Source organism: Zosterops lateralis (genome assembly GCF_965231275.1).
Source record: "Zosterops lateralis genome assembly, chromosome: 28".
Classification (NCBI taxonomy): domain Eukaryota; kingdom Metazoa; phylum Chordata; class Aves; order Passeriformes; family Zosteropidae; genus Zosterops; species Zosterops lateralis.
Window position 1 is genome coordinate 2,932,753 of NC_139788.1, and position 232,322 is coordinate 3,165,074.

Sequence of the window (232,322 nt, forward strand, 5' to 3'; positions counted from 1 at the left end):
TTATCAGCAAACCTACAGTTTGTTTGTAAAGACAAATCTCTCTCATTCCATTTATCAATCAGTGGAATCCTTCCCATTGTTTCTTTTATCTCTCAGTGCCAGTTTTATCTACCAGCAGACCTGGAGTTTGTTTGTAAAGACAAATCCCTCATTCCTTTCATCACAAACCACCTCACAAGGAGGTGGCAGCCTCTGCCTGTCCCACACCCTCCATGCCCTGGCTTTGCTCTTTGACAGATTTCTCTGTATTTTCAGTTTTCATCTTCAAACTCCTCCTTGAAACCACACACCCCTGGTGCCGGTGCAGTGTCCCCTCAGCAGCAGCCAGAGCTGTGACAGCTCCTGGACACGGGCAGGACATAAACCCTGCCTCTAGGGATCTGCCTAAATGCCCCAAACTGGCTGGATGAAGCCCCAGTCTGGCTGGATCTCCCTCACAGAATCACAGAATCACAGAATCACAGAATGTGTAGGTTGGAAGAGACCTTCAAGATCCTCAAGTCCGACCCGATGATCAGCCCAAACACCTCAACTAGATCATGGCATTGAGTCTTTTTTTAAACACATCAGGGATGGCGACTCCACCACTTCCTCGGGCAGACTATTCCAGTATTTAATCACTTTTTCCGTGAAAAACTTCTTCCTAATATCCAACCTATATTTCCCTTGACGCAGCTTAAGGCTGTGTCCTCTCCTCTCTCCTCCTCTCCCCTCATTTCTTGAGCTGCCCTTGGGTTTTTCCTACTGATTTTTTGCCAGATTTTTTGCACAAGGTGTTTGGCTGTTGTGGTTTGAAAGCAAAACGAATGAGAGGCTCCAAGTCAGAAATATAATTTAATAAGAAGAAAGGTAAAAAGGTAAAAATAAAATAAAATAAGTGCAATAACACAAAAAAAACACTGACAGAGTCAGAACACACCCTGAGCAGGGTGGTGGGAGCAGTCCAGGTGAGGGGCTCTTCCTGAAGCAGTGATCCCACAGAAAGGTCTGGGAGCTCTGCTCCTCTGGGAATCCAGTGGCTCAGGGCTGCTTGTCCTGTCCCAAATCCCAGATTCTCTCCAGGTGGGAATGCTTGGCTCCTCCCCCTGGGCATTGGGAGCATCTCCCAATGGGATGAGGAGTCGTGCAGTGGCTCCTTGATGGCCCATTAAACAGAGAGAGCTCCTGGAGGGAGTTCCCTGTGAGTCCTGGGCCATTAGCAGAAGACACCCCAAAGGCCATTAGCAGAAGAGGCAGGGGCTTGGGAAAACACTAGCTCACCTGGTTTCAACAGTTCATGAAGATGGTGACAGAATAAATACTTTGTGTACATCCTACACTGCAACCCAGGACATTGGCCCTGAATTGCTACAGAAGTTTCCTTCCCTCATCTCTTCCTTCTGGCTGCACCCCGAGCAGGGGACAGGCAGGGCAGGACAGGCACAGTGGGATTCAGGCTTGTTTGGTGACATGACACCTTCCCAAGGGATTTTAGGCTCTTTTCTCTCTAACCCCAAACAATCTCAGCATTACCTGCAGCAAAGGGAGGTGAAAAACGCTGGGGGAAGGGAGATTTGCTCCTTGGCACCGTCCTTATAATGCACATGGGGAAATTAACTTAAAGCCTGGGTTATGAAGAGAGCTAATTAGTTAATCCATGTAAAGTGCTTTAAGACTCTGGAATGAGGGGAAAGAATAGCTAATGGGGGAGCTCAGACAGGGCTCTCCTGATGCAAAGTGAATTTCAGACAAGAAATCCTTACTGTACAGAATGGAATTAAATTCAAGGGCTTGTCTAAAAGAAAAACCTCAGAATTGATCACATCCCAGTGAATAAAGACAGTCCATCAGTTCAAGGGCATCTTACACGGATATCCATGCCCACTAATTATTCTGCTTGAAACCAGCCTTCCTGGCAGATTCCCAGAGTCGATGCATCGAGGACCTCTGTGTCAACATTAGCTTTATACCAGACGGATAATTGGTGGTAAGTACCCAGAGCTGGACTGTGCTGGACAACATAATGGCAAAAATTAAATTCTTCCAACAAAATAGCTCTTTGCAAGCATGTTCGAGCAAAGCAGGCTCGGGAGAGAGCTCCTCTGTGAGGCAGCACAATTACAGAGCAATTAGAGGGGTGAACTTCGGCAGCTCACCTGCACAACACCTATTTTCTCCTCTACAATCGTCTGTCAAGGCTTCAAACATTTCCTTTGTTCCAAACAACAGTCACTGGCTGAATTACCATCAGCAAGAACACCGTGCAGCCATACAGCCTGCAGGAATCTGGGAGTGCTGTCTCAAAGCACTCACCAAAGACAAATATTCATTTCTGGCCAAATCCTGCACTTTTAAAAAAATTTTTCTCCCCATGGGCTCTCCCAGGAGAAATTATTTGCATCTCTGAGTTGGCCATGTTGGTACCCAGGGGATGATACTCGTGTCTCCACTGGGCTCTGCAAACACCACGGTGGCAGTGGGGAGAGAATCCAAACTGGGCAGTGCTCGTTGAGGAGTGGGGCTGGATGTCACCTCCTGGAGCAGCCCCCTGTCCCCAGCTCGGTGGCAGTTCCAGTGTGTGACAACAGGAAATCTTTGTTCCCCTCCACGAGTGCTCATGGCCCTGAGATAAACCCTCTGCATGATTGTTTTAACTCCTTTCTTCCCCTCATTGGCTCTCACAGACTCTGTGCATTGGTAACCAACGTGGGATGGCTGAGCTGTCCCTCCCTGGGAAGTTCCATGTCAGGGGAAGTTTAGGCCAGATGTTAGGACAAGGTTCTCCACCCAGAGGGTGAACAGGCTCTCCAGGAAAATGGTCAAGGATCATCTGGACAACACTCTCATGGACATGGTGGGATTGTTGAGGTGTCCTGTTCAGAGCCAGGGTTGGGTGCCAGGATCCTCATGTCCCTTCCAGCCTGGGATTTTGCACCATTCTGTGATTCGAAGATGCCATTTCTGTGGCCAGGGAAGCCTGGCACCATTCTCATTCTCCCTCCTGCCCTGCACTGTGCCTGGACTGATCCTTGGGGGGCTGAGACATGGGGACCCATCCCTGGAGGGCTCCAAGGAACAACTGGATGTGTCATCAATGCTCTGAGCTGTGCGACAAGGTGGAGATCAGCCACAGGCTGGACTCAAAGATCTCAGAGATTTCCTCCAACCTAAATGATTCTGTGACTCTGCGACCCCAGGATGCTGGAATTTGGACACTCCCAGGATTCTGGGATGTGGGGAACAGCCAGGCCAGGGCTTCACTTCCTGTCAACAGGCACTTGGCCTTACAGAAAGGCCGAGCTGTACCGAGTTGTGCAGAGCTGCTCCGAGCTCCCTCTCACCCTGAGTGGCACGAGAGGCAAGCAGAGGTGACAGTGATGCAGAAGACTTGAATCAGTCCGGCTGCTCTGTCTAGTGAACGGCACAAATTGGATTATGTTGTGAAGTTTCCAACGAGGACAGCTCTGCTGTTTGAGTGGCATTTCCATATTCTGTCAAGCAACCCACATGCCCATAAAATCTGATAAGTTTTCTCGGTCATCACTTTGTGTATTTTTATGAGTCTATTAAAATGTGATTTACATTTTTCCAATTTCCCCCCACCCTCTTTTCCCTTCAATATGCCCAAGGGATGGGTGAATTAGATTGGAGGGAGCCCAGGACCATATGGCCAATTGGATTAGGCTCTCCTAAGTGCTCGGCAGAAAGTAATAGGGGTTTTAAACCTGGATCCCAAATTCTGGATGCCTGTCTTGTCCAAATTGCCAAACAGCTCTGTTTTATGAGGCTCTTGTGGAGTGCTGGGGGCAGTGGTGTGGTGACAATGATGCCCAAGGTCTGTCCTGGCAATGACCAATGACCTCAGGGCTAGTGCTGGGGCAGCACTTGAGGCACACAGGCACCTCCACTCCCCTTTCCTCACACCCTGAAATTAATCACCACTTAGCCGTTGTTCAAAGGGAGTATTTTTAGTCAGAACAACAGTTTCTGTTTGAGTCGACAGAAGCGCGAGTTGTGCTTCCTGTGTTTCTGCTTGCTCAGGGCAAACGCTCCGGCCTTCCCGGGACAAGACCACAAAGGAGATGCTTGTGCTGCGAGGGTGGAAATTTCCTTTCAAAAATTTGAGAGAATATTTGTAGGGATTCCTTTCTCTGCCATTTGCTCAGCTCTGCTAACAACAGGCTGCCAGGCGGGTTCAAGGACAGACGAGCAACGGGCTCTGAGCAGCCGCTGTAATTCTCTTTGCTCTGAAGAGACAGAGGGAGATTAATAGAAAAAGCAGCAGCAGGAGGATTTGTCAAGAAAAATAATCATTTTCAGGCCAAGGAGGCTTTGCTATCTTGATAGTGAGCAAATGGCAGGAGCAAAAGGACTCCTGAGCCTGCCCCGTGTTACCAAAAGAAGAAAATTAAGGCAATTGCAGTTGAACAGAAAACTAACATTTGGCTTTTTGCCCCCCACAGCTGCTCTCCTTGTCCCCGAGACCCTCCCAGCCCCCTGCCCGGGGCCAGGAGCCATTTTCCAGCCCATATTTTCATCCACAGGGCGATGCTTTTGCTCAGAGTGTCCCCAAGCAGCGCCGAGACACCGCGGGCGACAACTGCCACCTACAGCAGAGTCCGGTGGGACAGTGGGGACAAGGGAGGGACAGGGGGGACCAGGGAGGGACAGGGGGGACAAGGGAGGGACAGCAGGGACCAAGGAAGGTTTGGTGGGGACCAAGGTAGGGATGGTGGGGATCAGGCAGGGTCAGCAGTGACCAAGGAGGGACAGGAAACACAAAGGTGGGGCCAGAGGGAGATTGTAGGGACCAGGCAGGGACAGTGGGGACTGGGGGGACACAGAAAACACAAGGAGGGACAAGAGAGGGACAGCAGGGAGCACTTAGGGACAGAGGAGACTGTAGGCAACAGGAGGTCCAGGGGGACGGCAGGGAGGGACCAGGCAGGGACAGTGGGGACCAGGCAGGGACAGAGAGGACCAGGAAGGGACAGTGGGGACCAGGGAGGGGCAGTGTGGGCCAGGGAAGGACAGTGGGGACCAGGGGAGGACAGCGGGGACCAGGCAGGGACAGTGGAGACCAGGGAGGGACAGAGGGGACCAGGCAGGGACAGAGGGGACCAGGGAGGGACAGAGGGGACCAGGCAGGGACAGAGGGGACCAGGGAGGGACAGAGGGGACCAGGCAGGGACAGAGGGGACCAGGGAGGGACAGAGGGGACCAGGCAGGGACAGAGGGGACCAGGTAGGGCAGTGCTGGCAGTGCTGTCCGTGCAGGTGGGGATGGCAGGGAGCAGGCAGGGGCAGTGGGTGCTGAGGGCAGGGCTGGTGTTTCAGCCCCAGGCTGACACCTTCCAGCCCCAAATATTGGCTGGAGCATCCAGGAGCCCCTGGGCATCACCCCCACGGCTCAGCAGGTGCCCCTGCAAAAGGGCAGCAAAGGGAGAAAGGCACAGTGGAGGATTTGCTGCCCCATTCCCCTTCCCTCCATAGACAATTTACACTGATTAACAGCCCCAAAAATAATCCAGGTTCACTTTCCACCTCCACTGGCGGCACACACGTTTTGTTTGTTTTCATTCTCCAGCAGCCTCTGGATCCCCTGACACTCTCCTGCTTGTAAACAGTCGAGTATCACATTCCCCCTGTGGAAACCAGGGTCGACAAAAACCTGAAATCCACTTTTTTTTTTTTTTTCTTTTTTTTTCCCCCCTTCTTTTTTGCAGCTCTGCCACAATTTCAATTACCATATGCCTTGTTTTGCCCCCAGGGGAACGGTGGTGAGATGAGGAATAGGGGGAAGTGTGGCAGGTAATGAAAGACACGTTCTCATTTCTGCTCCGGCAGATAGCGCGAGTGCCCATTAAATCCCGAAATTAATTGTTTAAATTGTTCTGAGCAGCATTTACGGCGCTCTCCTCGTGGGTGCAGCTGGGCATTGGCTTTCAAAAAGCTCTCCCTGCACTATCTGCAGGCGAACATTCCGGCGGCGGCTGCCTCACCACAAACTAATTTGTTCAGCGCGCATTTATTGCACAACACTTGCAAAAAATACGTGGCAAAAATGCAGATTTTATTTCCTCCTCCCCAACTCCCCTTTCTTGTATTTGTGCTGTTCTAGACACAAAATGCTGCAGCACCCAAAGGTGGCACTTGGTGATGTGGTTTCGTGGGTATGGGGAGTGGTTGGTTGAGGGTTGAATCTGATGGTTTTGGAAAGGTTTTCCAACCTGAATGATTTCCAGGATTGGAGCAGAGCGAGGTGCCTGCCTCACACTGATCCCACTGGAAAACTGCTGGAATTCTGGAAAGTTGGAATTTGGGGTTTCAATATATAGTGATGCATGTGAGTCAAGATGGAGGATTTTAGGTGTCGTCTGAGTCCTTCTTCTTCACCTTCTTCTTCCTTCTTCTTCATAGGTTTGGGTGGTTTTCTCTAAATGGGTGGAAAAGATCGATATTTCAAGCCTTGGATGGCCATTATTGGGTCAGAAATATAAATAAGGTAGGTGTCCCTTCATTATTGGGTGATTAACTCTTAAATAACCTTGGAAAGAATTAGAAGCTCTCCATTTTACCTCATTTCTCTAAGTTGCTAGTTAGAGCTCACAGCTCGTGAGTCTGTAAATAGATAAGAAACAATAAACATCCAAGTCTGAACTTGAAACCTGCATTTCCCGTGTATTATTCATCCTGACCTTGGCAAGGAAAGAAAGAAAGAAGCCAGAACTGGCAGAGAAAACCACCAAAAACCCCACTGGAACCGTCTGAGGGCACAGGGAGCCCTGAGAGCTGGGAGGGGGAGTGAGGATGGAAATGCTCCCAGTGCTCCCAGTGCCCCCAGTGCCCCCAGCCTTCCCAGCCAAGCCTCTCTCCATCCCACTCAGGCTGCAAGTGGGATAAATCCCCTGCTCCAGCCCATTCTAGGGGCTGGGTAATGAGATAAACCTTTGGCTGGGTGCTGGAAGATGAAATAATCCCTGGCTGGGATTGCTGTCCCCAGGGGCTGCTCCCACCAGAGACTGTCCCTGGGTCTGGGGCCACCCTGACCGAGACTCCAGAGCCAGGGGCAGGCACTGGGATCTCCACAGGCAGGAAAACGTCCTGGCAGGGCAAGGGACAGCTCGAGGTCGAGCCCTGTGAATACTGAGAGAGGCAACAGCTGTCAAGTGATATAAAACTCCAGCATCCAATAATTCCTTCTGTTTTCCCAAAGCCTCGGTGCCTGGGTGCCAGCAGGGCTGACAGGGACAGTCACAGGGACCAGGGCAGGGTTTAAAACCGTGGATGTGACACTTGGGGACATGTGGTGGATGGGCAGTACTGAGGGAATGGTTGGACTCGATGATTTTAATGTTTTGGGGTGTTTTTTTTTCCCAATTCAAGTGATTGTGTGATTTATCCTGCTAGATTAAACCTCCCATCCAGGAGGGGCTGTGCAGCCTTTCCCTCATCCAGGGGAGTTTCAGGAGCTGGTTACCCACACTGCCAGCTTGGTTATCTCAGGGCTGAGATGAGGAATCATTTCTGTCCCTGTGAATATTGTATAGCTGCTTAGAAATTAAAATGAATTTTGAGTTGTGTAGCATTTATCTGCACTCCTAATTTATATTTGAACGGGAGAGGAACAATTTTCTGTCTTGAAATCCAAGCTTAATTTTTATCTTTATTATCTTAAGCGCTTAGTGAATAATTAATTCTTTTTCTTGCGAGTTTTTTTTTTGGGGTTTTTTTTGAGATTCGTAGCAAAATTAATTCAACCAAGGCCCCAGCTTTGTTGTCGTTGATTTTGCAGGAGGTTGTGGAGATCCCAGAGTGGCTGAGGGTCCTCCTGGGGCCAAAAAAATCTGGCAGTTTTGGGGATAAAGAGTCTCTTCCTCCAAGCAGAAGAGCCAGGGGAGCAGGGCTGGGATGGAGTGGGATGGGCAGAGACCAGGACAGAAGGGAAATGGGTGTCAGGGGGTGGTTTGTAGGTTTTGGCACCTCTTCAAGGATGGATTCTTGTTCCTGATGAGGTTTTTTTATTACTTTTCATCATTGCAAGATTTGATTTATCTTTAATTAGAGGTGAAAACACCAACCCTGGCGTGAACCAGGGGCTGAGCAGCCGCCATGCTGGGGATCCCCCACCTGGGGCACCACATCAAAAGGGGCAATAATTTCATTTCACAGACAAAAAGTTATCACAAGTGAGGGTCCTTCATCCCAAACTGGCATCCCCAGAGCCCCCCAGGCACTCCTGGCACAACCAATTCCCATTTACAACCCAATTTTTGCTCACAGCTTAAGGTGAGAATTCACAGAAATTAATTCCAAACTTCCTGCATATGGATTTTCTTATTAGTGGGAGGAAGCGCCTGTTATTCCAGCAGCATCCCTTTATGTAGAAAAATTAATAAACTCAGTATAAATGCTCCATTTCCATCAGCTCTGGGCTGTCAGTGCTGGCAGCAGGAAATCACTGCTGGTTTGGTCTGAGTGTGTCCAACACCTTCACATTTAACCTTTTGTGGTCCTGTGCTGCCTCAAGATCAATTTTCTTCTAATCAATTGCTCTTTCCAGGTTGTTTTCCAGCCCAATACATTCAGCTGCTGAGCCTGACTCTGACCCCAGCCCATGGAGCTCCTGAGCCCCCCCAGTTCCTCCCAAGGTCCCACCTGGCTGCAGGTGTTTTGAGGGGCATTTAGGGATGGGAACTGAGGGAGCACTTGGGGAGCTTCATCTTGCACAGATGTTGTTGTTGAAGGGTTTTATTTGCCCTGGCAGGAGCTGGTACCCTGCAATGATGGGCACCTTAATCAATGAAAACACTCAACTGATGGCTCACTCTCCTCCTGCAGAGCCCTATTTCACTCCAGACCTGGATGCATTTATGAAGCAATGCCTGAGTTTTTATGAGATTATTGTTTCTACCCAGCTGATGTTTTGGCTCCTGAGAAGCACAGGCCAAAGTGCCACCACCAGCACTGCACTTGGGTTTACTCCAAGATTTTTCTGGATTTTTGTATGTCTCGGAGTCTGGAGAGGGGAGCCCTGGATTCTCCTGCATTTAGGATGAGTTAGTACACAGGTCAGACAAATGCCAGGGAGGGCTCTCCATTATTCGGGCAAAACTGCTCAAACAGGGAAATTTTCAGCAGTATTACAGGGTGTAGTTAATTTTCAGCAGTATTACACTGTATAGTTAATTTTCAGGGCTATTGTGCTGTGTACTTGACCTCACTGACCTCAAATAATCACATCTTAAAACAGTCTTAAAGGAGCTAGTTAAGGCAGGGAGTACAGCTGGCCATATTTCAGCATTGATTTTCTGCCAGCTCGCCGGACTTTCCATAACTTGAACTCCACAGATCCCTCGCTGAGCTCCCCTCCCTGGGATGGGGCTGCAGGACAGAGGGACAGGATGGGATGGGCAGTTTGTGTTTCACCTGCCCCAAATCTCTCAAGGCTGAGCCCTCCCCAAGATGATGCTTAGGGAAAGGTTATGTATAAACAGGAACAATTTCCAAGTTTTTTTCTAAGAGCTTCGTAATGTTTTGAAACAACTTTATCTCTTAATTCAAAAGCCTGTTTGAATAACCCAAAATGAGATCAGTATGGAAGGGCTGGAAGATCATCTAACAAAGAGCAGCAATTCCTTCCCATTCAACTCAATTATCCCTGGCTCAGTCTTGGGGAAAGAGCCCGATTGCTTTCCTGCCAGCTCCTGGCTGCCGAGTTAATAACATCGCTCGCTGCGTGTGATGCACCAGAGGATTTTGCAATTACTCCCGGAGAATTTCCCTGGAAGGGGCCGGGAGGAGGTGCAGGGGGGTGAATGTCACCCTGTCCTTGCTCCGGCCGGGTGTCACCCTGTCCTGGCTGCTCCTTTCGGGGCGCTCCGGCACTGACAGGACCCGCTGGCCCCGGGCTGTGCCGGGCTGGGCGAGGCCGGGATGAGCCGTGCCGGGCAGATTCCCTGTGCTCCATCCCCAGCGCGGCCGGGCCGGGCCATGAGCGCAGCAACAGCAGCAGCAGAACGGGACAATTGTGCTCCCTGGCTGCCGCACAGAGCCCTGCAGCCTCCGGAGCTCGGGATGGCACAGAGGCAGCACAGAGAGGCTGGGGATGCTCATTTCAGCTTTGCAGAGTGTGGGGTAGTCAGGGGGCATCACTAGAGCTGGACCCTGCGGGCAATGAGGATGCTCCTGATGGGCACCCGCGGGCAGGGGGATGGAGGGATGGATGGATGGATGGATGGATGGATGGATGGACGGACGGATGGACAGATGGACGGATGGATGGATGGACAGATGGACGGACGGATGGATGGGGGCTGGTGCCCAGCTCCCTCGGGCAGGGGGATGGATGGATGGATGGATGGATGGATGGATGGATGGATGGATGGATGGATGGGTGGATGGATGGACGGATGGACAGATGGATGGATGGACGGATGGATGGATGAGAGGGATGGATGGATGGATGGACGGACGGACGGATGGATGGATAGGGGCTGGTGCTCAGCTCCCTCGGGCAGGGGGATGGAAGGATGGATGGATGGATGGATGGATGGATGGATGGATGGATGGAGGGATGGATGGATGGATGGATGGTGGATGGATGGTGGATGGATGGATGGATGGATGGTGGATGGATGGATGGATGGATGGATGGATGGATGGATGGATGGATGGAGGGATGGATGGATGAGGGCTGGTGCTCAGCTCCCTCGGGCAGGGCACAGGTTGTGATGGCCCAGACAGGAGCTGTGCAGGGGGGACACAGGCAGAGTGGTCGTGCACACCTGCTCTGAACTCTGGGCAGTCCCAGGCAGAGAGAGCCCCGGGCAGGGAGGGCTGAGGTGTGGCCGTCCCTTCTCCCAGAGCTGATGTTCAAGCCTTGGCTGTCACCGCCAGGCTGTCCCGGCTTCACTGAGATGCCGACCTCGAATCCTTTATTTCCAATTCCAGGCTGCTCCATTCCCTTCACTGCTGCCAGTCTCCAGTGCCAGGTCACATCAGCCAGACCAGACCCATGGTTCGAACCTCTTTCAAAATCAGGCAGGAACTGGGATTTCAGTGTAGAAGGTTGAATAAATAAAAAGATAAACTCAAAGTAAATAAAGGTAAAGGAAATTAAATTTAAAAATAAACAGAGAATGCAAACAAAATCTTAAATTAAGGCAAACTGTAAATTTCCAGTTAAAGAGTTTCCAGCCCCGCTGGCCCAAGCCCAGTGGCCCTCGCAGGCTCCCAGTCCCTAAGGGAAGGGACAGTGAATTAGAGACATGTCAAGGATTCTGTCATTCAGCTGCCAGCCTGAAAAACCTGGTGGTTGCAGGTGGTTTGAAACCCATTTTTCAAGCAATATGAATTTCTGATGAACCTGTGCCTGTTTCCCTGCTCTCAGGAGTGCCACGAGCAGGAGCCACCTCGGGAGTGGTGGAAGTGTCTGTGCTCCCTGTATTTCCCCTATTTCTGCCCTCTGCCCCCCGGGATCCCTGGGCCCAGCCTAACGAGAGTGGATGGGTCAGGCTTTAACTTCTCAGTGAATAAACACTTCGTGCTTTTACCATCCCTGGTCCGTTCCGATCCCACCCTCACACCCGAAACCTTCCCTGGCTCTGCTGACAGCGGTGTTTTACAAGATGGATCAGCGCTGTCTCCTGCTGTAAAACCCAGCAGGGCAGTGAGAACGATCCAGGGCAGCCCACGGGGCCTGGGGATCCCCCCTGAGCCAGGGAACCCCCTCCCTGTGAGAACGGGGCTCCCTGGCCACTGCCACACTGATGGGGCCCAGCGCTGTAATCCCTCCCTAAGCACCTCGGCAATGAGAGGATTAAGCAGGGATGTGCCATGGCTGTGTGCCACGGCTGAGCCTGAGAAATCCCCACGGAATTCCCGTGCCCGCCCTCATCTCCATCTCATTATGCTCGTCCCGCACACGAGGATGTTCCCCCAGGCCCTGCAGTGCTCCAGCCCCAGGCTGTGCAAAGCCCAAGCCCCTGTTAATGAGCACCCCGCATTTTCCAGCCCTTGCCGAGAGCCGTGGGGAGGAGATGTGTTGTGGTTTGAAAGCAAAACGAGTGAGAGGCTCTAAGTTAGAGATACAATTTAATAAGAAGAAAGGTAAAAAGGTAAAAATAAAATCAATGCAATAACACAAAAGAGCACTGACAGAGTCAGAACACACCCTGAGCAGGGTGGTGGGAGCAGTCCAGGTGAGGGGCTCTTCCTGAAGCAGTGATCCCACAGAAAGGTCTGGGAGCTCTGCTCCTCTGGGAATCCAGTGGCTCAGGGCTGCTTGTCCTGTCCCAAATCCCAGATTCTCTCCAGGTGGGAATGCTTGGCTCCTCCCCCTGGGCATTGGGAGCATCTCCCAATGGGATGAGGAGTCGTGCAGTGGCTCCTTGATGGCCCATTAAACAGAGAGAGCTCCTGGAGGGAGTTCCCTGTGAGTCCTGGGCAAGGCATTGATGGGCCATGAGCAGAAGAGCCCAAAGGAGGGGCCTGGGAAAACACTGCCCCACCTGGTTCCAACAGCTCATGGAGATGGGGATGGAATAAATACTTTGTGCACATCCTACACTGCAACCCAGGACAGGATGGATGGGGCAGCACCCAAAGGTGGGCAGGACACCTTTGCTCGGCACTTCTGCAGGATGCGTGGAGGCTCCAAGATCTAAAGCCTTGGGCTATCCCCAGATGAACCTTTCCTGCTGCAAACTTATCACCCCTCAGGTCCCTGGACATCCCCGGGGGCTCCTTCAGAGATCCAGGCATGGTCTCGCTGCTTCCAGCATCCTTGTTCTCCCTCTCTGTGTCTCATCCTCGGCCCTGCAGGGGCACAGCGTCCTCTCACAGCCTCAGCTCCCCACACCCAGCACAGACATTACTTTTAATGATGTGCAAATTAGCTCAGGGCACGGAGATCAATCACGGCCTCGACACGTCAGTGAGGGTACCTGGTGGCTCTTTGTTCAGGGGCAGCAGCTGAGGAGGAGGGAGGGGAGGCTGCTCTGCCCGCGCTCCAGACACGCAGGAATTGATTCGGGATTGTTTCTGAGCAGCAGGCGATCCAACAATCAGATATATTTCTCTTGCAGGTCTGAGTGCAGAGCTCTATTATTCATACTCTGGCTTTAAGTTATAGCCGGTGTCGTGTCAAATGTACCAATTCCAGCAGCTTTAATGGAGTTGGCCTCTGCACCCCTCGCCAAGTGGCAGCTGATATTTTCTGCCCACATTGGTTGTATCTACAAGGGGAAAATATCAAATGCTCCCTGTGGCTCTTGTTCCAGTGCCTGGGGAGGGGAGGTTTCCTGGTCATGGTGACACCACGAGTGCCACGTGTGGCTCCTGGCACAGCCAGACCTGGCACTGCCACACGGCTGCACCCCAGGGCCACCACGGCCACTTGCATGTGGTGACCAACTGGGCTTTGCTCCATCCAGGGGTATCAGGTGGCCAGAGAAGAGAAGAGCCCAGCTCCACGTGCTCACAGCTCTCCTGGCCCTTTGGCCACCACTTTGCAGCCAATGGCCAGTGCAACCTGCTGTGTACGTGTTGGTGTGATAAGGAGCAGGAGCTCACTGGGAGCCTGGGCAGGAACCACCCACAGCAGGATGCAGGATGCTCACTTCAAGCCGTTATCATTCATCAACCTCTCTCGCCTGAGCAATACCTGAAGGGGTGGGAGGAAACAAAACTTTAAATGCTGACACTAAGAGGTTCAAGGCTCCCCCTGAGCTGCTCTTGCTGCCTTCTCTTCCTCCTGCCCCAGCCGTGGGGAGGCTGCAGAGCCAGTGAGTGTGGTGTGCTGGGCATGGGGATGTGGGGAGGAAACGCTCCCTGCAGGTGGGGACATCCTCCAGAGAGGCTGTGGAGCAGGGCTGCCCCTTGGGATGAGGGCAGGAAGGTGGGTGGCACCTGGGGTGCTGCAGGAGATCTTCACTGTGGTACCACATCTTCCCTCCTGCACATCCCTTCCTGACCTCAGGGCCTGGGAATGCTCCAGCCACGCCCTGAGCAGCAGCTGTGAGGAGCTGTGAGGGCTCAGAGCATGTTTCCATATTCCCTGGTGGGTGCACATCCTATCCATGCTCCAACACTCCCACTGCAGCTGGGGCAGAGACACTGCAGACATTGGGGTTTGCTCAGCCTTAGGTCCATAATTGAACCAAATATTTTAAAGCAAGCTTTGCTCCCTTGGAAAAGGCAATTCTCCTGGCTGTCCCGTCACCATGGCACCTGTAAACAACTGGCAACAATCCCACCTCCCAATTTTAGTAACTAATTACCTCTCGTTATCTTGCATCAGGCCAGTAGCCAGCATGTCACTGAGTGATTAATACAGTTCACACAGCAACATGAAGCTGCATCCTTCATTCACCACCAGAGTTATCCTGTTTGCCCTCTTGTTGTTTACCTTCCTAAAGCAGTGAGAAAGGCAGGAGATACAAGGAATCAGTATTTGCTGCTGGATGAGCAGCTGGGAAGGCAAAGGAGCAATGGGGCTGGGCCAGGGTCTTCTGGAGGCAGGAGAGGTGGCTTTGAGGAGTTTGTAATTAAGATTTAATACAGGAGCCTCTAATGGGCTTGTAAATCCTCTGCCCCTCTGCATGACCAGTGCTCTGCTGACATCTCACAGAAGGGATTTTAAACCTAAGGATCTCGAACCACGACAAGACAGAAGGAGGAATTTCTCTTAAATTGCTTTCTACTGTTTTTTTTTTTCCCTACAGGTTCTCCCATGAGGCCGGGAAGGACCCACCTCCACCCAAGCCCATCTCTCAGCTGTCAGCTCCTGCACATGGCTGGTCACGGGGTTGTGCACTGAGCCAATAAATTAAATTGTGGTGGCTTCATCAATATCAATTTTGATGATACTAAAAAGAGCTTGACCACAGGCACCAACCCTGCTGTCAAAATTAAAACAGATCATTTTTTTACCCCCTGAAACTGTCCCATCCCATCAGCCCATGACAGGAGCATCACTCAGTCACTTTAGGGCAATGGGTGTGTTGGGGAGCTGGGTGGGCTTGGGAGGAGGAAACAGTGGGTGAGTGGTCTGGGGCAGGAAAGAAAATTTGGGGTATTTAGGGCTCAAACCTGCCGAGGGCTCAGTCCCATCCTCACCCCAGCTCCTCCCAGCAGCAAGGGCAGGCGAGCACTTACAATAATGAGGTATTCAGCACTGACACCTTTTAATTCCCCAAATGATTAACTTGCAGCAGATTAGAGCTGGGATGGCCATTTAATTAACAGACACGTCAAGCTTGCTTATGAGTCATTAAAAAAACCCACCCTAATGATTGACTTGTTAATACGGAAGAAATCAATTAGATTTTTTTTTTTTTTAATTCCTCCTCTGAAGTTTTTTGGATCCAGCTGAAAGGATGGAGGAAGAAAGGATGCTGGGATTCAGCAGAGCTTTATTCTTTACAGAGGAGGCTGCAGGAACAGCTTGAGGCAGGGATTTGGAGGGGGTTTGGGAGGAAGGGACTGAGCCCTGTCCCAGGATGCAGAAGAGGATGAGAACAATCTCTTGGTACCAGGTTGGGTGTGTGGCAGAAAAGCTGCCCTGTCCTCCCTCAATCCTCTCATTTTCTCCTCCAGGGCCAAATTCCAGGTGTTCCACAAAGCTCTTTACCCTGAGCTGCCTGGCTCCCACTGGCTTTCCCAGAGAGCCTGGGAGTGTGGATGGGAAGGGGGACACAGGGTGGCTGCCTTGGGGCTGGAACAACTCCTCAGCTCAAAGCTGGGGGTGTCTGGTGCTGCTGGGGGAGGTGGGTTGTTGCAGGGGGGGCTGATGGCAGCAGGGTTACCGACAGATCCTGCAGGTGCTGAGTTAATGATGCATCCAGGGAAAAAACAGCGTGGCTTGGGCAGGAAAGGCAGGAAAGGCTGGAGTTGTCTGCTCAGGAAACAGCCGATGAAGTTCAAGGGCAAAGAGAATTTGGGAGCTGCAGCCAGTGTGGCCCAGAGAGCCCCGAGCTCAGCAGGGTCAGGGCCTGGGAGGTCTGAAAGTCTTCCATGCCCCACATCAGTGTCAGGACACAGGAGAACCTGCTCGACCCTCCTGCTCCCTGGGGAAAGCCCACGAGGGGTTAAATGCCTTTCTTACACACAATTATGTATTGCTGTCTTCGGAGTCTGACTTAATGCACAGAAACTCTGATTGCTCAAGTCGTAGATTGCCTCTTGACATTAATTACTATGTAAATCCGGCAGATTAACATTGTCAGATGATGAGTGGCAAGTCTCACTCGCAGTCAGTCTCCCAGGAGCTCCGCGGTTGCAGAAGTTGCCATAGCGATTTTTTTCCTGTTGGAAAAAAAAATATATAACGATAATAAAATAAACTCAAAACAAGCCGACACATCCCTGTGCTCCCACCAGGCGCTGCTGCTCTCCCTGCTGATCCCAGGGCCTCAGACGGACCCTGCTGGGGCAGGAGCTGAAGTTGCATTTTCACTCATCAGCGGGTTTAATGCTCTTCAAGTGCCTGTCTGGCTCCTCTTAGTGCTTCATGCCTAAATGGCCGTGATGGGGGGCTCATCCCCCTCCCCAGGAGCTGCCCGGCTCCTGTCCCCCCAGCTTTGGTCATTCTGTGCCCCCTTTAGGGGCTCATCCCACTCCCCAGGAGCTGCCTGGCCCTTGCTCCCCCAGCTTTGCTCATTCTGTGCCCCCTTTAGGGGCTCATCTCCACTCCCCAGGAGCTGCCTGGCTCCTGTTCCTCCAGCTTTGGTCATTCTGTGCCCCCTTTAGGGGCTCATCCCCCTCCCCAGGAGCTGCCTGGCTCCTGCCCCCCCAGCTTTGCTCATTCTGTGCCTCCCTCGTGCTGCTGGGCATGGTCCATAGTGTTTTTTGAGGGAACAGAAAGCCCCTCTGGGTCTGCTCGAGGAGGAGATTTGATGTTGTTATCCCAGTCTCTGAAGGCAAACAGCAAAAAAGGGGGGAAAAAACCCCTCGTTTTTCACTCAAGATTAAAGATGCATGAGCAGAACGAGCAGGGCTGCTCACCGAGGAGTCAGGGGCTTTGAAGGTGAGCTGAAAGCTCAGTATATAAATTGATAAACTGCCTCAGATCTCTGGTCAGGAGGCAACAGAGAGGGGCTGCAAACCTCGCTGTGTCTGGGGGTGCTTTGGGTGACCCCCAGCCCTGTGCCCTGGCTCGTGTCAGCCCAGGTGGGTCCCCTGGGGATGGAGATGCTCCGGTCCAAGATGTCCTTGCCAGTGCCCTCCTGCAGCTCACCCAGCTCCCAGGGACTGCAACAGAGACCCCCAGGACCCCCCAAATCCCACTGCTCCCCATAGCTGAGGGCTGGGATCACCCTCTGCTCCCCAGGGACTGCAACAGGGATCCCCAGGACCCCCCAAATCCCACTGCTCCCCATAGCTGAGGGCTGGGATCACCCTCTGCTCCCCAGGGACTGAAACAGGGATCCCCAAGACCCCCCAAATCCCACTCTCCCCCATCGCTGAGGGCTGGGATCACCCTCTGCTCCCCAGGGACACACACCATCTCTGAGTGCCCCGAGGGAAGTCGCACGCCAGAGGTTGTTTATTGCCTTTGAAAGGCAAAAATATGTTCCTCATCCATGTCACACTTCTAAAAATACCAGACGTGTTGCCCCGACTCTCCTCTCGTGCGCTAATGACAGCTGCGGGAGCGACGTCTGGATCATAATGGATGAGAAACAAGTGCCTCTGTACCCGGGAGAGGGCTGATTATTTTACTGGCAAGATACATTAAAAAAAATGCCTTGTGACACAAAGTAACATTAATGTCAGCGAGCGGCAGCGCGGCGCCTCCGGGGAGCCCCGCTCCTGTCACCCTGATTAAATTAGCGCCTTCCCCGCATCCAGCCGGCCATCAATATTCATGTCGGGGTGTACCTCAGCCTGGGCTCTCGGAGGAGACCAAACAGCCTCAGCCGCGGGGTACAGGAGCGGATCTGGGGGTTTTTCCCCTCCAGGCAGTGCCTGAGCATCCTTCTCTCTAACCCCAGGCTTAAAGAGGGGCGGGATGTTGCAGGATCTGCAGCCTGGAGTGATGCTTTACAGGGAGTCCCTGCTTGGTCCAAGGGATATTCCCTCAGCAAAAGGGAATTTCCAGGGTGGAATGAAAACATGCCAAGCCGCCCTGGGTTTGGCTCAGTGTTTCTCTCTCTCAGAAGTCCATGGGAATTCACATTCCTGGCTGGGATGCCCATGCCTGGAGCTGCTGCCTGGATCCCCCAGAAGGTGATTATGCTTTACTGGGCTCTGCAAAATTCATGGCTGTAAATGTCTCCACACGGGGAAGGTGCTTGTAACTCATGAAAAGCCAAATGCCAAAATGCCACTGAGGAAAGGCCGGGAAGAGCTTTAATTGCCCCAATGAATCAGTGTCATCCCAGGCTTCCCAGACATCACCACTGCACCCGCTGCACATCAGCCTGGTTGGCAGCCTGGGCTGGGGATGTGATTCCAAAAGTGTTGCCAAACAGGCAGTTGTGGATCCTCCTCCCACCCCTGTGAGTGCAGGGCCAGCCCTGGCTCCCCAGTTTGCCCCCCTAACTTCTCTTGGGCCCAAGAGCAGGGTCTCCATATCTCCAGGAAGGAAAGCACAGGATGAGCAGGGCCTGGGGAGATGCAGGGACACGCTGGCATTGCCATGGGGCACACTGCTAATGTGGAATAACTGTTCCATAACGCTGCTGCTGCTGCAGAGGGGTGGTAATGAGTGAGAACAGGCTCAGGGGGGTTTAAGGAGCTGTGCAGGGGCTGCCCTGGGCTGAGCTCTCTGAAAGGTGCCAATCTGCTGGGTGAGAGAGCTTGAACTTGCTTTGTTCATGTGGGAGCTGACACCCACCTGAAGCATTGCCTGGTTTGGGTTGGAAGAGGCCTTAAAGCCAATCCCATTCCACCCCCTGCCATGGGCAGGGACACCTCCCACCATCCCAGGGTGCTCCAAGACCCGTCCAACCTGCCCTCGAGTGATGGGGCAGCCACAGCTTCTCTGGGCAACCTGCACCAGGGCCTCACCACCCTTCCAGGAAAGAATTTTTTCTGAATATCCAGTCTAAACCTATTGTCCTTCAATTTAAAACCATATTTCTGGTGACCCCAGCTCCATCCCCAGTTCAGGGCTGATTTGGCAAGGGATCCAAGCACAGCAGCTGGCCCTGGCACTGCTCCTGCTGCCATTGCCCACAGTGTGTGTCCTGTGGGCTCCCTTGGTCACTGTAGTTAACAACCTTTTCAAAACTGAACTCCCTGGGAACTTGTTATTCCAGGATTCCAGCCATTAAGGGCTTGTTAATATTTATGAAATAATTAATAGATGCGCCTCTGTTCTTTAATAACTCATGTAAAGTTGTGCTGGGGAAGGCGGGACTGGGCACTCTGCTCAGAGCAGCTCAGAGCAGGAGGAGCCCTTAATTATGGATTAAACACACACAGATTTATTACACAAAGTTATGAAAAATAAAGGCATTTAATTTAAGAAATAACGAGGCAGGTTCTGCTACCTGGAGAGCTGTGTTAACGAGGCAATTGACTGTGGAGCTCTGCTCCAAGGAAAAACATTTACAGGGGGCCTGGCCCTGTTGTGGTGAGCTCTGTCTTCATGGGGGAGATTCAGTGCTCACCTTGGGGGGTGTTGGCAAGGCCAGGCAGGGCCACCCCAGTGCACATATGGTGTGCAAACACACACACACACACAATGTTTTCTGAGAGTTTTCCCACTCCCAGCTCCTGTCCATGAGCACAAGATGTTCCTTTGCTCCAGGGACCCCCGTGCAGGTCCCCCCCAGGCAGGCCCTGGTGGCAGCACACGCACAGACTGCTGCCCAAACAATGACCTATACTTTCAATTTTCCAAAAGATTATGTTTTCATCTTCAAAGATGTTGCCTCCTGCTTTTTTTTGACCTGGATAAAGTGGAAGACAATAAGATCCAGATGAAATATATATCTACATTAATCTTACACAGCCTCGCGCCGCTTCCAGGTGCTGCGGCAGGAGCGGATCCAGTTGCAATCAGATTTCCACCTGGGTCTGAGTGACTCCCACTCTGATTTAACAGGATTAAGTGCTGCTATGAACTGCAGCTGGTGCCAGTGCAGGGTGGTGGAAAAGCTCAGGGGTACGTTTTCCCTGAGAAATGTCCATGGCAGGGGAGAGGTGTGACCCTGTCACCTCCAGACATCAGGAGGTGACAGTAGAAGCTCTGCTCCAGGCTGGGTCACACAGCTGCTGCCAGCTGGGCAGAATGGTGCTGTGCCCTGTGGGATGATGCTGTGCCCAGCAGGACTCTGTTCTGCCCAGGGGGATGATGCTGTCCTGAGCAGGATGATGCTGTGCCCAGCGGGATGCTCCTGTGCTGAGCAGGGTTATGCCACCTCAGCATTGGGACAGGCACTTCCACCCGGATTTTGGCAGCAGGGGCGGCTGCAGGGAGCTCACAGGGTGGGTTGGCCAGCAGAGAGCATTCACTTTGCTTTGTATCTCCTCAGGTTCCTCCTGCATATTTGCATTTCAAAGCCTCTCCTGTCCTGCCTGTGTCCCCAGACAGGCTTTGTGCAGCCACAGGAGCTGGCGGCCAAGGTGAGGGGCACTCACAGCCCTCACAGGTAAAATCCCTGCCAGGGACAGGCTGGATCCCCCAGGCCAGACCCCAGAGCCAGGCATGGTTGGGGGCTCCAGCTGTAGCAGGGAGGAGGAGAGGGAGAAATTGGATTTAGAGACAGCAAATGCAGCTCCCCAGAATGGATGTACATTTTCATTATACACTGAGTAATTGGTGGTAATACAAGAGATATGGGCAGTATCATTATAGACCAGGCTGTGCTGGAGATGGATTATCATCATCTGTCATTATCTGGGCTTCCTTGTGGCTGCTAAAATTGTAGAACATGATTTTAATAACCCTGGAAGGCAAGAATCATTTTTCTTTTGTCACTTAACAACTTGGCCTCATTCACTGATACCTTTAAATAAGAAGGGGGGATTAATTTCTAGTGGGAAATGCAGACCTGGTTGTTTCCTCCTCTCTTCATTTGCAAAGGGGCCCCCCTTCGATGCCTGACAGCTTTCAAGGAAATTGCAGATAATGGGGACAGGATGTCAGTGTGGAGCAGGGGGCACAGGATCATCCAGACACAGGTGGTGGTGCTGACACAGTGCCAGCCCTGGGGGCCTCACCCTGTGCCCCTCAGGAAGGGGAAACCTGAGCCTTGGGGGATCTTGGCCAGGAGATTTGGGCAGTATCAGAGCCATCCTCTGGCACCCCAACCTCCAGTCCCATGGAGCAGGACACAGACACAGCTGTTTCCCAGGAGCCAGGGGGGAGCTGTGTCACTCCTGAGCCCCCCGGACCCTGTCAGGCTCATTTGTGGGTGTTTCATTTGTCACTCCTCCTGGCCATGGAAAAAGCCAGCAGCAGGAGAGGGACAAATCAAATTACAAGGCAGCTAATGAAAATAATGGGGAATAAGGCACTTTTGGAGGCTGCTTGGTTGGATTCCTATTTCCCTGTGTCACTGGGTTCAAGCGAGGATGTTTATAACCTCACGAAGACATTTCATTGCCTTTGTGATTAGCTCAATTGACCGTGGATTTTTTGCTCTTACAGATCTGAGCCTTTGGAAGAGGAGAAGTGCCAACTCCAAGCCACGTTCCCATCCCCCTGTACCTTCCAGGGGCCTGGCACTGGCAGCCTGTCCCAGAGTGACACAGATGGGGAGTGAAGGGGGGTTCATACATCAGGAGCAAGGGGGGAGCAGCTGGGAGAGCTTTGCCCCTTTTCCATGCAATGCTCCAACCACTCCAGCCACGAGCAGCTGTCAGTGCCTGCCTGGGCTGGCAGCCCCTACCTGCAACTATTGACTCTGAGTAAATAATCCCCAGGTATCCTTTCCTTCTGATAAAAGCTGGGGTGGTTTTTTTTTTCTATTATTGTCAGAGGTGTTTATTAGAGCAGAAAAATAATAGTGCTTTGCTTGCAGCCTGATTGCCGGGAAGTGTCGGGAGTGGCCCCACAGCCCCAGCAGCTGGGATCAGACTGAGATGTGCTGCCTGGCACCACGGGCACAGCAGGGTCAGGGCTGTGGTGGGAGGGGGAAAAGCCCCTGCCCAGGTGGTTTGATGGGAGGCAGCATCAAAGGAAATTTTTCTTTTCAGCAATGGCAGAAGGAGAAGATCCTTCACAGGTCTGAGCTCTGGAGTGACTCAGCAGAAGAGAGCAGGAATTTCCAGGAATATGAGGGGTGAGAGGTTGGTACAGCCAAAGGACATGGGGAGGTTCCTCTGCCACAGACACTTGTGCAACAGAGGCAGGAGTTTAGGGACAGGCAAGTTCTAGGTGGTCCCATGGAGGATCTCTCCCTCTTGCCCATCCACCCTGTCAAACCGCTCTGCCGAGCTGGAGCTGCAGCCCCCTGGCACCACTTTGGCAGAGCAGAGATGAATAATGGCAGCACATCCTGCCCCTCCTCCCCATGCCCATCAAAGCCTCCCTGGATCTGCCACACAGAAATTAATCCTCCTGCCTCATTAATTGCAGGAATGTGTCGGGAGCTGTTCAAGGTCAGCCTCTAGGACCCCTGCCATCAATCCTCTCCAATTTGCAGCTGCCTCACCAGGGTGGAGCTGGAAGTGGCACAGCAGGGACAAGCACTGGGGACATCTCTGGTGTTTGGGTGACCAGAGACTTTAGACACAGGAGGGTCCTGGATGGGATTCTGTCCCAGGAGTGGCTCCATCCTGGCAGGTTGTTCATGTCCCCTGTTCCCTGGTGATGCCATCCAGAGCCAAGAGTCCTCTCCTGACCACCTCTGCCCACCCACAGAGTGACTTGATGAGAAGCTCTCTGCTCCCTCCTCAATGCTGAAGGGAGTAGTCTGAATTAATTTCATTGGGCACAAATTAACCAGCTCTCCTCACCCATTAGAGACTGCAGAAGCTTTTGCACTTAGTTCTCGTGTCTTACATGACTGGCAATATTCTACTTTTTTAGGGAATGAAAAGAAGAAAGGGAAAATCCCTTTAGGGGAGCTGGGTTTTGCTGCCTGCGGAGCTGATACGCACCAGGAATGTACTTTATTCTGTTTAAAGGCAATGATGCACCCAGCAGGGATGGAATCAGAGGCACGGGAAACAGAGGCATAGCTGAGAGCTCCCGGGCACTGAATGTGTCGCTGCTGCCTGTGGACTGCAGCCAGAGCTGCCCACAGGGTCTGGCCATGCCCAATGCCATAAGTCCCCATCCCACACACTGCAACCAGGAAAAGCCCCACAGCTGCTTCCCCTTTCCACCTTCCCCCTTGCCTGATGGCCTCAGGCTTGGGAGGCTCTTATGGCACGAACAGGGAGCCACTGCCCCACCACTCACCCCAAAACCTGCTTTGTGAACATCCACCCTCCCTCCAAACTGTGCTCCCCTTGCTGTCCTGCACCATGGCCTGTGTCACCACCTGCCTCTGCACCGTGGGGCCCTTTGTCACCCAGCTGGCTCTCACCCCCTGCAGCCCCCTCCTTGTGCATCCTCCTGCTCCTGCCCCAGCCCCTCTGCCAGGCTGGCCAGGACCCACAGCTCAGGATCTCTGCAGGGGCGGCACTTTGCACCCTGCCCCGTATTCCTGTCCCTTCCCAGGGCCGGGATGTGTGAGCTTGTGAGCGTGACTCAGAGGCGGAGGGGAACCGAGAGCGCTGTCAGGAGGGCCAGCCTGGCCCATCCCCGCTGGCAGGCGGCTGTCCCGGCTGATCGGCAGCTCAGAACCTCCCGGGACGAGCCCTTTCCCTGCGAGGTGATCCCCGGGACTGGTGTGAGCTGGTGCGGGGTGTAAAATCCCCCCCCGACCCCGCTCCCAGCCCGTGGCGGGGCCCCAGGCGGCTGTCGGTGTCCAGCCGGGTGTTTGCAGCGGTTCCCACGGAGATGCCCACGTCGCCATGGCTACCCACGGATATTCCTGCTCGGCTGGTAAACAGCCCGCACGGCACCAGCTTCCGTCCCGACCTGCTGGGGGTTGCTACACCCCAAGAAGATGTTGCGAGGGCAGCTCTCCCAGCCTGGGCAAGCTCTGGGAATCGGCTCTGTGCCCCAGCCCAGGGTGCTGAGCCCCCATCCCACCCCGGCCAGCAGCTTGACCCGGTACAAGCAGGGCAGATTTGTGGAAAAGTGCCTTTTCTTGGACTGTCGGGCTTGTGAGGTCGCTGGTGAGAGCCCCAGGCCAGCCCCTCCAGCCAGCACCCGGCTCTGCAGGGGGCAAAGCCAGACCTCCTCAGGCTGGTCTCCCACCACACCGAGACTCCCTGCTCCCAGATTTTGGCAGTGTGGGGCTATGTGAGCACTGTAGCGTACTGTGGAGATGAAACACCGCCCCAAGCCCGGAGTAAACAGCTCTTTGCACAACAGCCGCCGTGGTTGCGAAGGCTGTGAGTGTGTGCAGGGTTGAGCAACCCTGTGTTTACCCCCCATGCCAGCCCCATCCCACCAGACACGGGATTCCCCACCGGGGCTGTGCTCCAGCCTGGCACGGGTGGGCACAGCAGCCCAGCACAGCCCCAGGCAAGGAGCTGTTGAAATAACGGGGGTTAATGGTCAGTACTGGGACATACTGGTGGGTAAATCACGGGCTGCCCTCAGGCATCTTGCAGGCCACTAACCTTGTAGCAAGCTGGACTATGTGGACGTGGACAGGGGCACAGGCTTGGGGATGTGAGCTGCTCCCAGGTGGCATCACACTGTGCTGGCAGCCACAGCTGGATCTGCCTCCTGCCCCTTGAGCTGCCCATTCCCTGGCCCATGGCCTCCTGCCACCTTCCCCGTGTCCCCCAGCCCCAGGGGGTGACCCCAGGGCAGTTGCAGTGAGGAACTGTCTGTGGCACATCCCGGCTGTGCCAAGGATCAGGCACAGTGGGCAGGATGGAGGCCGGGCACTGCTCAGGGTGTCCGTGTCCCCTGAGCTTTTCCTGCCTGCGGCGAGCGAGGGGGTCGCAGACTTCAGGGAAGTGTTTTGCAATCACCTTCTTCAGAGCGTCACAGCAACTAACGGCCCTGGTTTTGAGGAACTAACGGGGGGGAAAGCAGCATGTTAGCAAACACACTGAGCACGGCCAGCCGCCGGCAGCCGGAGCCCCGGGCTCGGAGAGGGCAGAGAGAACACCCCGGACACAGAGGAGAGGCGGGGATGGAGGAGAGGTAGGGATGGAGGTGAGGTAGGGGTCAGTGTGGGGTGCTCAGGTCCCACTGAGCAGTATCTGGGCTGTGTCTGCTCTATCCTGTCCTCTCCCTGGGACAGCCGCATGTCCCCAGTGCTCAGGGGTGGCCGCTGTCCCACTTGCCACACTCCAGTGCTTTGTCTCTCTCTTGGGCCGTGAGGAGCTGGGCACAGTGTGGGCAGCCCCTCCTGAGTCACCAACGTGTCTAGGACGCATCCGGGGCCGAGGATGGGGCAGGGACAGGGGCAGCCACCGCTCCCAGGCCATTCCCAGCAGCAGAGGGGGAAAGCCGGGAGGGGCGTGGGCAGGACCCCGCAGCTCCGGCCAGTCCCGCTCTGCTGCTGTCGGTCATTCGCTTCCCTCTCCCAGCTTATCGCCCTCCGCCGCCCTCAAACCGCAAATCTCTGCCCGGCAGCGGCTGGAGATAGCGGAGATAAAATCGGGCCGTGCCTGCGGCCGGGCACAGGGCGCTGTGGCCGGGATGGGGAGCGGGGTGCGGTGCGGGGGGACCCGCGCTCCGGGCTCTCTGCACTGCCCTTCCCACGCCGGCGGCTCTGGCGGTGCGGGCGCCGAGCCGGGGGCGGAGGTGTCAGAAGGGCTGCGGGAAGGGCTGACGCTGACAGCGAAAGGACATTCTGCTCCAGGAAGAGCCGGTGACAATGGAGCCCGGCTGCTTCAGCCCACCTCGTCCCCAGCCCTTGCCGACCCCCAGGAGAAGCCGCTTTCTCCGCTCCAGGTGATGCCAAAGCCGCGGAGGAGACCATGGCCAGGCGCGGTGCTGGGACACCCCTCCTGCTGCAGCTCCCCCTGCTCCTGCTCCTCCAGCTGGGCGGTGAGTGCAGTCCGTCCCGTCCTGTCCCATCCCCAGCACCCTGAGCCCTCCGGGCTGGCCGGGGCGGGCAGGAACAGCAGGGCACGGGCAGGATGGGGCCTGGCACGTGCCGGTGACTTGCCCAACGCTCGGCTCTTCCTCACCACAGATGGGGGGCCCCTCTAAGGGAAGCAGCTCGTCCCTGTGTCCTGCTTGGGTGCTTGAGATGTGGCTTTGTCACAGCAGTGCCCTGGATGTGACATGTCTTTCCTGCCTGCAGGGACACTGGGCTGTGCCTCAGTGACTCCGAGATCCCCCATTGTGCCCCTGGGCTCAGCTGTCAGGGCGTCCTGCACCGTCCAGAGAGAGCTCTGCCATGGCCTGGAGCAGGGGAAGATCCGGATCAGCTGGATGCTGGACAACAAGCCTGTGGCTGGGAGCCAGCGCCAGGGGCCAGGGGGCACAGAGGTGTCCAACCTCACCCTGCCCCGCTTCAACCACACGCAGGCCAAGCTGTGGTGCTGTGTGGAGTGGAATGGGACCAGGCAGCGCGTTGGCATGACCGAGATCAGGGCGGGCTGTAAGTCTGCTGCCTCTATGGGTCACCCTCCTCCCCAGCAGGGATGAGCACTTGCTCAGGCTTTTTCCTGGCTGTTCTCCCCCAGACCCTCCTGCAAAGCCCCTCAACCTCAGCTGCACCCTGAACCTCAGAGACTATGGGCTGACGTGCCAATGGGAGCAGGGAACCAACAGCCACCTCCCCACCAGCTTCGTGCTGAAGTGTGCTGGGTAAGCCTTGAAACCACAGTCCCCTTCCAAACGCCACAGAAACCTCACCCTCTGCAAGGGGGACCCTGAACCCACTGCTCTGTGTGCTGCAGGAGCAGAGGCCAGGCAGTGACAGGCTGCACCCCCCGAGGAGGGCACAGCCACTGCACGGTGCCCCGCCGGCTGCTCCAGCTGTACCGGCAAATGGAGATCTGGGTGTCTGCCACCAACGCCCTGGGCACGGCTGAGTCGGAGCATCTCAGCATCGACCCCATGGATGTGGGTGAGTGACGGCGCAGAGGCCAGGGGCCAGGGAAGCTGGTGACAGGGGTATTAAAGTGACATTAAAGCACGTCGGGCCTCGAGGTCACGTTTTACAGGCAGGCTCTGTGATGGATGTGCTGCCGGGATGGATCGGGGCCAGCGCCGCGTTACGGAGCGAGCGGCGCGTGCGGCGGGTTATGAGCTGCCGGTTGACCTGCTGCACTCCACAGCTCCTGCAGCAATTGATTACCCATTTATTCAGCAGCTCTATTAATAATGGATCCTGTGCCTATAAACTATTTATAAAAGGAGCCTTCCCAGATGGAGAGGCTTATCCTCCCTGATCTGGGGCTGGGGAAGGGCTTGTCCAGGAACCAGCTGAGCCCCTCCATGGCTGTGCCACACTCTCGCCCCTGAGCAGACCCAAATGTGGGGTGCTCCAGACACCAGGCCCTGTGGAATCTGCTTTCTCTGCATAGGCATTAATGCAGAAATGTGCCAGTGTTGCACTCAAAAGCAGGGCCACACACCAGCTCCTGTCCCTTGCCACCAGCCATTCTCCTAAATATTTTGGGGTGGTTTCCCCCATTTCTTGCTGCAGCACCATGGCTGCAGCTCCTGGCATTAACAACAGGCACATGTGAGATCGTGGCTCCAGGCACTGCCCACCACAAACTCTCCAACTCTCCCCCGCTCTTCCTACAGCCAAGCTGGACCCCCCAACCCTGCAGAGCATCCAGTCCATCCCTTTCCAGACCGACTGCGTTGCCCTGGCCTGGGATATGGCGCGGGGCACAGAGCACATGGAGCTGCAGTGTGAGCTGCGCTACCGGGCGCCCGAGGACCCTGCCTGGGCCCTGGTGAGTGCTGCTGGGGCAGTGGGACTGGGCAGGAGCCAGGAGCTCCCTCTGTTCCAAGCCGTGGAAGTGGAAGGGTCCCCATGTGAGTGGGACATCAAGGTGTCAACAGCAGGGCCAGCCCCTGCCCGAGGCAGGAGCCAGCACAGCCCTGGTTCTGGCTGCCCCCAGGTGACCGGTATCATCGGCCGGGCCGGCACCGCCCAGCGCTGTGGCTTTCTCTTCGGCACGAGGTACTGCTTCCAGATGCGGTGCCGGCGGAATTCGGCATCGCCGCTGGCCTCCTGGAGCGAGTGGAGCCCGGGCAGGAACTACACCACCCATGAGAAAGGTGAGTGTGAGTCACACAGGGGGTCCCCTCTGCCCGAGCAGGCGGCACAGCGGTGGGGACACACGGATCACTGCTGGGGACACACGGATCACTGCTGGGGACACAGGGCACAGTGCTGGGAACACACGAGACAGCACTGGGGACAAGGCACAGTGGTGGGGACACATGGATCACTGCTGGGGACACACAGGATAGTGCAGGGGACACAGGGCACAGCGCAGAGGACACAGGGCACTGTATTGGGGACACACAGCACAGCACTGGGGACACAAGGCACATTGCTGAGGACACACGAGACAGCACTGGGGACACACAGCATAGTGTTGGGGACACAGGGCACAGAGCTGGGGACACAGGGCACAGCACTGGGGACACACAGCATAGCGCTGGGGTCACAGCCACATGGGCACCTCTCAGCTTCTCACATCCCCCTCTCGCTGCAGCCCCCACAGGGAAGCTGGATGCGTGGTGGGGGTCTCAGCCCGGGACAGGGGGGCTGCTGGAGGTGCAGCTGCGCTGGAAGGTGAGCAGGGGTGGGAGAGGGATGCAGGAGCTGCTGGGGCATTGCCCTGGGGGCTGAGATCCCTGCAGGGACTGACACCCACACCCCGTGCCTGCACCCAGGCCCCACGGCAGCGGGAGGCCAACGGGCGAGTGCTGGGCTACAGAGTCACCCTGAGCCCCCGGAGGAGGGGCAGGGACCCCCCCACCATCTGCAACACCACCCACACCCAGTGCAGCTTCTTGGTGCCCCCGGGGACCAGGAGGGTCTATCTCTCAGCCTACAACGCCGCCGGAGAGTCGGCACCGACCGAGGTGGTGCTGCTGGAGAGGAAAGGTGAGGGCAGTGCCCCAAACCTCCCCGTGTCCCCCGGGTTCTGCTCCCCCCAGCAGGCTGCCATGGGGTGCACAGGGCAAGGAGGAGGCAGACTCCAAAGCCCCATCCTGGCTCCTTGTCCCGTGCAGGTCAGCCCCTGGCCGGGCTCCGGGCCGTGCCTGGGGGTGAGCGCAGCCTCTGGGTGCACTGGGAGGCACCGCTGGCCCCAGTGATGGCCTACGTCCTGGAGTGGCAGCTGGTGACAGCAGAGCCTGAGCACTGCAGCTCCTGCTGGCAGATAGAGCGCGATGGGGCAGCCACCACAGCCCTTATCCAGGGTAAGCTGGGGCTGCCAGGGGGTCCTGACCCTCTGGTCAGCTGTCCCAGGGGGCTGGTATTCATCCCGAGCAAACCCCAGCCCACTCCCCACCCTCCCTCCTTCCTCTGGATCCACCCCAGGGTAGGTGGGCAGGTGCAGCTGGGGGGTCTCAGCAGCCCAAACTCCCGGCCCCCTCTGCTCTCCATTGCAGATGGCATCGAGCCTTTCCAGCGCTACAACATCTCACTGTACCCGCTCTACGAGGGCACTGTTGGGGTGCCCGTCCACACCACGGCCTACTCCCAGCAGAAGGGTATGTGGGAAGGGTGCCCCACCACCAAGACTCTGCCCTTCCAAAAGGAGGAACCACCTTTTCCCCATGTACCCCTAATCCAGGGGCTGTACCAGAGAGCTCAGCCTGCAGGGCTGGATTTGTCTCATGTCATGAATGTCATTGTCATGAATGTGCTCTCAACTCCCCTAAAGCACGGGCAGGTCCTGACACCCACACCTTGGGAGTGGGACCCCCCCTCCCCATCAGTTCCCACCCAAGGCAGTGGCTCTGCTCAGCACTTGGTCCCTCCTTGTCCTGCTCTTTCCAGCACCATCCCATGCCCCAAAGCTTCACCTGAAGAGGATTGGCAAGTCGGAGGCCGAGCTGTGCTGGGAGCCACTGCCAGTGGAGATGCAAAATGGCTTCATCACCAGCTACACCATCTTCTGGGCCAACAGCATCCCCCATGTGGCCAGTGAGTCCTGCCTGCAGCACACTGACCTTGCCCTGTGTCCCATCTCAGTGTGGGTGGAGATACCAGGAGCCCCTGTGTTCTTCTCAGAGAGGGTCAGGGAGCTGTATGGGTCCCTCCCTGCCAGCAGAGACCTGAGGGGCTGTGCAGGTGGGGGGATTCTGTCACACCAACAGCCCCCTGTGCCCCCAGGTGCCACCGTGAATCCTTCCCTCAGCTCCTTTGTCATCCGGGGGCTGAAACCATCCACCCTGTACAAGGTGCACATCATGGCATCCACGGCTGCTGGTGGCACCAACGGCACCAGCCTGACCCTGGTGACAACAGTGCTGGGTGAGGGCTGCAGCCACCCGGGGCGGGGGGACATGAGGGGACCTGCAGCCCCTGGTCCTCACGGCACAGCACAGCTGGCAGTGCCCACTGCGGTTCCCTGTGACCCTGTCCTGCTTCCCAGATGACACCGAGATCCAATTCCTCTTCCTGACCCTGGGGCTGGTTTTTGTCGTGCTCATCGTGTTGCTCATCTGCTTCCAGAAGAACGAGCGGTGAGTACCGGAGCCCCTCCCCAGGCCGGTGGGACAGGGTGGCCGGGAGCTCTGTGGGAGCCGCTCCAGCACTGAGGCCGCCCATTCCAGCCCTGTCCGCTGAGCCCCCTCATCCCTGTGCTCCCCAGGATGAAGGAGCAGCTGTGGCCCAGTGTCCCCGACCCCGCCAACAGCAGCCTGGGCAAGTGGGTGCCGGCAGCGGTGCCGCAGGTGAGACGGGGCGGCTGCTCCCCGGTCCCCACCCGGCCCCGTGGGGGACAGCAGGGGCGGGTGGCACCGGCTGTGACCCCCCGCTGCTCCCCAGGAGCCGTTCCAGGTGCTCGCAGCGAGAGAACCCGGCCCGGCCGCGATCTCCACGGTCACCGTGCTGGAAGGGGAAGCGGGCAAACAGCCGGGGAAGGAACATCCCGCCCTGCCCGCCGCCCTCCCGGCGCTGGGCCGGCCCTACGTGCGGCAGGAGAGCCCCGGGGAGCCGGTGCAGTACGCGCGGGTGGGGCCCGCGGGGTACCGGGGGCAGCGCCTGCTCCCCGAGCCCGGCCCCCGCTTCTACGAGAACCTGCGGGGCGGCGGAACGGGGGACTGGGCGTTCCTGGAGGAGCCCCCCGCCACCTTCCCGCTGCTGCAGGGGCTCCGCATCGGCGGCGCCGAGGAGCTGCACGAGTGCCGGGCGGACTAGGGCGGGATGGGGCCGGGAGAGGCGGTACCGGCTGGGCCAGCGGGAGCCCCGGGATGCGAGGCCTGGGCCCACTCGCGGGGTTCCAGCCGCCCCCCGGGGCGCTGCCCGGCTCCGTCCCGCTCTGTGTGTGTGTGTGTGGGTCCCCTCCCGACCGCCTCCATCCGAAATAAACAGGGACGTGCTGAGAACAACCCGCGCGCCTCTGCGGGATGGGGACGCGGACGGGGATGGGAACAGAACCGGGACCGGGACCGGACCAGGGCGGGGACGGGACTGAGATGGGGATGGGGATGGGGATGGGGATCGGGACCAGGACCGGACCAAGACGAGGATGGAACCGAGACGGGCATGGGGATGGGACCCAGACAGGGACAGGACGGGGATAGGGACCGAAACGAGGACAGGCAGGGGACGAAACAGAGACGGGGACGGGGACCAGGACGAGGATGGGGACAGTTAGGGGACCGGGAGGGCTCCAGGGCCAAGACAGGGACAAGGACCGGGAGGGGACCAGGATCCTGGACGGCCATCGACGCTCTCGGCGTTCGCTCCATCCGCCCTGTCTCGGCGCTCGGCAGTCGCGCCTGGGCAAGATGGCGGCGCCCATGCGGGCGTGTCGGTGAGCGCGGGCCATGCTGGCGCTGCTGGGCCGCGGCCTGGCCGGGCTGGCCCGCGCCGGGGCCGCCGTGCTGGGCAGGGCAGAGCCCGGTGAGGGGCACGGGGGGCTCGGGAGGCCGCTGGGAGGGGGGTGGGAAAGGAAGCGGACCCCGCTCTAGGAGTTGGAGAGCGGCCGGGGCCGCGGTGGGAGCTGAGAGTGCGGGAAAAGGGGTCGGGGATGGCCGGGGGCCACTCAGGGGGCCACACACCGCCCTCATGGTCTGTGTGCCCTGAAACGAGACCGAGTGATCCTGGGGGGGGCGCGGGCAGGATGCCGGGGGTCCCTTGGGGCGGTGGGGAGCCGAGCCGGGCACGGGCGAGTGGCCTGAAGCAGGTCCAGCCTCCAGCAGCGGGGCCCTGAAAGAGCAGCTGCAAGAGTTCGTTCTTGAAAGGTCAAAGAATGACAAAGTCCTGGCTGATGATGAATATTCACGTCTGTACCGAGCTGAGTCAGGCAGAGGCTGTCCCTGGATTGTCCCCGGGCTGTCCCCGGGTTGTCCCCAGGTGTCAGTGACACTGGGGTTGGTCCAGAGCAGCCCTTCCAGTTCACTGATGAGACTGAGTGAATTCATCAGTTAATTCAGCAGTTTAAACCCTCGGAATGAACACATTTGCCCGCGGGGGAGCCCTCACACTCTGCTCAGTGTGTGCAGCCTGTTCTCCTGCTCCGCCCTCGGCAGTTGCTCCCTCCAGAGCAGCACAGTTTGGTTTGCTTTAGCACCGTGTGGGAGCCTTGAACTATCCCACACTCCTGTGGAAATAAAGACCTGCCTTTTCACTGATCACCCCAGTGCTCTGACCCCACACAGACCAAGCAGTGTTTGATGTGTACAGAGCTGGAGAAGTGCACACAAGTCTGACATGTTTCTGTTTCTCCCCACCCAGGCTGCAGTGCTGTGCTCCAGGCAGCCAGAGGATATGCCAGACCTGCAGGAAAGAAGGGGAAAGGTATGTCAGCATCCACAGCACCAAATGTTTTGCTGTTGATGTGCTCAGAGCTGTACCCTCATGGTACTGAAATCATTCCAGAAATAGTTTCTTGCAAGCTCAGGAGTTACACAAAAGATTTTCCTCTTCCTGAATGTGGGGAAATGAACAATTGTCAGTACCAGGAGATCTGTGAGGGTGGGGAGACCCTGGCACATGGTGTCCAGAGAAGCTGTGGCTGCCCCTGGATCCCTGGAAGTGTCCAAGGCCAGGTTGGACAGGGCTTGGAATACCCTGGGACAGTGGAAGGTGTCCCATGACAGGGAGTGAAATCAGATGGGCTTTAGGGTCCCTTGTAGCACAAAGTGTTTTGATATTCTGTGATCTCTGAGCTCGGTGGATTGTTGTAAATACCTGCACACCATATCGTAAATCCACAGTGCTGAAGGGAAGAGACTGAAGCGATTTTCTTCCCTCAGTTCCTGCCCTCTTGGATCTGCTCAGTTCATGTTTGGACACACAGCCAGTTTCCTTTAGAACATGATTCCTCTGGTCTGGTTTGCAAGGTCAGAGCTCTGGCTTTGCCCTGCTCTTCCTCAAATGTTTATCTCTTTGTAGACATCCCCAGCCATCTGGATGACCTTCCTCCCACCATGCTGAAGAAGGATTATGCCAATCTCCCAATAATGAACAGGTATGAACAGGGAGAGGGAATGGCTGCTCTCTCCAGGGGTTTGTATCTTACATATAACCACAGGATGTGGAAGCTGTCACCTGCTATTAATTAATTAATTAATTAATAAATAATTATTAATGCTCTGTGGGCTCAGAAATTGCAAAGTCATTTTGAAAGTCAGATTTACAGACACAGGGAGTGGTCAGGGCTTGATTGTTCACTCCATGTGAGATCAAGTGCTGGTTGCCCACATCCTCTGTGGGCTTTGTAGTGTGTAAGAAAAATAAAAGGAAATAACCTTGAAATACTAGAAACAGTCATCTTGCAAATAATCTGTGCCTGTCTTGGACTCAGGTGATGGAGAGTGTCGTTAAACAACTCAACATGAATTCAGCTGCTGCCGAATTTGTGCTCTGGGGCTCAGCACTGCTGTGCTCTGATGCAGAGCTGCTGGTGTGTGGTGCAGGGAGGGCCCCCAGTGGCCTAACTGTGACTTTTCACTGCTCTCTAAAGGAACCAGCATTTAAATTAAATATTTCTGCAGCAAAACAACTCGATGCTCCTGTAATCTGAGCCGTGATTTTGCTTAGGAAAGTGAGCACCAGTTTATGGCTGCCAGGTTTGGGAGGGGAGGAGAGTCACTGTAAAATTGTAGGGTAAATTAAAGCTGAGAAAAGTGAGTGTGTTCTGAGAACCTGAGTTCATTTCTGTTGTTAAATATATTTGTTTCTAGTTTATAAGCTCATTTGCCATCTCCTTACAGGGTGGATGATGTAGTGAAACGGGTGCTGTCCCTGGAAATGGCAAGTCAGGTCAGTGCCATTCTTCTTGCTTGAAAAAAAAATAGATTTAATGAAAACAGCTTCATGTGAGACTTGTTTATGTTGTTAAATATCTTTCACTTAGTGTATTTCTAAGTGACTATAATTACAGTGTGATGAAATACAGTGATAAATCTGGTTTGCTCTTAAATTTTATCACACTAAAGTGGTAGCAATTGCATGTTAAAATGAGAGAAAAAAGTATTCAGGGGTGACAGGGCAATGAGCTGTTCTGTTGCTGCTCATGGCTGACCCCCTGTGCTCTAGAAACCATTGCACTGGACAGCAGATGTCCTTCAAGTTATTTTTACTTTCCATATGCCCAGAAAACAAACAGGTAGGAAAGTGGTACGAAGATCTCTATGCCATTCCTCTGTGCTTGCCACTTCAGCTTAAAAAGCACTGAGTAAAGGTCTGAATTGCAAAGCCTTTATCTGGGTGTTGGGGAACAGAGCTGAGTGTCTGACCTCTAGTGTTCTGAGACAGTGACAACCTCTTTTCTGTGACCCACAGAAGGAGAGGCTGAAGGTAAAGAAACAGCAGCTGGTGGAGAAGGTCAGGAGGTCTCCCAATGACAATGGCTCCTTTGAGGTGCAAGGCAAGTTAAAAAAGGGAAGGGTATTGTTGGCAGATAAAACATCCCGGCTTCTATTCAGCTGTTCCCACCCCAGCACTTCCAGTTTGCTGTATGATTCAGGAGGATCCCCTCCAGGAGAGCTGCTGGGAGGCAGGTAGCCTGCAGGATGCCCTGCAGGGCTGCTCCAGGTCTGGAAGTGTTACAGAGGCTGCTTCTAAATTCCTGCTCCACATCCACCCTCCAAAGGCAGTGTGTGTGCATTATTCTGCTTGGAGTGCTTCTGTGACATGAGGCACTGAGCTGCAGCTGTTACCAAAATTAATCAAATTCAGCCACAGAACCCAAATTTTTCTCTGCATCAGAGAGCTGTGGCTGAAGAGACAAAGGCCATGTTGCACTGACCAACACTGACAACTCCTTTGTCATCAGTAAAGCTCTTCAGTTCCTCAGGATGCCACCAGCCCCTCCCTCCAGAGCCTGAAATCCCAAACACCTGGCTGCTGCCCTTGGGGAAAAAAAAAACCCCTTTATTGCTGTCTACTCCCCCAGAGCTTAAATCCCGTGAGGTGAAATAAATGTCAAATCACTGGGAATTGAATGAGTGCAAGAAGAAGAAATTCACAGCTAAATTTATATGATGTGTTGCTCAAATCTTACCCTCTAATTCAGCAGCCTCGTAACACTCGCAGGTTGTGACTGTTGTGTTTTGGTGTGTTCTGTGCAGTGGGCTGTGGGCAAGGGCAGTGTTTGCTGTGAGCAGTGCTTGTTGTGGGCAGTTTTTTGTTATGGGCAGTATTTGTTGTGCTGCTGTGGGCAGTGTTTTTTTGTGGACAGTGTTTTGTTGTGGGCACTGTTGGTTGTGGGCACTGTTTTGCCATGGGCAGTCCCTGCTGTGCTGCTGGGGGTACCTGGAAGGGCAGCAGTGCTCAGCTGGCAGCTTGAGGCAAGACAGATGATCCTGGATCACCTGGGAAAGCTGCTGCTCTCACACAGCCTCTCTCTCTGCCCTTTACAGTTGCTATTTTGACTGCCAAGATACGCACACTCGAGGAGCACCTCCAGAGGCACCCCAAGGTAACTCGAGCAGCTGAGCCCACACACAGCAGCTGCTCAGGTGGTTTTCTCAGTTTATAATGAGAGGGTTTTAATCCTGGGGATTATGGCTTTTCTAAGGAGGTTTATAAAATAGTTACAGCTGTTCCCCGGTGCCAGTGTGGGGAGCTGCTGGCTCAGGCACAGCTGGATCCTCGCCCACTCTGGTCTGTGTTCTGGTTTGTTACTGTAGAGGAGGAAATGGCTGAGCTGATTCCTTTGGGCAGAGTGGAGCTCCATTTCTCCTCACTGCAGATGTGGCTTCACCACTTAGTTTTCACTAATTAATGAATGCAGCTGCAGTAATAAACAAAGAGTAAAGTCTGTGCTTATTTTGCTCATGGAAACATTTGCTGGACAGCACTGTGTGAATATCCCACTCCTCTGCCTGCAGCTACCTGGGTTCAGGCCCAAATTTGAGACATCTAGACTGAATTTATCTTCATAAAACAGGTATCAAAGATTCTTTATTCAGGCCAAAAGGTGGGAAATGGATTGATGACTGCATTTGAAAAAGGTGCATAATTGCTGCTCATGAAAACTTGAAGGGTACAAGAGAACAGAATGGAGCTTCTTATTACAAGCCAGAAGCTGCACCAAATGTTGCAGTGAAGTTGGACCTTTTGGAACTCCTTGGCTGAAGCCTGTTCTTTACACAAATCACTCATATAGGACAGGGAGATGTCTCCCATGAGGGATTGCCCTGACTGGTGTGGCTCAGGGTACACAAAGAACAGCCAGACAGTCAGAACCAACTCACAGATTATCTTAATATTTCATTTCTGGCAAAACAAAGGTAAAAGCTTGTGTTATTCTGAAGCAGCACACTTCAAGAGAAGCAGGTTTTACTCAGAACACCTTCCCTGCAGCTTTGGCACAGCCTGAAACTGTACACAAGCTGAAAACAGTCTTCAGGGAAGGTGAAGGTGCAGCCACAGAAGGGTGAAAGCAATTCCAGTGCAAAGTAAATCTCCTTGGATCAGCTTGTGCTGACCTGATGTACTCGCAGCCTCTGCCAACAGAAGTTGTTCTAAGACTCTGTCCTTTACCTGACCGTTCCCTTTCAGCCCAAATCTGGTCTATTCTCAGTCATTTCTTGGAAAGGCAGGAGCTCTGCCTGCAGTGGGGTGAAGGTTGGGTGCTTTGCAGGACAAAAGCAACCGGCGGCTGATGCTGATGGATCTGGACCGGCGCAGGAAGATGCTGGGCTACCTGCGCAGGGTCAACTACAGCACCTTTGAGAAAACCTGCCAGGAGCTGGGCATCCAGTACAGCCCCCCTCAGCCCTACTCACGCCACGTCACCAAGCGCTGGCTGGTCAAGAAGGCTTTGTGCATCAAGGTATGGAGCAGGCTAAACAGGGAAAAAAACCCTCTGTAAAAGTTAGGAGTGACTGATAGCAGAGTCCTCTTAAGCCAGGCTTTGATTTTGATTCTGTCTGTAGAGAACTGCCTGAGCTCAGCTAAGAGCTCCCTGTGGGACATTGACAAATGCTGTAATCAGACACTTCAGGTTGGGTCACTGGTTTGCTCAAAAATGTGTTATTCAAACCAGTTTTTTTTTCTCAAATCCTGGTATGGGAACTGGTATGTGAGATAATTTGATGGCAGTTTGGAACAGAAACGTGGGTGCACCCCTTGTCTGCCCTGATTTGCTCAGAATATATGAGTGTAACTGCTGTGTGCAGTAGATCTTGGTTTAACTGAGCAGAACCAAAAGCTGGACGTGCCTTAGGTTTGTAAATGCTGAATTTCAGTCCAATTCAATTCTAATCAAAGGACTGGACCCAAGGTGTCCAAGGAATGACTAGACATGGCACTCAGTGCTCTGGTCTGGTTGACAAGGTGGGGATTGGTCACAGGTTGGACTCTGTGGTTTCAGAAGTCTTTTCCAGCCTGAATGATTCAGTGATTGCCTGGGTGGCTGTAACAGAATAATCTCAGATGGTTCCCTGGAGCAAGGAAGGCACAGGGGGAGGATTTGATCTGGCTCTTGCTGGAACCACTCTGCCTGCAGCAGACATCCTGGGGAGCAGCTCTGCAGGCAGCTTTATCTCTCTCCCTTCTGCTTCCACAGGTGTTCCAGGAGAAGCAGAAGCTGAAAGCAGCTGTGAGACTGAAGCAGAGGAGAGAGAGGCAGGCGAGAGCAAGGGCTGCACGGGAACAGCAGAAGCAAGAGCAGCAGAAGCAAGAGCAGGAGAAGCAGGCACAGGAGGGGACACCTGTGTAGTGGCACAGACAGGATGACAATAAACACCTGCCCAAAACCTCAAGCCTCTTCACTTGTGTGGTGTGGTCTGTGGCATTCTGAGCACATGGGAAGGGCAGCAGGTGGTTTAAGTGGTTTAGAAGTTTAATTTCAGGCCGAGTGCTGGGCACGTCAGCCTGTGAGAGGAGCTGAGGGCTCCAGCATTACCCTGCAGGTCTGTCAGTGGGAGCAGCTCCAGGGCTGCCTGTGTCCTGTCAGCACAGCCAGTCCAGAGGTGTGGCTGTCACATTTTCTTAGATACACTGAAGCTTAAAGACATTTAGATTGGACATTGTGAATAAATTCTTCCCTCTGAGGGTGGGGAGGCCCTGGCACAGATTGCCCAGAGAAGCTGTGACTGCCCCTAGACGTGTCCAAGGCCAGGTTGGCTTGGAGCACTCTGGGATAGTGGAAAGTGTCCCTGCCCATGGCAGGGGGTGGAACTGGATGAGCTTTAAGGTCCCTTCCAACCCAAACCATTCCTCATCTGTGCTGGGGCTGTGCTTGTGCATCAGGATGATCCACACAGGGAGTGGGACAATGAACACGGATCGGGATGCTCCACACACAGACAGGGACAACACACACACGGACAGGGACAATGCACACACGGACAATGGGCACACACACCAGGGATGATGTGTACCCGGGCTGTGATGATGCACGCACACTGGGATGATGGCACACTCACACTGAGGCGCTGCGCACACGGACTGGGATGATACACACGCACATCAGGATGATGCACACACTGGGGCAATGGCACACACCGGGGCGATGACACACTCAGACCAGGATGGCCTACTCACACCAGGGCGATGACACACTCACCAGGACGATGGCACGCTCACACTGGGACAGTGACACACTCACACCGGGCTGATGACACGCTCACCGAGCTGATGGCACACTCACTGAGATGATAACAGACTCACACGGGGACTCCGCGCAGGCGCGCCCGGCCGGCCAAGACGGCGCGCCCCGATTGGCCCCGCGGTTGCCCGGCAACGGCGGCGGCGGCGGCGGGAGCGGGGAGCAGGGCCGGGCCTGCCGGGGCCGTGCCGGGGCCATGTCGGCGCGGACGCTGCCGCTGCTGTTCCTCAACCTGGGCGGGGAGATGCTCTACATCCTGGACCAGCGGCTGCGCACCCAGAGCATCCCCGGGGAGAAGGCGCGCAAAGGTGAGCGGCGGGCGGGGGCCTGGCATGGCTCCCTCCGCTCCCGGCGGGTCCCGGGGCCAGCGGAGCCCCGGGAGCTGCTGTCAGTGTCCCCTGGAGGGGCGGTGTCCCCGGGCAGGGCGGTGTCCCAGGGAGGTGTCCCCAGGCAGGGCGGTGTCCCAGGGCAGTGTCCCCAGGCAAGGCGGTGTCCCCGGGCAGGGCGATGTCCCCGGGCAGGGTTCTGTCCCCTGGAGGGGCGGTGTTCCCAGGCAGGGCGGTGTCCCTGGGCAGGGCAGTGTCCCCTGAGGGCCGGTGTACCCGGCCAGGGCGATGTCCCAGCTCAGGGCGGTGTCCCCAGGCAAGGCCGTGTCCCCGTCCCGCCTCTCCGATAGCGGCTCGGGCTGTTCCCCCCCCGGCAGTGCCGTTCCCAAGATGTCACAGAATCACAGACTGAACTGGGTTGGAAAAGACCTTTAAGATCATCAAGCCCAACCTATGGCCCAACACCTCCTCCTCAACTAAACCACAGCACTGAGTGTCACATCTGGTCTCTTTTTAAACACATCCAGGGATGGTGACTCCACCACCTCCCTGGGCAGACCATCCCAGTGCCCAATCACTCTTATAGTGAAGAATATTTTCCTAAAATCAAATCTAAACTTCCCTTGGCACAGGTCGAGCCTGTGTCCTCTCCTCCTGTCACTTGTTACACAGGGACACACTGTGCTGTCACCAGAGGATGCGGTGACCTGACAGGCAGAGTTTTCTTGCCCCAATTTCAGGGCTCCATCCCAGTTAATTACCACAGAAATCACCACAGAAATCAGCCCTCAGTGTTCTGTGGGCTCCACTGGGAAGCACAGCCCGTTGGGGTTGATCAGCTCAGTGAAGTTCCCTGTGGTAGGAACAGCCCCAAGGTGTTGCTGGGGTTGGTTTTGGGGAGGTCTCACACAGGAGGAGAAAGTGGAGTCCTTGTTGGTGTCCCTGGGCTCAGTTCGGGGGTTAAAGCTGCAGAAATGCACTTTTCTATTCAAAATAACTCAGGATTTGGTGATGTCAGCCCAGGTCCTGGGGCAGACCAGGTTGCTTTGCAATGAGAAGGAGTTTCCAGGAATAAATTTGTAAATCTCGTGCAGACACGCACATACATCTGTGTGAAATTCAAATATCAATACCCGAAACCCTTGTCTGGCTTTTATACAACCTCATTTGGCCAAAATCCTTTTACAAACATTGTGCCTTCATGTGGGCCATGAAACTCCAGCTCACAGCCAAGCACCTCTGTATTTACCACTTCAAATTAAAGCTTTGCTTTACAAAGCCCTTGCACCTCTCTGTCAGGGGATGGGGAATGTGCCTCGGGAAGCTCTGTGATGTTTTAATAAAAAATCAACTTGATATGAGCTTGGTATTGTTATCCCTTCTGCCTGTCCTTCCTGAAGTGCCAAACAACAAAGAGATCACTGTAATTATTATATTGTTTGTCAGAGGGGCAATTTGGAATTATTCATGTGTGTCCTGATGAGGGAATGACCTGACAGAGGTTTACTGCTGTTCGTGCAGGGACAAGTTTAGGATTTTTAGCTAAATTAAATCTTGGTGGAGTATCCCAGCAGGAGAATTGGGCTGCTTTAGTTTGTCTACACATGGATTTTATTTTTTTCTTCCAAAAAATTGTGTTTTAATTTCACTGAGATGTGGTTCATCCACATTGAGGTATTTGTTGATGTTTAAAGCTGTTCACTCAAATGTTGGTTACTTATAAGTGCAAAATACAGCTGAAAACTTTCCCAAGCTCATGCAAAAGGTAAAATTTTCTGTGCACTGAAGCAGCAGGATTTTATCCAAGGGGAGGGTGAGATTTTCATTCAGTGCTGAAATGCTGATGAGAAAAGACAAAATCCATTAGTTAGCTGCTTTTATTTTTTTTCCTTTTTTAAGTTTATTTCTTTCTATTTCTTTCCTTCTCCTTGCAACTCTCGTTCTTACATCTTGAACTGCTGTTTTGTTTTATATGCTTCGTGTAGATGAATGGACAGATGTGGACAGGAAACGAGGTACAGTAACTGCTGGCTGCATGCACCAGTCCAACCAACATGCACACCTGGGGCTCATCGTGCCTGAACCCCTGAGGCTGTTCCTGCAGCCTTCAGGCAGTGTCACAAATGAACAGGAATGCTCACCTGGTCCTTAAATGCCCTTTTGACTGGAAATCGGTGAAAAAAAAAAAAAAAAAAAAAAGGCCATATTTTATTAAAATCTTGTGGCCTCAAAAATCAGCTGGTAATTTAACCAAGAGTGTAAATGGATCAAAACTTTTTTTATCCTGGTGGTCTTGCCTGCAAAAACGGTATTTGTGTTTCTTTGCCACTGTCTTCATGCAAGCATGTAATTGTCTGAGCATTGTGCAGGTCGTTTTTTCTGCTTAAATGCAGGAATATTTTGGTTTATTCCATTTTTCTAAGGTTTGATCTCATTGCTCAGGGTTTGGACAGGTGAACTCCAGGGATGATCGAAGGCATTCCCATCTCCCAGCTGCTTTACCCACCTGTGCTGGTGGTCACACCTGGCAGAGTGATCCCAAAGGAGCAAAGGATGCCCAAGCTCATCCTGCCTGGAGGGTGGGATTGAGCCCTCGGGTGCTGCAGGGGAGCAGATGAGGTGTGAACATGTTTCCCTCTGGAATCTGCCCTGGAACAGGAGCCTCCAGTGAGGGCTGTGCTAAGGAAGGAGGAAATGAACCTCTTGAATCTCAAGTTTTTGGGGCAGAACTTACAAGGTCCTTCGGAGCAGCCCTTTTTTAAGAGGGGTCAAGGTTATGATTCGTGTTTTGCAAAATAAGCATCATTGGTAGGTTTTAATATTTACTGAAGGTAAATGCTGATGTCCCGGAGTTTGTCCCAGCTTTTTTCTTTACCATTCCATCCTGTTTCCAAGCACTCCCTTTTCCCAGCCTTTAACTCAGAAGTCCAGGACCAGAATCCATCCCATCCAAAACAACGAGGAGCTGTGGCTGGCTCAGGGGCAGGTCCCAGGCTGACCCATCACTTCTCCTGTGAGAGAGAACACTTTGCCTGTGCTCAGTGCTCCAGGGGATCCTGCAGTCACCACCTGGGGCTGTCACTGATGGAGCTGTGACGAGGTTCCCTGAGGAACCACGAGCCCGTGGCACTCAGGATGACTGTCCAGAGCTTATAATTTTCCTTGTGCTGCCCCAAACATCCTCCTGGAAGCTCCAGCATCACCCAGGTGTAGCTCCAGTCTCGTGTCATGCATCCCAGCCACGCCAGTGACAGGTGCTGTCTGTCACCAGAGCCTTGGCATGGGGAGGACAAAGCCACCACCACCCCCAGCTTCAGTCCTGTCCATCACACGGGCTGTGCTGGTTTCCCTCCCCTCTCTGCTCAGTTGCTTTCTCTGTGTTGTTTGTGCCATGTCCCTGAGCCAATGCTCCTGTGTCACTGCCATGGCCACTCCAGGGCCCCCCTGAGACCTTTGATGTGTCATCATCAAACATGTGAGAGGTTTATTATCAATTTGCCCTTCACTGCAGTAATTTTTTTTAATGTCTTTCTCAGTTATTTTTATAGCCCACACAAGAGGTTTTAATTTCAGGAGATAATTTATGTCTGTGGTTCATACAGACCTTCGATTCTGTTGGAAAATCAGTCTTTCTCCTGGTGGTTTGGGTTGTTTGTGACTCTCCAAAGACAGGAGAAATCTTTGTGTGGGCAGCAGACACAAGCAGCTTAAAAATATTTTCCTTAATAGCAGTATAAAGCAGAAGTCCTTTTTTTGTCATAACTGATTCCCTGCAAAATTAACTAGATACTAATATCTGCTAGTACTAATATATTTTATTTTCTCCAGGAAAAAATAGGGGAGTTCTGACAAAGATTGCAAGAAGGGATTGTTTTATGGCCAGTTTATTTGAAAGGAAGGGAGGAAGAAGGCACTTTGTTCCCATTTGTAATTAGGTGTATTTGTAGTCCAGACTGCTCAGGAGCTGAGATCTGTCTGTGGTTTTGGGGTGTTTAAACCAGGTCTGGGGAGCCCTGTCAGGCTCAGCTCAGGGCTGTGTGTGACCAGTGCATGAGGAACCTGTAACCAGCAGGTTTAGAGAGGAGAGAGTCAACTCTCCCTGCCCAGGCTCCCAGCAGTCCCCAGGGAGTTTATCCTCTAGGGAGAGATGAAGTGACAGGGAAATTACCTTTGTTTTGTCTCTTGGTATAGGACAGGTGTGAAAAGCCAGGTCTCTGACCCCCAAGGAATCATCAAGGCAATAATTCAAACAATTGGTTACTACCACTCTCTATATGTTCACTTTTTTTCCTTTCCCTTTTTTTTTTTTTTTTTTTTAATTATTTATTCAGAGATTTTTCTAATCCACAAGAATTGTCTGGCATTATGAGCTTTGTAACAGTCATCTGCTTAGGAAAATCCACACTTGTACACTAATCTGTGACCTGCTGTTTTCATTTACCTTTTTTTTTTTTTTTTTTTTTTTTTTGATAGAAGAATAAATGTTTATTGATGATAACTCTTTAGAGTGTATCAGGGAGATAATAAAAGTGGCAGATCCAGCATAAAAGCTCAGATGCTGCATCTGCTTGGACCACTGCACAATGTTTTCCATCCTGTTTGCATTAAAAGCTCAATAACCAGAGCACAGCCCTCACACTCAGCACTCCTGAGCTCTAAGAACTCCCCAGTAATAAAACATTTCCATGGCTAAATTCACACATTAAAAAATGAACCACAAGTAAGGAAGTTTGGAGTTCTGCATTTCAAACTCTAGGGCCTGCAGATCTTTCAGCTGTGAGAGCCCTGAATGCATTAATATAGATCCCAGGGATATAAATGCTTTATTAAATACCTGCCAGGGTTAATCCATTTGGAATAAAGATTACAGAGAGCCCTGCAGGAGCTTCCGTTGAGAAGTTAAAAAATAGACTGATGGTGTCAGAGGGTGTCAAGGAACAGGCACAGCCAGGCAGCTGCAATCTGCAAAGATCTACCACAGTGCAAAACGCTCTCCTTAGGAAGCAGATTTTTTAGATAATAACACATCAGAGCAGCCTACAAGCAACATCATTTAAAAGTGAAAAGTGCCAACCATAGCTGTAAAACCAGAGCAACAAAGCCAGCCTTATTCCCACGGGGAAACAGGGACTGCTGCCTTCAGCTCAGGTGGCATTTGTGCCCTGGGGGACATCAGCTGGCTCAGCCCGGGTGGGACTGAGGCAGTGCTGGATCCAGAGGAGCTGTTCCCCCTCTCCTGCTGTGCCCTGTCCTGTGAGCCTTTCAGCTGGGATGGACCAGGAACACGCCGCTCTGGGGCAAACCACAGAGCCTCTTTATCTTTGCAGTTATGAACGACATCATCACCACCATGTTCAACAAAAAATTCATGGAGGAGCTGTTCAAACCCCAGGATCTGTATTCCAAGAAAGCTCTGCGCACCGTGTACGACCGGCTGGCCCACGCCTCCATCATGAGACTCAACCAGGCCAGCATGGACAAGGTAACACAGTCCTGCTGCCCAGCCTGCCTCTGCTGCACTCCCTCACTGCCCTTCACCAGTTGCTGTTGCAATAATTAATGGCTTTGAAGCATTTTGGAACAGCTTTGCTTGTGAAAATGGTTCTCGGCCGAGAAAATCCGTGGTATTTTTAAGAACTGAGTACTATTCAGAACTGAGTATTATTCAGAACTGAGTATTTCTGCTTGGCCAGCTAAATGTTTGATTTGAACAAGTTCACTAAGCATTCTTTAAGTTTATCAGGTGTTTTCATATATATTAGAAAGATACACATATATGGTATATGGGTGTGGAGAAATGTCTGTGTTTCTGTACTGACTGTCTTGCAGGTGTTAAAGAGTTACTGCCTGCAAACAGTGTATCCACAGCCAATTTAGGGAAAAATGGTAGGAATGGGATTGCCAGAGAACCCTCCACCCAGGTGTCAGGGCTGCTGAAATTCATGGAATCACTGAGGTTGGAAAAGCTCTCCAAGAGCATTGAGTCCAACCTGTGCCCAATCCCCACCTTGTCACCCAGCCCAGAGCAATGAGTGCCACATCCAGTTGTTCCTTGGACACCTCCAGGGATGGGGACTTCACCACCTCCCTGGGCAGCCTCTTCCAATGTTTAATTGACATTTCCATGGAGAAATTCCTCCTGATGTCCAGCTTGAACTTCCCCTGGCACAGCCTAAGGCCATTTCCTTTCCTCCTGTCCCTGTTCCCTGGGAGCACAGCCCGACCCACCCTGGCTGCCCCCTCCTGTCAGGGAACTGTGCAGAGCCAGAAGGTCCCCCCTGAGCCTGTTTTCTCCTGTCTGAGCCCCCTCAGCTGCTTCAGGTGCTCCAGCCCTTTCCCCAGCTCCACTCCCTTCTCTGGACACACTCCAACCCCTCAATGTCTCTCTTGCCCTGAGGGGCTGAGAACTGGACCTGACACTCGAGGTGTGACCTCAATGAGCTCTGGTGACACTGGAGACCCAGCAGAGAGACTGGGGATGGGACTGCAGAGGTCTTGTTTTTTAGGAAACAAAGTTAAAATGATTCTTTGTGCCACAGGTCTGACTGAATCCCTCTCTCCATGCCCGGGAGGTTTCCTCTGTGACAGGACCAACATTCCTGTGTTCCTTTGCAGCTCTACGACCTCATGACTATGGCCTTCAAATACCAAGTGCTGCTGTGCCCTCGGCCCAGGGACATTCTGCTGGTCACCTTCAACCACCTGGATGCCATCAAGGATTTCATCTCCGATGCCCCTGGCATCCTGAACCAGGTGGATGAGACCTTCCGGAGGCTGATGGAAGTAAGAGTCCTCAGGACAAGGGTGGGACACACTGTGGTTTGATTTTATGGGGGTTTTTTTGCCTCTTAGAGATGAATTAGTACAGTGGAGAGGGCTGTGAGTCAAGTGGTATTTTTTTGCTGACCCAGTTTAAATTAATGTATTGCTTATTCAGCCTGATTTAAGTCTCCACTGATTTCAGCAGAAATTAAATCAGACTTTTAGTCACAGATAATAATTACTGATAATGACCAGCAGCCCCCTTAGAGCATCTCTGCTCTCCCTACAAGTGGATCAGAATATTCAGCTGTATTTGTTCCCTCTTCCCCTGGGTGGGACATGGCACACCTGTGAACTCTTGATGATTTTCCTTTTCCAGACCTACAACTGTCTCTCTGATGGTGAATTCCAGCTCATCAGGCAAACACTTCTCATTTTCTTCCAGGACATGCACATCAGGGTAAGAGCCCAGTCCAGCTAGGCAGGGAGGATGACAGGGAGTTTGGGGCTGGAATACAAAGGGATCTGCTTATAAACACTGCAGGTTTGGGTTTGTTGCTTGTGCTTTTCAGTCATCTTGATGTGCTTGTAATTGCACTCAAATTTCACAAATTGAGCACATATACTGCAATAATGCTGATTAATTCTACAATATTAAGGAAAAAATAATCTCTACTAGTGTGATTTGTTGACTGATAAGTCCATCTTTCCTTTTAGAAGAAACTTGATAGTAAACCTGAGCTTGAAGTCTTGATGTTCTCTAAACAAATTGGTCACACTCGTGTGCATGAACAGGACATAGTTTTTAATACAATTTTTTTAATGTTAGATCAGTGTGTGCCCATCCTCTGGACCATAATTCCACATCAGTGGCTTTGTAAATGCATCCCTATATACCCATCAAGAGCTCTAGGAGACCTTCCCCAGCAGAGAGGTTTAAGGTAGGCAGAGAGGTTTAAGCTCAGCTTTCAGGGAATTTGGATGGGAAGGTCCATAGAGGATTTCCCCAGGGGTGTGATGTTGGTGATGTCCTTTTGCAGGTCTCCATCTTCCTGAAGGATAAAGTGCAAAACTCGAATGGTCGTTTTGTGCTGCCAATCTCAGGGCCTGTCCCGTGGGGCACAGAAGTGCCAGGACTCATCAGGTGAGCTGGTGTCGTGTGTGGGGCTGCTCAGGGAGGAGAATTTCATTCCAGAGGGCTCAGGAATCCAGCTCACACTGCCATTCCTATTGCATGGATAGCTGAACCTCCAGTAAATACTATTTAAAGGGCAGGATTTGGGACTAAGTCACCCAGCAATGAAATGCTAAACTGCTTTTGGAGTTTTCTATCCCAATAAATTAGATATTAATAATTTATCCTATAACAGAGGTATATAGCAATGTGCTGTTACAAAGTTTTATTCCCCTCATGCAGAAAGCAGAGGAATTAGGTACTAAAATCAGGATTGAAACTGCTAAATGTTTCAATAATGCTTCATTTTTAAGGATATTCAATCACAAAGGAGTGGAAGTTAAGAGGGCTGAGTTCACCACTGCTGGGAATTACGTTACTCCACAAAGAGAAGGATCTTTTGAGCTTTATGGAGACAGAGTCCTCAAACTTGGAACTAATATGTAAGTAATTTTGTTCTGTGTAGAAACCTGAACCAAATGCTGATGGATTGTTCAGAAGCACATCTTCAGCCTGGTGTGGTTTTGGCCTCTTTTGCTATTAATTATCAGGTTGACTTTGTTACAGGGCACTGTCCTGCACCAGGACATGTGTGGACAGTGTATAAAGAGCTGCAGAAAACAGCAAAACTTTGATTTATGCCCACATTGGAGCTGAGGAAAGAGTGTTCTGCACTTACGTGAAATGTGATTTAATGTAACCACAGTCAAGAAATCCTCTCTGATCTCCATGTTTGCCTTAATGTACATTTTCCATCCAAAGACATCTGTGTTCCTTCTCACAGCTTTATCCCTCACATGCATTATTGCCTCAGCATTGCACCACACTGAGCTGTAACTTCTCACTGCAATTGTTCAGTCTTCAGAAAAATATCCTGAGATTCTGCATCCTGTGCTGCTCTCTCTGGTTGCTGTGCCTCATCTCACAACAATCTGTTCTTATCCATGTGTTTTCCCTTCTAGGTACAGTGTGACCCGGCCAGTGGAGACACACATGTCAGGGTCATCCAAAAACCTGGCATCCCAGGCAAAGGTCAGTGTTGTCCTGTTGTCCCTGCTTAAGCTGGCCAAATTCTTAGTTTTTAGATATGGGATAAGTTCAGGGAAGCTTTTATGTTGTTTTCAGAGCCTCATCCAATCCTCCCCAGTCCTTTGAAGTCAGGGGAAGGGCACATTTTCCTAAAGAATCCACACGCTTGTGCAAGGATGTGCTTGCTTCCATTTTAATCTCCTCAGAAAACAGAAAGGTGTTTTTACAGATGAGCTGGAAAAGTATCTTGTGCTGAGTCTGTAAATTCAAACAAACATTTCCAGTACTGAGCTGGTGATTACTGGTTATCCACACAATCTGTCCCAGGAGTAACAGGGAAATGTGTTTATATCCCTCTAAAGGACATGTATGGAATATCAGAAATATATGAAGGACATACATGGAATATCAAAGCTCCTTGCAGCCAGGTAATTACCCAATGAGCCCATTGCTGTTTCCTGCAGGAGAACATAGCTCCCAACCCTCTTGCTAAAGAAGAGCTGAACTTTCTGGCCCGGCTGCTGGGAGGTTTGGACATCCAGAAACCCGCTGGTGGGGAGACGGGATTTCGGCTGAACCTGTTCACAACCGACGAGGAGGAAGAGTAAGCTGGGATCCTTCTTGGTTTGGGTTTGCGGTACCCTGTGGGGAGCCTGGAGACCAAAGCTGACCCTGGACAGCTTTAGGGTCAGACCAGCACGTTGTGTCCTGCTCCAGGATGTTCCCTGTGATGCAGCTTTGCTCCCAATGCTGCTGGACAGAAACATCCCTTCAGTCATTTCAGCAGAGTGTTTCTATCTGCTTTTAATCTCAGTGACAGAAATGTTCCTGCTCTTCTACACTTAACAAAAGTATCTAGGAATGGGAGAAGCCTCCAAACTGGGGTGAATACATTAATTTGCCAAGTAGGAACAGAGGGATTGTCCAGACTTTATAGAATTCAAATCCAGAATGGTTTGGGTTGGAAGGGACCTTCAGGGTCCTCTAATTCAACTCTGTCATGGGAAGACCAAGTTGCTTCAAGCCCCATCCAAGTCTGGCCCTGTGAGGATCCTCTGAGTATCATTTGTGCCTACAGGAGCCTCATGAACTCTGATTTTTATAACTTCCTTATACATCTTCATGGGATTAACCATTCTTTTCATGTTTTTAATCAAGACATGCTGCACAGACCAGGCCAGAGGAGTTGTCCTACAAGGTTATCAACATTGAAGCCACACAGGTATGTAACATTTCACATCACTGGTTCTCACCATCCCTGTCTTTCTAAGGACCACGTTTCACCCAGAGTAGGGACTTAAAAATACTTTTTTTTCCCATTTCACTTAAACTCATAACTAATGACTAATTTTCTGTCAAGACAGTGGAATTGGTGAATATTTACTAAGAAAATTGAATCCTAACAAATACTAGAACAGGTTTTTAGCCCACTTGAGTGCAGAAGGGGCACGTCCCAGTCCTGGCCGCGGTAACAGCGCGGGGGCGGCGGCGGCGGCTGAGCGCGGTGTCTGCCCCGCAGGAGCCGGGGCGGCGGGCGGAGCTGTCCCGCATCCTGGGCGAGATGGAGGTGGCGGAGCCGCGCCCGGACAGCGCCGAGAAGGGCGAGGACCTGCTGGCATTGATGGACGGGCTCTGAGCGGGACAGCGAGACAGGGGGACAGCGGGATATGTGGACATCGGGACACTGGGACACGGGGACATTGGAACGCGCGGGAAATGCGCGCGCGAACGCCCCGCCCCTTCCAGCCCCGCCCCTTCCAGCCCCTCGAGGGGCGGGGCCGCGCATGCGCGAGGGGCGGGGCGGCGCGGGCGAGCGCGCGGGAAGGCGCCGGCGCGTGAGTGCGCGCGGTGGGGGGGAAGGAACGGGGACATTGGGGGGACCCGGGAGGGGGACAGCGAGCATGGAGGGGGGCTGCGGGCAGGGAGAGTGCCAGGGGGACACGGAACACCCCAGCCTGCGATTGGGGGGGGCACGTGTGCCAGGGGGTGGGCGAGGAGAATGGGAGTGATTGGAGAGCGTGCGAGGGGTGGTGGGAGTGTGTAGGGGAGTGTAAGGAATGGTATGAGCGCAGCTAAGTGCGAAAGGGGTTGTGTGTGTGTGCAGATGGGCGTGTGACCGGTGATAGGCGTGCAGGTGAGAGTGGAAGGGGCGATGCGTGTGTGTGCAAGTGGGCATTTGAGGGTTGGTACAGTGTGCAGGGTTTGGTCTGTGCGCAGGGGCTGCTCCGCGTGCAGATGAGCGTGCAGGAGGGGCTGGTCCGTGTGCAAGTGTGTGTGCAGGGGCTGGTCCGTATGCAGGTGAGCATTCAGGGGTTGGTCCATGTGCAGGGGTTGGCCCATGGGCAGGGGCTGGTCCGTGTGTAGGTGTGTGTGCAGGGGCTGGTCTCTGTACAGGTGAGCGTTCAGGGGTTGGCCCATGGAAAGGGGTTGGCCCGTGGGCAGGGGCTGGTCCCCGTGGGGCACAGCAGATGGGTGTCCCCAGCCCCAGGCCGTGCCCTGTCCCACCGCAGCCGCCATGGAGGTGAGCCACTCTGTGAAGGAGCGCACCATCGCCGAGAACAGCCTGGTGATCCTGCTGCAGGGGCTGCGCGGCTGCGTCACCACCGTGGAGCTGCGCGACGAGAGCGCGGCCGCGGGGCGCGTCACCAGCGTAGACGCCTTCATGAACGTGCGCCTGGCCGAGGTCACCTACACGGACAGGAGGGGCGCCGTGTCCCAGCTGGACGAGCTCTTTGTCACCGGCAGGAACATACGCTACGTGCACATCCCCGACGAGCTGGACATCCGGGCCACCATCGAGGAGCAGCTGCAGGCCATCCACAGGGTGCGGTATTTCGGGGGCCGTGACAAGGGCCGCAGTGAGTTCCTTCACGCCAAGCACAAGTGAGGACCTGGTGCTGCCCCACAACAGCCGGGATGGGCTGGGGATGGACTGCCAGCCCCTCCATGCCAGCTGTCACACCCCACAACATCCCCCCAGGAACATTTTCCCCTAAGGACTTGGAGCTCTGCTGTTCCCCGCCCCAGTGCCTGCAGAGGAGCAGGACTGGTTTTTTTGTAGTGAATAACACCACTTAAAGGCTCTGGTCTCTCTGCTCATTTCCTGTTCCATTGGCAGCTGCTCATGTCTCTCCTCCAATGGCCAAAGGACTCTTGGCCAGAGCTGCCATCCCACTGCCCCTGGCTCAGCCTTTGCCTGCCTACAGAGCGAAGGATTTGCTGTCACCAGTGTGACTACCCTGGGAGCTGGAGCTGCTGGTGCTGAGCTGGGCAGGGGGTGTTTCTGGTCTGTGCTCAGCTTCCAGCTGAGCCACCATTCTGGAAGTGTTCAGCAAGAAGAGAGTGAGATGAAGGGGAGTGAACATGCAGAGGAAGGGGCAGCACTGTCTGCCTCAAAAAGCAGGAATGTGCTTCACCCAGGACATGGAATGCTGGCACTGCCGGTTCCTCTGCTTCCTGCCCCTCCATCACCACAAACTCTGCAGTGCTACTGAAGTCTGCAGCCCGCCATAGATTGTTCCCACAGGGACCCCGCGGGCCGTGTGGCCTCTGTGAACAGAGCTAGGGGCTGTGCCCTGGGGGTGGGTGCTTGTTTGCTCGAGTAGCACAGGGCGGAGCTGGGGGGCCCAGCCCAGAGGGCTCCAACCCCGCCGGTCCCAGCCCGGGGCTCAGAGCATGAGGGTTCTGTGGTTCCAGCCCAGGGGTGTCCAGTGTGGGGGTCCGAACCCAGGAATTCCCAGCCCGGGGGTCTCGGTCGGGGGGACCCAACCCGGGGTGTCCCAGCCCGGGGGTCCTGGTGTCGCAGGGCGGGGTCTGTGGGCGGGGCCATCTGGGCAGGCACCGCCCCCTGGCCAATCACGGCGCGTTCGAATCTCCCGCGTGTTCACCAACCCTCTGGGCTCCTGGTCCCGGCCTGAGCCAATCAGCGACGGGTTCATGGCACCACAGCCAATCAGCCTCCGCTGCTTGCCTACGTCTCTGCTGCGGGCCGCAACCAATCAGAGCCCGCTGCAAAAGCCGGTCCGGCCCCCCGCTCTCTCCTCCAATCACCACCCGCGCTGTCACTGTCGCCCAATCAGCGCCGCCGTTTCCCCGTCCCGGCGGCGGCCGGCAGGGGGCGGGGGGCGGTGGCGGCGCGTCACTTCCGGTGCCAGGCGGCCGCCGGAGCGGAGCGAGGCCGGGCCGGGCCGGGCCCGGGGCCATGGGTGAGTGAGGGGTGAGGGAGCGGGGGGAATCGGGGGCAACCGGGGCCGGGCCACGGGTGAGTGAGGGGCGAGAGACTTGGGGGAACTGGGGCCGGGCCGTGGGTGAGTGAGGGGTGAGGGAGAACGGAGGGAACCGGGGAGAACCGGGGCCGGGCCATGGCTGAGTGAGGGGCGAGAGACCGGGGGAAACTGGGGCCGGGGCCATGGAAGAGTGAGAGGCGAGCGAGACCGGGGGGAACCGAGGCCGGGCCGTGGGTGAGTGAGGGGCGAGAGAGAGCGGGGGGAACTGGGGCCGCCGGTGAATGAGGAGGGAAGCGGGATCAGGGTTGAGCCGGGGGACACGGTCCCGGCGCCCGTCACCATCCCGGTCCCACCATGCGAGGGGCCGGTCGGGCTCCGTGTCCGGGGGGCGCCGCCGCAGCCCCGCGTTGGCCCAGCCCGTGCCGGGCGCTGCGGGAGAGGCGCCGCCGGTACCGACCGTCCGCCGGGCCTCGACGGGACCGCACCGGACCGGGGGAGCCCCCCAGGTGCCGGCGGCTCGGGGGCGGCTTGGGCTCCCGGTTCGGCTCGGTGCTGCCGGTGGTTTGAAAAGGCCCCGTGCTAAATCGCTCGTTCGTCCCTTTCTGCCCGGCAGCAGCGCAGGGACAGGTCCGGGGGGCCGGAGGAGGCACAGCCCGTGATTGGGGCTGGTTTTATAGCCAGTTTTGAATTTAGATTTTTGGGATCTCTGTGCCGAGGAGGAGCCTCAGCAGTGAGTAGGTGAGGGCTGTGCCTCTGGGTGAGGGTGAGTAACACCAGCAGGTGTCGGAGCCAGGGACAGACCCTGCCCTGCACTGCCATGGCAGCTCAGCCCAGGGGCTGAGGGGGCTGGGGGAGCTCCCACCCCCAGAGCCGGGTGCTGTCCCTCTCTGGTCATGGCCTTTGGGGGCCCTGCTGCCTGTGCAGAACTGGGGGTATGAGAGGTCTCACTGCTGGGGGACCCCAAAGTTCGGCACCTCCACCCCCTGAGGGGTTTAGGGTTCCTCATGTGCCCATCCAGCTGCTCCCTCCTGCCCAGACTGTGCTGGAATGTGCTGCACCAGTGCTGGGGATTCAGTTCTTCTCTAGTTTAGAGCCTTAATGTATGGGCTTGACATCTGCTGGTATGAGCAGGTGTGCTGAGGGTCTCGGGCTGCGATCCCACGTCCAGGGGGAGCTGGAGAAGTCGGAGCAGAGGCTGTTGCCTGGTGTGGTGGGGCTGAGCCACCACCTCTCTGCCATGTGCTGTGGGACAGGCAGCTCCTCTGAGGCAGCAGGGACACGATGGGACACAGGTGAGGTGCCTGGCACCCAGGTGAGGGACACCCACCTGCTGGCATGGAGCCCTGGGCCAGCAGCAGTCAGGATTCAGGATATATATTCAGGATATATTTTGATTGTTTCTCTGTGGTATCCATGCTGACGGTTTGATCATATAACTGAGTTCCTTAAAAGCAAAGTTCAGCTGGGCTGTGACCCTCGGGATGTTACAGAGCTTGGAACAGGCAAGGGAAGCCTCACAGGCACTGAGCTGTGCTGTGATTCAGCACTGAAAGGACATCGACCTGTTGGAGCGCGTCCAGAGGAGGCACCAAGTTGATCAGAGGGCTGGAGCACTTCTGCTGTGAGAGAATTGGGGTTGTTCAAGCTGGAGAAAAGAGCTTTCAGGGTGACATAACTGCCCCTTCCAGTACCTGAATGGGCTACAAGAAAGTTGGACAGAGACTAATTGCAAGAGCCTCAAGTGACAGGACAAGGAGGAGTAGCTTTACACTGACAGAGGGCAGGGTTAGATGGGATACTGGGGAGAAATTCTTCCCTGTGAGGATGGGAGGCCCTGGCACAGAGAAGCTGTGGCTGCTTCATCCCTGGAAATGTTCCAGGCCAAGTTGAACGGGGCTTGGGGCAACCTGGGATAGTGAAAAGGCTCTTTGCCCATGGCAGGAGGGTGGAAGGGTTTTTAAGGTGTCCCTCTCAACCCAAACTATTCTGTGACTATGAGCAGGGACAACCCTGGGGATTGTGCCTGAGCTGCCCACTGAGCTCAGGGGGGTGTTACCTGTGCAGAGGCTCCAGGTGCTCTGGGCAGGTTCATTGTGTGTCTCCTTCCTGCCTGGGAGTTCCAGCTGGGAGCTCTTGCTGGACAGAGTAGGCTCTGTGTGTCCGTGGTCGTTTTCTGTGTGAAACAGGCTATTTTGGTTAATATTTTTTCATGAGTGTGCAGTTCCTATCAGCGTGTTGTCATACTGCAAAGCCCAGCAGCGCAGGCCTGGCAGTGTGTGCAGGTAACTTCAACACGTTTGTCTCCAGGTAGGGCCAGGTGAGTCACCGCTGTGAGAAACTGCAGCCACACCTCACAGGGAAGTGTCAGCACGTGTGTGTGCACACAGAGGTCCTGCTGCAGGGGCTTGGGGCATATTGATAATGCCAGAAGCAATAAATGAGAAATAAAACTTTGTAATACAACCCACCCCTCACCCCTGGTGGGGTTTGGAAGGTGAGCAGGGCCTGACCACAGGCACAGACCGGGTCAGGGACTCATGTGCCGTGGCAGCAGTGCAGCCTCAAGTGCTGCAGCTGCATTTCCAGGCTCTTGCTGTGAGGATGTTGGGCTGGAATGCGGATTTTTCCTGGTGGATGTGGCCTGTGCTAGAGCACGAAAGGGTTAAGCTGAGGTTGGTGTTTATGTAACCGAAGAGGGAACTCCCAGAGATGAGTCCTTGGCTATCTCATGTGTTGATGCATCAGAAGGGCTTGAAGAAAGCCTGGCTTGTTGCTTGCACCGTAATTACGCACTGGAACCCTGTGCTTCAGAGTTTCCCCGGCTGCCAGGGGGGGTGGCCGGGATGGAATTTGCTTTCCCTGAAGTGTGACTTGGCCTGTGGAAGCTTTTTTTGTCCCTGAGGAGCTGGAGGCTGACCACAGCTGGATGTGAGTGGAGGTAAGGTGTGCTGGGCTCCTGTAGGGGCTCCCAGGTGCTGGCTGTGCTTTGTTCATGTGCCTGGGATTCAACTGATCCTCAGGCTGGGCTGAGGAAGGAGGATTTCTGGTGGGGTGGTTCAGGAGAGGCTGTCAGAGGTGTTCCTGTCTCCCAGTTTGTAGAGCTGAGCGAGTCCAGACTTCCCTGGGTGCCTTCCGACAGCACAGGGCTGTCCCAGCCCCTCATGCTGCACCAGTGCCCCAGGATTCTTCCTGCTCCTGTGGGCAGAGAAACTCTGTGCCTGGTTTTGAGAGAACTTCTCGCTTAGGGAAGAAGTTGAATGAGTCTCAGCTCAGTTCCAAGAAGCCTGTGAGTCAGGGCTCCGTTTTGGGAGCAGGCTTCCCTTCCCGGAAGGGCAGCGCAGCGGAACACAGGCTGGACTGACTCATCCAATGGGCTTTATATATATATATATATATATATATATATTATTACTTCTCTTAGAGAATGGTTCAACTCCCAGAGCCTTCAGTAATGATAACATTCCTGCATAGGGAATCTCCCTGTGCTGTGCAGAGGGAAAGGAGTGGAGCCCACCCTGATCCCCCCATTCCTCCTCCCCACATGCCCATGTGAGATGATGAGTAAAGGAGCCAGGGAAGGGCTGAGGCTTCCCCTGTGCATTCCACATTATCTTTAGGGATGAAATTGTGCCTGGCTGATGTCAGGAAGGCTGAGTTGGCTGCAGGAGGAGGGACAGCACAGACAGGATGGGCCTGGTCTGGCACTGAAGAACAAAACAAAAGTCCTGTGACTGAAGTTTTGAAGGACACTATGTCCAGAAAGTAACTTTTGCCCGAGTAAGAGTCATTTAAATATTTAAATGCACATCAGCTTAATGAAGTACATGCTACCACACATGACTTTCTTGCTCAATTTCCCCCCTAGATCATTCTGTGTGTGACATGAGAGGAAGACAGTAAGGGTGGGCTGTGGATGAGGGGGTAGAAATTTCACCTTTTGAGGAGGAAGAGAAGCTAAAAAGCCCTTTGAGACACTTAATGGGTGATTTTCCTCTCCCTGCTCCCAGGGTGAGATGGTGTGTTATTGGTCTTTGATGTCTCTGGATGCATTTCTGGTTTCTGAGGATCATCTGGGACACAAGGGGTGTGTTTTTGACCAAATTTCATACACTTAATGCAACAGCCTGCTTTCCTTGGGATCTGCCCTGCAAACATTCCCTTTAATCCCCCAGCCAGTGACTCCTCTGCACTCCTGCTTGATCCAAACTCCGCCTGTTCTCAGGGAAGCTTTTCCAATGAGAAGTGAGGCTCTGTCCCTGGGAGTGCTGATGACTCGGGTCTGAGCTGTTCCTGGCCGGCTTTGCCCGGGAAGGAGTGAGGCAACTCTGGGATTGTTGCTCCTTGCAGTGACACCAACCTGCTGGTGTTCCATGTGGGAAGCTGGGCTGTGCTCCAGCTTTTATCCATTTAATGTTTTGTTCATGGAGGATTTTAGGTCATACAGCTTCCCATGAGCCAGGTTTAAATGTGACCTTGGGTTAACTGTCACTGGTAAATACTGCCCACTGTGGTATTTGGGTGGGAAAAGGTGCAGCTTGATGCTGCTCGTGTGATTCCATTTTTTTAGCTTCATTTTTGCAAACATGAAGGCTGCACAGAGAGGGACAAAAAAACCTGTGGAGCAGCTCTCCAGCTTCATCCCAACTGCTACAGCTTTTGGATTGAGGAGGGAGCACTGGGCAGGAATGCTGCTGCAGTGAGTGGTGGGATGTCTCCCTTCTGTTGGCTCCAGAGGCTTCTGAGGCTCCCTGGAATGGTGTGAGTTCCTTGAAGGAGTTTCTTCTCAGCAGTCCTGAACTTACAGCAGGTGCTCTTTGGGCTCTGTCACCTGCTGCTAGTTCCCAGCTCATCCACTGCCTTATTCACCACAACCAGCTCATCACAGCAGCGGGGTCGAGCATTTTTCATTTTTGGGGTTCCCAGTCTCACACAAGAAGTGTAACCCCCACTGAGCTCGTGTTGTGCCCTTAGTGCAAGACAAACCCCCTGAAAGTGCAGTGAGGGCTGGATCAACCTCTCTGGAGCCATGGGTGTTTCTGTGCTGCTGAGTAATCCTGCTCATGCCCCAAAGGTACCTTTTCCAGCTCCCAGCTGTGGCTGCTGGACTGCAGGACTTGCTTGTTTCTTATTCTGGGATGAAAAGGGCAGTTTCCTCCTCTCATGTTTTCCATTGTTGTTCCACCGGGCACTGGGACATGCAGTAATTCAGGAATTAAACAATTTCCTTAAGCTACATAATTAAAAGACATTACATTTAGATTTCTAAATTAATTGATTCATAATTTTATTAAAGCCATAGCTAGCACAGTGAGAGGCTTTAGACTGGCTTCTCCAGTGAGATGTTTGATAAATCCCGTATGTCACATCAAAACTAACTATTCATTTTTGTGCTGGATTTGTAACTTTGTCTGTGTGAGGGACTATTTTTGTTCCAGTGGCAGGACAAGGGAGGAGGGTGGTTTGATTCAATCTGGATTTGGGGGGCAGAGATGCATCTGCCCACAAACAGGTGGGACTTCACAGTTCTTAAGGCAGAAAAGAAAAAAAAAATCATTTTAACATCAGCAGGATCAGTCTCGAGAGAGGTTCCTACATCTCTGCAAGGAACCAGGACAAACCCATGCTTAAAACACTCCATCCCAGGGACACTGATATCAGATAATGGTCTGACCTGAACTCTGTTAACTCCTGGTGTGATAAAAAGCTGCTGGTGGTGGCAAAGAGTCTCTTGGTGCTCAGTCAGGTGTTGAGATGCTGTTAAGCCCAAGCAGGTGCAGCATGGCAGGGATTGAAGTGGAGCCTGTGTTTGTCCCTGCTCCAAAGGTCTGTCCTCCATCACTTTGGAGATGGGTGACACGGGAGTTTGTCCTACAGTGCAGAGACTGAACTTCAAGAGCCTTTTTATTCTCTCACCAGGAGCTTCAATCCTTTTCTGAGCCCAAACAGAGATGTTTGAGGCCATAAAGGTTCAGTGCATCCTGTGTTATCATAATCAGAATAATCCACAACTGCAGCATCAAGCGTATCTCATTTCACATTACAGAGTCCTCGACCTTTTACCCATCCAGCCTTCTCCAAGGTGATGACTCCTGCCTCCTGAGACGTTGGAAAACCTAGTTTGGAAGAAGGGTAACGATACAGTTGATGCTGAACTACGTGAGTCCTGGGATTGTTTTGATTACAGTAACACCATTTGATTACAGTAACACCAGCAAGCCCTTCCAGCCCGGATTGCACAATGGGTTTATCTCAGAGTTCCTGTGCAGGGGGTTTTCTCCAGCGGAAATGTTACTCACATGTTTCCAGCAGAGGTGGTGATGCACAAGGAGAGGAGGAGGAGGAGTTCATAAGGAAGTTGGGTCAGGAATGCAGAATGAACAGAGCAAGGAGCATGTGGGGGTCAGAACCATGTCCTGTTCAGCCCACTGGGATGGTGACACTGCTCTGTGGAGGTGTGAAGGTGCTGGCAGCCAGGAGTGCAGGGTTGCAAAGTCTGCTGCAAGACTCCTCCCTTTATCTCCTGGCTGTCACTGCTCCTGGACAGGTGCTGCTGGATGAATCAATGCAGTGACATCAGCCTGTGTCCACAGAAAGGGTGGGACTGCCAGAGGGTGAACTTCACTCACAGGGAGGTGATTTATCAATCTCTTACGTGGTGAAACACTTGGGATCTTCCAAAGCAAATATGTACAACTTATAAAAAAATTTCTCCTGTCTGTTGTAGTAACCTCTTAGGGAAGAACTCCTGGGATTGGGTCTGAGTAAGGAAATGGAGTTGAGCCTGGTTCTTCTTCTAACCCACCCCCCAAAGTATCTTTAAAAAGTGAGAACACAGACATTGAATGTGTAGAAGTTTGCAAAAGTCTTTGAAACCATTTTCCAAAACCTAGAGATGAAGAGGAGCTGTACTGGGCTCAAAGCTTCCATTGGCTGGAGCTGATGGATGTGGAGAGCTCACACCACACCCAGCAGCTCACCTGAGAGATGCTTTTCCATCTAAACTGAAACAAGATTTTCTTGAGAGAAGGAAATGTTTTACTCATAAACCTCGAATTTATTTGGCCCTTCAAGTCTTGGCTGTGCAAATTATTTTCAGGTTTCTGAGCAGCAGAAAATGGACGTTGGAAATCAAAATTTCTGCACTACCTGAATAAGGAGGAGTGCAGAAATTTAGCTGAGTTTTAGTTGTTGAGTGCTGAATAATGGTGATGTGTGGACCTTGGATAAATTCCTGGATGCAAACCATGACATTCACATTTAATAGATCAAATGGTTTTTTGCCCATAGTGGTTGTGCAGGAGAACAACACGTGTTGTCACCAGTGTTGCCTTTTACTGGAATGTCCATTGGAGCATTTAATAGTGTGTTAGTTCTAAACACAGCATTGATTCCTGCACAGGGAGGCTCAGGTGACAGGGTTTTATGTGCTGGACTCCAAATTCCAGCTGCACTGGATGTAGGTAGATTGAGATGTAATAAGGTCAGAGCCTAAAGAAGCACAAAGAGAGAGGGAACTTTTTTCGAGTCTAAAAATACATTTTTGAAAAAAACACTCTGAACTGAACTGAATCTCACAATAACTATTGTGCTTGTTTTCTATGCCCTTGTTGGGCAAGGTGAAAGATACTAATTTTTGTGGTCAGTTTTGTACATTCTTGGCTGTCTGAGGGAACAGACTGGAGCCTCTGAGGGACTCAGTGGGTGGCTGCAATTCCTTGTGCGGATCCTCTGTGGAGGAACCCCCAAAAGGCTGCAGCAGCAGCAGACACCCATACACAGGGCTAACTTGGGCATCTTCTTTAGGAGCTTTTTGGAATATGTTAATTTGCAAACTTGTTTTTGCTGTAAAACAAGCTTTAATTATCTTGACTTGTTCCCACTATGTCTCTCAAACAACTGTTGTAGGAAATGTTGCCCTGAATAAGGAGGCTGATTTATGCCTTGAGAGCTGCTCCCAGCCTGCAGCCCACCCCTGGTCTGTCAGCACAGAACCAGGGCTGTGTGTAGACACACAAGTGGGCAGAGCCACCAGTGCATCCGTAGGTGAGAGCCTTCCAGTAGAAATCAGGGATAACAGTTGAAAATAACTCGGTGGCTGATCAGATGTGATGTCTCTCCTCTCTCAAGAGCCAAGGATGAAGCGGCGAGCATCGGACAGAGGAGCCGGGGAAACATCCGCTAAAGCAAAGGCTCTGTGCGCGGGGATTTCTGGGAATAACGCCAAGAGAGCAGGTCCTTTCATCCTGGGTAAGCAGGGAGGGGGCTCTGCACTTGGCAGGGTGGCTGCTGGTGGCAAAACAGAAAACAAAAGGCACTTTGGAATGAGTGGGAGCAGGTGTGTAACTTACCTGAGAGTGGAGGTCACTGGAGCTCCTGCAGCTGGCCAAGCTGAGGAGACATGGGATGCCAATGCTGCAAGGCAAGCAGGGCTTGGGAGAGAAATATGACATCTTGATTTTACCCCCTGAAGTTTTTTTTTTGTTGAGTTTTGTTTTATTTTTTTAACTCTCTTCTTAAACTTTGTTAAATACCAAATTCGTTGGGGTTTGTTTTGATTAGAGCTGTGGGGAGATGTTCAGCCCTGCTGACCTAGAGTGTATTGTCACATCAGTGTGGGGGCAATTTAAATATTAATTAGTGGTCACTCAAAGTGGTATGTACCAAGGCAAGGCCACTCTGCCAGCTCTGGAGAGTTGCTCGAATTGGTTCAGAACTGCTTATATAAATCACAGACTTAACATTGGAAACCAATGGAAAATCAATTGAGCTTACTGATTTCAAGTGAGGAGTGGAGACTGTATGTTAAGTTGAAATCTGGGCTGATTTGGACACCCCTGAGCCATCCCTGCAGAGGTGGCAGCTGTGTTCCCAGGTGTGGCAGTAACAGTTGCCATGGGTGTTGCTGTGAATGTAATAGCTGTGTGGTTCAGGCATGCAGAAATTAGGATTTCTGCAAACAGCTGGGCCACGTGTGGGCTTTGATAAATGTTTCTCCAGGGAACAAATGAAACATTATCCCAAAAAGTTTCAGAGTTCAAGACCTTTTTTTTTTTTTTGGCTTTAGATTTGTGAAAATGCACTCAAGCTCATGCAAAAAAAGGGAACTTGGTGCAAGCAAACATAACTGGTGACAGCTGATGTAACCTGTGTTAGTCACTGCTGCTGGAGGGAAAACAAGTCTGTTTCTGCTTTGTGCTGTAGGTCCACGTTTAGGTAACTCCCCTGTGCCAAGTATTGTTCAGTGTTTGGCAAGAAAGGACGGGACAGATGACTTTTATCAGCTGAAGGTAAGCAAAGTGCAGGCTCCCAAACCTTCAGGACTCCCCAGCTCTTGTGCAGAAGCACTTGGGCAGTCAGTGAGTGCTGTGGGCTGAACCAGTGCAGTGGGACACAGCTACTGCAGCTCCCCCTTGGCAGGGCAGCACTGCCAGGCACAGATCTGTGCCCAGATCAGCCCTGAGATGAGGCCTGTGCTGCTCTCCCAGAGCCCTTGGATCTGTACCTGAATGGGGCAGCTCCAGGAGGAGTTATTGCAAACATATTGGGATATTTGCAAACAGCCACCTTTCCATGGTAATAACGAAGCTGCTGCTGTGCATTCTGCACTGATGGTGCTGAGTTCAGACAGGCCTGTGGCAAGGACACAACCATCAGAGCAGTTAAACACATGGGAATGCCAAAAATGGGAGAGGGCTTGGGGGCATCTGTGTGCCTGTGGGAGCTGTAAAGGCATTTTCCCTTTTCCTGAAGATTCTCACCTTAGAAGAAAGAGGTGATAAAGGAATAGAAACCCAGGAGGAGCGACAGGGCAAGATGCTGCTGCACACGGAGTATTCTCTTCTTTCCCTGCTCCACAATCAGGAAGGAGTGGTCCATCATCACGGGCTCTTCCAGGTACTCTTGGTCACCATCCAGGCTGGGGCAGTGCCAGGGATTGCTCACAGATTGAGCTGCTTTTGTTTAATGTACATTTTGTGCTGACCCTGCTCTTGTGTGTCCAAGTTGCAGCACTCTGAGGTTAACCACTGCTGCAAACAGGAGCTCTGGAGAGTACAGTAGGATTTTGGGAAATGTGAGAACATTCACAGACAGGACAGGCACTCAGGACTCCCCTTTCAAACAAAACAACAGCTATTTCATTGGCAAATTAATCTAGCACCTTTTAGAGTTATATTTGTGCTTTCTGATCTCTGTACTGTTTATAACTTGTAAGAGGGCACAAATAGCCAAGAAACTGTTTCAGCAAGTTAAACCAGTCACTTTGCTGGTCAGTTTTTGTGTGAGTGGATTGTGTTGCTGTTGGTGACTTTAGGGCTGTTCACTGATGTGAGGGGCTGATAGCAATTACTGCTTTGAGTGTTGGTATTGCCTGACTTGCTGGTTACATTTTGCCAACACACTTTTCACTTGAAACCATCTGTACTAAGTCTTAAATAAGCCAAATGTCCAATTCAGCTGGGTCTTGTTTACTGTCACGGAAGAACTGCTAATTGTGCCTTGAGATTTCCATTCTTCTTATGAATGGTGTGTTGGATCCCTCTGTTCCCAGAGGCTGCTCCACTTCAGAGCTGTCCTGGGTTCAGCTCAAGGTCTCTGTGTGTGTAAAGAGCATTAGTGCTGACATGCACACAGAGCCACACAGCAGAGACTTCCTCTGCCTTCTGCACTTCCTCCTCCTCTTCCTAGGAAAAGTTCTTCCCAGTGAGGGTGGAACACCCTGGCACAGGCTGCCCAGAGAAGCTGTGGCTGCCCCATCCCTGGAAGTGCTCCAGGCCAGGTTGGACAGGGCTTGGAGAAATCTGGAATACTGAAAGATGTCCCTGCCCATGGCAGGGGATGGAATGAGATGAAATTTAAGGTTCCCTCCAACCCACACCAGTCTGGGATTCTGTGATTCATTAGGTAGAGCTCTTGTATCTTTTTGAAATCCTACCTTGGGACAAATACCAAGCACTGATTTCATTTGCTTATTTTGAGCTCACCCCCCAGTTATCCAGTTATTTATTCTGCCAGGCTCTGTGCATGTGCCCTGGACCTTCCCTGAGGGGTTCCTGCTGTGTTTGCCTCCCCACAGGACCGAGCTTGTGAAATCATAGAAGATCTTGAAGCCAACAGGATGGTCAGGAAGATGAAGAAGCGTATTTGCCTGGTGTTGGACTGTCTCTGTGCTCACGATTTCAGTGACAAAACAGCAGATTTGATCAATCTGCAGCATTATGTCATTAAAGAGAAGAGACTCAGCGAGCGGGAGACCGTGGTGATATTTTATGACGTGGTACGAGTGGTAGAAGCATTACACAAGGTGAGAGCTTGGAAAGAGAGCTCCCTTCCAGTGCTGGGAGGCAGAGTTTTCCCACATTGGAATAGTAGATGGCTTCAAAACTTCCTGGGGCAGGCAGTGGGGGGCAGGTTACGGGGCGTGGATGTTAACTGTGTTCTCCAGAAGATCTCATGCCCCAAGCCCTAAAGTGCTTTCCCTTCCCTGCCTGCTCCTCACCTATCTGGATGATAATGTGGTGTTTGTGGGCTGTGGAGAGGGGCCAGCTGGGCTGAAGGCAGGTCAGGTGAACCACAGTGTGTAAACCTCAGACAGGGGCAGTCAAAGAGGAGAGCAGAACCTGATCAAAGACAGGAAACAGAAACTGTTTCCTTGCAAAGCAAAATAAATCACAGTGTAAGAATTGACTGGAGATCAGAACCTCGAGCTACAAGTTCTGAGATCAATTAACTAGAAACTATTATAATAAAAATGGATTCTGCTGCTGTTTGACTGGTTCCCCTGTGACACAGGACGTGTGTCCTGCCTTGGCAGGGCACTGCAGCATGGGTCTGGTGAAGGAATGTTCATCAGATTGCTCTAACCAAGGCTGGGCACTTGAGTTTCAGGTCTTTTAGGTACACTTAAGTCTGTCTTTGTGTTCAGAGTAGCAAATTTGCTTGTTCTGTCCTGATCACAATCAAAAGTGAAGGGCACAAAGCACTCAGGATGGAACCTGACCTGAAACCTTGACCTGGATTATTTCAGAGAGTGCAAATGCCATGATTTCTTTTTAGTGCTCTTGTGCAAGTATGAAATGTATACTTCTAAAACAAATAGGCTTTTGCTCATACTCCTATATTTTTTTACAGAAAAATATTGTGCACAGAGACTTGAAACTAGGAAACATGGTGCTAAACAAAAGGTAAGTGTGCTGGAGAGCTGCTGGCCTGGCAGTAGTCTTGTTTCTTCCTTAAAGCAGATTTCTAATACACAGCCAAAGGCAGCACTTGTTGAGTGCTCTTGTGCAGGAGGGTGAGGGAAAGGAAAGCAGGCTGTGCAAAAACACAAAATAGCTCCAAGTTATATAAATTAATCTCAAAAAACTAATTTAGCCCCAGCTAGGTGGTTCACTTTTCCCACCCAGCTTAGTGCCCCCTTGTCAGGACTTCCTTTTGGATTCTAACTGCTGAAAACTGAATTTTATAGTAATTTAGTAACCTGCAAGAGAAGTACTGATTTTATATATATTAAAAAGAACCAAAAACACATAGTGCTTGGTTCTGTTCCCATCATTCACCCTCCATCATGCTAAAGGCATTCCCAGCCCTGCTGGCTGTCCTACAATCACAGCAGTGTTAGATCTGACTGCCGCACTGCTGTGTTTTTGCTAGCAGTGAAATATTGACTTATCTAAACAAAAGCACTTCTGTCCAGCGTGTGTTTGTGTATGAAATGGCTCCCTTGTTCCATTGCTGGTTTGACACGAGCCTCTGGAGCCTGGCAGGTGCTGGAAGCTGCTGCAGACCTGGAGGGACCAGCCCAGAGAGGGGCAGGAGCTCAGCAGGAACTCAGGGCAGGGTGTAGTGGTCTGGTGGCTCTTGGAGCTGCTCAGTGCCTTGGGGTCTGTGTTCTTTAGCTGGCAGCCTAGTTCAGATCAGATCCTCTGCTCTCTCCTCCAGGATTACATTACTGACTAAATATTTTGCTCTAACTTGAAGAATGAGTGGAATTCATCCTTTTCACACTGTCTGGGTTTCTGTGGAATGAATAAAAAGCGGGAAGGCTGGAGTGTTCTGCAGGCTTTGAGTCTACAAAGCTTGCAGGTTTGCTGGGCTCACAGCTTGCTGCTTTCTCCTCCCTAACACTGAAAGAAAACGGGTTTTATCTACAGAGCTTGAACTTCTTGGTTCCCCCCCACACACACACACACACACGCAGCAGCTGCTGCTTCTCAGGGCCACCTCTAAGTTGTTTCAAGTTGTTTCTGTCGAGCTGCTGTGAGATAAATCTCTTCTGCTTGCTGCTTTGATTCTCCTCCTTGCTGGAAGAGGCAGACAAAGGTTGGTGCTTTAAAGGATCCATGCAGAACTTCCCTTCTTTTTCTGGGCACTGAGTGCAGGGGGGCACCCCACGATGGGGCTACACCCAGGGCCCCACTGGCAGGGGGAGGTGTTTGAAGCTTTGAACACACTTGCCAAGAGGCACTCTTTGTGTTACATCTCTGCTTTTGCTTTTTACTCAGCGTTGGTGAGGGGAAGCTGCAGCCTGTGCAGCAGTGAGTCACTGGGAAGGGTGGGAGAGGTGTAAGAGCCATCTCCATGGAGAGGAGCAGCCGGTGGGGCTGAGCAGAACCGTTTGTTCCACTCACAAAGAGCCAGGTCCCTTCTCACGGCAGGGAATGGAGGTAACAATGTGGCCCTGCAAGGGCCTGGCAGGCACGTCCCACCTGGGGCTCCCTCACACCTCCTTCCCCACAGACATTAAAGCCTCTCAGGTTTCCCCATTAGCCAGTGCAGGAGGAGTTGGGTGATTACAGATAGAATCAAATTTCAGGGACTAAATAGAACCAAGCAACCCAGAACATTTTAGTGTCCTATAGAACACTTAGTCTTTTAAATCCTTAACAAATCCTGCAGCTTGTTATTCAGCCAGGGAAGTCTCCTGACAGTTGAAGCTAACACTTCTTAAACACAAGTCTGTCTGTTTTAATAACCAGCTCTCCATGGCCAACCCACACTTGGTTCTTTTTCATTTGTCTGTGAGACTGGCTGGAAATGTTTCCTGATTATTGTGACTGACTTAATCCATTCTCTCAGGCTCTAGTTGTGAAATACTTTTCAAGAAATCTTCCAGACAGTGTTTTTGTATTCACACCTTTACATTATAAGTTAAAATCCAAATTATCTGAATGACAGGGAAGATTAATGGAACAATAGTTTTGTAATTAGCTCACTTTCACTGAAGAATCTTTAATGGGAGTTGGCAGTAGCATAGGGAAGTAGGGGTGAAGTAATAAAGAAATTTTGTGTACCTGCAGCTCTCCCTTTTCTGTGTGAGGTTTTTGGGTGTTGATCAGGCTTTGTGTTGTGCACACTTGTGTGTGGGGAGCAGCCCTGTGGATCAGGTGGAACTTCCACCAGGCTCCTGTGTGGGACTCTGGAGTGACACAGATGTAGTTGTGCTGGGTCTGATGGCAACTCCTGCAGCTCCTCTGGTGTCTGTAAACACTCAGTGCTCGGGGGCCAGGCACGGGGCAGCTTCCACAGGGTGTTTTCCCTCAGCTGCCAGAAAATACTGTGTGGAGAAGATGGCAGCTGGAAAGTGCAGGGCAGAATCAGCAGCTAAAATAAACCTCAGCTTTGTTGGTGAGGCAGCACCTGGGGGAGATCCTGCAGCTCTGGTGCTGCAGGCTGGGATGCTCCTGGGAGATTGTGTGGCTGCAAGATGAGCCAGGTACACCCTGTGCTTACAGCAACACTGACACAGCCACCCAGACATTGTCACAGCTGTCACTGACCCTTTTACTGGCCCTGTGAGTGCCTTGCAAGCCTTGCTGGCAGGCTCTCCTTTGGCGTGAAGTTCATTTTACAGCTCTGTGTGTCTTCTCCCAGCACCTCAAGCTCCCCAGAAAGCCCCACAGGCAGGCACAGTCCCTGTTCTGGAGTAGTCAGTTTGCTGTCTGTGTTCCCTGACACCCTGTGCTTCTCCCACAGGACTCACAGGATCACCATCACCAACTTCTGCCTGGGGAAGCACCTGGTGAGTGAGGATGACCTGCTGAAGGACCAGCGTGGGAGCCCTGCCTACATCAGCCCAGACGTGCTCAGCGGTAGGAATTCCCCTCCACACTCATTTCACTCATTTGTGCCTCCTGACAATAAATAAAACCATTTGTTGTATTCCCATATGTACCTTCATCAGAGCCTCTTAATTAAGGTCCAGTTAGGAGACTTGGTCTGGTTTTCCAGCTGGGAAAGTTGGAGGGAAGGAGCAAGCCTGGCTTTTTTCTTAAGGCTTGTCTGAACTTCAAAGCCAATTCAAATCTGGCTGTTCCCAAATGAGTCTGACTGCAGACAGCATGTTCACATGTTCTGTTTCCAGTGTCAGAATTCAGTTCCTGAGGCTCCCCTTAAGCTGCAGGTAAAGCCCTGGGCCCGAGGGGCAGCCAGTCCAGATCCCACCAGGATGTCAGTGTATTCCAGCTGTGCACTAAGAGCATCAGTTCCTCCAGCTGCTGCTCACCTGCAGGAGGGAATTAGTGACCCTCTGGGCAGCTTCTGGACCAACAGAGAGGAGTGACTTAAAATTAAAGGAATGATGACAGCAGGCCAGAGCAGTCTGGGCTGGATTTCCCCTCCAGCAGCCTGGCCTGTGCCTTGTCTCCAGCAGAGGCTTTGAGCAGAGTCTGGCTCTAGCACTGAGCAGCTTTCCTTGGTGTCCTCCTGCCTTTAACTGTTCCCAGTGCATGGGACTATCAGGAACAGCTGTGCTTTCTGTCCAGTTACTTCAGGAGGTTTTTCTCCATGAGCTCTCATCTCTGCTCTATTCATAAATCTCTGGACCCAGATGGGATCCATCCCAGGGTGATGAGAGAGCTGGCAGATGATCTTGTGAAGCTGCTCTCCATCATTTACCATCAGTCCTGGCTCACTGCTGAGGTTCCAGATGACTGGAAGCTGCCAATGTGACACCCATTCACAAAAGGGATGGGAAGGAGGATCCCAGTAATTATTGACCAGTCAGCCTGACCTCAGTACCTGGTAAGGTCATGGGGCAGTTTATACTGAGTGTCATCACTCAGGACTTAGAGGATGGCCAGGGTCTCAGGCCCAGCCAGCATGGGTTTAGGAGGGGTGGGTCATGTTTGACCAACCTGATCTCCTTTTATGACCAGGTGGCCTGCCTGGTGGATGCAGGAAGGGCTGTGGATGTCTGTTTGGACTTCAGCAAGGCCTTTGGCACTGTCTCCCACACTCCTGGATAAGCTGGCAGCCCAGGCTTGGACAGGAGCACTCTTTGCTGGGTTAGGAACTGGCTGCATGGCCAGGCCCAGAGAGTGGTGGGGAATGGTGCTGCATCCAGCTGGGGACAGTCACCAGGGGTGTTCCTCAGGGGTCTGTGCTGGGACCAGCTCTGTGCAGTATTTTTATTGATGACATGGATGAGGGTATTGGGTCTTTCATTAGTAAATTTGCAGATGACACTAAGCTGGGAGTGTGTGTCAATCTGTTGGAAGGTAGGAGGGCTCTGCAGAGAGACCTGGAACAGTTGGATGGATGGACAGAGTCCAATAAGATGAAGTTTATTAAGTCCAGGTGCTGAGTCCTGCATTTTGGCCACAATAACCCCCTGCAATGCTCTAGGCTGGGGATGATGTGGCTGGACAGTGCCCAGGCAGAAAGGGACCTGGGACACTGATGGACAGCAGCTGGACATGAGCCAGCAGAGTGCCCTGGTGGCCAAGAGGGCCAATGGCCTGGCCTGGATCAGGAGTAGTGTGTCCAGCAGGAGCAGGGAGGTCATTATTCCCCTATATTGGGCACTACTGAGGCTGCACCTCAAGTGCTGTGTCCAGCTCTGGCCCCTCAGTTTAGGGAGGACGTTGAGACACTTGAGCACATCCAGAGGAGGCAACGAGGCTGGTGAGGGGCTGGGAACACAAACCCTGTGAGGAACAGCTGAGGGACCTGGAGAAAAGGAGGCTCAGGGGTGACCTCATCACTCTCTACAACTCCCTGAAAGGTGGCTGTGCTCAGCTGGGGTTGGTCTCTTTCTCCAGCAGCACTGACAGAACCAGAGGACACAGCCTTGAGCTGCACCAAGGGAAATAGAGGTTGGATATTAGGAAACAGTTTTTTACAGAAAAGTGATAAAGTACTGGAATGGTCTGCCGGGGGGGTGGTGCAGTCACCATCCCTGGTGTTTAAAGACTGGATGTGGCACTTGGTGCCAGGGTTTAGTTGAGGTGTTGGGGCTGGGTTGGACTTGGTGATCTTGAAGGTCTCTTCCAACCCAGTGATTGATTCTGTGCTCCTGTACCAGCCTTTGAGCAGGCAGAGGTGGTCCTGGTTGTCAGTGTAGTGACCCAGGCATCATTTTGGGGTTTTTTTCTTCTCATACAAATGAGCCAGATTAGTGTTGAAGGGTGCAGGTGCAGGTGGGACTGTGCATACAAAGCCTCTCCCTCTTGTAGATGCAGATATCAGGCATTAACATATGAGTTACTTGTTCCTGGTATCCCAAGCAACTGTATTGCAGAAATGCCCTCAGGGAGAGCCAGTCCTGGAAGATCCAGCCCCAGTGGACTCCCCTCAGGAGGTTTTTTGTCAGGTTTGCAGGCAGCAGCAGTAAATGCAGCTGAGCTCTTCCATCGTGATCTGCCAGGCAGGTTTGAGGCACTTCTCTCCCAGCCAGGAAGGGAGCAAAGGCAGGCGAGGAGGTGGATCCTGGGGTTTTTGCAAGCCTTTCCTGTTCTGCAGGATATCCTGAGGGCCTTGTGGCCAGATGGATGATAGAAGCCAACTGCTCTGCAGGAGCTTGGAGCAGTTGTGGCTCCAGTGGCTGAAGGAGGCTACAAGGGGCTGCTCCTTTCTAGTCTAGGGTGCTGATCTATCCAGGCCTTCAGCTACTTTCTCATGTTTCTTCTAAGGGCTCTCTTGTGGTGTAACTGGCCACAGGGCACTGAACAGGCTGATCTCTGACAGCTGCAGCTGCTGCTTGAGACCCTGCAAGGCACAGCCTTAGCTCGGGCCCCATCCTGCTCTGCCCAGCCTGGCTCTCGCTGCCATTGTGCTGCACCCCAGCTCTGGTGTCTGCCAACAGCCCTTCCCGTGGAGCCCGTCCTGTGCTCTCCAAAACGTTCTTTCAGATTTGCTCAGTCTGCAGTTCCCCTCCAAGTATCAGGGGGGAAGTTACTTGAGGACATTCCAGACGTCACCACCACCTTCAGGCTTGGCACATCCCTCTGTATTGCCGGTGCTCCTGTGCAGGGGGAAGCTGGAACGCCTGAGGAATTCATCATTGTTGTGGGTCTCCAGGAGAAGCTGTCTCTGCTGAGGGATGGCTGCTGAAATGTCACAGCAGGAAAAGTTGGAGGAGGAGGGAGAGGTGCCTTTTTCTGAGCATATAAAGCAAAGAATAATTAGTACAAATACCAAATGCTGCGGCAGTGACTCACTGTGTGAGTCAGAGGAAGTCTCTCCCTGAGTCCTGTGCTGTGCTGTAGCACCAGGGTTTGATTTTGTGACCCTGTCCATGCTGCTGAGTGCTGATTATTGTGACCAAAGGGGCTTAGAAAGAGCATTTCCATCAGGTGAATCCTGGGGCTGCAGCAGCCTTGGGTTAGGGTTTGTCTGATACCTTTGTCTAAATGTCTTTGTGCAGGAAAGCACCTTCCTGCACACTCTGTGGCTTTACATCTGGCTTCAGTGGCTGTGTGCTAGATCCCTCCCACAGTCAGAGATCCTTCTGCATGGGCTCAGCCTTATCCTTTCTGGGCTTCTTTTCTGCCTCTTCCTGCCCTGTGCTCCCTGGTCCTTGAATTCCCTCTCCCCTGACCCAGACTTGCAAGCTGGGTGGCTCTGTGCGAGGGACACTGACCTGGGAACTCCAGCACAGCAGTTCCTGATGCCCTTGGTTCACAACAGGGATATTCCTGCTCCATAGGGAACAGGAGGACACTTGTGTGGAGATGAACAATTTGCTCATTCACAGAGGATGTGGCTTGGAAAGAGTTTTGGTATCATGTTATGGGAAGCCTTAATTGTTTTGGTTAATGCTTAGAAAAAGGGTCCCATGTGGGGGTTACTCAGCACCTCTGCTGTGGAAGGCGAGGGGGGTTGCCAAGGCTGTGCTTTCCAGGATTTTGAGGCTGTGTTGCTCTCCCTGCAGGCCGGCCATACCGTGGGAAGCCCAGCGACATGTGGGCCCTGGGGGTGGTGCTCTTCACCATGCTCTACGGCCAGTTCCCCTTCTACGACAGCATACCTCAGGAGCTCTTCCGCAAAATCAAGGCTGCCGAGTACACCATCCCTGAGTGAGTACAGCCTGCCCTTCCTGCCTGGCCACAGGGGGCTTACTGGGCCAGCTAGAGCTGGAGGGGCTCCCCTCAGCACCCCAAGGGTCACAGCAGTGCTGACAACAGGCTGTTGTGCAGTAGACACCAAGAAGCAGGAGCAGGGCTGGGACAGCTTGTGGGAAGGTGGCGCAGGCTCAGAGCAGTGGTGGCTCCTGTAGCTCCTCCAGCATTTCCATCCTGCCACCACTGTGCCCACCCCGGGCTCACCACGTGTTTGTGTCTCCCAGGGATGGCCGGGTCTCAGAAAACACTGTGTGCTTGATCCGGAAACTGCTGGTCCTGGACCCACAGCAGCGGCTGACAGCTTCTGAAGTGCTGGACTCCCTCAGCTCCATCATAGCGTCCTGGTATGTGCAAGGGGAGAGACAGGACACGCTGTCTCTGGCCACAGGCTGTGTTGTTCCAGCTGTGGCTGGTTCACCTCGCCAGAGGAGGCTCTGGGAACTGCAGGAAGCCTTTAAATCCCGTGTGTCCACACTGCTGTGTGCTGATGGATACAGCTGGAGAGGCCTGTGCAAATGCTTGTGGCAGCCATGGCCATCCCGGTGGGATCACCCTGGGGCTGGGTGAGGGTGGGTGAGCCAGTGCCATGCTCTGGATCCCAGTGCTGTGCTCTCCTCCAGGCAGTCCATGTCCTCGCTGAGCGGCCCTTTGCAAGTGGTGCCGGATATAGATGACCAAGTGGCTAATCCCGAAAACCCCCAGGAGGTAGGTTTTCCTGCTTTCCACAGAACTGCTTTTTCTGTGCTGCCGTGCCAATCTGTCTGTGATGACACCCATTGTGTCCCCAAGCTGGGAAGGGGAGGGCGGGGAGGACACAGCCTCATGTTGTGCAGTGGAAGGAAAGGCTGATGCTGCTGGGACCAAGAGGCACATCCAGCTGGCTGAGCTGCCAGGAAGTGAGCTCGGCCCCAGAGCTGATGAGAGCAGCTCACTCCGCTCCCAGCAATGCTCACTCCCTCACACACAGCTGGGAATGCTGGGAGGAGGCAGCAGTGTTGGCTCTGGCTCCCAGTGAGCTCTGCCATGGGAGCAAACATCCTGTTTTCCTGCCGGTGTGTTTCATGCTTAAAGTGCCGGCCCATGGCCTGGCTGCCCGGGGACAGCCATGCAGGATCTGTGGTGGTGCCACAGGGACAGGGGTCAGGCAGCTGCACCCTCACAGTGCTGGGAGGAGCCATGTCAGGACAGAGCTGCTGTGGTGGCCAGAGCTGTGTCCTAGTGGCACTGCTAGCTCACAAGGAGTCCTGCCTGCGTGCCAGCAGCAGGTCCCTTTCCTGCATTAAGACCCCAGTTATCCCGTGGTAGCTCAGGCCCATCAGAGGAGCCATGGGGCTGCCAGGTGTGGCTCTGACAGTTCCATCTCTGCAGGTGAAGGTGACAGAGGAATGCTCCCAGTACGAGTTCGAGAACTACATGAGGCAGCAGCTGCTCTTGGCTGAGGAGAAGAACACCTTGCATGAGGCCAAGAGCTTCCTGCAGAAGCGGCAGTTCGGGAACATCCCCCCGGTGCGGCGCCTGGGCCACGACGCGCAGCCCATGAACCCTTTGGACGCGGCCATCCTGGCCCAGAGGTACCTCCGGAAGTAGCTTCCCATGCCCCAAGAGCACGAGCACCACCCTGCAGTCTGCCCTCACCTCGCCTGCTCCAGCCTACAGCAATACCGGTGTCCCACGACGGGGAATAATGTAGCAATCCCAAGCTCTGTCCAGGGACACGCACTCACACCTGCTCCGGAGGGAGAAGACTTTTGGAAAAAGCTAGTTTTTGGAAGCAGCAACCTCTTGGCATCTTCTGGAATCTGTTGGTTTTTTTTTTTTTTTTTTTTAAATCGAAGCCTAGATGACTAATCTGCTTTTAATCATGACTGTAATCTACCTCTCTTGTCTTTTTAACCATGCTGTTCTCTGGATCGAGCAAAGCCCGTGGGAAAGGAGGAGACTTCCAAGGGTGAAGCTGCTGGCACAGAGCTGTGGCCGTGCGGCGCGGAGCCGGCCCGTGGCGCCCGCTCCCTGTGGTTTGAATAAGCTTGGATTTATCAGGGTTTCTCGAAAGGCAGAATTTCTTGAAACCTCCCACTTCCCTTCATCTGCATCAAATCTGTTTCTGTCCTTGCGTGCCACCTGGTCTGGCCACGCTGGCCAGTCCTGTGTGGTCACCGCTGTGACCAGAGAGCCCCGGCCACCGCCTCCGGCAGGATTGAGGAGTCGTCGGGGCAGCGCCACCTGCAGGGGTCGGATCCTGTCCCCAGTTCAGAGGTTTCACAGGACTTGGCCCGCCAGGACCCCTGCCCCTTCTCCCACCTCTCACTGGTTCCTTTAGTTTGTAAGGATCGATGATTTTAATCTTATTTTTCAGTAGCATATCCCAGGTGCAGTTACAGTTGCATTAATTCTGATTTAGCGTTTCCCCCCCTCAGTTGTGGTACAGATGTAATATATGAGTTATAATGTGAAAAGCTTCCCAAAATAATCCGCCTAGAGATAGGAGGGGCTGGCTGAAGTCTCTACTGTATTTGTTCCCAGCTTTTCTTGCCATCCCAGCCCAAACCTGGGGCCGCCTCTGCCCTCGTGCCAAGGCAGAGGAAGGACATCCTGGTTTGTCACCCGGTGCCACTGGAAGAGCTTTGGCCTGTGCTGAGAACAGGAACGATTGTTTCTGAGCCTCATTTATGAACTGGATGCCTGTCTTGCCAGATGAACTGTTCTCACACAGAGCTCCCAGGGCTCCCAGTGCCCGGGCCAGGGCTCCTGCTCAAGGCAGCACCTTCTTCAGCTGCCTCCTTCCCTGCTCCTGGCTGCTCCCAGCCCTGGCATTGCCTTCCCTTGCCCTGGGAGCTAGGGAGGGTTGGAGCTGGGGGAGCTGCTCTGCTTTTTGGGGCTGCACTGCTCTCTGGGCCCAGCTCTCACAGCACAGTGGGCATGGGCAGGGAGCAGGTTGCAGATGTTTGTAGCGTGTTGTTGCCTTTTCTTGCCCCGGGCTGGGGAAGGGGACAGGGTCTAAGCTGGGCCACCCCAGCAGTGGCTTTGTGGGGACAGGGGGCTGGACCTGAACCTCCCTGGCCACGTCGGGCATTACGTCCTGCCTGTGCCTCGCCAAGGCCCCGTGGCCAGGCAGGGCCTCGTGAACACTAACCCAGACCAGCTCCCTGCACCACCCCAGCTGAGCCAGTAGCCCCAGCTCTTTCGCCTTATTTATTTTGAAGATGGTGGGTCTGTCCCGTGGGCCCATCACCCCCTGTGCCACCAGCAGCAGGGCAGGGATCCCCTGAGCACCCCACCAGGGCCCTGCTTTCTCCTTCTGGTTCTTCTCCTGCCTCATTCCCTGTTTATTTTTACTGTTTTTTTTTTCCCAATGTTAAAGCAAAAAGCAATATTCTGGGACTCCCTGAGGCTGTATCACACCAGGATCCTGCAGTGGCAGCACCGGTCAATCCACTTGTGCTAAGGCAAACTGGAAAGGGGGTGGTGCAGGGGGCATGGGGGGGCCACAGGGCCATGGCGGGACAGAGCCTGTTGTAAGGAAAAAAAAAAAAGAAAATGAAAAAAAAAAAAAAAAAGAGGAAAAAAATTTGTATAAAGACGTTATTTTTGTACTACATCAGAACTACTCCTGCATGTCGGCAATAAAACTTCATACGACAGCCCGGCGACCCCAGAGGGAAGGGGTGGGAGGGGTGGGTGGGATGGGGGGTTTTGGGGTCTTCATGTGCTCTGGAGATGCAGAGGAGTGGGGGGGGAGCCCAGGCTCTGATCAGCGGCCCCATGGGACCCCCCAGCCCTGTCCTGCCCCCAGGCCCCGGGCCCTGAGCCACCCCCTGAGCCCGTCCCTCCCAGCCCAGCCTGGAGTGGCCACTGGGGCCAGTGCTGGGATGTGGAGCCTCGAGTCCCCGAGGTCCGGCCCCACCAGCCCTGGCGTGTCCCTCACCTCACCGTGGGGCTGAGCCAGGCCCACCCTGCGGGCTCCCCACCTCCCTGGGGCTGCTCCTTCAAACCCAGGGCGACCGCTGGGCCTGAGCGAGGCTGAGCCCCTCAGCCCGCAGGGCTCGCCCCGGGTCCGGCACTGCCGGCACAGCCAAGCCCGGCCTGGCTGGGACGGGGCCTGGAGCCGTCTGTGCCCCGCTCCGGGGCGGTTCCAGCGCAGGGCCCAGCGAGGCGTCCCGGGGGAGCGGGACGAGCCCCGGCCCCGCGCCCCGCTCAGCCCCGGCCGGGGCTGCCATTGGCTCCGGCGGGAGCGCTGACCGCCAGCCGCCTCCGAACTATTTCCTGTTGCTGCAGCGTTAATGCTAAACAGACCTTGCTCTCTCTTCCCTCGCTCCAGCCAAAGTGCAGCGGCTCTGCCTTCCCGCCCCGGTGAGTACCGGCCCCGGGCACGGCGGGTGTCGGGGCTCGGTCCCGTCCCGGCTCGGGTGCTCTGGCCTGGGGGGACGCGGGGCAGTGCAGGGACACGGGCTGGGGACACAGGGCTCGGTGACAGGGCTCGGTGACAGGGCTCGGTGACAGGGCTCGGTGACACAGGGCTCGGTGACAGGGCTCGGGCTCTGTAGGGACGCAGCGGTTGAAGATGCGGAGCGGGCGGATTGCGGGCACAGTGTGATAATGCTCGGGGACACAGCGCTGACAGCTCGGGGTTCGGCTCTTGGGGACGCTTGGGGACCCGCAGGGCCCTACAGCCAGCCCGGCCCTCAGCAGCACCCCGGGGATCCCTGGGGCTCCACGGTGGGGCTGTGCCCCTCCAGCCCCACTGCAGCCCCTTGTCAGGGCAGGACTGGCCGTGCAGCTGCTCCACGGGGAGGGCACCCGCCCCTCCTGGGGACCCCCCCTGGCCCCGTTTTGGGGTGTCCCACTAGAGGGGCTGCCCAGCCCCGGGATGTGCCGCGGCCCCTCAGCTCTGGACCATCCGGGATGGTTTTGCTGATGTGTCACATTTTCTGCATTTCTTTCCTCATTCCTCCCTCCCTGGGAGCTCATTTCTGGGAATGAGCTCGTCCCCTCCCAGGGCCAAATTTCCTCCCGCCCTGCCCTGCCCATTGCCCTGCTGCCCATCCTTCCCGCTGCCCATCCTTCCCACTGTCCTGCCTCTCCTCCTGACCGCCATTGTGGCCTTTGCCCTGTGCCTGGCCTTGTCCCTGCCCTGCAGGGGGCCGGCAAAGGGCACGGCTGGAGCTGCTGTGGGGGACAGGGACAGGGCCAGGGGCAGGGACAGGGACAGGGACAGGGCCAGAGACAGGGCCAGGGCCAGGGACAGGGCCAGGGACAGGGGCAGGGACAGGGACAGGGACAGGGACAGGGACAGGGCCCCAGGAGTGTGTGGATCTCACGTGTGCCCACGAGCACGGGCGGCTCCCTGCAGGCCCCGCCTGGCGCTGGGACCCTGCCCTGCCCCGTGCCCCGTCCCATGGCACAGAAAGGCTGGCCCGGTGCCACGGGCCCGCCTGATGCCGTGTCCAGGAGGAGCCGGATCCGTCCCGGGCCCTCAGGAAGGACGGAGGGCGGTGGGAGTGGGGCGGCTCCAGCTCGGCATCCCTGGGGTTCCAGCCCTGGATGGGGCAGCCCAGCCCAGGCACCAAGCCCTGCTCAGCTGGAGCTCAGCGAGGAGCCCCCGGGTGCACCAGGCACGGCCTTGGAAGGGACAGGGGACCTGGGGGGGGGTCCCAGCCCCCTGCAGAGCGTCGCTCAGCCCGTGTCCCGCAGATGCCGAACATGTGCCGTCCCTGGAGCCGCTGAGAACTGCCGGGCACAGGATGGAGAGCCGCCGGAGGGACATGGAGCTGCTCAGCAACAGCATGGCCGCGTACGCCCACATCCGAGGTGAGCCGGGGGCTGAGGCTGGGGGGGCCCTGACCCTAACCCTAACCCTAACCCTAACCCTGACCCCCTCCGTTCCCCCCGCAGCCAACCCCGAGAGTTTCGGGCTCTATTTCGTGCTGGGCGTTTGTTTCGGGCTGGTTCTCACGCTGTGCCTGCTGGTGCTGCGCTTGTCCTGCCGGCCCCCCCCACGACCCCCGGCCCGCCCCGCCGACCTCAGCGAGGACGACGAGGACGAGGATGAGGATGAAGAGGACACCGTGGACCGCGCGGCGTCTGAATCGCTGCTGCCGGTGACCGAGATCCCTCTGGAGAGCCACGGCCCCGGGGATGGGGCGCTGGCCGTCAATGTGTTCGCGTCCGCCGAGGAGCTGGAGCGGGCGCAGCGCCTGGAGGAGCGGGAGCGCATCATCCGCGAGATCTGGCGCAACGGGCAGCCCGATATCCTGGGCTCCGGCACCATCGGCACCCTGGGCCGCGTCCACTATTACTGAGGCCGGGGTAAGGGGCTGCCCTGGGCTGTCCCTGCACCGCGGAGAGCCGGAGCCCGGCGTGACGGGGCTGGACTCGCCCCCGCCGCTGCGGGACACGACGCACTTTGAGCCATTATTGGTACGACGGCTGGAACCAGCCACAGCCCCGGGACAGGGACAAGGACAGGGTTTGACCCCGTGGGGCAGGGCCGGGCTGGACATCTCTGTGAGCCCCCAAACCCCACAAACATGGTGCTGTTGTACACGAACTGGACACAGGGACGGTCTCGGCCCCTCCCCGAGCCAATTCCCTTCCCGGCCCCACTAAAATTAGCCGGGTGTTTTCCGGCACCGCCCGCCGTGACCCCGCGCCCCGAGCCGGGCGGATGTTCCCGCTGGACTCGGGGCCGGCCGCTGCTCCCCGGGGATGCGGCAGCTCCCGCCGCATCCTGCCCCAGTCCCACTGGGGCCCCACTGCCCCCTCCCCGGCAGCTTTATAAAAATAGCTCCTTCCCAGGCTGGTTCTCCCCCCGCCGCCAGCGCCAGCAGCATCCAGATGTTTTCCAGATGTTCTCCAGTGGCTGGAGGCCAGGATGGGCTGGGGCTGGGGCTGGAGCTGGCCTGGGAAACTGTGCGGGGGTGGAGGAGGAGGAGAGGGAAGAGGAGGAGGGGGAGGAGGAGGAGACGCTGCCCCAGCCCAGCCACGGGCCCTGGTGGGACTCCTCGTGCCCTGGTGGGACCTTTTGTTCCCTTTGACCAGCCCAGCCTTTGAGGGGCATGGCAGCCAACAGCAGAGCCCCGAGCAGCCCCACACAGCACTTTGTACCCAAAATACTTTATTTTAAACAATTTTTGTAGGTCCTGGGGCTGTTATGCTTCAAGGAGCAGTGCCTGGGGATGGTGGGGTGGGCATTTGTACCTGGTGGGTGCAGAATGGGCTGGGGGCAGCGAGGTCAGGGGGGCACACAGAACCATGTGCCACCCACCTGCCCCACCCATGGGTGGGCACGGCAGCCCCCAGGCTAACAGGGCAGCACCTTCCTCACTCGCTCGACCTCTGCCTGTGGGGAGAGGCTGTGATTGTTGGGGGGCACAGGGGAGCCCGGGACAAGGCAGCCCCTGCCAGGGACTCACCTGCAGCGCCTGGCGCTGAGTCCTCTCCTGGCACAGCTCCTGCCTCAGCTCCTGCAGGTCCTGCCTGCAACACACCGGGATGGCTCAGCTGGGGCCAGAACAGGCAGCAAATGGGAGCCACTGGGGACTCCCTGACAGCCCCATCCCCACTCACAGGTGCTGGACTCGCATCAGGTCCACAAGGATGTGCAGGGTCCGGACCTCAGCCTTTAGGTCCTCCAGGGCCAGTGACCTCCCCTCCAGCACCTCCAGCCCTTCTGTGCTCCATGCTGGGACAGGTGCCTGCCCCGTGCTGGGGATGGGGGCACAGAGGGCAGCACGGGGCAGCCCCTGGGGCTGCTCCCCCCCACGGGGACCCCCCACACTCCCCAGGACGATGCTGGGTGGTCTCTGGCCGGGTACTCGTGGCCGCGTGGCTGTGGGGTGGCTCAGCCTGGCTGTGGTAACTGAAACAGTGTCAAAGCCATTGGCCTCTGCCAAAGAAAGAACAGGAGTCAGCACCTGGTGCTCAGCAGGGCCCAGCCACCCCTGCAAGGCCCCTGCATCCTACCTGGATCACCGGCTCTGGCCCATTCCATGTCAGCTGAGGTGCTGGGCTGGGGGTCACTGGGCCTGGGGACAGCAGAGGTGTGAAGTGGCACAGCCAGGGAGCTGCCAGCCCCACGCCAGGGCCAGCCATGAGCGCTGTGACATTGCAGTGGCCCCCCAGCACAGCCATGTGTTCCTTACTTGGTGGCCAGCACAGGGGCTGGTTTGGTCTTGGCAGGAACAGGGGGAGCAGGAGCCATCCTCTTGGTGAGGGGGAGCTTGGTGGGTTCCATCCTCGCTGGTGCTGGGAGCTCTGGGGAGAGGCAGGAGCAGGGCTGGGGCTGGGACCAGCACTGTCAGACAAGAGTGGGGCAGGAAGCGCTTCCTGCCCGTGACATGCCCTGGCCCAGGGACTCTCCCAGGCACATCCCTGTCCTTCCCTCTGCTCCAGCCCAGGACTCACCCAGGGTGCCCCGTCCTCACCCTCCTTGTCTTTCACTGTGGTTGCAGCTTCTGGGGAGCAAAGGGGCTCCTCAGACTGGGGAAGGATCCTTGTTGCAGCCTCTCCCAGTCCCACATCAGCCCCACACCAGCCCCACTGTGGTTGGCGCTTCCTCTGTGTGTGGTGGAGCAGGCGGCTGCAAAGCTCCCGAGCACCAGCACTGCAGCAGGGGCAGGATGTCATCCCGCCACCTTCCCCGGCACAGCAGCATCCCTGCACTGCTGAGCCCTGGGCTCACACCAGGACAAGCCCGCTGGCATGTGGGATGCAGGACATCAGGCCATGGGCACAAGCCCATGGGCCCCCCTGTCCCCATGGCAGGCCCCACTGTCCCCATGGCAGGCCCCACTGTCACCATGGCAGGCCCCACTGTCACCATAGTTGGCCCCACTGTCATCATAGTTGGCCCCACTGTCATCATAGTTGGCCCCACTGTCCCTGTGGTGGGTCACCATGTCCCTGTGATGGGCCAGCAGCCCTGATGCTGCCTGGTCCCTGCTGCTGCCACCAGCACAGTCCTTGTCACAGAGGCCTGGCAGACACCAAAAATGGTGCTGGTATTACCCACCCAAAGATACTCCTGAAGCCCCAAGGGCTGTGGGGATGAAGACACCCCTGTCCAAGGCCCCAGTGAGAGCCCAGGGCACAGGGGTGGTGGTGCCCAGCAGTGCCCAGCATCCTGCCAGCCCCTCACCAGCAGCTCTCTCAGACCCCAGGGCACGGCACAGCCCTGGAGCCGTGTGATCTCACACAGGTGCTGCCGTCGGGATGATCCCCATGCACAGGACCCTCGGAGCCGCGGCTGCTCCCTCCTACCTGCTGCTGCGGGGCTGTCCCCGAGGCCGAGCCGTGCCAGGCCAGGCTCCCCCCGAGGCCGAGCCGTGCCGTGCCAGGCCAGGCTCCCCCCGAGGCCGAGCCGAGCCGTGCCGTGCCAGGCCAGGCTCCCCCCGAGGCCGAGCCGAGCCGTGCCGTGCCAGGCCAGGCTCCCCCGGCCCCACACCGCGCACGTGATGCCGGAGGAAATGGGCTCGCCGCTGGGAAGGAAGTTGAAGCAGAGCGCACCTCGGTGCGGGTCCACACCGCATCCCTGTGCCCCACCCTGCGGGGCGAACGCGCTCCCCGGACCCACCTCGGGCCCGTCCCCGGGGCTGCTCGGCCACCCCGCCGGGACAACAAGGCTCTCAGCACCGCGTGGACACCAGGGCCAGACTCACAGGACTCTCTGTGCTGGGGCGGCAGCGTGGCTTCGGCTGCGGGAGAGGGTAAGACCGCAGGGAGGAACCGCTGGTACAGCAGAGACCCCAGAGCCGTGTCCCCCCTGGCCACCCCCAGCTCGGAGCCCCCAGGCACCTCCCCCGGCCCCGGGCAGGGCTGGGCCATCTGTGCCCCCGCAGGGCACGGGGTGGGCACTGGGGCTCCCTGCGGGACAGAGCTGTGCCTGCGGGGGGAGCTGGGGCCAGCACAGACCCGCCGGCCGGGACCGCAGCCGGCCCGCGGTGACAGCTCACACCCGCCCGGCTCTCACAGCGGTTCCTTCACCCTCGGAAGTGAAACCCAAACCACAGAGGGGCCAAAACCAGACTGTGAGCGCAGGGGGTGGTGTGGCCACGCTGTCCCTCTGCAGGGCCTGAAGGGTCAGGGTGACACCAGGGAGATCTTGGCTGGTCCTGGCCCAGGAGACCAGAGTGGATATTCCTTTTGGCCAAAAGCATCTGACCCAGCAACACCAAACTGGGAGCAGGAGAGGGGCTGGGAATGAGCCGTGGGGCAGAGAAGGATGGCAGAACAGAGGTTCCACTGCAGAGCCCAGGCCAAGGAGCTGGGAACACTGGGCACCCATCGAGGTCGAGTGTGAAGGGAAGCAGCAGCCGTTAACTCAGCACTGGCCCAACACCCTCACCCAGAGCAGGCAGGAAAGCTGAACTCCTGCAAAGGCTGCACACCCAGCAGCCCCCAAGCACCCTCCCTTGGGATGGCAGCGATGGAAAAGCAGCTGCTGCTGGGCACTGGGAGGGCAGATCTCCCGTGGGATCTCCTGGGAGGAGCTCAGGTGTGGGAAGGATGGAGCTGGTCCTGGGCATGGGTGACACAATCACTGCTGGCAGTGCGCTGGGGAAGGGCCCGTGGCTGTGCCACCACTGTCCCCAGGCAATTACTGCCACAACAGGGGCTGAATGATCTATTAATGCATAAAACCCAACAGGGAGTTGCTCCTCTGTTGCTCCAGGCACTCGGTCCTTTTCAGGCTCCCCCCGGCAACTCAGGACACAAACCAAGCAGAGTTACACCTACGACTTATTTTATTGTATTTTATTTGCATAAACAAACTTCGGGGCTTTGCTAAACAGGAACTGTTCAAGTCAAAACAAACCAAACTCTAGCTGGTGTGTGGGGAACAGCACAGCAATCCTGGGGAGAGGGACAGGGGGAGCAGGGGCACGGCTGTGCCTCCCCGCCCAGGCTCAGAACCTGGCCGGGAACCCTCCACAAACTGCTCCAGAGTATCTTTAAAGTAGAAGATAAAAAGAAATGCATCCTAAGGGCCGTCCTCAACCAGCTCAGGAGGAATCTGCCTTTTGGTTTTTATAAAAAGATTAATAAAAAATATTGAAAAATTCTCATCTCCATTTATATTTTTTTTCCCCAAGAAGAATTCGGAAGTTCCTTAGAAAACTGTGTCACCTTGGAAAGGGCACTCGGGTCACAACCAGCTGCAGGGAGGAGACACAAATGCTACAAGCAGTTTGGGGTCCAGCACACACCAGGCCTAATAACTGAACACAAACAGTGGCCAGAAGTAGGGTGTATTTTTTTTTTCTCTTTTAAACCATGCTAATTTTGTTAACTTCCAACATAAAAGGAAAACAATCATTTTTAAAAGGCCCTAAACTCAACTGTTACATAAAAAAAAGTTAAAAAAAAAAAAAAAAAAAAAAAGTCATAGCAGTTTGGTCCCAACAAGTGAACATTTAGATGTTTACTCACATGCTTCATTGTTTTTTTATTTATAAGAACCAAAAATAGTTTCCAAAATTATCTCTGAATTGATGCTACTACGTATGTAAAGGCCTAAAATAAGCAGAATTTAGAAAATTGAATACACAATAGGGGAGGAAAATTTGAGCGGGCGAGTGAACCCCGACTGTCACTGGGTCAAATTATAAAAGAGAAACAAAATGTCAGAACAGGTGGGGTCGGGTGGGCACAAACTAAAACCACATCGTCCTCAAAGCCTGTTACCAAAAAATAACCGACCATCCGTAAGGTCACAGAGAAGGGAAAAATCTGGGGTCTCACCCAGCGCTTGACCGTATCCAGTCCAGAAGGGAAGTCTTTGGGAAGAGAAACTCCAGGAGCGGATCCGAGCGTAAATGATGGATCAGTCCCAGTCCGTGCTTGGGGAGGCTGAACTCTGGAAATGCAGTTAAATAACGTCGGGATGGTTTCCGAGCTGCTGTCCAGGGCTCTGCTCAGCACGTGGGGGATCACCCTGACACCCCAGCACCAGCCTGACCCCTCCCCTCCTGCCAGGGCTCCCAGAACCGCGCGGACCCCGCGGCTACTCGGCCGTCGTCTGCAGGGCGTCCTTTTCCTCCCGGTTTTCCGTTCCGCTCTCGTCGTCTTCGATTTCTCCCTCTTCCCCACTGAACTTGTCATGAGCCCACTTGGGGCTGGTGCTGGACTTGCGGAACATGAAGCGGCCTCTTCCCCGGGGGAAGGCGCCACGGCCGCGGCCCCTGTTCACCCACTTGTCCGTGCCCTCGCCCTCGCGGTCGTCGTGCTGCACGGGAAGCCAAGGACAGCAGGTGAGACAGGCTGGCACCGCCCTGCACCGCGCCTCTGCGACCGCCCTTGGGGGATCCACTTAATGGGAACCACTCTACAGGGAGCAGGAACAAGCTCTCTTTAGGCACGAGCCGGCAGCTTTCCCGTGAAGTGTCACCCGAAGCCTTACCTGGTGTGTCAGTGACAGCGGGTGCTTTCACCTCTAAAGCACCTGAGACCCGACACACCTGGAGCACACGGGTGTCTCAGCACCCAGGTACGTACCAAGTAGTATTTCTTGCTCTTAGGCGTGTACTCGGGGTCCCACTCCTCCTCTCTGCTGCGCTTCTGGAAGTCGTTGTTGCCGCCGCTGTTGCTGTTGTTGTTGCCTGAAAAGTTGCCTCTGCCCCATCCTCGCCCTCGAGCTCTGAATTGCTACAACAGCAACACAAAGGAGAAAAATGGAACGGCTGCAGAGGCAGTATCCTCCCACCCCAGCCAGCTTCCAGGGCTCCCAAGATATCCAACACCCCTGCTCTGACCATCCAAAACACCTTTAAAACCTAACACTAAAGCAAGAGGACAGCTTTAGTGTGGCTGCACCACACCCCCCTGCGCTTGTGGTTTTGGGTTTTTAGTTCATCTGATGACACAGCACATCACACTTCCTGTAAAGCTGATGAAGATCACGTAGAGGCACTTCCAGGGCAACCCCAGGCAGGCAAGACCCCTCTGTACATGGACTGCAAACATGGCTGTGGCCAAATCCCAATGGAAGCACAGTGTGTGTCCATTGGAATGCTCAGCATCACTAATGCACAGAAGCTTCCAGGCTTTGTTCTGCTCCTCCCATCTGGGGTTTGCTGCCCACAGCACACCCCCAGCAGCCTGGTTTATGCCCCAGACCTGGAGTGATTCCACTAGAGCTCATCATCCTGGGGCTTCTCCTCCAGGGCAGCTTTAAATGAGCAACACAAAAGGGCCACTTCCTCCCCACTTTGAGAATCAACCCCCAGGGCACAGGTGGAGAACATCTGGAGCCAGGGAGGAGAACACTTACAAAGGTTCCTCTCGCTCTTCCTCTCTCATTTGGACCAGTGAATTCCTTAGTCCCAAGCCGGGACTTGTCAAAGCCAGTGGAGCTCTCCTCCCTCTCCTCAGTCTCCTCGGGATACTCCTCTGCCTTGACTGAATGAGAGGACCACGAAGATGAAGAGCTGGACCTGGATCTCTCACGCACCCGTCGGTGTTTCCTGTTCCAGTGATGGGAACGGAGGGGAGTGGGACACAACAGCATTAGGAACTCAGCTGTGACCCATCTGATACAAAACCACTTCATTATCACTCTCTTATCAATGCCACGCTCTCCTTTTCCTACTACAAGAGGAAAACTTATAGTAAGAGCTCAGGCTTTAACACAGGGCCCAAGATCTCTCCAGAAGGAACTTGTTGCCTTCTCCTAAGGCATTTACACCATCTGCTCTCAGTGTAGCATGCATCCATGGAGTTTCAGTCAAAATTAAGCTAATAGAAAGGGATTAAATGAATATCAAAGCCAAGTCATTTTAACATGGCCGTTTCTCTCTGACACAACAGGAACAAGAAGGAAAAGTGACTCACCCATCCCGACATATGGAGCTTTTCCCATCTACCTTTTACAATTATTTAGTGTTTCTGAGAGATACAATGATAGCGAGACCACACGCAGAGGGTTTTGCTCAGGCCACTGGAGGAGTTATGTCACAGGTGCACAACTGTGTGCACAACTGTTGTACACGGTGTCGTCTCCAACCTGAGCAGCAGAGACACGAGAGGCACAAGGAAATGGCTACTGGGTTTCCTACATACTTTTTCTTTGAGCCTTTGTGACTTTTCTCCGTTTTCTCAGTTGATCTTTCCCTTGAGTGACTTGAATCTCTCGAGTCCACCGACTCCCTGGATTTATCGCGTTTAAGATCTCTTTCCTTATGTTTTTTACGGCGTTCAATATCAAGGCGCAGATCAACAGGGTCGTCCTTATATTTCCCTTCAGCCTATAAATGCAGGGGAGAGGGAGGGCAGAGTTGAACACAAGGTCTGCAGTGCTCCAGCTCAGCACCATTTACTTTGCTACTGACTGCACAGACTTCTGGAGAACTGGAGTTTAACTGAGCACTAACGAATATTCCACTTTAAGATGTCAAATAATGCACTATTAAAGTAAGTCTGCCTTCGTCAGAATTCAATTTTCCTACACTTAAAATCACTGCTTCTTAAACTTTTAATCTCCTCTTTAAACAGCATTAAAATAAACAGTCTGGTAGAGGGGAGGGAGACATGGAAGCTGACACTAATTGTACACCACAGCCAGCAAGGATGTGAACAACTGGGGAATCCCATCCAGCTGATTATGGATCACAAGCACAGTGTGGCAGAGCTCTCTGATGGCCCATGGGTGCACCTGAGGTGCTGCTGACAGTCTCACCTGGGCAGGGGCCAGAGGGATTTTAATCCCCAGGTCTAGAAGTGACACTCTGGGAGAAGCAAAAGCTCTTTGCTGCTTGGAGCTACCCAAGATTAGTGATCCAAAGGGCAGGAGGGGGCCAGTGAAAGGCAGCATCCAAAGGGTCTGGGAGAAGACCAACATCCCATGGACAGGGAGGCATTACTAGGTCTGTCAGGACGATTTACTTGGTGCAGATGCCACCTACAGCTCCTTCCCCTGGGCTGGAGGGCACCGTGTGACAGGTGCCACAAAGGCCCACAGACACAGTGTGTGTGTCTCCCACAGTCCTGCCAAGTCTGCTAAAGCAAGCTGGTGTCTCACAGAGCAAAAACCCACCAGCTGCATGGAAAATTAAAACTAAATTTACATTGCTAATTAAAAACAAACATAAAAGACACCTGGTAACGCTTGCTCTGAGCTGTATTTAAATTGGTACATCAAGAAGGGATTAGGAGTTTCTCTGGGAAAGGAGCAGTTGTTTTCCCTGCACCTCCTTTGAGCCCTGTGGCACCTGGGTGAGATTCTGCTGCCTGCCCAAAGTGACAGTGGCTGTGGTTTGACAAACAGGCAATGGGGCAGCAGTAGGGCTGCAGGAAGCCTTACACCTTGTTGGTAACAACACCCAGCCTCAGCCATTGCTACTGCATTTACACAACACTCATCCTGGGAACTGTACAACTTGATATGCAACATACATCAAATTAATCGTCTTCAATTAAATACAAAAGGATTAGTAATTCTCTAGCTGTTAAATTTTTTACTTACATGAGTTTCTAACCACTTTTTTGTTTAAATAAATATGTCAAATAACGCAGGAGTGAGAGCAGGCATTTTGTTTTGGTATTTTGCTCTTCTACTTTCCCCAGGCAAAGAGCTTTAATTTCTACTCTGAGAATAAAACTGCTCCCAACACGATGGATGACAGATAAGTGACAAAATCGGCAGCAGCTCCCTTATGTGGCACAGCAAACACCTATTTGGGTTTGGGAGGGCACGTCTGTTTCACGGAAGGCTGGCGAGCTGTTTGGAAACCACGTTTATAACACACTCTGCCAAGCTGATGCTCAGAGTTCAGGCCCATCAAATCCATCTCACCATCGTCCATGTCAAGCCACAAGTGTGTTTGGAAAAAATCGAAAACAAATATGAAACAAGTAAGGTTTCAGCAGGACTGGTTAAAATCTCTTCAATGTAAATATGTATGAAGGTGAATAAACAAAGGTTAAAATCTCAAACATTTTACGTTAAGCCTTTTTTATGATTGTTTACAGTGAGTGCAATGGCTTAACATTCATCTACTCAGCAAAGCTAAAACACTCAATTCCAAATGCTCTGGATCTAAGACAAGTGCTGAATGTTAAAGTAACAGCAATCAACAGAAATGGCACAGTCAGTTGTTAGAACAAAATTTATCATCTGCTTAATAGTGTATCTGCTTTAGCTCAGCATTTAGTTTTACTTTCCTCTTTTTGACATGCATGTCTTTGAAAACATGGTTGGCAAAATTGCACGTAACAATGGAGTTAATCATACTTACAAGCAGAAAAATATCACAAAAAGTCTCTTCTCTCATCATGGGCACTTGTTCCAAAAATCCTCTCTTTTTTCTCAAGCTCACCTCAATTGACTTTGGGGTCATTTACCATAGTCTAACCACTTCACAAAGGTTGTTGATACATTTTTAATAAAAATTAACCCTTTGTAGTTCATTTTTAGAATTATGCCCATCCTTAAAAGAAAAACACAAACTTAAGTAGAGAGTAATTTAAACAAAAACATCACTGTTAAGTTCATGCCCAATGCACTCATTTTGTTGAATTAAACTAATCAGAGTAACAGTTCACCTTGAAGCCAGGATCTCTGGAGCTTTTCGATTCCTCTTGAGAGAATCCATGTTTTCTAAAAGTACTTGGAGATATATCTATCCTCCTAAAGCAAAAAAACCCAAAAATACACAGATATAATCTTGCTCATAAGAAGAACCTGAAGATTTTAGATCAAATGTTCTTTAAAGCACACCAGTATTTCCAAAGGTATTTAAAACTCCCCATATTTTTTCCCTTTTTTTGGCTGAAGGTAGTTATATACTTGAATTATTCCAGAGTTTAAGAAATGAAATCTGGAATACTTCTGCAATGTTAAGACAATGTCTAATGGCACCAACCTGTGGATTTCAGGGCTCTTTTTGTTTTTAGCTGCATCTTGTTCCATTCCTTTCTTTAGATATTTGGTAAAGCGTTCATTCAGTGTCATTGCTGAAGACCCAAAGTGATGCTCTGTCAGGGGGACAAACAAACAATATCAAAGTATTAGTGCCAGTTTTGTAAAAAGACAAAGCCCACCCATCCCACAGCTTGTTAAAACCCAGGTGCAGGTCAGTGAAGCACTGTGGGAATGAGCTCTAACGCTGCTGACAAACTGCAGTTTCAATTTTTGGTGTTTCAGTTTCATTTCTTCGAGCAAGTCACAAGTTCATCAGAACTCAAAATTCTAAGTCCCAGACCCTGAATATTTCTCAGGTAAAAACAAGAACACCTTCTGCCTGTGCAAAAGAGTATTTATGTAAATAAAGATGACTGTGATCACACTGCTGCTCTCATCTCTGGAATATCTGCTGGAAAACAACTCCAGGCATTTTGACTGCAGAAACCCCACTTATTTGGCCAAGGGAGGAGTGAACCTTCCCTGAGGACACACAGACTCCTGACCCACCTCTTACATGATGGACTATAGTCACTATGTGCTGGGCAAACAGTTCAGAAGGGCTTCGCTGGGACTGAGCCGACTGGATGTGATGGAAAATGGAGCGGAATTCCTGCTCCTTCTTGTTGCTGTGCACGAGATCCCGGCAGAGCTTGCGCTCCTGAGCCAATATGCCACTGGGACTGGAAAAAAAAGAGCTCATGAGACAGAAGAATGAGGTAAAAGGGAGCAATTTAAGGTTTAATTCTGCAGGAGCTGGGAGATCAGGGATGGTTTATGTTGTTAGTAGGGAGGTACCCACGAATACTCAAAAGTATGAGCAAGGAGCTCTTTTAAACATCCCTAAACACGCTGCTCCAGCTTACTGAGATAATTCAGGTCACTATTCTAATGCTGTATGGAGAATAGGAGTAGTAAAACACATGGCAGAGAATCAAATGGATTCAAGCAGCACAGTAGTTCCCCTGCACAACTCAGCTTTCCTCAGCCAGGAGCCACTGAGTACCTGACTCCATCTGGGGCTCTTCCCAGAGCCTGGTGTGTCCTAAACTAATCTTGCATCAAGTCATAGCAAAGGTCAGGAAAAAGTTAATCTGTAGCTCCCAAAACCACAAATTGTGATGCAATGTTGCTTAGCCTTCCTCACACTTGGCAAGCACATGGGGATCTCAGGAAGAGAAACAGGAAAAAACATCACTACTGAGACTGCTCAAAAGCTGGCAGGTCCTTACCGTGCAAGATCCTCATCGAAGGAATCCATTCGAATATTGACCTGGGCCTCACGAGTAATGGAAAAGGAGGATTTGCCAGGAGTTAGCCCCTCTACTTTGGTGCCTGATTTCTCTTTCACCTCAGAAGCTTTCCTTGGTGGAGGGGAAGAGCTTTTTTCCTGGCTTGACTTGTAAGTGGTCACTCTAAAATTCTTTTCAGGTACAAAACCTCTGTGACCAGGTTCAGATCTCTTGGATCCTTGTCTCTCTTCTTTTTTGGATCTTTCAGAATAGCTTTCCTCCTCCATTTCATCAGATTTCCTTTGCTTCTCTTTCCCAGGTGGCAGGAACACCACACCTTCCCATTTTCCTGACCTATCCTCTTCTTGACTTTTACTTGAAGTCGCTACGACTTTAGACATAAATTTGGGCTCATCATCAAACTCCGAATCTTTCCGGCTTTTTGCCTTGTCTTTCTTGTCCTGCTCATCTGTTTCATCTTTCCCATAATGACCTTCCTTGTGGAACTCCGGGACCTTGAGCTTGTCAAAGTCATCCCTGAACTTGTAGCGCTTGGGTGACTGGCTGCCACGGTATCCCTTCTCCGAGTCAGCTTTCGATCCGTACGAGTCAGATTTTGCCTTTCCATCTGTTGATCCCAACTCAGAGAAATTCCCTTTTTCTTTACTTTTTTCTTTCTCAGCATTTGTTACTTTCTGGTCTTTGTCTTTCCCATTCTCAGTCTTCTGCTCTTCCAGGTACCTGATCACAAACAGACATTACAGGAGGTTTGTTATTAGAGCTCAAGGAGGTCAATTCTTCAGTTCAAAGAGTCAAACTTCAGAGAACACCAAGCTATGCATGTACTGAAAACTGCCTCTAGGCCCTAAAATAATTAAAATGTCAAGCAGATTACTCAGCCTGAACTCAGACTTTTGTTCTCACTAAATTCAGCAAATGTACAAGGAGATGGATATGCAGAACTGACGGAATGAGGCTCAAGGACAAATCAAACCCAGCTGACCCACAGATGCATTGGAAGGAAAAGAGGAACATCTTACCCACTCCGTTTATTTACTTACAAACCTGGTTCAGGAGAACAACACATCAAACCTTTCAAATTGGGCTGTTCTGCTTTAAACAACACACTGGAAATAAAAGCCTCAAAAGCTACTTCAAATTTGGGATGCAAGTTTCATAGGTAAGCTAAATATTTCATGACAGACTGTAAACACAAATAAAAGCAAACAGGTTAACAGAGGAGAATATGCTGCTGGGAGAGATAAAACACTTCTGGTGAAAACAATTCAGCTGGTTTATAGCATCTGAACAGTTTTAAAGCATTCACAAATCAAAACCCTGGCTCTGTGGGACAGCAGGAAAGCCCACGGACACCAGCTCAGTGCTTTGGAAAGCCCAAATAAATAGTCACAGGAGTTTATTCCCTTTTTAAATTTCAGACATCCTTAATATAGAATCAGATCAAACCATTTTTAAAAACAATAAAGACTTGAAAGCTCTTGTGAACGGTGCTGTATCTTTTAAAAGAAAATGTCACCTTTGGGCATAATCTGCAGTGGACTAATCAAGAGAATGATGGAAGCAGATGCCTTCTGCATGGAAGGCTGTCTTCATTTTAGAGATGTATTTGCTGCTTTAGTTTCTCATCCTACCCACACACAGAGGCACAAGCACTGCAGCTGCATCTGCCTCAGGCTGCTTGCAGCAGGATATGCTGTAGGATTTAATTAATTTCTTCTAATTTACAGTACCTAACAATTCCAGAAGGCAACACTAAAATTGTCTATAACCAACACATACATCACCAGGAAATGTGAGCATCCAGCTGCCAAGAAACCTCCTTGGGCAATCTTCACTTCAAGTGTTCATGGGCTATGAACACTTTTGCAGGCAATATATACAATCTTTAGAACTATCCAAGCTGAAAAACCAATTCCAACTTCCTACAACTCTGGGCTGTGTTTTTTTCCATAATTCAGAAAGGACCAAGCTTAGAGCTGGCAGTTTGCTGGCACAGCTTCCCAGCTGAAGCCTGCCCCAGCCCCTTGCCCTGCTCACAGGGAGCTCCAACAAAGCAACCCCAAAAAAACAACCCAGCACCACAAAACACATCACTTGCCTCTTGGAGAAGGCTCCTCCCCCGGGAGCTGTGCCCTCCTCCTTCGGAGCGGCACCATACAGCGAACTGACGGGTGTGGGGCTTTTGCACACCGGGCTCTTTCTGGTGGGGCTCATTCCTGCCGAGCCGTGCTCGAAGGGGCTCTGGTGGGAGCCCCCCTGGAAGGAGGTGGAGCCGCTCTGGGCGGCAGAGCCCATCGGGGACGGGCTGGAGCGCGGCGGGCTCGACTTCTGCACGGGGCTGGGCCGGGGCGAGCGCCGCCGCACCACCACCGACTGCAGAGGGCTCTTGAGGGCAGGGCTGCGCTCCCGGGGGCTCAGCTCCGACACAGACCCTCTGGACGTGGAGCCCGTGCCATAGCTGCCCACATCTTGCCATGCTTTTGATCCCTCGGATGCCTTGGCGTCTTGAGCCCCGGCTCCTGAAAACTGCTGCTCCTTAGACTCCTCTCCTTGGTTATCTCCCGCAGCCTGGGACGCCCGGGCATCCTTGGAGGATGATTTCTTCTCCTTTCCAGATTTACGCTTGGAAGACTCGACTCGACTATGATTCGAGGACGAGCGGGAAGAGGAAGACCTCCTTGAGCGGTCGGAGGATGATTTATCAGAATTCCTGGAATGACTTCTGGACCGTGGGGAAGGAGACCTTCTCTTGGGCGAGCGGGAGCGCGACCTCCCCCTGCGAGGGCTGTAGGCCTGGCGGTAGTTTTGCCAGTTGGATCTGTAATTCCCATATCCTCCTCGGTTGTACTGGCCCCAGGGATAAAACCCTCGGTTTCGCCCACGGAAATAATACGGTCTCCGGTATCCTCTGTTGTGGCCTCTGAAATCTCGGTTCTGATAGACCCTTGGGTGGTTCCTTTCTCTGTTGTGAGATGGAGAATAGGATCTTGAACGAGACCTAGAACTGATTAAAAAAAAAATTATACAAATATTTTATGTTATAGTTTCTTTTTATAATTTATTTTTAGAGTTTATTCTTCTGCCACAACTTTTTATTTAAAAAATACTTTGAAAAACTCATTTCTAAGCTTTTAAAAGAAACTTCTTTGGTTTACCCTTACCTGATTGATGTATTACACTTTGCCATGAATAGGTTGCAGTGGAAATAACTTTTACCTGTGATATTGTCAAATATTTGATTTTGGGATTACTGCAGAGACCAGGATAGGCACACATTGCTCTCTGTTTCGCTGGGATGAAAATGGCTGCTATCCAGCTTCAGAAAAAGTGACAGATCTCAGGCATGCAGCCCTTAACAGCTCAAGGTCACGGTTATACCTCACCCACGAAGAAGTATTTTTAATGCAAATCACACTACTGTTATTGGAACACACCCCAAATCTCCCTCTCTTATCCCACCTTCAGGTGCACTTTAAAATTCTGATAATCCAGATGAAACTCCACTTCTTTGTCAGGCAAGTTCAATAAATGGCTACACCCCAAGAGCAGCAGGGCAGCAGTGGGGCGAAGGGCACGCTGCCCTATGGGTTCAAGCTCCCAAAGGTGCATCCCACAGCTCCATCCCACGGCTCCATCCCATGGCTCCATCCCACGGCTCCATCCCAAGGAGTTCCCGGGCAGGGACAGCCCTGGGACACCTCCACCGGGCACCACCAGGTGCCGCTGTGGACGCCGCCACCCGCATCCACAAAATCCAAATCCTGGAACGCACAAACCCTGGAAAAACGCACAAACCTCTGGAAAAACCGCAGATTCCAGAGGCTAATTGTCCCGACAGCCTCCCCCATTAAACTGCTGCGGTTGTGTAACTGTTTAAAGGTCCCACTGTGGCTCAGATGCCAGAGCTGCAGGAAGGACTGGCCAAACTCAGAAGTTGAAATAGAAAAGAGATTTTTTCCGAATGGAACTTTAGCAAATAACATTCATTGGAAGAGTTTCTACAGCCCTTCCTTGCATTCCAGGCTCTGGCTGTGACACACACATTGGTCGTACTCCAGTGGACATGAACTTCCTCACACAGATCTCAGTGCTGCTCCTCACCTCTCACATTCCAAACCCCCAGAACCAAGAGAGAACAACCTGCTGCTGGAATTCCTACACAGTTAGCACACATGTGCAGCCTGTTTTAATTTCTTCCTCCTACCAAACAGGTCACAGTTTAGCAGGAAACTCTTATTCATACTCCAATCATTGCTAACAAACAGCTTAATGACCATTTTAACAGATTTTTCAATCCTTCAAACAACCAAAAAACTTATCTGAGACACCTCTTCATTCAAACAACAGCAATCAGAAGGAAAAGCAGAGAGGCAGGAGGCAGGGACCAGTTTTAACAAGCTCTAGTCCAAGGCATGAGGAACACAGACACTCAATTTTCAGACAACTGCTGCATCTGTGATCAATTATCAGCAAGGACCTGTCGTATGACACTTCCAAAATCTGTTCTAGTGCTTTAGAGAAGCTGCAGCAGGAAGATTTCACTCCAAAAGTTGCAGAGACTATTTACCAAAAATCTCTTTAGAAAAATACAGTACAAGTTATGCAGGAAAAGAAACACCAAAAGTGATAATTCCCCCAGCTCTGCCAGCCCTCGAAACTGCTGGCACTGCACTGCTCCAGGGCTAAATCCTCAGCATTTACAAGAAGTGAGAAACAAAGTCATAAAGAAAGCAGAAGATATTAGGCAGACTCCAACACAGCACTGCAACTTAGAAGAAACAGCAAACCTACCAAAAGAAGAATAAAACAATTTGTGGTGCATCCTGAAGGACACAGCAACAGCCTTTTATGCTGAGATCCCACCAGACCTACCTTAGAGCACATCCCAAGGCCAGGCGGGGTGGCTGGGCTGGGCTGATCCCCTCCATTCAGACTCTTTTTTTTTTTTTAAATAGGAGTTATTTATAAAGCAAAAGTAGCTTCAGCAGCAGCATAGAGGAAACAATCATGTCAGCACAGGGTGCCTTTTTCTCAACTGCCAAAGTTCCTTCACAGCTAGGAGACATTCCCAAATGAGCATGGATCTTCCAGCATTCCAGTTTCCTCCTGCAAAGGGCTCGGTTGGACTCAAGTCTCCGCCTCTGATTTAGTTTTGTCATGTCCTTCTTTCTCTAACTGTACATTCATTAGAGCTTCTGTATTTTTAAAATCTCTAACTGGTAACACTTGCATGTGTTCCCAGCCCAGTGGTATTCAGAATACGTGTCATTCATATGAGTGAAAAGGCAGGAGAACACCATTACACCCCATCCAACTGCAATGGCTTTGCCAGATGCAGAATGCTTAGCCAAGAGAGAAAAGGAAAAAACTGACATGCAGGGAAAACACAAGCCTGTAACTGGCCTGCTCAGAAGCAATTCAGGGAGACAGGAACAACTATTACATACACTGAGCATTTCTTAAAATTAACTGCAGGAAAATTATCTTTTATTCACTTTATTTATCCCTCCAAGAGGATTTTTCCTGTTACCTGGCTCCTGCATGCCAAGGGGAGGGGCAAGAGAATATCAAAAACTGTCCCCACCTTTCACAGCAGTGTCTAAAACTGATATTAAGACTTGCTTGAATTCACTTCTCAAGAGGAGAAAAGCACATGACATCTGCAAAGACCCCTCAAGTCTGGGATCCAATATATCAAAGCCTTCTTAAAAAAGCTGAAGTCTCAAAACAAATATCTTGACTGTGCTGAAAAATATCATACTCTCGTAATTTATTTATTTATTTATTCACAATTTATTCTCCGAAGTGATTGAAAACACCCAAACAGCACAGATTGGCAGGAAACAGCCCGAGACAGGGGACGTTATCTGTCCTGGGATCTAATCAAAGCCTTTCCCTGGAAAGGAGCTAAGTGACAAACCACCTGCAGGGGAAGAAAAGCCCAGTTCCACCCTTTGGCTGCACACACTCACCTCAGTCTGCGCTTCCTTGACCGTGAGATGGAGCGGGACCGGGAGCGGGACTTGGAGAAGGAACGGGAGCGGGACCTCGATCCAGACCTCGAGCGGGAGGAACGGGACCCAGACTTGGATTTGTTTGTTTTAGACATCCTTGCAAAGCACCTGTCAGTGCACCTGAGGGAAACAGGGAAATAGAAATATTTGAGAAATGAAGCATGTGGGCTGGTTGGAGAGGGCAGGCAGCACCTGGCAGGCTGACAGACTCCAGGGACGTGGAGCTTGATAAGGCTGGAAATAGGAATGTTTGAAGTGCCTGCTAGGAACAGATGAACGGTGCTGGGCTCAGAATAGAAGGTTTATTTCAGTCTAAAGAGGAAAACTACAAAAAGAATAAAAGGCTCTAAACCCAGAGTAATCACAAATGAGAGTGTGACAGCTGAAAGCACCAAGTTAATGCAAACCTGGGAAGTGGCAGAGCCATGCTGCTGGCTGAGGAAAGGACACCTCTAGAGGCAAACTGGCCCGTGGAAGTGAAAATTCCATGTACTTGCAGCCACATCCCTGTCTGTGCAGCCAGCTGCCACTGCTTTAAAGGACAGGGAAGAAATAAAAAGGCTTCCCATCAAAAAACCCACCCCGTAAACTTTTATCTAAACTTTCAGAGGCAATCAAAAAGAGCTGATGATACTCCAAGACAGAAGAATGTGACCCTATTTGCACAGCTTTGCTCAGGTTCAATCCTGTTCTCTCTGCTTGGGCAGTTCCTGCAGTTGCTGTGATCAGTCACCAGCCAGGAGTTCTGTTGCAGCCAAAATAAATCAGATGTCCTTCCAAATATTCAGAGACAGAAGAGATTACACTGTAGCACTAAATGACTCAAAATAGCCATAATTATGAATTACCTGGGCTATTTTCAGGCATGTATCCAGGTAAAGGTTAGAAAGCCCCTTAGAAGATGATTCAGGGAATAGTCTGACCACACAAATCTTTCAGTTACACCCTCCCTAATCTGTTCTCCTTTACCAATGAGCAAAATTTGCATTAATTACATATTTGAAAAGTTATCAACAAACTTCCCACCTGAAATGACTAATGAAAAAGAGCCAGAAATAAAAAGGAACTATATTAGTACAAAGTTAATATTTTTTTTACCCACTGATTAAAAATAGAGACATTCAGGTACACAAACACAACTGATCAAGTGTGGCTGCTGCTGCTGTTATATCCATTTTAAGGAAATTCCAGAGGACTGACTTGCAATGCCTTCACTTCCAGTGGCTCTCCAAAATTACATATATGGTTACCAAAGGCTTCAACTTCTAGCAGGGCACTTCCAGGAAAAACACAATGCCCAGCAAAGGAGCAGCTGCTGGGAGAGGGGGTGGTGGTTCATTGCCAGAGCTGAGACTTTCTAGAAATGGGAAGTTGGCTTTTATTTTTAAAAAATCACATTACATGCTCCTGTTCTTCCCTTTAACTATACTAAAAATGTTAGATCAATTCAACTGAAGTATTTGAATATATTCCATAACAGAAAGCTTGCAGAAGAAATAACAGAATTGATGTTCCTCCTCTATTAGGAAACAACAGATGTTTTATTCCCTGCTGCCCCAGGGATGAAAATCAAAAGAGATACTGCCACTGAGAACCAGAGTTTGTTCTTGTGCTTGGTCGTTTTTCAGGGAAAGAATGTGTGAAAGGATAAATTTTAAGTATTTCCTTTTAATTCACTGAATATGTCTGTTGAACCACTCCCTGCAACACTTCCTACTCTGTTGCCCACAACAATCCAACGCTGAGCACTGGAAACCAAAACATGGAAGAGGAGAAGAAAGAAATGGTAACAGGAACTTCTGCAAGATACAGAAGATGTGGCACCAACTCTCAGGAAATCCCAAGAAGACCCCAAAATAGATTTTAAAAATACCTCTTTGATCTGTTTAATAGTTTTTGCCTTTCACTTTGATCTCCAGCACTTCCTAGCCAAATCACTCTGGTGTGTGCAACGTGTGCCAAACACTCACATCTTGGATTCTTTATCTCTGCCAACACTTTAAAGTTGATTCATTCCTAACCCATGAAGTAACTGCTACTAGGATAGAAACAGAGTTGCTGTGCTCTATCAGCACTCAAAAGGTTAAACAAACTGCACACTGGAGTCACGTCAGCTCCCTTGAGTTAACTGCAGTTGTAAACTTACTGTGATACACATTTAGTTTTAAGAATGACTGACTCAGATAAAATATGTTCAGCAATATACCCTGCTCTGAAAGCATTTGTTCTTATAAAAAGGACTTTATATTTTTTAAATAAAGAGGTGACTCTAAGTGAAGCAAACTCTGAGAACAGCAGTGGCTGCTGACCTCTCATTCCCATTTTTCCCCTGCCATTCCTATTTTTCCCCTGCCCACAGAGCACACGGCTCCTGGAGATGCTGTGTCTGGCCCTTGAGCAGGGACTGCAAGCAGAAGCATTTGCTCAGTGCTATGGGGACTCATCCTTAATCTGCCCTCCCAGAGACCCACATCCTTCCTGCAGCTCCTCCTGCACCTGGGAAGGGACAAGGCTGATGCTGCTGCCTGATCCATGTCTCCTCTCCCAGCAGCAAGCGTGACTGCACACATCTGGAGGGCATGTCCGGCTGGAAGCACTGCCAGGGATTTTCAACTTTTGTTTTTTGGTTTGTTTCTTCTGCAGACCCTGTCCTAAGCTGTCCAGCAGATCCTGCCAAGGACTATAGTCTCCCATACAAAAACATCTGCTGTTTTTGGATGTGATCTGTGTGCTGAGTTTAGAAGTTCTGGTAAAGCATCACCCCCTCCCCGGGAAACAGACACCTGGCAGCTTCTTTACCTGCCATAAAACCACACTATAGAGCAAACTTTCCTTTCTCCATTCCCAAATCCTCAGGGCAATCCAGCAGACCATTGATGGGAACAATAGAGGAGCAAATGCTTCCACTAAAGCACCACGATGGACTTTGCCCAGAAGGCAAACTAATGTCATGAAACAGTGGCAGGAAAGTTAATGTTTTACCTCCTGACAGAACCCAAAAGAAAAGCGCAACTCTGCTTCATTCTGCAGCAATGAAAAAAGGTCACCATTGAGAATCTCTCACAGCTATGCACTTCCAAGAGCTTCCACAGCTTTGGAATTTAAGTGTTCACAATAGTTAAGGAAAACTTTTAAGGCCACTGACTGAAACGACTGCAATGCTCAAGCAAAGAACAAAAGCTGGAGGAGGGCACACGGCACAATATGGGATTTAACACTTAGATCAGTGTGACATTTAATAATGTGGCCAGTGATGGTATGTGGGGGAAGCACTCCTCTTCTTCCAAATATCACCAGGGCGTAAACCCAAAGATTAGTCAATATAGCATTAAAAAAAAAAAAAAAAAAAAAAAAAACCAAAAAGAGGTACCACTTCTTCCAGGACATCCAGGATTTTTTCACTAAATTGTTCTACTTTACCCTTATATTTCGCAGTTACTTGGGAAGAAAAGCCCAAACATTCCAAGACACCAGGCTGATTTTTTTCTTCTAAACCTGCTCCGTATCTTTTGCACAGCAACATTATCAATGAAAGCAGAATTTTACCATCAGTCTAACCTGCAGCATGCCCAGAAGAGAAGGAATATAAGAAGGTCTATTACAAATCCCAAGACAGGCAGTTTTACCTCTTGTGAATATTTTATTTGCCGTGCCTACCTGCTTGAGCAGGCTCACACCTTGCACCCTTCTGTCAGATTTCACCGTCTCAGCTTTGTCAATTATGAAATCAGGAAGAAAACCTGAAATGAGAAGAAAATACACCTTTGTACATGCACTGCTGTGCTGCCACAGAAGTGAACTGGCTGCCCTAAGATCCTGCTGCACCCAAAAGGTTCATCAGATCCCCAGTGTTTCAGAGAGCACACACACCACAGCTGACCAGGAATTTTTTTAATGGACTTTCATGGAAAATGTAGGTTTAAAAATGATCGCTCATGCTTCCAAAATTTTAAGTCTTCTTCCTTCCTTGCTCCACCTCCCCTGCCCCATCCCACCTGCTGTGACACACATCTGTCAGTGCACCTGTACAGCCGTGCTGGAGTCATTTCTCTCAGCCCATTTGAATGGTCTTACTGGGCTCAGGACTAAGGATTTTCCCATATTGTTAAAGGAATCCACAAGCCAACAGAAACAATTCTTTTCCTGACAATTCATCCATCAGCATATCGCCGTCATCCAAGTCCACTGGGAGCTTTTCTGACAGGTCTACAGTTACATTTCAGAATCCTTCCATGCACTGCTGGAGGGGTGGAGGTTTTAGAAGAGAAAACAACAGTAAACACAACCTCAGAAATTACTCCATGTTATTAAACCTCTGATCTAATAGCAAGAATGTCACTTACTCTGTGTTCAGCCATAAAATAGACTTGTTTAAAGCTATTAATTTCTTCTCCTTATTTCATTGAAAAAGCAGAGTTTTCAAGTAGCCCTGAAACCTTTCTCTGAATTGGTGATGAAGTTCTGTTCTCAGCCAAGAGGGAAGGTGGTGATGCAAAGTTTAGTGATTTTTAAATCCTGCTTACCAATTTTGGGAAAAAGCCACAAAGAACAACGTGCTACAGACCTCATTTTCTTATTTTTACTGTTGTCTTGTTCATTAGTCTAAATGTCCATAAAAAGAAATCTCAACTTATATCTTACAAACACCTTTGACTCTCAGCCTTTCATAGTGGCAGGAAGAGCTCACCATACCCATTATTTCTTGCTTTCTGACAGAACACTTGGGTTTTGGAGTTTATTTGCCTATTTCCCAAACACCATTGTTACCACCAAGTTTTGGTACAATCCCACACACAGAGGTGTCATCCAGAGCGGAATCTGGATTCTCTTCTGGAGAAAAATACTATTCTTGTGTTTAAAGCACTACTACAGAAAAAAGACAATGCACAACAGGCAAGAGCAGCAAACCTTTCTTCCAGATAGCAAAATAAAACTGGGAAACGTGCTCAACACTCTGCTGAAGTGGAAATCATAGTCCAGGAGTCTCTTATTCCAGAACACTGTAAAGAACATTTCCATGTGCCAAGTCATGGGTCAAATGAAAAACATTGCTGGTTGTCAAAAAGCTTTTTTTCCAGGAATTTATTCCCTGTTTCCAACTGGCCAACTGTATCAGTGACTTTTTCCAGTCCTTTGTTTGAGGTCTTTCAGGCAGCACACGTTGGGATTTCAGCCCTTCCCCAGCTGCTGCAGAACAGCCCTGCCCAGAGCAGCCAGCTGGCACAAGCTGCAGCTGAGCCCACTCCATCCCCAGGTGTCAGTGAGGATCCTGCACATGCAGCACCGCACTGGGGCAGCTTGGAGAGGGAAATGCAGCACACACCTCCCTGCCAAGGCAGCTGTTTGTGTTCATATCATAAACCCCAAAACACCTGGAGACAAGTGACACGGCTTGTGTACATGCCTCAGACACAAGCACAGCGTGGTGAAATTCCTCACGGTGGTTTCCGTTTATCGCGCGGCGTTTGCAAACACTCAGCTCATAAATATGAAATGTTCTGTAAAAGCATTTGTGCAAAGCTCTCTACAAGTGCCGTAGGAAAAGAAAAATTCGATTTTTACTGGCCAGCATTTGAGTGAAGCTGTGGTGGTTTGTTTTGCAGTGAGGCCCAAAGCAAATGAGGTGGCACCTCATTAGAGAGCACATTTCTGCCCGAGCCTCTTGGCATCCATTTGGTGTCACCAGCACAGACATTCAGCTCGGGAGGAACAGCTGAACTGCTCCTTCATTTGCTCACCACCCTTCATTATCAGGGAAGAAAAAAAAAAAATTAATTCTCCTTCTGCCAGCTCTACAATTCCTAATCCCAAACCCCAAAACCCAAACAAGATTAGTTCACTCTGAAAAAAAGGAATAATCCCACAAAACACCTTACAAAGTATGCTGTGTATAATGAAGCAACAATCACTGCAAAAATAAGCTTATAAAGAGTTGCAGCTCTCTCCACATCCCTGAAGTGCAGCAGCAAGTGCAGAGAGCAGACTCATCTTTGTTAGCTCAGAACCCAACTCTTCTCACTTTCTACTGGATTCTTCCTTTTCAAGCTGATTTTTGGTGCAAGAACAAACCTTCAGTATGTTCTTGATATCAATGGAATACATGAGGGGAAGGGAAGAGCCACCTGCACAGTTCCTACAGCCAGCCAGGAAGGAGCAAATTAAAATGTTAATTCTAATCAAATTTCATTGGGGGAACAAAAAGCAGAATGATTTCTCTTCCCAGATCTAATGCCAGTGTGTTTTCAGAAGATTTATGACACACATTAACTAAAGCAACAACTACACCTACCGACCTTAGCAAAAAATGTCCCAGACAACAGTGCTAAAAAAAATGACCAAAAACCAAACCACAAAACAATGTTCTACTCTAACATGTGCTAAACACACTTGGGGGGAAAACATCCAAAATTATTTTGCCACAGCAAGAGAAACACGAATTTGTCAGCAGCAGTTTCAATTTCTCTCCAGTCTACGTGCTTTCAAAATAAAGATTTTCCTTCAAGGACATTTGGGGTTTCACACCATTAAAGTAATCCCTAAAGAAGTTTAACCCTGAGCTCCAGCCCTGGGTTCAGGTAATTAGAAGCAGGTTCTATGGAATGGCTGGAAGAGTATTTACAGGTTCTTCTGGAAAGGACTGATTCTGCAGATTGTAGTGCTGAACAATCTTTTTCCAAATAATTTCACCAGCTACAAACCCCAGTCAGTGACTTTTCTGAAACTGGCTACTTGAGAGACACTATTTTTACAAATGTCTGAGCTTAAAAAGTCATATGTTGTTATTCAGATGTTGTTATTCAGACAGTTTAGTGACAGGGAGCTCAAGGAAACAATCCAAGAAAAAGCTGATTAGAAATCTGGGTGTTTTTGTTACAGAAGTTGGGTGGCTGGAAGTTCTTCGGTTAAACACAAAAGAAAACACTCATAATTAAAAAAAAAGAAAAAAAAAAAAAAAAAAAAAAAGGAAAAAAAAGGAAAAACCTATTTTATCAGCTTTTTCCTTCCAAATTTACACAGCTTGGGAAAAGCAGAAAGATCAGGTCTTTCCCCAAATTGGTGGCTTTCTCACAGCACAGCCCTACTGTTGGGACCAGCTTTGGATACAAACTGATGCTCTGACAACACTGGGGGACTGGGAATCCCTGGGGGGCTGGGAATCCACGCCTGGAGTTTTGGAACCCCCAAAAGTAGCAAGAAATGGTCCAATTTATTTTCCTTAAGAAAACTATTCACAAATCAGTTAAAGAATTCAAACTTGTGTGTAAGTTAAGTTCTCAGCAAAGGGAGGATGAACTGCAGCCTCGAGGACATTTCCATCCTCTCAGGTGCCCAGCAGGCTCCAGCACACTTGAAAAATGTGGAAGTTCTGCTTCCAAATAAACAGCAAGTAACAGAAAAACTGTTTGATTGGGGGCTCTTTGGAATTTCTTCTGCAACATACAGTACAGTGACAGCCAAAACAGAATCTCCTGAGGGATTACAACTCTCCACACACTTAACCTATAAAAATGCAAACACTCCAGCAAATTCCATTTATAAGCTGAAAAAAAGCAAAACTACTCACATATTCTCAAGACAGCACTTCATTTATCTCTACCTTAACTGGAATCCTACTATCTCAGGGGAAAACAAGAAAAAGGTTTTCTATGACCTGGTATAACATTTAAAGTTATTTATTTTTTTTTTTTTTAATTGTGGCATTATTATAAGGATGAGGCACCAGATCAGGCCATCTCTACTCTCTGCCAGACTTCAAAACAGAGGGAAATGCCTGTCCACAGGAATCCTGTACATATGGAATAAGCTTATTTGAACAATTTTCCATGCTGTGTTCACGTACCTTACACAAGTGTCCCATCAAATCTGGTTCTAAACACTGCTTCTTTAGAAGTGATTGACCTAAGTAAAAAAGGGGAAAAATCAAAATTAAACCAAACCAGACACTGGCAAATCCTCAGAAAAGGATTCTGATTTCAGCCATTTATCCCAGCACCGTTTCCCAGTAAAAAAAAAGGCCACCAAATTAACCTCATCTAATCAGACAGTGCATACAGAGGTCTTAACTTGGGAAACCATCTCACCCACAGCCCCACAGGAACAACTACTGTAATTATTTCAGGTGTAAATTACGATGTACATGATGCCACCTGGTATCAAATGTCCAGCCCCTGTTAAGGCACAGTTAACATCATTAATGCTGAGCCTCAGTTCCTGGAGGGCTGAATTCAGCCTGACACCCCACAGTCCCCCATCACCTTTAGTGCTCCCAGAGACTCCTGGAGGGCTCCTTGCCCTGCTTTCCTCTGCTGCCTTCACTCAGCCAAAGGCAGGAGTGACCCCAGGGAGCAGCAGGAGCAGTTCCTGGCCGAGCCAGCCCTGCACACCCTGCGGTGCCAGTGGGGGCTCTTTGGGGTTTGCACACCCACCCTGCCCTGTAAATCATGGCAGGCTAAAAATGGCCGGGTGACGAATGTGGAGGTGAAATTGTGAGCAGGGCACTCGCTCTGGGATCAGTGGAGCCGTGGGCAGGGCTGTGCACAGGCCTCACTCTCAGACACCAGAGAGGCACAGGCTGTGTTCGCTCGTGAACAAGGAACAAGGGCACAGACAGAAAACCCCTCCTTGGGTGGGAAATAACCCCCACTGAAGCTCGGTGCCACCTCTGTGTGCCATTAGCTTCACTTTTTTTTTTTTATGGCCCGGCAGCTTCCGGTTACCATGGAGTGAGGCAGCGCAAACACCATTCCCAGCTGGCATGAAATGTGATCCCGTGATTTCACTATTCATAGCTCTGACATGATAAAGCTAAATTAAGCAGAACTCTTCACTTCTCCAAGCTCCCAGCAGTGACTCCCCCAAGGCTCAGGCTCTCCTAACACATTTTCTGTGAGGAGGGGAAGGATGTTTCCTTTACTCCAGACCCACACACCCAGCCTGTCATCCGGAAACAAAATGGCACCGGCTCCTTCCCAGGCACCCATCTGCCCTGGCACCAGCAGGAACAAAGACCTGATGAGCTGCTGGGGCCAAATTTAACAACTTCCTCATCTTAGGGCCCACTACAGAATCGCACAGAGCAGTTTAAGCCTTGCTCCCAGGCCTGTCCAGCACGGGTATCACAGTGTGCAGGAACAGGGGCAGCTCAAGGGGCACAGGCACAGCCCCACTGCCACCAGTAGCTGTCACATCCTGGCACCATCACCTGGCACAAGCTCCCCAGGGAGCCAGAACAGCTTCTGCAACCACCACCACCATTCCTCTCTCTTCCCATGCCCGTGGCCTGAATGAAGTGGCTAATATCCTGAAATTCTTGCCTCACCAAAGAACTCTCTGTACCGTTGTAATCCTGAGGAAAGCACACGACCCAAACCCCACGTCCCTGCCCTGGCACATGCAGCCATTAGAAACAACTCAGGATACTGTAAACTTTTCCAGAAATGGAGAAAAAGTTCAAGGGTTCTGTGGCTGCTCAAACAATTAACGAGTTCCAACAAGACAAACTGTCGTTTTACAAAGACAAAGCCAAGTGAGTTGAAAAATACTCAAACTTCTGGCAAAACCACTCTATTTCTTCAGGGATACAACTAGGAAACATCACGGCCTTATAACAAAAAGCATCCTCAGGCTTATCCAGTCCAGCTCAGCACTCCCTAGGCCTCCCAAAGCAACATTCCTTTGATAGCAGAGAAAGTGGGAGCAGGTAAACCAAATTTAGATCTGCTGATGTGCATGGATTGTCACTTACTTTATATGCTGGTGTTTTATAACTGTAACATTTTTGTTTTCTAATAGCAACACCCATGTCAGAAAGTGTTCAGTCTTCCTGCAGCCTCAAACACCTCACTGTGAGCCCACATGCCTGGCCTGACCCAAATGACCATTTTCTTTAATACTTTACACATTCCTGACTCAAATGAGCTGGAGAAAGCAGCAGACATATATTGTCTGCTTATATTATTATATTATCATAAGCCCATCAGCAGAATACCCATTTTATTTACAATACACATGACAAAGCCTTACTTCCATGAAAAAGAACTAGAAGTGAAGCATATGGCTGGTCCAAAACCCTGGTGTCCAGGGAAGCCTCTTCCCAGACAGCAGAACTGTTTTCCAGAGACACACAACTCACAGACAGGCAGGGAATTAAGATGGATGTAAAGCAGCAGGAAGTCACCAGTGTATAACTCAGCAGGACTCCTGCAGACAAAGAACAGGGGCAGGGATCCATCACTGCTCACACCTGCTGCTGCCAGCACAGCCCGGGCAGACACGGGGCTGCACTCAGAGCACAGAGCACTTTCCTTACAGCCCCTTGGAAAGGCACCTCCTTCCCAGGGCCAGGTCATCTCTTTACAGATTTATTTACACTGCAAAAGACCTCCACCATCATCAAGTTTAGGCTGTGAGAGATCTCCACCTTGTCACCCAGCCCAGAGCACTGAGTGTCACATCCAGGTGTTCCTTGAACATTTCCAGGGATGGGGACTCCAAACCTCCCTGGGCAGCCCCTCCCTTCCAAAGCCTGACCACCCTTTGCAATAACCTGACAGGTAAAAGGTTTCCTTTTTGTATCTCTGGACAAAAAGAATGTGAAAATGAGATAAGGGGCAGCAAGGCCTCGGCTGCCCTGCACCTCCCTCATCCCACAGACAGGACCCCCAGCTCAGGGGGAAGGGTTCAGACCCCAGAACTCTGCAACCCCCTGTGACCAGACTGTAGCATTTCCAAATCACACTCATGTGGAACAGACACCAAGGCCCATCCACTGGAGCACTGCCTCAGGAGCAGCATTCCCAGCCTTCAGTTGTCTAAGGACATTGGAGGAACCTGCTCAAATCAAGTTCTTACTTGCCCTCCCTGTCCCTGCTGAAGTAATGACAATAATTCCTAGAAGAAAGGATGCAATTCAAAAATGTGTAGCGGCACCCAAAGAAATGTTAGACAAAAATCACAAGGCCCTAGACCCTCCAGAGGATCCTATGATACAAAAATGTACATTTGCAAAGCTCTCTCCAGTAACTATCTTGTTTTGTCCTTTCATCTGCTGTGAGATTGTGCAACTCATAACAGGTCACAAAGCCAGCCATTTCCTCACTCCACACTGGGCACCTGTGAAATTCCAGAGCAGGACAACCATGAAAGACTGCAGGAGAAGGCACTCCTGTGTCTCAGCACTTGCTTTCCTGTGCCTACAGCTGGCTCCCTTTGAGGGAAACCTGAGAGACAAAGCTTTGAAACACCTTTTGAGTGAGTGGAGCCAAGGCTGTGACACCCAATCCCTGGGAGCAGCTCTCCCAGCCTGGCACCCACTAAGGGCACAGTAAAGCCCACCCAAAATGTCACACACCATCAGCATCTGCCCTCGATCCCTGTGAGAGGGAATTCTCAGGAGTAACTGGATGATTTAATTGTGCTCTCAGGAAAAGCAGCCTGAGAACATCCATTGGCTGATGTGACCCTGCAGCAATAAAGGCTCTTCTCTTCCACCACACGAAAACCCAGACCATCTTCCAAATGGTTTTAAATTGTTCATTTCAAGCAACAAACCTGTTGTTGTGGCACAGCACGTGGCACATCACTGTACACATCAAAATCGGGGAGTCCCCCAGCCCTGACAGGTCCTGAGGAGTTGCTGTTGCACACACACCACACACACGAGTTCATCTGCTCCTCCCAAGGCAGGGCACAGGGAATGGCTTCACACTGAAAGTGGGTTTAGATGGAAGATCAGGGAGAAATTCCTCCCTGTGAGGGTGGTGAGGCCCTGGCACAGGTTACCCAGAGCAGCTGTGGCTGCCCCATCCCTGGAAGTGTCCAAGCTGGGACAGTGGAAGGTGTCCCTGCACATGGCAGGAGTGGAATGGGTTCTGCCTTACTGTCCATTCCCACCCAAATTGTCTCATGATTCTGTGATTCCATGGAGCACTGAATTCTGTTATTCCAGAGTCACCAAGTCACTTTTCACACAAACACACAGAAACCCATCCAGGAGGAAACACAGTGACAATCACCTCGGGCAGACTTCGAAACACATTTGTAGAAACCTCAAACACGTTCATTTCCCCAAAACAACACGAACTAGCAGAAAAAAAACCTTTTTCAGTACACGGGAAAATGGAGACTCAGGCTCCACACGTGTATCTGAGCCACCGCAACGCCTCTTCTGCCACATGGCCTGAAGTTCAGCCAAACTTCGCGTCGAAGCAAAGCAGGCAATGAGAAAGCACCGATCCTTCCCGCCGCACCGGGGAACGGGCGGGGCTGAGCACCGGTGCGGGACGCTGCGGGAGCCGCACACCCGCCGGGTTTGGGACGCGGGGTAGTGGCTGCGGCCCCCTGGAGCTGCCGGGCCCCGCCAGCGCCTCCCGAGCCGCAGCAGCACGCGGAGCCCCGGACACCGGGATGGGACCGCCGGGACAGACCGGCACGGCGGGGGAAAGCCAAGGGGCGCGGCGCAGAGGCGCGGGAGGACGGGGATCTCGGGAATGGGACAGAGGAATAGTCAGCGAGGATCACGGCGGAACACGAGCGGCTCCGGGAAAGGGCCGGGCAGGCCCAACCGGCCCCGGGGCCCGCGAGGAGGCGCCAAGGCCTGGCCGGGCCCGGGCCCACCACGAGGCGCCGCTGGGGCCGGGCCACAGCGGCCCCGAGAGCCGCGAACGAGCCTCGCCCGGGGCCACGCGGGGCCAGGACACCGGGAAAGGGCGGGAGCAGCGGCGCGGTGAGGCCCAGGAGGGGCGAGAGGGGGGGAGTGGGCAGAGCCGGGGCGAAGCGGCTGCAGAGGGCCCGGGAAGGAGGGAGGGGTAAGGGAAGCTGCCGGTGGCGGCGGGCGGGGCGCAGCAGGGACCCCGCGGACCCCCCACCGCCCCCGGCACTCACCGGCGCCGCTTCGCCGCGGCCCCTCCGCACCAGGCGCCCCCCTCCGCCTCCGCCTCACGCACTTCCGGTCCGCGCGCGCGCTCTGCCCGCCCGCGGGGGCCGCCGGGAGCCGTAGTCCGGTCCGCGCTGCTCGCACCCAACCCGGCCGCTCCACCGCACTACAGCTCCCAGCGGGCGCCGCGCATGCCATCCGTCACTTCCGCCTCCGCCCGTGGCGCGGCAGTGCACGCAGTCCTTCCGGCGGGGAGCGGGGCCGCGGGCGGGAAATGGCGGCGGGGGCGGTGACGGGGCGCGTCCCCCCAGCCGGGCGCGGCCCGCCCTTCCCCGCCGTGCGGGCGGCCGGGGCAAGGCGCGCCACTCGCCGAAATGGCCTTACGGGGCCTGTCCCGTCAAGCCCTAATGGTGCAGGCCCCGGGCTCCCGGTGTGTCCCACGTGCGGCTCCTGAGGGCCTGGGAGGGAAGGGACAGGGCCCTGCTGCGGGTGGGGCCGCTGGAAGGAGGTTTCTCCCTGTCGCCGTACGGAGCTGAGGGAGTGGGCAGCGCTGGGGGCTCCGGGGGCCAGCCCGGTCATGGGGGCGGACCTGCCCCGCTGCTGTGGGGGCCGGGAGAGCGCCCAGCTCTGCCTTGCCCTGCTCAGCCCTGCCCTGCCCAGCCCTGCCCTGCCCTGCCCTGCCCTGCCCTGCCCTGCTTAACCCAGCCCTGCCCAGCCCAGTCCAACCCAGCCCTGCCCTGCCTTGCCCAGCCCAGCCCTGCCCAGCCCAGCCCAGCCCAGCCTAGCCCTGCGGAGCACCAGTCCCCCTTCCCCGGACACACTGAGGCACACCGAGGGCATTGTCCACTTTTAATTGTTGTCAAAGGTTGTCTGGATGCATAACACTGTCACAAGGGCACAGAGCAGCGTGATGCCGGCCGGGCCCGGGGACACTGGACACACGGACATGCGGGGGAACGTGGGGACAGGGAGCTGTGACACAGCCCCCCCGAGCCCCCCAGAGCATCCCCACGCCCGGCCGGCTCTATTTACAGTATTCACAGACGTTGTACCCAGCGAGTTAAATAACTACATCATTACAACACACGTCTGGGGCGGCTCCGGCGGGCTGCGAGGGTGGGCTGTCAGTCTGATAAGGTGCATATTTAAAATAAAATAAAAAAAAAAATCCAACAAAACGAAATAAAAACGAAGAACAAAGAGAGGAGCCAGGCGTCCTCTGCCGGGGTCCCGCAGCCCCCCGAGCGCCCGGGAGGAGCAGCGAGGGTCGTGTTCTGACGACAGCTACAGGTCTGCGTGGGCTGCCGGGGTCAGGGCACAGGCAGTGGGCCCTGGGAACATCGGCCAGGCCCTCACAGCACCTCTGTGGGTGTGGAGAGAGCAATGTGAGCCTGGGGTGTGCACAGCCCACCCCCCACAGTGCACCCCCACGCCCCTCTCACTGCTCACCTGTCACCTGCGGGGGCTTCACCACTGCCTGCTTGAGGAAGGGCTCCTTGTCGCCGAAGGGGATGATGCTGCCAGGGCTGCCACCGTGGTGGGAGAGATCCCGCAGCTCCTTGGAGCCCTCGGTGCCCGAGAAGCCGTTCTCGTGCTTGCCAGGCTGCACGCCGTTCACCAGGGCTGCTGCCTCCTTGGAGCTGTGGGATCGGAGGGCTTGGCTCAGCCCTGGCCCTGCCGCCCCCAGGTCCACCCCGGTGTCCTCACACTCACCTTGGCTGCAGCCCCTCACCCACCAAGCCCTTCGTTCCCCCCGGCGTCCCTGCGCTTGGGGTCTCTGTCTCTGGGAGCTCCTCTGCCTTGGGGATTGGCCCCAGGTGCTTCTCACGGCCTGAGGACATGGCAGAACCTGGTTCAGCCATGGCCTGGGCCAGAGCGTGGCTGGGGGAAGCGGGCCTGGGGTGCCCACACACCTGAGACATCTTCCTGCTCGGCTGCTTTCCCGTTCACCACCTTCTTGTCGTCCTTTTTCTGCAGGGACAGGAGAGCTGTGAGAGTCTGCAGGCAGGGGCAGGAGGGCTCTGTCGAGTGCCCCAAGTCCCCAGTGCCCCGGGACAAAGGACAGGGTCCCACCTTGGTGTCTGCTGCGTCCGACTTGCGCGTCCTCTTCATGATCTCCTCCAGACGCTGCGGTCACAGAGAGACTCACACACGGCCCTGGCCACCCACAGCTGCCCCTGGTGCCAGGCAGGATCCCCTCCAGGGAAAAACCTGCCATGCCCCATGCCTGGAGATGTCCCCCACCCTCACCTTCTTCCTCTCCAGCCGCTCCTGCTCCTCACGCTGGAAGTGCTTCTCCCGCTCCAGGCGCTGCCGCTCGGCCTCTTCGCGCGCCCTCGCCTCGGCCTCTTCCTTCTGTGTCACAGCAGGGCAGGAGTGGATGAGATGTGACAGGGAGGAAAGGGATGGGGTAGGGACCAGGGCAGGGACTGCAGGTGTACTGCCTGGACAGCTCAGCCCTGCCCTATGTTCCTTCCTGCCACCCTGGACCTTGAAGGGCTGGGGTGTTTCTCACCCCTTCAACCCCCTGGAGAGTGAATCACAGGACAACATCCCTGCCTTTGTCCCCCACCTCCTGCAGCCCCTCTCCCCCACACTCTGTCACCCCAACCTGTCTCTGCAGCCGCTCCAGCTCCTCTCGCTCAGCCCGGGCTCTCTCCTGGGCCTCCCGTTCCTCCTGCAGCCGCCGCTCCTCCTCCCGCTGCCGTGCCAGGGCCTCCCGCCGGCTCTGCTCCTCGGCCGCCCGCTGCGCCCGCTCCTCCTGCACCCGCCTGCGGGGAGGGGGTCCTTAGCATGGCAGGGGGCCAGGGCTGGGGGCCAGGGAGACAACACCCACCTCTCCTGCTCCTCCTGCTCCCGGCGCTCCCGCTCCTCCCGCTCCCGCTGCTCCCGGGCCTGGCGTCGTTTCTCCGCCAACAGCCGGGCAGCCTCCTCCCGGTCCGTGGTGCCCGCGGGGGGTCTGGCTGGGGGGCTGGCTGGCACAGGGCCGGGGGCTGCAGGGACTGGGGGGCCTGGGGGAGACAGACAGCGTCAGGGCTGCTCTGGCTTCTCCCAGGCCTGCCACATTGTTTCCCCAGCCACACTGTACCCACCTGCTGTGGGCTCTGCAGGCACCTTGGGGGGCTCGGGAAGGGCTGGGGGTGCCGGACCCCGCTCCTCCTCCTTCTTCTCCCGTGCCTTTGCCTGGCCCTCCTGCTCCCCCCGCTCCTCCCGGGCCCTGGCCCGCACCTTGGGGGAGGAATGGACACTTCGAGGCAGGGGCGGCTTGTGGGGAGAGCTGAGGGCTGGGCTGGGGGATGCCGGGCGGGCCTTGGGGGTGGCAGGGGACGAGGGACGGTTCTTGGGAGTGGCAGGGGATGAGGGACGGTTCTTGGGGGTGGCAGGGGATGAAGGACGGTTCTTGGGGGCAGCAGGGGACGAGGGACGGTTCTTGGGGCCAGGGCTGCAAACAGAGCAAGAGACCGTGTTAGTGGGGCTGGGGCAGCCCCCAGGTGGGGTCAGGGGCTGGGAAGCCTCAGGGTGGGGGGTCCCAACCTGCTGTCAGCTGCGGGCAGGAGCCGGGGCTGTGCTGCCGGCAGTGACTGCCGCTTCTTGAGGCTGCGCTCCCGGGACAGGGCGCTGCGCTCCTTGGCATTCTCCCGATCCTTCTCCTTCTTCTCCTTCTTCTTCTGCTCCAGCCAAGGACAGACAGAGACAGCATCAGCGCTTGGTGCTGGGCTTGGCAGGAAGCCACACCGTGCCCCACAGCTGCCCTGGCACCCGGGGTCCCCGAGGGAGGTGGCACTCACGGGCGAGGGCTCGGTCTTGCGGCGCGGTGTCACATCAGGGCTGGCAGCAGCCGCCTTCCGGCGCTCCCAGCAGCGGTGAGGCAGGCGGTGGTTGTGGCAGGGGCTGAGGGGGCTGGCAGAGGCTGAGCGGGGGCACACGGGCACTGGGGGAGGAGTGACCAGGGTCAAGGATGGAGCCAGCATCAACACCAGCTTCCCAGTGACTCCAGGCTCCCTCATCCTGGTTCCCTGCCTGTGCCAGGACCCCCTGTCCCTGACCCCCTGGGGGCTCACCCTGCTCCTTGCCATTCCCAGCCAGCGTCACGGCGCTCCGGCTGCGCGCGAGGAAGGACAGGGTGGGTGTCATCAGCCGGTCCACAATGCTGCTCTCCCATGGACTCAGCTGCAAGCTCCGGTCTGGGGAGGGAGAGGGGCTATTAGTGCACCACAAACCTCCAGATTCCAGTCCTGCTCCCAACAACCGCTGCTGGGAGGGAGCAGCCGTGTGTCTGCAGCAATAGCACGGCGCATGCACAATTCCAGGAGTGCCCAGAGCTTGGCCGTGCTGGGGAGGGGTCCCCATGGCCCCACAGAGCTGAGCAGGATGAAGGGCCATGCGGGCCCAGGCGTGGGTGGGCGGCTGGGCGCCTGTAGACAGTGCTGTGGCATGATGACTGTGGTGTCCTTGTGTCCTGTGGGCACTGCAGTCACTGTGTACCAGTGGTGCTGTGTGCCACCCTGGTGACAGCAGCCTCCCCACAGTGCCCTTTCCTTGTGCCCAGCAATGGCACCCTTCTGTGCCCCTGCCCTGTGTGACCTATGGCCCTGGCACATTCCAGCTGCCTGAGGGACACCAGTGTGCCCTCATCCCACAGGAGCTGTGCTGAATCACCAAGCGTGTCCCAGGAGCCAGGCCAGGCTCACAGCACCGACAGAACAGCAATGTCTGGCCACTCAGCTGTCTCAGTTGGGCACCAAGCTGCCACTGGCTGCCCTGCAGCACATCACCAAACACCCCACGGCGCATGGGAAACACCCATGGAGACGGGGGCCCTCTGCCCCTCTCCAGTTGCTGTCAGGGCAGGGGCAGCACCAGCTGCCAGGAGGGGAGAGCACAGAGCCATGGGTGCTGCAGGGGGACAGGGTGGTAGGTCTGGCAGAGGCCCAGGGAGATGCTGCTCCCAGCTGGGCAGTGCTGACAGCCCCCAGGTGCCTGTCCCTGGGCTGAGCCCCAGCACAGGGCGGTGGGACCTGCCTTCGTCACCACAGCCACGGCGTCAGCTGCTCTGGCTATTTATACCCATCCGGGAAGGCACCCATCACCAGGCAACCCTGAAACACAACAGCAGCCCCGGCACTGGACACATCCCTCTGTTAGACACAGCCCTCCAGCATGGCTGCCGCCCTGGGCAGCGCTCCCAGGGCCAGGACGACCTTGCAGCACCACGGCCAAAGAGCTCCGTGGCACCCAGCCCCAGGAGGCTGTGGGGACACTGGCACCATGCCTAGCCCCAGGAGGGCTGGTGACAGGCAGCCCCTCTGTGGCTGCACAGGCACCCACTGGAGCTGCCCTGGGGCAGGGAGCCAGGCTCCCATCCCTGTCCTGGCGCCCCATGGGGCTGCCACCACCCAGCCATTCCTCCTCCTCTTCTTTCTCCTCCCAGCCCACACAGCCTCAAGGAGCCACCGGCCGGTTCCAGCCTCCTCCCACAAACAGCAAACGGCTTCTCCTCTCTCCGCGGGCACCTGGGCATGGGGGACCCTGGCATTGGGGGTCCCCAGCACTGGGCAGGGGCTGGGCTGTGCCCCCTGCGCTGGGGCAAACGCAAAGGGCTCTTACTTCTACTGGGAGAGTTCCAGAGGGTGGCGGAGGATTTGGAGAGCCGCTTGTTGATTATAGAGTCGACGTGTTTGGGGAGGTTTACAGCGGACACCGAGCACCGGCTCGCACCTGGAGGAGGGAAAAGACACAAGGGCATTAAGGTCCCGGGGCCGGGGCCAGGCCCCCCACATGCAGCATGCACGGCCGTGCCAGGGCACTGGGGCACAAGTGGAAGGACCAGGGGAGATGCTGGAGTCCAGGGACACAGCACAGAATGGGATAGGAGATGCTGGAGTCCAGGGACATGGCACAGAGTGGAGTAGGAGATGCTGGAATCCAGGGACACGGCACGGAGTGGGGCAGGAGATGCCGGAATCCAGGGACGCAACACAGAATGTGACAGGAGATGCTGGAGTCTGGGGACACGGCACAGAATGGGACAGGAGATGCTGGAATCCAGTGACACGGCACAGAGTGGGGCCACAGGAGATACTGGTGTCTGGGGACACAACATACACCACTGGCATTCAGTATGGCAGTGTCTGAACCCTACAGGGTCATGCTGGGATCATGCAGGTATATCATCCTCAGAGAGCCAGGGCAGCTCCCAGGCCCCAGTACAACAGTCTTCCCAAAGACAGTCCTGGGAATCAGGAGCGGGTGGCTGGGGACCTCAGCAGCACCAGGCCAGCATCCACCCTGGGGGAGCAGGGTGAGGGCAGCAGGTCCAGACAGACACAAGACAACATCACACCGGTGCTGGGTCACTGTGGCACTGCCAGGACAGTGCTGGTGCCTGGCAGCACCTCCACAGGTAACTGGGATCTCCCCACCCTGGCTGGGCTCCTCTGGACAAAATAGCCAGGGAAGCTCAGGGCCGGTGAAGGTGGGAGGTTGGTGAGTGACAGCTGGCAGCAGCTCCAGCAGCACATCCCAAAGGGAAGTGACAGGGGAAGGTGTCCCCTTGCCAGACCTTGCCAGGTGCTGCACCACGGACACCCTGAGTGTGCCATGAGCCACAGTGGCACACACGGCACTAAGACAGGTGTACCCAGAACATGGAACCTGTACACACAGCCCAGCCAGGTACAGCCAGGCACGCAACACCTGAACACACACTGGGCACTGGGCACACAGTGCCAGTACACACAACCTGGCACACAACACCTGTACACAGCCTGGTCAGGTACAGCCAGGAACATAACACCTGTACATACTCTGGCCAGGTACAGCCAGGGCCACTATAGCTGCCCCATGGCACGTGAAGGCCAGATAGTTCCCAGAGACACAGCCCTCTCCTCTGTGTCACCATCCATGCCAGACAGTGCTAGCCCCTGCCAGCACAGCACAGCAGGCAGGGGACAGTGGAGACCTCCACATGTCCAAGTGCTGAATTGTGCAGGGTGTTCCCAAGAAGCCCCCAAGGAGCAGGACCAGCTTCTGCAGCCTCACATACAGCCATGGTCACCTTCATGCTGGACCTGGGGGGGCCAAGCACTGCCCCCACCCAGCTGGGGGACAAGAGGACACGCCGCAGCACAGACCCCAACCAGAGCTCGCAGAGACCTCGTGCAGCTCCACAGCCCCTGGGGGCAGGGGCTCTTCACAGCTGCTGCAGACCTGGCAGTGTGGCCATGGCATGCTGAGGCAGCCAGGGCTGCCCCCCAGGCAGGTCTCTGAGTGGAACAGGGACTGTGACGCACAGCTTACACCCAGCCCCACAGAAGCAGGGAACAGCCACGGGACCCCATCAGTCCCCAGCACAGCCCAGTGATGGCAGCATGACCCCACTAAGCAGGGCTGAGCTGAATTTGAGGATTGGCAGAGAGATGCCCAGCTTCCCCCACTGCTGTCAAAGCCACAGGGTCCCAAGGTGCCTGTGCCCAGCCCTCCACTCACCATCCTTGTGTGCAGGGGAGCCGTGGTGCAGGGCACCAGCCCAGGACCACCGCTGCTGCCGGATCTCTGCCCACGTCTTCTTGACCGACCGCTGGATTGCCGCCTCATAGCGCTCCTGCCCAAGGGAGAGGGACAGCCTGAGCCCAGCGGCTGCAGGAGTGGGGCTGGGGCAACCCACAGCCTCCCAGCATGAGGCCATTGCAGCAATGGGGGTGCTCAGAGGGAGACAGGACAGTGATGCCTGCCCTGGTCAGGGCACATGTGCCAAGCAGCTGGGCACAGCACAGGTTCTGCACCATGAAGGAAAGGCAGCAGAGGACAGGCACAGCAGGCAGCTCCCGAAGGGCTCATGAAGCACCTCCTGAAGGGCTGCTGGAGCCATGAAAACTCCTCAGGGATTGCATCCCACGCGCCACCCCTGCCCCCTGTCCACAGCACCCACGACACCCATCCCCATCCCCACCTTATTCTTCTCCAGCTTCTGCCTCTGCCGCTCCTCCAGGACCGCCCGGCGCTTCTCCGCCCGCAGCCGCTGCTCCTCCAGCCGCTTGCGCCGCTCCTCCAGCTGCTTCTCCCGCAGCAGCCGGGCCTTCTCCTCCTTCTCCAGCCACAGCACCCGCTTGGCAGCTGCGGGGGGCAGCAGGGTCGCACCGGAGGCACAGCCCTGGGCAGCGCCGTGGTGGGACCGCGTGTCCATGCCGGCGGTGCAGGGCCACAGGCTGCCTGTGGCCGGGGCACGAGGGGCAGGCAGCATCACGGCCGGCCGGCCGGCGAGGGAGGGGTTTGGGCCAGGACAAAAGGAAGGCCGGGAGCCCGCCGGGAGCCCGCCGAGCCGCGCGGTGAACAATGGGGGAATGAGGGTGGAAAGAGCGCGGGGACAAGGAGGCCCCATGCGCAGCGCAGGGGCCCAGCTCGCCCGCTGCCCCGCGCCGCTGTGGGGCTGCCTGGGGCTGCTGCACATGGCAGAGCCCGGCACCAGGGCTGCTAGCACCTGCACAGACCCGGGGAGTATCCAAAGGCAGGAAGCAACAGTGTGCTGGGGGGTCAGCAGTGTGCCTGGGGGTCAGCGGTGTGCCTGGGGGTCAGTGGTGTGCCTGGGGGTCAGCAGTGGGCCTGGGGGTCAGCAGTGTGCCTAGCAGGCAGAGCTGCCAGCACCACAGTTCCCACCCTGGCTCAGCTAACCACAGCTAATGGGATTGCCCATGACCCGGCAAAGCTCCTTAGCCCCTGCCTCCCCTCATCCACTTTCCCTCCCAGCCCCATACCCAGGTACTTGGCCCGTTCCTCGCGTCGCTCCTTCGCCTGCTTGTGCCTTGCCTGGGCTTTCTGGGCATCTGCAGAGGGGAAACACCATCAGGGTAGTGCCCAGCCCCACCAGGCATCGATTGGTACCCACAGGGTGCAGCATCACTGGAGCATCACAACCTCCCGGCACCCACCTTGCTTGGGCCGGGGGCTGGCAGCAGGAGATGCTGAGGGGCGGCTGCTCCGGGGGGTCACATCCTTTGAGGGTCCAGCTGTGGCACCCGGGGAGCTCTTGGCATCAGGAGATGCCCCTTCAGCAGCAGCTGGGGCTGGGGGCTGGCTCCCCTGGGGCAGGGTCTCCACGGAGCAAGGGGCGGCAGCGTGGACAGGGACGGGCTGGCCAGTGGTGTGGGGCAATGCCTCTTCTTTGGGGTGCTCCATCCCAGGTGGCTTGGGGGGTCCAGGCGGGGACTGGTCGCTCTGGGGGGGAACACTTTGTGCTGAGGGGACCACAGTCGCAGGGCTGGGTGACACAGGCTGTCCTGGCAGTGCCACAGCTGGAGGGCCGGGTCGGTCATGCTGTGGGGGGCTGCTCTCAGAGGGCATCACGGCCGGGGGGCAGACGGGCTGCTGGGAGGGGGGCACGGCTGCAGGGACGGGTGAGACGATCTTTTCAGAGGGAGGGATGGCTGCAGGGATGGGTGGGACGGTCTTTTCCGAGGGGATGACATCTGGAGGGCCAGGTCGGTCACGCTGTGGGGGGCTGCGCTCTCCCTGCAGGGCAACCCCAGGCAAAGGGGGTGGTGCGGAGGGCGGGGGGATGCTGTCTCCCATCGGGGATGGTGGGTTCCCTGCAAGAGGGGCAGAGCAGAACACAAGGTCACTCAGTTGGGAAAGCCTGTGGAAAACCCATCCTCCTCAAACACAGCCCTCAGGGGGCACAGCCCTGTCCCCCCAAAGCAGGGGGCATTGGGACCCCACCTCAGCCCTGTTGCTGCTGCCCCAATCCTGGGGAACACCCGCAGCGGGTGCCAGGCGCTGGGCGCACAATGCACAGAGGAACAGCCGGGCTCCACCAGGCACTGCCACCACAAAGCTGCCCTTCATCCCCTGGCAGCTGCCGCCTGGCCCTGCCATGGGGGTCCACAGGGCCAGAGACCCCCCACGGGCACAGGGACCCACACACTCCCCTGCCACTCTCCCCAGGGGGACGAGGACGTCGAGCGCTTCCGCGGCACAGTCGGAGGCAGGATGGGCGCGGGCCGTGGCCTGACGTCACTGTGACAGCCCGTGGCCCCCATCGCGCCACGGACCCGCAGCCATGAACTCATGGCCCAGGAATGCACACGAGGCTGCCAGACAGAGCCCCCTCCCCTCGTGGGGCCGGCCATGGGGCAACCCCGGGGGATCTCCCCCGTTTTGGATGGCACTCTGAGGGAGCCCTGAGCACATCCCAGCACGGTGCCAGTGCCTGGCAATGTCACGGCATGTGCCCTCTGTAGAAATGGTGTCGGAAGTGTCCTCAGTGACAACAGTGGTGGGTGACTCCCCCCACCCCCATTATCAGCCCTTTGCAAACAAACCCTTCAGTACTTGCCAGGATCCCAAATCCAACCCCCATGCAGCAGCAGCACCATCACTCCTGGCCAGAATGACCCACCCCAGGACACACAGCTCCAGCCCCATGGGCACCACTGCAGAGTGGCTTTGGAGGGGATGGCAGAACCCCAGTGACCAGCACCAGCTGATGTCACACGCCGGCTCAGCCGTGTTTGCAGAGCTCTCCACAACCCTCAGTGAGAGGCAAAGTGTGGGCTCTGCAAACACAGCCGGCGCCGCTCCTCACCCACCCCACGGCTCTTCATCCACCCCACAGCTCCTCATCCACCCTGTGCTGGAGTGCTCCGAGTCAGGGTCAGCCCAGGCTACCCAAAGAGGCATTGCATGCCCCCTGAACTGACAGCATGGGCACACCCCAGGTCCCCTGGTGCCAAGAGAGGGACTGGGGGTGCTGCTGCAGCCCCCCAGGCCAGGGCTGTGCCAACAGGGTTCCCCCACCCTGGACTCTGTGGGGACACAGCCAGCCCCGGCCCCCCCGCAGACCTTCCGGGTATTTTCTGCTGCAGGAAGCCGGCCCATCCCCTGGCCCCGATCCTGCACATCCCATGTCCCAGTGCTGCGCCCTGCGAGGCAGCCATCGCCCTGATGAGGGGCTGGGACTGGGGGATCCCCTGCTCTGCCCCCCAGGGCTGCCTCAGATGGGCAACCACAAGCAGCAGGGCTTGGCAGCCCCCAGGTGCCAGATCCCAGGATGGCACCTGCAGTGTCACCATGTGTGTCCCATGGGGAGTGGTGACCCTGGGACCACTGTGGTGGCACAGCCAAGTGCTGCCCACAGGGCCGAGTGAAAGTATCAAGGCCAGGCTGATCCCCTGAACAGATGCAAATACCTCAGAGAGCCCTGGATATGTTGGGAGCACTGTCAGGGGACAGTGGGTGCCTCCTGCCACCCCTCACAGCCAGGCACAGAGCCCTGGGCAGGATCTGCCCTGCCCTACTGTCCAGAGAGACAACAGCACCTGTGGCCAGGGCAGGGCTGTGGGCACGGCCAAGACCTCCAGGCCCAGCCAAGACCCCCAAGGTGGGGCAGGGCCGGCCCTGCCACCATCTGTCCCTGTCGCTGCTCCAGCACGGCAGCTGCCCTGAAACCCAACTCTGCCTGCGCCCAGGCGGCGCGGGCGTCCCCTCTCCCCCGGCCAGGGCATTCCACATGGATTAGCTCCCGTCCCCCCAGACACACAGGCATGGCTGCCCTGCAGCACCCAGCCCGGGTGAGCCTGCATGGCACCGGCCCCACTGCTGCCACCGAGACGGCGCCGTGCCCGGCACAGGGCAAGGTACCGCCCTCGACGCCGCATCGCCCAGCCCGTGCTACTCATCCCGTGGGTGCTGCCCCATGGTGCTGCATCGCCCAGCCCTGCTGCTCCTGCCATGTGTCCCTTTGGCCCTGGTGCTTGTGCCACCAAGCACCAGTGGCACCTCCAGCCCAGCAGTGCCCAGTGCAGCGAGGCTCCTTGGGCAGCACATGGCTGGGGATGCTCAGCCAGGCGCAGGCACATCCCCAGTGCCGTGAAGCGAGAGCACATCGAGGCCCGCGGGCGCTGCTCGGACCAGCGGCCCTCGTTAACTGTCCCTGCAGGGCACTGCCCATGAGAACAGGGGGGGCACCGGCCTGATGTCACCTCAGCTCCCCCCAGCTCCGTAACCTTGTGTTCCCTCTCCAGAGCACAGCCAGAGCAGCCACAGGCTGCTCCACGTGCAGCGCCCAGTGGGGCAGGGGGCATCACCCGGGACCTGCCCCTGCCCTGGAGGGCCAGGAGAGCAGGGCTGGTGGTGCTGTGGAGGTCATTGGTGAGCAGTGAAAAGCCACCCAAAGGTGCTGGTGTCACAGTGCCCAGCCACCATGGCCATTGCACCAGTCTCTGCCAAGGACAAGACCCTGAGGCCAGCCCAAAGAGCCACTGCTGGCCCTGCAGGGCTGCTCCCTACAGCTCGTGGGGACATCCATGTGTGCAATGCACCCTCAGGCTGTCCCTGGTGCAGCTGTTCCCAGCTGCCTCCCCTGCCTTCATAGCAGCCCCATGGGGATGAGTCCCTTGGTCTCTTGTTGCTAGCAGGTCCTGATGCAGAGCAGAAAGGCAACTTTGGCTGCAGTGCAGGAACTGCTCTTTGGATGCTGGTGTCCGCTCTACCTGAGGCCACCAGAGCTCTGTGGGATGCACCGGGATGCTCCAAGCCCTGGGGGTGCTCCAAGCCCCAGTGTTGCCCCTGATCTCACCTCCACCTAAACACTCAGCTGTGCCCTGGGGCTAAGCCCTGCCCTGTCCCACCCAGCTCCTGGGATTTCCCTGTGCTGCAGCAACCCTTACACCTGGATGACAGGGACAGTGAGCAAGTCCTCCTGACACATCCCTGGAATGTCCACAGCACATTCTCAACACGTCCCCACTACGTCCTGCCTGCAGGCACAGCACTGACACGCACCCTCAGTGCTGGCTCACATGCCTGGGCAGGGAGACATGGGCAATGCCAGCAGCCCCTGCCTCGGGAGTGGCCAGTTCCACCCTGGCAGCCGCCATCAGCAATGACACCCTGTCCCCAACAGGGACAGCCACCTGCAGCCTGTCCCCAGGCACATGGGCACTGTCACCCATGGCTGGCTCCTCTCCCCGCCAGCTTGGAGCCAGTGAAAAGCAGCTGGCAGCTGGCTGGGCTTTGGCCCACAGTGCCCCACCACTGCCCACAGCCCCGCTTCAGGGGACAGGCTGGAGCAGGGCAGGAGGGGCAGACAGCACGGCCCCTGGGAGGGCACAGCCAGGTGCCAGGCAGGAGAAAGAGGCATATCCAGCCCCCTTTTCCAAGGCTCATGTCCTGCCAGGGCTCCAGGATAGGGGTATGGGGGGCAGCCATGGGGGAACTGCACCAGCCCCTGGGCCAGGCAGGGGTCACTGAGCTCCCACAGCACTGCCGAGCCAGCAGTGACACACTGAGCTGCAGAGCAACAAGGGGAACTTGGGATCTTGTGGTGAGAACGAGGCCAGAGCCAGGGGGTTTCCAGGGTTTAAAACACACGTGAAGGAAAGAGCCGGAGCTGCTGCTGGCCCCAGCACCCCACAGCAAACTGTGGTCACAGTGCAGCTCCAAACAGCCCGAGGGCAGGGGCAGGAACACCTGCCCACCATCCATCTGGCACGCTGGCAGTGGCGACAGGAGCTGCCCTCGTCCTTGGGGCGACCCATGCGGCGCCACCAGTGCCCAGGGCAGCCAGCCCAGCCACGCTCCCAAAAACCTGTCTGCTAGCATCATGCTGGGAAACAGAAACCTGGCTGGAAGGCAGGGCATGGGGCTCTGTGCCTGCCAGCATCCAGCTCCTTGGGGAGCAGGTCAATAACCCCAAAAAACAGGTCCTGTGCCTCACAACACGGATGCGGCACCTACCAGGGCTGGGGCCGTGCAGGATCCAGCTCTGTTCCCAGCAGGCTGCCTGTGGGGCTGCCCAGCCCTGCTCAGAGCCCTCCAAGGAGCAAGAGCTGTGCTAACTATTTTGGACATGGCACCACGGGACTGTCACATCACCACTCTGCACGTCGCATCACGTTGCTCTGACGGTTTCGCAGCAGCGGCTCCAGCACTGGGAGAACTCCCGAGCTGCTGCTCCCAAACACAGGAACTGGCGGGCAACCAGATCACTCTCCCTGTCCACCATGCCAAGGGAGAAGGGCTGGAGAAGCTGAGAGAAACCTGGATAAGGACAGACCTCTGCCTGCTCCCTGCCTTGATCCTCATCCCTCTGTCCACTGCATCCCTCTGCTCACCTCAGCAGCTCATCACACCCTGCCCTGGCTGCCCTTCACGAGTTTCTGGCCTCCAATGCCACTGGCTGCCCCACACATGGTGGGTCCTGGCTCCCTGAGAGTAATCAAATCCCTGCTGGTGGCTCTGACCTGCTCTGTGCAGCAGGACAGGAAACAGGCCGGGCTGCCCAGTCATGCAGGTCACCCACACGGGACAGGTCACGGATGGTCCCTGAAGGAGGACGCGATGCAAAACCGCCCGTGCTCCTTCAGCACCATTCTGTGCTCACAGCAGAGCAGCCAGTGACCCACCCGGGTGTGTGAGGAGCCCGGGGCGTCTGGGAACAGCCAGCCCTGGTCCCCGGGCAGCGACAGCATCAAGCAGGCAGGCCAGGCCGGCGGGAAAGCGGAGAGCGGGACTCAGACAACATGTCTGGCGTGGGCGGGCAGCGATGGCAGGACCCGCGGCCGGCTGGTGCAGGAGCCGCCGGGTTTGAGCATCGCCGGGAGCCGCAGCCATCCCTCCCTCCCTCCCTCCCTGTCCGCGGGCCCGGGCGATGGAGCGCTGGGGCCGAGGGGGAGGGGAGCCGCCTCTCCTCTTCCTCCCGCCGCGGAGCTCTGCTTAGTCACAGCGAGCGCTGCGCCGGAGCCCCGAGAGGCAGCGCCAGCCCCGGCCCGAGCGCGGCCCCGCCGCCGCCGCCCTCCCGGTTCATCCCGGGGCAGCGGGACCGGCCCTGGCGGGACCAGCGCGAGTCCACGCGGCGGGGCGGGGGCGGCCGGGGGGCGGCGGTGCCTCCCACGGGGGGCATCGCCCAGCGGGCGGCGGGGACGAGCCGGGGCGGCGCCGGCGGGGCCGCCACCCCCGGGGCTCCCCAAGGGCAGCCCCCCTGCGCCCCCCACGGCGGCGGGGCCGGGGCCGCTCCGGCCCTCCCCAAGATGGAAGGGCCGTGCCCGGGCTTTGTCCCTCCCGGGAAGCCGCCCCGGCCCCGGCAGCGCCTTTACCCCCCCTCGCCCTCCCTCCCCGGCTCCTCCGCCGCTCCCCCGGGCCGCCGCCCCGCTCCGCTCCGCCGCATCCCGCGGGCCCGGCCGCCGCATCCCGCACCCCCGGCGGACCCCGCACCCCGGGCCGCATCCCGCAGCTCCCGGCCGCATCCCGCACTCCGATTCCCCGCGGCCCCGCGGTGCGGGAGGGGCCCGGGCGCCCCCCGGAGCCGGTCCCGGCGGCGGTGCCGCGGCGGATCCCCTTACCGAGGGGCTGGGGCTGGGGCCGGGGCTGCGGCTCCCGCCCGGCGCGGCTCCGCTCCATGGCGCGGCAGGCGCAGGGGCTGGCCCAGCCCCGCTCCCCCCGGCCCGCGGGGGAGGACGCTCAGCGCTCCCCGCCCCGGCCCCGCGGCCCCGGCCGGGGGGAGCGGCGGGGGATGCTCCGCCTCGCCCCGGCTCAGACGCGGCCCCGCAGCCTCGCCGGGACCCCGCGGCCGTCACCCCCGCCTCGGGCCTGCCCCGCTGCCCGCTCCCGCACTGCTCAGCATCCCCGAGCTTTGCTCGGCCGCTCCATCCCCCGCTCTCCCGGATTTTGGGGCTCGCACGCGCATTTTGCGATGCTCCGGTCACAAACGCGCCGCGCCCCGAGCAGCGCCGCGATGCACGGCCAGCGCCACCCCGAGCAGCTGCTGCTGCCCCAGCCTCGGGCACCCCAAAAATGACACCGATTTCCCGTTTCCGGGCCCCACCTCAGCTGCTGGAGAGGCCTCGGAGCTGCTGCTCCCCCGTTCCCGTCACACGCTGAGCTTTAGTCACCGCCAGAGCCGCCCCCGCCCCGCATCCCACCCTGCCCCGGTAACCGGCAGACAACGGAGGCCTCTCTCACTCCCCGGACAGGAGCACTGACCCCCGGCTGGCCCTGCTCACCGCCAAAACCCCCTTCAGCCCTGCCTGGACGGGAATGTGGCGGCACGGGCAGAGCTGGGGACAGTGGGCAGCACCGGCAGAGGGAGGAACGCGGCTCCAGGCTCTGCAGGGGCACCGGGAGGCAGGACATGTCCTTGTCCACCACGTGGCCAGCCTGCTCCAGGCATCCCGCAGAGCTCCCGGCTCCGGGTGTGTGGATGAATAAAGTTAGTTTTTTGCGGGCAGCACCCATCAGAGATGCCTGTTTTGGGGATGATGTCACCGCAGGCCAGGAGATCCCCTGCCACTCATTCTCTCTCACCTACCAGGCAAACAGGTTTACCGAAATCCCAGCCCTTTTCCTTGGAAGTGCATTCCCCTGACTCAGGGCTGGGGAGCTCCTCGGCAGACGGGGCGGACCCACTCTGTGATGCTGCAGGGGTAGCCCTACACCCCAAATCACCCTAAAGTCATCACCCTCCTACAGCCTCCAGCCCTGCACCCTCTCACCTGGCCCAGACAGACCAGAGGCTTCCTGAAACTCCCAGAGCCTCACCTGCCAACTGACTCCCCAGCAGGGAATGCTGCATGGCCAAGCCTCAGCTCTGGGAGCTGGGCACCCCGGGAGGATGGCAGAGAATGCAATGTCCCAGTGAAATCACAAAGCCAAGATATGTCCTGGGACAGGAAAGGGGAACAGCCCCACTCACACTGTTGCATGGCTGAGCCTCCAAGGGGCTGCAGCAGCCCCACAGCCCCATATTTCCATGGCATACGAGGGACCTGGCAGAGCAGGACTGGAGCCACTCCATGACATGCTCCAAAGGTGGCTTTCCAAAGCCTCTTTGCCTGTGGGTCCCACAGCATCACCCAGAGCAAAGGAGCATCTCAAGGCTCTGGGACAGCCTGGCACTGGATCCAGCCATGTCCATGGTCCTCCTCCCTGCAGTGGAGTCAGTCTGGAGCAGGGGGCAAGGTGAGGAAGGGGCAGCCATGGGTGTAGAGGGCCTGTGGCCATGCTCCAACAGTGCAACATGAGAGGGCTCTGAATGCCATGCCAGCCCAAGTCGATGGGCTTATACAAGCAAGGATTGATTGATCACTGCTGCAGGCAGAGCCCCGCTGTGTTGGGGTTCTGGGTCCTGCCCCGCCATTCCCGTGGTGCTGGGAACAGCTGCCCTCCCTGAGCTGATGGAAAATCCGATGAGCTCATGATGAGCACGGCACCCAGCCCTGGCTGCTGCATGCCCCAGCACTCCCTGTGCTCCTCAGCCCTGCAGCATGGGGTGCAACACTGCCATGGCTCTGTCGGGCCAGTCTGGGCAGGGGGGCTGCGCCCCAAGGCCCAACACCTGGCCCCGACAATGACTGTAGGGACCCAAAGGGATCAACATCCCAACGTCAAAGGATAACTACAGCCACAGCTCAGCCCGGCCAGTGGGAGCTGACGCTGTGTGAGTCTGGGAGCAAACAGGGATAAGGATGGCAAACAAACCCCGCCAGCACCTCTGAGCAAAGTACCGTGTGGAACAGCCCATCCCACCCATTTCCACCTGCTCCCTATCCCTCTGCTCCCACCTCTCTCCTCAGCCCCTGGACTTTGCCCTGGCCCCAGGCTGCTCCCACCCTGCTGCTGTGTGACATGGTGCCCACAAGGGCTGATCTGAATCCCTGTCCTCAAAACACTTCAGCTGATTCTCACTAGCCGTGGGGCAGTGACCCAACAGGATCCTGGGGACGAGTGTCTGTCCCTGTATCCTGTCCTGGGGTGGATGGATGCAATAGGAACCCATCACCGGCAGCATGTCAGGACAACAACCAGACCTCCAGCATCTTGCCATGGGGCTACGCCACGGCCCATGGCAAATCCCGGCTGCTGCAGGACAATCCCCTCTGGGTGTCAGTGACAAATGGGCCAGCAATGGGCTGAGCCACAGCGGGCTGCGCCCTGCCCTGCCACAGCTCGCGCCTGCTCTGTAATTATCCCAAGCCGCATCTGTAATTAGTGTCCTGATGTCATGGGGTCAGGCCTGGGCAGCCCCACGCGCTCCCCGCCACCCCCACCTTGGCCTCCGGCCCCGGGGCTGGAGGAGATCACAGTCTTTTCAACACCATCCGGAGGAGCTCCTGCCCAGCCCCGGCTCCCCGCCAGCATTGCTGCCGGAATCACATCCCAGCGCTGTTCCACAGCCCCCGAGCTGCTGCAGGGTTGGATCTACCCCTCGGGCCAGCGCAGGGCTTGACAGCTCCAACCACTGCATCTCTGCCCCCTTCCCTGCAGCATCCTGCCCGCTCCCTGGATCCTGCCAGGGAAGGAAGAATGGCCAGCCCCTGCTGTCCCGAGCCTCCCAGGGCTGCCAGTCACCCGCTCCCTCAGCACAGGGAATGCGCTGGAGCGGCCCTGTGGCTATAAATAGAGCCGGGAACGTGTGGCCGCAGCACTCGCGGGTCCGGGAGGCCGCTGCCCCGAGGTCGGAGTGGGGCATGGGCAGGGTGTGGGGCTGCGGCAGCGCCTCGGGGTGGGACAGTGACGGGAAGATGGTGAAAGCACTGAGCAGGGCAAGAGCAGTGCGGTCCTGCTCCAGGGAGATGCCAGCACTGTGCCGGGAGGATGGAGGGGAGGCCCCACACAGCTGCCACGGAGCACCAGCACTTTATTGCAGGGCAGAGAACCACCACACTGCCCGTGGCACACGAGGTACCTCGCATCCCTTCCCTCTGCCAGCACCCCGTGGCCACCACCACCGTTAACACCCGCGTAAGGGCCGTGCCGTGCCGGTGACACTGAACTGTGCACTCAGCACCTCCGAGGGTGCCCGTGTCTTCTGGCCTGGCTGCTGCCCACCAGCAAAGAGGGTGAAGGTGCCGGGCTCCAGGCGCCAGTCCTGTGCCCAGACAGCACGCTGCTCGGCCAGCAACTGGAAGACCAGCTTGGCCTCCTGGCCAGCCAGCACAGCCACGCGGCGGAAAGCCACCAGCTGCCAGCGGGGCACCGGCACGGAGGACTGCTCCCAGCGCAGGTACAGCTGCACCACCTGCACAGAGGGATGGGAGTCAGCACAACAGGACTCCACAGCAGCCCCCTTGCAGGGGGGAGCTCAGGCACATCTGTACCCCGTACAGCCAGCTCAGGGCAGGGCAGCTGTGCCCACCTCCTCACTGTCCCGCAGCCCCGTGTTCTCCAGCACCACAGACACGGAGAGGTTGGCACAGACAGGCAGCACTGGGGGGCTCAGCACCAGGTCCCGATAGTGGAAGGTGGTGTAGGACAGTCCATACCCAAAAGGGTAGAGCGGGGCCTCCTGCCCATAGTACCGGTATGTCCGTCCCTCCATGGTGTAGTTCTCCATTGGTGGCACCTGTGGGACAAGGGGCCAGCAGAACAGGGCAGGGCTGGGCAGACACAGGCAAGAACCAGCCCAGCATCCCACAGCTGCTCCGGCCACCAAGGCAGGGAAAGGCTAAGGATGCAACAAGCAGCCCTGGCCTTACCTGGTGCATGCCTGCAGGCCAAGTGGCCGGCAGCCGGCCAGCCGGGCTGGCCCCTGCCTCACCCAGCAGGACCCTGGCAATGGCCAAGCCGGTGGCCTGGGCAGGAAAGAAGCAGGCCAGGATGGCCCCCACGCCGTCATGTGCCTGTGCCCAGCTCACGTCCAGGGGCCCCGCGTTGAACAGCAGCAGAATGACAGGGCGCCCAGCGGCTGCAGGGAGGTGGCTGTCACTGAGAGCCCTGTAGTGGCACTGCTGGGATGGCCCCGGGGTGTCCCATGGATGGGGAACACCTGGGTGGGTTGAGGTCCCACAGAGCCCCTACCTGCCTGCACAGCATCCTGCAGCAGGTCCAGCTGGTGCCCCGGCAGGGACAGGTCCCTCCGGTCTCTTGCTTCTGTCTCCACATCTACTCCTGGGTGGAGACAGCCAAGGGAGAGCCCCTTACACCCCTGCAGACAGGCCAGAGGGGCACTGACAGCCTCAGAGGTGGCTCATGGGCACTTCCCCTCTCCCAGAGCATTCCCCCTGGCAGTGCCCACCCAGTGTCCTCGCACTCTGACCTACCTGTCCCCAGGCAGACCACCACGATGTCAGCTGCCCCCACCACCTTCACCAGCTCTGCCCGTGAGTATTGCCAGCACCGTGGCTCGCTGCAGCCCGCTGTGAAGCTGACATTGGCCCCCAGCATCTCCAGCCCCATCCTGCACCAGAGAAGAGCAGAGGACACGGGGGCAGCTGTGCCCCAGAGTCGAGCCACAATGAGGACAGGTCCCTTACCCTGGCCACCAGCCAAGGGCCAAGCAGCTCCAGCAGCAGCCCTGGACAGTGCCCAGAAGAAGGGAACAGGAAAGAGGGGACGTGAGGTGGGACCACGCTGTCTCACCGGGGTGTGTAGATGTACTGAGGATCTGGCACTGGTGCATAGTCCCCAAACAGCACCCGGGGATTGTCAGCAAAGGGACCCACAACCTGCAGAGGGCAGAGGGGTGAGGGCAGGCACCAGCAGTCCTGTCACACCTGTGTGCCATGGGTGTGGAGCCAGCATGTCCCTCTGCCCACCACCTTACAGGGGCTCACCGCAAGGTGCTGGCCAGACAGGTCCTGGGCCCGCAGGGGCAGCGTCCCCCGGACATTTTTCAGCAGCACAAAGCTCTTGACAGCAGCTTCCAGTGAGAGGTTGCGGTGCTCAGGGCTCTGCACCACACTCAGGTCCAGGGAGCTGTAGGGGTTCATGGCTGGGGGGTCAAACTCCCCCAGCCTCATCCGTGTGTAGAAGAGGGGCCGGACTCGGTCACGCAGCATCTGTGGAGACCCCAACCCCAACACCTCAGTTGTGCTTGGCAGGGACAGCCCAGGCTCTCTGCCCACACTCTGGGTCCTACTCCACTCAGCTCACCTGCAGTGTGATGTTGCCCATGGCCAGAGCCTGAGGGATGTGCATGAAGACGTTTCTCCTCAGGCCATAGGAGAGCTCCAGGTTGAGGCCAGCGTTCACCGAGGCTGCCATGCCAGGGAGAAGGGAGAACTCCCATCATGGCTGCACAACACCTGGGAACCACCCCATGCCCAGCCCATGAGCTCACCAATTGCTGTCTCCAGGAAGCTGTGTGTGTAGCGGTGCCCCAGCATGATGAGCTCCACAGCCCCCTCGTCGCTCACCACGTACCCATCAAACCCCCACTCGCCACGCAGGATGTCTGTCAGCAGCTTCTTGTTGGCACAAGCAGGAACGCCGTTGATCCTGTTGGAGAGGGGATGGGGCAGCCCGGAGAGCAGGGCACTGGCCGTGCCAAGGGCAGCCCAGCCCAAGTGGCCCCTGCCACGCTCCACACCTGTTGTAGCTGCACATGAAGCTGTAGGAGCCAGCACGCACACAGGCCTGGAACTGGGGCAGGAAGGTCATGCGCCAGTCCCGCTCCAGCACCTGTAAGGACCACGGCAGAGTGGGGTCAGCACCTGGAGTGTCCCCTGCCCTCTTAACACCCCCCACCCCGCTGTGCTCACCTTGGCATTGAAGCTTAGCCTGGAGACAGGGATGTTCTCAGGGCCTCCGTGCACACTGAAGTGTTTGCAGCCAGCGCTGGCCTTGATGTAACGGGGGTGCTGGCCCTGCAGCCCCTGCACAAAGCTGCGGGCCAGCTCCCCAGTCAGGAACGGGTCCTCCCCATAGGTCTCCTGTCCAGGGCACAGACAGGTCACCTCTGGGAGCCCCATCCCCACATTCCCACAGCCTGGCAAGCCATGGCCACGTCCAGCTGGTCAACCACGGTCCTTAGTGGCCTGATCCCAGCCAGGGTTCACTCGCCCACGCTGGCACCTGGTTCCTCCCCCACAGTGGGTGTCTCATGATGTTCAGGACAGGGCTGAAGCAGCTGAGCCCGGTGTGGTCACTGTAGCGGCCAGCAGCAGCAAAGCTGTTGTGCTTGGCTCTCACCTCGGTGGCCGTGGCATTGGCCACACGGTAGATGAGCTCAGGGCTGTGGGGACAGCACAGGGGTGTCAGGGCGGTGTAGGCAAGGGGGGACCTGTCTCACAAGGTCCCATCCCACACCCCCGGTCCTCGGTGCTGGTACCTGAAGGCGGCGGCAAGCCCCAAGGCCTGCGGGAAAGCCGTGGCCCATCCCGGCGCCTCTCCGTCGCCCCGCAGACACTCGGTGTTCCAGTTGTAGGGCGCGATGCCCAAGCGCGGGATGGGGGGCGCGGGGCCGTTCCACACCGCTCCCCCCCTGGCCACCTGCAGGGCAGCGCCGCTGAGCGGGGAGTCCCGCGGGGGCCCCCGCCGGCTCCCGCCGCCCCCTCACCTGCAGCACCAGCTCGGCGGGGCTCAGCCGGCCCAGCAGGTCGTCGAGGCGGCGATGCCAAGGCAGAGAGGGGTCCCAGAAAGGGAAGCGGGGTGTCTGAGCCCGGACCGCCCCCGCGCCCAGCGCCGCGCTCAGCGCCAGGACCCGCAGCCCCAGCGCCGCGGCCGGGAGAGCCCCGCGGGGCACGGCACGGCTCGGCCCCCACGATCCGCACGGCATGGCCCGGCCCGGCTCCCAGGAGCTGCACAACACTGCCCGGACCGGCCCGGCCCCCGAGCTCCGAGCCCCCGCGATGGGCGCGGCGGGGCGGAGCGGAGGCGCTGCAGCCGCTCCTGCGCCCACCGGACGGGGCGGAGCGCGGTGGGACGGGGCGAGCCAGGGGGGCCCGGGGCTTTGCCAGGTCCCGGCCGCCCCCCGGGCCGGTTTGCGAGATTCACCCCGTGCATCGGGGGCTGTATTCGAGGGGCGGCGAGCCCCGCGCAGCCCGGCCCCGCCGAGGGGTTCGCAGCTTTTCGGTTCCACCCGTCTCCCGGAGCATCTCCCGTGTGCGGGCGGGATCCGGCAGAGCCGCCCGACGCCGTCAGACCGGATCTCGGTGCCTTCGGCTGCAGCGGGGCCGGCTCAGCCCCTGCCCAGGGCCGGGGAGCAGTAACGGCTCCGCCTGGGAGGGATCCCCGTGGGCTCACTGGGCGGCATGGCAGGACACGGACTGAGATGCCACCGCAGGTGCCCTGTGAGCTCCTCATGTCCTCCAGCTCAGCAAGGGCTGTGTGCCCCTCCTGCCCCCACCGCAGGTGCCCTGTGAGCTCCTCATGTCCTCCAGCTCAGCAAGGGCTGTGTGACCCTCCTGCCCCCACCGCAGGTGCCCTGTGAGCTCCTCATGCCTGCCAGCTCAGCAAGGGCTGTGTGACCCTCCTGCCCCCCAGATCAGCACGGAGGGACGCTGCCAGGGACCTCTGCGGTGACCAGGGACACGGTGTCTTCTTGCATTGGATATCAGGGAAAGGTTCTTTTCCCAGAGGGTGCTGGCACTGCCCAGGCTCCCCAGGGAATGGGCACGGCCCCAAGGCTGCCAGAGCTCCAGGAGCGTTTGGACAACGCTCTGAGACACATGGTGGGATTGTTGGGGTGTCCTGTGCAGGGCCAGGAGCTGGACTCCATGGTCCTTGTGGGGGTCCCTTCCAACCCCGGGTGTTCCAGGATTCAATGATCTCCACCAGCACAGTGGGGCCAGTGGCAGAGAGCACAAGGTGGCATTTGGGACTGGGACCAGGAGGGGACCTGGCACTGCAGAGCTGGAGACAGGGAGCACAGACATCCCTGAGCACAGATATCCCATGAGCTCAGTGGCACAGTGGAGGTGCTGCTGGCAGCCCCCCTGCCCAGCACAACCCCACCACGCTCCAGTGCCAGCCCCAGTGCCTTGCAGCTGGTGGTGTCCCGGGGATGAAGCCTTGTAAGGCAATGCCAGCAGGTCACCAGAGCCCAGCCTGTCCCCAGGCTCCTGCTCGGTGGTGACAGCCAGCCAGCTCCCAGCTGCTGGATTCCTGAGCAGCCAGCAGGAGTGGGGGGATCCTCCTGTGCCCAGAGCATGTCCTGCCCCCAGCACTCCACCCCAGCTGGGGCAGGGCTCAGCACTCCCTCAGTGACACGTCTGGGACAAGGACATAATGGGATAGATAAATAAATAAACAAACAACAGTAGATTAAATAAGTAAGTAAACATCACCAGGCACAGTCTGTCTGGGAGCAGAACCTGGTGCACTGGGGGCCATGCTGGCCTGGGAGGGTTAGGGGAAGCTGGGTTGTTCCAGGGAATATTCCCTGCAGTTCCTGCAGCCCCAAGCCTGGCTGGTTTCTGTGACACCCTGTCTTTTGCCCTGTTCTTGTAGGGTGATTTGCAGGCCTCACAGGATGGAAACCTGCTTGTATTCCACATTGAGTCACAGCCTAAGGTTCCAAGCCTGCCCAGTCCTGCCAGCACAGGGCTTGCTTCATCCACCCACAGACACCAGCTGCCCTTTCCCCAGGAACCAGCCTCTGCCGAGCCCCTGGAGCTGGGCAAGGAATGCACAGAGTCAGGCTCACCGAGGGCTGGCCCTGGCAGAGCTCAAGGAGCGTTTGGGGAATGTTCTCAGGTGTATGGTGGGATTGTTGGGGTGCCCTGTGCAGGGCCAGGAGCTGGACTCGATCCTTGCACGTCCCTTCCAGCTCGGGATATTCCACGATTCTATTCCGATTCCAAGGTGGCAGTGTGGCACCAAGGTGGGAGCAGGAGCACCGAGAGAGGCTCCTTTCCCACGGTGAGCCCCTTGCTCTACCGACGGCTCATGAGGCATTATCGACCCCACAACATCAGCCGGGGCTGGGGGGAGTGGCGGGGAGGCCTGCAGGGAGCCGGGACCACCAAGACCGACCGTAGGGAGCAGCACCGGGGCCACCATTCCGTCACCGGCCGGGCAGGGGGGCCTCACGCTGCCGGCGGACACCCCGGGCCGTGAGTGAGGCCGGGGGGGCAACGGGAGCGGCGGTCCCCGGACGGGCCGGGCCCAGCGCGGCCTCGACGGCGGCTCCGCCACGGTTACGGCGGGCGGTAGCGCCCCCTAGCGGCGACCGCGGAAATCACCTGACCCCCCTAACACGCCGGGATTGGTCGGTGCTTGGCGGTTACGTGTTGCGGGATAGCGCACCGTCTGTACGCGCTATGCACTCTGGGATTTGTAGTCCAGCCGGGCGGGCGGGGTGCGGACGGCGGCGCGGCGGGGACTGCGTGTCCCGTGGTGCCCCGCGGCGTCCCGGAGGTTCCCTTGGTGTCCCGCGGCGGACGGAGCGGCCGGGCCGGGCCGGGCCGGGCGGACACGATGTCGCGGCAAGGCGGGCGCGGCACCGAGAGCAAGAAAATGGTAACGGCGGGGCCGGCGCGGCGAGAGCGTGGCGTGGGGCAGCCCGGGAAACCGGCCCGGGGCGGGGGTGATCGGGCCCGGCCTGCAGCGCCCGGTGCGGCGGGGCCCGGCAGCGATCGGCGGCACCGGCCGCTCTCGTTCAGGGGAAGTTCGCACCCAAAACGCTCCCCTGGCGTGTCTCGCTTCCCCTCTCCAGCTCATTCCGCGTTATCAGCCCGGCTGAGGCAGGAACTGAGAGATGGAGCCTAAAGCTCCAGAGCTGAACTCGAACGCTGGGTCAAACCAGGTCGAATTAATTAATTTTTAATGCAAAATGAGTAATAAAAAAATAAAATCTGGGGGGTTCTCCCTCTGTGGCCGTGAGGAGGTGCTGGGCCGGGCTTGGCTGCCCCCTCCTGCCTCTCCACACCTGAGGGGATTCTTTTCTAGGGGTTCAGCTCCTTAAATACAACGATTATGTAAAGAATTGTGTTAATTCACTGAAGTTCTGACACTTCTGTAAACATAGAGCAGATGCATAATGTGGAGATTGTCAAATAATAAAAATACTGGGAAAGGCCTGGGCACTTCAGTTACATCAAATGAGCTGAAAACAATTTTTTTTTAAAATCCAAATCTGAATTTAGGAGTTTGCCTTATTGTATCAGCTTAAGTTACCTTTAATATCAATGTCTCAGCAATGTGAGATCAGCTCTGGGTGTGCTGGGGCTGATGGTGGCCGTGGCTCACCTGGATTCCCTCCATCCATCCCCATCCCCTCTCCACCTCTGTCTTTACTAAAACGACTGAAACCCTTAAAACCAACACTGCCTGTTCTGCATGTCTGTTAAACTCTCTGCCAAGTCTCTGACTCCAGCTGAGCCAAAGGAACTTCCACCTTGTCCTTCTGTTAATGTGAATTGCCCAATCTTTAGTTTTCTGAGGGCAAAGCTAGTTTTTAAGTAAAACTCCCAAAAGAATGTGTGAGTTCTTTAGATCCAAAGTGGAGCAACAGCTCCCAGCAGCCCAACTGGTTATTTTCATACCTGAAGCCTTAAAGTTCATCCCATTCCACTCCCTGCCATGGGCAGGAACACCTTCCACTGTTCTGGATTGATCCAAGCTCAGTCCAGCCTGGCCTTGGACACTTCCAGGGATCCAGGGGCAGCCACAGCTGCTCTGGGCACCCTGTGCCAGGGCCTTGCCACCTTCACAGGGAAGAATTATTTCCTAATCCATGAACAACACAAGGTGGAATTCCCTGTGTCCTCTACAAACCAAATTTCTATTTGTTTGGGGGTGTTTCCTCTGTGTGTTTGTTGTGGCTTTGTGTGAACTTACAGTGATCTGTGTTGTCACTTAACTCTGATCTTGTCTCTTTTCCCTCCCTGCCTGCTGCTGCTTTCATTCTCTAGTATTGGTATTTGCCATTCATTTCACCTTCTGCCTCTCTGCAGCTCATGGTAGGTGACAGATCCCAGGTCAGCCCCTGTGATCCCTCTGCATGCCAAAACTGACAGCAGAAACCAGTGCTGGGGGTTTGTTTGTTCCCCAAAATACTTCCTCTTGCAGAGTTTTGTTCTGCAGCCTGCAGACCTTGTTAATCACTGGTCTGGCTTCATGGCTCCCAAAAAAATGCTCTTTGACATCATTTAAGGGTAAAGATTGAAAGTAGTGGCTGGGAGAGGAGAACTTTTCCCTTTTTTCACAAATTTTCTGCAAATCTGACAATTGTGCAAAGAAAACATGAGTGACCTTGGTCCTGGCCAGTCCCAGAGTGGATGTGCACAGCACCTGAGTGCTGAGCTGGCCTGGGTTTGGCCTCCCTGAGCCTATTCTGGGTCTGAGGAGATGATTTCAATCTGTGAAGGAAATTCTGTGCCTGGACAACTTTCTAGGACCAGAGGAGTCCTTTTTCTTGGTACAGAATTTCATAAATCCCTGACTGGAGGAGCATTTTGGGCCTGTTGGGAGGACCAGAGCTGGAGCCTGACGGGCACTGCCTGCTTGTGACATGTTCATGAAACAGAGGGAAGAGTTTGAGTCAGATCTCAGCTCTAGGCCTGTGCTTGAGGTAAATTCAGGGCCCTGCCATGGCACCTCCAGCTATCCAGGAGGTGCTGGTCTCTTTCTCAAAATCCCAGAATAGTTTGGGTTGAAAGGGATCTTAAAACTCATCCAGTTCCACCTCCTGCCAAGGGCAGGGGCACCTTCCATAGACCAGATTCCTCCAAGCTCCTGTTCCGAGGAGAATGCATTTGTTGCCAGAATTGGAGCTGGGATCTCTCCTTATTAAGCACCAGATTGCTTTGAGACAGCAGGTCCCTGTTGCCCTCCCCGTGCCGAGGGCTGGACACGGAGGCAGCGGAGCCCGGGCGGGTTCTGGTGGGTGAATCCCTTTTCCTGTGCGCAGAACTCGGAGCTCTTCACGCTGACCTACGGCGCCCTGGTGACCCAGCTCTGCAAGGACTACGAGAACGATGATGATGTCAACAAGCAGCTGGACAAAATGTGAGTGGATGCACAAATTGTGTGGATCTGCCATGCCGGAGCTGTGTGGAAACTGGGATCACAGCAGAGATCACAGACACACCTCTGTGCTGCTCCAGGAGCAAAATCCTGGCAGGCTGAAGTTATTTGACACTGACGTTTCTCAGATTAGACTTTGCTTCTTCGCCGTCCTCTTTTATAAATACTTGTTGTCTGTTGCTGTCAGGCACACAAAAGTCAAGCAGGCAGCAGCAGGTCAAGCAGCAAAAGTTCTGATTTAATTTCTGACTCCATCTACTTATATACACTTTGTACAGAAGGCCAAAGATTGGCCAAAAAGGTCACCCCCTTATGAACATCACCGTCAGTCACATTCCTCCTCCTAGAGAAGAAATATGTAAACACAATAGATAATTTCTAAAAACACATATAGTTTACATGAAGCAGTGTGAGAATCATGCTGCAAAGGTTCAAAGGCTCAAAAGCAAGAAAATTCAGGGTGACAGTTGTCTTTCTAAAGCTGTGTGCTCTGGTCCCTTCACAGGGGTTACAACATCGGTGTCCGGCTCATCGAGGACTTCCTGGCCCGTTCCAATGTTGGGAGGTGCCATGATTTCCGTGAAACTGCCGATGTTATTGCAAAGGTAAGTGTCCAAGCACAGCTTTGTCAGGTTTTTTGGGGGGTTTTTGCACTCACAGGACTGTTCTGAGAGTTTGATGAACATTTTAGGGAGGGAAAAAAAGCTTTATTCCCAAGTACTGCTGGCTGGTGGGAACTGGAAGAAAGGAGAGATGTTTGCAAAGTTTGCAAACCCCTCAAGTAATTTTACAAAGATCAAAGCTGTGCTTTTGCCTCACCTGTTCTTGTTCCTCCTGTTTGCCACAACAGATTGCATTTAAGATGTACCTGGGCATCACTCCAAGCATCACCAACTGGAGTCCTGGGGGTGATGAGTTCTCCCTAATCTTGGAAAACAACCCCTTGGTGGACTTTGTGGAGCTCCCTGACAACCACTCAACCCTCATCTACTCCAACCTGCTCTGTGGGGTGCTGCGAGGTGCCCTGGAGATGGTGAGCCACATCTCTCTTTCCCTTGGGATGGGTGTTTGGATAGCCAGGTGTCAGCAGATACTTGAATTCTGGTCCATGTTCATGACTTCTGGGTTTGCTTTGAGCTTGAAACACATTCCCAGGAGAAGGGCAGAGCTGCAGGAGCACTTGGCTGCTGTCATGTGTGGCAGCTGAGGCCCACAGGTAGTGCCTGAGCCCCTTCAGCTCATGATCCAAATTCAAGCACTTTGTATCTCCCTGAGTTTGTATGAAGCTCCAAAATCCTCACTCTGCATCTGCTGTGAGCCCTAGCTGGGAATTGATCAGGATTTGAGAGCTGTGTCTCAAATTAAGGACTATATAGAGCCCTGTATGTCATGTCATGCCCTTAGAGCCCTTAAGCTGGTGCTCCAGGACCGTTCAGTCCCTGGAGAAGCTGCTGTGAAGAGGGAGTTACCAGCTCCTCTCTCCTCTTCCCTCACTTAGGTGCAGATGGCTGTCGATGTGAAGTTTGTCCAGGACACCCTGAAGGGCGACAGCGTCACAGAAATACGGATGAAGTTCATCAGGAGGATTGAAGACAACCTTCCAGCTGGGGAGGAGTGAACCACGGCCCCGTCTCGCTGGGGACTGGAGGGACCAGCTGGGTTTGGCCATTAGCTTTCCTCACAGATCCATAGGGATCTCCTGCCCCTGCACACTCAGACTGACTCACTGACTATCTCAGATGTTATTTTCTTCTACTCTCACTTCCATCCTCTGTAGAAGACGATTGTCTGGTTGGTGTTTATTTCCCAGGTTCATTCTGAAGCTTTTTCATCAGGTGGTGTCCTTTTCCCTCCCCCTGGGGGCTTCCTATGCTCAGTTTCCAGTTGTGACCTGGGCTGTGTGAGAACAACTGCTCAGACTCCAGGAGAGCTCCAGTCTCTTCACATCTGCATCGGTGAAGAGTTGGAAACCAAGAAGTGGAGACCAAGCTACAAGAGCCCACTGATTCCCTGCTAAACCCTGTCCTTCCTTAAATGAGGTGTTTAAAATCCATTTGGAGATGTGTGTAGTGTTTCTGTAGATCAAACTGGCTTCCTGCACTTGATTCTGAAGTCACTGGCAAATGCAGGCTTGATCCAAAGGGGTGGCTGAGGAGAGCTGTTGGAGTGCTGGCACCAGGGCAGGGCAAAAAAAAAAATCTCCCAGAAATCTGGGAGCTCCATGGCCTTTACAGTGTCCCTGCCCCAGAAGCCTCACCACTCCCCTCTCAGGAGGGGAGGAGGTCGAACTCCAGTGGAGCAGTAGGAACTATTTTACATGGAGAAAGATTGGCTAAAATGGCATTGATGCTCCACAGTGGGCACAGCCCAGGGCTGCTTGAGGGGTCACAAAGTGAGAACCAAACTCGGGCTGAGGCCTGGGAGGTGTTAAAGACATTTCAGGCTCTGTTGTGCTGTTGGGGGATGTAAAGGCTGCATGGTGTGGAGGTGATGTCAAGGTTTGTTCTCACTGGTGTCCAGGCAACAGCAGAATTTCCCAGTTACTTGGCACTTGCTGCTCTGAAAAATAAACACATAAAGAATTGTTAGATAACAAAAAGCAAGAGATTGGAACATCAGCTTCCTCTGCCACCCAGAGCCAGAGAACACAGTCAGGCATTGGGTTCCCAAATCACTTTACGTAGCATGAAGGCACAGCCCCTCGAGGTCTTTGTGACCTCCAGAATTTGTATCGGTTGGTGCCCGAATGTGAGGTGAGATGGAGCTGCCCACTGCTTGTGCTGCTCTTTTTTGGCTTTTCTGGAGGAATGTGGGGTCATCTGGCACTGGATGGCTTACCCTGTCCCTTTTTTGGCCCCAGAGTCCCTTTGGATGCCCTGTGAAGGGCCAGTGGGTGGCTGTCAGAGCAGTAAGAGGCATGGGGGTGGCCCAGTGGTGGCAGGTGGGTGTTGGTGGCAGAGATGCCACATGGTCACATTGCAGAGCTCAAAACCATCCCTTATTTCTCATTGTTGACCATTCCAAGTCACTTTAAAGCTGCATTTTAGAAGTAATTGCATTAAAAGAATCGCGGTGTCAATTCTTTGGTCTCCTCTTTCCTGTGTCCTGGTGGTGGGTGCTGGTGGGGAGAGGCAGCAGGGGCTCAACCCCTGCCCAAGGCTGGCAGGGTGACAGTGGTGACAAGGTGTCCAGCGCTGGCAGGGTGACAGTGGTGACAGGGTGTCCAGGGCTGGCAGGGTGACGGCAGAACTGCACCAAGAATTCCTGGCTGCCAGCGAGCCTGGAAGCTGCTGCCTGGAGGAACCTGCCCAGTATTCCACACACGGAGGGACTGGGGGCAGACACTCAGTGTGGCTGGCTTGAGGTCTGAATCCACTGTGTGCTCCAGTGGCTGGGACTCTACTGCCAGCCCTGAGGCAGCTGCTGCAGAGCCAGGACTCTCTGTGGGCGTTTACAGTGGCAAAAAATCACCTGGAGGGGCATCTGAGCCTCCTCTGCTGCCAGCTCAGTGCTGCTCCATGGCTGGCATCGGCCATGTAGTGCTGCTGCCAGGAGACAAGGAACAGCAAGAGCTGCTCTCCAGGAGCAGTTGATGCTTCCCTTTCTTGTGTAAGTGCTCCCCAGGAGCCCTGCTCTGGTGGGATCTCTGCTCTGTGTTTGCAGGCATTCTCTGCTCCGGGGTCACCCTGCAGTCACACTCCATCCCCAGCACTGAGTGCCCAGGACTGTGCCCTGAGGATGGGGAAGTGACTTTCTTTTGCAAGAAAGTGTTTTGTTTTTTTTCTCTGGAGCTGGCAAGCACCACGTGCTGCCGGCCTGGCCAGGAGTGGGAGCCAGCCAGGGCAACCCCAAACAGCCCCAACGTGCTCCTGAGGCTGTGTCCCAGAGGGCCTGGGGGGAGTGAGATCCCTTGTCCTCACCCCTGCAGAGAGTGGATCCTGGACTCCTGCTTCCAGCCCCTTGGGAATTACAGTAATTTGCTGGGGCGACAGGGTCAAAACCAGCCCAGACCTTCTGGAAGAACAAAAAGCAGAAATTGCATTAAGTAAATTAAAACTGTCTACTACTGAGCAGCTCGCTGCAGACAAGGGAGAATATGCAAAAAGCTCTGTTTGAAACCTACTAAATATTACCATGTGCTGTTTATAGGAAACAAATGGGGAAAGGCATCTGCATCAATAAACCCCAACGTGGCTGGGCTTGGACTGAAGCCTTTCCACGGCTCTCGGTTATTGAATACCCGTCGCTTTCATGTGGTGCCAGCCCTGACCCCTGACACATACCGCGGAGGGGAAAGTTGACTTGTGGGAATAATAGACATTCCTAGTGAGCAATTTAACCTGGCAGGAAAAGAGGCGACTTCCAGCCTCTCACATCCCTGCGTGATATTGGAGATGACAATAGCAACAAGTCAAGGAAAGGGGGGGGGATGTGGGACATGGGGTGGGGGCGGTGCTGGAGACTGACACTGTGGGACCCCAATGCTTTGGGGTGAGCCCCCCATCCACCAGCCTGAGCACCCCTTGATGGCATCAGCCACAGCTCTGTGTCCCAGGCACATCCCAGGCTCCCACAGCAGCAGGGTGCAAGAGGTTGGTGGAGTGCCCTCAGAGGTAGAAGGAGCCAGCCCTTGTCCTTCTCTCTCCTGCAGGAAAGTGGGACATTGGCTGATGGAGCACACTGGCAGGAGCTGAAGGTCAGTGTGTGACTCACAGGGTCCAGGATGAGGGTTTAAAGCAGTTCATGTACTCATTGTAGGGACAACCTGGCCAATATTGGAAAACCTGGACAACCTGGGTACTTCTGGCTGGTGGTGAGCCCCAGCCATGAACCAGGTGGTCCCTTCTCTACTCTCCAGTGAGAAGCAGAGCTCCCAGCCCCACTCCTGTCACCTAAAACAGAGTGGGTGACATCCCTGGGCACTGTGCAGACCCCACAATCCAGCACTTGCTGAAGGGGCAGTGATGGTGCCAGGAGAGGATCCTGGACGGGACAAGAGAATCTCTCTGGGAAAGAAGTGTTTCCGGGCTGGTGTCCTCATTGCTGGGGCAGCTCCCACAGCTTTCAGCCAGATGTGCTTGGCCAGGGTGCCAGGCACTCTCTGAGGCCGTGCGAAGGATCTTTCACCCTCAAGGGCTCGTGCACTGGGGATGGAGGTTGTTGGCAGGGCTGGCGTGGTGGCCACAGGGGACAGGTGGGTACCAGCCAGTGGAGCCAGCAGGGACAGGCAGGTACCAGCCCCTTAGGGGGCTCTGGCCTCGTGTCCTTAAACACCTGCCACATCCAGCTGTGGGATGCTCAGCTGTGGGATGCTCAGCTGTGGGATGCTCAGGTGTGGGATGCTCAGCTGTGGGTACCACTCAGGTGCAGATCCAACTCCCCCCAGATGCCCAGCTGTGCCCAGCCTGGCTGAGCATCTCCCCACGCTTGGCACCACACAGGCACCAAATCCATGAGAACACGTTCTCTGGCTGATAATGACCTGGCGACTTTGGCTACCTGGATGTTTTTATAACCCTTCCTGGGCCCCTGGGCCGGCTGACAAAATCCTCTCGCAAGGCAAAGCCACGCTGCACCCCCCTGCCCTGGCCCAAACACAGTTTCCAAAGCTGGGAATGCCTCTGGCAGCAGCGCCGGGTCAGGGCAGCCCTTTGGCGATGCTCCTTGGCGCCCGCCCTCCCGCAGCATCCCTTGCCAAGGCGAGGAAGAGGAGGAGGTGTCTGCAGTTCCTCCCTCGGGTCAAGGGCCACAGGAGCAGCCCCGGCAGCGCTGCTCGGAGCTGAGCCACGTTCTGGTGGCGTTTGGTATTTGGGGTGACGGGAAGGAAGCTCCATTGTTCCTCTTTTATTGTTTTGTGTTTCCTAAGCGGGATCGGCACCCTCCTCCCACGCTCTGCCCGGCCGCGGAGAGGATCCAGCCCTCTGAAAGCCAAGGCTGCGCCAGAGGCGGCTGCTGAATCCTGGGCGAAGGGAAAGGCAGAGAGAACCGTCCTTGCCCCAGCACAGACGGGCCACCAGAAGCCCAGGCAGGGCTGTGGGAAGGGACAGAACCCATCTCGGTGTCCCCCTGCCCGCGGTCAGGTCTGTGCTCCCGGGTCTCCTCGGTGTTTTGTTCCTCTATGTGGAACAATTCCACCAGCTGCAATGGGAAGGGCTGGTCCAGCCGCAGGGAAGGAGGGTGACATCGGCCACGCCACCATTCCCAGCCCAGTGAGGACGCCAGTGCTCTCCCTGCATGGGACAGTCCAGTCCCCTGTACCTCCTTCCACCCCAAACCCCAATAATTGAAACCACAGCACCGCTGTCCCAGCAGCAGCCCCTCCATTCCCCTCTGGAAGCTGCTCTCAGCTGCCGGTGGGGCAGGATGTGACATGGGGACAGTGTCCTGTGAGGCTGGGATCCACCCAAAACTGTCCTGGAGTGCCCATGGGATGGAACAGCATTGGCTTTGCACCATAAACACCAAAGCCATGAGCTCACTGGACCCTCAGCAGGGCAGTGCTGCTCCAGCCTTCCTGAATTTCCACAGGAAAATTTCCATTTTCCCAGCTGCAGCCAGGACTCCGAGAGAGCCCAGCGTGCTGGGTTTGCCCAGAGGCTGCTCGGGAAGCTGCTGGTGCTGAGCAGCCTTGGCCCAAAACGAGAGCCAGAAACAGGCAGGAATTTCGATGAGAAATGTTTGTTTTCTTTTCAAATAGTTTTAATTGTGGCTTAGGAGTAAGGGAGTCTCTGGAATGGTTGCTCTTTCCCTGAGCCGGTGGTGAATGAGGGGTTTGGGGCTGAATTGCTGGCAAAAGCAGGTTTGATATAATTTTGTCACTCTACTTCTTATGGTGTAGATAAATCACACCAAGAAAAATAGGATTTGAAACAGCCTGCAATGATTTAGGTGGAAATGGGGAGGGAAAAAGGAAGAGAGGAAAAAGTCAGGAATGCAAGGGAGTAAGAGACACTCCCAAGCTGTCACCAGGCACAGAGAGGATCCCCTTACTAAATTTAGCCTCAGATTGGATCAGTGGATTAAGTCTAAAAGATTTACCAACACTTAATCATAACAATACCTCATTAACAGCAATAGCAGCACCTGATCAATTGAATGATTTAACTCATACAAAATTACTCAAATGGGATTTTCTATAATCATCACTCTAATTGAATTATAAATCTAAAGTAGCAACATCCATAATGTGCACACACACATGGAATTAAAGAGGCTGCACAAAGGAACAGTCCTGTGAGAAATTCCCCTTGAGTTCAGCAAAATACTCACATAGATGCATCTTCTCAATGGTGAAGGGTAGAGCCTCGTGGTGTGGGAGGTATCAGCCCAGGCTCCATCATCATCATCACTGGTCTTCTGGGTATCACAGGCAGGATGAGCTCCAAGAGGAATTCTGCTCTGAGGAAGATCCTGGCTCAGCTGCTGCAGCCCAGGAGAGCTCAAAGGGTGTCACTCAGGACCACTGGTTACAGGGCTGTGAGATGACTGACTTCAGGCATCAGTGAATTCCCATCCTAGCCGCAATCCCAATTGGTAGCTATGGGAATTTTCCTAGAAGTGTCCAATAACTAAAATATGATTCCACTCAGGCTGTTTTTCAACAGAAAAATAAAGTCTTGAGGCTGTTTGTGAGAGAAAACAGGAGCTCCTGAGAGACCAGGAATTCTGGGAGCAGAGCTGGTTTCTGATAAGTTCAAGGGAGGCCACCTGCCCAGAAAACATTAATTAAAGTGGAGACCTAATGAGCCAGGCTGTCCCTGATCCCATCCCGTCCCCCAGCCCTGATCCCATCCCCATCCTGTCCCTGCCATGGCAAGTGGCTCACCACAGGCAGGAGTGAACCAGATGCCTGGATGACCAGGGATGGCTGCAGTCAAGACTTCCAAACAGTTCATTTAACAGAGAAATGAGAAAACAATTTGAAAATTTAAAACCAATCCCCTCCCTGAATGAAATGAAGCCCCAGACGTTCCTTGCAGCCCCAGGATCCCGTTGGCTTCTCCCTGCCTGTCACAGAGACACAGGAGCTGACTCGGGGGAAAGTGCTCGCCAGAACAATGTCTCTCTTTTTTTACAGCAAAAAAATATTGATTTTATTTTAATTACTGCTAGCGCTGACATCCAAGAGCTCAGGGAGAAGTTGCCAGGCGCTGGGCTGGCTCTGCCCTGGGCTGTGGCTCCTTGTCCCTGTCCCATGGCAGGCACAGAGCCCCCCACAGCTGCCCGCGTGCCCCGGCTGGAGCCAGGGACTGCCCGGGGCTGGGACCAGCCTTGTGGCCTCTTGCCCAAGCTCTCGGCCAGGGCTGTCACTGCTCCCCAGGCCCCGCAGCGCCGGGCCATTGCTGGGAAAGGCTCTTGAGCAAGATGCCACCGAGGAGCTGGAGGGTGTTCCCTGCCAAGGGGGAGAAATCCAGCGGCTTCCTCGAGCATGGAACGCTGAAATGACCCAGTGGGATCTCTGCTTGCCTCGTGCTGAGGAGCCTGGAGGGGACAGAAAGGCAATGGGGCTGCCCTGGCCTCCTGCATCCCCCCAGCCTCCCTTCAGTCCCACATCCCCTGAGCTCATCCCTTTACTCCAGGGTTCAGCATCCCTCTGTCCCACACTCCTGCATCCCCCAGGCTCCCCCATCCTGGCTGGGCAGGGCACAGAGCCCCGTGCTGTGGGTGCTGGCTGGCCTGGAGCTGGGGAACTGAGTGTTAACCGGGACATTCCGGGGAGCAGAGCCCCAGGAATGAGGAAGCCAGAGCGGGTACCGTAGTGGAAAGGGCTTGGCACGGGCTGTGGAAAATGGAGGCCTAGAGAAATGTGACAGCAGGCTGGCCTGGCCGGCAGTACCACACAGGCATAGTTAAGCCTTCAAGCCTGCCATTGTTCTCCCCTAATTATTCCCACTCCCTGAGTATTACACCCCATAATTCAGGAAAGCTGAGTAATGGAAGAAACAACAGCAATTTTAATCTCTCAGTACCGGTGGTCTCCACCAAAAAAATGCTTTCAAGAGCTCTGCGGTTGCGACTTCCTCGGTTTGGTGGGCAGTGCAGGGGAGGGGGAGCACGGCCACCGGCCTGTGGGTGCTCAGCTGAGACTGGGGACCAGGAGGGCAGCAGGGATGGGACCAGGACTTGCTCCAGGTGATGGGAGAGAACATGCTGGATGCTGGGAGCATCCCCAGCAGGTACCACATGAGCCCCATGGCAGCTGGGCTGGCACTGGGGTGATTCCAACTGGGGGCAGCCCCTTGTCCCCTGCACAGGGGGACCTGGTGTCCTCAGTGGGGAGAGAGAGCTGGGCAAGGCATTCTCACTGTCAACACTGGATCTTCTGTTCTGGGCTAAACCACACAGAACTGGGCATCAGTTTTTTGGTCAAAACATGTTTTCCTTCCTGGGATCTGGCTTTCAGGAAAGGAAATTCTGAACTCCCTAGAAATGCTCTTGCTTTTTGACAAAAGCCACTGCGGGTTTGTTCCCTAAGGAGCAAGCTCTGGGTAAACACATTCCACACTCATGCAAGGAATGAGATCAGGAGTCAGCATTGGAAGCACCAGGGTGCTTTGGAGACCCCCACATGGGCAGGAGGGACCCCCAGCCCTGCCTGTGCCCCTCTGCCCACTCCAGCACCCCTGGCTGAGCCCAAGCACTGTCTCGCCAGCCCTGTTCCCACTGTGGCTCTGAGCATGAGTAAATGTGATTGGTGGGTCAAAATGAGCCTTTGGCTGATTTAACATCACCTGCTCATCAGATCTTGGGGAGCAGGAAGAGGAGGATGGGCAGCAGGGCCCTCAATGGGGCCAGAACCGAGCTGGCACCAGGCATCTCTGGTGAACAACTCGAGGCCAGGATGTCTGCCAGCCTTTATCTATCCTTCCATCCCTCCATCCCTCCATCCCTCCCTCCTCAGCTCTGAGATGCAGTAAAAGCACCAAAATAAGCACAGGACTGCCCTGCCCCAGCTTCCTGCAGGTACAACACTCACCTGCTGTAAACAACCATGACCATCTTCCCTCCTCTCGGCAGTTTTGGCAATAGCAATGCTCACTGAAATAGTCACAGAGCCAGGCAGGGACCTGACACACTGAGGAGCCCATCAGGGCTGTGCAGGGATTGTGCTGGAGCTGAGGGGACAAAGCCAGTGGTTTTGAGACACAGTTCAGCATCACCTCTCAGCAGCTGCTCTGAAGTTTGGCTGCAGGGTGCCCAGGTCTCAGTTACATTTAGCAAAACAACGGGAGGTCACAGCTCTCACCCCAGGTACAAGCTGGGGCCACAGGACAAGCCACCAGCCCTAAGGGACAGATGACCCCACTGCCACCCCTTAGGGCTGACCCTAATGATATTAGGCTGACCCTAATGACCCTAACGCAGAGCAGGCAGGGTGGGATGGGGTGGCTGAAGGTGACGGTGGGCGCTGTGTCTGTGTGGTCTGAGCCATCTGGATGCACTTACAGCAATACTGCAGCAATTGCGGAAAGATCAAAACTCGTCAGGCCAACCTTGATTCCCGGTGCATTTTTTGCATTTTTGAGGACTCGAGTCTATAACCTGACAGCGGGAGGGGTGTTGCCTGCACAGCCCTGGAGCTCTCCTCACAGAGTCTGGGAGTGATGCCTGGGCTGCCCCACTGCCACTGCAAGACCCCTGGGAATGACCCTGAGGAAATGGTGTTGGGTTCTTTGTCTGTATCCAGCACTCAGAGCAGGCACTGCATCTGCTGGGGGGTCAAATCCCTGAGCAGGGCCCTGCTGAGACCCTGCTGCAGCCCAGGGCTCCTGCCCACAGTGACAGGAGGGGGCATTCCAGGTGTCCCCAACCCTGGGTACAGGAGAGATGCCAAGAAGAAAATGACCCCCACACCTAGCATAGGGAACAACATGGTCCCATCCATCCCCACCTCCCTGCTGGGGCTTCCCACCCTCTTTGAAGCTCAGATGGGGAAACTTGTCCCAGCACCCAACATGGGACATAAAGGGTTTGAGATTGTGACAGCTGTGGTTGGCTTATGCTGTGCTGCTGTCACCTCACTGCTGTGCCTGGGAATGTCCTGGTGACAGCCATGGCTGGGGAATGGCTGGGGCACTGGTGCTGTACTGGACACACTGGAGCTCCACTGTCACCTCTGAAACAGAGGATCCCCTGCAGCCCGTGATGAAAACTATGATGAGGGATGCTGTGTCCCTGCAGCCCATGGCACTGCAGCACTGTGGCAGCATGGCCCTCAACAGCAGCTCCTCTGAGAGGTGGCAGCCCTGGAAATCAATCATCAACCCAGCCCTTATGCCCCTCCAGAGCAATGGACAGGGCACAGGGGTGTCAGAGGGGGCACAGGGGTGTCAGAGAGGGCACAGGGGTGTTGGGGGGGCACAGGGGTGTCAGAGAGGGCACAGGGGTGTTGGGGGGGCACAGGGGTGTCAGAGAGGGCACAGGGGCGTCAGAGGGGGCACAGGGGAGGTGAGTGCTGCTCCCATGCCAGTCCTGCCCACGTTGACTGACTGGTTCAGTCATTAGCAGAACTGGGGCTGTTTGGTTTTCCCTTCTCCTCCTGGAAAGGGGCCACTTACTGTTTTACAACTAAAATAACAAATTATTTCATAGAGGCTGGAGCTGCCGGGAGCTCTTGGGTCTGCACTGGGGCAGGCACAGGCCTCCTCCCCAGTGCTGGTACAAACCATGTCCCAGGGTCCCCAAAATGGGCCCATGTGGAGCACACAGCTCCCACCAGCACAGGCAAAGAGGGCACAAGGGTTAGAGAGTGAGAAAAGGGAGCAGCAGGGCATGTGGAATGTCCCCATGACTATCTGTCCCTAGTGATGGTCATTCCTCCATGGGGACACCATCCCTGCTGGTGCCCAGGGACCCTCAGCCCTGCCTTCAGCTCTCCAGGGGGAACAGGCTCCGTGCAGAGCTGGGGCTGCAGCAGCCCCAGCCCCCCAGGATGGCATCTGCATCCTGTGGCAGTGCCACATCCCGAGCACTTGGCTTCCTCTGGGAAAGGGATGCTGAGCTGTGCCCCAGCTTCCTCTCCTGGGGAAGGCGATGGGAACCAGCCCTGGTGCCCGCTCCCTGCCCTCCCCTCTGGAGCTGCTCACGCACTGTCTGGCCCTGCAGGCGGATCTCAGAGCTCTGCAGGATGCAGCACCCACCAAACAGGGCCCCCCACGGCCCCTGCCCAGGGCGACCTGCTGACAGCCCCAACAATTGTGCAGCTGATAAAAAAACCTTAAAAATTCACACTTGCCCTTCCCTGTCCATGCCCACGGTGGCCCCAGTGCCAGCCTGGGATGGGGGATGGATGGGGGCTGGAGGAGCTGAGCTGGGGGTGCCAGGAGCTTGGAGCCTGCCAAGACCTGGGCTGATATCTCTGCTCTGCCAGCCTGACCTCCTGAGAGAATGACCCCCATAAAATGAAGCAGCAGCTGTTTGGTGGATAATAAAATGTTTTGGGTTTTTTTTCTGTTTTACAACTAGTTTACTCCCTAAACATTTCAGCAGCTCAGCAGAGCACCAGGACAGCAAACTTCCTCTGTGTGCTCTGGGCAGCTCCCAGACAGGCTGCAGGGATGGGATGGGTCCCCATTGCTCATGGGAGAACCCACCCCACCACCAGGGCAGGAATGGCACAGGGAGGAAGGATACAAATGGGAGGGTGACAGCACCTGGGCGAGCCTGCTCCTGACAGCCCCTCTCTTGAAGCAGCTCCTTTCAGAGACAGCTGGGTGCTGTGGGGTCACCCTAGCTCCGGCTTGGAGCAGCCGCCAGGACGCAGGGACTCCATTCATGCACAGCTCTGGAGGCAGATTTACTAGCTCATAGCCAGGGGTGTTTATGGTGGGCTGGAATGTGCGTCCCCAGCACGTGATGAATTTACAACGTGCCAACGAGTGGATTTATTCCAACACCACTGTCAGTGAATTAATCACAGCAGCCACGGGAAGGCTGGACGTGCAGGTGGGGAGAGATGCCCGGAGAGGGAGGGGCTGGGGGCACTTGGGGGCATCCCAGGGACGGTCCTGCCTCTGGCTGTGCTGAGCTGTGATGGGCTCCGGGGCTGCCACATCCCCTCCAGCGCTTCTGGGAAGAGCCAGCAGCCTCCAGGCCTGCCCTGGGGAGAGATTTAGACTTCAGCTTCCAATTCCACGTGCCATTTCCAAACAGAGGTCCGGGGGCCGCCAGCTACCACCTGGGCTGGTGCTCTGCAGACAAGGGAGCCCTGGAAACCGTAGGTGAGTGCAGTTTTTCCATGCATATGTATATAGGAGCAGAGTCGGCTGCCAAAGTAAATACAACCCTTCCCTTTCCAAAAATGTCCTCCAGGAATTGTAAAGGATCCTGGAGCAAGAATTCTGTCTCTGATCCTTTTTGCTTTCTATTGGGGGAAGTGTATAAATTCGCTCCGATTCAGCCCGAGCAAAGGCAACGTGAGAATGGGTATTTTTTTTTATGGCATGCACCAAAGGTGCTGGGAGCCGGAGCCACCATGTGTACCCCGGGCAGGGCTCACGCAGGAAAACAATCCCAGTAAAGAGCTTTACAGCCACCGAGGAATGTGGAACCTCCACCAGCTCGGCCGAGCCTTGCAAAGCTAATTGCTTTGGGATTTGCTCTTTGGGGGGGTTGAGTCTCCATGGTTGCTGCCTCAAAGGGTCCCAGCTGCCCTTGCGGTTCATTAGGATGCTGAGCGGGGAACTGGAGATGCTTTTAGGAGGCTGCAGCGGTTGTGGGGTAAGGGAAGGAGGCCTGCGGTTCCCAGCTGCGGCTCTGCCTTCTCCCGTTACAGCCGGGGACCCTTCCTGCCCCGCCGGGGTCCGCGATGGGAGCCGGAGGTGGCAATGCTGAGCCTCGACCCCAGTGGGACCATTCCCTTCAGTGTGACCCAGTGGGACCATTCCCTTCAATGTCACCCAGTGGGACTATTCCCTTCAGTGTGACCCAGTGGGACCATTCCCTTCAGTGTGACCCAGTGGGACCATTCCCTTCAATGTCACCCAGTGGGACCATTCCCTTCAGTGTGACCCAGTGGGACCATTCCCTTCAATCTGACCCCATCCTGGGCTGATCCCTCAGGAAGGACCACAGGGATGTTTTCTGAGGCCGGCGCATCCTCGTGTCTCTCAGGGTAAAAGTTGCAGTGGCTGCTCGTGGCGTGGTGCTGCACCCGCAGTCCGTCCCCCCAGGCCCCGGCTGCTCGCGTGTTTTCTTAACTGATCTTTTCTTGCTCATTTAAATGACTTTGGAAAATGGGATTTTGGCTCTTAAATCGTTCAGGGGCTTTTGAAAATTTGACTCTAAATACTTTCCGAAGTGCATTTGTATGAAGTAATTCTCTCCAACCTCCCACAGTGGTAGTCAGATTGCATTTAATCCATCACTGAATGTTCCCGAAGGCTGGGATCTGGCACCATGCTGCACACGGAGCCGTGGCTCGCCCCGCACTGCACCGACACCGCCGTTCCCTGCCCGGTGTCCCCCTGCAGGGCCACCTCTCACCTGCATGTCACCGCTGGCACAGCCGGGGCGATGTCCCCAGCCCTTGTCACCCCACACCGGTACCCTGAGCGGGCACACCCCGGCTCTGCTCAGCACTACCAGCCCAGCTCCTGGCCTCCTCCCACCCCCATGGCACATTTTCCCACTTGAGCACCAAGGGCTGGTTTTCCAAGCACAATTATCCGTCTTTGTGGAAACATGGAAACGATATTCCAATGCACGGGGCTGATTCGATTATGGCCGTGACCCACCGAAATTAAGTTAAGGCATTTTTCAGCCCTAGATTGAATTATGTCTCCTCCCTCTCTCTTGTTCCTCCTGTGCAGAGCAGCTGGATGGCTGGGATGGGGATTTTGGGAGGCAGAGATTCTGGGACCCTGAGGTGCCACAGTGCCCGGGGCTGTTGTGGCCCCAGAGCTCACGTGTGGCCCTGGCAGGGCCAGCACAGTGCTGGGGACACCGTGGAGCCCTGGCACAGCAGTGGGTGCAGAGCTGCCAGGAGATACAGGCAGCAGAGCCACTAAATCCCACTCTAAGCCCGGCTTCCCTCTCCCACTGGGAAGGGAGAACCATCAGCAGTGGCTCAGCACAGTGCTGAGAGGTATCAGTTGTTTAGCTCAAATAAATAGATTTTAAGCAGGGTGAATTACTTGGAGTTATGGCACTGGGTGAGTTGGGATGTTCTCTTTCCTTGCTCAGCACGAGGAGCTGGGATTGCTGCAGCCTTGGGCTGTGAGATGTCAGCTCACATCTGGATACCTTTTGGGCTGGAATAGAGTTAATTTCATAGCAATTTTCCCAACAGCTGGTACAGAGCTGGGTTTTGCCTTTAGTATAAGAATATTGATAACACACTGATGGGTCAGGTGTTGCTTGGTAGTGTTTATTCAAGTCCTACATATTTTTCACTTCCTTGTTCCCTGACAGTGAGCAGGTGCACCAGCACCCAAACCAGAGCATCAGGGGGCTGCAGTCAGAAGCAGCTATAACTCCACAAGATAGAAAAGAAAAGAAAGAACCCAGTGAGGGGTTAGAAGACCCCAGAGCAAAAATGACCATTGCTGGGCAGCAGGAAGAAGCTTGTGCAGGGCCTGGAGCAGCCAGAGTGGCACAGCACAGCCAAGGTGGCATGGCCGGGGTGCAGGGTCCATCCTGGTGAAGGGACAGGCCTGGGGAGGAAGGAGCCAGCACAGGAGCAATGACAGGAGGTAGAGGCTGGCCGAGGAGTGAGGCTGCAGCCCATGGTTTGCTCTGTGGGACAGAGGAATGTCTGTGCTGGCAAATGAGTCTCTGAGCAGAGGAAATGCTTTGCCAGTGAGAGCTCTGGTTAAACAAGGCTGGTTCACTTCTGCAGGAGCTGCTGGGCCAGTGGAGGCCCCTCCATGTGCCCGGGTGCTGCAGGTGGGACAAGGGCGTGGCAGGAGAGCTGATCCTGCCAGGACACTGCGGTTGTGGTGCTGAGGTGGTGGCAGAGCAGTCACTGCCAGCAGCCATCCCCCCGGTCCCCCAGCACTTACCTGTGCCAAGGTTCATCCAGCCGGGCTCAGCCCTGCCCTGGAGCAGCTCTGGGGCTGCTCTGCCCTGCTCAGGGCACGGAGAGAACCCCAGCCCCATCTGCCCGCGCAGGGCACAGCACATCAGCATTCCTGGGAGCAGGGTCCGGCCCCACGGCGGCTGCTCTGCGGGGGAAGGCATTGAGGGGGGATTAGCTGTCTGATGCCCCCCTTGCTTCAGGCGCTTAATACAGAAAACAAACACCCTTGTGCACCCAGCGGCCTCCATCCCGACGGGCTTTCTCCGTGCCCGTTGCCTGAGCAACCCTAATCTGCCTCCCGGGGCACACCGGGGCCCTGCAGCCCCTCGCCCAGGCTCCCCGGCAGTGCCGGCCGTGTCCCGGCTGTGCCAGGCACGCGTGGCTGCCAGCGGGATGCCACAGCTCCGCCTGGGCCACGGGCAGCACACGGTGCCTGGGAAAGGCTTTGGGCACCTCGGTCTCCTGGGATTTGGGGCAACTCCGTCCCGGTGTGTGATTTAAAACTGTGCCAAGAAGTGAGGCAGCAGGATGCGAGGCTGCACTGGTGTCACATTTTCAAGCTGTTCTGTCCAGGGTAACAGGAGTTTCAGGGTGGCAGAGTTCCCCTCACCACAGAAATGGGGATCATCTGTGTCCACAAAGGAAGTGGGCGATGGTTTGGGGTGACCATGGGGGCAACGCTGCTCCAGCCTTGGGCCAAGGAGGGGAAAGAAAGTTTGACCCCATGGTGCCCCATCCCAGGGCCAGGCAGCACCCACTCCTGGGGGCTCTGCAGATGGAGGGGGCTCTTCTCCCACCCTGCGGCTGCTGCTGCTGGCATCACCATCATCCCCGGGGCACGGGGCATCCCTGCCCCGGGACAGGCAGGGGCAGGCCGTGCCCACGGGCCCCTGTCCCCCGTGGGGTGGCGAGGAGGGGCCGGGGGGGCGGGTCTGGGGCCGCGCTCTCGGGGGTGCGGAGCGCGCAGTCTCCTCCTGCGCCGGAGGAACGAGCAGCGCGCCCGGGCTGGGACCGCCGAGGGGCGAGAGGAAAAAAGAGGGGAAAAGAGAGAAACCGCAGCAGCCGCCCCGGCGCGGCCCCGCTCCGCACCCCCCGCACCTTCGGTCCCGCTCCGCATCCCCCGCACTCTGATCCCGCTCCGCATCCCTGTCTCCGCATCCCCCCGTCCCGCTCCGCATCCCCCGCACCTCCCGCAGCCCCGGGCCCGCTCCGCCCTCCCGCCCGCCCCGCTCCGCCCCGCGGGGTGCCCGGCCCGGCCCGGCCCGGCCCGTCGCTCCCGCCGGCGGCCGCCCGTGCCCGCTCCGCTCCGCTCCGCTCCGCTCCGCCGCGCCCGGGGAGTGAGGTAAGGTCCGCGCCGCTCCGCTCCGCTCCGCCGGGATGGGCTCAGGGCTCCGGTGCCGCTCCTGGTCCCGCATCCCGCGGGTTGTGCCGGGCTCGGGGGGAGCTGATCCCCTGGATTTCTCAGTCACGAGTCCCGCTGTGCTGGTGCCTTTTCCCCCAGGAGCACCAGCCATCCCTCCTCGGGCAGGTCTGAGCCCGCTTCCCTCTCCTTTACCTTTTCTCATCCTTTCTCCCTCCTCTGACCCATCTCGGTCACGTCCCGTTCCCAGGGAATCCTCCCCAAAGCCTCTGCCGGCTCCCAGCGCCCAGCCCTTTCTTTCTGCTGTTAGGAAATATGTTTGTGAGAACAAAAGTGTTTTGGGGAAAGTGCCGTGACCTTTGGGACGGCCACAGGGCTGGCACTCACTGCCCCAGCCCTGCCTGGAACTCCCAACATCTGCACCCGGGTACCAGCACCATTCCTGGGTCCTGGCACTGGGGAGCCTTCCACAAAAACCTTGGGAAACACAAGGTGCTTATTTTTTTAAGAGCGTTGCTGTTAATTGGCTCCTGAGCTACCGGGTTCTCCGGCTTTGAACATTCCCAATAAGCCAGGAAAGATCCCCCCTGTACAGTAGCCCCAGGCCAGGCAATAACCTACCGGAGATATTTCTCATCTATGGGCAGCTTTGCTATAAGGAACATGTTTAATAAATCATAAGGCCGGTGAATTCCTGGGATTTTTATTGCTTCTGTAAAAATGCAGTTTTGATCCGTCTGCGAGGGATACTGGGAAACAAAGCGGCTCCTTTCAGAGCCGGATCCTACGAATTTAGGACACAGAGCTGGCAGCAGGGCTGGTGGCTGCGAGCCCCCTGGGCAGGGGCAGTGCTGTGGTGGGGCACAGGGGCTGTCCTGTGCCTGCCCTTTTAGGGATCAATGTAATCCAGGTGCCTGAAGTCCCGTTTTGGCTTTCCTCACTCCGCTGGGGCTCTGGACACCACCGCGTGTGTGGAGCCGAGGCAGCGATGCCAGGGGAAACATCACAGCTGGAAATGCAGCGAGGCTGCACCAGGCTTCCAGTTACATTTTTCCTCCTTGCCCTGTTGTCCAAAGGGAAAAGAAGCAGCAAAACCCAAACTGCTAAAAAGAAAAAAGGGAGAGGCTCTTGCAGGAAGACTCGCCTGGTTTCCGTCAGCCCAGCTGACCCCATCTCCCAGCAGTGGGGCCGTGGATTGTCAGATTGGGCAGGGGAATGGCAATAAAGCAATTTTCTTTGCCTGTTCCAATCTGAAAACGGGTATAGAAGCAGGAGCAGAGGCGAAATGCGAACAGCACATGGAGATGTGAATCCAGCAGCTGTCAGGGGCTCATTGGGATTTTGGAAACCACGAGTGCTGTGACCAAGGGCAGTTGGTTGTGGGTTGAAAGAGGTGGTGGAGGCTCTGCCCCACTGCACTGGGCCAAACTGAGAGGCCAGGCTGCCCTTGTCCAAGGAGGCAGCAGTTTGGTGATGGGGATTTGTCCCGTCTCCTGCCATGCCTTTGTTTTAGGCTGTGCAGAGCCCGGCCACAGAGGCGGGGAGGGAGCGTTTCTTTGTACAGGGAAGCATTTAAATTCTTTGCAGTGATTCATATATTCCATTCATATGAAACACAGTCCTGCCGAGTGTGAATGGGGACTGCGGGGGGATTTTTTTTAAGGCAATAAGCCCTAGAAGTGTCAAAAGTTATTCACACCTTGGTGAAATCAAGGATATTTCTGTCCGTGGCTCTTGGCAGGGGCTCAGCACAGCTCGCCTTGCGTTTGGGTTTTCGGTTTCCCACTTGGATACGGAACAGGGGGAGCACAGGGGCAGCACTCCCATTCCCTGTGCCCAGTGCTGGAAGATTTCCTGGTGCCAGAGGGGCCCAGCATGGGCTGTGCTCAGAGCCCCCAGGTCACACACCCAGAAAGCCCAGAGCTGGTGAGCAGCCACCTCTCAGTGAGCCCATGGCTGGGAGAGGTGCTGTCCCTCGAGTGATGGTCACCAAGGTTGTGACCACAGCTACAGACCAGCTGTCCCCATTGGGTTTGCCCTCAGCACAGGCCACAGGAACAGCCCAGAGAAGGACCTTTTTGGGACCTTGGTGAGGGGCTCCTGGGGTCAGGCATGACCCTTGGCTCACTGACCCACTCTGGGGAGCTGCCAAGTCCTGTTGAGGAGCACTGGGGGGAATCAAGTGGAGTGGCTGCAGGCCAAGATTTGGGGGTGCCCCAGGTGTGGAGGCAGCACCCGCAGAGAGCTCTCGCCTCTGCCGGTAGCTCCAGGATGCTTTGAACCACTGTAAATCCTCTCCGAAGGAACTGGGAAGACAGTTTTATGGCTGCTGGGGAGGCAGATTAGCAGGGTGTTGTTTTCAGTGCTGATCCATCACGGGACGCCGGCGCTGCGTGGTGCATCCAAGCGCTCGGCTGCTGCTCTCCAGGGAAGGTGGAGATGAAACCGCCTGGTTTTAATGCTCTGTCTGCTCTCTGGATCTGTGATGTGTGGGACAAAACCTCCTCCACGAGCCCTGGGAGCCATGGCCGGCAGTGGCCGGGCTCCTCACACTCCACAATGTTGGGTCAAGGGGATTTGGGCAGTGGCACCTGCAAAAGGCATTAACCCGGTGGGGAGGGCGTGGGGCTGGTCCCGTCTGTCCCCACACATCCCTCTGTCATTCTCTCCTCTCATTTCATCTTGTTCACAGCCCAGGAAGGAGCAAAGTTTCCACTCCTCTGCGCTAAAGAAACTATCTGTGACAATAAAATCTCATCGTTCAGAAGAGGGAGGGATAAAAAGACACCAAATTGCATTTGCCTTCCCTCAGTTTCTCAATCCCACCTTTTTCCCTCTGGGAGAGGGTGCAGACCATGGACTCTGTTGGGCATTAGTTAGACTCTGAGCATCCCCATTCCCCCATTCCCCCATGCACTTTGTCACAGCTAATTAGAGAGGGTAATTAACTGCCTTAACAAAGGCGGGGAGGGGTGGATACACTGACACATGCCCGTTCCCTCTTTTGCACTCAGGGATTCCCTGTGCTGGATATTTGGGGAGCAGGGCAGGGTGCTGCTGGAACCTGGCTGTGTCCTGCAGTAATCCAGTGGGATCGGGACCCTTAGAGAGGTGAGGGTGACACCCCACACCAGCAGCCCCTCAGCTCTCCCCTCCTGCTCAGGGCTCAGCTGCACGTTGCTTCCCTGCGTTGGCGACTTGGACGCCGGCACAGACATAATAAACCGCTTTTCCTTTTCCCCCTGTCACCGGAGCCGTTCCTGAGTCACATCCCTGGCCGCCTGGCTCTTCCCCAGGGCTGTCTGCTCTGGCTGCATAACCCTGCGCATCGGCTGCAGACTTCAAAGCAATGGGATCCATCCCGGCCGGGAAGGGCTGCAGGGATGGCAGCGCTCCGGGAAACATCTGCACGGGGCCGGGGGGGCGCAGGGGATGTGATGCTCTGCTCCCCAAAAGCCTGGCTCACCCCTGGGCATTGTCTGTCTGCCCCACAGAGCTGCAGGAGCTGGACTCCTCAGAGCCACATCCTTCTCTGTTCTCCCATGTTCTCACAGGAGCATCCCAGGAGCAGGGACCCCACAGCTCCTGATGGCTGCTGCAGCACTCCCGAGCTGGGCTGGGGGCTGCAGGTGGGAGATGGATCCTGCCAAATGTGGGATGAGATTAAAAAGGAGCCAAAAGTGTCAGTGTGTCTCTATCCCCTCAGCCCAGTGGCCGTAGACTGCTCCCATGGCCTCTGGCCCCAGGGTCAGACGAGTTTACAGAGCGAAGCTCCACATCTCAGGCAGCAACTGCAGCCAAAATCTGCAGGTCTCAGTGACCTTCCCTGGGGCTGAGCCCATCCCGCTGGCCCATCTGGAGATGTTTGTCCTCAGAGGCTCTTCCAGGCGCCTCCATCCAGGACACGGCTTGGCAGGGAGCAGGCAAGGAGGAGGACAACAACTTCAATGTCCACCTGCTGTGGATGCAGTGGTCAATGCAATGCCTTGCCCAGCTTGGCTGTTTTGCACCAAAAACCTGAGTCCTTATTTTTTTGCAGTGCTCCCAGCCCAGGTTCTGCCTTCCCCAGGCAGGATGTAGCCCCAGACATTGCCCCAAACCAGCAGATTTCTGCAAACCTGCTGCACACCGGAGCAGCCTGGCAGTGCTGGACCCCTGGGACCTCGCAGCGCTCCTGTGCCTGCCCCACAGAGCGCTGGCTGTCGCTGAGAGCCTCTTTATTGTTCTGGTGGAGGGTTTTGTTTCACTGCTGCCTTCCAAGTTCCCAGGGATCTAAATTCTAAAGCAGGGTCTTGTAAAGAGCCCTGTCCAGATGGGCGAGATGATATTGCCGTATCAGATGAGAACTATCCCTGTCTTTATCCACAGACAATGCAGCAGTGGGAGCAAACAAGGATAGAGCCTTTCTTCAGAGGCACATTAGCCAAATAAGAGCCTTCACTTTGTTTTGTGCCGAAACCTACGGCCTTGAGGCCAGACCACCTCAGGGAACTGCCCCCACCCCTGCAGCCACAAGAGGATTTCCCCCTTTCCCCATTTTCCTGGCAGTGCAGGGCAGCAGGTCCTGCCCATCTCATTGCTGGGGTGTTCCCTGTCCTGTCTCTGCTGTCTGTCGGAGTGGTGTCCATGCCCCCAGGGCTGGGAAGGTCTCAGCAGTGCTGCAGGGATTGGGCAGCACTCTAGGACTTCTGTCCTTGGATACCAAAAATGTGGAAGATGCTTTGGTTGTGCCCCACCATTGTAGGAGAGTTGAACCCACTCAGACAAGAGTCGAGGCTGCTCTGTGCACTCACTTGTGGTGATGCACAAACCCTGTGGCCAATTCACCTGCTTTCAGATTTCATTACAAGACCCAGAATTCAGCCCAGGTTTGTTTTTTAAGAAGTTACCAGAGGCTGAGAAAGCCTGGGACTGATTTATGGCTTCCCATCAAAATCATGTGGTTTCACCACGAAACTTGGAAGCTCTGGCTGCATTTTTCCTTTGGAGATTTTGGCTTTGCTCCAGGGTTGAGAGTGTGAATCCAGGGTGTGCATCAGGGCCGGAGTGTTCGGATGCTGTGACTGAAATGGAGGAGATATGGATCACCACAAGGAGAATATTTAATGTCAGGACAACACAGCCATCGTTCTCAGGGAAGCACCGATAAGGCAGCAGGAGGCTTGGCATGGCACAGAGCTGCAGCAGGTCCTTTGCTCTCACTGTAGCTTTCATTTCAACACTCAACACTTATCACTCTCACATCCTGCTCTGTGTCAGTGGCCAGAGCAGCATCTCCTGATCTGCTGTGCCCAGGCAGGGTGGGAAGTTTCACTGCCCTCTCTAAAGCCCTGCTCTGGACTCATAGGGTGAGCTGCCGGTGCCCACCGGGGTTAAATATGTGGGCTTTTGCCAGAGAAGCATATTTCCAGCCTCAAACACGCATTGTGAATGACTGCAGAAAGGTATTTCTCACTGCTCCATGTGCTGTGAGCCAGCGGACAAGAACAAGACGACTTTTATTGCTATTTCTTCATATTTCCTGATATTGCCAGTCTGGCACTCACAACCCACAGGCAGATCCTGACCTGGGCCTGGGTTTGGATTACAGCAGCGATACCTTTGTCTTTGCTTTGCCTTTAATTTCAGATGTTTTGGGCCCTGTAGGGCTGAGCTTATAACCCTTGAGAGCAGAGCCCACAGTCCCAGGGTGGGCAGCCTGGGTCAAGGGCAGACTCCAAACCAGGCCAATGTCCAGGCACTGCAGGCACACAGAATCATTAAGGTTGGAATAGCCCTTCAAGATCATCAACTCCAACCTTCAACCAAATACCCCATGCCCACTAAGACATGCTGTGAAGTGCCACGTCTGTTTTTTGAAAGCTTCCAGGGATTCTGACTCCATCACATCCCCAGGGAGCCTGTTCCACAGCTGGAGCCGGGCCAACCTCCTGCCCCTCACAGCAGCTCAAGGACTCCAAAACCCAGTGATTTGCCATGGGCCCACAGACCCCTGAGGGGTCACATTGTGGGGGTCTCAGCATCTGGCTCATGGCAGTGCACGAACAGAGGAAAAGAGCTTTGTGTTACATAAATAACAAGGTCAGGGCCCTGTGAGCTGCTCCTGCTGCGCGCGAGCGCCGCGTCCTGCCGAGCATCCCCCGGCGCGGGGGCCAGCGGGACAGCAGAGTCGCTTCAGGGCTCGGGTGCCTTTATGGTTTTAATTTAGTGCCTTTTTAAAGTCGAGATGAAAGGGAGAGCCGGGCAGGGCCGCAGCAGTTCCTCTGTCTGCATCCAAAGGAAGCTGGTGGGGCCGTGCCGAGCATCAGTGGCTCCATGCCCGCTTCCCGATCCTCCGCTCGCTCCTTCCCACCGCCGGCACAGACACGTCCTCACCACGAATGGACCCTGCCCGTGCCAACAGTGCACTGTGCTGGGAAGTGTCAGCTCATGTGGCACTGTGAGTGACCCCTCAAGGCCTGGTGTGGGACACTCAGGTGTCCAGCATTGCTGTGACAGCCCGGCACAGGTGGTGCTGATGGTCTTTTCCATTATACCTCCCATTAAAGACCACGCGTGATGTCATTGCCAACCATCAGCTACGGGCCAGGACAAGACCCCAGCGCTCCTCCAGCAGCCATAAATTGAGCTGTACAAGGAGTCTGTAATTATTTGATGCCAAGCCTGGTATTTTCCTCCCCCCAGGGAGGCACTAGAGCGAACAAGAGCAGGCCTGTGCCAAACCATGCCCGGGCAGTGCTTTTATGAAATCTTGGGTTCGTCAGAATTAATTTCATTTAAAACATTCTTCTCGTTTTTCATAAAGCACAGCAAATCCGCGGTACTTAGGGCAGGAATGCAGCCAGAGCGCTGCCGGGCAGGCGGAGAATTACCCGCGGCAGATGGGCCGTGACGCCGGGGTCGCCCACGGTCCGGAGCTTCAGCTTCCCGAGGGCATCCAGCTGGGAAGAGATGCTGGAGTGACTGTCTGAGAAACAGCCAGGCATGGGGCAGTACCATCTCATCCTTTTCACCCAGAGGCTGTGGGAGTTCAGGTGTGTTTGCCCCCCAAAGCTCTGTGAAGGCTGTGACTGTTCCCATCCCAGTGCCCGGTGCTGTCCCTGCACCTGTGGGCATCACAGGCTCTGTCTGCTTGAGTGCCCTGGCTGGTAGCAGCTGGCCCAGAGGTGGAACCTGGTCCAAAACCTGAGGAAAACTGCTCAGACTGCCAATAATTCAAGTGATTTTTGGGGCTGGGGATACCTGACTGGGACTGGGGGCTGAAGCTGTGTGGGGACAAGGGTTGGGATGTGGTTCTCCTGCCCTGCATGAGGAGGTGTGAAGACCAGAGCCATGGGAGACGCAAACCTCTGTCTATGACTGTGGGCACATGGCAGGAGCACCTTCCCAAGGTAGGACCTCTGCAGGGCTGCTGTTGGAGGGCCCTTGGCTTGGGATGGAGTTTAGTCCTTGGAGTCCAGTCCAAACTGGAGAAATAGCTCAAAAAACTCCCTAATTCTGGAGACCCCTCCCTTCAACCTTCCCCCTCTTGCAGGACAGGACCCAGATGAGAATCTCAGCCATTGTGTCCTCAAACAGGAGCTCGTGACCTTGGGTGACCCTGGGGAATGAGAGGAAACACAGGACATCCCTGTGGGAGTTAGAAACCAGAGGGAGCCAGTGGATCCCTCCAGCTGGTCCCGCTGCAGGCTGGGCTCATCCCTGCCATGCTGGGAACCTTGTTTGCTCCAAACTTCCACCTCCTGCCAGGTCAGTGGGCTCCAGCCTGCCAGGAAGCTGGCAGGGGTGAGTAGGGAGATTAGAGTGTTTAGCAGGTGTTGACCATCAACTTTCACCCTGCTGAAGGGAAATCTATGGCTTCATTTTTCCTGTTCCTGCATGAGTCCTGCCCTTTTCCCTCCATATGCTCACACTAACTGGGATAGACTGGGAGATGGGGTCTGCACTATGGCCAGAGCCCTCTGAGCACCAGCCAGCTCAGTTTTGGCTGGGTGGCACTCCAGGGGAGTGGTCAGCAGCTCCAGCACTGGGTGGCACAGCCAGGTGCCCAGCTGGTGGCATTTGCCAGCCACAGGGTTGGCTTGATCCGTGTCACTCCACAGTTTGCCGTGGAGCGTGAGAGCACAGGGCTGGGTGTGCTGTTTATTTTGGTTAAATTGAGTTTTCTCTGGGAGATTGGGGGGCGCAGGGGGCCTCCAGACAAGGGGCTTTTGTGAACTGAGCTGCAAGCTGATCCCCTTTTGTGGTTTTGCTTTTTTGGATGATACAATTTGTTATTCCAAGAACTACCCAGCAAATGGACCCCATTAGCTGAGTCCCCAGAGCAGCTGGAGCTGGAGCTTGCAGTGCCTTTGTCTGCATCCACCTTGGGCCCACTAGAGGCCATGGCACTGCTTTGCCCCTGGATGGTGCTTGGGGGAGATGGGAAGGGGCAGGAGCTGCTGTTCCTCCTTGCTGGCTGTGCTGACGGAGCATCTTATGGGATTAGCCTGGGCTGGGACCAGCAGGAAGCACTGGGTTTGTTGAATGTCCCTGGCACACACTGACAATAACCCAGTTGTAGCCACGCTGTTGGGGGCTGGAGCCAGGGCTGGGCCAATCCATCCAGGGGCAGCCCTTTTGGCCCCTTGCACAGGGCTGGACTTCACCCTCATGCTTGGTGGGAGCTGTGGGAATTCACATCCCTCTTGGGCACAAGCAGCATCCCCTGCACTGGGGGCAGCATTTGAGATCCCACTGGCATTTCCCCACCTGCTCCAAAGGGCCCCTGCACAGCCAGCACACAAAGGGCAGCCTGTGCTGTTGGAGCCTGGCCCCGGGGCCATGGGGCAGGGCACGGCCACCTCTGGCCACCAGGGCACGGCCACCTCTGGCCACCAGGGCACGGCCACCTCTGGCCACCAGGGCCGGGCCGTCCAGCCGGAGCATCCTTGGCCCGCTCGGCGCTGCCTCCCGCTGTGCGGGGATGCTGCTGGCTCTGTTTGTCTTGGCTCCGATGGGCTTTTTCCTGCATGTGAGAGGCTGGAGCTGCGCAGGAGCCAGGGGGTTTATAAATAAAAGCGTCGGACACCTCTCTGGGTGGTGCTGAAAGCTCCTGAATTATCCCCACCGCCCTGACACAGGCTGCTGTGTTCCGGAGACACCAGGGGCTCTCCCTGCTTTCCCAACCCTGTTCTGCTCGCTTGCACAGCCCCTGTGCCCCCCTCCCCAGCCTCACTTGCACCCACCACTCCCAAAGTGCTGGGACACACTGCCCTGGCCAGCTGGGATTTATCCCTGCTCCTACCAACCTCCTAACAGGACCTGTGTCCCCAGGCCTGGCTGCCCCACAGCGAACAGGGATGTCCAGAATTGGGAGATGAGTTTGCCACAGGGGCTGGGTGCGGGAGCATCCCTAGGGCACGGTGCGCGCTGGCAGCGCTCAGAGGGGACATTGGCTGCCACCAAGTGGCCCTTTGGCCACCTCCGGATGCTGAAGAGCCGGGAGGAGAGTGCTGACCTTCCCAGTTCCCCGGCTGCACACCGCCCTGGCGCTGGGCTGGGGAGGGCAGGAGTGGCCGGAGGCCGTGGGACACTGGCCCTGCACGGAATTTGCTTTCCCTTGGCTCATCAGGGTCCGGCCCTGGCAGAGCCCAGCGGGGGCCGTGGGAAGGGGCAGCCGTAACTTCCCAACAAAAGGAGCCCGGCAGTGGGCAGGAGACGGTGCCGGCAGCCAAGTGCAGGGGCAGGACCCTGTGCAGGGCTCCTCGAACCAGCCGCCCCCGCTGCCCGCAGTGAGCTGGGGATGGAGGCGGCCGCAGCCCCCGGTGCCTCCCTTGGGGGCAGAGGCCAGCAGGGATGGGGGATCCATCCCGCAGAGCCCTCCTCCCACCGCGCCCCCGCCACATTCCACCCAGGGCCTGACATTTCAACGTGCCCAGCCTTCGGAAAACAGCATTTTAATGCTCTTGCTGTAAAAAAAGCGGTGGAAAATGTCCGTGGGCTTGTGCAGGAAGGCTCCCGGGAGCCGGCCACGCCGTGGGTGTGCCGGGCGAGGGCTGAGCCCTGCCAGGGCAGCTGGGATGGGGTGGGATCCTTGGAGCCCCAGGTCTCTCTGAGACACCCCTGCAATTGCAGCCAGCTCTGTTTATCCCGGTTATTTCTGCAGCAGGGCTGAGGCTGGTGCTGCCTGTCCCAGGTGGGTTCTGCAGCCACTCGAGGCAGGAGGGGATTGTCCCTTCACCCTCCCCAGGCATTGCCTCCTGCCAGTGCTGCCTCCAGAGCTTCTCCCTGCCCTCTTCCCACACCTATTCCAGGCTGAAGGGTTCTTGGGTGTCTTTTCTGGTTTTTTTTGTTTTGTTGTTGTTTTTTTTTTTTTTTTTTAATAATTGTCCTCTAGAAAAATGGGCTGAATAGGTCGATTTAATTTTCTCCCTGTGTTTCATTGCTGAGAAATGCCAAGTGTGGCACCTGCAGCAGACGCCCAGAATCTGCCCAAACTGGGGCTGCCATGCACCCACCACTTCCTAGAAGGCAACAACACGCCCCAGGTTGGGTCTGATCCCTGGATCAGGTCTGATCCCCAGGTTTGGATCTATTCCCAGGTCTGGGTCTGTTTCTCAGGATCTGGGTCTAACATGGGGAAATGATTGGCATAACAGTAGAGGTCCCTTGGGTGCAGTAACCATGCCAGCCCCCTCCTGAGCACCTCAGCAGCCTCCTGGCACCTGTGCCCAAACAAAGGGGTGCCCCCTTGCCAAGGCAGGGGGTTCTGGACAGGCTCAGCAGCGTGTCAGTGGCAGGAGGAGACTCTCTGGGCAGTGGGTCCCGAGTGGAGACTGAGGGAGGTTGCCACATGACACAGCCTGGAGGAGAACTCGGAGTGAGCTGAGTGTTTTTCCAGCTTGAAGCCCAAACAAAAGGTTTTGTAATAAGTGGCTCCGTGTCCCCGGGTTCAGTGTCCGGTTTTGTGCCCCAGCGCTTCCGAATGGAGCATCTGAATGTACCAGATGGGAGCACAGAGGTGCAAAACCAGGGACTGACCCTGAGGGACCAGACTGCATCCCATTCTCAGTCCTCTGGGACATTGCAGGGACATGGAGACAGCCCTGAGCACCGCTGGCTGCATGTCCATCCAGGGCCAGCGTCTCTAAAAGAAACAAATGAGTCCTGCTAAGAAAATATTCCATATATTCTGCACTGCTTTCCACTGGCGCTGGAGCTCCAAGTCCCCAGTTTTGCTTGGCAAAGGGTCAATGGTAACAGCGACGCCCAAGGCAGATGCTCTGGAGCTGTGAAGGTCACTGGCTCCTCTGGGCCTTTCTTAGCCAGTTCCCTGCACTGTCCCAGCTTCTCCTTTTTCCATCCTGGGTCCAGGAGTGTTTTTTCCTCTGGGATGATGTGGGACACAGGAAATCCATAGCATTTCCCTCTGGGCTGCCCTGTCCAGGTCTGGTTGCTCTGCAGATGCTGAGTGCCCTGAGCAGGGCAGAACTGCCCAGTGGTGTCACACTGGGAAGAGAGAAGAGCAGTGAGAAATGAACACATTTTTGGGTGCAGGGCTCCAGGCAAAGGGGGTGGTCTGGAACCTTTTGAAGCAAATTCAGTGGGATGCTCAATTGAACTGGAAATTTGGAGCCTGGAGATAAGAGTGTGGCTTTGGGTCGTGGCAGGTGGTGCTAAGTGATGTTGAAAGATGGTTAATGACAGAGATGGTGCACATGGGGACACTGAGTGGTACCTCATGTTCCCCAGGACACGTCACCCAGCTGTCCAGGAATGGTGCTGTCCTGTGGGACTCTGCTGCTTCTGCACGGGGTCCTGGGGCATGGGGGTTTGGCATAATCCCCAGGAAACAGGGCCACTGGAATTCCCTGTGAGGCTGTTGACTCCAAGACAAAGGAAATGTGGAAACTAAAAAAAATAAAAAAATTAAAACAAGAAATTTCAAATTGAAAAATCAAAGCAGCTGATTCAGCAATGGTGAAACATCTTGTGACAGCATCAGGCAAATTTTTTCCGAATAAATTTCTGGGAAAAATCAGCTTGATTTTGCACAACCCACGACTGTCCCAATGGAAAGGCACATGAGGGTCATCCATTGGGATGAGGGCATGCAGCCTCAGAGTGCTGTGGGGCCCCAGGAGTGCAGCCTGGCAGAGAGGATGGCCCCTAAAATGGGGATTACAGGCCACAGGGGAAATCTGAAATCCAACCATGAGCATGAGGCTGTGCCCGACAGGAGCGTGGGATATGGGAGTGTCTTGTCAGAGTTTCCACTGAACACCTCGGCCTGGCTGGGGTCTCGCATCAGCTCACAGAAACTAAATTAAATTAAAATAACATAAATACTGCCTGAAACGTGCACTCCATCCCCTTCCCTGGGTGTGGAAATGGGGAAGCAGCTGCGCACGGCTGCTGTGCCAGGAGTGCTCCTTTGTGGTGCACGGCCTTGGGGGCAGCAGGGGATGGGGATGGGGATGGGGATGGTGAAGGGATGGGTATGGTGAGGGGATGGGGAAGGGATGGGTACAGAAATGGTGAAGGGATGGGTATGGTGAGGGGATGGCGAGGGGATGGGGAAGCCGAGTCAGGGAGATGAAGGCAGGACAGAGACACCGCCCCGGCAGGTAACCCCATCCCCCAGCACCGCCTGCCAGGGAGGGACACAGCCCAGGCTCCCGCTCCTGAAATTTATTTTAATGTAAACCTAGCTGTAAGGCAGCTTTTTCTCATTTTTAAACTATTTCATATCAATCCTTGGCCTGACATTTGTTTTCTTTGAGTGCGGTGGGGAGCGCGGTCGGCATTGCTGAGGATATCTCCTCTGGAATCTTGGCAGAGGCGGCTCCCTATCTTTGAAGAAACGGCAAATGCAAAACAGAAGGCCGATATTAGAGAAGCATAAACAATATTTTTTTTTCCCCCGTTAACCCCAGGAGCGGTGCAGGGGCCAGCTTGGCGACACAGCGGCGGTGGGGGGACACTGTCCCTCTGTCCCTCCCCGGCCACACCTGCCCAGGCTGAGCCCAGGCAGGGACACCCCAGCACCGCTCAGGGCAGGTCCCATCACCGCTGTCCCCAAGGGGGACAGGGAGCGGTGAAAACAGGGGAGGGTTTGCAGTGCCTGATGAAGCCGGGGGTGCCCCTACCAGGGTCTTGCTGGGGCTCAGGAGCCGAGCTCTGGAGTCTCCCCCGAGGAAAGGGTGAAGCAGGTCTCACTGGGTGTTTTGTGGAGGATAAACGCGGGGAGGATGTGCAGGACCAGGGGCAGCCTGGGCGGGCAGGCACAGGCAGCAGTGCAGACACCAGCCAGGCTCACCTAAGGGGTTGCTAAAAAGCTGGAAGAGGAGAGGAAATGGAGATCAAAGGACCCAACAAAACCAAGGAGACAAGATTTCAAACTCTGATGGTGAAATAAAATTACTGTTAGGTTAAACACTGCGAGGCAGGTTCCTGTCCGAGCAGCTGGGGTAGGGATGGGGGATGCTCCTGGTGTTTTGGACAGGAGGGGATGTTTTCACAGCAATTCACACACTTGCTGTCGTACCTTGGCAGGTGCTGAGGGAGGAGTGGAGAGCTCAGGTGGGAAAACCACAGGGTGGGGACACCGTGGTGGGGATGCTGTGCCGGGACTGAGCTGCTGACCAGTAGCACCAGCTGTCCTGGGGTACTGGGAGCCAGCTCGGGGGCTGCTGGCTCCATGTCCCACTGCTCTGGAGCTTGTATTTACCATGTGTGAGGCCAGCACATCTTTCCCTTGAGAGAACAGGTGCTGCTGCTGCGGCTCCTTGTTGCACCCAGAGCCAATGTGGGCTCTCCAAGTGCTGTTCTGGGGTCCCACTGCATCCTCCTTAGCAGGGATCCCCTTCCCATGGGATGGGAGGGCAGAGATGGAACAGCCACAGCATTGCTGCCCCACATGTCCCAGCCTGCAGCCCCCCAAAGGGAGCTGCCCTGAGCCCCCTGCCCCAGAGGGCTCATTATAGTGAAGCTGGTGACCCCAGCACGAGGCTGGAAGTTTAAATGTCTGCGGTTGATGGCCACTTGCCTGCAAATTCCCTGAGACAGGAATCACTCTCTGTGGGTCCCTCCAGGCTTAGCAGATTTCTTTGCAAAACACCCATGGCATTAGAAAAGGTTGTTTCTGCACAGGAGCAGTGAGAGCAAGGCGGGTCTGACCTGCAGCCCTCAGGGAAACTCCAGCTGCTTCCCACTGCTCCCAGCAGGACTGAGGTGTCCCTGGAGCAGGGCTGGCCCAGCCAACACAGGGTCCTTGGAGAGCAGTGCCCAATGCTCCAGCAGCTCACTGGGGCTCACAAAAGTCTGAGCAAAACCTCCCCATCCCACACCAGGATCCGGGCAGAAGTGTCTGCACTGGGTCATGGCATGAGCCTGGGTTCACAGAGCAGTTGGATCCTGCACAGCCCCTGTGCAGTCCCCTGGAAAGGGGTTCCAGCTGAGGGGATGGAACCCTCCAACACCTTCAGTGCCCTCATCCCTACTGCAGCCCAGCTCTGGCATTTGGCTACTGCTCTGCTCCTCCAGCCCTCAGGGACAGCATCACAGCTGCCCCCTGGACAGGCCACCATCCCACTGGGAAGAGGAGGAGAAGAGGGGAAGAAGAAGGGAAGAAAAAAAATGAATCCCCACAAAAATGTCTTCATAACAGGAAACGTCTCATAAAATACCTGTGGTTTGGCATGTGTGATTCGACTGGTCAAACTATGCACCTGGCAGGGAACCCTGCTATTAATGCTGCAGCTCTGGTATTTCAGTGGAGTGGAGGCTGGCGGGGGAATGGGACCGGGGATTTGGGGTGCAGAAACCCTCAGCTGGGGCCAGGGCAAGGGGGGACATGTCCCTTGGGGCTCACTCACCTCTGTGGGCGACTTCCCAGCTGTTTATCCGTGAGGGAACTGCAGCACCCCAGGGATATGGGGGCACAGGCAGGAGCCTGGTGTTGTTCCTGCAGCTCCAAGCCTGAGTTCTCCACCCAGACCCGGCCCCAGCCAGTATTGACCTGGGGGTCTCCGCCTGGGTCTGGCGGTGCCCACTCTTCCTCAGGGATGGCTCAGCCCCACACACACCCCTGGCAGTGATCAGCGGGGCTCTGCCGCTCTCCCGAGGAGTTTTGACAGCTGGAGGTGAGGGATTAAGGCCTGAGCCGTGACCTGCGGCTGCGCTCCCGGCACACACGCCCGGGGTCACTAATCCGCTTGAGCTGAGCCCTGACCTGGCGGCCGCGGGATCAAGTGGTGGCACCGCCCTTGGTGTCGGCATCGCTGCAGGACCCCTGGATCCCCCGGCTCCAGCAGTGTGAGCCATGGGCAGCTGGCACCATGGCCATGCCGTGCCATGCCATGCCATGCCATGCCATGCCATGCCATGATCTCCTAGGCTGTACTATGCTCTGCCATGCCATGATCTCCTAGGCTGTACCATGCCATGCCATGCCATGCCGTGCCATGCTGTGCCATGCCCATCCCACTCCATTCAGGGCCAGGCGCGGGCACTGTGTGAGGGGAGCAGGTCCCTGCAGATGGGGTGGGGTGTTTTTTCTTCGTCAAGGAAAATGTTTTCTTGTTCCTTGGGCTGCTGGCGGGCGAGCCTCCGGCTCCGGCTCCGGCTCCGGCAGCGCGTACAGCAGCCTTGGATGGGATCAGGTGTCGTGCAGTTGAGGACAGGCCGGTGCCAAGTCTCCCCCGTGCTCAGCCGAGCTGCTCCCTGATGCCTTTTGGCTTTCGCAGCCCGGCCTGCGGAAACAACGTGCTGCTCTCCCTCTTCATAGCTCACTTTTCGTTTTTGACTCGGTTTATTATTATTTTTAAAGCATGTGTAGCGCAAAGCAAATCATCGACCTCCCCGCTGGACACGGGCCAGCCCCGTGTTGGGCTTGGAAATCCTCCCTGCTTTATTTCTTATTGTAAATGACCGGAGGATGGAGCGGCTCGATGGGACATGGCGGCGGCCAAGCCTGCCTGCTCCAGCCCACCCACACGCGCCGGCTGCTCCCGGTGCTTCCCTTTCCCTGCATCCCCCATCCTGCCCCGGGAGAGTGTGAGGTGCTTCCCATTGCTCTTCCCCAGCCCCAGGGCCAGCTTCTGCCACGGCTTCCAGAGGTGGTGGCTGTGCCTTGTGATCCCAGAGCACAGAATGGGGACGGTGATGGGTATGGAGGAGAGGATGGGGACAGCAATTAGGGACCAGGATGGGATGAGGCCTCACCAGTGAGCCTGGGCATGCAGGTGAAGTGCATCAAACTCTCCATCCTGCCTCTGTGGGGCTGGCATGGCCCTGGGATGGATGTGGGGCCGGAGCTGGGGTGAGTGCCAGCAAGCACATGCTGTGCCCCAAACTGACCATGCTTTGACTGCCGGGTTTATACAAGTTCCCCGTTGTGCCGACCTTCAGTCACAATGGCAGATTCCCCGTGGATCACATATATTGACTTAAAAAATAATTAGCCTCAAAGGGAGCAGGCGCGGGGCCGGCCAGGCCCTTCATTAATATTTAAGTAACAGGGGCCATAAATCAGCTGCAGCTCAGCCAACAGCCCTGGCCGTGTCCGTGGGGAAGCGGGGCCATGGTGTTCACAGGAACATTGCCCAGTCCACAGGCATGGGAGTGCTGACACGGGCTCTGTGGGGAAAGTGGGGCAGTGCGGGGGGCAGCAGCCCTCTTCCACTGGGAATGACCAGGAGCATGCCAGGAACATGCTGGGAGCTCACCAGGCTGCCCAGCACAAGCCACGAGCAGCTCTGGAGCGACGGAGGCGGCACGGGCTGGTTGTTTTCCTGCAGGAACAAGGTGACATTTCTTGTCTCTTTTCTCATGGTTGAAGTGTGAGATTTTTTCCCTGTTCCCAGTGCTTTCATGGCGTGCCAGGGGTTTTTAACACGTCTGCTCGCCGCCTGCCAGGGGAGCCGACACTCGCACCGTCAGCGTGGCGGCGGCGGCTCTGAAGCCGTGCCAGGGGTCTCGGTGCTGGGTCGGGGCCCTGCTCCCCCCAGAGCTGAGCTGTGCAGTGTTGCTGGGCCCTATCCTGCTCCAGCATCCCCAGAGAACAGCGTGGACCCCTCAATTGCTGCCCCTGTATGAACCCTCCTGGCTCAGCAGCTCCTGCTGGGCTTGGCTTTGAGTCAAGGAATGGTTTTGGTCATACTGGAGTGTGCTGGGGGGGATGGAGCTGTCTCTGAAGGACAGAAGCCCAGCCTAGACAGTGCCCAGCCTGGTGGCTGCAGTGCCCAGGCAGAGTGGAGTGAGCCAGAAGGGGCTACAACTGGGGCCCCCAAAGCATCTCCTCTGCTCCAAGTGGGGAAAAAAATTAATCTCGTGGGATTTCTGTTAGCCACACAAGAGCAAGTTCTTGACCCCAGACCCCGAGAGGACAGGCAGGTTACCCCCAGGAGGATGAGCAGGTGATGCTCAGGACAGGCAGGTGACCCCCAGGAGGATGGGCAGGTGACCCCTGTCTGTCTGTAGCCACCCCATACACATTCACAGCCACCATTCACGACCTGCCAGGCGAGATGGGAGCATCGTGTGGCTGCTCCGTGTGATTAATTATCAGTTCATAACACAGGAGATTTCAAGCATGAAAGAGCCTCTCCACAAGCACGTTGTGCACACTTTATCCATCATATGAGACTCCAGATGTTTCCATTTTATTGTTATTAAATCACTGCCTGGAGAGCGCGGGTAGCAGGAGGCCTCCTGCCCCAGTGCTGGGCATGGCCAGGGGGGACAGCACAGCACCAGAGACCCCTTTTGTTGAGGGACAAGTACTTGGGGGCTCAGGCCAGGTTCCCCCCGTTGCTCTGCAGAGACTGGGACAGTTGGAATCTGCCTGGACCAAGGGGGTGACAGAGGACACAGAGCAGGGAACTCAGTTTCACATCCAATACACAACAAAACCGTGGTCAGATTCCCTTGTCCTCCCTCTCCCTTCCCTCTGGCTCTGTTTTCCCTGCATCCCACATGTCTCCGAGGGCTGAGGTCTCACAGAAGAAGGATGCAGCACCCAACAGCAAGGGGTTGAACCACTTCAGGGCAGTATCCTGAGAAAACAGCCCATTGGAGGGGAGGAGCAGGGGAGAACCCAGCCCAGGTGGGAGAGGAGAGAGCTAGGGAGGGAGGGAGGTAGAGACGGAGGCACAGGGGTCATACCAGGTAAGGAAAACAAGTAAATAGCTGATTCAGGGGTTTGTTCTCCTCTTTTATTTAACAGAAACTGTATTTTTACAGCTGCAATCCCTTAAAATGGGATTCTTTTCCCCTTAAACAAATCCTTGTAAAATAATGCTTCATAAAAAGAAGCGTTCCTCTCCTCGACCCTGAAGACAGAAAAACAATAATGCTGGCGAGGCCCCGGCCGTGCTGCCAAGGAGGGCAGGGGTGGCTGTCACCGTGTCCCTGGCAGTGCCACCCGACCCACAGCCATGGCTCTGGGTGTCTCAGTGAGGATGGCTTCGCTCTGGGCCCGTGGCTCTGGTGGGATGGGCAGAGCAGAGCTCCTCTTCCAGCATCTGCCACAAGCCACCTGCATCCTACAGGGCCATCCCTGTCCCCTCCAGCCCTCAGCTGACTCCCAGACCATTTTCCAGGCACAAGAGCAGCTGTCAAGGCTGCCTCATCCCTGGAGACTCCAAAAACCTGCCAAGCCCTTGTGGCATCAGGAACAATCCCATGCCAGGGCTGCCTGCTCCCTTGACTTAATTTGCTTTAATTTTGTTTTAATTTGGGTTGTTTTTTTCTCTAGGCTGCAGCTTTTTTTTTTTCTTTTCATTGCTGCTTCAGCAAAAGCGATTCAGGAAATTCCGATGAAATCCCGGCATTCAGCAGCCCTGCCCCTGTTCCCTGGCGGGACAGGCCAGGAGCTTAATTCTCATTAATAACCACCACAGGTCAATTATTGCGAGAAGGAGGAAAAGCAGCAAAAAGCTCTTTGGCATCATGTGTTGTTTAAGCTGCCGAAAATAAATGTTCTTTGCAAATCAATCTGTTTGCAGCTCTGCACGTGGAGCTGACAGGGAGAGTTTCTGGAGGAAGAGAGTATTTATAAAGGGGGTTTATTTTAAATAAACAGGCACTTAAGGCTGAGGCTGCTGCTCCCATGTCCCATCCCTTGATCTCCGCGCGAGTTCCCGGCGCTGCCCGCGAAGCGCCGCAGTTGAGCCACAAATGCAGCAAATCTCTGCCTCCCATATCATGGGTTTGGTCCAGCACCCACCTGGGAGGCTCAGCACCCACCTGGGAGACTCAGCACCCACCTGGGAGGCTCAGTACCCAGGGAAGGCAGGGCTTGGCAGTGGCAGCCTGTGCCTCCCACATGGCTCTTATGAGAGGAGCCCCTGCACACCTGAGGGATGTGACAGCAATGCTGGGCTCAGTGGGCTGCAGGTCTCATCTGCCTTTTTTCCCCTTCTTATATTTGTTTAAAATGTATAAGGGATGTTAGAGTTACCACAGACCCTCAGGGCAGCTTCTGTAAGACTCCACTGGGCACCCTCATGGTTGGTTATAGAGCAAGATGAGGGAAGACCCTCAAGCTGTGCCAGGAGATGTTCAAGTTGGACATCAGAAAGAATTTCTCTGTGGAAAGGGTTGTCAGGCATTGGAAGGGGCTGCCCAGGGAAGTGGTGGAGTCCCAGTCCCTGGAGGTGTCTGAGGAACAACTGGACATGACACTCAGTGCTCTGGGCTAGTGACAAGATGGGGATCAGTCACAGGTTGGCCTCAATGGTCTTGGAGGACTTTTTCAACCTCAGTGATTCTGAGGTCGAATTGAATAGAATCCTATTGCATCTCCCAGCTGTGGCGTGTTGGGAAGGGCAACATGTTCAGGATATCTCTGATCCACAAAAAGGCCCCATTGCCACGGGGATCATTCTCAGGCTCCCAGCTGGTCCTGGTGAGGTGGAGGTGTGTCCCCAATCTCTGTCACTGTTGCTTTGTCTGCAGGGGCTGCAGGAGCAGGATGCTGCCGGACATCGTGGCGCTGCTGGCGATGCTGGGGACGATGGTGACGGTGATGGGCCCTCGCTCGGCCGTGGGAGGCGGCGTGGGCGGCTACGCTCAAGTCAAGTACATGCAGCCCATGGTGAAGGGACCCCTGGGACCCCCGTTCCGTGAAGGCAAAGGGCAGTACCTGGGTAAGGGATGCATTCTGTGGGACTGGGGGAGGACATGGGGCGGTGGGAAGGGGACATGGCACCTCACAGCCATTGGGCACTTGTCACCCTCTACCCTCAGGGTCAGAGCTCCTGGGGGCTCTGGCACAGCTGAGGGTGCTGCTGTCCAAAACGCTTTTGGCCAAGCATGGCGGGACCATTTGGGTCTTTAACCCACTGCAAAAGGACAGGATGGACATGGCTAGAGGCCCAGCAGGGAAGTGAAGCCCTTTGCTGGGGCTGGGAGCGCACCTTGGTCTGGGAGCCAGGGGACAGAGGGGACCCTGGAGACTCTGGTTCCTGCCCTCCTGCCCATCCCCAGCAGCAGGAGGCACAGAAGCCCCAGCACTCGCTGTCTCTGCCTCTCCCTGCTGTTAAACCTGAGCTGTCCTGGCAAGGCTTTTTCCACTCCTCCACCTATTCCGTTTCCCTGTCTGCATTTTGCACCAGCTGGGAAAGGAAAGAGTGCCAAGGCTGGAGCTGAGACCCAGCCTGGCGAGGGAAGAGCAGGAGAGAGACATTTCCTCCCTCAGAGAGCAGCGACCAGAAACTCCACACGTGTTAAATCACTCCTTACTGACTGACGTGCACCCAGAGGGGCCGAGGCATCAGGGTCATTTATTTGCACAGCTGGGGCTTCAGCACCTCCAGCCTTCTGTAATCCCCTGCCCCAGCTGCCCTGCCTGCACCCACCCCAGTGCTGGCACCACCAAGGGATGGGCCACTCCTGGCTCAGGTATCCAGACCCGCCAGGTCGGTGTTTGGGCCTTGGGAAGGGCCCCTGGAGCCTCCCCACGGGTTGTCACAGACCTGGATCCTCCCAGGAGCTGAAGTTTTGGCTCTGGGAGGAGAAACTGGAGAAGGCTGGGCCACCGGTGGCTGATTTACTGGAGGGCTGAATGGCTTATCAGGAGTTCAGCTCAGCACATGTGTCAGAAAACACACAGCAAAACCTGGAGCCGAAGTGTGCTACAAGCCCCCCCTCCCTGCCCCCTTCCCAGCTGTTGTAAAGCTGCTCCCTGAATCTCAGCCAGAGCCAAAACCTTCCAGCATAGCACAGGAACACTTCAGCTGCTGGTGGGACTGGATTCAAAACTCTCCCTGCTGTTCTCCCTTCTTTTTTTTCCCTTCTTCCTATGCATGGGAGCGACTTGCACTGCCTCTGAGCAATGCTGCCTACAGTGGGGAGAGCAGAGAGTGCCAGGCTGGGGCAAGGAGGGGTTTGGACAAGTTCTGCCAGGTTAGACCAGGCAGGGCAGAGCACAGAAGGCCCCTGGACATTACTCTCTAAACCCCTTGGGGAGGAGAGGACAGGTGGAGAACAGGCTAGGGGGACGCAGGGACAGCTGCAGCCCGAGCCACCGGCTGTGGGGCCGCACAGAGGCAGCTGGGGAAGCCGGTGCCTCCTGGATCCCACCGAGCTCCCATCTCTGCTTAACCTCTAATTTGGCAAGGAAAATCCCTGCTGGCCTTCTGCCCTGCTCGGGGAGCTCAGCTGACTGGCCGCGACGGCGCAGGGCTGTGCCGTGCCCCCAAGGGTTACCCCGACCCGGCGGGAGCTCTGCGGGGCCCCCAGGCTGCCCCAGCCTGGCCATGGGGCTGAGACCCCCGGCTGGGGGGGCTGGGGGTTCCCTCCTGCCTCCAGGTGCCATCTGGTGAGTGTGAGAGGTTTCCTCAGGGTGCCAGACAGCTTTTCTCACCTAAAAATAGGTGCCCCAGAGCGCAGAGGGAGCTCAGGGGAGGAGATGCTGCTAAATGCTGAAATGCTCAGAATATTGAAGCAGAGATTTGCACATTGGGGTTTATTTTGGCTTATTTTAAGCTATGTCGATGGCCGTGCAGCCAGGTAAAGCCACAAGTGAGTGCTGTGCTGGGGCACCCGCTGCTGGGAGACACTATGAGAGGTGCTAAAACACTGATCCCACGCAACATCCCTGTGAGCCTGTGAAACTCTCTCACGAGACAGGGCTTGGCAGCAGCTCTGGAACAAGCTCGGCTGTGCTCCACCACAGAGCAGCCAACCTCTCCTTCCTGCAGTGTCATCTGGCCGCGCTGGCCAGACCCGCTGCTGGCTGCTCATGGCTGGGAACCACTTCCCATCCGGCTGGATTATTCCTCTGCTGGCCGGTCTGCGCTGCTGGGGTCCCTTCCTCAGGCAGGAGGGGTCCTTACCGGGATGAACAGAGCTCCAGAGGGGCTGCAGCACCCACCAGGCCATGTCCCTGCTCCTCAGGAGGTGGAATGATCCGTGGTGGGAGCTCCCAGGGGTCATTCCTGCCCCAGCTGGCTCCGTGTTAACATTCACGGCAGCTCAGTTGATGCTTCGAGGGGAACAGAACCCCACGCTGGTGCTGCGGAGCACAGAGCTCCGAGACATGTGTCTGTGGTAAGACATGGGCTTTTGAAATCGGACACCAAGTGGGGCTGCAGTGTCCCAGTTTCTCTCCGCTGACGGCCCCGGTTTGGTTTTCCCGTCTGCTTTTTTGGCCGCCTGCAAGCTGGCAGCTCCCGCCTGGCGTTTCTCTCCGCTGCCTTGTGTGAGAGAGAGTGTGTGTGTGCTTTTTCCTTCCTTCGTGGGCTCAGCTGTAGATCCTTGTTCTGATTCCATGCAAAATGACCTAGAAAACTAATTCATTTCAAACCATTGCAAGAAAAAAAAAAAAAAAAAAAAAAGATAAAAAGTTGGGGGAGAAAACACATTGAAATAATTTTCTGGAGAATTTTTTTTTTCCAGAATCCAAACCCCAGAAATAATGCAGCACTGCATAGCTCTTTTGCCCTCTTTCCCACACCATTTTCTGGGGTGAGGAGCAGAAGTTTGCAGAAATCCAGTGGCAGTGTCATGACAGACAAGCATTTCCTTCATCAAGAGAGCCAAGTGACAGCAGCTACAGCTGAGGACGTGGGCCAGGCCTTGATTTATAGATAAGCTCTAAAAATGTTTCCATTACCCAAAGAAAAACACAGCAGCACCGGGCTGGGAAGGGCCAGAGCTAATTGCTGTGTTCAGGGCAGGCAAAGCCACCTCTGATGCTCCGGGAGCTGTGCCTGCTGCTGCCACAGTTATTCTTTTCACGTGTCTCAAATCTCCCCATAAGCTTTTCCCGTTGACTGAGGAAATCTCCGTGCTGGCGGATCCCAGCACCACGTGTGTCCGTGCTCCCAAAGCCCAGCTTGGCTCACTGAGGGGGCCAGGCTGGCAAACCTTGGCATGCAGCCTTGTATCCTGCTCCCACCCCAGGCAGGATCCATCCCTATCCCAGGAACTTGTCCATACAGACCTTTTCCCAATTGGAATGATCTCCCTTGGGCAGATTTGATTTAAATTCACCCAAGATGTCACAACCCTGTCCTCTGCCTTTCGTATTTCTCGTCATTGTCCCGTGTACATGTGACTGACGAGTATTTCCTTCATTTCAAACTGCCCAAAAAAAGTGTTTGTCAGATTTATTCTTTCTCACCCTTTCCTGGTGTCACGTGGGAGGTGACACCCTGCCTGGGCCAGCCTCGAGGAGTTATTTATGCTCACGTCTGTGCTTTCCATGCTGAGCTGTGGTGGGCATGTCATCTGCCTCTCCTTGCCTTTGGAGTCTCTCAGCCCATTAGTTTCTTTCTTATATCCGTTTGCAAAAGACCTCAATAAATTCTTGAAATGTCAAGTGGTTGCGGCCTATTCCCAGCTGGGCTGACTCATTTGGACGGAGCTGAGGCTGCATTTCCCTCCCAGCTCTTGGCTTCTCCTCCATCCCCAGAGCTTTTTTGCTTTTTGGTTTTTCTCTGCCTTGCTGGACTCGGGAGCTGTGCCAGCAAGCACTGTGGGCATGGCCTGACCCATACACCCATCTCCTCCTCAGGCTCTCGAGTGCATGTCCAAGAGTTTTCTTTTTAATCCAAAGGGATTAAAGGTCTCCCAAGGCCCTGGACTGGCAGGACGGGGTGAGGGATTATCCTCAGTCTTGGCTCTCTCTGTCGCCATCCTCTCGGCTGAGCCCAGGCAGGAGTGACTGAATCCCACGGTGCTTTCGAGGCCGCTGGGAAGTGAGGCAGCAGGAGGTTTGAATCCAGCTCCAAAAACACCCTGCAGTAACTCATCACAAAATAGCCCTGCCAGAGCTGACAGCGAGCACTGGCACCTTCCATGGTGACACTTGACATCAGGGAGGGATGTGCAGCTGGAGGAATGAGAACTCTGGGCTTTGGCCTTGCCTCAGGACAGCTCTGCTGATGTGGGGGCTCGGGGAGCTGCTGTGGCCGTGTTTAAGTGGAAGGGTCTCCCTTCAAGCCCAGCCCAGGCCTCTCAGAGACCCCAACCCCAACATCCCAAGGACGCTCCTTGCCTACCGCCAGCTCTAGTGACACTCTGTGTCTCCTCTCTCCACAGACATGCCACCACTGCTGCCCATGGACCTCAAAGGGGAGCCGGGACCGCCAGGGAAGCCGGGCCCTCGTGGACCCCCTGGGCCCCCCGGCTACCCAGGAAAGCCGGGCACGGGAAAACCGGGAATGCACGGCCAGCCCGGGCCCGCCGGGCCCCCCGGCTTCTCGGGCATCGGGAAACCCGGCATCCCGGGACTCCCCGGCAAGGCGGGTATGAAGGGGATGCCCGGAGCCAAGGGCGAGCCCGGCATGCGAGGGGAGCAGGGCCCGCGGGGCCTGCCCGGCCCGCCGGGGCTGCCCGGCCCAGCCGGCCTCTCTGTCAACGGGAAACCGGGCCCCCAGGGCGGCCCCGGCCTGCCCGGCTTTCGGGGAGAGCCCGGCCCCAAAGGAGAGCCGGGGCCCCGCGGAGAACGAGGGATGAAGGGTGAAAACGGCGTGGGGAAGCCAGGCTTGCCGGGGCCGCGGGGGAACGGGGGCCCTCCCGGGCCTGCGGGGCCGCCGGGGCCCGCCGGCGTTGGGAAGCCGGGGCTCGCCGGGCTGCCGGGAGCGCCCGGGGACAAGGGTGACATGGGGCCCCCGGGCGGGCCGGGTGTCACCGGGGAGCCCGGCCCTGTGGGGCCGCGGGGACCCCCCGGCATCGATGGGATCGGAGTCCCGGGCGTGGCGGGGGTGCCGGGGATACAGGGCCCCATGGGGCCCAAGGGAGAGCCCGGCATCCGCGGCCTGCCCGGCCTGCCCGGCCCCACGGGCTACGGGAAGCCCGGCATGCCCGGCCTGAAGGGAGACCGCGGGCAGCCCGGGGCACAGGGAGCCATCGGCGATAAGGGGGAGCCCGGCGTTGACGGGGAGCCGGGGGAGCCGGGCCCTGCCGGCATCATCGGCCCGCCGGGCCCGCCGGGCTCCATGGGGCTGCCGGGCAAGCACGGGCTGCCCGGGCCCAAGGGGGACGCGGGGCCCAGCGGGCCCCCGGGAATGCCGGGGATGCGCGGGGACCAGGGCCCGAACGGCTTCGCGGGGAAGCCGGGGGTGCCCGGAGAAAGGGGCCTGCCCGGGTCACTGGGACCTCCCGGCCCGACGGGCCCCAAAGGTGAACCGGGGTTCATCGGCCTCCCCGGGGTGCCGGGATTGACGGGCGGCCCCGGGCCCAAAGGGGACGGTGGGATCCCGGGACAGCCGGGGCTGAGGGGCCCCTCCGGCATCCCGGGGTTGCAAGGACCCGCCGGTCCCATGGGGCCTCAGGGGTTACCGGGGCTGAAAGGCGAGCCCGGGCCCCCCGGCATGCCCGGCGAGGGGAAGAGCGGCGAGCCCGGAATGGCCGGGCCTATCGGGCCGCCCGGAATGCCGGGGACACCGGGGCTGAACGGGCCGCCGGGCCCGCCGGGGCCGCCCGGGCCGCCGGGAGCGCCGGGAGTGCTGGACGAGACGGGCATCGCGGGGCTGCACCTGCCCGACGGCGGCGTGGAGGGGGCCGTGCTGGGCAACGGGAAGCCGGGCAAGCCGCAGTACGGCCGGGGAGAGCTCGCCGCCCGCATCGCGCCCGCCTTCACCGCCATCCTCACCTCCCCCTTCCCCGCCTCCGGCATGCCCGTCAAGTTTGACCGGACCTTGTACAACGGGCACAACGGCTACAACCCGGTCACCGGCATCTTCACCTGCCCCGTGTCCGGAATTTACTACTTTGCCTACCATGTGCACGTCAAAGGGACCAACGTTTGGGTGGCCCTGTATAAGAACAACGTGCCGGCCACCTACACCTACGATGAGTACAAAAAGGGGTACCTGGACCAGGCCTCGGGCAGTGCCGTGCTTGAACTCAAGGAGAACGACCAGGTTTGGGTACAAATGCCCTCGGACCAGGCCAATGGGCTGTACTCCACGGAATACATCCACTCCTCCTTCTCCGGGTTCCTGCTCTGCCCCACATAACGGCTGTTGGGCACGTTTCCTTTTCACCCACTTTAGCCATAAACTGTCTTTTTTTTTTTTTTTTTTTTTTTTTTTTTTTTTTTTTTTTTTTTTTTAAAAAGTGTTTTAAAATTAACACAAAAAAGAAAAAATCACTGGGAAGAATGCGCAAGACGTTGTCATGGGACCTTGCTTCACGCTGTTTGATCCATGAGTCAAGAGGGTAATCAGGAAAGAGACATCTATCCATCTGTCTTTCTTTTTTTGGGGGGAGGGAGAAGGGAGGGAGGGGAGCGACTTCCTCGACAAAGCATATTTGGAATAAATACCCCAGTGACTGGACATCAAACACAGGAACACGCTTGGGATGGCAAGGATCTGGCTCTGTGATCCAGAGAGGGTCGGCTGGAAGAGCAGACCCCCGTGGTCTGTATCATGTGCCCTCATTTCCCATTTGGAATGCTAGATAAATAAATCCAGCTGTGTCACGGCTGGCGTGTTTGGTGACCAACACAGGGTCCCAGGCACTTACACAAACCTGTACAGCAGCAGGGATCCACGCTGGATTGAGAAATTTCCTTCCAAACTATCAGATGCCCAAGTTCCAGGCTCGCTGATGCCTGTTTTTCCAGACTGTGCTTTGGGACAGTCTCTCCGATTCACTCCGGATTCAGTGTGGTTGGATTTATAATCCTAAAGAGTGGAACACTTTGCATAAGCACCTTCTTCTAAGAAGTAAATATTATTTTTAACCCTCCCCCCCCAGCACCTTTAGGAATAAAATCATCCAGGCACTGGTACCTGGGAGGATGCCACGACCAGTTCCAAAGGCGGTGAGGGAAGCTGGGACCCTCATGATGAACAACGATCTGCTCTCTCCATACACCTGCTGGGAAGTCCAAGGGCTGGTCCTGTCCCGTCTGTCTCTGCAGCCCAAAGACTTGCTTGGCCTCAGGAGCATCTCTGCCCACACAAGGATGGCAGTGTGAGCCCAGCTCATGGTGCTGCCAGCTGGTGTGACATAAGGAAGTGCCACTGATGGACAACTCGCTTTTCCTGTCTCACTATTTTGGGATGTGTGAACTCTTGCATTGGTGTCCCCCCTTTCTCTGGGGATCTTGGAATTAAGAAAAAACAGTGCTGGTTCTAACTGTCCATGCAGTGATTTCACCACGGTGCTATGACCCATTGAAGAACATCACTTACAAGTGTAGTGCAATATATACCTGTGACAGGGCACCAGCCCCGGGGCCACTCTGTGACTTAGGTTAAAGAAATCAACATTTTCCTGTTGCTACCACTTTGTCTCTCTAATGCTGACCTGATCATGAGCTGCAGGGCTCTGGGCTAGGCATGATGGCACTGTCCCACACAGATCCTGTGGCTCTGCAGGTTTTCTCACAGTACAACAGTCACTGCCACTTCCAGGACAGGGATGCTGCTCATCCCAGGCCAGGAGCATGCTGCTCAAGTCAATCTATGTGCATATCCCATTGCAGGTCCCTCTGCAAAGGCACATCCCTGAGAAACAGCAACGATTTGGTCACCAGCTCTGACCTTTGCATTTTCCTAAAGCCTGTTTGATGGCCAAAGAAATGTAGCAAGACTGGGACCGGGCTTGTTTTCCAGATGGACTCTATGAGATATTTAAACAGCTTTTCTTTTCCTGTTTTGCTTGTTTGTTTTCTCCTCAAGCCTGTCCTGTGTTTCTTCCTCTTGCCATTCAGGCCTTCCTTTTAAAAACTTGCCTATCCCTGATAATAAGAAACACAAGAAGGAAATTTGCATTTGGAAGGGCAGTGCTCTGGGCACTGCCTGTTGGGGCTGTTTGTCCCTTTCCGGGGATCTTTGCCCTGTGAATTTCTCTCCTTAAAGCTGCAAGTTTCATGCAGAGATGAACCTCTTCAAGCTGAAAGGTGTCTGATCCCACTGGATGTTTTAACTCCTGAGGGCAGGGTCAGGACCATTTGGGTTGTGATCCTAACAGGCTATTTCCCAGCAGGAACAGGAGCATTTCCCAGCAGGAACAGTCCCTAAAATTTAAAGTGGAAGCTCAGATGATTTTTCCAAGCCCAGGTTTGGTAGGGGAGGGTGCTGGGAGGGGACTTGTCTCCTTTCCTGTGGAGAACAGAGGGATTTGAGCTGGTCCAGCCTCGTGCAGGGCCAGGAGCTGCCACGCCTGGTGGGAGCTTCATCCTGCTCCTCAAAGCGACTTATTTATACTGTGCCTAATCTACAGCCCATCTCTTCTTGTTCTGTTCTGCTTCATTCCAAACTTCTTGTCCGAGCTGGCAAAAAGCAACGACCAAACTCCTCACTGTAACCACCCCCAGATTAAGTTTGTGCTGTAGATACTGTTTTGTAATTCCACTTTCCCTTCACGTGCAGAGCGAACCAATAATCACCCCTCGCAGCTATTTAACCTCTTACATTTACACACTAATGGAAAGCAAAGATATTACACGCACATAGTTAGGCTATAAAAAAAAAAAAAAAACGATGCACAGGATGAGGGAGGCTGTTCATTTTCCAGAAGGATTTTTTTTTTTTTCTGGAATACTGAGTACATATTAGCCAGCAGAAAGGATTATTTTCTGTCGTGTGTGTGAGCGCGTGGGATTTTGGTTTCAATCACAAGAATAAAAAAGGTTGGGTTGGATGAGGTATGTCTATTTTTAATGCTGAAAACTGCATTACAGTGTGCATTTTTATATACAAATTCTTACTATTTTTTTTAAATTTGCCTCTAGTATCTTCATTTCTAACCTAGTATATAGAGGTTTTTAGTTTTGTAAATACTTATTACATGCACTGTCCTAGTAAAAGTTGGTTTAAAATGCACTCTTTGTGACCCAAAACTGACCTGCTCTTCACAACTAAAACTGCAGTACTTGATTGTATTGACAAACATCAATAAAACTTATTGTATAGAGGTGGGCTCAGCTGTGCTTTGTCCTGGGACTTGCTCTGTCTCATACACTTCTCTTACACTCTTATTTCCACCTTAAATCATCTTGCTCATTTCCAGCAGATTCCCTCATTAATATGCAAAAAGTTATTGCATGTTTCTTGTGATTAGGGAAAAGACTCCTGTCTCCAGAAATTCAGTTTTAGAAAAGGTTGAAATCCAGATCTTTCCAGTCTGGTAATTATTAATTTGAGGGACTTGAGTTGAAGTCTTAGGAATTCCCTTCCCCTTCTGTGGATTTTTTCCATGATTTTTCATCCTACATCACACACCTTGTGCACAGCCAGCCTCGAGCCTGAGCGAGTCAGGAACACTCAGGACTGGTGAATCTGCAAAGCACCTTCACAGGCTCACAGTCCAAAGAGAAGAAAATATTGTTTTCCCATCTGATCTCACCTGGCAGAGGCAAAACATTTCCAGGGAAGCTTGGCTGACACACAGGCACCTTCAAAAGCTCATTCCAAGAGCAAGGCATCCTCCTGCTGCCATTCATGAGGCTCCCAGTGAATTCTCTGGTCTCTGCACCATCACCACATACTGGATTCCAGCACCTGAACTCCTTCCACAGGATGAGAAGGAAAAGGGGCTTTTTCCAAAGGCCCAGTGTCAACTCACCCTTGTACCAAGAACCACTCCTGGTCCTCTTGGCACTGAGGATGCACAACTTCACGACTTGAGTGAAAACACAGGAGCAGTGGCTACTTAATAAAGGTAACTCAGGGATTTTACTTCTTTCCAAGTAAACTGAAGGGTTAAGTACACATCTAAATTCAGGCCCAAAGAGCTCTGGTCTTTAAACACGGGCTCTTTGCTTGTCAGGAGTTCCAAACATTTAAAATTATAAAGCTGCTTTAAAAGAAAAATATCTTTTTTTAAATAATTACATGAATCTGGTTGCCCCTCTGGCAGAATAATGTGGAAAACCTGGTATTTTACAGCTCAGATCTGCAGCACAATACAAAAATATACAACAGACCAAAATTCCACATGTTCCCAGGACAAGAATCCATTTATACAAGGAAAACCCATTATAGCATCACACAAAAGACTGGCACTTGAAGGAAGCAGACTACAGGGGAAAACTGGAGGGACCTGTGGCAGCCAAATTCCCACATGTGCATGCAGCCTGACACAGCCACCACGTGCTGACACCACTGGGGAGCACCACGGCCACTTCCCAGTGTCACGAGACATACTGGAGAAATAACAAAAGTTACACTGTCACATTTAAGTTTATAAACATTTCCATATGATGACATTTTGTTTTCAATTATTAAAAAGCTTCCAACCCTTTCTAGATGTGCCATTCCCAAGCTGTTTCTCCCTTTTTGATCAGCTCCACCAGGAAAAGGTTTTAAATGTAAAATTCTGGAACACAGCTGTGCTAGAATATTCTTGGCCACCAGCACCAGCTTCTTTAAATACTGATATCCCCAATTAACCCACCTTTCCCTTTAATTCTGGGGCAATTTTTACCAAGTACAGAGGCTGAGAGTCTGATAAGTAAACTCCTGCATCCTGCTCAAGTCACTTTTGTGACTGACTGCAGCAGAACCAGGTATACCCTGTAATACCTCCATTCCCAGACCTGCACTCCACAGGAGCTGGACTCTCATCATCCTTGTGGCTCCCTTTCAATTTGGGGTATTATGTGAATTAAACAGGAATCTCACTTGGTGCTCTGGGCATATACAGGACTTTAAAATACAGGATGCATGGATTAGGAACACAGGAGCAGCCAGAGTGGCTGCAGCAGTGTGACAGCAGCTGTGCAAGGGGGCACAAAGTGCAGCAGGTGCCTGATGGATCACAGGGCTGAGGGCACAGGAGGAGCAGCAATTAGTGACACCCTCTGCCAGCAGGGACAATGAGCCAGTTGGGATTGTCTGCAAGCATCAAAGGTCTCTCAGAGCCATCAGCAATGCAAAGAAATCCCTTATCTGGCCCTTCTCATTCTGCCTTTAAGGCAACAAACCACCCCAGAAATCTGTGCTCCATTTTTCTGACTCAGCAGAGGTGACAACCTGGGCCACCAGGCTTCTATGGTGACTCCTGTGACATCCCTTATCTGGCCAGCTGAGAATGACCTGCTGCTGTACCAGGGGTGTGGAGACTCCCAAAGCCACTGACCAGAAAATATAGCCCATGGACTCAGGAGCAAAGGAAAACAGGGAGAAAGTCCATGGATTCAGACACCCACCAGTAACTGCAATGACAAATGGCACAATGGTGGACAAAAACAAGCAGCAGAATCTTATGGAAAATGAGTCACTCTGTGTACACTTGGGGAGCTGCACCCACTGTCCAAGTGCAGCCACTTCCCTGCTGATCCATGCCTGAAGGGGATATCCCCTTTTCCCAGCTGGCTCTGGCTCCCAGCTCCCAGCTGACAGCAGCAGGCTCCTTTTCCAGGTGAGGCTCGCTGGTGTCGGCCGACGGTGCGGATCCACCGCTGGGTCTGACCAGAGCTCACCATCCCTTTGCATTCAGGAAAGCCCTGGAGCCGCCCCAGAGCTCAGAGCCGCTGGCAGTAGAGTTCATAGAGGCTCCTGGCCATCCTCTGTGTCTCCTGGAAAGCCTCACAGCTCTGCTCCCAGCTCGGGGGCACCTGCTCCTCGCCGTAGTAGGCGCCGGCGATGGCCCCCGCCATGGTGGCGATGGTGTCCGTGTCCCCGCCCAGGGAGATGCAGTAGATGAGGGTTCTCTGCAGGGCGTTGTAGTGCTCAGGAATGTCGGGATCAGCGTCCATGCAGCGCAGGAACGAGTAGATGGCAGTGGGGACGGAGCGCAGCGCGGCGATGCCGTTGCCTGGAACACACCCTGTCAGCACCCTCTGGGCTTCATTCCTTTTCCCTTCCTACTGCAACTCACTGCAACTCATGGATTTTACCAGGAAAAGGTGCAAAAGTTTGTCCCTCAGAAACCCCCCAGTTCCCCAGTACCACTCACATCCTGCAGAGCAATTCCCAGTTACCCCAGGATAGCCTGGCCATACACAGCTACTCATTCCCATCCAACATGAGGACCCAAAAGCCCTTAAGAGATCTTGGAATGTTAAGAAACATTATGTAAGGTAAATTTCCCTTAGCAAGACATTTTTTTTTCCTATCAATACATAGAGGAAATCACTGGGTTGAGACTCAGAATTACTGACTGGTGAGCACAGGCTGCTTTTCCAGCATATTCTGTGCCTGACAGGCAGCACAGGCTGAAAAGGAATCTGGGGGAACATACATCTATCAGGCTTGCTGAGTTAGTCTTGCTTCCACCTTTCCTAATGCTTGTAACTAAGAAAGGTACTCACCCAACTCAAACAATACATCTGCTTTGGGAACATTGCTGAGCTCCAAAAATTCCTTGATTTTCTTTAGACGCCTGGAAAATGGTAAATCTTCAAATCCCAACCTGCAAACAGAGAGTGCAGTGAAGAGGGGAGAACGTGAAGAGCCAGAACAAACCAAGCTACCAAACTTGCTTTCCCCAAGCTACTCACGCTCGGGCATCACTGAGAGACTTGTCATCTGCCTCCACGTGCTCCATGTGGCTGATGAGCTGCTCCAGGAAGGTTTCTCTGCTGAGCCCTTCCTGCAGGGCCAGGTGCACAGCCAGGGCCTGCAGGATGGCCCCATTGTAGCCCAGGGAGTTGGCGTGGGTCAGCTCCGCGCTCAGCTTCGCAAACTGGCAGAGAAACCCTCGGTGTCAGCAAAGCTTCCTGGGACACTCCCCGGGCTCCCAGGGGACAGCAGGGACACCCAGAGAAGCCCAGAATGTTCCGTTACCTTCTTGACATCCTGGACGTCGGAGTAGACGAGGGAGATGCCGGCCACCCTCATGGCCCCGCCGTTCCCGTAGGAGCCCTTCCCATTGAACTGGGCTCTGGCTGGTTCAAACACGTCGCTGCACTTGGGGCTCAGGAGCTTCTTGAAGACGTTGACCACGGCCATCCCATAGCCCCTGTTGGGCTCCTTCTTGTACTCCTCAGCAAACCTGGTGTGGGCAGGGGGGAAAACAGCCGGGGGGGTTGGTCTGTTACTGGGGTTTGTGACAGGATGAAGCCTCTTGCTGAAGTGAATTAATAACACACGTGTAAATCAGTGACGAGTCAGGGCTCAGTGAGTCAGTTCTGCAGGGAAACAATTCCCAAAGAACAGTGTGAAAGAAGGATGTATAAACATCACCTTCCATAACCCACTTGTTTCCCTCTCAACTCTGCCTCAAAATAGAAGCAAACTAGAAACATTTCCGTGGGTCACAACCACAAGGAAAGTCTTTTGTTCAAGTTCAATGGAAGAGTTTTCTAAACAAAGAAATGCTTTCCCTTAAGTGGAACCAAATGCTCTCAGGGCTGCGGATTCATCAGGGAAACGGATCATAAACAGAGTCAAGCTGAGCTCACTCCCATTCCCTCGCTAAATTAAGGGCAGTACAAACATAAATAGCAACAAATAAACATGAAACGAAATGTTTCTGGAATCTGCAAGCATTATCCTCCCCAAAGGTGAACACACACAAGGCTGACACACAGCAGCACTGCCCTGGCAAGGCAGCTTCAGGGCATGGCAAAGCAACAACAAACTAAAGGATTAACCACCTCTTCCCCAGATTTTTCCCCGCCAAAAATTAGTAATTAGAATTAGTCCTTCTTAGCCCCCATCCCTTTCCACAGACAGTCTCAGTGATGGTTATTACACCTTCAGGAAGCCTCGTCCTCACCTCTTGGCCATGTCAACCTCATCGAACTCCCTCTTGGCCAGCAGTGATTGCACCACCGACCTGCTCATGGCCGTGTCGTCCGTGTACGGCAGCGACTCTGCAACGGGAGGGCAAAGAGTGTCACCAGAGCCAGGGACAACCTGCTCCTGCCCCTGGCCAGCACCACCCTCATCTCCATCTCACTGTCACACCTTGCCTGGAAAAGCTGTGGCTGCCCCTGGATCCCTGGAAGTGTCCAAGGATAGGATGGACGGGGCTTGGAGCAGCCTGGGACAGTGGAAGGTGTCCCTGCCCGTGGCAGGGAGTGGAACTGGATGATTTTTAAGGTGCTTTCCAACCCAAACCTGTCTGGAATTTAAGTTCCCTGGCACTCTGAGGCTGACACAGCCAGGGAGCTGCATACACAGCTATAATGACACAGAATATACTTCAAGATTAGTAAGAGCCAGGAGAAGATGTTCTAACATCCAGAGGCATATATGGACAAGAGAGTCAGACTAACACAGAATCACAGATTTCCAGGATGGTTTGGGTTGGAAGGCACCTTAAAGCCCATCCTGTTCCACTCCCTGCCACAGGCAGGGACACCTTCCACTATCCCAGGTTGCTCCAAGCCCCATCCAGCCTGGCCTTGGACATTTCCAGGGATCCAGGGGCAGCCACAGCTGTTCCAGGCAACCTGTGCCAGAGCCTCCCCACCCTCATGACAAAGAATTCCTTCCCAATATCCCATCTAATCCTGCTCTCTGGCAGTGGGAAGCCATTCCCTGTGTCCTGTAACTCCAGGCCTTTGTCAATAGCCTCCATCTTTCCTGCAGTCTCCCCTCAGGGACTGTAAGGCTGCAATCACTTCCTAGGAGTTAAATAACAGCTCTGTGCTTCTCTCACTCTTCTCCTCCTCAAGTTTTGGTACCTCTGCTCCTTGCTGATGCCCCAGCACTGCCACAGCCATTCACAGCACGCTCCACCTCAGCTCCCTGGAGCAGGAGCAGCACGGGCCGAGCAGAGCAGTGTCCCTAAGGAATCCCCAGGGAATCGGGAATGGGTGGTGAACCCCACAGCACAGAGGCACAGGACAGAGCAGGACAGGCGACAGCCAGGGCAGTCACAGCGGACATGTCTCACAACCCGGTGAGGGGTAAAGACTGGGGGCACCCACGTTTTGGGGGAGCAGAGGGATTGGGGATTCTGCAGATTGGCTACACGTCAAAGCCCAGTCCTGGAGGATGCTGAGGGACGCGGACACAAACACCCCAAAGCCCAGTTCTGGGGGGTGGCGAGTGCCGTGCACAGCGGGGTGTGTGAAGGAGGGACAGGGGACATCCCTCGCTCCCCGCCGCGCTCCCCCTCACGCACCTCCCCGTGCGCTCCCCGCCGCCTCCCCTCCCTCCTCAGGCGGCGCCGGTTCCAGTCCTTTGAGGAAACTCAGCAGCTCTGGCAGCTTTACGACGCTCCTGCCTTCGAAAACAGCTCCCAGGCAATCCCCCAACAACGCCCCGGCCAAGCAGCCGCGGAACCGAGCGGGGCCGGGCCGGGGGCGAGCCGGGAGGCGCCCGGGGCCTGAGGCCGGACCCGCCGCCGCCATCTTGCCGCGCGCGGCGCCTTCTTCCTCCGGCCGCCAGGGGGCAGAGTGCCCGACAGCTCCTCCGGCAGACACTGCCCCCTGGCGGCCTGGAGGACCGAGGTGCACACCCGCCTGTTCCCTCAATCCCTCCTGGAATCCAGCTGGATTTAATCACCGCGGATGACAACTGGGGACTGGCCCTTTATTGTTTATAAATCTCCTCGGAGCGCGGGAGGCTGTAAACATCATCCAAGGGCCAGACAGTTATAAAATAAACTAGGAGGAGAATTCCATTCTCCCCAAACGCGACGCAGATGTCGCTTGTCCTCGCTACGGAACTGAATCACCGGGAGTTTTCCCCCCCGCGCTTGCACAATTCCCGGCGCGCTAAGCCAGCTCCAGCTGACTCTTCTTCGGCAGGTCCCTGGCGCGGTTGACAGCGTCGACCTCTGGCTCAAACTTCTCCACGCAGACCACGAGTTTTCTCCGGGTGTCCATGCACTTGTTGTCCAGTTGCAGAGAATTGGTTTTGTAGCCAATATCGGTCCGAATGCGGTGAAGTTGTCGGTAAAGAGCGTCCAAGGCATCCCTGGGAATGAGCAGAAAAGACAGGAGTTGGGATCAAATGCTGCACTGCTTCCCAGGAATGGTCACAGCCCTAACCCTGCCAGAGCTCAAGGAACATTTGGAAAATGCTCTCAAGCACAGGATGGGATTGTTGGGGTGTCCTGTGCAGGGCCAGGAGTTGGTCTCAGTGATTCTTGCATGTCTCTCCCCAGCTCAGGATATTCCATGATTTTAAACTGGACAGGAAACACCCAACTTCCCACTGTCTGGCAGCATCTGGCCCTGTACAAGAGCAAAGTCATCAGATACTCATTGTTTTGGCCAGTGAATAGTCAGCCCACACACTGCTCTGGGAGGGCAGCAAGAGATGTGTGCACCCAGGGAGCTGTCAGCCCAACAGCAGCACTTCTGTTCCTTCCTTGTCACTCTCTTTTTTTGGAACAGTCAGGGCCTGGATGAATTCAGAGCGAAGCAGGGGCCATGGGAGCCCCATTCCCCTCCCAGCACAGACCCCCCTGTGCCTGCCAAGCCCAGACCCTCATGAACCCAAGTACCACAGGCACCAAAAGGCAGGTGCTGGAGGTGTGCCCAGAGCAGGAAGACCCAGAGCCACATCCCCTCAGGGCAGCGCTGGGCACTGCTGTTCTTGGACAGCAGGACACTCACTGTGACTCTGTCCGTTTCTGCTGGAGCGCACGGATTATCCCCTCCAGCTGCTGGACCTCGTCTGTCAGTCCGTACTGAGCCTGCAGGGAGGAGGGGACAGCACTTAGCAGGGCTTTGACAAAGGCCACAGTTCCCTCACTCCCCTCTCCCCCAGCTCTGACATTATTCCGTTGCTTTGCTATGTTACTGTAGGATCCATTGCTCAGCTGCTCCAAAACTCATCTAGGTTTTTCAGAGCCCCCTTCCCAGTCAGTTCCCTGCCAGGTAAGGCAGTTCAGGCCAGGTGAGGTACCTGATCCCGGCAGAGCTCGATGTGGGGCCGGTACGTGCGTGTCTCCAGGCGGGTGTGAGCCACTTTCAGGTCCAGTGTTCTCTTCTTGATGTCTTCCTCCAGCTGCCGGATCTCCTCCTCCATTTCAGCAATTTCATCCAAGGTCTAAGGACAGACATGTGTCATGAGGGACAGCCCAGGATACAGACTGGGAAACTGCCCCCATGTCTCTGGGAATTTTGCTGTGCTTGGGATAGATTTTACTCAAGGGCTTCTGAGGACTGAATCCTCTGCTTCCACGTGGAGCAGGATGGTGCAGCTGAGAAAAGGGGTGAAATAAAAAGGCTGAAATGTGGCAGTTTCAGCCATTTAAAGAACTTTTTACTTAGAACTTATTTTAGTTAGAACTTTTTAAGTGCTAAAGTGCTCCCAAGCAGTGCCAGTGAAGCGCTGGTGAGAGGTGGGAGACTGCTGGGATCATCTGTGTGCCACTGAACAGCAAATGTAGAAACTACACCCAGGCCGAGTCACTTTCCATGTAACAAACAGCCTTTGGGATTCCATTCCCAGCCAGGGCTGTAGTTGATGACCAAAGAAGCAACACTTACGTTCTGCTCCTGCCATCTCAGCTCATTAAGGGCTGCTTCCATGTCTCTCATCCTCTTCCTCAGTGCAAACTCTGTAGCTATACGCTGAGCATCCAGCTCATTGTTTGTCTGAGGAGAGAACAGCTCCAGTCACACATGGCTGCAAGGTGGCTGTGTCCCCACCCAAGCTGTGCCTGGAAGGTTGGGACAAGTTCAGGAGCAAAACCAGCTGGATTTGGCTGCTGCCACATGTGTACATCCCCCCCGCCCAGCAGCCAAAAGGCAGGGATCGATGGACAGGGAGGAATGTGTCCTCCAGCTTGCTGCATAACCAGGCTCCTACTTAAATCAGGAGGGCAGCTGCTCCCAGACAGATCCAGAGATGTGCCTGCCACTCTCCCACACCAGATCCAGCATGGCACCACAGATTCTGGGCCAAGGGAGCAGTTTACCTGGGCAATGGAAAGTGTGATTGCTCCTCGGAGATCAACTGAAGCTTTAATTTCTGCCTCAGCACGCTCCTTGTTGCAACGGCTGTTCTGTTCCCACTCACTAAGTGCAGTTGATCTGTGAACAGATCAGTTACAAAAATAAATTGAGTGTTTGCAAGACATTTTAAAGGAACCACCTGCCACAGGCCAGGATGGCAGCACAAAATGATTCTGGAAAGCTGGAAGTCACATCTTGCCTGATCTCCTCAGAGAATGAAACCCACCAGGCCCAACATCTGCTCCACCCAGGGACACATCCAAACCATGGAAGGGAATGTCAGGCAAGTGAAAATAAGCAGCAGGTCTCCCTGAACTGTGCCAGAGGTGACACCACACTGCTGAATCCTGTCACCTACAGCCAGGCAGGATGGAGGCAGGGCACGTGGCCCCCACTGGATTTGTGGTGACCATTTAGCTATCTCCAAAAAGTCTGTAGCTTCCCCATGCCGGAGCCAACTTCTGTTCTGAGCTCTCTCCAGAAGGGCTGGACACAGCATGAAAGCAGAAAGCATCCCAGGGCTCAGGGCAGATTTGGCCATACAAGGACAGATTCTTTCCTTACCCATATGGGATCCGTGTTGGGTTGACCTTGAAGGAGATGTTGCCAGAGGTGGGATTGAAGGACATGCACTGCCGGTCGAGTTCCAGCGCTTCCACCTTGTGCTTGTGGTCACTGACCACCAGCTGACGAGCTTCCTTTAAAAGGCTGTGGAGAGCCAGGCTGGAGTCAGCAGGGAGCAGGCCCAGGGCAGGGGCAGCTCACAATTCCCAAAGCCTTCACCACCCTGTCAGTCACCTTTGTGAAATGAATTATGAGTTCCCACCCTCCCTGGGAGCTGGGCCTGACCTGCCCAGCACTGCCTGCCTGGCTGCCCCAGGCTCTGTGCTGGTATCATCCTGGAGAAGGGAGCTGCCAAGGATTCCCACAGAGTATCAGGGTCTGGGAGCTTTAACACATTGTAGCCACTGATTCCTAAAACAAGGCAAGGCAGATGGCACAAGGTATCTGGGACAAAATTTCCAAACGGTGCTTGTGAAGTTGCCCTTGACACACCCTTCCCTGCCAAACCCCACACCCTGAAAATCATCCAAGGTTCCTGTGTGGTTCCCTGCCTGCCCGCCCATCTCAGTGTGGCATTAGAGGCACATTAAGTGTCTGGAGCCAAGCAAGGAGAGCACAGTCATCGACCAAAAGCTGTCACTCCTCACCAGAGCTGTCTGAAGGCATCATCCACTCGCTGCTGAAGCTCTTTCTTGGTTTTCTCAATCACCTTCACCTCCCTGAGCAGCTCCTCTTCCACAGGATCCCTCACCACATCGATGTCACGACGGCTTTCACGGAGTGTCAGGCACTCAATGGCAACATCCAAACACAAGTTCTTTGCCTGGATGGCATTTTCTGCTGCTTCCTTCACCTGGAAGAAGCAATCAACCAGGTGGGTGGGGAGGGATCTTTTAGGGATGGGAGAGAGAAAGGAAGGGGAACCCACCCATACCATCATTAAGAGGCACTCACATTGTCCTTGCAGTTCTGAAATCTTTTATCAAGTCTGGAATAAAAATTGCCAGAGCCAAACAGCTTAGGCCTCTACACCTGCCATTAGCATTGAGGATCACACCTTGCTGGGGGTTAACAACTCCAGAAGCAGCAGCAGCCTCTGAATTTAGAACTCACAGTATCAGAGATCTCCCACTGCTATTCTCTATTTAAACCCAAACATTTTTGAAAGACGGTATTAACATATTTCTTATTATCCTTCAGAGCTTTATGAAAAATCCAAACAACAAAATCCACCCAGAAATCCAAACAGGAGCGTGCAATATACAGCTGCATGACATGGCTTGGCTCAGCCAAGAACACAGTGTTTTGTTTTCCAGGACGTCATTCCATGAAGTATGGATCTCAGTATAAAATATACATATATATGTATAAATATATCTAGTGCAAAGTCTCTCTTGGACTCCAGATGGGCTTGCCCATTGCACAAGACGGGCCTCAATTATTTCACATCCCATGTTGAGAGTGCAAGTTCATTTCCAGCCATCTGCCTTCCCAACTTACTTTGGTTAAGGCATCAATTTCCAAATCTATTTCTGCGATGCATCTGGCCAGGGCCTCTCTCCATTTGTCCACACAGGCAATACGATCTTTGAGTTGGGTTCTGCTGTTGTGCTCATCCCATTTTGCCTGGAATTAGAGAGAAATGCCATTACTTCTTTTAAAACTGTTGCTGTGAATCTTGCTGAAGCCCTTCCCTGTTTTCAGGACTGACTGAGCCTCTCACAGGAATACAACACATTGCCATTTGGAATCACAGTCATTTACACAAATGAAGAGCACAGAGAACAACATGAGTGGCAATGAATGTTGAGGCACAGATTTGAGAAATCTCAACTGATTTTTTATAGTAGATTAAAGAGCATATACAGTATATTAGAATATATTCTAAGTAGTATTTTAGAATATATGAGATGGCATTTAGTACCCACAATGTCTTTCTAGTGTGCTAAAATACATCCTAATGGGCTGGCCCTGAGTATCTCTTTGCTTTGTCCTGATTCTATTATCTTTCCCCCTTGCTTTGTTTTTCCACGACGTTTCAAATGTGAGAAACACACTCGGGGATTTCCTGACAGCACAGATACATCATTACAGGTAGGTTTACAGGGAGTAAATGTCCATATTTAGCATCTTCTGTGCATGTAAACCCCTTTATTCCCTCATCCATACACCCAAATCTGGACACCCTTTCTCAGCCCAGTATCCTGACAAACCTGTGAGCAGCCCCCTCACCAGAGGGCTCACCTGGTTGCCGGTTTCATTGCGGAGAGCTCGTCCTTCCTGCCGGATGTGATGGGAATTGTAACGCTGCTGTTCGGCGTCGGCTGAGATGAGGATGGAGTTGTTGTGCCAGTCCGGCAAGGTGAAGCGCTGGCCCGGCTTTACACTCAGCGAGGCCATCTCGCTCAGCAGGTGACTGAAAGGGAGAGGAAGGTTTATGTGTTTATTCATGGAGATACACAGAGCTCTTCAGGAGAAAAGCAGCAGCAAGCTGCAACCTGGCACCCGGCCTAATGCAAACACATGTCCTTAAAATAGGGCAGCACAAGGGCAGGTGTCCCACCTGTGCACCTGTCCCTCCCTAGGAATAGAAATGTTTGCAGGGACAAGGAGCTGCATATGGTATTTAATGAGCTTGGACAAAACCGGCCGAGGACGTGACTGCTTCTGTTGTGGTGCCGCTGAAGGCTCAGCCCAGGGCTGTGACCCCAGGGGACTCCAAGGCTCTGAAGGAACAGCAGAGTGTTTCAGCTTCTCCTTTTTTACCCAGCACACCCTGCACGACCGGCAGACACTGCAGACCCCACTCTAGAAGGTCCGAGGAGCTCCCGAGGGGGCTGCAGGTGCCCAAACCCAGCAGTTTTGGGACAGAATCCCTTGTCCGCGGGATATCCCATGTGTGCCCCAGGCCCCGCGGGCACAGGGCGCTGGGCCGGGGCTCCTCGAGCACAGACACCGACACCAAGGGGGGACAGGGATGTCAGTCCAGGCATTCCTGAAGGGAAGGAAGCCCGGAGGGAGGGCACAAAGGGCCGGAGGGCACGGCTGGAGGGGAAAGAGGGAAAGGGCACAGCCACCAGCTCGGCAGGGCCTCCTCAGCCCTGCGGTGTGAGGGCCCTCAGCGCCCCGGGCCCGCCGTGCTCCGGGCCCGCCTCAGGGCCGGGGCCGCTCTGTCTCCTCCCGTCACGGTTACCGGCCGGTTCCCCCTGCTCCACTCACCGTTCCAGCTGAGCTCCACTCTCCTCTCACCTTTTCCGCTCGATTCCCCCCGTCCCCCCTTTCCTATCACACCGTTCCCGGCCGTTATCCCCTCGCCCTTCCCGGCCCATCCCCTCTGTCCCCTCACCGTTCCCGGCCCATCCCCTCATGTCCCCTCACCGTTCCCGGCCCATCCCCTCATGTCCCCTCACCGTTCCCGGCCCATCCCCTCTGTCCCCTCACCGTTCCCGGACACTCCCCGCTGTCCCCTCGCTGTCCCCATACCGTTCCCGCTGTCGCCTTTACCGTCCCCTCGCCCGGGCCCGAGCGGGGCCGTTGCCCGGCGGGTGCGGGGGCGGCTCTGGGGCGGTATCGGTGACGGGGACACCGCAAACCGCAGCGAAGCAGCGCCCAAATCAGCCATTAATAATGTTGTTTTAAAAAATCCGACCCATAAAAGCAGGAGGGAGCCGGGGATGTCCCCTTGCAGAGCCTTTTCCCATTTCCACTGCAGCGATGCTGTAGGCTCTTGCCTTTTTCTAATTCTATTTTTAAATGATTTTTTTAAAATTTTTTTTAATTTAGTTAAACAGCATTAAGATACAAAAAAGACCTTAAGTAAATGGTTTTCTGTCCCTGGTTGTGCCTGATGCCTCTCTCCACACCCCCCCCGCCATCCAGACAGACACCTCCATCTGTTCTTGTTTTTGGGAATAAATCAAAACGATGCAAGTACAAATAAAGCCTCACACCTGCGCATTTCAAAAAAATTTTATTTTTCAAATGAATACAGTTTCGTTTACAATACACTCAAGTTGATGGTATCTATAGCCAGCAGAGATCGATGACTGCTGTGTCCTATACACAGTCGTACAGAGGTTACAGATGCCTACGAGAGGGAAGGAACAGTGAAAGAAGTCGACATTTTACTGTGCTGGAAGGAAAGCAACTCTTGCAACAGGTAGAAAATTTTGGCAAGAACAATTTGTCCGGAAAGGGAGAAGGGGCAGAGGACACGGCTTCTGCTTAGCAAGTACATCTCAAACACCGACACGTTCCCTCCCACCCCGCACGGCTGCAGCCCACGGTACAAAGAGGCACACATGGTCAAGATGGTTAAGTAAAAATAAAGGCTTTTACCAGTTTGTTTGCCATCCGTCTACAATCTATTTGTGCAATGTCTCAAGTCACAGCTCTACTTTACTCTTGAAACATTTCCCTTTTGCTTCGAAAGCCCCCAGGACCTTCACGGTGGGAACACATTCATGCTCCTGCCGAAGCAATGGGACACCAAAACAGGGGAGCAGTTACCAGCATATGAGAAAGTAGACACATGGGAGGGGATCAATCCACTGGACTGGTTTATTAGAATTTTATTCAGAAAAAGAATCCCAAACAGCATGATTTTTTTCTTTTTTTTTTTGAACAATTTAAACACGTGGCATTAAATACACAAATTTTCTATGCGTGACATTGCTTCCAGCAGTCTCCAAAACTAACACAGCTCACTGGCCAGTGGTGTTTATGGCACACAGAATGCCACCTGAGCCACCTTCTTCTGAAAATCCTTTAATATTGGCTCATAGCCAAAAGCTACTGATTCCTGTGGAAGCTCTGAAGTAACACCTGCTGACAGACAATGTCCTTGTCCATGATCACACACCTCCAGCCAGGTGAACAGCCCAGTTTTTCCCCACCAAGCACCGTTTATCCACCATGAGGTTACCTGGGGAGCTGAAATGCTTATACCAAGGGAGGATAGAGGTGGGAGGCTCCTTACCCTGTGAGCCCAAAGTGTCACTGCTCCCCTGGAATGCTGATCTATACACACCAGTGCCTGTAAAACCAACATTTCTGACCCAAAACTCGCTCTGCCTGCCCCACTGTTGTGCTGCAGCTCACTTTTCACACCTGCCTGCAAACAGACACCAAACACAACGAGCTAGAAGCAGGTTTTTTCTACAGGAAAACAACATGTAGTTGTCTCTAGGTGAGATTCAACACTGAAAACTGCAAAAATGAGAAGATTTCACTGGAAAACAGAAATCAAGTTCAAAAAAAAGTAAACACTACAGCCACAGGAGAGAAGTGATGCACAAAAGTGAATACCCAGAAGAAGCCAGTCTGCACTGCAAAGTTGCCAGAAGCCAAAAACTCCATCTCTGGCATTCTTCCTCTCACCAAGTTTTGTTGGTGTTCAATTATCCTCACTACTTCAGGAGCAATAATCAAGTTTTCACTCTTCTGGTACACCATCAGGTTCCAAAACTTCAAAAAGTTCTTTAAATTCAGCATTGCTCCAGTGGGCATCACTTTGCTATTACATCTGAGTGGACACTACCTACCAAGACATGTATTTTCTATCAAAGAAACTGGTTTTGAAGATATTTAAGAGATTTGCAAGTGTAAGCAAAACGAAAGTTTATTAGTAACTATTTTAAAAGCTAACTTTTGCACACCTGTACTGAAATGGGTTGTGGATCTATGATTTATGGGCAAGCACGGCCCTAAACTCAACATACAGCCATATTTTTGTGTTTCTAGATAGAGTTACAGCATTAATTTTCCAACTGCCAAATGCATTTGAAATACCTGTGTAATTCTCAGCAATGAAAAAAACAAACCCTTTCATTTAAATAAACTTGCCCTCTGAGCATCTGTTTTACAACAAATTGGGTTAGTTTAAAGAAAGCAGGATGGCAAACACAGGACTGACCCCAAGGGGCTTCAGCCTCGGGCAGAGCTGCAGTGGGATGGGAGGGAAGAGCTCTGGCTCCCAGCAGGGATGGGCTCCAAACAACTGGATTCACTGGAAGATGCAAATGTGCAAGAAGTGCACGGGTTTGTATCATGATGTTACCACTGTCATGACATGGCTCATCCTCAGATCACCCAGTAACTCACTCTTGTAAGGTGACATAAATCATCACAAACGTTTTCTAGATGAAAAATGAGGCAGAATCGTTTCCCCCAGGTCAGAAAGGGAACCTGCTTCAGAGCCAGCTGGTCCCAGAGCTCCTGGCTGGACAATTTGCCAATGTCTCAAAACAGCTTCAAATAGAACCTGTTAGAAAACCTCTTCCATTTTGGTCTGAAAACCCATTTTTTTTCTAGCAGCTTAAAGCCCAAACTGGCATCGAAGCACACAGGTGCCTACTTCTGCACAGTACAGATGAGAACCTGGTATCAGAGGATGGGGGGTTATTCCTGTTTCCACACCCAAGTCACCACATCAGTCTGTTCCCAGACATCGCCACCTCCTGCTGCTGGCAAAGTGCTTTTTGAACTAATCTGTGATGTTTAATCCTCACCTCCACATTCCCACTGAGTCAGAGGTTTGCTCTGCTCCCTGACATTCACTGGACAACATTCCCCACGTCCCTGCAACCTCCAAATGGGTGGAGAGGGGAGAGGCAATGGAGTGTATGGAAAGCTGCAGGAGCACAGTAAAGAGCGAGGACATCACTGGACAGGCAACATTCAAATAAAGGCAGAATTAATGATTCTCGTTAGATAAACACATCAAGGTTAAATTTTATTTTTAAAAAAATTGCAAGTCTACCAGGAAGTAGGTTTATTTGATGACATTACTCTCCAGAAACCACTTATTTTAAAAGCTTCTCCTCTCTGGGTAGTTCTAATTCACAAGTAATTCAGGGCTCGCTTTGATTAAGTAATTCAACACAAAACCAACTCTGACCAAGGACTTCGAGCTTTAAAAACAGTTCAAGAAAAATACTAACTCATCCTACCAATGCAAATACAGGCTTTTCCAGCTCTGTTCCTGGTCAGAAAAAGGCACATACTTGCTCTCAGTGAGTTCAAGTCCAACACAAACAGTTCAGGACATCCAAGCTCATGTCTGATGTCCCCATCAATGTCCCTGAAAAGCATGAGCTGATCACAGCTCACTGACACCCACCCACCTCCTACCCAGTCCTTTGTTTCTACAGGCTTTTGTCACCATCCCACCCCCACCCTCACATCCACAGCTGATCTGTGCTCCACGCAGCCACAGCATCCTCAGCATGGCTAATTCCATACAGGCAGTGGAGGGAGGGAGACTGGCCAGGGAATGGGGAGGTAGGTAAGAGCTGAGTTAAGAGCAGGGCAACTGCAGTGCTACAGCAAAATCACCCCTATACCTGCCTGCTGCTGCTCCTGGGAGCCAGGCACACCTCCAGGCAACCAGGAATCTCTCAGGACATCTGTGTTGTACAAAAGGGCCACATATTGCTCACAAAACCCCTTGGGTCAGTGCTGTCTGAACCAGCAGATCCACTGGAAGCTGCATCTGTTTCACCCAAGTATGGGATTCCAAGGTTTGGATAAAACCAGTTTGATTTCAGGGGGCAGCTGTCACAGGCACTGCTACCTGCTTGCAGCACAGTCCTGGAGAAGAACAGGCACCCCTAAAAATATACAGGAACATGCTTTTCCCCTCATATATTAGTTTTTGAATTAGCAGTCACAGAATAACAGAGTAGTCTGGATTGGAAGGGATCTTTTAAAGCTCATCCAGACATATCCCCCTGCTGTGACCTGGGACCTCTAGACCAGGCTGCTCCAAGCCCTGTCCAACCTGACGCCTTGGATGTTTTCAGGGATGGGGCAGCCACAGCTTCTCTGGGCAACCAGTGTTTCATCACATTGTAAAAAAACTCCTTAAATCTAATTCATACCAACCTTCCTCAGTTTAAAACCATCACCCCATATCCTGTGCAACAGGCCCTCCTAAAAGTTCACTCCCATCATTCTTACAGGCCTCTTCAAGTACAGAAAGGTACTGAAGGAAAACACCAGCTGTCAAACAGGAGGGAAAATACCAGGTTTTGCTTCTTTATTTGCTACAGGAGGCAAAGGAGGCTCTGCTGCTTCTCCATTAGCGTCAATATTCTGTTTTTATTTTCCCACTTGATCATTTTTAAAGGAGCTTGAATAACTGCTACTGGGCTCTGTTACTTTGAGTCTGCCCTTTCTGCCTCTTCCACCTTTTTTCTTTCCCTTACAGAGCTGTCCCAACAGCCACAGGATCCCAATATCCCACAGGTTCTCCATCACTTTGAGGAGGTCCTCCCTGTCCATCTGCAGCTGCTCCTTGTTGTATTTTGGTTTGCTAGGGTTTTTTTGAAATTTAAAGTATTTAAGAATGTGTTTTTTCAGTGGTTTGCTAGCTCTTATTTAATTTGGATACTTTAAACCATCATGCACCCTCCAATGACTGCAACAGAAACATTTCTACTGGAATTAAACCTCGCATGTGGCAGCTCAAGGACACCAAGGCAAGAAATTTGTGTCCAACAGAAAACTGCTTCATCAGGTGCAAGTTCATTCCTTTTGATACAAAGAAGAGGCAGCAACTTCTAAATCTCAACAGGTTCTGTATGAGCTAAATGTAGAGATAAACAAAGCAGTTGGTTGACAGGCAGGGGAGGAAATGGAGAGTATTGCTGCAAACAAGCTGATGGTGCAAGATTTTTGGCCCTTTTTAGTCTAAAAGGTAGAAACAGCTACTACTAAAAGGGTCAGGGAGACACAGTTTTGGCTCAGAATTTAGACTGAAAAATGCTTTCTAAACCCCGGCCTAGTAACATTGAGAAATTGGAAATATAAAATAATTGAACATCATGGCAAGCTTAAATACCAACACAGTGGCATCGGGCACTGCAATAAGACAAGAAAGTTGGTACAAGCTACAAGAGACATTGGATCATGTCTCGAACTTGAATCAGAAGAAATTACAGAGCAAAGAGAGTCAACTTGTGCCTGGGGAGCTGCAGCATCCCCTCAACAACGAGGTGTGGGCAACTCAGCAAGGGCACTGCCCAATGCTGGGACTCTGAACCCCACGTATTTCATGGATGATGTCCAGAAGCTCTGCTAACTCCAAGAAAAAGTCTGGACATGAACAGATTCCTGCAAAGAGATTCACTTGGAATTAATTACTCAGTGAGTTCTGCGGTTAAGCTCCTGATACTCAAAAATATCCTGACATCAAGTTATTTCACATCTTGAATGCCCAACACTATAAACAGTAATAAAATGCACAAAATCATTTAGTTGTAGAGAAACAAGGTACCAATGAAGCATTTGTCTATGGCGAGCGGGTTAATTGTCTCCTCTCAAACACGACTGGTTAAGCCAACTTTCTTTGGAGAAGAAAACCAAAACATTCAGAAACTTCTCCTGCCTAAAAATAAGTGTTAAAAGCAACACACAGAGCAGACACACGGACCTATGAGCTGCACACAGACCACCAATAAATATACAGAAACACCACAACAAAGGACAAGGCTCATCATAAAAGAAAAGTCCCATAATTGCTACTCAGACCGATACCAAAGGAAAGGGAAGTGTTTTTTTTGCAGGCATGTGCAAGCACATTACAGTGTCATCAAAGCACAACTTTGCTATTATTATTACTTTATGCAGCATTACAAGGTTACTGAGGTGCAGTGTTTAATAGTCTAGTCTACAGCTTTTCCTGACTGCAGGAACGCTCACCAAACTCACCATGGACCCAACCCCTCTGCGGCCACCAAGCTGTTCCCATCCAGAGCACCCAGCTCCCAGCTGGCAATCAGAACACCCACTGATCCATCCCAAACACACATGAGCCATGTGAGGACCAACCATCTCCCAGCCCATCCTTAAGACATCCTCCTAAGACACCCTTCAGTTTGTCTCCATCTTTGGGAAAGTGCTTTCCCTAAGAGGAGACATCCTTTGGGAGCTACAGATTCCTTTCAGCACCAGTCAGGTCCCCATGGCTCCTCCCACACCCCAAAACCCCCAGACCCCTCAATATGAAGAGGTAAATCACATTGACCAAACCCAAGCTAACCCCAGCCTACCAGCTGAATTTGGTGATCGCTCCTCAATGCCTCTCCCTCCAAAGGAAAACACCTTCCTGGTTATTCTTGGTCCTGACTCAGAGAAGCTGAGGTTTGAAAGTACCTAAAAGGTACCACCAAACACTTGGCATTTTCAATAATTTATCTTAAATTTTGCAGCCACGTACAACTGGAAAATAAAAATCTACAGCACCATCTTCTAAAAAGGCACTTTCTGAGGACTGTCTTGCTTAAAAAAAAATAAAAGTCACTCCAAGTTTTAAACAGTGGAACTGCTTTGTTTCAAAAGGACCCTACGGTAACAACCCGTGTCAGGTGAGGGGGTACCTCAGACAGGATGTGAAAGGCCAGGGCATGTGGGATGGAAAGTGGATGGAGTCTCCCCAACACCCTCATTCCTGCCAAACCAATGCTTTGATATTTTCCCTCGCACACCTCTCCCTTACAACTCCTTCCCCTCCATATGCACCTTTGTCTACTCAGAGGACAACAATTTGGGTTTTAGTGTAACGGAGATCAGGATTTTTAAGATTCTGCTCAAGAGGTAAGATGTAGGATCCTGTATCCATCTTGCTCATACCTCAGCTACTGTAAGTACAAAGTCTTCTACCAGCAGAAAGCATCAACGAGCTCAAGCTCTAACCATGATATTTTACAAAAACAAGGAGTGAATTGGCTAAATGAAGTTTGATTTCAACATGTGCCAAACCAAAAATGATATTCCAAACACACAGCATCAACCTAAAGTACCATCTTTGGGTAGAAAAGACAAGACAGAAACCTTTCCCTTTGACACCTCTATAGAATTTTTCACTAGATCAAATCAACCTGGCAGTAGCAGCTATGAAACTCCACAGCACTGAAAGGGACAGAGCATCTGCCTGGCCTGACCAGAGACCACGATGGCCATTGAGAAACAACCACCTTTGAAAACTGAATTTACAGGTCCAACAGACATAATCTGAGCTTTTGATTCCTTGGTTATAAAAGTGCTTTGAGTAAGGTTCTAAACCCTCAGTTCATAAAACGGTGAAAAATACCAGAAGTGGACAAGACATGAAGAAGGTGTAAGAAAAGGGAGGAAAAAAAAAAAAAAAAAAAAGGCCTCAAGCTTGAGCTTGGAATTTCACCAGAGTGAACTTTAAGACTAGTAGAAAACCAGTACTTGTAGCTGGAATTTTTACAGCAGACTACATGGTATCTCATGTTGAGCATTTTATAGGACAAGTATTTCTACATGAAGAAGTGAAAATCATTTTAGGACCAAGAGCATCTTGAAATAATTTGACTGACAACTTCCAGAAACCCATTTTACTCTTGAAAACCATTTCTGTGGCCAAACTCCCAAAAGAACACCGGAATGAATCCTATAAAAATAACTTTTGGACACGTGTAACCAGATGACACATGGAACAGTGACACAGCGATCCTGAGTCAAATGGCCACGGCTCAAGTCCCTAGAAAGGGAAAAAAAGGCGACTTTACAGCGGAGTCACTCCTCCTGTTGGCAAATGTCGCGAGTTTAACGCCTCAACCACAAACATTCTGTGATTCTCTCCAGCTCTGGATCTAGCAGTGGCCAGGTGGGAGGTTTGGGCAGGGCTGGCTGGGTGAGGAGGGGCTCGGCAATACCCTGGGGGCTGCCCCCACCACGGGAGCACTTAGTGGCACTTGTTCAGCACAAGTGAGGTCTCGGTGCAGTGTCTGAGGAGATGGGAACTGCTTTTCTCCACAGGCAGAAACCCGAGGCCGGTGTCTGCAAAGCAAGAAGAGCCATCAGCCTGTGCCCATGTCCCTCTTTGGACTATCCACAGCCAGCTCCCGGCCGGAAAAGGGGGGATCTGCTGTGCCACTCAAGATTTCCTCAAACAGCACATAAAATTTGAGATTTTTTTTTTTTCTTTTTCTTTTTCAAGGAGAGCAGGTACAAAAATAAAAGAAATCCATATACTCTGAAAATATACTGGAAACTGCCACCACAGATGAGGTACCATTTATCCCGACCCCCCACCCCCAAACTGCAAACATCAAAATATATATGTTTTTAAACAAAAGAAGAATATCTGGCTATTTAATCTCAGTTAAAATGACAGCACCCTTTGTTACACTTGATATTTCACACCATTAATTCTCTTTTGAAAAAAAACCAAGATAATCTAACTAACCTTGATTCCTTGCTTTTCTCCTCATTCCTTAGTGCAGTAATTGTCCATCTCCATTTAAATAAATATAGCAGCTACAGCATCATAAATGTGTGGCCCTCACAACGTCAGTAACTTGATATCGTAATACAAAGAAGTATCGGCACTTGACGTAGATATTTGCAAAACCAAGAAGAGAGATTAAAACTTCCAAATACTCTTCACATGAAAACCAGGTACAATGTTACCTTGACAACTGAAGTCACTTTGCCAATGAAGTTTCTTTAGTTTTTGGTGAAAGTATTGAGCAAAAAAAAGCTTCTCAGATCCGAGTCACTGAGCGTGGGCAGGATGAGAAGCGGCTTTGAAAGGAGAGTTAGAAGGCTTTGTAAAAAGGAATTTTCAGCTAAATGCCAGAAGTCCACAAGAACTCTTTGTAAAATAGGTTTGGTTTTTTTCTTAAAAAAAAAAAAAACAAAACACAAGTTCTCTGTTTCAAAAGAAATTTCTGTATAAAGCTTAAGCTGAACCTTTTACAAACGGCACTGCTACTTAGAGAGCTTTAGGAGAAAAGTGTCAGGTCACAGACTGGGAAAAAAACATCTGAGAGACTCACTGAGAAATCACATCACTCAAAGGACTTGGTCACACGCCCCCTCCCTGCACCAGGTGTGTCCAAAGGCACTCACAGGGACAGGGCACTCTGAGCTGGCACCCCCTGGCTCTGGGGGTCCCCAACCCCTCGGGCTCTGCTGAGCCCCCCAGCCACCCCCAGCTCCCCTCCAAGCACCCCCAGCCATGCCCACCACTGTTTCCAGTGCAATTTTAGCTTTGCCAAGTTAGTCTTTTACATTATTTTCCTTGATTTTGAGAGATAAAACAGGTATCTACACCAGCTGTTAGTAAAGCTCTTGCAGACAGTGTTGTGAACAGCACTACGGACATTTCCATACAATATACAAAACGCACAAAATACAGTACTTGGTTTTTCTGGCAGAAAAAAGGGGGGTTTCATGCCTGGTGAAGCAAAATGGGCTCAGATTTTAGGCTCAAAATACAGTATATTGGCAAACAGCGGATTTGGTGAGAACGAGGAGAGAAGCTACTTAGACCAACCAGGTTTTCATGTGAGAGCAGGTGGAGGTCGGGAGGGCTGGGATCACAGCAATGCCCATACAAACAGCTGCAGTAAATATACTATGAACCAGTGCAAATAAAAACAGTCAAAAATGCAGTTCACGAGTTTACAAAGTGCAAAACTCCCCAGTCCCCTCGTTGAAGAAACGCTCGTCTCTGACATCTTAAACATTGGTTTTAAAGTGGAATGAAAGAGTCCCATTGGTTTGTTTCACATTTCGGTGATTTAACATGTTAGAACTATCCCAGCCCTCTTTATTTGCAAAGTGAAATGAAGTTACCAATAACTTAATTTTAAAAGGAAAGTCACTATCAAAGAGGAAAGAAGCCTAAAAACTTTTATTAATTCCAGACATTTTACTGATGTCAAATAGGTTTAACTAAGCATGTAAAAACTGAGATCTTAATACAAAACCCTGTCCATTTAATTCAAATATGCTCCACATTTCAAAGCCAAAAATAAGGCCAATTCCTTTGTTAAATCAAAAGACTGCAGCAACAAGTAAAGCTTGCAGAAGTCTAGAAGCATTTTTTGTATTTTTTTTTTTGATTTAAAAAAGGAAAATTCAAGATTCCTTCTGACTATAAAACTTTCCTTTCAAAATTAAGGCTTTTACTTTATCCTTTTAAAATCCTGGAGGTGTCCATTCTCCCACAGTCCGTGGTACAGACACTGCTTCAGTACAGCTCAATGGACACAGTTTTTCTTTAGAATGCTTATTGCACTAAAAGATAGCAAAACAAGTTGTCAGTTTCTTTTTTTAAAAATAAACATGATTACATTTCTAAAAAATAAAAGTTGATGTTGACCATATGTTCTGTAATAATTAAATTAAAGCATTATTATTACTCTAATAAATATAAAAGAAACAAAAGGAAGCTAAACTTCAAACACACATACATATGAATCACATTAAGGTGTGAGAGGCAGCAAGTAAAGTAGCAGGTTTCTTTTTTTTCCAAAAAGACCTTAGCTCTAAAGTTTCAGTTCTGGTGGTTACTGTATGTCATCCCAGAAAACCTGGGACATCAGATCTCACGTGAAGCTTCAACAGATTTGCCTTGCCAGATAGGAAAAAATTGAAACTTTTGGACTAGGTAAAACAGCAGCTTTAGTAAATTCCCCCAGGGAGCAAGAAGAGTTGGGTCACTACTGCCTGGACATGAACCACGAGCTTCTTGGATTGCTTTTGAAAGGGAACTCTTGGAGCTGAGAACTCCAAAGCTGTGAGAAAAGACACAAAGGCAGCCGTTGGCTAAATTAGGTTCAAATTATTGGATTAGTGTGCAAAACATCTTCCCCCCCTCACTGTTTCCTAGCTAGTGCTGTACATTCCAATGCACTTGGATATGTTCACATTCGAATGCTCGATGGCAATACTGAGAGAAAGATTCCTCAATGCACGGGGGTTAAAAAACTTATTTTCTTTTTTTGCACACTTCCCTTCTCCAAACAATCACTGTGATTGTTCCTAAAAGGTGGTTTGTTTTTTGTTTTAAATTACACGATAGATTTTTAGTTTATTATTACTATTTTTTTTTTTTTTGCAACAATAGTTGTGCTGCCGAGCAACTTGAGGTAAAGGCAGAAGAGGGTTAAACTACGAGAAAATAATAATTAAAAAAAAATGATGGCGGGTGCTTCCCACGGGAGCCCGCCCCAAAAAAGCAGTTGGCTGGTTTCATATTGCATAATAGTGCTGTGTTCCTGGATGAAGTAAACAATCTTCCTCGTGTCAATTTAAGGGTGAGCCTCTCGCCCCTGCACAGCGTCAGCTCCAGCACGATGGGAGGCACAGCCCCTAAACCAACCCCCTGGAAACATACATTGTATGTGGCTTAAGTTCTCAGTTCTCCTCTCCGTGAGTGTCTCCCGGGTCATTGACTTAAGCGAAGTACATCGTGCGTAAGGTGTCTTGGTGAATCTGTACAGCCTTCGCCAGGGCCTGCGGGTCTCGCCCGTTGCTCTGTCCTGACACGTGGCTCCCTTCAGCACTGCAGGGAACGAGGGAGAGACAGGCAGGGCTGTAAATTGTATTAATTCGGATCAAAAAGCTGCTTTCGCATCTCTTCGACAGAAATCATTGAGGTTGGAAATGATCGCTAAGATCGAGTCCAACCTGTGATTGATCCCAACCTCATCACCCAGCCCCAGAGTGCCATGTCCAGTTGTTCCTGAACACCTGCAAGGATGGGGACTCCACCACCTCCCTGGGCAGCCCCTTCCAATGCCTGACCACCCTTTCCATGGAGAAATTCCTCCTGATGTCCAACCTGACCCTCCCCTGGCACAGCATGAGGCTGTTTCCCCTTGACTGGTCCCTTGTTCCCTGGAAGCCCAACCAGCCCTGGCTGCACCCTCTTGTCAGGGAGTTGTACAGACTGAGAAGGTCCCACCTGAGCCTCCTTTTCTCCAGGCTGAGCCCCCCAGCTGCTACTCTTAAGACTGACTCTCCAGACCCTTCACCAACACAGCACCAGTGACAGAAATGGACACTGAGAAATATCAACTCTTATATTCATCCAGCAACCTTGAAGCTTTTGACAACTGTCTTCACCATGGCTGCTCAGCTTGCTCATCTAAAAATAAGCCTTTTATAAATACATTGATGGCTTGAAGGTTAGAAAATATTTCTGACGTACAGAGCTAGATAAGTGGAAGCACTTAACATTTGGTTCATTCATGAACTACTCTGATCCTGAAGCAAAAAAATTAAATCCGTGGCTTGATTCCCTCAGACCACGTCAAAGTCATAACAAAATACTTCAGGAACTGAATTCTTTTAATCTGAGTGTTATTCAGTAGAATCCTCCAACCCACTCTGCTCTGATGTAGAGCAGCAGCTGCCAGGAGTGATGAACTTAACATTGCTCCTAGATGCAACAAAAACTAAGCACGACACCAGCAGGAATCACCTGCAGTCAGGTGTCTTTAGGCCTGAGAGTAGAGGAGAGCAGTGGGGAGGGGAAACTAAACCCTGAGCACAGGCTGTGATTTTACCTGTCGTGTTCCTTGTCCACGAGGTGGTAGCGTGCTCTGAATGCCACCAGGTGAGCGTAGTAGGCGGGCGCGGGGATGGAGACGGAGCGGGTGCAGCGCACGTACGTGTGGCACAGCTGGTAGGTCAGCAGCTGCAGCTCGTCTGCTGTGAAGCAGTTGTCATCCCACAGGACGTGGTAGTGGGAGGGACGGCTGGTTCCCTGCAGAGAATGGGCATGGAGGGTCACTTCTCTGGGTTTCCATAAACGAGGCGGGTTTTGATGTTCAGAAAGGGCCAGGCTATCTAGTGTGAACTCCCACATAACAGTTTTATGTTGGGCTTAAAATGTATTTAAAGATGAATAAGTCTAACATACACGTGACTGTATTCCTCTAAATGTTCTTGCTTGGATAAAACCCCTTCAACATAACCCTCAGTGATCAGCATCTGCTCCCAACATGATTAAACCACAATTACAGCACCTTTTACCTACCTTCAATTAAACTCTTTCTCACAGAGAAACATTCCAGAGAAATAACCAGTGCTTTTATATCCTTTCAGTTCCTGAGCACCCTAACTTCAAGTATAAACACTAGAAACTCAAATTAAATCTTACAGTGCACCTGAATTGGGTAAATAGTTGTGCTTTAGCCAAGCTACAAGTCTCTCTTTTTAAAACAAACATATCTGAAGGATCAATTTAGTTGAGGTTCTTTATGCCTCGTTATATTAAGCACAATGAGCTGCAACTACACCCAGCATTTCTGCTTCAACTTTGATGCAACTGTTTTTTCAAGGGGCTAAAATCCAGCTTGCTCAGACACAGTGTAAAGGTTGACAAAAAACCCATTGAAATTATTCAAAACTGGAAAAGAAGTCATGCTGAGCCAACCTAAACAAAACTGATGACAATGTGGCCAGACTCACAGGATAAAAATTTAAAGAGCAAATCTTTTTTTCACATTTTAAGCAGTAGCCTGATAGAAGTTAATTTTTTTCCCAGAATGTTACAAAATAAAGTGCAAACTTAAATGTGCACCAGAGACCACCTCTTAAGCAAATAATTCTCTAAGTCCCACAATAATGTTTTATCTCAGATAAAACAGAGCTAAAAGAACATTTCCCTGCTAAATAACTGTTAGTAAACAGGTGTCACAAAAAGGAGAAAAACAACATGTTCTAAATTCACATTTACTTACACAAAGCAACCATACCTGTATTCCAGCATGGCTACAGAGGTAAAAATCAAACTCGTAGGGGTGTGTAATGTCTGTATCTACAGTTGTCCCAGCTGGAATATTTCCACTTCGTCCAACCTAGAGAAGAGGTTTGGTAAGTGCGGCCTCAGCTGTTTATACAGCTCAACTGTAATGAAAAATATAAGTTTCTATTCACCACTGGCAAGGTTTCGGCACATGAAGTGCCACAGAACTGTTTGGAATGTGCCACTACATCAGCCTTGGAGGTTTGACAAGGACACTGGATGGCTCTCCAGCACCTTACACAACACTGCACCTCCAGCACAGCAGAACTTTCCAGCTCAGACTGAAGAGCTGCACAGACCTTTGTATTCAGAATTGTCAGCTTCAGTTTGGATTGACTAACTCAGAATAAAAAAGGTTCCACCATTTTGTACTTTCTTCTATTACGACTGCTGGAGATTGGTCCTGACTAGTCACATGGACTTCAGCTCCAGTGTGATGTTGTGGGGGTTTTGAACATACTTAAGGTCAATGATTTTTCAATTTGGGGCCCCATTTTATCAAATCAACACTTCCCTGCATGCACATTCAACCAGATGGATAGAAGCCCACGCTAATATTTTCTCCAGCAGCCTAAAAGCTCGACATGAAGCTTTCCCAAAAGGCTCCTCAGAGGGCAGTGATTACCCTTTCTGTTCTGTCAGCACAGAACAGCCGTGTGTGATGTCGCTTCTGCACCACAATGTAGGTTATTCCAGGCTGGTAATCCTTCTCCAAACTGATGCAGGCTTCTCTAATGGCCAGCAGTTCATAATACAAAACCTACAAGCACAAGAACAGAGGAATTTAGGTTTCCCTTCCACTGTAACCTACACACAACACCTACTAACTGGTGTAGTTAACAGTAGGTACAACTTTGGCACAGAACTGGTAATCTTGGAAAATACTTAGAGGTATGTGATTTCCCAAATTTGAACACTTCTCCTTCCCAGACAGGAAAACAGCTGCAACTCTTCTTACCCAACAAGATTAAGAAATTCTCTCCTTAAAAAGCCTCAATTATTTTGTGTAAATACAAGCAACTCAAACAGCACAAAACAAGACCTGCAGCTACTACGGAGCAACAGAACCTTCCAAGAAACCCACAACTGAACAAACCTGTCGGAACTGTCCCTCAGAGACCCCGTCCCTGTAGAAGATGATCCGGGTGGGCTTGAACCGTGTTGATTTGTAGAACTGGATGAGCAGCTCCCTGACCATGGAGGCCAGGTCCTGGATGATCTCCTGCCGGGGCCGCTGGACCCTCACCGTGGCACAGTACCGGCTGGGATGAGCATCCATGCTGCCTACAACCTGTGGGAGAGGGCAGCAGGGAAGGATTCAAGCTCAAATTTATACCAAAATAATTAAAAACAAAAATGCCAAGTGTGGCAAGTACAAGATGTTTGTGGTAAACAACAATTAGAGTAACACTTCCAGCAGGAACTTGTACCAAGACAGGTTTAACACCTTTTGACCCCAAGCATCCTGCAGTGCACCACCTGCAGAATTTGGCTTTTCACTAAGGCATGTTTTTATAATCCAGACAGACATTTTTCTGTGACATTTTCTCACCTTTTACACTGAGAAAAACCTCAGCTTCTCTTAATTACTTTAAGCACAGATGCAGTTTCCATAACTGCAATCAATGACAACTACAATACCAAGGGGACCAAATAGGAGAGGACTGACCAAGCCCCAATCACCACCTTGAGTTCCTGGACTGTACCAACACAGAAGATAAGAAATATCAAAAACATTTTTGCCAAACCAGGCCTTTAATTACACTTTTCTCCTTTAAAAAGACAAAAAATGTTACTAGCTAACATCACCAAGCTGTTGTATTTCCTTGAGACTATTTCTGCAGAAATGTATTATTTAACAATGCCATTTACCTTGATTTAAAAATTAAAGAGCTAAGGAACCGCTCTGAAGTATCAAGCAGTTTTTTCTTTTAAATACATGATTTTTAATATAATTGGGAATGTGAACAAAGAACTGGCATAAGCCCTGAAAGATATTTGATACAGACATAGTCCATGAGTTGCATTTAGTATTCTAACATTTACCCAAGATGACAAAAATACCATGTAAACTTAATAAAACTTACAGCAGCAATGGAAGGCTTCTTTCCATCTCCAGCTGGAGGGTGAGTGACATCAGCTCCCAAAAAGATCACTGGCTGCTGGAACACAGAAGGTCTTCAAAAAGAAAAAAGTGCTAAGTCACACTCATAGCTGAAGAGCTGCCACAAGGTCATTGCTCACCGTGGGGGTTGTTTCTGTCTCAGCCTTATCAGGTACCCGGGCCAAGGCTCAACAATGGGATCTTTGTGCACAAGAGGTGAACTTGGAACCCTCTCCAGCAGAGCCCAAAACACACTGCAAACACACTGCCAGAACTGGGGCATGATTCTGGTGGGGAGCAGCTCCAGGGCTTCCACAGAACGGCACAGCTGGGGGCTTCAGAGGCCCCGTGTGAGCCTGGGGTCCCCCAGACACCACTGAGCTACAGCACCAGCATACACATTATACTGTTCTCCAGGACTTGAGCAGCAGGATGGTTTTACACTGCCTTTAAAATATTCTTCCTCACACAACTGTTCCTCATTTCAACTTAGATACTGATCAGACATTTGACAAGAACCTTGGCTGAAGACCTAATGCACAGGCCAACCACCACTCTGAGTCTGCGCTGGAAGGAATTTAATTCTACTTCAAATACCACGTACTATTATCAGAAGAATATTTTAACTTAAAACTTGGCCACATTTAAATTTTGGGTGCTAAGCAGCAAATGTAACCACATCTGTTAAAAAAACCCAACGCAGTCTCCAGAGTCTTACCGTTGATGAGGTACAAGGATGTTGTTGATTCCTCCTAGTTTAACGTTAATCTTCAGGCACAGATTTGAGAGGGTCTGTGGAGATGTTTTAATGACGTTCTTGACCTGAACACACTGTGTGGCCATTCCCAACAGAGTGTCTCCCACGCGCTTCACCTCCGCTGGGAAGCAAATACAAGGAGACAACTTGAGTCCATTTGAGGTTATTGTTGCATTTTGATCTTAGATAAGTCACAATAATTTCACTGTACATACTCTGCAGTAACTTTTAACTTATCTGCACACTCAGATATGCTTCCAATTTATCTTCAGACACAAAACAGTGGTTTCTAATGCCTAAAGAATTATTCTGAGTAATTTTTAACATATGCTGGCAGCAGATTTCTCCAAATGATACCTGACCGGACAGGTAAAGACAGAGGTGTGCCCTTACCATACACAGGTGTCTTCCCTGGCAGGATGACAATGATGAGCTGAAGCCCTGAATAGGTGTTCTTGAGGTGTCGGAACATGGGCTCCACGCTGTCTGCACCCTGGGCATACTTGCAGAAGCACGGCTGGCCCTGGATCGGCATCCCGGCGTCCTTGGAGATCTTGCGCAGCTGGTCTGTGAAACCCCTGCAGGATGAGGAGATTTTTGGATTTTTGCAGTAGCAACAGTACACAATAACCAAAGCACAAATGGACAGAACCATCAAAGAAGGATGATTCCAAACAGCTTTTAAATCAGTATTCAAAAAAACATTTGTTATGGGAAGGCTGTACAGCTGTGAAACCACAGGCTAGAAAGGGCTAAAATATAGTCTAGACGCCTTCAGTACTTTGTTCAAGATGTCAGAAGGGACTATATACTGTGATGTTACAGGACAAACACCCCACAGTGTACCCAGTACAGTGTTTTAACCGTAGCTTCCAGCATGGAAGCAAACCAGCCTGGATTCTCCCCCTTACATCTCATATTAAATCCAGGTAAAATGCTCATTGCAACCCTACATTCATGTTTCACTCCATTAAGAAAACAGTCCAAAGCCTGAACCATGACATGCCTTACTTCAGAATTTCTTCTCTGCACTGTCTCTGTGTTGCAAAGCAAGCTATGGCCCACATCTTGATCTCCACCCCAGTGTGGAACTGTTTCCCTCGCATGTCCCACACGCCGTGGCTGGGTGTTGCCACGGTTCGATTCTGGGGAAACAAAAGCAACAGACACTCCAGTGACTGAAAAAGAAGCAGCCAGTGCTATTTGCAGTTTCACAATAACAAAGAAGAGTTTATTATTCAAAATCTGATCCCTGCAAAGTCAAAGGGTACAGGAAATCGCTCCTCAAAATGGAAACCAGAGGAAAAGCCAAAGCCTCACCCGTCCTCCGTACTGCAGCATCGGGGCTGGGAGCACACGTCCTGTCACATGGGCCATCTCATCCCTCACTTTGAACTGGAACTCTTGCACAAACGGATCTGCATCATAATTTGCACTTCTCACCTAGGAGAGATTTTTCCATGTTACAACCATAGGCTAACAGGAACATTGCAGAAGAGTTCTTACAACAATTTCATTGAAAAAGACTCAGACTTGACTGCTCAACACTATCAATCCCTCCCCAATGAAAACAATTACTACCATGAGATATATTGGATGAGATGGTTTCTGTTTCCTTCATTATTCAAGTGCTCATTTGCGGTTTGTTCGTTCAAAAGCATTTTTTTGAGCATTTCCTTACAGTAAATTAAGTGCAGAGGTGATAATGCAAGAGCCTGTACTATAGACTCATGCTATCGTTGTAGGCCATTTAAAATAAATTATTTAAATAAAATATTTTAAAAAGTAATTAAAATCTTTTAAAGTAAAAGGAGGAATGAAAAGACTAAGAGGTTTTGCCTGGATGTAATCCAGCCCCGTGTCACTCTGAGCAGTGTCCCACAGAGCTGGGATTGGGGCACTCACCAGTCTGCTGATCTCCTCCTGCCTGTCCGGGGCAGACCTGGCTGTTGCTTTTATCATGGTCGATGTCTGATTGTCTGTCAGCTTCTTGATGCACCTCTGGCCAGCCACGATGTTACACACCTGCAGGGGAAATCAGAAGCATTAATTCACACCAGGAGCACTCAGATCACACCACACTGTACACACGACACTATAAATCACAACCTCAATGTGTTTGAGCAACTGCCTGTTCTCTCTCATATTTCTACATTTTAAAATGCAGACAGTCTTTTGTGAAATTAAAGACTGATGAACATGTAAATACATGTATATTGCAAAGAGCATAGATTCCTAATGTTTTACAAACTGATAGAATCCACCTAAACCCAGCTGATCTATCAGAGTAAGGCTCTTACTTCTAAAGGCAGGTAGGTGTGTTTTTGTTCCTGTCCCACTTGCAGACAAGGAAGGTGAGGGTATTTCAGCTGGAGGTTGTATTTCTCTCTGAAATACTGTGCTACTGTCCTCTCCACAGTCTGGCCATTTTCTAGCTGTAAAGGAAAGCTGAGAGGACAGACATTTTAGTAAAACATTAGTTGTCAAATAACATCACCCCAAAATTAATGAACTATCAGGTCCTATTACTCAGTGTGAAACTACCACACATTTCATGCTCTGATAAAAAGCCTCTTACGTCTGATGACTTGCAGGCCGTCTCGTCACGTTACAGACACGGTACTTCCTCCTCATTGTCCCACAGTGAGTCACTTCTACCTTTAGACCTGCATAAAAGCATCAAAATAACTGATGCCATAACGACACAAACATGTATACAGGAGACACAAGGTTTCAAATGATAGAACGTAACAGCTTTGGGGTCAGCATCAAATAGCACAAACATAAGAAATTACTATTCTCTAAACATTTTTATTTTCATTATAATTTGAGTTCTGACTAATCCTGATTACTATCCTCAGAAAGTAATCATGATGTTGAATATTTAATGTTCAGTGTCTTCTGAATTTCATTTAGCAGTTTCATTTAAAAAGCACTGACTGAACTCGGACAGCAGTTTTCACCATATCCTCATGTTCTCATTCTCCATCTTGTAAATCTCCCCAAACTATCAGTTCCAATGTAATTGAAATTAAAAGGACAGAACCAGGTTTCTACTTTATCATCTTTCCCTCCAGCTTTGCGTCCACATTCAGCCTGTAATTTTCTTTAATTTCACTGACCAAGTTTAATTTTGCATTTTGAGCATCCCGTCTCGAAGCACCCAGCCCACACACCAGAGCCTCCAGACTTATCTCTGCCCACGATAATCATGACAGTGGCAGCTCCAAGAGGCTCTGGGGGCTGTTGCTGTGACTGTGCACACTCTGTGCTGTTCACACAGAGCAGCCTCAACATCTGCTGGGAGCACTGAGCTTATCACACGAGGGCTGCACAGCATCCACACGCTGCTGTCTTTCCCCAGCCCCACAGGACAGAAAGCAGCTAAAAACAGAGCCTTGGTACTCAAAGGATTCACCTCCAGTAGTAAAGTCTAATACTAGTGAAGTCTACTAGTAAAAGCCTTTGAGAGAGTAATTTGATGGTTCATCCTGTTGAGGTTTGTGTGGATTGTGGACAACTGACTGAACATCCACCCAAAATCAGGTCTCCAGGTCCCAGAACTAGACTGTGTTTAGTTTACTGGGGACACAGACATCACAAAGAAGCACTGACTGTACCTCCTTGCTCCCTGACAACACTAATTGCATCAAGAACATCAGGATTACTCAGAGGACGGCACAGTCAAAAATAAACCACTGCTGCCCTGACACGGCATTAAGAGAAAATAGAGAAAAGAAACCATGGGGCACAGTGACCACAGACAAGGGCTGATGAGCAGAGATATCTGCAACCCATTCCCTGCTCTGTCATTACTCTGCTGTGACACTCTCAAGGCAGTGCCCTCCCCCAGAGCTGCTCACACACAGCCAGCTCTAATGCAGGGCTTGTTTTGCTGTACATGGTCACGTCCTGGCTCGAGCTCTCAGAAGCTACAGCAGCAAAGACAAGTCTGAGAGCAAAAGGATAACTTTTCTGACTATGATAACAGAGCCTCTGAGGCACCTGAGATCAAGCAGAGGCAGTTTCTTGATCTCCAGTGTCCTGCCCAACAGAATGAAGATGGACAGATGTAAAAGGGGGCATGTTAGGACTAGCACGAAATAATTCCTGTAAGTATTTTTTCAGTCATGACTCTTCCGTGAGCACATCCCCTTACGACTACAGTTTAAATTTACTTTTTAGCTGCCCAGTATTTCAGTAGAGTCTAATCTTGCATCGAGTGTTTAAGAGCTGAGCTCCTTCATGGCTTTTCTCTCTGCAAATTACACTGGAACGAAGGATATGGGAAAATACAAACCCAAGTAGCATATATGGACTGAAACTACTCAAACCATCAGCTTATGCAATTCCTTTGGAATGGAATTTGGCCTTCAGCTGCAAGTGGTACTTGTTTTTCCACAAAGCAATCAGTTATTAGAATTCACTGTAACAACAGTCTTTCAAAGAATCAATGTTAGCCTTGAAATCAGTGTTCACTTTGCCACAGCACTGAAACAGCAGGAGCACACACAGAATTCCAGGTGGCCTCAGGGACCCTGGGTTAGGAGAGCTTGGCATCAGCCATTTCCCTTTGCCCAGGCAATGAATAAAGTGCTCCCTCTTTCCCTCTAAGTGACTGGGAATGTTTTTCAGCTCCCATTTCCGCAGAGCTGCATTGTTTCTCTCAAGATTAGAGCTGCACACATGGAAACCACAATTCTCTTGGCAGTTCCAGGCCCTTCTGATGCATGTTAACCAGGCTTCCACTTAAAACAATTCCCTTATAATTACCTTTACTGTGTTACCTGGGACAAAACCAACCCATTTTTACTCACCCTTTATCTCTTTGGTGAATTTTACTCGATGAGAATCAGTCAGAGGTCTTGGTTGTTCATCAATATTATGAATGTCAAGGACTTCACACATGAACTGAATTACGGGTTGTGCTTTGTAGAAGGCAGTGGCAGAAACTATGAAGAGCAAAATATTAAGTGTAAAAAAAACCCAGTCAAGGTATTGTGCTTCACAAATAGTTCATACATCAATATTTCTTAGAATTCCACATAAACCTCAGTCACATTTAGAAACTGAACAGCAAGTTCTGCAAGAGCAAAATATTAAAAAGCCAGAAGTGACACATCTGCCCTCAGTACAGTCATCCTGCCACTACCTGGAATTTCAGGGATTTGAAAGGGTTTTTCCCCCAGAGAACATTTATTTCTAGAGAGCTGCAATGCCCCAGAGAGGTATTCTCTTTCACCTCTGCATGAAGCTACAGAGACAGGACTAATACCTCTCTACCACAGACTTTTGAATATTAAAAGCTAACATAATTCAACATGCAATATCATTTTGTCAATTACACAATCTGCTCAATTACTGAAATAATATCTGGTGTAGACATGAGCACTATTTTGACTACGCACACATTGTGTTGGTGTAGTGGGGAGTGCAACCTTTGATCTATTCAAATCTCTTACCCTGCCCATAGGCTAATGACACAATCACTTTAAGGGACAATATACTGGTTTTAAGCAGGACAGCTGACTTATTTCCATGCAAGGAAGATCATAAATTACCTTATTGACAAGGCTATAAGCAACCGAAACAACATCTTTGGCAGGAAAGGTGGGGTGGGACTAGACAAGAGCTCAGACACAAACTGTTCCACATGTTTAAAACTTTAAATGGCAACAACAGAAAAGAAACACTCAACAAGCATTTATCAGTTTTCCAGATCTCATGTACCAAACCTGCCACACATCTGTGCTCATACAACCCAACATTCTTCAGACATGTGTCATTTGAGCAGCCTACCAACCTCACATGGTGCATCAGCCAACACCTCCAGATAGCTGAGATTGTTCTGGATTTCTGAGTGACCCCAAATCCTCACTCTCCCACCCTGGCAGTGTGTGTGCTCTCCCACAGCAACACTTTCATGGAGAACCTCATCCAAATAAACAACTGGAAAACCTCCAGTGATGGGATTTGAAGACAATTTCACAGCCTCAAATGAGGAAACAGAACAGCTCTGTGAATCAGCACCTACAAAGGGCTTAAAATTTCTCATTCACAGGAATGACTGAAAAACTTCTACTCCAAGAGTTACTATTACTCTACTTGCTAATGCTGGTAAGAAAAACCTGCCTCACAAAGTAACAGCACAGTACATCAATTGGTGTAAATTCATCCTCTTCTCCTACCTGAACTGCAGTTCTCTCAGTACCTTGCATACAAATACCAGCACTGGTTCTTTCTGGGACAGGTTGAGATTTTTACATTCATTTTTTAAACCACAGCTGCCGTTAGAAAGGCAATTTTACAAGAACAAACTGACTGACTTCAGTCACACGAGAATCACCCACAATTTACGTAAACCAGAACACATGGACTTGCAAATTTTCAGCAAGACAGCTCAACATCTGCAATATTTCATTATGCTCCAAGACAGATGCTAAACACAACCTGACTTGGAGTGCACAGTGTAGAGCAAGACAATTCACCTTGGGTTTATAAAGCATTTCAAAGACAGTGAGAACTGAATGTGAATCAGAGAAAACCTCAGGCAGCACCTGCACCTCCACCACTGACACTTTTCAATGAGGGTTTTACAACTAAGTGGAGTCGAGTGCTCACAGGACGCGGGTGTCTGACACAGGCACCAGTCGATCTCAGATCCATTCATCCGGGACTCAACTCAGTGCTGCAGAGCTCATGCTTTTGCATAAGAAAGCCCATCCCAATCAGCTCTATTCAGAGAAGTGTCTGGAGTATGTTTTACAGAGTTTTCTTGGAAGTACTGAGCTCCACTCACTGTGTACAGCTGCACAGAGACGCAGCGCAGCCGACCTGCCTCTGTCACTGGGGATGCACCAGCACTGAAATTACGCAGGAAAACAACCCCTGTGCAATTCCTTCTTATGGAGGGATACTGGTTTTCATACAGCAGCTAAATAGCTGCTCAAACATTGACATGAGGACAAATGCAAGGGAAAAAAAAAAAGACTAGAATTTCTAGGTAGCCTTTGCCATAAATGTCTGGTCTGAATCTCTGCCCTGAATCTCCACTTACCATCGATGTTGAGCATCATTTTCCACATGGCAGGTCGGACCGACTGATGGAACCCAAACCAGACCTCCCTGCCCCCTCCCAGGGGGTGGTCATAGCCTTCTGGAGCTGAGAAGAAGGAGCGGCCCACAGGGGTGTACCTGGTGAAACAGATGGCCACACATTTATGTTCTTGCTTTCCAAACATAAAATTTATGTAACAAACATTGTAACACACAGCATTATTATTTTTTGGCATTTTGTGCACCAGCAATCTGTGCCAAGAAGCAAGTATAAACAAAATACCCTGAATGCTTCTATTTCTATTGCAGTGCTTTTAAATTTAGACAAAAAACATTTACTATTTTTAGCAATGCACAAACCATTTTCACTTTTTACAACAAATCAAGAACTAAGTTAACTTACCCTTCCTGATCTTGTGCTTCAAGAGCGTGGAATCTCCACCATAGTAGAGTCTGTTCAACAGCCTTGTCTATACTGGCCTGACTCTTAAATACCATTTTTTCTATTTCATAGGGAACTTCTGAATACAAGATACATTGAGAGAAGCAAAAACTATGGGGGAAACAAAGAACTAGAGGAAATGATGTTTCTCTCACAGGTAGAAAACAGCTGCTCCTGAGCCTCCACACCTCCAGTTTTGTAATGCACAGGCATTTGTACAAAGGTTAACATCTTCAGAGCTGGGGAGTCTGAGGAACAGTGAATTCCACAAAACCACAGGGCACCGTTTTTAGGAGACAGCTCCACGCAGTGAAACCTATCAGAGCAAAGCCACTGTGCTGCCTAAAGCCAACAAACTTCAAAAGTAACTTTCATTGACCAAATCAAGCCAAATTAGCCTTCTCTAAATTTCAGGGTTCTGAGATAAAATAAGAAATGCAATCTTTGTTGGGACAAGTACCTGGTCCCAGTCATGTATTTCAGAAATGAGAAGTGTGCACTGGTGACAGTTTATCAATGGATTAAAGATACTCATGCTTTTCACAGGCACTGCATCACTTGGTTCAAGCAGAGCAGAACCAGTGCTACAACTCACTGGAACCTCTCAGCATTTCAATGAAGGCCTATTATAAATGCCTGCTGCTTCTTGATCTTTTCCAACACACACATCACCTGCTCTGCCTACAGAAACACTTGTACGGGATTGGCTACAAGCTCCTCATTCAGCTCACCAGCTGTGCTGCAAAGGGGAACGAGCAGTTTCTCTTTTCACCTGTGAAGAAATGGGGATGAAGGTCTCCCAGTGGGGATACTTCAGGTAAAGACAGACTGCAGGAAGACAGTGAACCTACTTCATGGAGGGGAGGTGTCGTAGCACCACATCGACAGCATGAACAGGGTTAGTGCTGATAGGTTTGTCTAGTTCCAGAGGCTCAGGCAAGGTTCTTCCTGTCAAAACTTCATGCAGCAAGTGCCAGCTCACCCGAGAAACAAACTTTATTGACACTTTGAAGGGACGATCTTTTCCACCTTCTCCGGGTAGTGTCACATCCAAATCCACCTGGGAAGGGGAGGAAAGAAAGAAATAAAAAGCAGCTTTTTAATCTGGAGTCTGGTAGCCTTGAGATTCCACTCCTTCCAATAACTGGGCCAGAGACTCAAAAACTCATATATTGAAGATACAGCACATTTGATGAAAGTACATTATCAAAAGTGAAGAGAACTGGGCCCTGATCAGGCAGAAGAGGATAATATAACTTTTTGTCACCTCAAATCATAAAGCAATACATTCTAGAAAAACTCTGGCTTGTTTTTTCAATTCATCACAAGATCATGTGTTACAAGCTGTAAAATGAAATGTTTTAATAGGTTTTGCTGTAGAAAGCAGCTCCTAAATTCTGCAGGAAGTTCTGAATGCAACTGTTACATGAACATTTACACACACTGGAATTTGCAGGAAATATATCAGAAGGACTCAGTTTCACTATAGATATTGTAAGATACTTCCACCTTTTCTGAAATCAGCAATATTTAAAGTTGGGTTTTTTCCTTTCCTATGAAGTTGCTACCAATACAATGTCTTCCCAGTTATCTTACCCCAGTAGTGGCCACAGGAAGTGGATTGGCTGTATAGAGGCTTCTTTTCCCATCATAAACTGGTCTACGGTCCCCAAATATTGTCACTTTAAAATGCTGCACCATAGAGTCCACCACATCCCTGGAAAAGAGGATATTTACATTGAAAATGTTTCTGAAGAAGGATCAGACCTGAGCTGGCTCCCACTCCCCGGTGTTTTGCTGAAGTACTTGCAATAAACAATACTTGAGTGAATTATAAACACCCACTGCTATTTCAAAAGGTGCTTCACATACTTTAACTAAATAAATAAACACTGTAGAATAAATGCAAATGCTCAGATACTGGGGAATATTGGTACTGAAGTAAATTCAGAAATTCCTAGAAATGACTAAAGCCTTTGCATCATCTTTATTATTGATAACAAGAGCACTGTTACCTTTGAAAAAACCCACGAAGTGGTAATGTGAAAAAAAGAGCACAAAGCCCCAACAGGAAGCTCTGCTAGTTCATTGTACTGTCTGCAGCAATGTTTATCTGCTCCTCAATTGATGAGAGTTTTGAATTCTGCCTACACTGGTTATAAATATAAGATGCCCTAACAAAAAAGGCTTGACTTTAAGTCCTTAATAATCTGGGTTTCTACAAAATCATATAAAGGCCCGATCCAATTTGCACACAATTATATTTGCCTCCCTTGCTTTATTATAAATTGATGGCAGTAAAGATTAACCTGACACAAGCACTGAAATTACACTTGAAAAACCATCATGACATTTTCAGCTTATACAAAAATGCTTCTCAATGCAAGTAGTAGATAAAAAGAGACTTTTGGAACACCTCCAACTGTAACAGACCTTTGGGATCTGAATTCTTTGGGAGGTCTTGGTGTTTAAGTGGCACAGAATGGAAACACTTTCTTTCAGCAAGTGCAAACCAGCCTTCCTGTACAGCAGCTGGTACCACGTCCTGGCCAGGCAATATAAAGCCAAAGTACTTCAGGAAGATGATAAATATTGACTTCCTCTTCAAGCTGACTTCCTCTGAAAGCACCACTTTCACCTCTCAGCTGGGAGGTGGGGAAAAGGAAAGAAATTCTCCCTTTCACAGCTCTTGATGTCACTCAACATTCCCACTGGCATAATTTACAAAATAAAAGCATCTTCTCACCTGTTCACCCTCCGAGGACACTTATCTGGTTTGATATCCACCTCATAGAGGTAGACATCAATCTTTGGGATTTCAACTTGGAAGCAGTTGGCCAGCAGTTTAATGGGTTTGCCCATGGTGCCATAGCCGGGACGTCGGGGCACCATGAGCAGGGGCTGTGCCCCCACGGGTCCTGTGAAGGAAAATCCCACAGATTAGGAGAAAAGCACAACAGACAATCCCCTGAACCAACTCCCAGGACAACCAGGTGGGTCACCAGAGCCAGCACACTCGAGGAAAGGAAATCAGCTGTCTCCAAGAGTGTGCTGCCCATGAAATTCCAAACAAATGCTTGCCCATTATTAATCCTTAAGCCTCCACCTACATCTAGACTGTTCTCTTACTCATGAGCTTCAGCAAACAGCATGAATAAAACCAGGAGGCTTTGTTTAGATTTCTTAAAAAAAAACCCAACCAAAAATCCAAAAAAAACAAAATACAAAAAAACCCCAAGCCCTTAAACAAAAACTACCCCAAAAATAATGCAGAAAGTTTTACAAGTCTTTTCTGAACACCCTGGTAATGACCAAGTGGCTGCAGAGTACAAAAATACAGAAGTAGCTCTGGACTGATGCACAGGATTTGAGATAAACTCTTAATTTCAGTGCCAATATCAGCTTAGTCTAGGAAGACAGATTATTCTTGAACTTTGCTGGCTGAAAATGGATGAAGAGTAAGACCATTACCATCCATCTAACTACCCCCATAAAGCCAATTTGCCAGAGGAGTAAAGACTCAGATTAAGACAGGATTGTAAAACTCTTGATTCCTTGTAGGCTAGAGAAGAATACCCAGAACTGCTCAGAGAAACATCCAAATCTACACTGAGATGGGTATTTTGAAAAGTAGCTAAAATACCTGCCCAGATTTGTTCCAGTCTCATCTATTTAATTTGCTTTGCATCATTTAGGTGAGAACCCTCCACTCAGGATTTGCATTACTCATGCCTCACAAACCAAACGCAGTAGTAAACACAGCCCATTTCCCAGAATTTCTACTGGTATTTCCACTTGTAAATACCTCTTTCCAGTTAAGAAACAACAACAAACCCCAAATGCTTGGTAGCCTGAGTTCTAAGAAGTTACTGGTGGTACAAATGTCCTGATTTACAGAGCATTTGAGTGAGGTAGTGCAAAGTTCTCCCCTCTCCTCCCACTCGGTGACGCAGGCAGCGATTCCAGCCCACTCGTTTTCATAGCAGAGTTAAAATGTCAAGTGCTGGGTAAAATGGTTTTTTATTTTCCTTTTGATTAATCTCCATAATTTCTGTAAAAAAACCTGTATTATCTTGAAGGAAATCACGTCCTGAGAGCAGGTGAACATCAATGCCAAGTTCCTCTGTAACATTTGACTGGCTCTACCCAGAAAACTACTGAAAAATTCTGAGTTGGGCTGGCTTGGAGCCACGAGATAAAACAAAACAGAAACCAAGAAGCATCATTTAAAACCCGCTCACAGACTCTGCTTATGCAAAACTTGTTCCAAGCATCTGCTCTCTTCAACTTTTCCTTCATTTTAATACTCTCAACATGAGTAAAAGCAGCCCTAGAATTTACTCCAGCTATATTTGCAGAATTATAAGCATAAGCAAAAAAGAAGCTACTACTAAACATTTGAGTGGCGTAAACAAGTCAACAGTTCATTTTAATATTCTGAAGACATACACAGCATAGTTTATATTTAGTTCCTATCTGTAGGAAAGGCTAACAAAACTGCTGAAATAAAGATAACATTAAAAAGGTTCTTTTAGTCGGGTCAGCCTTGTGTGTCATGCTCACTCTGGAAGAAGTTAGAATCCAGATTTTGGCAAAAAAGGAATTAAGTGACCAAAAAATGAATCAGAAGTGCAGGTCCACACACTGTTCAGGTGTAATTTAAAAAAAATTCAGCTATTTTGCTATTATTGTGTGAATCATACACTCCCTTGGACAATTGAAGTTAAAAACATGAGTATGCCAGTACTGCCCAAATACAGGAGCACCCACTGAGAAGACCCTGCTTTCAAGACACACTGACTTGCCATATTCTCTTGTGAAAGTCTTGTGTCAGTGGCTTCGAAGCTGTGACTCAAACCCCAATAAAACACAAATAACCAGCGACGTTCCGGGGATGGTTCCGCCGCCGATCTATCGGTGACTCACCCAACCTCATGCCTAAGCCCTGTGTCAAGCCCGTGGAAATAAACACACAAACCAAAAATATTCAAAGTACTATTATTCTACAGAGTACAGGATGCCCGAGTGGCAGATCCTTTCCTTCAAGCCCTTTTTAACCACTGCAAAAACAAAATGGGTCAAGGCTTGAAAACCTTTCCCAAAGCAGCAGCGCTGTGAGGTCTCCTCCACAGGGGATGGAGCAGCTCCTCGTTGCTTCCAGAGAGTTCTGCAATGCTCAGCTGCCCACAAGCTTGAGAGGAGAAACTTCTTTGTGTGAAAGAAACCAACACACGCTGCCATTACAGCACCAGGTATGTGCATACCATGGAATTATGTAATGGTTTGGGTTGGAAGGGACCTTAAAGATCATCTCGTTCCCATCCCCTGCCATGAGCAGGGACACCTTCCACTATCCCAGGTTGCTCCAAGCCCCATCCAAACTGGCCTTGGGCACTCCCAGGGATGGGGCAGCCACAGCTTCTCTGGGCAACCTGTGCCAGAGCCTCCCCATCCTCACAGGGAAGAATTTTCTCCCAATATCCCGTCTATCCCTGCCCTCTGGCAGTGGGAAGCCATTCCCTCTGCCACTCCAGGCCTTGTAAATAGTCCCTCTCCATCTTTCTTGTAGGCTCCCTTCAAATACATGCCTAGGATGTTCTTAAAGATCCAAGGAAAATCCCCAAACCAAGTCTGTTCAGTGTGATGGAGCAGAGCTCAATTCACAAAACCAGCTAAGCAAAGTCCCCAGCACTAATACTCAACTGATTTATAACAGAAAACAATGAACACACAAAACAAGAATGAAAACTGGTGTCTCAGACAGATTCTTGGAAGGCTTTTGTGCAGCAAGCGAGCACGTCTCAAGATCATGGAATGATTTGACATGGAAGGGACCTTAAAGCTCCCCCAGTTCCACTGTGGAAGTCCCTCTAACGGCTCCAACGAGCTCTGAGTGAGAATCTTTTCTTCCATGGAAGTATCGATGTTCCAATCAAGCTTAAACACAGCCAAAAGGGACGGCGATTCCTCGGCAGCCCAGCCAGCACACGGACATGTCTGGCCTGCATCCAAACACTGGCTGCACCTACCTAGCAACCAGAGAAGCCCTGTCGGAATAAAGCCTGAACACAACGAGCAGGAGCTCAGAAACCTGCAAATGCTTCCAACAGACCATTGTACGAAAAACTGCAGCTCCTGGCACACGAGACGTTTTTACAGAATGAAGAAAAACCCTCCTCTCCAGCAGGATGCTAATAGGAAATGCAGATTTCCTTACAGAAAGGGCTATGCCCACCAAGCTTCCAGAAAAAAAAAAAAATTATCCTCATTCTCGCTGTGGCTTCAGCATTATAAAGTCAAACTGTATTAACAGAGATAACTTAATAGTTTTATTTTTGTTTATACGACAATTCTAAATCCAACTGGATGGGTGCTGGAACAGCCCAAAACACATCATCAAGGCCTGAGCAGGTAAATACAACTTACTGTGGCTCAGGAACACGAGGCAGATTTGTGGAACCGATCCCAGCCTCAGGCTGGAGCTGCACCGGGGAGAGCTAGAGCTCTCCATGGAGGGGGAAAAATAAAAGATTCCCTTTCACAGGGCCCCTGGCCTCTACTCAGAGGCCCAGCCTGTGGAGCTCTAAGAAAATCTTATCACTAGCAAAAAATAACCTAATTCTGGATTAAAAAAATACGTAGAGAAGGTTTGATTCAAACGTCGGTTTCAATGATCGAGCTCCATCTGCCAGAAATCATGAATTGCCTCATTTCTGTCACTCGGCCTTGCTGGGTGGCATTACATTATTTATGAGTAATGCAATCCATGTTTTCTAAACATTCCTCCTTGCAATTTAGGGTTTGGTTTTTTTTTTTCAAGGTTTCAGATCCTAAGTCATGTTCAAACTCATCAAAAGCCAACGTTTTGATGCCGTGCTCTGTGACTGCCAACTGCACAAGCAAATACTGGTGTGGTAACTCATTCTGGCCTAATGGATTTACAGAAAACACACTGAAGTGTTTTGGGAGAATTTAAAAGACAATCAATGCTTCTGAACCATTAAAAAAAAATTTAAATACAAAAAGCTTTAAGCCCAAAAAAAGCAGCTTATATGCACATAGTGAAGTTAATACCCAATTGCTTTGGGAGAAGAGAATGTGCCAGCCCACACAAACCCTGCAGAGTTTTCCCTGGAAGGTATTTCCACAGACCAAAATCAGCAAGGTAAAAATTAGCTCAAGAAATACTCTGACACCTTCATCCCTGAGGAAGTAGAGCTCTGAGGATGAAACAATTTGTAAAGTTCATACTGTGAGTCAAACAACTTCCACAGCAACTCCAGAGGAAATCTGCCACTGTATCTCAGAGTAGAATAACTTCTGAAGGCAACTATGAATCACCCCCTTCCCTGCTCTACCACACCCACAAAAACGGGACTTTTAATAGGCCTCCCAAATCACTACTCTGAATGAGAGAAAGGTAGAAAAGCCTCTTCTCAGGATTTTCTCTGCCTAAAGTTTGTATGGAAAATAAACAGAGCATTAAGGATGCCTGCAGTGCTTCATTAAAAACTGAAATTTAAAAAAGAAAACCAAAAAATTTAACACAAAAAGCTGTGAGCTTTGAAAGAATAATGGAGGACACGGAAATTAAGACAATGAGCACTGATACAACTTGGTTACACCATGGAGCATCCCCTGTTGGTTGAGTCTCCCTGCTTTTTGGAAATTTATTGAACATTCTCCTGGTGGAAGTACAATGCCTGACCTGTGCTGAGAGCAGCTTTTCCTTCACTTTCCTCACTGAACATTTTATTGCTGTTCCTCAGTTTGGTTCCACCACAACCCACACCCTGAGCAGACACCTTCACATCCTGCTCCTGCTTTCAGTGATGTTCAAATTCCATGGACCAGGAGAGCCACAATCCTTCCAGATTCCTTAGCCTAAGCCTCCCACACAAACAGGACATCACCTACAGCACTGCTTCACCCAAGATGTCCTGGCACACACTTCCACACTTTACTCCAGGGATTCTCACACACCAATCTTTATTCCCCTCTCTGTTTATTTTATCCCATGTTTTTCCTTCACGTGCAGAAAACAAAGCACAATCTCAGTGTCTTTCTCTCTTTCATGACAGAGCTTTAATCCTCATTCGTTTCACCAAGGATGGTTTGTGTCCTCCTGTTCCAACACCCCAAGACTTGGAATGTGAACACTGCACTTAACACTTCCCTCATCACAGAGCAGACACAGTGCTGGACACTGCCCAAATCCACAAAGAACACTCTGCAGCAGCTTTGCTAAAATCCAACATATTGCAGCCTGACAACAGGTAAATTCACTCCAAAGGAAAACGAAACCACTTATGGGTTCCTCTTGCAAATCTGTTTATCAGGAGACAACTACAACTGCACCAGGTTATAATTAGAGTTTATTTAACACCGTGTAAGAGAGCATCGTATGAATTCCACCAGATTGTTAAAATCCTGCATCTTCAAGTATTCTCAACCCATCACAACCTCACGCCAGGCAACACCTAAGGTAGGGAGTTTTTCCAGCCAAATCCATCATTGTCCTTAAATCTCCAAGTATGTTAGAAAAGGCTCTCCATATGGAGATGGGAAGGCACATTTTGTGTTGACACCTTTACTCTCAGCTTCAGATCTTCACCACCTGTGGTACCTATTCAAGTGACAGACACAGAACTCCAAGTGGCTTTGGACATTCCCTTCACCATCAAGGTACAGCCAAGGAATTGCTGATTAAACACTGCCCAGCCCTTCTCCGCTGTTCTGCTGGACTTGGAATAAATTATCTTGAAAAACTGAAACTGAACTTCCTTCTCCGACCCTCAAAATCCATTAAAACCACAAAGCTGATAAACACCGAGCACGCGCTTTCCGGCAAAGAGATCAAACGGCCAAAAATGTGAAGATTTTTATAGAATCACAGATTTGAGTTGGAAAATACCTTAAAGCCCATTCCCATCCCACCCCCTGCCATGGGCAGGGACATCTTCCACCAGCCCAGGTTACTCCAAGGTCCGTCCAGCCCGGCCTTGAACACCACCCAGGGATGGGCAGCCAGAGCTTCTCTGGGCAGAAACCACCTCGGGGTGATTACTGTGAGGCAGCACACCCAAAGGCACAGGAATTCACCCCAAAACCCAGCGTGGCGACCCGCAGGGGCCGCACAGGCGGTGTGTGCCCGGCAGGGGCGGCCCGGGGAGCGCTGCCCGGTCCCGGGGGCTCCGCGGGTCCGTCCCCCGGGCACCGGCACGGCGCGGGTTACGCAAGCCGGGCACACCGGTTATGAAATACCGACGATTCCTCCTCCACCCCCGGCACGGGGAGCGGGGCACGGGGAGGCTCGGCCGCGGCTGTACCCGGTACCGGGGCCCTCCCTCCCTGCCCGCGGGGCTCGGCTCCTCCCGCCCGCTCCCGCCCGGGATGGGCCCAGCCCGGCCGCGGCACCGGGACACCGGGAATTGAGGGCGGGATGGCGCAGGGGGGGCCCGTTCCCCGACTCCGCCGAGCCCCGCCGGGCCCCGCGCTCACCTGCGCTGCCGATTTCCATTCATGGAGCTTGGGGCGCAGCCGCTCGGGGCTGCGGCGGCCGGCGCGGGGCTGCGCTGGGCGGCGGCGGCGGTTCCTCCGCCGCGCTCCCTCTCTCCCGGCTGGGGCCGCTCCCGGAGCCGCTCCCGTTACTCCCGGCGGTCCCGGCCCTGGCGCGGCGGCGGCGGAGGCGGAAGTGGCGTGGCCGCCCCGCAGCCCCGGCTCGCGCGGCCGCTCCCGCCCCGCCGCGCGCGCGCGCGCCCCGCACTGCCGGAAATCCCGCCCGCGCCGCCCCCGCCCCCCCGCGCGCGCCCCCTCAGGCCCTTCCGGGGGAAAGGGGAAGCGCCGCCGGAAGCGGGCGGGGCGCGAGCCGGCGCGGTTGCCGCGGCAACAGCGAGTGGGAGGGAGGCGGGAAAGGCGGCGGGAGACGGCGGGGCCCTCAGGGCTGAGGGAGGGCTGGGGGAGCCCCGCAGGCACCGGCGGCTCTTCTAGAGCGGGGAGGATGGGGATGGCACACCCGCGACGTGAGCCCGTCGAGAGTCGTAACGGAAGCACCGCGGAGTTATTGCCGCCGACCCCGCGGTGTTGTGGCGTTTCAGTACAACGCGTTATGTCTGCGGCGTTTTCTCCCCGCCGCAGCAGCTGCCCGTGTGCGGCGGCTTTGAGGGCTCCCAGCCCGATCCCCAGTGAACTCAGCTGGTGTTTTCTCAATCCTCACTAAACCCGCCGGGAGAGGCCCCCGGCCCCGGTGACGCCCGAGGGTTCCCATAGAGGGACATGGACACGCGGGGTGTGAGCGCCGGGAGCCGCCGGCACGGCCCGCACGGTGCCCCCGCTCGGGTCTGCGGGGCCTGGAACGAGCAGCCTGAGCCTCCTGAACCAGCCAGGGAATGGGCACGGCCCCGACCCTGCCACAGCTCCGGGAGCGTTTGGACAACGCGCTCAATACAGGGTGGGATTGTTGGGATGTCTGTGCAGGGCCGGGCACTGGACTGGATGATCCTTGTGGATCCCTTCCAATTTAAGGATATTCCATGATTCATGATTCGGTGATTCACTGTATCAACATAAATTCAGAGCTTATGCTTGGCCTGTTCTCATTTTTTGAGACTTTTTAGCGATGTTCAGTGCCACTCCGTTAGGGATTTGTTACACAAACCGGCAGAGGCGTGAAAGGGGCAAGTAGATTAGAATGTGACAGACGCAACAGGCTCAGTGCTGAGTCAGGCAGTGACACCTTTATCTCTATTTCCGTTGCCCTCAAAAGATAATTTTTTGATTAGAACAGTATATTGGGACTTACCCAAGTGGGTTTGAACTTTCTACTCATTGTGAAGAAACAACGTCACTTTTTCTGGTAGTGAGAGGGGCCCTTTCCCCTGGGAAACAACAGGGAAGGTACTAAAGAACTGGAATTGTGGACTAACAGAAGTTAAAGATCCATAATCCAAAATTCAGGGTCATTATTAAGAATTGCCATCCTGAAGACTCCCAGCTGAATTAGTCTTTAAAAGCATAAATTTAGTTTCCAGGTAGGTGACACAGTAAGGATTTTAAACCCATACAAATTAAAGGTAACCTACTAGAATATTTCCTTAACTGAAATCGGGAGTGGGAAATGTGATCTCCAGGATGAAGCAGATACGTGGGAGAGAGGCATCTCTGCAAACACGCATTCCTCAGGGGCAGCACATCTGGCCCCACAGCTCGGGCACTGTAATCAGCACCAGGGCTGGGGCTCAAATGCCAATCTAACACTTGAAACCAGTTTTCTGACCTGTTTTCCAGGACTCCAGACCCAGCCGCACAAGGCACGATTTGCTGTTGTACCTCACACAAGTAAAAGCCCCTTTAAAACTGCTTAAGAATCTGTTACATAGTAGGAATTGTTTAAAATAGGTGATACAACCCACAAAGCAGCCGGATGTGTGCAGGACCTGTACAGGTG

General features: G+C 53.5%; 15 protein-coding genes across 21 annotated transcripts; 8 read left to right on the forward strand and 7 right to left on the reverse strand.

The window, feature by feature from the left end:
• Positions 1-25,060: 25,060 nt before the first annotated feature.
• On the forward strand, positions 25,061-31,303 carry CSF3R (colony stimulating factor 3 receptor; the record flags this gene model as incomplete). Its single annotated transcript, XM_083879669.1, has 16 exons — positions 25,061-25,149; positions 25,906-26,001; positions 26,261-26,560; positions 26,646-26,769; positions 26,862-27,031; positions 27,718-27,872; positions 28,041-28,200; positions 28,644-28,723; positions 28,825-29,038; positions 29,167-29,355; positions 29,548-29,649; positions 29,939-30,085; positions 30,275-30,415; positions 30,537-30,627; positions 30,756-30,837; positions 30,932-31,303. The coding sequence occupies exons 2-16, from the start codon at positions 25,932-25,934 to the stop codon at positions 31,301-31,303; spliced, it is 2,397 nt and encodes a 798-aa protein (XP_083735795.1). The 5' UTR covers positions 25,061-25,149; positions 25,906-25,931.
• A 629-nt stretch (positions 31,304-31,932) lies between these two features.
• On the forward strand, positions 31,933-38,325 carry MRPS15 (mitochondrial ribosomal protein S15). The gene is made up of 8 exons (XM_083879678.1): positions 31,933-32,011; positions 32,846-32,908; positions 33,506-33,581; positions 34,327-34,375; positions 34,898-34,982; positions 35,977-36,035; positions 37,203-37,394; positions 38,130-38,325. The coding sequence occupies exons 1-8, from the start codon at positions 31,936-31,938 to the stop codon at positions 38,280-38,282; spliced, it is 753 nt and encodes a 250-aa protein (XP_083735804.1). The 5' UTR covers positions 31,933-31,935; the 3' UTR covers positions 38,283-38,325.
• A 1,042-nt stretch (positions 38,326-39,367) lies between these two features.
• On the forward strand, positions 39,368-50,202 carry OSCP1 (organic solute carrier partner 1). The gene is made up of 10 exons (XM_083879222.1): positions 39,368-39,481; positions 44,827-44,981; positions 46,115-46,282; positions 46,641-46,721; positions 47,302-47,405; positions 47,750-47,878; positions 48,398-48,467; positions 48,929-49,068; positions 49,623-49,686; positions 49,984-50,202. The coding sequence occupies exons 1-10, from the start codon at positions 39,370-39,372 to the stop codon at positions 50,098-50,100; spliced, it is 1,140 nt and encodes a 379-aa protein (XP_083735348.1). The 5' UTR covers positions 39,368-39,369; the 3' UTR covers positions 50,101-50,202.
• A 64-nt stretch (positions 50,203-50,266) lies between these two features.
• Positions 50,267-51,668, forward strand: LSM10 (LSM10, U7 small nuclear RNA associated). 2 transcript variants are annotated; one of them, XM_083879310.1, is made up of 2 exons: positions 50,267-50,299; positions 50,975-51,668. In XM_083879310.1, the coding sequence occupies exon 2, from the start codon at positions 50,980-50,982 to the stop codon at positions 51,349-51,351; it is 372 nt and encodes a 123-aa protein (XP_083735436.1). In that variant the 5' UTR covers positions 50,267-50,299; positions 50,975-50,979; the 3' UTR covers positions 51,352-51,668. The 2 variants fall into 2 exon arrangements, with proteins under 2 accessions (XP_083735436.1, XP_083735435.1); XM_083879309.1 differs by lacking the exon at positions 50,267-50,299 and adding an exon at positions 50,414-50,732 and having other exon boundaries at positions 50,811-51,668.
• Positions 51,669-52,595: 927 nt separating this feature from the next.
• On the forward strand, positions 52,596-74,517 carry STK40 (serine/threonine kinase 40). The gene is made up of 12 exons (XM_083879416.1): positions 52,596-52,669; positions 58,734-58,846; positions 60,818-60,937; positions 61,892-61,977; positions 62,441-62,584; positions 63,765-63,992; positions 64,820-64,872; positions 67,664-67,779; positions 71,841-71,985; positions 72,255-72,374; positions 72,651-72,735; positions 73,399-74,517. Exons 3-12 carry the CDS (start codon positions 60,826-60,828, stop codon positions 73,615-73,617), a joined length of 1,308 nt encoding a protein of 435 aa, XP_083735542.1. The 5' UTR covers positions 52,596-52,669; positions 58,734-58,846; positions 60,818-60,825; the 3' UTR covers positions 73,618-74,517.
• Positions 74,518-76,276: 1,759 nt separating this feature from the next.
• On the forward strand, positions 76,277-78,342 carry EVA1B (eva-1 homolog B). Its single transcript, XM_083879317.1, has 3 exons — positions 76,277-76,380; positions 77,722-77,838; positions 77,923-78,342. Exons 1-3 carry the CDS (start codon positions 76,311-76,313, stop codon positions 78,327-78,329), a joined length of 594 nt encoding a protein of 197 aa, XP_083735443.1. The 5' UTR covers positions 76,277-76,310; the 3' UTR covers positions 78,330-78,342.
• Positions 78,343-78,583: 241 nt separating this feature from the next.
• LOC310919772 (SH3 domain-containing kinase-binding protein 1-like) lies at positions 78,584-80,808 on the reverse strand. 4 transcript variants are annotated; one of them, XM_083879312.1, is made up of 6 exons: positions 80,454-80,808; positions 80,172-80,283; positions 79,993-80,054; positions 79,597-79,915; positions 79,443-79,506; positions 79,221-79,369 (listed from the first exon to the last, which is right to left on the reverse strand). In XM_083879312.1, the coding sequence occupies exons 1-6, from the start codon at positions 80,653-80,655 to the stop codon at positions 79,331-79,333; spliced, it is 798 nt and encodes a 265-aa protein (XP_083735438.1). In that variant the 5' UTR covers positions 80,656-80,808; the 3' UTR covers positions 79,221-79,330. The 4 variants fall into 4 exon arrangements, with proteins under 4 accessions (XP_083735437.1, XP_083735439.1, XP_083735438.1 ...); XM_083879314.1 differs by having other exon boundaries at positions 79,312-79,369; positions 79,443-79,502; XM_083879311.1 differs by having other exon boundaries at positions 78,584-79,506.
• Positions 80,809-81,937: 1,129 nt separating this feature from the next.
• THRAP3 (thyroid hormone receptor associated protein 3) lies at positions 81,938-109,144 on the reverse strand. Of its 3 annotated transcripts, none has more exons than XM_083879510.1 (13): positions 109,074-109,144; positions 104,032-104,090; positions 99,849-99,931; positions 96,150-96,311; positions 92,276-93,181; positions 90,157-90,897; positions 89,435-89,607; positions 88,887-88,998; positions 88,567-88,651; positions 86,086-86,270; positions 85,298-85,490; positions 84,523-84,672; positions 81,938-83,884 (listed from the first exon to the last, which is right to left on the reverse strand). In XM_083879510.1, the coding sequence occupies exons 4-13, from the start codon at positions 96,284-96,286 to the stop codon at positions 83,852-83,854; spliced, it is 2,715 nt and encodes a 904-aa protein (XP_083735636.1). In that variant the 5' UTR covers positions 96,287-96,311; positions 99,849-99,931; positions 104,032-104,090; positions 109,074-109,144; the 3' UTR covers positions 81,938-83,851. The 3 variants fall into 3 exon arrangements, with proteins under 3 accessions (XP_083735636.1, XP_083735635.1, XP_083735637.1); XM_083879509.1 differs by having other exon boundaries at positions 81,940-84,253; XM_083879511.1 differs by lacking the exon at positions 81,938-83,884 and adding an exon at positions 84,238-84,352.
• A 762-nt stretch (positions 109,145-109,906) lies between these two features.
• MAP7D1 (MAP7 domain containing 1) lies at positions 109,907-124,458 on the reverse strand (the record flags this gene model as incomplete). The annotated part of the gene is made up of 18 exons (XM_083879344.1): positions 109,907-110,428; positions 110,515-110,705; positions 110,779-110,896; positions 110,979-111,036; positions 111,139-111,192; positions 111,316-111,420; positions 111,677-111,836; positions 111,902-112,076; positions 112,158-112,507; positions 112,600-112,733; positions 112,854-112,996; positions 113,127-113,249; positions 114,673-114,783; positions 116,554-116,668; positions 117,017-117,180; positions 117,819-117,887; positions 117,993-118,649; positions 124,401-124,458. 18 exons carry the CDS (start codon positions 124,456-124,458, stop codon positions 110,418-110,420), a joined length of 2,796 nt encoding a protein of 931 aa, XP_083735470.1. The 3' UTR covers positions 109,907-110,417.
• Positions 124,459-127,786: 3,328 nt separating this feature from the next.
• Positions 127,787-131,551, reverse strand: LOC310919804 (uncharacterized protein; the record flags this gene model as incomplete). The annotated part of the gene is made up of 14 exons (XM_083879350.1): positions 127,787-128,074; positions 128,192-128,398; positions 128,532-128,740; positions 128,854-128,943; positions 129,096-129,232; positions 129,415-129,500; positions 129,609-129,833; positions 129,928-130,031; positions 130,115-130,272; positions 130,364-130,455; positions 130,536-130,706; positions 130,849-131,008; positions 131,105-131,265; positions 131,333-131,551. 14 exons carry the CDS (start codon positions 131,549-131,551, stop codon positions 127,787-127,789), a joined length of 2,307 nt encoding a protein of 768 aa, XP_083735476.1.
• A 2,545-nt stretch (positions 131,552-134,096) lies between these two features.
• On the forward strand, positions 134,097-139,822 carry TRAPPC3 (trafficking protein particle complex subunit 3). Its single transcript, XM_083879687.1, has 5 exons — positions 134,097-134,235; positions 136,628-136,725; positions 137,249-137,348; positions 137,594-137,776; positions 138,242-139,822. Exons 1-5 carry the CDS (start codon positions 134,194-134,196, stop codon positions 138,359-138,361), a joined length of 543 nt encoding a protein of 180 aa, XP_083735813.1. The 5' UTR covers positions 134,097-134,193; the 3' UTR covers positions 138,362-139,822.
• Positions 139,823-174,156: 34,334 nt separating this feature from the next.
• COL8A2 (collagen type VIII alpha 2 chain) lies at positions 174,157-180,574 on the forward strand (the record flags this gene model as incomplete). The annotated part of the gene is made up of 2 exons (XM_083879545.1): positions 174,157-174,253; positions 178,653-180,574. Exons 1-2 carry the CDS (start codon positions 174,190-174,192, stop codon positions 180,572-180,574), a joined length of 1,986 nt encoding a protein of 661 aa, XP_083735671.1. The 5' UTR covers positions 174,157-174,189.
• Positions 180,575-183,116: 2,542 nt separating this feature from the next.
• ADPRS (ADP-ribosylserine hydrolase) lies at positions 183,117-189,819 on the reverse strand (the record flags this gene model as incomplete). Its single annotated transcript, XM_083879546.1, has 6 exons — positions 183,117-186,329; positions 186,826-186,926; positions 187,015-187,199; positions 187,301-187,508; positions 188,235-188,331; positions 189,591-189,819. 6 exons carry the CDS (start codon positions 189,817-189,819, stop codon positions 186,037-186,039), a joined length of 1,113 nt encoding a protein of 370 aa, XP_083735672.1. The 3' UTR covers positions 183,117-186,036.
• A 366-nt stretch (positions 189,820-190,185) lies between these two features.
• TEKT2 (tektin 2) lies at positions 190,186-195,358 on the reverse strand (the record flags this gene model as incomplete). Its single annotated transcript, XM_083879419.1, has 9 exons — positions 195,187-195,358; positions 194,443-194,568; positions 193,590-193,795; positions 192,943-193,086; positions 192,342-192,456; positions 191,911-192,018; positions 191,324-191,467; positions 191,032-191,111; positions 190,186-190,387 (listed from the first exon to the last, which is right to left on the reverse strand). Exons 1-9 carry the CDS (start codon positions 195,340-195,342, stop codon positions 190,186-190,188), a joined length of 1,281 nt encoding a protein of 426 aa, XP_083735545.1. The 5' UTR covers positions 195,343-195,358.
• A 10,244-nt stretch (positions 195,359-205,602) lies between these two features.
• On the reverse strand, positions 205,603-230,423 carry AGO3 (argonaute RISC catalytic component 3). Its single transcript, XM_083879417.1, has 19 exons — positions 230,378-230,423; positions 223,623-223,794; positions 222,473-222,593; positions 221,728-221,936; positions 220,436-220,572; positions 218,196-218,330; positions 215,957-216,044; positions 215,679-215,826; positions 215,284-215,403; positions 214,699-214,821; positions 214,390-214,523; positions 213,772-213,956; positions 213,340-213,499; positions 212,605-212,695; positions 211,614-211,808; positions 211,143-211,277; positions 210,468-210,569; positions 209,274-209,473; positions 205,603-208,267 (listed from the first exon to the last, which is right to left on the reverse strand). Exons 1-19 carry the CDS (start codon positions 230,394-230,396, stop codon positions 208,159-208,161), a joined length of 2,583 nt encoding a protein of 860 aa, XP_083735543.1. The 5' UTR covers positions 230,397-230,423; the 3' UTR covers positions 205,603-208,158.
• Positions 230,424-232,322: the final 1,899 nt, after the last annotated feature.

What these genes read in the sequence shown, in the direction of transcription:
- AGO3 (XM_083879417.1), bottom strand. An exon ending in CGACACCTCCCCTCCATGAA is followed by an intron (nt 220,573 to 221,727) that starts GTAGGTTCACTG and finishes CTGTTTCACCAG; the next exon opens with GTACACCCCTGTGGGCCGCT. An exon ending in TGCTGCAGTACGGAGGACGG is followed by an intron (nt 214,524 to 214,698) that starts GTGAGGCTTTGG and finishes TTGTTTCCCCAG; the next exon opens with AATCGAACCGTGGCAACACC.
- STK40 (XM_083879416.1), top strand. Translation starts at nt 60,826, where the DNA reads ATGAAGCGGCGAGCATCGGACAGAGGAGCCGGGGAAACATCCGCTAAA. An exon ending in AGCAGGTCCTTTCATCCTGG is followed by an intron (nt 60,938 to 61,891) that starts GTAAGCAGGGAG and finishes TTTGTGCTGTAG; the next exon opens with GTCCACGTTTAGGTAACTCC. An exon ending in GCCGAGTACACCATCCCTGA is followed by an intron (nt 71,986 to 72,254) that starts GTGAGTACAGCC and finishes TGTGTCTCCCAG; the next exon opens with GGATGGCCGGGTCTCAGAAA.
- LOC310919772 (XM_083879311.1), bottom strand. Translation starts at nt 80,655, where the DNA reads ATGACATCCTGCCCCTGCTGCAGTGCTGGTGCTCGGGAGCTTTGCAGC. An exon ending in CACAGTGAAAGACAAGGAGG is followed by an intron (nt 80,284 to 80,453) that starts GTGAGGACGGGG and finishes GCCTCTCCCCAG; the next exon opens with AGCTCCCAGCACCAGCGAGG. An exon ending in GGCCAGAGCCGGTGATCCAG is followed by an intron (nt 79,916 to 79,992) that starts GTAGGATGCAGG and finishes TTTCTTTGGCAG; the next exon opens with AGGCCAATGGCTTTGACACT.
- TRAPPC3 (XM_083879687.1), top strand. Translation starts at nt 134,194, where the DNA reads ATGTCGCGGCAAGGCGGGCGCGGCACCGAGAGCAAGAAAATG. An exon ending in CTGCCGATGTTATTGCAAAG is followed by an intron (nt 137,349 to 137,593) that starts GTAAGTGTCCAA and finishes TTGCCACAACAG; the next exon opens with ATTGCATTTAAGATGTACCT. An exon ending in TGCGAGGTGCCCTGGAGATG is followed by an intron (nt 137,777 to 138,241) that starts GTGAGCCACATC and finishes TCCCTCACTTAG; the next exon opens with GTGCAGATGGCTGTCGATGT.
- MRPS15 (XM_083879678.1), top strand. Translation starts at nt 31,936, where the DNA reads ATGCTGGCGCTGCTGGGCCGCGGCCTGGCCGGGCTGGCCCGCGCCGGG. An exon ending in TGCAGGAAAGAAGGGGAAAG is followed by an intron (nt 32,909 to 33,505) that starts GTATGTCAGCAT and finishes ATCTCTTTGTAG; the next exon opens with ACATCCCCAGCCATCTGGAT. An exon ending in ACCTCCAGAGGCACCCCAAG is followed by an intron (nt 36,036 to 37,202) that starts GTAACTCGAGCA and finishes GGTGCTTTGCAG; the next exon opens with GACAAAAGCAACCGGCGGCT.
- LSM10 (XM_083879309.1), top strand. Translation starts at nt 50,881, where the DNA reads ATGGAAAGGGGTTGGCCCGTGGGCAGGGGCTGGTCCCCGTGGGGCACA.
- THRAP3 (XM_083879509.1), bottom strand. Translation starts at nt 96,286, where the DNA reads ATGTCTAAAACAAACAAATCCAAGTCTGGGTCCCGTTCCTCCCGCTCG. An exon ending in TATAGTCCATCATGTAAGAG is followed by an intron (nt 88,999 to 89,434) that starts GTGGGTCAGGAG and finishes TCCCCCTGACAG; the next exon opens with AGCATCACTTTGGGTCTTCA. An exon ending in AGAGCAAGAAATACTACTTG is followed by an intron (nt 84,254 to 84,522) that starts GTACGTACCTGG and finishes CTTCCCGTGCAG; the next exon opens with CACGACGACCGCGAGGGCGA.
- EVA1B (XM_083879317.1), top strand. Translation starts at nt 76,311, where the DNA reads ATGCTAAACAGACCTTGCTCTCTCTTCCCTCGCTCCAGCCAAAGTGCA. An exon ending in GGCTCTGCCTTCCCGCCCCG is followed by an intron (nt 76,381 to 77,721) that starts GTGAGTACCGGC and finishes CGTGTCCCGCAG; the next exon opens with ATGCCGAACATGTGCCGTCC. An exon ending in CGCGTACGCCCACATCCGAG is followed by an intron (nt 77,839 to 77,922) that starts GTGAGCCGGGGG and finishes TTCCCCCCGCAG; the next exon opens with CCAACCCCGAGAGTTTCGGG.
- OSCP1 (XM_083879222.1), top strand. Translation starts at nt 39,370, where the DNA reads ATGTCGGCGCGGACGCTGCCGCTGCTGTTCCTCAACCTGGGCGGGGAG. An exon ending in CCTTCCGGAGGCTGATGGAA is followed by an intron (nt 46,283 to 46,640) that starts GTAAGAGTCCTC and finishes TTCCTTTTCCAG; the next exon opens with ACCTACAACTGTCTCTCTGA. An exon ending in TCCAGGACATGCACATCAGG is followed by an intron (nt 46,722 to 47,301) that starts GTAAGAGCCCAG and finishes GTCCTTTTGCAG; the next exon opens with GTCTCCATCTTCCTGAAGGA.